The sequence below is a fragment of the Asterias amurensis genome, chromosome 10 (genome assembly GCF_032118995.1).
Source record: "Asterias amurensis chromosome 10, ASM3211899v1".
Classification (NCBI taxonomy): Eukaryota; Metazoa; Echinodermata; class Asteroidea; order Forcipulatida; family Asteriidae; genus Asterias; species Asterias amurensis.
In genome coordinates this window covers 19,539,499-19,827,856 of record NC_092657.1, presented here as the reverse complement: position 1 = coordinate 19,827,856, position 288,358 = coordinate 19,539,499, and the positions used below count along the sequence as shown (strand labels likewise).

The window sequence follows — 288,358 nt, the reverse complement described above, 5'->3', positions numbered from 1 at the left end:
CTCCGATTATCTACTCCACGGCAGTAGAATAAAGCAAGACAGTTCTCTAAGAACAACTCTACCTGGCAAGTAGATACACGCATGGTGTTAACGCAAACCAAATATACATTTTTTAGTTTACGCCAAAAATCTGGAGCTTTTATGTTTACGCAGTAATAATAATCTGCAATTAGAATTCACAATCTGAGAACCTTACTGTCAGTTATGTTTCCCAGATTCAAAATTTTTTAAGATAAAAAGTGATATTTTTCCATAACTGCAGTACTTCGAAGTGAAACATTTCTAAAAAAAATGAATTGTACTATCCGGAGCTGCTGTTCTTCTTAACAAAATTATGTTTTTATTGCCATTCATTTTCAGAGACATTACCAAGTAGATCTTTTTATAAGATAGTTGTCGACTTTGCACTTAGTGAAGTATCAACTTGCCTTAAAGACCTCCGTCTTGATTGACAAATCCGTTCAAAAATGTAAGAAAAAGTCGACACCCAAAGTGTCAAATGTTTTGACGATGCTGTTTGCAATTCATCATTTTATACACTCCCAAAAACTGAGAAGTCAAAAGTTAGCAAGCTGCCCAGACTAAGCAAGTTTTCTTTTTTACAAAAGTGATCTGTGTGTGTTGTTTAGATACAAAATACAACTGAAATTGAGACGAGAAAAATAACGGATTTGTCAAACAAGATTGGCGTCATACAGCATGCAAAAAAAAAAAATTCACGTTTGATATAAAAGCTTGTGACACCTGATTACAATGTATGATTTGAATTCCCTGACCTCCACCGAACCCCATCCACCAAGATGTGCCGAGTCTGGGGGCAATTCAAACCAAACCATGCATTTGCCAACCAACTCAGTCGGGTTACCAGACACATGTGACCTTTGACATGCACAACCGGGCTTCTTATTTAAACATAGAGCAAGTTCAACTGCTATGGCAAACTTGTTTAAAAGGAGGTTTGGGTTTGAACAAAGAAATGTTGACTAGAGTGGGACTTGAACCAACGACCCATGGACTAACAAATCGGTGCTCCACAAATGAGCTGTTCAGTCTTGTGTTGGCAGTCTCCTAATTAGTCAATATCTTTGTTTGTGGGTGCCGAAAAGAAGGCACATTATTTGACCATCTGTCTCAGCCAAAACTTAGCCCAGTTTAGCAATGATTTTCTTTATAGTCGCCATTTTTGAATTCAAACCCTTTCTCGAATCTTCATTGTTCTGTCAGAGTGCAGTAAGATTCACTCTGACTAAAGCAAGTCATGACTAGAGCAGTTCTTGCTTTTAGATTGTGACCTCCTACTAGTTTACCATTAATTTCATAGCAGTTGAAACTTGTTCCCAGTTTCAATCGAACACTTTCCTGTGGGGCAGTTGATTCAAAATATACATCACAGCAGAGGGTTGTTACAAATGCTTTCCACTGATGAATCATATCAAAGCATATTACAAAACTAAAAATACACTTGGGTCGCACTTTGTGGTGGGTTGGTCTGAAGAGGAAAGGGGGTGGGGGACATTGGACTACCATAGGTCGGGCACATTCCAGCCGGGTTAACTTGGGTACGCCATAGGGGTTAGCCATGAGTGAGCTGGGTTCTGTTGGGTGCTTGTGAAATGGTGAACATATATATACTGTGTGTTTACTCAAACTCAAAAATTGTTTACCACGCCATGATGTACTCAGCAATAAACATTCACAATTTAAACATAACCATGATAATGATATATATACACATGTACCATGAACGCCTTCAAGGTGAAAAAAAAACTCTCCATAACTTAAACCCAGTTCATACTTCCTGCGAATGTACGTGCGAAGCGGAATTCATTGCGTCACAAAAGGAAGTTGAAGGCGTACCGATTGTTGCGTCAACAAAATTCGCTTCACATTTGCATTCGCAGGAAGTATGAACCAGGCTTTAGGAATGCAACTCTGTTTTCACAAAAACAGAGTAAAGAACGGACATTGACTTTGACGCAAAGCTTTGTACAAAACTTGTTTGGCTTGCTGTGGCCTAAAGATATGATACAGGATTTATAATAGAGCTGACAAAATAATCACAGGCAGTGTTCACGTTTTGTGTGATCAACCTTATGAAATATGGCGTGAACATTTTTGGTTTTATCCGTAAAGCAAATCTGATAAAAAATATAGTGACAAACCATGCACAATTTTCGGCATGTAAACAAATAGTGTTCTTATTTTGGTTGTAATAACCGAAATCAGCTTTTTGCATTCTTAAGGCCGGTTTACAGTCGGTCGCCTGATGGTCAGGCGATGGAAATATTGACACGTGACACAGTTTATAGTCATCGCTGAGGCCTAGACAGTGTGTCTTTTTTTGATCGCGTGTCAAGATTTCCATTGCCCGACCATCGCGCGACCGACTGTATGTATAACTCAGCCTTTAGGTTTTTAGAAACAGTTTTCTTAAATATGACTTCATTTCAGAGTGAAATGTTTTACAGAAAAATTTGTTCTTGTATGAACTTTATAATCAATAACCGATTTTTAGACAATTTTAAATCAAACTTTTTGAGAGCTTCACCAGGGACTCTTTGACTATCATTCATAATAGCATGACAAAACAGAGAATGTCCATAAACATACAGAACCAAAATTCAAACGCAAGACACAAACATGTTGACACAGGCAAGATGATAACTTTGGGCTGCTGTTCGTGAAAAAAACTAAGTATGTTTTGCATTTACACCATACATGTAGGTCCTTTTGGTTGGTGAAAGCTGTTTGCAACAGCTACTTCTATGGGTTTTATAGTTTCGTTTTGGTTAGTTCTGTTTTGCAGTAGTTACTTTTTAGCCTTCTAGGAAGACTCTGTTAGGGTCAAAACATAATTCCATCGACTATATTTTGCATTTGTACCCTAGGCTGTTTTGGTCGGTAAGAAGTTGGCAACAACTAATTTTTTATTTTCTTAGTAAAAATTCAATGGAAAAAAAAAAGGTTTATATTTTATCAAGGATTTTGAACACTTTCACATCGTGCTTATTTCGATTGCGGCAATCAAAACAAGCAATGGTTATTCGAGTCTCCGTGCTTTCTATCTGCATTCAGAGTATTAGTGAGGCTGGGTTTCAGGCTAAAGCCTGGAGCCTGGTTTCAAACAGGGCCCAATTTCATAGCTCTGCTTAGCGGTCGATTTTGAGCTTACTTTGCAATTTCTATTTCATAGCTCTGCTAACCGTAAGCACACAAAAAGACATGCTAACCTTCCGGTGCTTACCGAACACAAATAAATGACGTCACAATGCAAATCCGCGGTAAACACTCAATATGGCCGCCCAATTTTTCTGCTAACCTGTGAAATACGCTAAGGCTTAAGCAAATTTTTCTGCTACAGTAAGCGCGCAAATTTGCTTACCATTAAGCATAACTATGAAATTAAGCCCAGGCCCAATCTGCTCTTCATCACAAGGTACTAGGATGGATCATTCGCCGTAAGGATAGTCAAACATTGACATTCACCAGCACTCCAGTTAAAACAAAAAAAACAAACCACACAAAAATGATGAGCAGGCTTCAAACAAACAAACAAACAAACAAACAAACAAACAAACAATTGTGTATTAATTTCAGACAATAAACAATGAATCCATGGGACATTGGGAAGAATTGTGACAAGATTTGTTGAAGCCATTTTTGTGCCATCAAGAAGTGTTCTGGGTTCTTTAATGTGCACTACAAATTCTAGTAGGAATGGCGGACACAATGCTACAACACTGTAAAGTTGTGGTAAATATGTGCGAATCGACCATAGAAATAGAATGTATGTTATTCAGTGATGTGCGCATTTTAGGCGACGTGGCGTTTACACGTAAACCTAATGACCGTCAACATGATGAGCGTGGCATCAGTCGCGGCGTGTGACGGGTGTATCACGTCCACCATACCTCAAAAAGGCTTATGGGGGCTTAATGTCTCATTTTAGGGACAGAGCAATAAATGGTAATCTTACTCAAGTGCCACGACCACTGATCAGAAACACCAGAGCTCGAGTTCGGTGCTCTTAAAGGAACACGTTGCCTTGGATCGGACGAGTTGGTCAAAACAAAAGCGTTTTTAACCGTTTTATATATAATGCATATGGTTGAAAAGATGTTTTAAAAGTAGCATACAATGATCCACACAAGTTTACCTCCAAATTGCGTGGTTTTCCTTCTACTGTGCGAACTATCACCGTCGGCCATTTATGGGAGTCAAAATTTTGACCCCCATAAATGGCCGACATGTTAGTCGACGAGGTAAAAGGAAAACCACGCAATTTCGAGGCATGTTTGTGTGGATCATTGTATTCTACTTTTACAACATCTTTCTACCCATATGCATTTTATAAAAAACGGTTACAAACGTTTTTCAAAGACCAACTCGACCGATCCAAGGCAACGTGTTCCTTTAACCGGTCGGCCAAAACACGCCACAATTACTAAATAATAACTGGCTAGTCTTTTTTACATGTCGGGTGTAACAACTTTTTGTAATGGTTATAACACAACTGCTCCCAGCAACGCCAAATTTACAACACATTTTTCAACAAATCTTGTCTGATTCTTTGACAAGTGGACATAAACACTGGGGTGGGTTTCATGGGGGGAAAGAAATAATTGTTCATCATTCATTCGAAGAAGACACACCCTTCCAACTCCAGCTGCTTGGCTTTACGATCCTTCTCACGATGGGCGACCGTCGCTTCCAAACCACTGAGGAGATCGGGGGGAAGGACAAGTCAAAATATCTCCAAATATACCTCAGGAAAAAAAAACCTAGCTGGGGACTCTAAATATTTGGCTCAAAATTAACTTGGAGTTGAATAAAAAGGCAATCTGAAAAGTTTTTTTGGGAGTCAAAGAATTGTGGTATCCATCACTTTGTCGTGTCAGTGAAAAAACGTTGCATCTCCTAAAAAAGCACTTTTGTGCGATTTTGAAAGTGTCAACATGTTGTTTCTCGTTTAAAATAGTCTGGATGTTCACGTGAAACATGTTAACACCAAGATGCCACTTTTGTATTGGAACATTTTCATGCGCATTTGTGCAAAATTGAGATACAACGTGTCTTGCAAAACCAAGATTAGGTTTTGCTAGATTGAAGAAACAGTACATGTACAATGTTGTTGCAAATCGAGATATTATGACGTCTTTGCAAACTCAAGATTCAACTTGTTTGCAAATCCAAGATACACATTTTTGAAAAACCAAGACAAGGTTTACTAAATTGAGATCCAACAATTCATTGTGCTTCATAATCCAAGATACAAAGTTTTTGCAAAATCGAGATCCAATATCTTGATATTAATCTAGATATTATGGCGTTTTAGCACTGACGACTTTATGGATACCACATCTTTCAATTCCCCAAATCGGTCGGTGCCAGGAATCCTGGATAAGCTTTAAAAAGCAAGAAGTTTATTGACATCTAGAAGTTTACATCATCAAAAGCTGATGAGAAAATAGACTGAACCATGAAGTTCTGCTGACAACCACAACCGCAGTTTGTGCGCCAAAATGTCCGACATGTTTTAAACTATTTTTTGGGTGCATGCACAGTCGCAGTGATTATGAACCTGCGTTCATATAATTTCCACACTACCTCAAAAAGGCTAATTGGAATAGCTGTGTTGTGCATTTTGTAAGAGCTATAGAGTTGATGATCGAAGGGGCGGAGACACAAGTATCCACCCCATATGAGCGTCGCTCATCAACTGTTGGTAGGCATAATATACACGGTAGGCAGAGCTTTATGGTTCAGTCTATTTCGGAAGTAAAGTCACCAACGCTATGCATGCATTTCATCTATATGTACACACTCTAAATAGCACACACTTGCACTGCTAAAAATGGTATTCTTGAAATAAGAAAAACATCTTATTTTGAGAGAATATTTCTTGTGTCGCTCCCTCGAAAAAGTTGCTACTAAGAAATATATTTTCAAAATAAGATGTTTTACTTGTTTCAAGATGCCGTTTTTTAGAAGAGTGGCAGTCTGCATTTTTTTCTGACATTAACATGAGCTCGAAGTAAAATGGCTTTTTAAAATAGCAATGTGAAGTGTATGCAATCATAGCCTGCAATGTGTAGTGAAGGCATTCGAACTGTAAAATGTTGCCCCTGCCTTTGACTGACACAATGGCGTTAATGGTAATAGGCCGTGGAAGTTTCGCACAAATTCAAACAATTTTTGTGACCATCTTGGTCCCACGCACAGGCCTTCAACTTCGTTCCTGAAGAGGGTACAGCAATTTTCCTCCGCAAGGGGGAACCTTGGGAAAAATGCAAATTTCTACTGGAACTTTGCACATGGCACCAGAGCAAAACCACAGGGCACCACGGCACCTCCTGCATGTGCCGTGGGTTGTTTTGAGGCCTGAGTGCACATTGGTTTAAAGTCACCTTGAAGTGACGTCTACGGTCTGGTTTGGAATTCACAAAGTGTTAAGACTAGTCTTATCTCGAGTTAGGACGAGTTACTTTTCCTAACTTAGGACTAGCCTTAAGTTTTAAATATCTCCTAGGACTAGTCCTAAGTTAGGACTAGTCCTAACTCTTTGCGACATGGACCCCAGATTGGACAGCCTAGGAATCATCCACCAGGGGTAATTATTGCCGAGAAGATCTTTAACCAAGAAATATGTGTTAGCGTTTCTTTTAACGTCTTTTCTCCTACAATCTTAACAAATCTTGATGTTAAAAAATAGTTTACTTAATTTGTTGATTCTTTATAGTTCAGCGCCTTGATCTAGTATGTATCTACGATATGTGCGCTTTATAAGAACTCTCGTGTTACAATTACTATCTTCCGAGTGTTCAACGAAGGATACTCACTTTGCGATTAGCGGGAAGTGATGCAACACCTCGTCAAGGTCAGAGCGTTTCAGCATCAGGAGCTCGCAGTACGACGCGGCCCTGACGGTCGCCGTGCGGTAATCTCCGAAGATGAGACCCACCTCGCCGAAGTACTGACCTGGCCCGATGGTGCTGGTCACTCTCGTCATGTCCTTGGAGAGAATCTACAGAATAATGGGAAAGCAAAAGAAAATGAGAAAAAGCTGGCATTATAACAAGCTATGATTAAAGGAACACGTTACCTTTGATCGGTCGAGTTGGTCTTTGAAAAGCGTTTGTAACCGTTTGTTATAAAATGCATGGTAAGAAAGACGTTTTACAATGATCCACACAAACAAGCCTCCAAATTGCTTGGTTTTCCTTTTACAAGCCACGCAATTTCGAGGCAAATTTGTGTGGATTATTGTATTCTACTTTTAAAACATCTTTCAAACCATGTGCATTTTTTAACGACTGGTTACAAACGTCTTTTTATAGACAAACTCGTCCGATCCAAGGCAATGTGTCCCTTTAAATCATTTCCCCCCCCCCAAAAAAAGGCTATGTACAATGTACATACTGTAGGTAAACAATATTTCACAATACTTCTGAAGCAAAAACATTGCTGATCAATTTTCTGCTCAGTGTATATTCTCAAGTTTTTCAACTGAACAACATTTCTTGTTTTTTAAACATAATGACCTTGCAACAAAGAACAAAAGGCTTCTGGGGAATTCCAAGACCAATCCACAAACCAAGTTTGGAGTTTATGCTAAGTTCCTCTCGAGTAACATGTAATGGTCAATGATTGAATATGCACAAGCACGCCATTACGGAAAAGCAAAAACATCTTTTTCATCTGACAACTAACACCTGTTATCTCCATGTAATTTCTTTAACAGTGGACTTAATGGGGCTGCTGACTGCCTCAAGCAGATTAACTGCTCATCCATTAGGTTTAATGAACCAAATTCTTTGATGTACACAAGTGGCGAAACTTGGAAAATCTGTAATGGAGCTTTCCTGTAAAGAGATGCACACATGCACCCCATAAGGAGTCAACAAGTCAGAAACCGTTTTTTTTTAAATATTTTTTATATTTTTGTATTTTTTTTATGCAAGTCCCCAGACACACAAAGCCGGAAGGCCACTTCAAGGTGTGGGCTACAATTATTTTTTACTAGAGGCCGTTGCCACCTACTCCTAGGGCTGAAACAGGGCTACCCCCTTTTAAAGTCCATACGGATGTAGGCTTGGGTATCGTCAGTCCGAAGCCTGGCCGGTAGAGCAGAAAGCACTACCTCCCCAAACAGTGTTCCCATTTGGTAGCTTTGCCGACGTTGGACACTAAAATTAAAAAAGTTTGGCTCTAGACTTACTTCACAGGTACCCCGTCTGATGAAGTACATCTCTCGTCCCATGTCACCCTCGTAGACAATCATGTCGCCCGGTGTGAAGAGATAACCGTGGGTCTTCAAGGCAAGCATCCTGAGGAAGGCAGCGTCACAATCCTTGAACAGCGGAACCTGACAGGATTCAAGTCACGGTAACATTTAGTTCCAAATCAAATGGACTGCAACATACATGTAATGTTCAGGAAGATCCCATAGTTTGCCTACAAACACCCATCCAGTCTCAGGGTTCTAACTGTGGCGTGTCGTGGCCGAGTGGTCTATTTATTTCACTAAACCCAACTCCAGTGTAGTCAGCAGCAGAGCGTGGGTTCGAATCCCGGTCATGACACTTGTGCTCTTGAGCAAGGCACTTAACAATAATTGCTTTGTAAAAAGTTGGAAAAACTTTGCTTAGGTCGGACAAAGAATATTTGAAGGCCTGACTTTTCGAACCTAGCGTGGCGTGTCGTTGCCGAGTGGTCTATTTGTTTCACTAAACCCAACTCCAGTGTGGTCAGCAGCAGAGCGTGGGTTCGAATCCCGGTCATGACACTTGTGCTCTTGAGCAAGGCACTTAACAAAAATTGCTTTGTAAAAAGTTGGAAAAACTTTGCTTAGGTCGGACAAAGAATATTTGAAGGCCCGACTTTTCGAACCTAGCAAAGTCTCTCCTCTTTACACAAAAATAGTGTAATATCGTAAGGAATATGTTTAGGACTGCCTCTGATTACCTGTCCAAGAGTTTCTTGTGCATCTTCATAAGCTATCTCCTGTTGCAGCTGAATCGGCATGTCATGCATCAGACGCTCTCCACCTGGTATCACTTCTCCCCTACATTACAAACAAACAATAACATACTCTAAGTATTGTTTGAAGCTTTGCATGGTGTGGAGAAATAAGGAGAAACTATAAATTAATAGTAAACTTGCGGATACAACAATGTGTAAATCTCTTTGGGTGAGTGTTAGCTCTGAAAAGAGCCGGTTTGGTCTCGACGTTTCGAACAGTATACTCTACTCTTCTCCTAAAGACGAGCAGAGTATACTGTTCGAAACGTCAAGACCAAATCGGCTCTTCTCAGAGTGTTGGCTCTGACAAGAGCCGGGGTGGTCTCATACTCTACCCGTCTGAAATATTTGCTACTTCAGTAGAGCTATTAACTTGGGTCACAAAAAGGAACAAGAAGAAGTACCTGTGCCTTCTGAAGACCAAGCCAAGGTACTTGACAACTCGGCGTTGAAGGTTGAGTTTCAGGTTGTGGTCCTTCATGAACTCCTGGACGGCAAAAAGTTTCTCCTGGAAGTTAACTCTGGAGGGAGAAAACATTTTTTTTTTTAAGGTTTCTGGAAATTTTTGTCTGACACAAAACGCCCACAAGTTGACATTAAACTTACACGGTTGAATTTGTATTTGTATAAATTTTGCTTGTACAGCGCCTTGAGCGTCATGCCTGATGGACCTGAGCGCTCTATAAGAGGCCACTATCATATTTTTATAATGATTGCCGAAAGCTTCCCTTAAGTTATTACTTGCTGAGGTGCTCCAGTTGACAACAATTATTTTAGCATGCACAACAGATTTACACAACTCTCCTGAAAGCAATGTTTTCTCAAAAACTTGACAACTAATGAAGCTGAAACTTCTATCATGTCTATAGGTAAACTATATTACAAACATCTTCATTCACAGTGAGTAGGGATTCATGTCATGGTCAAAAACTTGATCTACAAAAGGTACCAAAACCCTTTAAAGCCATTATACACTTTCCGAACAGAAAACAAAAATAAAAGTTCACAGATTTACAAATAACTTTCAGGGTTTACAGAAGGTAATGGTGAAAGACTTTACTTGGAATATTATTCCATGAAATGCTTTACTTTTTGAGAAAACATTAAAACAATTATCAATTCTCGATAGCGAGAATTACGGATTTATTTCAAACACATGTCATGACACGGCGAAACGTGCGGAAACAAGGGTGGGTTTTCCCGTTATTTTCTCCTGACTCCGATGACCGATTGAGCCTAAATTATCACAGGTTTGTTATTTTATATATAAGTTGTGATACACGAAGTGTGGGCCTTTGAACAATAATGTTTACCGAAAGTGTCCACTGGCTTTAATAGCAATAATTAAGTAGTAATAATGAATATTTCATCACCCTTTTCATAAAGAGACATTTTAGCATCCAAACCTTCGCGGGGGCAGAATAACTGCATTTGAAGTTAAACTATTTTTGAAACTATTAATTCAGCGGCAATTGCTAATTAACTCTTTTAATGGATGAAGGTTGTTGAAGTTTTCAGAGGGGGGTAAGGATTTTGAGGGCAATGGGGGGGATTCAAAGCAAACCTTGGAGCATCAGCGTTAGCGAGCGTGGCAGCGATTGACGACAGGCAGTATCCGTACAGCAGCAAGCCGATCAACATGGCTGCCAGGGCGAGTGCCCGGCCGATGGTTGTATGGGCGCTGATGTCACCGTAGCCTGTGCTTGTCATGGTCGCTGCTGCCCAGTACAAGGCCGTCACGTACTCCTCAAACTGCGATGTCGCCAAAGCGTCTGTTGCTGTCGTATCAGCTATGTTTGTGGAACGTGGTTTTGGGCTGTTGGGTTTGTAAAAAAACGAGGGCAAGCATTAAAGTTTGAAGATGATGGCAAGACAAACAGATTTCAGACAATAAGGTCGGGCCCAATTTCATAAAGCTATTTAAGCAGAAAATTCTGCTTAGTGAGTTTCTTGGCTAAGCAAGAAATGATTTGGCTTCCAGTTGCAGCGATGGTAACTGTATGGTATCCTGGCTGGTAATATATTTTTGTTAATCACATTTTTTTTTGTGCTAAGCAAGTTCTTACAGGCTTTATGAAATTGGACACGGACCTTCTTTTTCATACAAAGGAGGTAGGGTTAAACATTGACAGCAAATACTAAATGGGAAACTTGAATAACACATCCAGTTTGTCTTTACAATTTCACACCTGGTATCTCCATGTGATTCCTTTTTCCAAATTAGTGGCCAAATGTTTGAATGGAGCTTTGTACGAATTTACGCTTTTGAAAGTGGCTAAGACAGGAACTCTAAAAATTCAAAAAATTGTTACGTTATCTTTTGTGTCAAAGGCAAGAAAATTGCTTAGGTTACTTGATTCCAAAGCATCAACAATTTTGGTAAAAAAAGGACAACAAATATAAATTTTTAAGCTACTTTCTTTCTTGGAATTAAAATAATGTTTGTTTGAAGAAATGAAAGTTAAGTAAAAGTGGGAATCGAACCTTGGACCTCCAGATAAATGTGGTACAAAACTTTGTAATTTTAAAACGGAAAAATCTAGGTGACTACAATTTTGACTTGAATTAAATTCAAAGCTAATGGGCTGCAGAGCTGCACACAGTACGCAATCCTGCTAAGCACAAGAAAATAAATCAATGCAGAAACAGGTTACCAGCCAAAATGCAGTGTAGTGTCAATTGATTATGACTGGCTCCCTGCTCATATCAGCTAAACTGAAACAATTGATTAAGCAGTGATTACAAAAAAATAAAAAACGGAAAACATAAAGAGAGACATTGAAATGACAGAACTCATTCTGAGTCGTTACGACAGACCCATGTTAAAATCCTTACCAAATCCTAGGAGGAAACTACCTAAAAATCACGAGATGTGTTAGACCAAACCTCTGATAACATTAATGTTGTTAAATGTACAAATTAATGTGAGCATACGGAAATGAAATTCTACATAGCTATGACGTAACCATGGCCTCAGCTGGAGTATAATACAATTATCAGGAATATGTTGTGCATGATAGTGATGTGCATAATATAAAGGATGGGGTGAATGCAAGATGCAAAGTAATTCAGGTTCTTTACATACAATGTAGTTATAGGAACACGTTGCCTTGGATCGGACGAGTTGGTCTATACAAAGCGTTTGTAACCATTTTTTTATAAAATGCATATGGTTGGAAAGATGTTTTGAAAGTAGAATTCAATGATCCACACACATTTGCCTCGAAATTGCGTGGTTTTCCTTCTACTGTGCGAACTAACACGGTCAGCCAGTATGGCCGTCCGTGTGAGTCGAGATAAAAAGAAAACCGTGCAATTTCGAGGCATGTTTGTGTGGACCATTGTATTCTACTTCTACAACATCTTTCTAACCATATGCATTTTATACAAACGCTTTTCAAAGACCAACTCGACCGATCCAAGGCAACGTGTTTCTTTATTATATGTCAAGAGGACAAATTTTGTTAAAAGGATCGGCACAACCAACCCCCCCCCCAAAAAAAAAAATAATAATAAAATAAAATAAAATGATAACCAAAGTCTGATTGAAGTTGCAACAAGGTGTAGTCATAATTTTTTTTTAATTATAAATGAATAATGCACTTGGCGGCAGCATACTGTGGGCCATTCTTACTGCAATGGTACCACTCAAACTCGTTCCCAGGGGTGCAGGATCTTGCTGCGCCATTTTGTCCAACCTAGGCCACCGAGCTAGCCCAGTGGCTAGAGGCAGATTGAATCCTTAGCAGCTAGTATCGCAGCATATTAATAGATGTTATTTTTTGCAATGGGGATGAAGATTATAACTGTATACTCAGTACTTTCCAAAGTTCTAAGAACAAAATTGAGGGAAAGGTACTCGATGATGTGCATGTCTTTGAAAAAAAACAAAAAAAAACGCATTCTTCAAGTTTAACAATACGCACACCAGGTGTGAGCAATGAACCATTCAGTATCTATGGACTACAATGTACCTACATGTATGTATAGTGCCACTACAAAGCGTTTTCTTAACGGTAGGAAATTAATTAGTATATTATGAGCAAATGATACATGAGCAAATGACACATTAAAACACAGGGAAGGTTCATGCAAGTATCATTCTAAATGTAAATCATACTTTACAACGACTGATAACAGAGCAATTAAAGCCCGGTTCATACTTCCTGCGAATGCGAAGCGAATTTGGCGTGAATTTGCCGTCACAACCCTCCTTTCGCACCGATATTCGCAAGTGAGTTGAGCAGAGTTGAACTGCTGCGAATTATTCGTTGCGAATTTGTGACGTCGACATTCGCATCGCATTCGCTTTCGCAGGAAGTATGAACCGGGCTTTAATCACAAGTGGAAACTAAAAAGGCCCTAAGCTGTGGCTTAGGCTAAGGTAAGCCATTAATGGCTGACAGCCGCAAGCCATAGCCAGAGCTGTGAAATGAAAAAGGCCCTCTGCTAGTCACAATGATAAATGTTCCTAATGCACCTTTGGTAAATGATTATCTGGTATCTCAATTTTGCAAAAACATTTCCTCGCACGAAAAATGCTCTGTGCGAAAAATATCTGTGCGTAGTTGTTTTGGTGTGTACCTCCGAGCATGTTTGAAGGGAAAATACTTTGCTTTTTAAAAGAAATCATGTTTTTGAAAATGTCTCTGAAAATCCGAATTGGTGTCCACACTGGAAGATTAATCCCTCATTGGAATGCACAATCTGAGAAAAGTATCTGACAGCAACATTTCTCAAATTACACATTTTAGGGAACAAAAACCAGACATCTTTTGCCCTAACCACTTCTCACTAAAAAATCTAAGATTGTTCCAATCTGAAAGTACATGTACACAAACTTGTGCAACAAGGTTTTTTTTTTCTATCATTATTTTTCAATGGAGCCTGGGGTCGATTTCACAAAGGTAGTCCTAACTTAGGCCTAGTCCTAAGCAATGCTAAGACATAGGACAGGTCCCAAGTTAGGACCAGTAACTCATCCTTAACTTAGGACTGGTCCTATCTCTTAGCATTGCCTAGGACTAGTCCTAAGTTAGGACTACCTTTGTGAAATCCACCCCTGTTATTTTTGCAGAATTGTGATAGAGAATACTGGTCTTTGACAATTACCAAACAAGTCCATTGCCTGTAAGGGAAAAGTTTGACAACTTCAAAGTCACGCATAACATAGGTGATGTGATCAAGCTAAATGAGTTGTTTGTCGGTCAATGCACTATTGAATAACAGGCCAACATAGGTCGGCATGGGTGTACATTTCTATACATCTCTTGGCGTTTCGACTTCCATTACTTTTGAACCAAAGGTGGTGGTATCAACACAGGTTTTCATATCCTTCAAGCTGAGATTGTACTTCTTTTAAATAGATTAAAAAACAAAAACTGACAAGGGTCGACAAAAGACTCATTTAGCTCGATCGCATCACATATGTAAGTGCTGTTTTACGTTTTAAAACGGTTTTGCACTGTGACGTCAATTTAACCATAGTTCAAACAGTATGATCCGTTACCAATGGTGTATAATAGGTCAGCACGCTGTAGTGCAGTGAAAAATGCAAACTATGAACAACAAAATGAAGCTTAGGACTGCAGCCTGGAGAGCACGTTGAAGACAATGCACGGTGGAACAAAGAGCTGATGGGCTTAAACTGTCAAAAAAAAAAGGGTGGATTACATACATAATGTATTAAATGACCTGGGAAGGAGGATGGGGAAGGGGGTAGATCTAAAACACCAAAAGAATAAAAAAAGACCCAGTAAAAACCCAGAAACTAACAATGCAATTTACGCATCGGAATGTGGGTGCGGATCCTGGTTATAACACTTGCGTTCTTGGTTGAGATGCTTTTGACTTACATGTAAGACGTACTTTCTTGAACGGCAGAAATGTAAGAATTACCGTCAAAATTGCAGCGTGGGATATTTGTCTTTGACTTGTTAACTTGACTTGTTTAGTGGTTTACTTAAGAAGCATTTTACAAATATCCTCGCTAACCAATCTTCTGATTAAGGTCGTTTAATTACATTGTGTCCCTGTTTGGAAAAAAAAAAGCGTATTTGGCGAGCATGTGACGTGATAACAAGGAACGTGCGTGTACATGATGTGCTAATTAGAGAATAGTGATGTGTGACTGTGCAATCAGTGTATTGGTAACCATTTTGTACCTGGTACCGAAGTACCAGTGACTTTAAGTGTTTGCAACTTGGATTTCCAATTGAGACCAAATTATCACACAGACCAACTGTCTGTTTACTATTATTTTATGCATATGCTTGGATACACCAAGTGAGGAGACTGTTTTTTTTGACAATGACTAAAATAAATACCCTGTCTTTAAGCCTGAACTTGTGACTAAACAAGTAATTTAACCAGACATTTTTTGAATGTAACTTGCAGACATCTTATTGTAGAAAACACTAATTTGTGCCTTAAACAATAATCTTGGTGGATAAGAGCACCCAACTCAAGCTCTGATGCTTCTGTACAGCAGAGTGTGGGTTCGAATCCCGGTCGTGACACTTGTGTCCCTGAGCAAGACACTTAACTATAATTGCTTCTCTCCACCCAGGGGTAAATGGGAACCTGTGAGGGCAGAGATGGTTCTTGTGATTGGTTTAGCCGAGTAGCGCACATGTATTGCGCACAGGCTGTATATACTCCCCAGGGAGCTGAGATGGTTCAAGGAATGACTTGAGGCCCAGTGACCAGGGGTAATAATGTCTGAATCGCTTTGAGACACCCCTCGGGCGTGAAAAGCGCTATATAAAAACAGTCTATTATTATTATTATTATATGTTACATCTAAAACTCTGAAAAATCAATCTATCAGAAATGTGATTCCAGAAAAAAGGGAAAAAAAAGAAAATGAAATTCCAGAAAAAAAATAATAATAGGCACATGTCAATCAAGCAAGATTATTAGTTAGTGCTCTAGTGTACGTCGTGGACCAGCTCTGTGTAACAAGTGCTTCCGATATTAAAACCCACTATATCCCCACCCTAAAATGAATTTCACTCATCGTAGCGGCAACAAAGACTGTGCAAATCTTGCGTGATTGCGTGATTCGTTTGAAATTATCAAGCTGTATACAGAAAATTGGGTTTGGAAATTGGCTAAGCACAAAATGAGCAGGGAACCAGTGTGAAAATTGATACAATACATTGTGTTTGGCTGGTTGCCAGTTTCTGCTGAACTGAACATTATTCTATTTTACTACTGAGCAATTTTGTGTGCTTAAAAGCTGCTTTGCTGGGCGCCTGTTTTTCTTCCCATTGAATGTTTGTCGGTTGTTTAAGCAAATGTGTAATTTTGTTTTGCTTAGTAGCTACATTTTCTACTTTAAAGGATTTGGGTACTTTTTTCAATACACAACACAATGTCCACTGGCTTACATTAAACTTACACTGCTTGAAGATAATGATAGTATACGTACCTTAAAATATTAGAGGTGCTGAAGTTTTTGAGAAATGAGTAAAACAATATCATGAAAATACGTTTTTACACGCTAAAATAATTTTCGTCTCATGATCAGTGAGACAGAAATTATTTTCATGACATTGTTTTATTCATTTCTCAAAAACTACAGCACCTCAGCAAGTAATATTTTCAGGGAAGCTTACTACTATCATTATCTTCAAACTGTGTAAGTTTAATGTAAATCTATGGACATTGTGTTTTTTGTCCATACATGTAGACCCTTTAAAGGGAAGGTACACGTTTGGTAATTATTCAAAACAAATATTAACTTAAAAACCGTCTTGGTAACAAGAATTGGAGGAATTTTGATTGTGGGAAACGACTCCCTCTGAGAAAGAGGTAGTTTCTCACTAAAATAATAAAAGACTTCTAGCTAGAAGTCTTTTATTCTTATCTGAAAGCACACAATTTCGTCCAACGAAGGTGTTTTTTCTTTCATAATTTTCTTGCATTTCAATGACCAATTGATCTATGAGCCCAAATTTTCACAGGTTTGTTATGTTATGGTTATGATGGGATACACCAAGTGAGAAGACTGGTCTTTGACAATTATCAATCGTGTACCTTCCCTTTAAAGCAGCTCTTTGAAATTTGTCCCTCAGAAATTCTTTTGAATACACGCAAGACATGAACAGAACTTTTATAAGAATGTGGGCAGGTTCGGAAAACGGGGCACTCGTGCACAGAGCAGGTCGCGTTAACTGGCGTGAGTGAGTGCAAGAGAGTGCAAGAACACGGATACATGGTAAGTGCTGTTGGTGAAAGGGGTCATTACCAAACTTATCACACAATGACAACCGTACAATGAGAGAGACTCAAGGTTCTGACCTGGCACCCTTAACGTTAAACACAAAATCGGCATTTGGTCTCTTCATGTCCGCCTGACATCTGTTGTTGAAGGGGGTCGGGGAGGGATGAAAAGGGGATGGGGGCAAAATATCACAAGAGTTTTTTTTTTCGGAGGGGGAAGGGAGAGGGGGCAAATGAGATGGATTAGAGAGGGGGGAAATAAAAAAAAGAATCAAAAACATGGTGAAGGATTTAATAACAAATGAGTTATAAAACAGATGAGGCATGATTGTAAAAACTGGAAGGGGGGTAAACTGTTGTAAAAAAAAACATGGCGGGGGGCTTTTGTTTTTGTTTTCACACTGCTGCCATCTTGGTTATTTCTGGCAGAAAAAGCAAACTCGAAGCAAATGTTTTCATAAGTAACTGGCCCTGCTACATGTGCTGATGAGAGCCCCTTTTACTCTCTGGCCAAGTTGACCTGATTGGAGGCTATAGAAATTTACTTGCATTTAAAATGCGCCATAGAAATAGTCTGTTATTTACTTCAAAGAGGAGCTCTAAGATCAAATTCACTTTTAGGATCCACCAATTTTTTGCCAAAAATAGCTAATGGCCTGTCGCTTTGACCTCAGCAAAGACTTTCTCGAGGAAAGACTCAGGCTGTTAACTTTGTTTGCATTTATAACATAGGTCCTTTTGGCTTGTGAGCAGTTTGCAACAGCTAATACGCCTCTCTAAATATTTATGCATGAAGTACGTCACAATGCTAACTCAAAGCGAGGCGATGGGCGCAGCCACTGCATAGCCTCATTTTGGGTAAGAATTATGACGTCATGCGTATTAAGAGAGGCGTATGCCGTCTCTACTCTCACGTTAAAATAGAGTAAAATGTCACGGTGTTTGATACCCTTCAAGTGTAATTTTTATCAAAATCCAAAAATTTTCAATGTGGAAAGTTTTAAATGGTCTGTACATTTTAGCAACAGAGACGTTTTGGCTCATTCCTGGTTAGGGAAAATGAACAGGAGGGCTTTTTCATTGGCTTTTGCAGTATCACAGGCGCCCGAAAGTTTTTCAAATTGTATAAGTAGCCTGGCTATGGCCCTTTTCAAATCCGCGCTGTTGGCTTTTGATTCGGCTTCAGGCCCCGTCCTCTCGTCTGAAGCCCCGAGCGAGTATAATAATAATAACAACAATTTAGGGGGCTAATCATCCTTACTCGCAGCTAAGAGCTGAATTGCGAAGGACGCTGCTACAACGTGTTCGAGAAGCAGGCATGCAAGGGCGCATTCAGCTGCCAGCCACATCAACCCATTATGACCACGGAGCACAGCAAAGATCGAAAGTGTTTGATTTTTTCCTGAGGGAGGAAAACCGGATAGTCTGGAAAACCCTTGTGGCACAGCAGAGAACCATCGCACAACTCAACTCACATATGGCCCCGACCGGGAATCGAACCGGGGTCACCTTGGTGAGAGGCAAGTGCTTTACGCACAAGCCAACCGTGCCACCCCAGTATGCAAAGCACTCGCAATTATTGTCAAAACAACTGCGGGGCCAAGCTAGCCTGCGCCAAATGGTTTCAAAAAGTTCCTCGCGTAACACACTGTCTTCTGTGGATGGATTCAAGATGGCGGCAGTGTGAACAGGGTCTATGCAAATGGCTCTACTTGGCTCATGTAGATAATCGGAAAACTGGGTTAGATAAAAACAAACTTGTTGAAAATAACCAGGTGAGCAAGTTTGGCTGCTAGCTGTCAGGTTGCTGATCGCTTAGTTTTCAGGGCATTGTCACATAAGACAACTTTTGCAGACAGCTTTAAAGGAACATGTTGCCTTGGATCAGTCGAGTTGGTCTTTAAAAAGCGTTTGTAACCATTTGTTATAAAATGCATACAGGTAGAAAGATGAGGTAAAAGTAGAATACAATGATCCACACAAACATGCCTCGAAATTGCATGGTTTTCTTTTTACCTTGTACGGATTTCTTTTACATTTATGGGAGTCAAATTTTGGACTCCCACAAATAAGTAAAAGGAAAACGGTGCATTTTTAAGGCAAATTTGTGTGGATCATTGTATTCTACTTTTAAAATACCTTTCTAACCATATGCATTTCATAACAAATGCTTTTTATAGACCAACTCGTCCGATCAAAGGCAATGTGTTCTTTTAAGGCGACCAACTGCAGTCCATGCTACATGTACACGACCACTTTGGTAGAAAATGAGTAATTTTTTAAACAATGTCCAACGTTCCCCCAAAATAGTATGTGAACACTGGCAAAAATGTGAGTGGATCTAATTCTTGGCGAATATTTCCTGAAACTTGAAAAAAACCGAGGCCATGGGCATGGTATTATTAAAGGCAGTGGACGCTATTGGTAATTACTCAAAATTATTAGCATAAAACCTTACTTAGTAACGTGTAATGGGAGAGGTTGATAGTATAAAACATTCTTAGAAACGGCTCCCTCTAGAGTAAGGTCGTTTTCGGGAAAGAAGTAATTTTTCACGAATTTGATTTGGAGACCTCAGATTAAATAGAATTTGAGGTCTCGAAATCAAGCATCTGAAAGCACACACCTTCGTGTGACAAAGGTGTTTTTTTCTTTCATTAATATCTCGCAACTTCGATGACCGATTGAGCTCAAATTTTCACAGGTTTGTTATTTTATGCATGTGTTGAGATACAGCCAAGTGAGAAGACTGGTCTTTGACAATGACCAATAGCGTCCAGGGGCTTTAATAGCTGGTTCTAAACAATTCGGTTCTTCTCTCGTTCTGGAACCAAAATATGAAGAAACGTTTTACAGTGGGATTACAAGCGGAGATTACTGGTAAGGGGGCAGTTACACATGTTATATATGAGAAAGACGTAAATTTCATTTTGGAACTTTGCAAAGAAAGAACACAACAGCAAAAGCACAGGGCAACATGGCACTTGGCGTTGGTGGCATGGGCTATTTTGAGGCCTGCCAGTCGACATTCAGCTAACAGTCAAACTTGCTCACAGATAAACATAACTTATAAAATGACACATCGACCCTACATGTCTTTTTTTGGCTTTTACTGAAAGCTAACTTTGATCACACATGCGTTTCCACGAGGCTTGCGAAAATTTTTACTTGAATAAATAATTTCTAAAAATGCTACGATATTGTTAAAGGAACCTGTTGCCTTGGATCGGACGAGTTGGTCTACAAAAGTCGTTTATAAAATGCATATGGTTGAAAAGATGTTTTAAAAGTAGAATACAATGATCCACACAAATTTGCCTCGAAATTGCACGGTCTGCCTTTTATGACTCCCATATATGGCCGACCGTGTTAGTCGACGAGGTAAAAGGAAAACCGCTCAATTTGGAGGCGTGTTTGTGTGGATCATTGTATTCTACTTTCACAACATCTTTCAACCCAGCATTTTATTAAAAACAGTTACAAACGCTTTTTAATGACCAACTCGACTGATACCAGGCAACGTGTTCCTTTAACCAACAAGATTGTTAAAAAATAACAATTGAGAGCTGCAGAGGTAAAAACTTCAAACCCGTCTTAAAGAGTGTCTCTCTTTGTTTAAACGCCTTCAGCACTTTGAAAAGAGATGCATGCGCCGGAATATAATATTCCAATATTAATATTATCAGAGTAGAAGTAGAAGTAGAGATATTTCCATTAAGATGTTTTTGCGTAGTTTTTTTTCTTACCATGCAAAGATATAACTCATTCACAGGTAATTTTGTGTGGTGGAAATTTCCTTTAAAACCAATCATGGCAGAATTTCAGTGAGCTGTTGAGCGAAAAGTTGCAGTTAAACAATTCCACTTGGTGGAAAGAGGTAACCAGTCAATGTTGGAATTGGTGCCTCACTAAGTAAAACTTCCAATATAGTCTTGCTCAACAGGCTATATGAAATTGAGCCCAGAATTTGTATCGAGCATACTCCATACCAAAAACCCCGACTTTGTTTTAAAGAATTGACGTGCCTTGCATCATGACAAGCGTGGCAGTTTTGGCTGTGCAGTAACCACATACACCAAAATCTTGCAAGAAAACTTTGCTGGTTGGATTTTTAACGCTTTGTGTCGATGCCGTGCCCATCAGAGTCGTGCATAATCCGACCCGAAAATTGGAAAAACAGTACGTACCGATTGTTTCATCACCAAAATTCCCTTCGCATTGGCATTCCCAGTGGCATTCGCAGGGCTTTAGGCATAAAAGACACGGGAATTTCTGGCCTTATAATTATTCAGTTTTATATGAGAATACGTTATGACAGAAAGTCTGACTTACTTGCCCGAGTCGCACGTCAGCAAGTACCAGAGGCAGGAACTCCAATGGGACAGCAAGGCAATGTAGATGAAGAACTTGAAGAACCGGATGGTGGCAATGTTCACGTCAAGATCTTTCTCCAGGTTCTTGAAGTAGTTGGGTACCTATTGTAAAGCGTGGTTTAAAGTCAAAGAATACAATTGTTTTAAAGACTCTGGACACTATTGGTAATTGACCCTTCCCATGAAATATGTAAATTGCACATAGCGCGTGCGCACTAACGTTTTGGTTGGCAAAATGAGGGAACATCGCGCTGTTTTGTACACGGCTAATGGGTGCGTGACGCAGACGCGATTGCGCGTCTGCTTAGTGCACAACTCTATGGCGTTTGCCAACCAACAGGGTCTGTACGCATGAGTAAATGTGATTAGCATATTTCATGGGAAGGGTCCATTGTCTAAGACCAGTCTTCTCACTTGGTGTTTCCCATCATAAGCATAAAACAACAAGCCTGTAGAAATTGGGGCTATATCGGTCATCGGTCTCAGCCTTGCACTGTTTACCTTAAGATTAATCCTTTCATCACTCATTCTAACTCGAGATAGGATTAATCCTAGCGGTGCGTGTAATAAGCTGCAGTTAGAGTGCCAATTATTTCGGAGATCACTACACTAGTAAACTTTTCATTGTTCAACCCCAAATTAATGAAATACAAGATTTTCTGGCATTTGTTCCCAGACTTCGCAAATGATGTCAACTGATAGCACTGGTACCCACCCTCCACGCCTTGATCAGTCTATTCAAAGAGAGGAAATAAAGCGTATTGTTGCGCAAGTTTCCTTCCTTGACGAGTAGAGAGAGCAAATCCAGTGGGAGAATGGCAGCCACATCCAGAAAGAAGCCCGGGGTCTTCACGTAGTGGTCTGTGATGCTCTTGAAGTCCTTGTAGGTACCTGTAAGAACAAAACAAGAAGAGGTGTTTGTTAAGGAGGTGTTTGTGCTTGTATTGCCCGATGCAAACACACCAATTCATTAACGACCAACCCAGCTGGGTTGCCAGCTTACCGTTGGGTGTTGATACAGCAGTCCTCAGGCGAACGATGATGTCAAAGAGTAGCACAAAATCCATAATGTACATCAGTGTCATCAGCAACAAGTTACCGGTGTTACCATCATCTGAAAAAAAAAGAGGAAAATGGGTAAAGTTAGGACCCGCGCTTGATTTTTCAAAAAGAGTTACGTCTGATCTTAAAGTTAGATTTGTAGCTCATTAGGTGAACTCCCCATTTTTTATTTTTTGTACCCAAGTCGCCAGACACAGAAGGTCTAAAGGCCACTACAAGGTGTGGGCTACTTTTTTTTTGTTTCCAGGGGTCGTTGCCACCTACTCCTGGGGCTGAAACAGGGCTACCCCCTTTACAGTCCATACGGATGTAGGCTTGGGTATCATCCATCAGAAGCCTGGCGGGTAGAGCAAAAAGCACTCCCTCCCCAACTTTACGAAGCAATCATGGTTAAGTGTCTTGTTTTAGGACACAAGTGTCGCGACAGGGACCATCAATCAAAATATCTGAATTCTACTCACTGGTTTAAAGGCAGTGGACACTATTGGTAAATACTCAAAATAATTATTGGCATAAAACATTTCTTGGTGACGAGTAATGGAGAGAGGTTGATGGTATAAAACATTATGAGAAGCGGCTCCCTCTGAAGTGCCTTAGTTTTCGAGAAAGAAGTAGTTTTCCACGAATTTGATTTTGTGACCTCAGATTTAGAACTTGAGGTCTCGAAATCAACCATCTAAACGCACACAACTTCGTGTAACTAGGCTTATTTTTCTTTCATTATCTCGCAACTTCGATGACCAATTGAGCTCAAATTTTCACAGGTTTGTTATTTTATGTATATGTTGAGATACACTAACTGTGAAGGCTAGTCTTTGACAATTACCAATAGTGTCCACTGCCTTTAAGTGTGACTCTTATTAGCTTATCTTATTATTTTCTACTTATCGTAAGTACACCACCCCTCACTGGATGTTCTTTCCTTCACGTGTCTGCACGCCACGCTGGTTTCCTCAGTATTTTTCTAGGTGTTTTTACACTAGTCTTCTTAAAACTATTGTATTGTTTGCTCTTGTAGATCCTTTGTTTTGCAAATGTTTCAATAGGCCTTTTCACACTATCGACCTTCGATCAGTGTCAAAACTTACCCGGATAGGGTCCGTTTTGGTTTCTACATGGATACGAACAGCTTCGCTTTCACACTAGCTCTGCGCGAAATCAGCTTTTTGGTTATCTGTGTACCTTTCGATACGGATATTATGCGCCTGTTTCACTCTGCAAGGTCTTATGCAGATCGCAGCAGGACGCGGCTACTTTTTATGTACGCAGCCCCTTGTACGCATTTTTTTTCTTTACGCGCTGGACAACTGTAGTGTGCGCGGATGGCACACTCAACATGGATCAAAAATTACCCCTGAGGTGTTCACACTACGGCTTTCGATCCGTGTTGGAATCTTCGACATGGATAGAGATTTATACAACCCACCTCCCGGGCAGGGTTGGTTTAGACACGCATAAAGCGCCATATCCCCGGATCGACACCATGTTGAAAAGTTGTAGTGTGAAAAGGTCAGTGAACATATCCGGATCGTATCCATGTCCAACACAGAGATTTTTTGTAGTGTGAAAAGGCCTAATGTCTCTTATCAATGTTTGCTGGCGTATAAAATAAAGTAAAATGAAAATCTTATCAAATACGGAATAAAAATGTTTGCTCTTACTTGTACCTTCAAAATCTGGACTTGGCGGTGCGCCATTTCTACCATTGGCTGTGGAAAAATTAACAACAAGAGAAGCGCATTATATATAGTGTATTATAAAGGTTAATCGTTGAGATTGGCAGCCCGTCATATGATGCAATTGTGACGTGATTAGGCGATAAGACTACATCACCATAAAAGAACATCTTTATGTCAGTGCAAACATGCTGAATCTCCTAAAATAGCGTTTAATTTTGATCATGAGTTTGAAAGTATCAAATGTTGTATCTGGCTCAAAATAGCACGGATGTAATGGGCCAAAGTACAACATTTTTGCTTAAATGTAAACTTTATGTCAGTGCAAAAATGCTGAATCTCCTACAATAGTGTTTAATTTTGATCATGAGTTTTGAAAGTATCAAATGTTGTATCTGGCTCAAAATAGCACGGATGTCAGTGCAAACATGCACATATCTCTCTTTGTTATGACACTTGTTAGATTTAACTAGTACATATAACCATAACTAGTCTACTAGTAATAGCTTTTATAACTAAAACTAGCTGACAAGTTATAGCCGTTTGAACTATGACCAGTTTTTGAGTAACACCTATTGTAACTATAACTACATGTAGTTTACAAGTTATACTATTTCTCGTCACAAGTATACACATATTGACTGGCAATGAGGTAACTAGTGTAAGTCTATTCCCCTGAGGGACTTTGAATGACCAGAAGAGGGACCTATTTAGGCCCCTCTTCTGGTCACTCACAGGCCCGAGGGGGAATAGACGTACACTAGTTACCGAATTATGCCAGTTAATATGTGTTTTATAACACAGCTCGGTCTTAATTGTCAAATAAGAACAGAAATCTGGAAAAGGAAGGAAGTTTTGTAGTTGCTGTTCACGGTTCAAGTCAAGAGAGGGCGCTGCAACCGGGCACTATTTTCAAAGGCTAGTGCCCGCTCGGGAACTAGTTCCCGCAAACGCGCGTGCGCGCGATCACTAGACTATATTAGTTCATCCCACATGACCGTGTTTCAGCCAACCTGAATACAGAAAAGACAAGAGGTGTGTTATAATTATAGTTATTGCATATCGTAACTAGTAATTGTCTAATACATACTTACCAATTAAGCTTGCACAGTATGGGTACAAGAGTGAGATCAGGAGAGTATGATCAGCAGCACGCTACGTTCCCTATCTATAGTTAACTAGTTATAGCTATCATAACTATTTTACTAGTTATAAATGTTATAACTATAACTAGTTTACTAATTGGATTGCCTTTTACTTACCGATGAAGCTGGCACAGAACGGATACAAGAGTGAGATCAGGAGTATGATCAGCAGTACGCTATGTTCCCTATCTATAGTTAACTAGTTATAGCTATCATAACTATTTTACTAGTTATAAATGTTATAACTATAACTAGTTTACTAATTGGATTGCCTTATACTTACCGATGAAGCTGGCACAGTACGGATACAAGAGTGAGATCAGGAGTATGATCAGCAGAACGCCACGTTCCCACATCTTGGCAAAACGAGACCCAGGCATGACCACAGTCTCTCTGATCAGCTCGCAGAAGTCCTCCCACCACTGACCGATCTGTCGATGGATCCTCTGTGAGGACAGTACGTAAAATCCACGTTTTGAGGGTCAGTTATCATGTTATAGTAGAACTCTGTTCAAGGCTGAATTTCATAAAGCCTGAAGTAAAAAAACTTGCTAAGCGCAGAATAGTTTTGCTTAGCAGAATCCTGCAACCGGCCAAAATTACATTAAGTTTACACTGTTGCAACTGGTACCCTGCTACATGTTTTGAAGAAAAAAAATCAGAAAAAAAAATCATGAAAAACATTCTTGTGTCACTCCCTTAAAATTTGTTCCCTTTAGAAATCTGCAACGGCTAATTAAATTTTCTCAAGATCTTTGGAGTGACACAGGGAAAGTTTATTTGAGATAAAATTACCGATGGAAGTTCTGTTGTGCTGCAACATCAAGTTGGAAGTTATGGAAACAAACACACACAGTGAAGCATGCAATACAGACGTACCTACTACAGCATAAAACAAAACACAGCCACAAGGCATGGACCTCCTACAAGCACAGCTAATAATTATATCAAGAAAAAAAGCAAGACAAGTTTTCCAAGAACAAATCTACACAGCAAAGCTGAAATATACATGGAGTTAAAACAAAAAGTTTTTTTTAAATGCAAGTAGCTAGACACACAAAGCCACTTCACTGTGTGGGCTACAATTTTTTTCCAGAGGCTGTTGCCACCTACTCCTAGGGCTAAAGCAGGGTTACCCCTTTTACAGTCCATACGGATGTAGGCTTGGGTATCATCAGTCCGAAGCCTGGCCGGTAGAGCAGAAAGCACTACCTCCCCAATTTTATGTAGCAAGTGTCACGACCATGATTTGAACCCACACTCTGCTGATCAAACACCAGGGCTCAATTTCATATAGCTGCTAAGCACAACGAATTTGCTTAGCAAGAAATGTTTGCCTTGATAAAAACAGGATCTCCAACCAAATTTCCACGTGATTTTTAGGATAAGCAAAGAACAGCTGAATACTACGCAATATGCAACAAATGAAAGTTTGGATGGTACTCTTGTTTTTATCAAGAAAGAAATTTCACGCTTAAAGCAAATTGTTGTGCTTAGCAGCTCATGTATGAAATCAGGCCCTAAGCTTGAATCCAGAGCTCTTAACCGCTAGGTCGTGACATGCCCCGTTAACGCAAACTCAATATAAGTCACTGCTGTCCTGTAAAATATTATAAATAAATAAATACAGAGACTACTTTGCGTAACGGACGACAGAAATCTTACCGGTGTGGCTATCCTTATTGGGCTTTGCTATTATGACATGACAGACAATTGAATTAACAAGTTATTAATGATGGAAAATGTTAATCAGTCGTTCACTATACATGTATATATGCTATGCAAGGGCGACGCTCTGCAGTTTTATCTGTATGAAGCCTGGTTCATACTCCATGCAAAAGCGAATCGAATTTGGGTTACACAGATTTTAAACTTTACAATCTTTTTTAAAGAGATATCGCCTTACATCACAAGGCTATAGATGGCCACTTCAAGGTGAGGGCCACACAAAACTGATTTGGACTGTTGACCCAAATCAACTGCCCCCAGGGGCAGTGTTGCCCAGGGGCACTCTGCCATACTCTTGGAGCTGAAACAGGGTTATCCAGGGTTTGTCCACATGTCATCAAAAGGGTGCATCCGATTAGCTTCCCTGGGTCGACCCCTATATGGCGTATTTTATTTTTTTCCAGAACGAACGTTGGCACATAATTACCCAACGTTCGTCCTGGAAAAGTCGCCTACTTTGTTTTCCAGTACAAACATGTGCAGGGATCTATGTTTACCCACGCTCCACCTGAAAAAAAACCAGACGCATCATCACGTGAGCCTTCTCGTCGTGACGTCAGTGCACCTCGGGTCAGCCCCAAGTGACCCTATCCGAATGCACCCAATGATGGCAGAAAATGCAAGGGATTGATTGGTACATGTTTGTAGGCTCCGTTTTTTCCACTTGTTATGCAAGACGCAATACATTTTGGCAACAATTCTGCAATGCTCTAAAACTTTGTTCTACTATTTTGACTCCTTGAACTCGAAACAAGCCGTTTCACAGAGTTTGAGAAAAGTGGGGCATGTAGAAATAAAGTTGATGGGGGAGGGTAAATTTTGTAGACAGAAAAGTCGCCCTAACATAGCAGAAAGATATTTGGTTATTATTTGTGCGGTCAAACATTTCAAAACATTTCAAGAGAAGTTAACATTCACAAACAATCAAAATCTTGTGAGAAGTAGTTCAACCACCAACAACCAGGAATAAGTAAAGAAATATAAAGGCAAGAGAACCAGTTAATAAAACAGACCAAGGCAAGGAGATGAGAAGAGTTAGAACTTGGACCAGTAGACAAACGCATTCTAAGATGGCCAGGATTAGTCAAATCTTCACCATCTGTGACTCAAAAACCTAGCTAAGCCCAATTAAAACTTCCTGAGATGACAATAAGCTTGGGCGATATCGCGATATTATCGAATATCGCGATATTAATTTGGAAACGATTTCGATATCGGATGGATTTGGTTTTAATCGAAATATCGATATATCGCAATATATCGCGATATCGATTAAATATCGCAATATCGCGATGTATTTGCTAGCTGAGACATCTTGCACCCCATAGGTTTGGAGTAAAACCAGAAGAATAGGTCATTAGAACACCTCTCTTATGCTATGACTGTCTCTTCTACAACTTTCACTTGGAGTTTGAAGACTGATGATGTCAAATTTAATTAATCGTGATTATATCGAATATCGCAATATACTGTCGGCGATATATCGTGAATAAAATAAATCAATATCGCCCAAGCTTAGATGGCGAAGCAACTTTCAACGTTACAGCTGTTTTTGCTGCGAATGTTTCATAGAAATTAAGCACATCGCAGATTGTGACGTCAAAATTGGTATCTTAATCGCTCTGCAGGAAGTTTGAACCAGCTTAATCCGTTCTTAAAGGTATTCTAGTTCTCCCGATTCACACAACAGGTTAAGCCAAAATTTTAATAGATTGGTTTCTTCATGTATTTGTTCGATCGAGTCTGCAACTATTTTGCAAGCCCTGACAATCCTTTAAAATCCCTTTTTAAAATGGGAATAGACCCTAAGCGAACACATTTGTGCACAGCCACAATCACTGGTATCCTTTTCGTAACAAAGATACCAAATGAACAACAGATAAAAACCATTTTTATCGTCACAAGTAGTCTAAATTGCTTCCTCAGTACAAAAATAAGCTAATTCACTGAGTTTCAGAAGACTGGAGTATGTGGAAACAAGAAATAGGTATATTAATTTTTTGGTTTTTACCCATATACACCAATGTGTGTAGCACTGTATACTCGGTACTTTCCCCGAGTCCTGTGAAAAAATCACAGGCAGTTTTTACTCGGGTGGGATTCGAACCCATGAACTTTGCAATTCTAGAGCAGTGTCATACCAACTAGACCACCGAGATTGCCCGGTAGCTAGAGGCAGTTCAAATCCTAGTATAGGTAGGTTTAATTGTGTATTTGAAACAAAGCAAAAGGCAACATTTGACTTTGACTGTATTTGGAATGTTCCCAGATGAGTGGAAGAGTGAAGTGAACTTACCGCGGTGCACGAGCCGTGATGAACGCTGACGAGTTCCTCTATGTCGAAGGCTTCCATGGAATTTCTGTCGCCCTGCGTCATGTTGGCTCTCGTCAAGGAATGCCCTGAATCAATAGCATAGCATCTTTAATCTGACAGCCTCATGCTCTCTTTACTTTGGTATACATAGATTAATTTGTTTCCTTCCATCCTATGTGCTTAATATTTTGCTTATAGATCTATGTAATATTTTGAGTAGTATGAAATATATGACTTGAATTGAATTACTGATGACGAACTTACTTGGCGACTGTGTACTCGTCTTACTATGTGAGATCCTACGAAGGCTCTTGGAGGCAGGGATGATACCCTCTCCTGCGCGTACTCTCTCTTCGAGTCTACCTGCAGCGTCGCAGCGCTCCTCTGCGATACGTTGCAGCTTCCTTGCAACTGAAACATCCAAACATAACAACATTTATATTTCAACTAACTTTGACCATGGATAAAGCCCTCTTTATTAAAGGCACTCGACACTATTTAGTAATTAATCAAAATAATGGTTAGCTTTAACTTTGTAGCAAGCAATGTAGAGCTGTTGATACTATAAAACATTGTGAGAAACGGCTCCCTCTGAAGTTTTCATAAAGAAGTAATTTTTCACAAATTTGCTTTTGAGACCTCAAAATCTAATTTTGAGGTCTCGAAATCAAGCATCTGAGAAAGCACACAACTGCATGTTACAAGGGTCTTTCTTCTTCCATTATTATCTCGCAACTTCGACGACCAATTGAGTTCAAATTTTCACAGGTTTGTCGTTTTATGCATATGTTAAGATACACCAAGTGAGAATACTGGTCTCTGACATTTACGAATAGTGTCCAGTGCCTTTAAAGATCACGTGCCGAGTTTCATAAAGCTGCACAAAAATGCAAGCCCCTGCCAGAAACACTTATTCTCTTAGCGATTAGTGCACTGGGTTCTTTTACGTGCATTACACAACACCCGGGACCTACGGCCTTTATGTTCCATCCGAAGGACAAAGCAATATTGGTTTACATCCTGTTAGATTTTGACGGGGCTGGGGTGGTTAGAATTAGGCTGGTGCGACTAGTGAAACTTACTACTCGACTAGTTGTGCCTCCCTCAAATAGTCACACCTTGGACACTAGTCGCGACTTATTTTTAATTCCCAAGATGCATTGAGGCAAAGTGTTTGCCGCAGGCGCAGTAGTGAACTGAACGCTGAAAGGGTTGATAAAACAGGTTGCAACCTTTGTAGTAGTGATGGCGGCACGATTAACCAAGTAGTTGAAAAATGGCAGTCGCACCTCGACTAGCAATCAATAGTCACGAATGTGACACTAGTCGCACTAGTCTCCCAGGTTTAAGGTCAAGTCACACTGCAGCGATAACGAAAACGATAACGATCATGACGCAAACAGAACATTCTATTGGTTGAATTGCTCGACACAGAACACGCACAAGCTTATTCAACTAATACATTCTCTTTGCGTCGTGATCGTTATCGTTTTTCGTTATCACTGCAGTGTGACTCGGGCTAAAGGTAGACTTTTGAAAGACTAGATTGGCAAACCTTCAGGGTAATGATGTAGTACGTTCTGTAGGTCTGCTTTATCCAGTACCATGAGATCACAGTGGGCTGCAGCCCTGATGCTGTTTGTTCTCGGCATACTGAAAACCAGACTGACCTGAAGAAAAAAACAGGGGAAGAAAAAACAAACATAATAGTTAATTTGTGAAATATACAACCTTAAAGGCAGTGGACACTATTGGTAATTACTCAAAATATTTATTAGCATAAAACCTTTCTTGGTGACGAGTAATGGGGAGAGGTTGCTCCCTCTGAAGTTTTCGAGAAAGAAGTAATTTTCCTTGAATTTTATTTCAAGACCTAAGATTAAGAACTTGAGGTCTCGAAATCAACCATGTAAAAGCACACAACTTCGTGTGACGAGGGTGTTTTTTTCTATCATTGTTATCTCGCAAGTTCGATGACCAGTTGAGCTCAAATTGACAAAATAACAGGTCTGTTATTTTATGCATATATGTTGAGATACACCATCTGTGAAGGCTCGTCTTTGACAAATACCAATAGTGTCCACTGCCTTTAAAAGCAATCTTTTTCTGGTATAGTTCACACATAAAGTTGCTTATATTTTATAGAGCTGTTTAAGCAGAAAATATTGATAAAAAACTGTTGTGTTTAGAACAGGATACCAGTCATAAATTGTTGAGTGACATGATATTTTGGCTGGTAAGCGTATTCTGGTAAGCATCTTTTTGTGATTAGCATTTTTTGTGTGCTCAAGCAGCTCTTTGACAATGACATTGGTCAATCATAAAGCCGGTAAGCACAAAACTTGCTTAGCACAAAACTCTTGCTTAGTAAAAATAGGTTACCAGCCAGAGTACACCATACAGTTACCGTTGCTGCAACTGGTACCCCTGTCAATTACTTGCTTTGCTTTATGAAATTGTGACCTAGAACTTTCCCGATACAATACAAATACCTCACTGTACATAACGGTGACTCAAACAAATACTTGTTTCAATTTTAAATTGGAGAAGAGAGTAGTTGCAATCTGCGCAATTGTTTATTATTTCAGGCATAATAAAGTGCGGAAAAATGGTTTACCTCTCCGAAGAGTTTGCCATGGCGGAGGGAAATGATGGGTGTTTCGTCATCATCTGGCGACAAAACCTGAAAATATGAAGGTGAATGTGATTGTCAATAAATATTAAGCAATTATTCATTGTCAAAAGCATCGAGCCAAGCAATATGCGTCTCTCTTAATATTAATGCATGACGTCATTAATTCTTACCCAAACTGAGGTTCTGGGCGCATGTCCGCCACCACTTGCAGTGCCTTTAGGCTTTAGTAATTACTAATAAAGTAATAGCCTTGTTTTGTACTTTTTTTTTATGGGGGGGGGGGGGGGTTAGTTAGTAATAGTATTGTGATGTACCTCATTGTCATTGAAGTAGAGAGGCGTATATTATTAGTAACTACATCTACAGGGGCCTGCTATACTTAGTATAAGTATGTATATAGACGATGTGACCTCTGACGTCACACGAAAACCATAACATGATTCGTGCGCATACCGCCGGGCAAAACCTTTGTGTTTTGGCAGCCAGCTCGAAAGTGTACGCAATCTTACTGTGACTGCACAACTCAGTGCCCGGCGAAACATGACGTATAGAGTGTTTTGTCAACAGAGGGCGGTTTGAATGTAAACATAGGCATGATAGGTCACATCGTCTAGTAATAGTATAGTCAGACTCAATGTCAAGTTGTCAATTGTCAAACATACCCAACAGAAATGAGAGAGAATAATCAGAACGAAAGTAAACATTTGAACCCCAAAACATGACTGCCGAACTTTTCGGGTAATGAGTCGAGTGTCAGTGGGCCCGATGCTAAATCACATTCCACTGCACTCCACTTGCACTTGCACTGGCAGTGGACCGGCAGCAGGAAGCAATGGCCTTTCGGAAAGGCTTTCCCTTCGCTCGCGGGCCGCCCGCTTCATTGTAAATTTTGAGTCCATTCCAAGACCAAGTCGTACCATTTAATTTAAGCAAAACAGTTTAATGAATGGTAAGTTTTTATACCAAAACCTACAAGTTTTGTGAAAATCTGTGAGCATTTGACTCTTAAAATCCCTTCCAAAATCTTACCAAAGTGAAACTGTTCACACTCGCCGCCGTCAAAAAAATAAGATGACCCAAAAATAATGTGACAACTGCTGACTAACCAGTAAGGCTATCTCAATCTACGTTGTTACGCGTAGGAACCAGACATTAAAACGCAACAAACTAGAGAGGGCGCTTGACACATCTCTTTCGCACGCCCCTGGATTGACTGCAAACCGTTGCATTTATTTTTGGCAATTTTTAGTACATTTTTTTTTTAGTGACTAGTTGTCATAATATATTTTGGGAAAAAGGTACGTATCCTGCCACCACTTTTAATTCGTTAGTTCAAATGAAATAATCCTTTTGATTAGAGAGAAAGTGGGGAACAGGCTATAGGCTATTCAAGAGTATTATAATTAACTTGAAAACAAATTCAGGGGTCGAAATTAAGTGTATTTCCATGGTAGTCAGCAGGGCTAGTGACCAACAATTTTTAGTAGCCCTGATTAGATTTTGGTAGCCCGAAAGACACATTATGTCTCGCGAGGCGGCTCAAACTTTACAATACACCAATAACATAGTTCTTTATTGTTTGTGATGATGATTTTGGCATTATTTTTCCACTAGCCCTTCGGGCTATCAAACTGGAAAAATCAGTAGCCCGGCCGTAACTCTGGTAGTCCCGGGCTAGCGGGCTAGTGGCAATTTCGACCCCTGAAATTGAATACTAGCAACGTCCTCGGGATTAATTTGCCGACGTTCTTCCAACCCTGAGCTGTCTAGCCAAAGTTGGCGGTCTCTCTATTTTATGACCCACATTACTTTCGAAACTTTTTTTTTTTTTTTTAATTAAATATGTAGGCCTATTAATCAGATCATACTTCTACTTTAGCCCTGGCGGCCTTACACTTTCGTATTGTACTACAGTGACGTCCTGGATATCAGGGTACATTTCCGGGGCGGAAAATTTTCACAGCTTCATAACTCAAATCTTACCTGCAACAAGCCACTAATTTCAACAGATTCACATTCAATGGCAGCATATATTTTTTTGCGGTGGGTGTTGGTCGTCATATTATATTCTTCACAAATCCGTCATTTTCATGAAATAATGTAGCCTTGCTCAAGGCAGTCGCATTATTCGCTCCGAAAAGACGCAGCTGTAAACCCACCCGCCGTATACCCTGTGCATGGTGTGTGCGATCACACCGAATGACCAACCCGTATACACACTGTCACATCGCACGAATACTGTTCACACAAGTCATCGCACTCGTACACCACTAACCGCATGCGGAGGCCGTCAGGCCGACAGCTGTCGGCCTGACGGCCTCCGCATGCGGATAGTGTACGGGGGCATCGTGTCGTGCGATGTTACGCACAGTGAATACGGGTGGGTTTTACGCACAGTGAATACGGGTGGGTTTTTATACAGCGGCGGTCTTTTTTCGGAGTGAATAATTCGACTGCCTTGAGCAAGGCTAGAAATAATGTAGCTCCCAACGTTAAGAAATTCAATTTTCTGTTCGTATTCTCACAGTCTGCCGTGTTTACGCAAGACAAAACGCACGACGCGCAGATCTTGCGTTGTGGTTGCGTGTTTAATAACGCTGTGCAGTTAAGATACGGTGACCAAGAATTATTGCGTCTTGCATCATGCGTCTGTACGCGAATGTATACGCGTACGCACGGCAACAGACAACACTGTGCGAAAACGATCAAAACGGGAATTTTTTTAACGTTGGGAGCTGCATTATTTCACGAAAATGACGGATTTGTGAGGAATATATGAGGACAAAAACCCAACCGCAGAAAAATGTATGCCGCCATGGAATGTGAATCTGTTGAAATTAGTGGCTTGTTGCAGGTAAGATTTGACTTATGAAGCTTTGAAAATTTTCCGCCCCAGAAAAGGGCTTAATAGTTAGGACTCTGTATCTATCTGTGTACATAAGAGTCATAATTATATAGGGCTAACTTCTACTTCCATTTGGATACTCGGTAGAGGGTCCATAAGACTGGATGTAACAGTCAAATCATATTCTTTAAAAGTAATATTGAACCACAAAATAATAACAGTCATAGTTAAAGTGGATAGTATTGAAAACTTGTATTTAAAAGTCAAAATTACTTTGGACAGACTTTTCAGGCCATTGGGTGTATTTATTTGTTTTCCCCCCAAAATAATAAGTTTCGGGATGCCCGTCTCCGATCGCGGAATTTATGCAAAAATACATCGACACTCGACACTCGTAAATATTGAGACTGCCGTCGTAGTTCCCCAAATAAATATGACGTATAATATTTTAACGGTTTTAACTCCACCAGACTCAACGTCTAGCCTCTAGCCTACGCCTCATCCTCTGTCTTAAACACCGTAAAAACTGCTGACGAAATGAAGTTTCAGCCAATGGTGGTCTTCGAACGCAGAGTTCCGTGCCGCATTTTTACCGAGAAAAAAATGGATGATTAATTTCTTTGTTTGTCTGTTGTAAGTAGCGTCACGAAAGTCAAAGAAAATTTGTATCCCCGCGTTTACTATTGACCTTGATTGAAAAGCTTGTATATAATTATCTCATTTCGGGCCAATCAACTTTAAGGCATAACAAAAGTATAATTATGTTGGCGTAACCTAACGGGCTCCCAAAACTAGGGTAGGGATTTTTTCTTTCTTTCTTATAGCGTTACGTCAAAATCCTGCGTGGCAACCAACGTAAAAACGTGAATAAATGACAAGGCTGTGATCTTACCTCCACCTCTCCCCTCTGGATGAAGTACATGTTATGGCAGATCTCGTTCCGGATGGCAATTATTTGACCAGGAAGATACAGGGAAGGTTTAATCTCTAAAGAGAGCATGCGCATAAAGCCTTCGCTCATGCCCTTGAACATTGGCGCCTAAAAGAAGTAAACAAAAGCAACAAAGAAAAATATATAAGTAGTAAAAAAAAAAAAAAAAAAAAAAAAAAAACGTCACAGGAGGCAATCGAACAACCAGTTCCGGGAATTTCCAAGAAGAGAATCCATTTTTTTTTGGAATTGAATGTTCACACAAAACTATTCTTTGGATCTAATTTTTTTTTTTTTTAAATGTGCTACCAATGGGAGACTTTGGAACGCTAGGTGGCAGCAGACTTACCAGGTAAATTTCCATTGTTTACGTAGTTTTGAGCCTGCGCACATTACCGAGAACAATGGATTTTATCTGGTAAGTCTGCTGCCACCAAGCGTCCCAAAAGTCTCCTATTGGTCCCTTTCCGTAGCATACACTAAATTTTTATGTTTGTGCGTTATCCTCTTGGGACACTGGTTCTATTGTCTTAAAAATGTTTTCCAAAATTATATTATTCTAGATGGAATCCGAAGGTTTTTAATGTTGTATCCGCACTATACATATTTTGCCATTTTTTTTTCATGATTGGCCTGCTATTTAAAACTCTCCCGTGCCTTTTACCACAATGTTGCCTTTATTGTTGTTCAAATACATTTGTTACTTTATTATTATTTTGCTCTCTACACCTGCCCCTAAATGTGACCCACTCTGTGAAAATGAGTCAGATATCGCCCAATGCATTATTAAGTTATGGACAGTTTAATCTTTTTTTTTTTAGATCTATAGTTGCATGGTTAACCTCGAGAACACTTACTTTTAGGCAATAAAGCTATAAATACAACAATTTTGTGATCATACTTAATTTGTATCCTTTTGCGCGAAATGGTAGTTTACAATATCATTTTACTTGTAATTCGTTTTGCACCAAAAAATGGTGTTGTGGCTAATTTCAAACGGGAGTAACTCAGCAACGCGATACACCCCAAAGCTTAGACATTTACCAAATTACTGCTGCTGATGTGTTCTTTCCAGCCATGCGTATAACTCAATTCTTGAAATTGCCTACATCTGACTAATTTTCACAGAGCGGGTCACAAATGGGTTGTCATTTCAGTCTGTTCATTTACTACCCTTCCTACTCTATCACTATCAAGTAAAGATTTGTATTTTTTATGTGAAACTGGCAAATAAATAACAAAAGTTTTGGAATAAATTTGCGAACCTTATCAAGGATATACTTGTTGCCACTGAGTGACACCTCAGCATGGAAGGTTAGAGGCATAGCATTAATCAAGCTGTCGTCAGTGACGCCTTTCTTACGGAACCATAGATACTCGTAGTATCCTACTACTTGCCTCTGGAGATCGTCAGTAACAGTTTCGTCTCTCTGTGCGAGTACCAACAAGACAATATTATATTATTTTAAATACCTTGAAATAAACAAAAATAACTAATTACAAAATGTAAGCTTAAGGGAACACGTTGCTTGGGATCGGTCGAGTTGGTCTTTGAAAAGCGTTTTGTAACCGTTTGTTATAAAGTGCATTATGGTTAGAAAGATATAGATAGTTCCGACATGACGTAAATCGGCCATCTTTACGGGCAATTTGGAACACATAGCCATATGTTTTCCGCGAGAGCGGTGTGCAGCACGCGCAGAATTCACAAAACTCGTTGCCTGATTGGTTAGTAAACAGCGTGGTTGTGTTAATAAACTGAGCGCTTGACGCGCCTGCAAGCTTAAATGCAATTTGCCCGTAAAGATGGCGTCTATTGCAACTTATCTATTGTAAAAGTAGAATACAGTGATCGAAAATGCGTTGTTTTCTTTTTACCTCGTCCAATAACACGGTCGGCCATTTATGGGAGTCAACATTTTGACTCCCATAAATGGCCGGCCGTGATAGTTCGCGACGTAAAAAGAAAACCGTGCAATTTTGAGTGATACTTGTGTGGATCATTACATTCTACTTTTAAAACATCTTTATATTCATATGCAAAAATAATGCTTTTTTATAGACCAACTTGTCCGATCCAAGGCAACGTGTTCCTTTAATAGAGCTTTATATTACATCCGTGGGGCGTCTCAAAGAAATTCATTATTCCCTACAAAAAAATTGTGGATGGAGCTTTGTTTGACAAGGAAAATATTATTTAGACATACTCGATTTACAAGGTGTTGTCTTCTAATAATGCCGCCAACCAAACCAGGCTTACTACGGCGAACCCTCTCTTTTTGTACGGTTAGCACTGCAAGCTCAATCCGAAAGACTAGTCCTTTATCAAAAACGTATAGCTAGTCCTAAGTTAAGAGGATCAACTCGTCCTAAGTCGAGATAGACTAGTCTTATCTCTTCGTAAATTCCACCCCAGGACTTGAGTTCTGTAGGGGCATTATACCATCGTTAAAAGTACACTATAAGTTGGCGTTTTTTTGGAGAAAGTTGTGTTAAATAATTTGGAGATACCAACCAAGCTCTGCTTGATAACATTGAAGCGATGAGTGTAGCGCGCCCTCTGTGCGTCAAAGTTGGTCAACATGGAGGCCATTCCGCCGAGAATCATCCCAAAGAAGACGCCCTCACCGATCAACATGGCCACAATTGAGACCCATTTTTCTGATATATTCACCGCACTGATATCGCCATACCTAGAAAATATGAATAAAACAATTTTGGAAAGGGATTGTCATGTATATAAAAATGGTTGGCTGATCATAACAAGTCGGGCAAAAAGTTCATATTATTTAACCCCAGTTTCACAGAGCTGCTGGCAGCAAGTGTATCTTAACAATCTTCAGCTAGATGGACTGCACATGACGTCATTGACCGCCATTTTGAATGAACATGATGCAAAAGTGCATTCGTGTATGCTGCAAACGACTCACATTCAATGATAGACTGTCACGTGTTCACATGCGGCCAATGCAAGAGGTCTTTAGCTAATTAACTGGACACCAGTCACAGATTGGAGTTGTTAGCCTTATTTTGATAAGCATACACTGTGAAGTGTTTAAATTGAAACCATTGGTGTTTGTCACTTAAATGGTGTCACTGAATCTTTTGCTGAAAATTTTGTAAATTTTTTGTTTTTGTTTATAGCTTTTGCTATTTCATGTGTGTGGTCGATCACACAAAATATTAACACTGTCTGAGACCTATCTGGAAGCTCTGTCAATCCTTTAAAATAAACAGAAAGTAAATTTACCCAGTTGACGTTGCAGTGGCAACAGACCAATAGAGAGCTATTACATACGAATCTCCGGCACTACTGTTTCTTATATCAGTCCCTGTGGATAAATAAAGAGTCAAGAATATCGTGAATATTACAACATGAGACTTTGGAACCAACGCTAGGTGGCAGCAGACTTACCAGGTAATCTTCAACTGTTTACGTAGTTTTGATCATGAGCACATTACCGAGAACGATGGATGTATCTAGTATGTCTGCTGCCACCTACCGTCCCTAAAGTTCCATTTTCCAGGTAAATTCCAAACTGCAACCAAAATCCCTCTCAGATAAAAGTGAGATCATAAACCTACAAACAAACTCGGAGCTGATGTAGTACTAATAGACTTGTGCAAGTCAGTCGCGCGTATCCAAACATGTTTGGTACCATTTTAGTCCCCACGTGCATTGGTCCAAAATGAGGGTACCTTTTAATAATAATATAATAATATAGGTATTTATATAGCGCCTTTAACAAAGATCAAAGCGCTGAACAGTGACTAAAACAAGAACAAAGCGAGAAAGGAGAGAAAAACAGAACAACAAAAAGGATTAATGACGAGGCTGATTGAAGAAGTAGGTTTTGAGTGTTTTGCAAATGGCTGTTGAAGATGATAATCACTCAACAAGTAACGTACTTGTGGAGTACTGCATTTTCTTATATCCAAGGAAAGTAAGATAAAACAATGTGCGTTGCATTTTGAAAGTGTTTGAAATGTTCATGTGCCAATAGGGGCCATGCATAATTCCACCGAAAAGGTTTTCATGGTGGAGTAGGCCTATACCTTTAAGTTTCAAGGCGGTGACTTCACTTTCAAATATTTAATGAAAAATGCCTCTCTTTTTAAATTAATGTTCAATGGTACTACATAGGCCTATCATTTTGAAGTTTTAAAGATGGAGTACTAAGAATAGAGTACTCCATGTTAGGTAATAATCGGCAATACCGTGCAACTTGGTTTTAATGTATTTTTAATAATTTTTATAGATATTTGTTTCACTGCGAATACATTTTGTTTACATAAAGTCACTTTTGTGTTTCTGGCAATATCGGCATGCCATCAGCAATAATTTACTGTTCTCGGTTTGAGAGCCGTAAATAAGGCAATGGTATGACACTCCAATCAATTTGATCACCCTCTTCAAATTGCAGTTCACTATAACATATCACCCATCATCCCCTCGTTTTACTCTACACGTTTGCCACTTTCAATTTTCGGATCGAGTTTCAGTATGGGCCAGACGGATCGCCCGGAGCAAAAACCACTAAAAAACAGAGTGGGGAGGGGGGGGGGGGGGGATGTCAACGCTGATACAGGAAAAGAAAAGAGAACACAGACTGCCGGGAGCAATGCACACTACGTGGTGGGACAGACGCAAAGTGCTTGCCCCTGTTGAAATTTGACCAGTTTTTGTCGCTCGTGTAATGTGGTCCTAATTTCATTTTTATGACTCAATTTCTGTCGTGGGCGACACTGAGTGGTCGTTCTCTAACATTGATACTTCGCCTGGAATTTCAATTTGTAGTTTCACCCCCCCCCCCCCCCCGTAGAGAAACAGGCGCAATATTATAATGAAGACAGATTCCTGTTTATGTATATTGGTTTCGTATTTCAATGTGTAGTGCCTATTTACTTTGTGAAATTATGTCCCGTTATGTATACTTTCATAAAAACCCTCGTTATACAAGTCTGAATTAGGAATACGGTACGTTTTAGATTGTTCATTTTTTTTTAAAGTATACTTCACAATGTTAGCAGTAGACCTCTATCATGGTGCAGCCATATTGAATTTCTCCCATTGATATCAATGTTACCAGGCAGAGACTTGAAGAAGAAAATAGTCTAGTTCCTTTTCGCAAAATGATTAATAACATTTATGATTGTTATTCGAGACGAGGAACATGACCAAGATGGAGGCAGCATGATAAAGGTCGATTGTAATAACAATGTAAACACAACGTTTGTAAAGCGTTATGAATAAATGGAAACATTGCAAGTTTTACTTTGCAGGGATGTAGTTTAAAGCAACATTATAAGAAAGGTACTCGCTAAAAAAACTTTGTGCAAACCATCGTAACATAAACAAGAGTACACAATTCGTTTTAGCATGACATTGATTTAATTTATTTTTTATATTTTACAAAACTCAAAACGGGAAATTAGTTTAATTGTGTTTTATTATCAAATGTATTATTTCAGACAGACATATTTCAGGGGATGCTTTCTACCACTATTATCAAGTTTTATGTAAACCTATGATCTTGTGCGATTTTGTTTTGTACAACCTACGACCACATGCATGTGCACATTAATGAAAACAATGGGAGTCTTTGGGACGCTAGGTGGCAGCAGACTTACCAGGTAAACTTCCATTGTTTACGTAGTTCTGAGCGTGCGCACATGACAGAGAACGATGGATTTTACCTGGTAAGTCTGCTGCCACCAAGCGTCCCAAAAGTCCCCCATTGGATAAACACAACAATATAAAGTAGTGTTCCAATGTTATCTTCGTAGCTCACCATCGTGATTACTTCTCAACTAATGAAAGTTCACAATTATTACCCTGGTAAAACACAAGTTGAAATTTAAATTAAAGCGACAACTTACCTAGATTGAAGGCCAGCGCCCAAGAGTCATTTCGACACGTAATATCAATGCCTTCGTGGTGGCCAACACAAGCTAATGTGTACCACAAACATGCTGCAGTATGAATAATAAGGCCTGCTACGGTAGTGTACTTAACAGTTCGTAATAGAGACGTGTTGGAGCCTAGTTTAGATTCACGGGTTTCTGTAAAACACAAGAGGAAAAAGACAATAAATTATAAGTAAAGTTTTAAATGATGGAAGAATGTGTGGCTTTTTTTTGGGATACCAATAGACCTTATCGCAAATACTCGGTACGCGCACAACAGACGTGGAATGAAGTGCATGCTGGTCTAGCTAACTATCAAATTTGGGTACTAGCTAGACCAGCATGCACCTCATTCGACAGTTTGCGCTTGCGCAATGGTATTTGCGAAAAGGTCTATGTGCAGTAACGTCTGGTACCCTGTGTGCGCACGCGTTTTAAGGAACCGGAAAAGGCTTATAATTGCAAGTTGTCGCGACACTCTCAATACACCGCAGCTCAGACTACCTCGTACGTCTGCTGCCACCAACGTCGGTAAACTCTCCAGTATTGAACAGTGCAATCATGTCACAGGCTTTTATCAATACCGAATAAAACATATTAAAGTGAAAGGTGATATAAAAAAAAAATTAAAAGTTCTCAGTGAAGAACTTCCTGTTATGCCAACTGATAAACTCGTATGCAGAATAAAAACTGGGCCCAATTTCATAGATCTGCTTCAGCACAAAAAGTAAACTTCAGAACAGCATGCTTATCCAAAAAAACATTTCAAATTGACTGGTGACTTACTCATTTATTTCGCCAAGCAGGAAATGGTTAGCACTATTATCTGCTTAAGCAGCTCCATAAAATTGGGCCCTGATCACAGTCGTAGTTGACTGGTTACCTGTTTCTTCTATTAAGCAAGGCTTATTCGGCACTTAACAGAGTATGAACTCAAGACATTTACCGACCGGCCTTCATCCTTAAGAACACATTATGCGCTTAATATTAGTCATGCCACTCCGAATATTGTTATAAAATAATGCCAACCCCTAAGAAAGCTATTCATATCAATATTGATCGTCTGTATATATTCAACTCTAATGCAAAAGTGTGTCATGATATCATATTTCAGTCGATAAACTTCACTACATGCGAAAGTAATAATTTGCAGTCACAAATGCCTTCGGCGCCATTTTGAACCCAGCAGACGCACTGTGTTCTGCATACCATCTACAAAGCACATGGTATAAGTCTTTTGAGTAGATAGGTTATCTTCCGTGGAGATTTTTTTTTCTTGCAGAGAATGATCGATCGAACACTCTAGTACATGATTCTATATGCGTCTAACCTTTATAGCAACAGCATGTTCATGGTGTAGGATTGCACTATACCCTATGGGTTTATATTATTCCAGCATGAATTTTCAGCATGATCCGACCGGGGGGGGGGGGCATTCTATAAAAAGGGTCTAGTTTGTGTACGAGTCCTTAAACCGATCACCAACATGGCGACCGGGTGCTGCTGCACTATGAACGCTGACCATGCTCATCCTTTTAATAGATGTAAGTCTAGGGTATAGTGTACAAATCAATGTCTTTAAACCGATCACTAAAATGGCGAATATAATTATGTAAGTTTCCAAAAACAATGTTGTAGTGTAAACCCAGTGATTAGATGTTCATCTTTTTAAAGGTAACACGTTGCCTTGGATCGGTCGAGTAGGTCTTTGAAAAGCGTTTGCAACCGTTTGTTATAAAATGCATATGATTAGAGAGATATTTCAAAAGTAGACTATAATGTTCCACACAAGTATCACTCGAAATTGCGTGGTTTTCCTTTTACCTCGTCGACTAACACGGTCGGCCATTTATGGGAGTCAAATGGACTCCCATAAATGGCCGACCGTGTTAGTTCGCAAAGTAAAAGGAAAACCACGCAATTTCGAGGCAAATGTGTGGATCATTGTATTCTACTTTTAAAACATCTTATTAACCATTTGCATTTTAAAACAAACGGTTATAAACGCTTTTCAAAGACCAACTCGACCGATCCAAGGCAACGTGTTCCTTTAACAGACGCAAGTTTCTAAAAACAAAAAGGGACTAGAAGTGTACAAACCAATGTCTAGTGTACAATAAACCGAAAAAGGTTCTGTAGTGTTCAAGCCTGCGTTTAAGTGAATTAAATTGCCATGTTCAATACCCCTCAATGAATATGTTGTAAGCACACACAAAAATGTCTGCCCCAAAACAGAGAAGGACATGATATCACACCAAAATATACAACGCTAACTTGAAATGGGTCATCTTGGATGATTTGTACTATGATGTCACAGTCTCTCATAAGCAATTAAAATTAATTCATTGATGAATCTTATTACGTGAAATTCAGCTCATTCCTCTCACTTATTTAGGCATCAACAAGGGTAGTGGTAGCACTTAAAGGATTCGGGTACTTTTTCAAAATGTCCACAGATTTACATTAAATTTACAGGGTTTGAAGATAATGATAGTGGAAATCTTCCCTTCAAATATGACTAACTAAGGTTGTGTAGTTAGCATGTAAAATCCCCTTAACCAGTTATGATATTATACCAAAACCATAGCATAACTGGTTAATACGTTTTTACATGCTAAAACTGAGACGAAAATTATTACTTTGACTCATTTCTCAAAAACTACAGCACCTTAGTAAGTAAAATTGCAAGGGAAGCTTCCTACTATCATAATCTTCAAACTGTGTAAGTTTAATGTAAATCTGTGGCCATCGTGTTTTTTTGTTAGGAAACAGTACATACTACCCTTTAAAGACCCAAACTAATGAGTAATTTATACAAAAACTGCATGAAACAGTTTAATACTTCTTCAGATGCAAGAAGGGGACAAGCCAAATACACGTTACTTTCGTGTATACACGTGTTCATGGCTTGCCTTTCACCGCATCTTACGAAGTAGTTGCTGCTGCTACGAAATAACATGCATATTTGTTTAATGTAACAAAGAGAACTCTTTAAGTACAATTCATTTCAGTCCAATTTAAAGACATTTATTTTCCATTTCGATTTCACTGGTTTACAATAAACGTAGGCATACAAACTAAACAAATAAATAATAGAAAACTGATTACACTGAAAACTGAGGTGTTGGTGTCTGTGTATATGTAACAGCACCAGCATGGTGTTAATTTCACCAACGATATCGTAATGGGAATACATAACACCATGTTGGAGTTGTCAGAGAAAAAGGAGGCAAACCCTAATAAGCATGCTCGTGTTGGAAAGCCTTATTTAGGACAAGAGAATGTGCAACAAACAGACATGACGGAACAGGGGGGACAAGAAACAAAAAACAAGGATTCAAACAGTCAGACAATCAACAACTAACATGAGTACAGTACAAATAAATAACGATAACATAATAATGAATTTGACATCTAAATGCTTTAAAGGCAGTGGACACTATTGGTAATTACTCAAAATAATTATTTGCATAAAACCTTACTTGGTAACAAGCAATGGGGAGAGGTTGGTAGTATAAAACATTGTGAGAAACAGCTCCCTCTGAAGTGACGTAGTTTTCGAGAAAGAAGTTATTTTCCACGAATTTGATTTCGAGACCTCAGGTTTAGAACTTGAGGTCTCGAAATCAACCATCTAAACGCACACAACTTCGCGTGACAAGGGTGTTTTTTTTTCTTCATTAGTATCTCGCAAGTTCGATCACCGATCGAGCTCAAATTTTCACAGGTTTGTTATTTTATTCATATGTTGAGATACACTAAGTGAGAAGACTGGTCTTTCACAATTACCAATAGTGTCCACTGTCTTTAAGTCGATGTTGGAATGAGTTGAGAGATGGGCGCCTTATATCATTAGTAGCTTCCCCCTACCACTACCTTCCTTGGTTTATATATCAGAATAAAACAGCTTGTTGTTTATGCATCAGCATTAAAGCCATTGGACCCTTTCGGTACAGAAAAAAAAAAAAGTTCACAGATTTACAGATAATTTACAGGGTTTACAGAAGGTAATGGTGAAAGACTTCTCTTGAAATATTAGTCCATGAAATGCTTTACTTTTTGAGAAAACGGTAAAACAATATAAATTCTCGTTAACGAGAATTACGGAGTTGTTATAAACACATGTCATGACACGGCGAAACGCGCGAAAACAGGAGTGGGTTTTCCCGTTATTTTCTCCCGACTCCGATGTCCGATTGAGCCTAAATTTCCACAGGATTGTTATTTTATATATAAGTTGTGATACACGAAGTGTGGGACTTGGACAATACTGTTTACCGAAAGTGTATAATGGCTTTAAACGCTAATTGATTCGTGATGCAAAGTCGACTTGTTGACTTGCGTACAGCACAACATAACACGATGACCTTATCAAACACGAAGGTTCTTTTTGTCCTCTTCGCCCTTGTGTGTAAAATCAACATCCCTCAAGGATGCACACTAACAAAATCTCTCACTTAATTTCAAGCCATACAACTCTCTGAAATTACAGACTACAGCGACCTGGGTATTGAACATAATCATGTCTAAACCAGAGTGCCTTGTGCACATAGGCTGAGCAGCCATTACAGTAGGCTTAGAACAGATAGGGACGAAGGAAAAAAAAATCATTTTTGCTCCAAATCGCCAGACAAAAGTCAATACGATGGCATTGAATCGCAGTAAAACCCGCCTTCTTTGCCCTACACTTGGGTTGCAAATCTATGGCCGACAATGCGTCGACGGCTGTTTCGTGTACGATAAAACAGCAAGTTCAATCAATACTCAGGTAAACAAATCAGTAATAACAGTTATAGTTTCATGTTACTGGCTATAGCACATTGCGTTTCGTGTTATTATTTTTACGACCAGAATGCTATGTGCACAGCTACATAATGGGTAGGCCTATGTTTTCATTTATCTATTTATTTATTTATTCTTTTCAAGATCTTCATACGGGTATAAAAATCAGCCCAACGGCTGTTTTACATTTTGGTTCTGTGTCTTAAAAATGAGAATGTAGCAAATAATTCATGGTTATTTATGTATCCTTTAAAGGAACACGTTGCCTTGGGTCGGACGAGTTGGCCTTTGACAAGCGTTTGTAACCGTTTGTAATAAAATTAATATGGTTAGAAAGATGTTTTAAAAGTATAATACAATGATCCACACAGGTATTACTCGAAATTGCGCACGGTTTTCCTTTTACGTTTTGAACTAACACGGCCGGCTAATTATGGGAGTCAAAAACTTGACTCCCATAAATGGCCGACCGTGTTAGTCCAACGAAGTAAAAGGAGAACCACGCAACTTTGAGTGGTGCTTGTGTGGATCTTTATATTCTACTTTTAAATGATCTTTCTATAACCATATTCATTTTATAACAAACGGTTAAAAACGCTTTTCAAAGACTAACTCGACCGATCCAGGGCAATGTGTTCCCATGATGAATACAATGTGATTGAGTTTGCCAAGTAAAGATCTGGGCCCAATTTCATAGAGCTACTTAAGCAAAAAATTTTGCTTAAGCAAAATTATCCTTGCGTAGTAAAATCAGATTACCGGCCAAGACTCCACTCAATTATTATGCTAAGTTAACAGCAGCTACCAGTCACAGGCAATGTATATGGCATGACATTTTTGCTAGTAACATGTGAAAAATAAGCGAGCTGTTTTCGTGCTTAAGCAAATTTGTTGCTTAAGCAGCTCTATGAAATTGACCCCTGTACAGAGTAACTCAATATTTTAAGTTAATAAATTTTAAATTACATAATCTCTAAAAGTTTCCAGGAAACAGTTACTCATAAACGTAAAATAAACTTCAATTAAAATTATACATGCGATGACGGAATCACACGTCATTCACTCCCACCTCTGTCTGTGGCCACTGGCCACACGTGCTGTTATTACAGTCTGATTCATATTATGCTAATGAGGTGACTTTACGCTAATGAATATTCATGCATGACGACTACAATGAATCATTTATCCTTCAATTACCCATGGACCAATCAGAAGACAGGGATTACGGTTTATAGACTCAGCGTGCCACGGAGTCATTAAAGCACTTAATTAATTAATTGGAAGAACTTAGAGCATTTGACTTCGTGATTATAACGGCCTTTAATTAGTTGGTGTGTAATTTTTTTGTATTACGCTCGCTTGGGAAAACTGTATTAGCTTTAAAGGTACTTGACATTTTGGGTAAATGTCAAAGAACTGTATTCTCACTTGGTGTATCCCAACATATGCATAAAATAGCAAAACCTGTGAAAATTTGCAATGCTGTATACGTGAGCAATGCCAGGTTTTTTGTTTATAGATGTGTACAGCATTGCTTCAAAATCAGTGCGCCATGAAGGTTGCCGGTCATGCGCATAGACGTTATGCATTGACGTCATACAGCTGTCATCTTTATGGTTCACCGGCAGACACAATTGTAATGCACAATTTGTACGCGCGGCGCACAGGACTGGCCAATGAGAAACCTTCTTTTGGCGAGTGCGCCCTACTCAAATGCATGAGACATGCAGGCTAATCACCTAGAGTTCATATAATCAAAATGGCGTACAATCAAGAATCATTGCGGGCGATGCCGTCAGATAAATACAACTTATATAAAAGAAACGGTACGCCTTAGCTGCCATGATTATCATTAAATATTTATTGTTAAAAATCTAGAATTAATCTAGCCGATTAATGATAAATATATCTAGCCATTAATATACACCAAACATTCGACTGGAAATTCTGGGCAATAATATTGACACTTGTCAGGAGACATATGTTTATTTGTTTCGCTATCAAGGAATGACATTCCAAGCCTATTAAATATTTCCCTGGGTTAAAGGCACTGGTCACTATTGGTAATTACTCAATACATTGTCAGCATACAAACTTACTTGATAACGAGCAATGGAGAGCTGTTGATAGTATAAAACATTGTGAGAAACGGCTCCCTCTGAAGTTTTTGAGAAAGAGACACTCTCTAACTCAAATAATCAAAGACATTCAACTTAGTTTTGTTCATTATGCATCTGAAAGCACACAAATTTGTGCGTGCAGCAAGGGTGTTTCTGCTCAGTACTCTTACAACTTCGTTAACCAATTGAGCTAAAATTTTCACAGGTTTGTTATTTTATGTTGGGATACACCAAATGAGAATACTGGTCTTTGACAACTTAACAAACGTGTCCATCAGTCGATTTTACGAAACGCTAGGATTAATCCTAACTCGAGTTAGGACGAGTAACCCGTCCTAACTTAGGATGGGATCAATGCGTCCTACGTATTTGGATACGGAACTGAACCCGTCCTAAGTCCTAAGATTAATCCTAAGTTAGGAAGAGTTGGTGAAATCGACGGCAGTGCCTTTAAGAAGAACATGAAGGCCATCGAGTTGTGACATTGTCGTCACGAAATTCCAATGCGACTGTAGAAACAAACAGCCGTAGGATTCACGCTGGGGCGGTATCAATGACGGTTTAGAGTTACCACGTGGACTTCGCTTTTTTGAAAAAAAGACAACACAAAAAGGCGGGACAAGCGAGTAACAGGGGGAGTCCTGCGTTGCTTCGGCCATGGCCGGAAAGGTTTTTTTGTACATTTTCGGTTCTTGTTTGGCTCACAGCAGGGGCCAATTTCATAGAGCTGCTTAAGCAAAAAATTTGGTTGAGCACGAAAATAGCTTGCTTATTTTACACACGTTACTGGCCAAAATTTCATGCCATATCATTGCTTGTGACTTGTAGTTAGCTATTGTTTACTTAGCATAGCAATTGAGTGGAGTCTTGGTCGCTATTCTGATTTTACTAAGTACGGGTTATTTTGCTTAAGCAGAATTTTTTGCTTAAGCAGCTCTATGAAATTGGGCCCAGGACATGATTGTTGCGGCAATACCAAAGACAGATCAGCTTGATTATTTCCTTCTGGAATCTTTAATCACCATGGCCCAATATAATAAAGCCTGTAAGCATAAATAAACCTGCTAAGCACAGAAAATAAGTAGGATTTGGAACTTTGCATGGTTGAGATACGACATAGCAAGGCTTGCGGTAACATAAACTAGTTACCAGCCAAAATGGCATAAGATTTATATTAAATCGTTGCAACTCGTGCTTCACTCATGTGTTGCTCATAATAAAAATCCGCAAGAGAAAAACAAAAATTCATCTTTGCAGACCACAATCATGAATTTTCCTCCCCTCTCTGATTCGTAATAAATCATGCTCCCCGTGTAGATAAAAAAAACTGCCTCTGATCATGCTTATTTCAAGAATACTAATGTCAGTACCTCAGATTATTTCCAGTTCAACAAAGACCATCCAAAAACTCATCCAGCCTTTTAGATTTACGCGTGACTTTTAAGGAAGCGGGCAGCTATAAATCTGAAAGGATGGTCTGACGGCTTGGGCTGTGTTTATACGCAGTTACTGCACTATGATGCTACAGATAAGTGTAATTTATACGCCTGGCCTGAGCTGTCAACTAGTCTAGTATTTGATTGCGATGAACAGTATTTCATTCTCTACGACACGCATGTTCTTTTTTTCCCTCTCTATATTAATCTCCCATAACAATACAGCCCGGCTGTACTAATTCTAGGGTAGTGTAATTTGACCCGTACTATTACTGGATCTACCTACAGCTGCAGTGTGTGTATTTGAGGATAGCTCCAATGCGTTTATTGATGTTGCAAGTCTGGTAGTCTGACGTGTAGCAGTTTAAAATGTCTGAGCATCATTGGAAAGCACCCGACGTTGTTACATAATATAAGGGCCGTAACTACGAAAGCCATTTAACTCATTAGATGCGTATAAATTAGTAGTCACTGTATAAACCTCGTGTCTAACTTCAAACAGGTACTACAAAGCTTGCTTTTAGTTATACAAGTTTCATCTTAATGCTTACGTCATCATATTAACTACAATACATAATTAGGGTTCATGTTGATACTATCATAAAGCGCTGGTGTATTGCCCCCTTTTAGTTAGTTAGACTGCTCATTATAAATTCATCTAAATGCTTACGTCATCACATTGAGTACCATACGTTCTTGGGTCATACGTTAATAATAACACAAGACTGATGTACCGCTCCTTTCAGTTCGTTGAACTGCTCGTTATACTTTTATTCATCGTTGTGGTTCCGTCATCACCTTGAGTACCATACGTTCTGGGAGCCACAAGTTGATACTATAAAACCAGACTGGTGGCGGCTCTTTAAGTTCATGGTACTGCTCATTATAAATCGTAATGTTTACGTCATCACCCTTGCGGACCATACGTTCTTTGGGTCAATACTCACGATGTAAAGTTATGATTTGAGTTGTTTAAAGACAGTGGACACTATGAGTAATTGTCAAAGACTAGTTTTCGCAGATGGTGTATCTCAGTATATGCATAAAATAACAAACCTGTGAAAATTTGAGCTCAATCGGTCGTCGAAGTTGCGAGATAATAATGAAAGAAAAAACACCATTGTCATACGAATTTGTGTGCTTTCTGATGCTTCATTTCGAGACCTCAAATTCTAAATCCGAGGTCTCGAAATCAAATTCGTGGAAAATTACTTCTTTCTCGAAATCTACGTCACTTTAGAGTGAGCTGTTTCTCGCAATGTTATACTATCAACCTCTCCCCATTACTCGTAATTAAGAAAGGTTTTATGATGACAATTATTTTGAGTAATTACCAATAGTGTCCACTGCCTTAAACACGTAATGACCGCATCACCAAAATAAACAGTACGCTTATCGCGTCGCTGTGTCAGCACACAAAACATGACAAAATACAGCCCCCAAAATAAAATATGACATGCATGCACATCACTGCCCTGCCAAGAGCAGATCCAATATGATTTTTTGGATATACATGACGCTCAACAAACTGACACGACGAGGAACTTGTTCTTTTAACATCACAGCTCGGAGTGTTGACAGAGGAATTTGCATAAATTTGACGTACTCTAGGTAACTGTTTGGGCGGGAATGTTATTATAAGTCTCGAGCGTCGATAGAAAAATTCACAAAATAGACATGAATTTGAGTAGCGGTTGAACAGTTGTTTTCAAGCGTTGTGTAGAGAGGATACTTCGAATAACAGGGTGGAAATTATGGGCAAAACACGAGTTGGCACAGTTATCTTTGGCACAGTAAAATAAATAACATGTTGCTCGTCCCGCCCGCCTCGGTTTTGGCGGCCGCACCGAAAAGAAAGAAAAAAATCATTACATTCAATTTACATACTATTGATAGCTATTTCAAATGTACCCTATTTTTATTGAGAATTTTCACCATCTTTCTTACATGTAGGCCTACAAGAATAGCTATTGCAACGCATAATGAAAAACTCTTTACTTTGAAACGTTTTGCCCTTCAGGTTTGCATGCCACAGTTCTTTGCACAAGGACTCAATGCCACGCCCACAGAATAACTTTGGAGCAAAAGCAAGAATAACTCTTTAGACAAAATTATAATGTATCAAAATGGACACAGAAACGCACACAGAATTTTAGGACGTATACAGAACATACTCATAAAACCTTCAAATACGATATGGCGGCCATCTTAGACATGGTTGCCATCTTGAAAAAAAATAACAAAAACATTGAAAATAACAAATAACAAGGACCTCCCCCACCAACTTTTTCAAAAAAGTCCGGACGAGCAACATGTTATTTATTTTACTTGGCCAATCAGCCTATTTTAAAGGCAACGTATTAATTTGGTCTTTTGAAACGTTCGATTGTTACAACCCTATATAATGTAGTATACAATAAAACAGCATACTCGCTGTGAGAAAAATTTTGTTCTAAACTTTAGCAATTTTGTTTGCTTATTTAAGCCTTAGAAGCGTACTTCACAGGTTAGCGAGAAAATTAGGCGGCGTTCACCCATGGATTTGCATTGCGACGTCATTCATTTTCGTGCAGTTAGCACCGGAATGTTTGTATGCCTTTTTGTGTGCATACGGTTAGCAGGGCTTTGTCGTGACGTAGTCTGGTGCCTAGTTATTGAAAAAAAAAAAAAAAAAAAAACGCGGCCCGATAAAAAGAAATAGAAATAGATAAGTCTATATAGCTTGACACAAAATGGCCGCTCTAGATAGGACAAAGGTAGGAGTTAGCTTTATCATGACGTAGTCTGGTGCCTAGTTATTGAAAGAAAAAAAAATGGCCGCCCGATAAAAAGAAATAGAACAAGATAAGTCTACGCAGCATGACACAAAATGGCCGCGTCGTGGATAAAAGGGCTTCAGATGGGACACAGAGGAAAGAGTTAGCTTTGTCATGACGTAGTCTACGCAGTTATTGATAAAACAAAAATGGCCGCCCTATGCCGGATAAAAGGCTTCACAGATACACACAAAAGGAACACGAATGCTATCAATACAGATAATCAGGAGTTTGCAGTATTGTACAATGTATCATGACGTACAGTCTCCACAGCAGACAAGTGCTTACAACGTAAGCTGACACTGCGCAAACCTACTGAGCAATCACACGCTATTGACTTAGCAATAAGAGATTGCCTCACGCACGAACAATGCGCAGCTTCTTTTACCGGCACAATCCGCCATGAGCAAAGTCTGTGTACAGAACACTCAGTGTTGCATCTCGAGATGTCCTGAGCTCCTCACACATGAAGTTGATTTCGCATCACGCTAACAAGATTCCTGGGTAAATAATTACAAAACGGGATTGAAATCCGAAATGATCAATGCTTGTGCTTAGGGGCAGGTTTAGCATTAGCCCGCCAAAAATAAGACTGTGTTAACGAAAACATGGATTTTGTTATTGCGTATTATCATAATCACGTATAGATCTCAGCATAATGTAACACCATACACAGGTACATAGTCCTATATAGGGCCCGTTTCTGGGGCAGACACATTTATTGCGGGTAAGATTTAAGTTATGAAATTTTGAACATTTTCGTGCGCCATATAAGACTTTCGATATTATGATATTATCACAATTGGAAACAATTTGAATGATTGAAGTCTGAATAATACCTTTCCAACAAAATCTTGCAAAACACAACACGAGGTTTTTACATTCAATGATCACCCCGGTTTCTATTTTTAGAGTTCCAGTGGGTCGTGATCCGACAAGGTCGATATCAGTTTATGACATTTGTCATAATTAATGACTCATTTCGAAATGTTAACACATCTCACCCATGCCAGTGGAGTTGTCCGAATAAGCTTAAAGGGAGAGTCTTGGATTGGTGAATATAAATAAAAAAAATGTCCGGGGTAAAAACTGACTTGAAGGAAGCACTACAGCAGTTAAGCACTTCATGGAATAATATTTCAAGAGAAGTCTTTCACCATTACCTTCTGTAAACCCTTTAAGTTATTTGTAAATCTGTGAACTTTTAATTTTGGTTCTGTCCAGAAAGTGTTCATGGCTTTAAAACAACCAAACGGTTAAAGGATTCGGGTACTTTTTTAGAATGTCCACAGATTTACATTAAACTTACAGGGTTTGAAGATAATGATAGTGGAAAGCTTCCCTTCAAATATTACTTACTAAGGTTGTGTAGTTTTTGAGAAATGAGTAAAACAAGTCACAAAATAATTTTGGTCTCATGAGACCAAAACTATTTTAGCATAATCCCCTTAACCAGTTATGAAATAATACAAAAACCATAGCATGCCTGGTAATACGTTTTTACATGCTAAAACTGAGACGAAAATTATTACTTTGACTCATTTCTCAAAAACTACAGCACCTCAGTAAGTAAAATTTCAAGGGAAGCTTTCTACTATCATGTTCTTCAAACTGTGTAAGTTTAATGTAAATCTGTGGACATCGTGTTTTTTGTTAGGAAAAAGTACATACCCTTTAACAAACCAAAATGTATACTCTTTATGGCGGCATGTTGCAAGAGATTTTTAATAATTTTGCGGTTCCTTTTCTATACAGGTAAATTCGATCGCAAAGAATATTTCAGGCTCATTATTTCGAACTAGTAATGTACAATCCCTTTAAAGGGAAGGTACACGTTTGGTAATTACTCAAAACAAATATTAACTTAAAAACTGACTTGGTAACGAGCATTGGAGAGCTGTTGATAGTATAAAAACATTGTGGGAAACGTCTCCCTCTGAAGTAATGTAGTTTTTTAGAAAGAGGTAATTTCTCACTAAAATAATAAAAGACTTCTAGCTAGAAGGCTTTTATCCGTATCTAAAAGCACACAAATTCGTCCAATAAGGGTGTTTTTTTCTTTCATCATTTTCTCGCAACTTCGATGACCGATTGAACCCAAATTCACACAGGCTTGTTATGTTATGTTATGCGTATGATGGGATACACCAAGTGAGAAGACTGGTCTTTTACAATTACCAAACGTGTAGTTTCCCTTTAAGCCATTTTCAATTAAAGTTAGCAAACGATTTTCTTGCAGCTTACGGGGCTACAAGGCTACAGAACTGCCGCCGGGCACTTCGTTTAGATTTCTCGGTTTCATTACCAAAATCATAACAAACTACATCCCTACGATGAGTGGCATGTAATGATGATCGGACAGAGAGTAGACTGAGGCGCTCGACCTTTGGTCAGAACAAATTACTCATTGGCCTAAGATACTCTTGTATTGGAAGAAAGGAAGAAGAGAAAAAACGAGAAGAGGAGGACAATTCAAGATGGGATGTGGTTAATATTTACGAACCTATAACTGCTCTTGTTTGTGCTTTATCCTAGTGATAGGTTAAAGGCACTGGATACGTCTAGTAATTTGTCAAAGACCAGTATCCCCAATAGGAGACTTTTTGGACGCTTGGTGGCAGCAGATTTACCAGGTAAAATCAATAGTTCTCGGTAAAATGCGCATGCTCAGAACTACTTAAACAATGGAAATTTACCTGGTAAGTGTGCTGCCACCTAGCGTTCCAAAGTCTCCCATTGGTGAACCCTCAACAGATGCGTAAAATAACAAACCTGTGAAATTTCTCAGATTCAAATATTTTAGTGAGATATTATTATCTATTGCTAAAAAAATGTGTGAGAATGGAAGAGTGGAAGTCCTCAAAGTTTGTCAAGTCCCTCTAACACATTGTGACACAACATAACATGATTGCTTAGCATTTCACGTAGACAAATAAGATCTTTGAGAAATCGAGCCATAGATGTGTGTTTCTCTTTTCGATTTGGGATTGTAACATTTCTTCATCTCCAGGGGCATTTAGCAGGCTGTGGAAAGAGACTAGCATACCGAAAGGAGGCTGTGGCGAGAGACAGAAGGGGGGGGGGTGGTGGGGGTTGGCTGGGGATGTTGCATAGCACACGTGACCTAACAGAAATGATGAAGAGGTGGCAGAGACCGGAACATGAAAGATGGGAAGTATTGTGAGTTGACGATCGATCACAGTAGAACGGCGGCAGACGTAGAAATTAAAGTAAAACTGTAAAGTGCAGACGACAAAGTATACATTCCCGCCAAAATGACAGACAATTTTCATATCACATGAACTATAATTCCCCTTTTTTTATCAATAGCTCTAGAGGGAATGTTTACAAAGGGTAATCACTCTTGAAATTAGTACAGTATAAATAAAACTTGCTTTTGGTAAGAAGTTGTATCGTTATGCATGTAGTGGTGTTATTTGTCCCCTTATATTTATGTTGTTGTAGATTGTATAGCAGGCACTTTTCGTTTTCGACGACGGATGGTTCTGCGACGGTAAAGATGCCATTTGGCGTCATCTGCGCATGCGTCGGCTTTGAGGACGGTCGTCCCTCAATTTCTACGACTGTACTTGGGATGAATCTTCGTTGTGCTGAAACAACAACGTTTAGCTGAACAACCGTCGCAGAACCATCCGTCGTCGAAAACGAAAAGTCCCTAGTGTACTTCTTTGTAAAGCGCTTAGAGAATTAAGTGTTAATTATTAGGCGCTATATAAATCGAAAGTTATTATTATTATTATTATTATTATTATTATTATTATTATTATTATTATTATTATTATTATTATTATTATTATTATTATTATTATTATTATTATTATTATTATTATTATTATTATTATTATTATTATTATTATTATTATTATTATTATTATTATTATTATTATTATTATTATTATTATTATTATTATTATTATTATTATTATTATTATTATTATTATTATTATTATTATTATTATTATTATTATTATTATTATTATTATTATTATTATTATTATTATTATTATTATTATTATTATTATTATTATTATTATTATTATTATTATTATTATTATTATTGTTATTAAGTACAACAGCTTTCGATAGTAAGGCATTTTGAGTATTTTATGTTGAAGTAATGTGGTTTTTGCAGTTGTTCTTTGGCGGCTTTGGGTTCAGAAAGATACAAATTCTGAATTCTGCATGGTTTCGTTTTAAAAGAACAAAGTGTGATATATTTGCTCTGGCCCACTTGGTTACACCCAGCTCATAAAAATTAAGTACTGTCTACTTTGCATACAGCTCATGTCAAAGGTCACACCATGACCTGCATTCCCAGGTAAAGTTTATTAAACGTTTTTCCAGTATGGCAGCTCCTTTTCACAGTGTGTGGATTATTGTCTACCATCCCACGCGAAATACACCACACAAAGAGACAAGCAAACATGTTTTTTTTTAAATTCAAGAACAAAACCCCTAAGAACAGTGTAAGGCAGACAACTAAAAAAACACAATTTAAATCTTAATACAATAAAAGAAACGCAACTGATGTAAACAAAAATGACGAAGAATCTTTTTCTACTTTGAAAACAAAAACAAAAAACTCAACCGACCGAGTCAAGTCAAGGAGACTTTTTGTCGCCTATGGACGTGTCTGGTTTTTTTCACCCCCATTGAGAGAGAGAGAGAGAGAGTGAGTCTCGTGTGATCTACTGAATCGAAGAGATAAAGACGCTGGCTCCATCATGTCTTGCGCCTATAACCGGTTTCCATTTGTCTCTAGAAACACAGCGAAAAAACAACAACCACACACACAAGGATGAGACAGAACTCAATACAGCATAACCACTTCAAACTAACCCCATTTAGTCCATTTGCCCTTTTTTCATTCCTATGTAATTTCCACTTAAGTCTTAAGCTGATGATAAAATCAGCTTGCTCCCTAAAAATATTGTCGTCTGATCAGCTTTCCATTTCCAAAAGCTATTTCCTCTAAAAGATATATATAGGTTTACTCGGTTAATTTCGGCAAATGAGCAGCCAATTTAACCATCAAGCTATTCTATTTCGCGCGAAATCGAATGCTACTATTTGCGAGATAAAGTGTTGCAGTGCAAAGATTGCACAACGTAGCCGTACATCACGATTTGAACCTAACTTTGATCTGCTTTTAGGTCCCAAAATAGACCGTTGCGGAACCTTTTAGTTGACCGGCATCGGTGGTCACTCCCCTTGATTTAGGGTGGCACGGTGCGTCGCCAGCCACCCACTCGCGGAATCAATAAAACAACTGCACAAACATCGCGGCCATTTGATCGTAACTCGATAAGTTCTACATAAAAAAAAAACCAACGGCACTAAGTCAGCACTCGTGACGTCATGTCTACTTTAACGGGAAAATATCTTCTTGTAATTTTGAGGGATATTTGTGTAAGTAATTATATTGTAGTTATACAACCGTTATGATTCCACGTTTTCATATAACGATGCTTGTATAGCCCAAAACACCCGTCCCCAAGACAAAGTGTCCCTTTAGTAAGCACAAGAATCACAATATCATTACTGCTTACCAGAAGACAAACCACACTCTAAATTATAGACCTTATGCACATGACGTCATTTCAGTAGGGCGCCCTCACATAGGGGTCAAAAGGAGGTTCATTGGCCTATCATGTGCGCCACGAGTACAAATCTGTGCGTTTCGATTGTTTCTTCACCGTTTTTCCACTAAGATGGCCGCTGGATGACGTCCACGCATAACGTCTATTCTCCACGGTGCATGCAACAAAAGCAACCACAGGAATTGAGACTTTGTACTCTAAATTACTAGCTCGTCCACCACACAATACCAGCAAACTCTACCTGCATAATATTATTGTTCATCAATCACCTTCAACTAATATACTTGATGTTTACTTTGGCAGCAGAGTCGATCCTCAGTACAATTGCAACAGTTATTATTAACTGTCAATGATTGACAACGCCATGATACCGCTGTTCAATTCTTTACTTCTTACTGGTACCTTTATATCAGAGACGAAAACAGCTTGATACAAAAAAAGAGTACATAATCCCATGCACTACAGTGGACTCTAGTTCATAAACCTGTTAAAAACACTGGATACTCATTTTTGATAATGGTCAATAAGCTTGGGCGGTTCCAGAAATTTGGGGCTCGGTTCCGGTTCCGAAAAAAAGCTCGGTTCTGAGACATACCCGGTTCCAATTCAATAAAAAACATAAGCCGCCCGTCCAGAGCTCACACACACACACAAATGAGCCGATCTATTTGAACTGAAAATAACCAAGTTAATCAGACATCGGTTCCGAGCTCACACACACACAATTGGAGCCGATCTATTTTTAACGAAAACACCAGAATACCCACCCCAATGATCAGACATCGTGCCACCGAGCACCTATTTTCCCTGCTCTGTCCTTACTCTATGATTTAAACAAGTCTTTGATTTAGCCGGCAGTATGATCGTTGTGTAGCATGTGTCCGTAGTGTAGTACATCCGTAGTGCAGTACATTCGTAGTGCATGCAGTGTGTCGTCTCTGTACATACAAGTGTACTATGCCTGTACATGCCTGTACATACATACCTACAGCACTGTGTGTTTTGTGCACGGGGCTAGCTTTTATGAATATGGATATATCGGCAGCCAATCACAACGTGCTGTCTATACATGTACATGTATATGCATGACATGTACATGCATACATGTGGTGGTTGTAGAAGATGCCTATGTGTGTGCACTGTGTATGCAGCAGCCACATGTGATAGTTGATACTCATGTCGGCTTGAAGCCTTTGCACACTGTATCTGCGGTCACCGCTTTCAACATCAAGCCTCATTTTCTAGAGCCGGTTCGTCGCAGGATCGGCTCCACAGAGCCTTTTATAATTGGGACTCGGTCTTTTAAAATCGGAACCGACAAAAGCGGGTACCCGGTTCCACAGAAGAGTGGAACCGCAAGTCCGGTTTTCAACTTGGAACCGGGTAGAACCGGGTAACCGAAGGGACCGCCCAAGCTTAATGGTCAAAGACCAGGGCCCAATTTCATGGAGCTGCTAAGCACCAAAATTTGCTTAGCATGAAATTTCTGCCTCGATAAAAACAGGATTACCAACAAAATATCCTCATGATTTTCAGGATGAGCAAACATCAGCTGAATACCAGTAACAAGCAATATTCAACAAATGGAAATTATGTGGGTAATCCTGTTTTTATCAAGGAAGAAATTTCATGCTAAGCAAACAAAGTAATAGCTTGTGATAACGAATCGAAAGTTCTACACAAAAACGTCTTGATATAGCGCACTATGAATCACATTGCATCGTTTAGATGAAACAACAAACAGAGAGAATAATAAGCTGAATATAGAGTCATCAGTTATAAAGAAAGGTTTTTGTTTCTTTCTTTCTGATAATTTCCTCCAAAGCTCGGCCGAGTTGCACCGGGGTTAATAAGACAAGCACAATCCAATTGCATCTTGCGGATGGAATTTATTTATTAATATTTCCTGTGCAGTTGATTTAACCTGTTTAATGGGAAAGCCGGAATGGGCCATAAAGAAGAGAGTACTAGGCGATGACGTACATATAACTCATCTTTAAAAAAAAAATCAACTGAAAATTTAATATATCTCTACCTAAAGCCAAATATAGCGTCCATGTACATTGTGAGTAAAGACTCCTGGGGCATTAACTGCATTTAATTTTGAAGCAGGCAGTAGTAGCAATAGTGTACGCTTTGACAGAAGAACAGAACACATCTTGCCACCATGTTTTCAGGCTTAAGCACGGGGGGGGGGGGGGGTTACGGTTGGCAACATGGGCACGTGACTACTGGCAGTTTGGTTTAAAGGGAAGCGCCCCAAAAGTCTCTCATGGAGCCCAAATTAACAGATTTATTATTGACCGCATTTATGTTGGGATTCGCCAAGTGAACATACAGGGCCGAAATTTTATAATCACAAATAGCAGCTAAAGCGCTAAATAATTATGCTTAATAGCGGAAAACGGTTACCAGCCAAAAATGTGTCACATATGCACAAACGTGTCCAGGGTCGATTTCACAAAGAACTTATGACTAGTCCCATGTCCCAGGAGATATTTAAAACTTAAGGCTAGTCCTAGGAATCGAGGTAAGACTAGGCCTAACTCTTTGTGAAATCTTTTACAAAGAGTTAGGACTAGTCCTAGCTAAAGAACTAGTCCTATGAGATCTACCAATTGCATGGATAGTCCTAAGTTAGGACGAGTATATGGTCCTAACTCGAGATAAGACTAGTCCTAACTCTTTGTGAAATCCACACCAGTGCCTTTAAGAGCAGTGACGTCATTCTGACATTGTCATTTCAGTTTGCATGAAGGAGGGGGGGGGGGGGGGTGGGGAGGAAGGCGGGAATGGAAAGCCCTCTTTCAGAATTACTCCCATAAAGAAAACAAAGGGTTGTTTGGTTAAACGTCTCACGCAGGAGAGCTACATTGATGATCACGGTATGTGGATTTAGCTGTACAGTAAAACGCCCCGAGCCTCCTTCTCGGTCGGCGGGGAATTGGAAGTCTGGTCTGTTTTAGCAGCGTGCAAGAAGGGCAACACTGCTCTTGAACAGTATATGGTTGTAAATTAAATCCAGAAGTCAACTACTTCAAATCTAATTTTGAAAGAATATTGTTCTGTATCCTTACATGGTTACACCACCCTGGTTGGGGGGGGGGGGGGTTGTCAGAGTTTATACAATCTCAGTTAGTAAAATTAAATTGCTGTTGTTAGTTTCCCTAAACAGGAACAAGGTTCAAATTTTCACAGGTTTGTTAGTTATGCAGGTGTTGAGATACACCAAAGACTAGTCTTTGACAAAATTACCAATGGTGTCCCTCAATGACTTTAAGCGTTTCTCTAAATTACCAAAGGTGTCTAGTGACTTTAATGCCATTGGACACTTTTGGTAAGCGGTATTGTCTAAGGCCCACACTTCGTGTATCACAACCTATATATAAAATAACAAACCAGTGAAAATTTAGGCTCCATCGGGCATCAGAGTCGGGAGAAAATAACGGGAAAACCCACCCTTGTTTCCGCACGTTTCGCCGTGTCATGACATGTGTTTAAAATAAGTCCGTAATTCTCGATATCGAGAATTTATATTGTTTTAAAGTTTTCTCAAAAGGTACAGCATTTCATGGAATAATATTTCAAGAGAAGTCTTCCACCATTACCTTCTGTAAACCCTGTAAATTATTTGTAAATCTGTGAACTTAAAAAAAATTTGTACCTGAAGTGTCCAATGGCTTTAAATCAGTTTCATAATACAACAAATTAAGTCAAGTTTCAATACACGTACATGACTGCAATCCAATAAGATGGACACATCTACAACTATTTGTCATATGTTTAGGACAGGGTAGGTTTCTCAAAAGGTATAGTTGCCACTTGAAAATGATTAATGATGTTCTCGCAACCAACTGTAGTGTATGACACCATATTAATCACATGGTAATATAACCACAAATAAAAAACATATACATACATTTATTACAATTTTAATAACACTACGTCCCCCTTGAAATTAGTTGTTTAACTGGTGCCTGTTAATTTGTTCTTTAATCTCATTTCCGTTTATTGAAGGACAGAAGTAGAGGAAAAAACATAAACTCCCCAAAACCTCGAGGCTTTCAGATCACCGGCACGATTTGCCACTTGCCGAGACGCAAAAAAAAAAAACTTGTTTCAAGCTCTTTATAATTTTTTCTTTACGGAGTTTTGGCTATTAATTTCAATTCCCTTAAAGACACTGGACACTATTGTCAAAAGACAAGTCTTCTCATGTGGTGTATCCCAACATAATATGCATGAAATAACAAACCTGTGAAAACTAGAGCTTGATTGGTCACCCAAGTTGCTAGATAACTATACAAGAAAACAAACACTAATCACACGAAGTTGTGTGCTTTCAGACGCTTGATTTCGAGACCTCAAATTCTAAATCTGAGGTCTCAAAATCAAATTTGTGGAAACTTACTTCTTTCTCTAAAACTACGTTACTTCAGAGGGAGCCGTTTCTCACAAAGTTGTATACTATCAACCTCTCCCCATTACTCGTTACCAAGTGAGGTTTTATTTTGAGTAATTACCAATAGTGTCCACTGCCTTTAAGTCAAAAACATGCTTTGCAATCAAAAGTCCCCTCTTTCTGGAGAAGTATTCCTCCAGGGTCTATTAAGTACTCGTTCTGAGTTGGAGAGACAGAGAAAGACAGAAAGTAAGAAGAATAAAGAGCTCGAAGCGGATAGTCAATGGGGGTTGAGCCCAACCTCGTACTCAGAATCTTCGGTCATCGGAAGTTGAATTTTGGGTGGACACTTGTTTTTCTTCGAGAATGTTCAACGCACCAGTTAGCCAAAAACCAACTGCCAACAACTGCTATTTTGAAAGACAGAGCCTTGATTACAAATCCATGAATTATGGGAGACGGTGTACACGAGGTGGCATTTTTTATCTTCAAAATTGATAAGCGGCAATTTTTGTGAAACAAAATTGGATTCAAGAACAATTTCCCCCAAACTACCGAAAATAAACCAGAATGATTTATGCTCAGATAATCAATGTTTGCACCAAGTCCAGGAGCCTGATTTTATACAGACGCTTTAAGCATGAAAAGTAGTTGCATACAAACAAATGATGCTTAGTAAAAACAGGAAAACAGGCCAATTGGTATCCTGCCCATTTTTAGTAAGCAGGACATTCGGCCCCGATTTAATCATGACGACATAGCCCCTTTAATGTATGTCGTGTTTATTTTTACCTTTATCTCGACACACTGAGTATTGATTATGCATACCCCTTTAATTAATACCTCATTCATTAAAACAAAAGGCAAACGAGCACTACCGTCTAATGCCGAATTGTATAATACTTTCAACAAACACAATCATGGCTCTCATAAAAGCAAACCTCATTGTTTGATGCTTAGCTGTACACAGGCACTACCGTCCCATGCTGAATTTATAATACTTTTTACAAACACAATCAATGTCCGTGGACAATGCTTTGCTTCACAGAACGCTATTGTAGTTAAGAAGAAAAACAATTAAACTTAATTTCCCATGAAATATGCTAATTATATCCACGCATGCGTACAGCGTCTATGGTTTGTACAAGGCAGGCACCCGAACGCATACCATGAGTGGACACTATTGGTAATTACTCAAAATAATTATCATCATAAAACCTTTCTTGATTACGAGTAATGGGGAGAGGTTGATGGTATAAAACATTGTGAGAAACGGCTCCCTCTGAAGTGACGTAGTTTTCGAGAAAGAAGTAATTTTCCACGAATTTGATTTCGAGACCTCAAGTTTAGAATTTGAGGTCTCGAAATCAAGCATCAGAAAGCACACAACTTCGTGTGACAAGGGTGTTTTTTTCTTTCATTATTATCTCGCAAATTCGACGACCGATTGAGCTGAAATTTTCACAGGTATGTTATTTTATGCATATGTTGAGATACACCAACTGTGAAGGCTAGTCTTTGACAATTACCAATAGTGTCCACTGTTTTAAAGCTCAGACAAAATAGACAAAAGTCTATTTTTAAATAACCAGCAGCAGCCAAAGCACAAGAAGCAACTTAGCACCGAAAACGTATTCTTACCAAAATAAGGCTGTCAATCAAAATACCATACCATGTACCATTGCGCCTAGTACCCTGTCTATTTATGTTTTAAAAGCACAAACTTGTTAAGCAACATTATCTACTTAAGCAGCGCTTAGTCGGACCCTGGATTAATTTAAAAAAAATGTGAACCTAACCACTGTGATTTGAAAGCCTGTTAACCCAATCTTGACTGTATAAAGATAAATTAAACACTATTTTGCTATAATTATTTCTTCATGCAGAGTCCGCTTTTGTACGTAGAGGGAAATAATTATGTTGAAAATAAACAAATTGTTTGGGGTCAACCCCAATCATTTAAAAACAACCACAATCAGTTTCTTTTTTTGAAAATAAATTATCTCACATAATTAAATCTTTTGAAAGTTTTAGCTTTCATCGGGACCACGCAAACATGGCTTATAGGAAGCGAGGCATATAAGTTGTTTTACGCACAAAAATATGAGTTTGTTAGTGAACAAAATTATATAGTGTGTATTATTCATTAGGGAAATAAATTGTCTTTTAAAGGCAGTGGACACTATTGGTAATTGTCAAAGACTAGCCTTCACATTTGGTGTATCTCAACATATGCATAACATGACAAACCTGTGAAAGTTTGAGCTCATCCGGTCATCGAAGTTGCGAGATAATAATGAAAGAAAAAAACACCCTTGTCACACGAAGTTGTGTGCGTTTAGACGGTTGATTTCGAGACCTCAAATTCTAAATCTGAGGTCTCGAAATCAAATTCGCGGAAAATTACTTCTTTTTTGAAAACTATGGCACTTCAGAGGGAGCCGTTTCTCACAATGTTTTATACCATCAATCTCTCCCCATTACTCGTCACCAAGAAAGGTTTTATGCTAACAATTATTTTGAGTAATTACCAATAGTATCCACTGCCTTTAAGAGAGTGTAACCTTTCAAAGATAATCAGCACACTGGAAGCCAGAGCAATGCATTATCAAGCGGACCGTAAGAATATGCCGTACAAAAATGCTGGCTTGAATGAGTTTTCATTTAACAAAGTTTCATCAGAACAGAGAAAACACTGTAAATTATGTATGAGTCGAGTTAAAGGCAGTGGACACTATTGGTAATTACTCAAAATAATTATTAGCATACAATCTTACTTGGTAACGAGTATTGGGGAGAGGTTGATAGTATAAGACATTGTGAGAAACAGCTCCCTCTGAAGTAACGTAGTTTTCGAGAAAGAAGTAGTTTCCACGAAATTGATTTCGAGACCTCAAGTTTAGAACTTGAGGTCTCGTAATCAAGCATCCTAAAGCACACACTTCGTGTGACAAGGGTGTTTTTTCTTTCATTATTATCTCGACACTTCGATGACCGATTGAGCTCAAACTTTCACAGGTTTGTTATATGCATATGTTGAGATACAGCAAGTGAGAAGACTGGTCTTTCACAATTACCAATAGTATCCACTGTCTTTAAAGGCACTGGGTACGTTTGGTTATTTCCAAAAACTTTAGCGTAAAAACTTACTTGGAACGAGCAATGGAGAACCGTGGTAGATAAAACATTGCGAGAAACGGTTCTCTTTGAAGTAACGCAGGCCTATATTTTTTGAGAAAGGTAATTTCTCACTAGAATATTTGAATCCGAGAAAGACTTCAGGCCTGAAGCCCTTTTGTAAGGTATCTGAAAGCACGCAAATTTGTGCAACAAGAGTGTGATTTCTTTAATCATTCTCTTGTATTTTTTGATAAGTATAATTATAGCACCTACATGCACATGTATACAGGCCTAAGTCAAACTTTTTTTTTAACCGGATAAACTTCTTCAGAACAGGGAAAAAGGAGTGTTGATTATTCACGAGAGTTAAAGACAGTGGACACTATTAGTAATTGTCAAAGACTAGTCTTCACAGTGTATCTCAACATATGCATAAAATAACAAACATGTAAAAAATTGAGCTCAATCGGTCGTCGAAGTTGCAAGATAATAATGCTAGAAAAAAACACCCTTGTCACACGAAGTTGTGTGCTTTCTGATGCGCGATTTCGAGACCTCAAATTCTAAACTTGAGGTCTCGAAATCAAATTCGTGGAAAATTACTTCTTTCTCGAAAACTACGTCACTTCAGAGGGAGCCGTTTTACACCATCAACCTCTCCGCATAACTCCTAAATCAAGAAAGGTTTTATGACGATAATTATTTTGAGTAATTACCAACAGTGTCCACGGCCTTTAACTGATTTTCCAAACGAAATGCAGTTTTAAATTTTACATGTCATGCTACAATGCCGAGGTTGCAAATTGTGGCACACGTATGTCTTGTTTTTTTCTAGGCCGGATAAATTTCCTCAGACAGCGAAATCGGAGTAATTTATTTACGAGTCAAGTTCACTGTTATTCCAAAAGAAAAGTGCAGTTTTTAAACTTTTACATGTCACGCTACAATGCCGAGCGTTGCAAATTGTCGCACAAGTACAGTCTACATTTTTCAAAGCCGGATAAATTTCTTCAGAACAGCAAAATCGGAGTAATTTATTCACGAGTCAAGTTAACTGTTTTTCCAAAACAAAAAATGCCGTTTCACCTTTGCATGCCATGCAGAGCGTTGCAAATTGTCGCATACTACACCGACACGCACGTTATAATAAGTCTACATTTTTTTAGCCGGATACGGGACGGCAGAGCCGCCTGGCTTTCCTGCGAATAGCTGCATATTTCAAGAGGGCTGAAGAACCCTCGACTTGGGGGGTAGTGGAAGCTTTGAGGACTCCCCCGAGGGGGTCTAGGTAGAACATTTAACCGTTCAGAAAAACGCCGACACTTTAAAAAATTTAAAGGCACTGAACACTATAGGTATAATTATAATACTCAAAAATAATTGCTAGAATAAATTGGTAACGAGCAATGGGGAGCTGTTGATAGTATAATCTAATAATTGTTATGCATGACAACCTACTTATACGAGCTATGGGGAGCTGTTGTTGGTATATTTAAAACATTGTGAGAAACGGCCCCCCTCTGAAGTAACGTAGTTTTTTGCGAATGAGGTAATTTCTCACTCAAATATTAAAAGACTTCAAGCCTGGAGCATTTCATAAGGAATCTGAAAGCACACAAATGTGTGCAACAGGGGTGTTTTTCTGTCATTATCCTCTTGCGATAAAATACTCGATGACCAGTTTTGTTATTTTATGCACAATGTTGAGATCTAACACCATGTGAGCATACTGGCCTTAAAGAATTACCAAAGGTTGTCCAATGCCTTTAAAACGAAAACATGCCTCAAGACTGATGGCATGTGATACCGTCAGAAAGGACATAGCAATGTTTAATTAACAAAAACCCGAAGAAGTTAATGAGGTAAAATGTTATTCACGAGGTGCTGGGTGTCCGTTAATTATCCAACTTGCCCGTCCGTGGTTAATGTGTTATCTTAAGGATGGCAAATTAAATGTCGACGAGAGTCGCTTTCGCTTTTTTTTTCTATATATGGATTCGACTGTTGAGGTTTAAGCTCTGTTATTGATTTTAGGGTTTTTAGATCAGGCAACGAATACTGTTAGAGTGCTTCATGCCTGCCTTGCATGGACGGGCACAAAACATAGCCGTGTCTGGGCCAAATGTCACGTCTTGTTGGCAGAAAGTTATTTCTGACCACTTTAGCAGAATTGAGCAGTATATCAGTCACAAGTTGTACGTGTGACATGGGCCCAATTTCATAGCGCTGCTAAGCACAAAAATTTGCTTAGCATGAAATTTCTTTCTTGGTGAAAACAGGATTCCCAAACGAATTTCCACGTGATTTTCAGGATAAGCAAACAACAGCTGAAAACGAGTAACAAGCAGTATGCAACAAAGGGAAATTCGGCTGGTAATCTTGTTTTTATCGAAGAAGAAATTTCATGCTAAGCAAATTTGTCTGCTTAGCAGCTCTATGAAGTTTGGCCCTGGTATTTTGGTAAGCATACATTGGTTCATATCTGCTTGTTGTGCTAAAGCAACTCTGAAATTTGGCACTGAGCCCAATTTCTTAGAGCCGCTTAAGCACAAAATGCCAATTTCTGCTTAGCAGATATGAGCAGGATACCAGTTTCGGGTTGTACATGTGACGTTGCAGTTTGGCTGGTAACCATGTTCTGGTAAGCATAATTCTGTAGTGCTTAGCTTCTTTTTGTGTGCTTAAGCAGCTCTATGAAATTGGGCCCAGGTTTGTAAGGTTGAAGGCCTTAGGACGTTTCGGATGCAACTTGGAGGCAACCAACTGCAGTCCATGCTACATGATCATTTTAGGTAGCGCTTGAGTAGTATCTCTTACAAATAAATGTCTTACGTACCCAAAGAGTAATTTGTGAACACTCAAATATGAATGGACCCTCTAATGTTAAAATTAAAAAGGTTACAAGTTAGTACGTCATGTGTTTTGGTGGTAGAGTAGATTCGTTCATACTATAATTATTTCAACCATATGCCGCACTGGTTGGTTAGACCGCAGCTGTCGATTTCACCAAACTATTCCTAACTTAGGATTCATCTTCGACCTACGGTGAGTTAAGTTCCGTATCCATTATAGACGTTAGGACGCATTGAACCCATCTTAAAGGAAATGGACACAATTGGTGATTACTCAAAATATTTATTAGCATAAAACCTTTCTTGGTGACGAACAATGGGGTTGATGGTATAAAACATTGTGAGAAACGGCTCGATCTGAAGTGCCATAGTTTTCGAGAAAGAAGTAATTTTCCACGAATTTGATTTCGAGACCTCAGATTTAGAACTTGATGTCTCGAAATCAACCATCTAAACACACACAACTTCGTGTGACAAGGGTATTTTCTGCTTTCATTATTATCTCACATTTTAGTGAGAAAGTACCTTTTTCTCGAAATCTATGCTAATTCAAAGTGAGCCGTTTCTCACAATGTTTTATACTATCAACAGCTCTCTAATGCTCGTTATACAGGGTCAGTTTTTAAGTTAATATTCGTTTTGAGTAATTAATTAATTAAACGTGTACCTTCCCTTTAAGCTCTGTATATTCAGGATACCTTCCCGAGTTATGTGGTGAACAAACCTCAACAGGCAAAGCACTTGGGTGGGATTCGATCCCACGACATCCCCCCTAATGGCTATACAGGGCGGTTCGTATCCTATGTTTTTAGCAGCAGACAGCAACTATGTAATGTTAATTTGCATTTGGGATAAAGAATACAATTATGTTTAACCGATGTTTATTAAGAATGTACATCGCCGAGTTCTGTGGAAAAGTACTCCAAATGCAAAACAAGTTATATTCTGAATGACAGATGCAATATTATCATCTATTAGAACCTTTTGTTAAACACCATCATAATAACAACGAACAGCGGCATTGTGTAGTCTAGTCAGCCCATATGGTTAGATTAGATACAAAGAGAGTTATAAAGGTCAGCTAAACGCCCACTGGGCACCGGCTTCTAAAGAAAAAGACGCGGGAAAAAAAAAATTAATAGAAACTGAGAGAGTTTGTTTCTCTTCGTTTCAATAAGACGGACGGCTTCATATAGAATTTATATCACGTTTAGTGACAAGATTAAACATTGAAAGAACGGCTTGTGCCTGTGTGATTAGGGGGGGGGGGGAGTTGTTGTTTGTGTGTTCACCTACAACCGTCTGCCCCCGCTTAACTTAAAGGGGTGGTGTCAGACCGTTTTTTAAGGAAGAACAAATATCCTGAATAATTCCTTTAACGTCTTTGAAACTGGTTGGTTTGAGTTCATTTGAGTATTTTTCATTTCATATTCTTTTCATGAATTTGTATTCTTCTCTCATGTTGGTGCTTTAAAGGGGGGGGGGGATGCCCCAGAAAACAAAACACTTTACACATAGGTCGGAAATGCAAACCTTCTATATTTTTTTCTTCTAAAAGCACGCGACATTTTGTCTTAAGGGCCTCAGGAATAATAATCGTTGATGCGATAGTCACTGCATGCTGTCTCTCATCGATTGAGTATAATATTAAGTCGGTTTAAAATGGTTTGGCTTACATGTGCATGCACGCTTCACAAGCTACCCGAATCGACTGGCGACAAAATACGCTCATGTTGAAAGCTTAAAAGAGTAATAAGAATAACTAGAAAGAAACTAGACCAAAAAAAAAAAACCCTCAAGCCTCCCTCATAAAGAGATTATGGAAGTACCTTTCCCAAAACCTCTTTTTTTTTGCTTCTTTTTTGTTGTTTTCTTTCCCTATCCCCTAGGCTCTAGCAACTTAATCCAATGTAGAGGGTGAGTTCCATGCTAGATTCCCTGTACAGGATTAAAATAATCTCATTTTGCCATGGCAACGCGTAAGATACCTTGTGACGAAGTTGAAACCTCGTGAGAATTCGCGCAGTTTAATGAGATTTCAGAGTCCCGACAGCATGAGGTTGTTCACCCGCGGATAAAGTAAAGTAACACGGCGTTTTCGAAACTACAGCTTCGCTATAGTTAAAATAGACTTGGTCAGTGATTAAAATAGACCTGGTGGGTTAAAATAGACTTGGTCAGTGATTTTACCAGCAGTCGTCAATGTAAACAAGTACAAAAGGCTGTTGAATTATTGTAAATAGTCTGGCTCTTGCTAAACAAAACCAATGCATTCATTATTGTGAATTGTATACAGGAAACACGACGACAAAGTCAGCATGCCATGTCATGATAAAGCTGTCCGCAGAAAATACTGCTAAGCAATACATTTCTGCTAAGCAAAACACGAACTATTTTGATGAGATATTACTTCTTTCTTAACATCGTCGTCAGATGGAGCCGTTTCTTACAATGTTTTATACTATCATTAGCGCTCCTTTGCTCGTTACCAAATAAGCGTTTATGCTAACAATCATTTTGAGTAATTAACAATAGTGTCCAGTGCCTCAAAGCAAGATTTGTCTGTGCTACTAAGCAAGCTTTCATGCTTACAGGTTTTATGGAATGGGGAGTCTGCTTACAGAAAATAACCCTCCTGTCATGTCCGTGGTCACTTTAATAAAACATGCGGGGTATTAGGGCCAAGGTATCGGCCTAGATTCTGATGAGAAGTGACGTGGAATGTTCCTTGCCTAGAACTAATAATTACAACGTGGAATGACGATATGCAGCGATGCAAGGCTCTGCATAATGATACTATATCGAGGGAATAGTACAGTGATAATGATGCCTAGTGGATACGGTGCATTGGGTACGCACATCTCAGGGCCCCATTTCATGGAGCTGCTTAAAGACATTGGACACTATTTGTAATGGGAGACTTTTGGGACGCTTGGTGGCAGCAGACTTACCAGGGCAGACTTACCAAGGGTCGTGGGTTCGAATCCCACCCGAGTAACATGCCTGTGATATTTTTTCACAGGACTCGGGAAAGTACTGAGTATACAGTGCTAACACACATCGGTGTATGGGTAAAAAAAAAAAATAATTAACAGACTTACCAGGTAAATCCATTGTTCTCGGTCATGTGCGCACGCTCAGAACTACGTAAACAATAGACCTTATCGCAAATACCAATGCGCAAGCGCAGACTGTTGAATGAGGTGCATTGTGGGATAGATATTAATCAAATTTTGCCACCAGCTAGACCACAATGCACCTAATTCAAAGCTTTACGCGCGCGCCCCAGTATTTGCGAAAAGGTCTATGGAAATGTACCTGGTAAGTCTGCTGCCACCTAGCGTCCCAAAGTCTCCCATTGTCAAAGACCAGTCTTCTCACTTAACAAACCTGTGAAACTTTGATCTCAATTGGTCGTCAAAATTGCGAGATAACTATGAAGGAAAAAACATCATTGTCACACGAAGTTGTGTGCTTTCAGATGCTTGATTTCGAGACCTCAAATTCTAAGTATTATGAGGTCTCGAAATCAAGTTCTTGGAAAATTACTTCTTTCTCGAAAACTACTCCACTTCAGAGGGGGCCGTTTCTCACAATGTTTTATACTACAAAACCTCTCCCCATTACTCGTTAACAAGTAAGGTTTTATGCTAATAATTATTTTGAGTAGTTACCAATAGTGTCCATTGCCTTTAACAAATACCTGGACCCAATTTCAAAGAGCTGCCTCGTTGTCTGTACGTAACCCTTTGCGACTTGGTCTTGATAACTGCAATGCGCTAAACTTCTTAAGTCACACAACTTGAAACGAATGCAACTCCTCACAAAAACATTTTAAAAATGGACAACGGCAATCAAGTCTGTCGTCACGAGCAACATCGGAGATATGTATACCGACCTGTCAGATGCACTCTGAGACAGAGGTGATTATGGACTCGAGGTTGACGCTCCGAAACAAGGCAAGCAAGCAAAACAAAACTGAAATCGTGATGTACGGATGACAGAAGGAACCAAGTCCCGAAATCCGGCAGGATTAGTTACTAATTGCCCGGAGTATTCGGATCCAAATTGCAATTACTGTTACTCCGATCAGCTACGGACGATGGTAGCGCGCGGTTGTGCTGATTTTTTTGTTTGGCGCCTTTTTGTTGTTGGTGTGCGACGGATGTTTCATGTTTTACTCCTGATACCTTACATTCAAAGCATTAAATGGTGTTTAAAGCCAGTGGACATTATTGGTAATTGTCAAAGACCAGTCTTCTCACTTGCTGTATCTCAACATATTTTATGCATAAAATAACAAACCTGTGAAAATTTGGGCTCGATTGGTCGTCGAGATAACTATGAAAGAAAAAAACACCATTGTCACACGAAGTTGTGTGCTTTCAGATGCTTGATTTCGGGACCTCAAATTCTTAACTTGAGGTCGATCTCGAAATCAAGTTCGTGGAAAATTACTTGTTTCTCGAAAGCTACTCCACTTCAGAGGGAGCTGTTTCTCACAATGTTTTTTACTACCAACCTCTCCCCATTACTCGTTACCAACTTAAGTAAGGTTTTATGCTGATAATTATTTTGAGTAATTACCAATAGTGTCCACTGCCTTTAAAGCAGTGCAATAGTTCATAACGATCCACTAAAAGCAAAAGAAGTTAGTCGAGCAGGACAGTTATTTTCAGAACTGAGAAGTCTCCCGAATTTCGAAAATCTACTCCGTAGAATAATAAGCAAGACAATATTCTCTACCAAGAACGAAATCTACGTCTGCAAAGTATACACACGCACATGGGCCCAATTTCATAGAGCTGCTTAAGCAAAAAAATTTGCTTAAGCAAAATATTCATTGCTTAGTAAAATCAGATTACCGGCCAAGACTCCACTCAATTGTTATGCTAAGTAAACAGCAGCTAAATACCAGTCACAAGCAATGTATATGGCAGGAAATTTTGGCCAGTAACATGTGTAAAATAAGCGAGCTATTTTCGTGCTTTTAAAGCAACTTCTTTGCTTAAGCAGCTCTATGAAACTGGCCCATGGTGTTACCGCAAACAAATGTTTATTACAAGAAATCCATCAAAATTCACGCTGCATAGAAATCTGTGACCTTTTTCAGAAGTGTTTTTTAGGGGGGGGGGGGGGGGAGGGGGAGGTTCTCAATGAACGTCTGTCGCATAGACACATTTGTGGACGTAGCAATGAACCCCATAATCAATAAGCTTTCATACTTAAAACAAACAATTATTTTTTACCATTCCCGTATCTTTTTTTAAGAGGTCGAATTTGCGAGAAAAAAACGGAGTTTGACTGAGTTTGACTGATAGCATGTTTAGTTTCAACCGGGTATCTGCCCTCATGCATGCATGTGATAGGCCTACGTGATAAAATTTCCTATTTGATAGAAAAATAACACATGTTTATTTCATATTCATTATTTCACCGGGAAGAAATATTGCCTTGAACTAATGCCTCACCCTCGGCAATACGCCACACTAATGAAGTGTGTTGAATCTTTCGATGTAATTTGTGTGTAGTATTTCGCGTGGCAGGGAGTCACTCTTATGAGAGATGCAGTTGCCCTTGCGTTATTCATCAAGTAAAATCACCGCATGATTAACCATACCCACCATTCTTAAAGGCAGTGGTAGTTACTCAAAATTATTCTTGGCATAAAACCTCACTTGGTAACGAGTAATTGGGAGAGGTTGGTTGATGGTATCAAACATTGTGAGAAACGGCTCCCTCTGAAGTGACGAAGTTTTCGAGAAATAAGTAATTTTCCAAGATTTGTTTTCGAGACCTCTGAATTAGATTTTGAGGTCTCGAAATCAATCATATCAAAGCACACAACTTCGTTTGACAACTTCAAATTTTCACAGGTTTGTTATGTTATGCATATATGTTGAGAAGACCGGTCTTTGACAATTACCAATAGTGTCCAGTGTTTTTAACCACAATAAAGGGCTTCGATTTGAAAAGCAGCCGATTATGGTCCATCGATACGAGTCTTCCCATGTCTTTATGGTGTAGCTTTGTGTTTTTTATAACCATTTTAGGTCATACGTGATGTAAACATAGCCACCCGTTTAGAGGATTGTATGAATTTAGTGTGTTTGTTTGATTATTTGTTTGTTTGTGTGTTTGTTTGTCATGATCTACCATAAGTTTTATAGGAGTGACAATATTGAGTTCAGTGACTTCTCCTCATCAAAAATAATATTACCAATGTGAACCCTAACATTCAAACAATGCCGACTTCCCAGGTACGGAAGTTCTACAGGTCACCGTAATCACAATGCATTATTTTTTTTCCCCCACGGCTTAAAGGGTATATTTTTTCCTAACAAAAAACACAATGTCCACAGATTTACATTAAACTTACACAGTTTGAAGATTATGATATGAGAAACCTTCTCTTAAAATGTTACTTACCGAGGTGCTGTAATTTTGGGGAATGAGTTAAAGTAATAATTTTCGTCTCAGTTTTAGCATGTAAAAACGTATTAACCAGTTATGCTATGGTTTTGGTATAATATCATAACTGGTTAAGTGGATTTTACATGCTAAAATCATTTTGGCCTCATGAGACGAAAATGATTTTGTGACTTGTTTTACTCATTTCTCAAAAACTACACAACCTTAGTTAGTAATATTTGAAGAGAAGCTTTCCACTACCATAATCTTCAAACCCTGTAAGTTTAATGTAAATCTGTCGACATTTTGAAAAAGTACCCAAATCCTTTAATACGGTCGTCTCCATAGCCCTGGATTTCTCCATGGCTTCAATCAGTAAAGACACGAGAAAGACCATTATTTTGAGCTCAACGGAGACCGTTCCAGTAATCGATTAGCAAGTATTTACTTTAATGTATTATACGGATAAATTATAATATTTTTACGGAGTGCAATTGCAACAAACATGGCGACTACATACACCGCCAAGGTGCAATAGACTCGTCCCTAGCAACCTTCGGTGACGTCACGTCGGTATTCGTAATACATTTTTTTTTAGGTCGTGCTCTCTGTAGCATGGTGTGTGTGTTTAATGCGCATGCGCGGGAGTATTTATGCAGCAAAGGCGATTATGATGGGTCATGACTTGAATGAGGAAAAGAAAGTATGAATAGACGAAGAGCAGAGCTGTCAAAGAATGTAACTTGAAGAATGGAGCAACAGGACCGCCCGTGTTGAGTTTCCAGATAAGTGGAGGAGTCGAAACCGACTCAAAAGGAGGAGATACTTAAAGAAAAGAGATGATGAAGCTGTATGTTGAACTAGCTTCTTGGCCTTATCTTGTGGTTAGAAGTTATCATCTGTAGTGCTACTTAAAGACAGTGGACACTATTGGTAATTGTCAAAGACTAGTCTTCACAGTTGGTGTATCTCAACATATGCATAAAATAACAAACCTGTGAAAAATTTAGCTCAATCGGTCGTCCAATTTGCGAGATATTAATGAAAGAAAAAACACCCTTGTCACATGAAATTATGTGCTTTCTGATGCTTGATTTCGAGACCTCAATTTCTAAACTTGAGGTCTCGAAATCAAATTCGTGGGAAATTACTTCTTTCTCGAAATTACGTCACTTCAGAGGGAGCTTTTTATCACAATGTTTTATACCATCAACCTCTCCCCATTACTTGTAAGCAAGAAAGGTTTTATGATGGTAATTATTTTGAGCAATTACCAATAGTGTCCACTGCCTTTAAAGGCACTGGACATATGCCTATTGATGGTTCCTCAAAATAATTGTCAGCACTTACTTACTTGATAAAATGATCAATGGCAAAAAAAAAAAAAAAAAAGCAATGGAGAGCTGTTGTTAGTACAAAATATTTTGAGAAACGGCTCCCTCTGAAGTAACTATAGCTTTTTGAGAAAGAAGTTATTTCTTCCTAAAACATTTGAATTGAGTTCGAAAACTCAGCTGAGGTCTCGAATTCAAGACATATAAAAGCACACAGCTTGTGCGACAAGGGTGTTTTGTTTCTTACATTATTCTCTCGCAACTTCGACAACCAATTGAGTTCACATTTTCACAGGTTTTTTATTTTATGCATATGTTGAGATACACCAAGTGAGAAGACTGGCCTTTGACAATTTCCAGCAGTGTCCACTGTCTTTAATTAAAACCATGCTGACCTCTGTGGTATTTGGTATAGTGTCGACATCACACCTTTTTTTTGTAATTTTGTTTGCATCTTTTACCCTGCATGCATATCTTTTGGAGGCCTAGTCAACCGTAGTAATGCTACGTGACTCCGAATTCATCCTCAATGATTTGCAGTTGCCCCATCTCCCTGCAGGCTCTACATCAACTTGGGATGAAATCTGCTTCAGGAAGACTGTCTTCACCCCCCCCCCTCCGCATCAACCCCCCTCCCCAAGACAAAAAAAGCGGGGGGGGGGGGAAGAAGAAAACAAATCAGCTAGAGGCGCAGTTCACATCTTGTGACGTTACTCTCAGCAGTCCATGTTTTTTATGTCATTATCTTCTGGAATTGTATTACAAGCAAGTTGAGGAGAACGCGCTGTTTTTCACGTTGTAAACCAATCATTTTTTCCCCCGTTCAGTGCAAAACAAGGTTTTTTTTAGCTCTGAGTTTAAAGACTCTCTACACTATTGGTTATTGCCACATACCAGTCCTCTCACTTGGTGTATCTCAACATATGCATAAAAAATAACCAACCTGTGAAAATTTGAGCTCAATTGGTCATCGAAGTTGCGAAATATGAATGAAAAAAAAAACCACCCTTGTCACCCGAAGTTGTGTGTTTTCTTAGATGCTTGATTTCTTGAAATCAAATTCGTAGAAAATTACTTCATTCTTAAAAACTACTTCACTTCAAAAGGAGCCGTTTCTCACAATGTTTTATACCCATTACTCATTGCCAAGTAAAGTTTTATGCTAATAATTATTTTGAGTAATTACCAATAGTGTCCACTGCCTTTAAAGGAACACGTTGCCTTTGATCAGTCGAGTTGGTCTTTGAAAAGCGTTTGAAACTGTTTGTTGTAAAAGGCTTATGGTTAGAAGGACAATTCGAAAGTAGAATATAATGATTCACACACACACATGGCTTAACAATTTTGACGGTTTCCCTATTACGTTGCGAACAAACACGGTCAGCCATTTTGTAGGGTCAAAACTTTGACTCCATAAAATGGCGTGTCGTAGAAGTTCGCGACGTACCAGTAAAATCATGCAATTTAGAGGCATGTTTATGTGGATCATTATATTCTACTTTCAAATTATCTTTCTAACCATTACGCACTTTTATAACAAACAGTTTCAAAGACCATCTCGTCCGATCCATGGAATAGACTTGACTCAAGTCCCAATCCCGTGCCATCGCTAGAAAACTGCTCTGCATTCCGGCCCCCAACCTGTTCCGCACGCGGGGCAGAGACCACTAATATCTATGGGTGCGTTCGTTTAGCTTCCCTGGGTCGACCCCGGTGTGTGGTGTTTTTTTCCCCAGGATGAACGTGTGCAGATAATTACCCACGTTCGTCCTGGAAAAAAAAAACCCGCCACACACCGGGGTCGACCCAGGGAAGCTAAACTCACCGAACTCATGCAAGTGTTGGATTCAACTCTTTTAGTTTTTAGAGTGAAGGGACTTCTCGCACGAGAACGGGACTTGAATCAAGTCTAGATCCAAGGCAACGTGTCCCTTTAAGAGTCTCGTGTGGACACAAGAGGTAAGAGGGAAAAAATGGAATTGGTTGTGATAATCATTGTGACCGCCGATTGTGTGCGTGGGTGGGTGAAACAAATTACAAGACGGCCTACATAGCCTGACATATGATTCATTACAGATTGTATTTTATAATTTTATATCATATTTCAAAGGTTAAATGATTGTCTAGATACTTTTAAAACAGCTACCTGAGCGGAATGTTTTCAACAGAAAAGGTATTTTTACTTGTTTATAATGCACTTGTTCACCTTTTTAATGAAATTTTGATATGTGTACACTTCTGAACTTTTCTGAAAAAATCAGGCCCCTACCTAAAGGTTTTTTGAAAAACTAAAAACACTTCTGCCGTTGAGAGCGGGCGTCAAAGAACAATGCCGCTGACGTCATTTGTGGGAGTTTGCTTTGTTATACATCCACGCTGCAACAAAGCGGCTTTATCTACTTATGACGTTTTGAGAGTGATTACGTAATGGGGCTTTTCGCAAATCTCGCAGAAAATCTCTGGATAAGGGCATACAAAATGATTGTTTTTTTACACAATTGAAACCTATTTATAATCATATGACTCGATTTCCTTATTCATCGAAAACATTTTAAGTGGAATTCAGCAAAGTTCACGACTTGACATTTTCGTTCAAGCATGTCTTTTCAGCTATACATTGATCAACATCAATGGACAGTTCGATATTCACAGAAAATAACTCAATTGAATTGGTTTGCTTTATTTGTACAATTCTTATCGTATAATGTAGTTTCTTTTATCGGTGACCGATTATATGGCTGGGCCCAATTTCATGGCCCTGCCTCCCGCCGAATTCTGCGCTTACGACCTCCATTTGCGGCCTTGTGGTAGCGCCGAATATAAAAGCGCCCGGTATGTTTTCCTGCAAGGTATGTGAGCTAAGTTTTGAATTAAACAAAATCATACTCTTCAACACTGTATACATAAAATAAAAATAAAAATATGTGGACGTATAATGTAAGTCCACATAGTTGTGTTTGAAGTCCCTACACCATGTGGACCACTCTTCAAGAGTGATCCACATGGTGACTCTTGTACTCTGTTCCACCGTTTGTAACGCTTTTAAACACGCACACATTATTTCGCCATTATACAACACTTTCAGTTGAATCGTTTCAGATGTTTTGGTCAACTCGCCCTCCCTGACAAAACGTATACGTCTACGGAGAGATTTCATATAAATATTGAACACAATCTCTATTAATAATGCATTATGAACTTGTCTATCTCGTGTGCATTACGGTTGTCGTTGGTGGAAGGGCATTATTTCCAGCTCATTTCAGTCCATTGAGAATCTAAATTGACGGCAAAAAAGAACTCTGTTCTATTGTTAGCGTTTGTTTGGGAAATATTTGCATAATTACCGCTGCGGTGTGTTCAATTTACATCCTGAATACACTGTGTGTCTGATTGCATGTCTCTGCACTGTTACATTTTGAAGATATTATAACACAGGAATGGTAGAGCTTCTATATACCTTTATCACGATGCAGTCATCTTGAATTCCCCCCATTAATAATAACTGTATTTATAACGCGCCTTTTTCCAAATGATACAAAGCGCCAGGTATTATTACTGCAAGGAGTGGGGCGAATTTTGAGATATAAGACCTAATCCTTAAGCACCATGTAATGGTTTACAAGGTGCTGTGGCGCAATATGCTGCCAATCCAGCCAGGAACACCGGGCGAACCCCTTCTCTTTTCGATAAGTAAATTGGGTTCTTTTACATGCGTTTACACAACACATGGGAGCAACGGCTTTACGTCCCATCCGAAGGACGAAGCAATGGCTATGTGTCTTGCTTAAGGACACAAGACATGTCACGGCTGGGGATTCGAACCCACACTCTGCTGAGCAGAAACACCAGAGTTTGAATTCGGTGCTCTTAACCGCTCGGCCACGACACTCCCATTGATATCAGTGTTACCAAACCGAGGCTGGAATGACAAAATAGTCTGGTTCCTATTTTCAAAATTATAGCATTCATTATATATTCGATACGAGGAACATGACCAAGATGGAGGCAGCATAATAGAGGTCTAGATAGTCGCAGGCAGGTGTTGTTGTATGTTTGTTTGTTTGTTTGTTTGCGTTGTTGTTTGTTTGTTTGTTTGTTTGTTCAAATGATTTCTCATCAAGGGAACTTAGCAGCCGACCCATTGCGTGAGTCAGGAGAAAATAGTGGGAAAACAACTGAGAACATTTATTCATCATTGCAATTTGTGCAGACGACAAAGTATATATTTCCCGCCAAATTGAAAGACGATTTATATATCGCAAGAAACTATAATAATATACCTTTATAATACACGAATAGCTTTAACCGATGACAAAATGTTTTAATACAAAAAGTGTACTTTCACTTTAATGCAAGCACTCATGGTCTATAGTCTTATTGATGATGATGACCAATTAATTAATGTCCAGCTCTGAGACGGGGGAGGGGGGGGGCATACCAGTGCATTGTATATTCAAGCACATTCCCTACGCTTTGCAATCGATAAGCTGGTGACTGATGGGACAACCATCACTCGATCTGAGCGTATGCTCAACACTAACAGGGATTTATAAAACAAAATTCAGAGCAGGCGTATCACTGAATCGATTATAACAGCATTGGTAAACATAGCTGCTATACTGGCACGTTTACACTATTTGAATCAAGATAAAGTACAGTGTTAGCTGGGAAATACTGCTGCCCACGAGTAAACTAATACACTCTTTAAACCAATACATTGGAATTACTGCTGACTGCATATGGGAGCAGTTGATTTTTTTCTCCCATCTCATGTCTTTAAAAAAAGAAAGTTTGGACCAAGTTTACTTTGAAGTTTAAAAATGTCTTGAATCCTTCATCAATGGTATGACACATCTTTAAAGGCAGTGGACACTATTGGTAATGATCCAAACTAATTATTAGCATAAAACCTTACTTGGTAACGAGAAACGGGGAGCTAATGATGGTATAAACCATTGTGAGAAACGGCTCCCTCTGAAGTAAAGCAGTTTTCGAAAAAGAAGTTGTTTTCCACGATTTTTTTTTCGATACCTCAGAATTAGATTTGGAGGTCTCGAAATCAAGTATCTGAAAGCACACTTCGTGGGACAAGGGTGTTTTTTCTTTCATTATTATCTCGCAGTTTCGACGACCGATTGAGCTCAATTTTTACAAAGGTTTGTTACTTAATACATGTGTTTAAATACCAAGTGAGAAGACTGGTCATTTTAACAATTACCAAGAGTGTCCAGTTTCTTTAAGTCATGTCAGAGAGAAAACAGGCAGATGAAAATAGCTGCATCTTTTATGAGCGTGCATGGGACGAGAAAGATATGCAGGGATGGAAAGCTCCATTCGCAATTTACCCAAGAATAACATGCAGCCAACGGTAGTTAAATGAAGCGTTGCATGATGCATTCGTTTAATACTGAGGACTGCATCAGCCTGTTATTGTAAATGCGCTCGACTTTGCAGGGCCGTTATATTAAACACGCTGCATGGCCGAAGCGCTCCTGCCTAGTACATGCAGTCACACCTTGTATATGCGGGGTCCCAAGTTTATAAATGCATGCAGTAGGTATATATTTCAAAGGACCTCGATTTCTAAAGGAATGCATTTGGGAATTGGGTCAATTAAACCACAAGTCTAGTTTTTACGAACCTTTATAAATCCCTCTGATTATAAACAACATTAAAATGCATATCATTAAAATACCTAATAGGAAAATTCGCGTGTATGTTTTACAATTGATGTGTGTATTAAAGGAAGGGGTAGTCTATAGCCCCCCTCCCCCCACTACCGTTGGTAATTTATAGATGTTATATTTGCACCGGTTAAAAACAAATATAATTTATTTTACTCCAACATCGCGTCCATCCATGTTAATTAGGGAGGTGACAACGGGTACCAACCGCATCTCTGACCGCAGCATTCGCGAACGGACACCAACACACAGCATCTGGGAAAGGATTAAGGTATGAATCGTTTTCCACATTTTTAAAGGTCCTTAAAGACACTGGAAACTATTGGTTAATTGTCAAATACCAGCCTTCCCACTTGGTGTATCTCAACACATGTGCATAAAAATACACCCCGTGAAAATTCGAGCCCAATCGGTCGTCTAAGTTGCGAGATAACTATGAAAGGAAAAACACCCTTGTCACACGATGCTGTGTGCTTTCAGATGCTTGATTTTGAGACCTCAAATTCTAAATCTGAGGTCTGCAAATCAAATTCGTGGAAAATTACTTCATTCACGAAAACTCAGAGGGAGCCGTTTTCCTACAATGTTTGACATTATCAACAGCTCCCCATTACTCGTTACCGAATAAAGTTTTATGCTAATATATATTTTGAGTAATTACCAATTATACCATCTTTTGTGTGGAATGGAGCTTCCAACAGCTTATTCTGAGGGTTTTTTTTAGTAAAAAATAACAAAATTGTTGGGAACAAGTCCGAGTCTATAATAACATGTACATCCCATTGAATATTTTTTGGTACCATACTCAAGCCATTTCCATAATATACAAAGGTCACTCCAAATTGTACAAGATTCTGATGGTCTATATTCAGCTTATTGTCCCGGTTTTTAATGGAATATGTCTGCACATGCCTTGACCGCATTTCTCACGGGAAATCTTTTGATTTCATTCATTAGAAACAAATAAATCGACAACACAGAACAATCCAGTCCTTCGGTCGAGATAATTACATTTCAACAACAGAACACCAGTGTTTGGTTGATATTAACAATTTTGTTCGCAACGAATTTGAGCGCGGACTAGTAGCCTGTCTATTTTCAAGGACATGACGGATGATGGTCTATTATAGTACGACACGGGAAATTAAAATAGATTTTTCCCCCTATACGTCCCTAAGAAAAGAAGAACCTATAAAAACAATGACCCACTTTTCATGACCTTTCGACAAAGCTCGTTTTTTTCTCTCTCGCAATTTTGATAACAGAAGGATTTTAAGCCAGCCAAATTTACACACGATGGCCAGGGCCCAATTTCATAGAGCTGCTAAGCACACAAATTTTCTTCAGCATGATTTTCTTTTTGCAAGGGGATTTACTAACCAAATTTCCACTTTACTTCAGGATAAGCACACAACAGCTGAATGATAACAAAACTATGGAATTAGGTTTGTAATCATGTTTTTATCAAAAGAAGAAATGCCATGATAAGCAAACTGTTGTACTTAGCAGCTCTATGAAATTGGCCCCTGGACCTAATTTAGACCGGTCCCCTGGAACCTTGTGAAACGATGCGAGGTCAAATGTGAGTAGGTCAAAGGTGATTATGTAATAAATGTATACGTTGGCTCAACAGCAGATTTCTGGCGTAATTCACGAGCCTGGGAATGTGACGTCAGATGTTCTGGCTATGCTTAATTTTTTTTTGTCACAAAGCCTGTATGAGCAGACGTTTTCCAACCTCGTTCCGATAGGTGATCGATCTCGCCGCGCCATTTTGCCGGCCCCCGCATGCATGCCTTGCTCGCTAATAATGACAGGCATAACAGCTTCAATTAGAGTCTGTTATAATAGTTGACCTCGAATAGCTTTAAGACGGATCAATGAGTCTTCAATGTGAGTATTGGTTTAAAAAGGAAATGCTTACTTTTAATAATCACTCTTAAACTAATAAATGGCAATATAGCAACTTACTTGGTTAGGAGCCCACAGTAGCTTTCGGTATATACAACATTAGAAAAACATTTCACTTCAAAGTAATGGGATTATGTCAAAAGATATCAGTTTTTATGTCCCCAAATTTGAATCTAAGAAGCGTTACTGCAGTAACGTTTCTCAGATTGTGTATTCCTTATAGGAGTGATTTCTCTACGAGGACATTATTTGCTCCGGAATTTTGGCGACACCTCAAAAGCTCTCTCCTTTTGAAATTAAATTTTCACTGGTTTGTTTTATAGATCTTATGCACATGACGTCATTTCAGTAGGGCGCCCTCACCTAGAGGTCAAAAGGAGGTTGTTCATTGGCCAATCCTGTGCGCCGCGCGTACAAATATGTGCGTGTCGATTGTTTCGTCACAGTTTTTCCACTAAGATGGCCGCTGGATGACGTCAATGCATAAGGTCTATTGTACACATAATTATGTATATTTGTGTAGGATGAAAACACGCGCACCTTTACAAAAACCGAAGGTTACTCTTGTATGAGACATGGATACAAAATCTTGCAACACCGCGCTCATTCTTAGTGAAAGGGCATCATTATTCAATAGTTTGACGCCATCTGCAAAAGCATGCACGGCAAAGCATCGCTGTAGAACAGAACACAATTATTCAACAGTTTTATAACATCTTCAAAAGCATGCACGACAAAACATCACCGTAGAACTTGCATTAGGCCTTCATTACGCATCCTTCTATAGCCTTGCAAATTATAATTTGCAGATTTCTACCTGTGCTGTGTATTAAGCCAGCGTGAAGTTCCCCCATTTGCCATAAATAATTGACGAGGCAAGGCTATTGTCGGGTGCATAGTCGTGGGGGCTTTCGCGCCTCCGAGCGGGGCAGGGGACGCAGGTGTCGACGCCACCTGCTTCCATTGAAAGTCCCGGACAATTTTCCTTCTTGTACATTGCCGCTCCTCAAAAACCTCGAAAAATACAAACCCCCGTCGAAATTGAGTGAGACGTTGCCATTAGGCTCGTTTTTGTTGTTGAAGGATCTTTGTAATTTGAGCTTCTTTCCATCCAGGCATATTATGCTGTATTTTTTAGTGAGTTTACATCATTTTCGGTAAATTTGATTTCCTCTCGACCGAGAGTGTTTTAAAGAGAAAGTGTAGCTTTGGTTTATGGAACTGTTTGATTGTTTTGTTTAGTCATACACAAAGAGATACAAACATAAACTAACCTGTGCAAATTTATTTTCAAGATATTTGAGATATTGCTGAAAATCTGGAGCGTTTATGTCAACAGCATGAGAGGTAGAATAATCCGTTATTGGTTCATTGGAAAATTATTTCTTTCTCGAAAACTACGTCACTTCAGAGGGAGCTGTTTCTCACAATGCTAAATACTATCGACCTCTCCACATTACTCGTAATCAAGAAAGGTTTTATGCTAATAATTATTTTGAGTAATTGCCAATAGTGTCCACTGCCTTTAAGAGTGATTATCAAATGCTGCAGTTGCCACTTTTCTCAATACTAAAACACTTTAGGTTTTTCGAGCGTTCTATTTCACTCGATCACTAGTTTCGGGTGTTTGAGAGGAAATACGTTCAAAGTCAGTCTTGTCATCAAGCCGTTCAATGCCAGCGGCGCTAGTCGCTTCTCAAGCCGCCATTTGTGATTATGCAGACTGTCATCAATGGGTGAGTCTCATTTTCACTTACAATGATGTGTACTTGACTTGTATCGGTTTGGACTTTCGACTGTAATTCCGCGGCTCCGTGGAGAAACTGCAGCGCGGATAAAAATCTATACTCGCATATTTCGTTGTTTACTCGCGAAACGATATGACATGCGATTGTGGTTTTTTTGTTTTGAGATTTGGGGCTTTGAATTGTGTGCATTTCCTTTTGTTTTAGTCGATTAAAGGCATCAGATATGTTTGGTAAATGGCAAAGACCAGGATTCTCACTTGGTGTATATCAACATAGGAAAACAAAATACAAATCTGCGGAAACGTTTGCCTCATTTGGTCATCGAAGTTGCGAGGAAATAATAAAAGAAAAAACACTCACAAATTGTGCTTTCAGATGATATGTTTTTAGTCATTCAAAAAAATGTTCAGGGGTCGATTTAACACAGAAAGTCCTAACTTAGGACTAGTCCTAGAGGAATCTTCAAGAGTTTATTTAAGACTATGTTCTAAGTAAGGTTGAGTCACTCGTCCTATCTCAAAATCTCTTTGTGAAATTCTCCCCTGTGCAAAATGTTTCCAAAGAATGCAAAATAAGGTAAACAGAGAGCTAAAGAATTTTGGACTGTTCGAGGAGCACCAACGCCGGTAAAACAAAATACCAACCAGACAAAAAGAAATGCTAGGTAGGGCATACAAACATCTGCACGTCAAAACCATTAATAGACAATTGAAAAAAATGAAATTCTCACAAACACAAACAGAAATTAGTCAGGCACACAATAGCTGTTTTGGACAAAAAAGAAGACCCCTCTCTCTCAAAAATTTTTTTCACAGGACTCGGGAAAGTACTGAGTATACAGTGCTAACACACATCGGTGTATGGGTAAAAACCAAAATTAATATTCTTTATCCCCGATGCAAATTTAACATCTATTATATCGTTGCGGTACCCGCTGCCAAAACATAGGATTCGAACTGCCTCTAGCTACCGGGCAATCTCGGTGGTCTAGTTGGTAAGACACTGCTCTAGAATTGCAAAGGTCGTGTGTTCGAATCCCACCCGAGTAATATGCCTGTGATTTGTTTTCACAGGACTCGGGAAAGTAGTGAGTATACAGTGCTTCATACATCGGTGTATATGATGGGTACAAAACAACAAAATCACAATTTACTCTAAAGGAATTTACTTTTGGAATCTAGAAAAGAAAAACAGACACAGAAATAAGAGACCTATAGTAAGATTGATTATAATTGTACCATGCGATAGTTTTTGATTGATATTGTTTGGTTTGGGTTTCATATTTCCCCTTTTTAATATCAAAATGAATTTCCATCTTCCCAATTGAGTGAATCGCAATGACATCAGACTCCCGAGCGTGATTAACAATATTATAGACGGCTGTTTTATGCACTATAAAACAAGAAGAAATATTTGGCAATCGTCTGCTTGCATGAAGGTTAAAATAACACGGGTACAAATAAATTACACTTAAAATGTTCTATACGAATGAAGAAATGGTAGATTGATTTTAAAGGATTTTGAAACTTTGCATGGTGGAAATACGAAAATCTTACTCAGTTTTATTATAGGTTGATGCTTCTGAGCAGCATAAGTATTTAGTGTTGTTGACGAGCAAGTATGAGAACTGGACTGAAGCTATTGGGGTTTCTGATCAGCAGAGTGTGGGTTCGAATCCCGGTCGTAATACTTGTGTCCTTAAAGCAAGACACGTTTACTCATTATTTCTCCGTTCTTCGAATGGGACGTAAAGCCGTTGGTCCAGTGTTTCGTAATACACGTGAAAGGAACCCAGTTTCTTCCGATTGTTAAGAGAAGTGTCTTAGAAATCTAAAAATTGCAGTAGATAGAAACAAAGATGCTTTTAAAACCTCGGCATATAGGTTCTAGTTCCGGTTTTATGTGAAAACCATCGTGCGGACTTCTCCAGAGGTCAAAGGTAAATATGGAAGGATTCTGCCAGGTGCTTAAAGTCACCTGGAAGTGGTATTTTTTCAAAATAAAGCTTTTGTCACTAATATATGTGTTTTGATGAGTGGAATGTGAATAAACAGTTAACTAAGGTTTTTAAAAATCAGTTCTTATGTTATTTACAAATTTAAGAGTAGACCCCGACCCGAGAGGGCGCTGTTCGTGACGTCAATCGAGGCAGACTTTGCCTGTAATGCGTAGAGTAAACACGATTGCAAAGTACATGTACGGACCAAGTCGTGAGTTTGTACGTTTCAAAATTTTGTTTTTGTTTTCTCGGCAATGCCGACCAGGTGAATTGCTGCTGAATGCAGAAAAACACTTTTTGAAATGTACCAACTCACGACTTGGACGTACACGTACTTTGCACGTACGCATTGCAGGCAAAGTCTGCCTCGATTTACGTCACAAAAGGGGTAGGCGGAGTCAGCCCCCCAAACAACTTTATATATTTTTTAAACATATAAATCGTGACAAACAATTACTAAAAAAATTGTTTTATTGTTCGTAAGCATATACTTTTATGTTTGAAAGAAAAAAAATTCTATTTCCAGGTGACTTTAAGTCTATTGCATTATTCACAAGCCTCAAAGTGTAACATCAGACGGTCAGACTTTACCATCTATGGGTGCGTTCGATAAACTTCCCTGGGTCGACCTCGCGGGGTTCACTCGGTCGGGTGAGCCCCTGACAACAGCTAGTCGAACGATAACACTCGCCCTCTCGTGGTGACGGCATGCGCCTCGGGGTCACCCCCATCAGGTGACCCATTCCACAAGCAGGGCATTGGTGGGGGCTGACCCGGTCGAGCCCCTGGAATTACGTCAAAGCTATTCGAAACAACCAGGGGCAGACCGGGGTCGACCCAGGGAAGCTAAACGAACACACCCTACATGGAACAGGTTCGGGTGTCGACTAGACCGACATTGATTAACAAGAAACCAAAGAGCACAGATTGACTATATCGAACCATGCACTGCGGGAGCTTGGTCGACTGGGGTGAGCTACGTCACAGCTTCTGGTCAAGTCAAGCACCCAACCGAACTTGCTCATGGCTTTCAAAGTTTGTTTTTCTTCGAGGGAGCGACACGAATCCATCACGACAGAACTTCCTGAATTACATCCTTCAACCACCCACTATCTAGCTGTTGGATTAGGTCAGACGTGGCAGAGGAGTATAGACCGCGACTAATTGCAAGCGGCCAAATAAACACAGCATCCACCTCGTGCAATTAAGTCCCGCTCGATCAATGAAAGACGTAAACGTACTTTGCTGGGATTCAAGTATAAATTATTTTTTTGACAGTTAAGGAATATTATGTTGTGTGTTAGCACTGTATACTCAGTACTTTCCCGAGCTCGGTGAAAACAAAAACCCAGGCATATATTACTCGCGTGTGATTCAAACCCACGACCTTTGCAATTCTTGAGCAGTGTCTTTTAACTAGACCACCGAGCTTAGCTGGATGCAGTTCGAATCCTATGTTTTAGCAGCGGGTACCGCTTAAAGAAGAACGCCGAAATTGATAAAAATTTCAATAAAACACACACAAAAACACACAAACTATACGTGGCAATTTTTTATAAAAGACAGCACAGCAATTTTTAGCAGATTAGCTGGAACTTAATTAACCAAATGTACTTTAGTGTTGTGTCTATGCAAGGCAATAATTTATTCTGGTTGTGAAGCCAGAAAAGCAAACCTAATCACCATACTAGCCAAAAACCCAAATGGAGGAAAAAACACAGAAGGACGTTTTAGTTTTAGATGTGGGAGGGAAACATCGGAGAATTATTTCAGGGAAAACCTGGAAAATCAGGCGTCCAATCAGGTATTGCACCCGGAGTCCTTGAGTTGGAATGCGGGGAAAGGTACTTCTACACGCCAACTCGACCGCCCAGTTATACAATACCTATCTCCGTATTTTACACGAGAAAAAAAAAATTGATTAAATGTGACATAGTTATATTGGTATCCTTGAACGCTCAGTCTCCTTTACAGTGATATAAAGTCTCCACATGTCATAGGTTTACGATATCCGGACCTGCAGGGAAAAAACTGCCAGATTAAAACAGAGTCTCCCCCATCGACAGTTAGAGGATACCCGATATTGAAAAGCATTCACCATCACCTCCAAGAGAAATTTGAGACACAGAATAGCCGTCGGGGAGATGCGCTCGTAAAAAAAAAAAATACCCTAGCCGATGATGTCGGCTATCAGCACTATAGACTGATGTCGTACTCGTATTTCGAGTGCATAACGCTTGGGTATTATTTATGTTATTACTGCGTGCAGCTTCCTCAAATACATACCATGTGACGTGTCCATCAAATCCAATGAAAAAAAAAAAACTCTCGAAAAAAATATACTCATTTTTTTTTTTGAGTGGACATGTAAGCGAGCACTTAGTACATGTCTGAAATCACAACTAATAAGCTATACTACCCGAGACAATTCAAACATGTTAAGAGGGGAGTTACTTCAGAGGACGTATTTCACTGGCAACGTTCTAAATTTAAATGCTACGGAAAAAATCGCAGTTCCGAGTCGGCCATTTTGTTTAAAGGTGACTGTTTATATATTCTGTTATTTTGTTTGTTAGCAGCTGAGCACTTTCGGCAGCTATGTTTAAGTGTTACTTTACAAAGTGTGAACTTGCGAATTAAAAAGGTGCACACAAAACTGGGTTTTGAAACACTGTGTGGACTTAGGCTACACACGTCAACTGGGCATGCATAACATACGAAGTGTAGACCTGGCGGGAACAAATGATGTAACACAATGCAGGATTTTGAAATACCAATGTGGACTCACGCAGTAGTCCACGCAGTGTTTTCACTTGTGCTGAAGAAGTACACAGAACAAAATGAATGTCCACAGAGTTGCAACACAGTGATTACAGCCCAGAGTGTATTCAACACATATAGTGTTGGCAGCATATAATGTATGCAACACAGATGTAACACAGTGTATGAAACACAGAGTGTATGCAACACAGTTTATGCAACACAGAGTGTATGCATGCAACACAGAGTGTATGCAACACATAGTGTATGCGACACAGTGTGTGCAACACAGAGTGTATGCGACACAGAGTGTATGCAACACAGAGTTTATGCAACACAGAGTGTATGCATGCAACACAGAGTGTATGCATGCAACAGAGTGTATGCAACACTGAGTGTATGCAACACAGAGTGTATGCGACACAGTGTATGCAACAAAGGGTGTTGCAACACAGAGTGTATGCGACACAGAGTGTATGCGACACAGAGTGTATGCAACACAGAGTGTATGCAACACAGAGTGTATGCAACACAGAGTGTACGCGACACAGTGTATGCGACACAGAGTGTATGCAACACAGTGTTTGCAACACAGAGTGTATGCGACACAGAGTGTATGCAACACAGAGTGTATGCAACACAGAGTGTACGCGACACAGTGTATGCGACACAGAGTGTATGCAACACAGAGTGTTTGCAACACAGTGTATGCAACACTGAGTGTATGCGACACAGAGTGTATGCGACACAGAGTGTATGCAACAAAGAGTGTATGCAACACAGAGTGTATGCAACACAGAGTGTATGCAACACAGAGTGTACGCGACACAGTGTATGCGACACAGAGTGTATGCAACACAGAGTGTATGCAACACAGAGTGTATGCATGCAACACAGAGTGTATGCAACACAGAGTGTATGCAACACAGAGTGTACGCGACACAGTGTATGCGACACAGAGTGTATGCAACACAGAGTGTTTGCAACACAGTGTATGCAACACAGAGTGTATGCAACACAGAGTGTACATGCAACACAGAGTATAAGTTTATATGCAACACATAGTGTATGCAACACATGAAGCACAAAGTGTATGTAACACAGATCTTCATGATTTTATGAAGCTGGTTTCATACAGTGCAAAACACTATGAATCCTTCCTTGCTCAGCTGTGAGAAAGTGGGTCGTACAGTGACTTAGACAAAATTGACTCACCATGGTTCGCTAGTGAACCTCAAAGCAAATTTACTTTGTATTTTTTGCTGGTAATAACCTAGTTTGCTTAGCAAACATCTTGAGATAAATAGGAAACAAACACAGGATCAGGGCGATAAATTGAGTTCTTAAATTTTATGATGGTTTAACACAGGATCAGGGCGATAAATTGAGTTCTTAAATTTTATGATGGTTTACTGTCACAACAGCTTAACATCACGTTCACTTTTGACAAGTATAAGGATCCGTGACTAGACTAAGGGTCCGTGACCAGACTTAAAGGAACCAAGACTAAAACTAAAGTGAAAAAACCCAACGACACAACATCACGCCATATTGTTGAAGTCACGGCAAAACGTGGACTCGCAAAAGTCAGACGGTTTATGAACTCCACATTTTCATCTTCTTTGGCGCTTCAGCCTTTTTTGGTCGATGAAAGGAACACAACTCCGAATGCTTCATCTAAATTATAGAGCCTCTTAAAGCCAAAGGGGAAATCACAGAAATACGATGATTCCTGAATTGTTGGCGAGAACACAACTCATCAAAAAATCAAGTTGAACTCTGGTCTTCTGTAGCGAAGCATTAAAGACACTCGACACTATTGGTAATTGCCAAAGACTAGTCTTCTCACTTGATGTATCTCAATGCATAAAATAACAAACCTGTGAAACTTTTAGCAAAATCGGCCGTCAAAATTGCGAGATAACAATGAAAGAAAAAACACACTTGTCACACGAAGTTGTGTGCGTTTAGATGGTTGATTTCGAGACCCCAAATTCAAAATCTGAGGTCTCGAAATCAAATTCAAGGAAAGTTACTTCTTTCTCGAAAACTACATTACTTCAGAGGGAGCCGTTTCTCATACTGTTTAATACCATCAATCTCTCCCCATCACTCGTTACCAGTTGAGGTTTTATGCTAGTAACTATTTTGAGTATTTACCAATAGTGTCCACTGCCTTTAAATCCCCAGTAGGTATTATTTACACCATGATGTGCTAGCGCAGACATACCCCCAAAGTGCACGTGAACTGAAGTCTGAGCGATCATTACTATTTGATGTATCAATCTTTGCCTGGTAAAGTCACTGTCCCAATCCTATTTAAACTTATAGACCTTATCTATGCACTTCTTAGATCGGTAGCTGTCGCTTTAAAAATTGATGCACACAAAATGCAGACAAAACGTAGACATGTATCAATCAATCAATTAATCAAGCAATCAATCAGTCAATCAATATTCAGGAATTTTTTTGTAGAGCGCCGTCAATCTGGTTGCCTTTTCTGAGGCGCTTAGCAAAGTGAAAGAAACATTTGAGACAAAACAGTTTATACAGAACTTCATGTGGAGGTTAAAGGCAGTGGACACTATTGGTAGTTACTCAAAATAAATATTAGCATAAAACCTCACTTGGTGACAAATAATGGGGAGAGGTTGATAGTATAAAACATTTTGAAGAACGGCTCCCTCTGAAGTGACGTAGTTTTCGAGAAAGAGTTTAGAATTTGAGGTATCGAAATCAACCATCTAAACGCACACAACTTCGTGTGACAAGAGAGTTTTTTCTTTCATTATTATCTCGCAACTTCGACGACCAATATTGAGCTCAAATTTTCACAGGTTTGTTATTTCATGCATATGCTGACATACACCAAGTGAGAAGACTGGTCTTTGACAATTTCCAATAGTATCCACTGTTTTTAAGTGCAGTGAACTAGACGTAAACAGATTGAAATAGATCAGTCTTCTGGTTTTTGAAGATCTGTAAGGAAGTCAAGTGTGCGGAGCTGATTGGGAGATCATCATGTAGCAGCGAAGCATAACAACCAAACTTCTATAACCTGGGCCCAATTTCATAGAGCTGCTTAAGCACAAATTTTTGCTTAAGCAAAAAATTCATTGACTAGTAAAATCAGATTACCGACCAAGACTCCACTCAATTGTTATGCTAAGTAAACAACAGCTAAATACTAGTCATAAGCAATGTATATGGCATGAAATTTTGGCCAGTAACATGTGTAAAATAAGCGAGCTATTTTCGTGCTTAAGCAAATTTTTTGCTTAAGCACCGCTATGAAATTGGCCCCTGATCAAGAATGACAATCTCACACATTGAGATCAGTGTCCAATTACATAAAGCTGCTTAGCCACAAAAAGTGGCTAAGCACAACGAAATTGTATTTTACCAGAATGAGATTCCAAGTCAAACTGCGTATCCTGTTCATTTCTGCTAAGCAGGACATTAGTAAGCTTTATTATTTGCTTCAGTAGCTCCATGAAATTGGTTCGTGTTCTCTGCTTTATGAGAAAAAACAAAAACGAAGATCATTTTGTTTTGCGAAGTGCGCAAAGGCAAATGACACAGGGGGCATTTTCGAAACTACAGTGGTTTACGCTGCAGCTCCGGCATACCTAGATCATTAATTGTACGTAAACTGAACTCTGTGTGGGCATCGTGGGAGTTTGACAAATCATCAGCAAGTAAGGGGGTATATGACGTCACAATGTTTGCTTGTTGACATTCCCGCCCTCACAAATCCTACAACAGATTTGTGATCCATCGACAATGAATCAAATCGATTGCCCCTATACATCAAACAACCGTAGTCTCTTCAAATAGTGGCTTTTCCCACAGTACACGTGGGCTTGTGCTTTGCTTAAAGGGGAGGCGTACCTTTTGTAATTACTCCAAAAACTAATGACCGTAATAAAGTGTCTTTATCCACAGTACATGATAATTTGCATTGCTCTATTAAAATGTCACGGGAAACCGTTTTAATTTTAATACTCAAATAAGGTTCGACTCCTAAAACGATTTTTTTTCTCGTGTTTTGCTTTAATACTAATTTCCTCAAAAACGACAGCACCTCAGCAAAATAGTATTTTAAAGGAAGCTTTTTATCATCATTAGTGTAAATCTGTGGACATTGTGTTTTGAGTCCTACAAAAAGTACACAGACACTCAAAGGGAACAATTACACGATTGGTAATATTACTCTTTTTTTTAAAAAGATTAATTGCAATAAAAACCTTTGCTATAAGCGTACAGCAGCCTTTGATAGTTGAGTGTATTTGTTGTAAACAGTTCATTTTGAAGTGCTGTGGCTATCCTAAAAAGTATAACAGTTTTTGAGCCTAAAAAACATGGATCTGAGAAGCGTTTTTGCGCGTAACGCTTCTCAGAATGTGTGTTTCTATTTGGCATTACTCTCCCTGCGTGGACATTTCTTAATATATAATTTTGAGTATTCTTCAGTATTTATATGTTTGCGTTAATTTTAATACCACAGTTTTTTTGGCAGTGTGTAATATGACTTTTATAAAAGAGAAATTACCACAACAATTCACGAAATGTTGAGGTATAAAGTGACCCTAATAGGCATTAGACAGAAAGCATATTTTTTTCTTTAACAGTACACGCTCATGCACTCGTCAGACACACGAAGCATTTTACTGACTTAAAAGGGTTCAAGTCGTAAATGGCAGTAAATGTTAATGACAACCTGAGCATGATACTTATTTAATAATTTGCTGTGGACGGACGACTGCTCGAAAGCGACATGTCATTTTGGGTAAGACTAGCGTATGGCATTCCTTCTTCAAATAATAAGCCGCAAGGAAACTCACAGGGTAAAGTGTTTGAAAGCTCACTGACTATAATTAATGGCAACAGGACAAGTAACCAGAAATAACAATAATTGTAAATGATAACATTTGTTCGGTTTAACAGCATGGCTATTTCCATTAAAGATGGCACTAGAAATGGGTTTGTTTAGGAATTCTGCAAACGGAACTTGGCTAGAAGTGCACACTAGAAAAAAATTGTGCACCTCTTTGTGTCCCCTTTATAAGGGTCTATGTATTTTTTGTAGGACAAAAAACACAATGTCTACAGATTTACATTAAACTTACACCGTTTGATGGCTCTGCTTACCGCCGAATTCTGCGCTGTATACGATCACGATTCCCCGCTTACTTGCAAGCGCCGAATGTCTGCGCTAGCCTTGTCAGCGTATAATGCCTAGTAACGTGGAGTAAGCACGCGCAGACGCCAAAATTTGCCGCTAACCCGTGAAATAGGCTTGCCGTAAGCACATAATTCCCTGCTTCCGTAAGCGCCGATTCTTGGCTTACGGTAAGCAGAGCCATAACATTGGGCCCAGATTGTTGTTGCATACAACAATTAAGACATTAATTGATTTCAACATGACAGATCAACGCAACGCCAACCAAATAACATTTGCAGAACTCTTGTTTGACTTTTGTCTCGCATTTGTTTGGAGTTGACTGTGAGTTTAGTGTCACTTACTGCATACAATGTGTGTCTAGGACATGTTGTTCATCATTTTTAATCACGAACGACAGATAGTACTTCGTTCAACTTTCAATAGAAATGTACATTAAAGAGAACATCATTGTGTTCTGCGGCCACTTGCCTTTTCAGATAATATGTTTTGACGAAACTAAGTGGGAAATTCCCTTTGGTTATGATCCACTGTGAAAACACACACAGCTCTACTCCGTAGACTTGTTCCATGTTCCTCACGGAAAACCACCAATCGCACACAAGGTCTGTACACATGTACATGAGTAAAAAAAAAACACGAACCACACTAGTTCAATGAGAGCCTCGTCCCCACGGAAAAATCACACACCGCACAATCAAGGTTTGTACCGTAGAGTTATATAACTGTATGGTCCGTACACATGTACATGAGTAAAACAAAATAACTAGACTAGTTCACTGACAACCTCGTCTTCGTGATGACAAAATCACCCAGTGCACAATCAGGGTCCGTACACAAGTACAATAAGCCAAAAAAAGGGAACCAGGTTAGTTCACTGACAACCTCGTTCCTACGGAAAAAACACGAACCGCACAATGAGGGTCCGTACACGACAATAATCCAAAAAAGGGAACCAGACTAATCAACCTCGTCCTCAAGGCAAAATCACACAGTGTATAATCCTGGTCCGTACTGTACATGAGTCATCTATTGTTTAGAGTAGCTCTCTCACAATAAATCACGTAAACCATATCCCTGCCCTTACTGCCGCCCACTTAAGACAAGTAAGCACTACTAATACAAACAACACAACACTTGTAGTCAATGCTCATCATGTCATCTCGTACAGTAAACCCATAAATTTCCTTACTTTTTTTTTACCGTTTCATTTAGCTAACAGGCACATGCCTCGTCTTCATATTTCAGTCTCCAAATTGGAAATGTAGACGCGTGTGGACGCGATCGGTTTACACGCACACGGCTTGATTAGGTGCTCTGCAGTTTGCGTCAGACGTAACCAAATCTGCGAATCCAAATCTGCGATTGTTTTTTTCCAGGAAAAAAAAATATCCACAGAATTGAGGGAAAAAGACAAGACTTTAACAACGTTAGTAACGATTACCCTATCCATGTCATGTATTATTCGTGTGTATTTATAGTAGAGGCTTTCTTTATGTGTATTTTGTCTATGTACATCGTTAGGCTTCCCTGTAAAAAAAGGTAGGCCTACTACATTCTTTTAACACAAGGTAAAACAGAAATGCAGCATCGAGGGGGTTGTGGTAAAAACTGTTATAATAGGGTTTGAACTCTGTTCTTGCAAACTCCATACATGGGTGTTTGAATCGAGTGCCAATTTGTTTTTACCAAAGGTACAGTGAACACTATCAAACGGTATATAGAAAAATCGGAATGAGGGGTCGTGGTAAAACAAACTATGCGCTTCTATCGGCCTCGGAGCGAAAAAGAAAAACTCAACTCGGGATAGAGTTTCAATCCCCGAAGGCGCAAGTCCCCGCCATTGTTTCTCCATTTTTTTCACCAACACCCCACTAGGAATTCCTGTCGCCTCGTCCCCGGATCGAATCTACCCATCTAATCTAGCACCGTGTGGACACTAGATAGCCCATCACCAAGTCACAACCAGGCGCTGCGTGGGTAGTGGCAGAGTCACACCTGTAAAAATTACCAACGATTCGTCTTCTTCTGACTCTTCTTTTCTTAAAGGCACTACTGGACACGTTTGGTTATTACTCAAAATATATTTCCAATTATTTGAATCTGAAAAATACCCAAGGCCTGAAGCCACTTTCATGCATCTTAAAGCACACATAAGTGCAACAAGGGTGTTGTTTTTTCTTTCAGTATTTCTTGCAACTTCGATGACCAATTGAGCCCAAACTTCCAAAGAATCGTTATTTGGTCACACACGAATTGAACATACTGGTTTTGACAATATTATTACCAGAGGTGTTCAGTGCCTTTAAATACAGAATAGAACACCTCTGTGATGCAAGGTGAAACGATGTGGGAGGCAAGCATCAATGGAGGACCGATGGGAAAGCTAGGTAGGCCATTGCCCGAGATAATTGCCATCTAGACGGTTGACAGAATGTACCTATCGATAGGTAGCTAGCTCCTTATGGGAAAACTGTATTAAGCTTTGATTTCACACTGGGCGTAAGAATACTGGATGATGAGGTGACATATAGAGTAGCGCAAGCGCTCGTAGAGTATAGTGTCATGATTTGAAAATTACGTGGGACTTGATTTCAAGCAATTATAGTTGGTTGTTGTATTGATGAACCATTACAGGACATCGTGCTGGGTCGATATCGCACTCTCCTTAAAAATCGACACCCAGTCATGTTGTATAGCACACTGTATAAGGTTATGACTAAAAGGTTCTCCCTACAAGATGTTATGACTCGGTTCTCATTGTACAGGGTTATGACTCGGTTCTCATTGCACATAAGTTTATGACTCGGTTCTCGTCAAACATGGTTATGACTCGGTTCTAACTGCACGAGTTCGTCTTTGAAGGGTTATCACTCAGTTATAAATGAACATGGTTTCAACTCGGTTCTACTTGCAGCGTGTTATAAATCGGTTCTCATTGCACATTGTTATAAGTTGGTTCCCATTGCACATTAGGTTAGACTGGGTTTTCATTGCACAGGAATACGACTTGGTTATCATTGCATGCACAGGGTTCGACTCGTTTGTCATCGCACTATAAGGTAATGACTCAGTTCTCAACGGACAAGGTTTGACTCGGTTTTAATTTCACATGATTATAACTTGGTTATATTGCACCGGGATTATATATAACTCGGTTCTCATTAGACAGTTATAACTCAGTTCCCATTATGATATGGTATAACTAGGTTCTAACTGCCTAATAATATATTATCATTGCACATGGCTATTATGACTCCGTTCTAATTAATGTTGATAGTTTGGTTTTCTCTGCAAAGGGATGTGACTCCGGTTCTCAATCTCGGTTCTAATAGCACATGGTTTTTAACTCGGTTCTATATTACACAGGGGTTGTATATAACTCGGTTCTCATTGCGCATGGTTATAACTCGGTTAAAATTATAACTCCAAAGTTTTCATTTAACATGCTCAGTTCTCACCGTCAAAGGTTTCAACTTCAGTTTCAACTTGGACAGGAACATTACTCGGTTCTTAACAAACAGGGTTAGAACTTGGTTCTCATTGAACATGAAAATAAGTCGGTTCTCACCAAAACAGGGTTGCATTTTGACTCTCGATTAACATAGTTATAACTAAGTTCTTAGCGCACAGGGTTGTAACTCGGTTCTGATTTGGCAGTGTATTGAAACCTCGTTTCCCACATTGCAGGATTACAACTCACTGAACAAAATCATTATTTCAATAAAGAAGGAAGTCTCTCCTACCCTTAGGAATTCAGATACATTTGATGTTGAATTCATGTCCCATTTACCTGGATCCCTTGAGTGGGGGTATCATTCCAATTCTACGTGCTTTCTGCTTTATCTTCAAGTGAAATATAACTCTCTTTTTTCCTGTTTTTTTTTTCTCCCAGCGCGGTATTAAATGCAAAGACACAGAAAAGAGTGCCGAGGAATAAGAGATGAGTATTACACCGAAACGAGTCCGTGTCGGGTTGTCGACATTTCACGATTTAAAGGTATCGTTGTATAACCATATACGGATCATAAGCAACACGCCGTGTCAGTTCGATACCTTTTGAAGTTTGTATGGCATATGGTCGGTAACGTAATCACTGTAAACTTTAGCGAGTCAAACGGGACAAAGTGTGAAACTTCAAGAAGGAAACAAAATTCTTAGTAATCCGTGTAAGATTGTTTTCAAGCTGTGGTACATGGGATATGAAGCATTCACTCTAAGAAACTAAAGAGTTGAATCCAAACACTTGGAGTAACTCGGTGAGTGACCATACTTTGAAAGTGCTGGATCCATCGTTTTGTTTGATAAATTTAGCACTTTAAATTTTTTATCCAACGCAGAAAGGGTTAATTTGGCAATTTTAAGTGTTAATGCAACATTTCTCTTAACAATTCATTAGAATTGGTGGATCTGCTTTTTAAACGTTAAACTGGCACTTAATTTGTTGACTGAATACTTTAAAATGCTGGATTTAACAAAAACGCTGGAGTCAACACTTTCAAAGGTTTGTCACTCACCGAACTCGTCAAGTGTTGCATTCAACAGAGTTTTGCATGTGAGGTATCAATAAATGTCATGTTTCCTGTAACACCATGTTTGTGTTTACTTGCTTGGTAGATTATGTTATTTTGAGAACTTCTCTTTTGAAAACGTGTCTTGCTTTATATTCTACCAATACGGAGAATTGTCTTGCTTTTTAATTTGCTCAAACTAGCCCCTAAAAAAGCTATGTAAACTTCATACGAGTAATTATTGTAAGAACATTTCTACCAAAATGGTTGCCCGTCTGTGTAGTGTTAGGGCTATCCCATACAAGATAACTTTCTGGCAATCAATTTTAGGCAATCTTCAAGAAAAATAATCAGTTCACATTAACTTTTTTTTTTTATAACAGCAGAGCTTCCCTGTCATTGGAAAATCGTATGTGGACATTAACGGTATCGCCTAGGGAAAAAACATGGTCATCAAAACGGACTTACTGCTACCCGCAAAAAGCTACGACACTTTCGCCCATGCGCACTTAACGCGATCACCAGCCGCGAGACCTATTTTCAGTTTATGGCAAGATTTGAACTGGAGTTACTTGCACTCTCGCGTATAGTCAACTATACATGATGTTCTACCATTTATAACTTCCTATTTTGTGCTATTTATAATCCTGCAGTGAACTATACATTAATTTGTACCATTTATAAATTTCTAGTTGTGCTGTTTATATTCACTGGTATCATGCAGTGAACTATACTTAATACATTTACAACTTCCTGTGCTATATATGTTCACTGGTTTCCTGCAGATAAACAATACAACAATTGTATAACTTTCTATGTGTGCTATATTCACTCGTGTCTTGCATTAACAATATTATTAACAATATTACCATATTCTGACAGATCATTGCACCTAAAAAAATACCCGAAATGAAATGAAATGAAATGTATTTTTTTTTTTTTAATTAATTCTCAATTTAAATCTTGACTTCTCGACCACTTCCACACTCTGAGACCTATTATTCGGGTCCTGTTGTTTTGTCTAAACCATCTTGCATCGTACAACACAGTTTCAGAATAATATATTGGCCTAATGTACATTTTTGTATTGTGATTTAAAAACCGTTTTTACTTTTTTACTAACCCGCGTATCACCACAGCTGTGGAACAGTCTCCCTGCAGACTTAAGAAATGTGAACTCCATAGCTGTTTTTAAATGTAGACTTAAGACTTTTTAATTCTGAATATAACTAGACTTTTTACTATTTGTGTATAAATTAATCAATGCATTTCTTGCGTGATGTTTCAGTATGATTGTATCTTTAGTACTTTTTAAAATGTACTGCCTTGTTTTATAAATTTCTAGTGTTTTTTGCCTTTTTTTGTTTTAGTGTTTTTTGCCTTTTTAATGTACAGTGCCTTTGATTTTTTGTTGTTGATATATGGCTCTTTATAAATGCTGTTATTATTATTATTATTATATTATTATTTACATCCCTAAATGTTTTCTACTGTTTTCGATTATTAAAGTGAGGTGTTTTGGACCATAAGCTCCCAAGAAAAACCTTTGAATGCACAGTCACGAGATTTGCCCTTAGTTTTTACGGCCGTACAAATAACCGTAAGAATCAAGTTACATCAATTGGTATAGAGGTACTAAATTGATTTACCAATTGGTACCGTAGGAACCAAGAGCTTCTAATTGAGCTACAATCTCTCTGTCAACAAAACAGAGCCCCCTGTTGTCTTGAAAGACATGTCCCTTCGAGTTAGCTGCCAATACGGCAGTCAAATGAACCACGAAATAGATCTGGTACACCCGAGTTGGGTTTGATTAAGGGTACCTTGTTCACAACAGCAAACAGCCGATGTAATCTACCTTTATAATTGGTAGTCTTGTTGCAAGGCGTTCTTTAATTGACAATCACGGCATCACATCGTGGGAATGAACAACAACGTCTCGTATCAAGACTACACCCTTATGTTATATACAGGATGTAGACTTAAAGGGAGTGGACACTATTGGTTATTACTCAAAATAATTATTATTAGCATAAAACCGCACTTGGTAACGAGTTATTGGGAGAGATTGATGGTATAAAACATTGTGAGAAACGGCTCCCTCTGAAGTGACGTAGTTTTCGAGAAAGAAGTAATTTTACATGAATTCGATTTCGAGACCTCATATATTTAGAATTTGAGGTGTGGAAATCAAGAATCTGAAAGCACACAACTTCGTGTGACAAGGGTGTTTTTTCTTTCATAGTTATCTCGTAACTTCGACGACCAATCAAGCTCAAATTTTCACAGGTTTGTTATGTAATGCTTATGTTGAGAAACACAAAGTGAGAAGACTGGTCCTTGACATTACAATAGTGTCCAGTGTCTTTAAACGGGATATTACGTTGTTCTATTATAACCTTATCTTCAAAACCATTTCAATCGGTCTTTGATGTAGATATATTAAGGTTCAACGCCTTGAGATTTCCTATCAAGTCTAAGCATCGCTCTACCCCCTTCTCACTCTAAGAGCATGGTATTTGCATCGATCTAGTGTGTGCATCTTAGCGAGAAGACAAGGATCACAACTCTTGGCGGTGCTTTTGTTCTTCATCCATCTGCCAAACTCCGCCCGGGGTGAAACACTGAGAGAGAAGATGCAGCCCAAGAAGCCCTTCCAGCATCATCTCTCACAGTGACGGATGTTTGACGTATATAATGTCCCATAGAACATGCTCCATACACCAACATATCGCCTTGTTTTTTTGTGTGTGTGTGGTTGGGCTTCGCTGTTTTACTGGCTATTGATTGTAATGGAAGTGTATCTAGGTCATTGAGAGAGGCTTCTTTGAAGTGAAGTTTGTGCTAAGGAAATCATCTCAATTCAGCCAACTTATCTATTTAATCTATCAATTCAGTTGTGTGAGTTACAATATAAAAATAACAGAGTTATATGACATCTGAGTTGAAGACATCGGACACTATATTGGTAATTGTCAAAGACCAGTCTTATCACTTGGTGTATATCTCAACATTATGCGTAACAAACATGTGGAAATGTAAGGGCCTTTACGGGGAAAAGGCTCACGGTTTAGTTTCAGGGGATTGTTGTTTTTAAACAAAATGCAGTGGACACTATTGATAATTACTCAAAATAATTATTATCATAAAACCTTACTTTAGTAACGAGTAATGGGGAGTTGTTGATGGTATGAAACATTGTTAGAAACGGCCTCATCTGAAGTGACGTAGTTTTCAAAAAAGAAGAAGCAATTTTCCACGAATTTGATTTCGAGACCTCAGATTTAGAATTTGAGGTCTCAAAATCAAGCATCTGAAAGCACACAACAACTTCGTGTGACCATGGCGCTACAAGGGTGTTCTTTTCTTTCATCAGTATCTCGCAGCTTCGACGACCGATTGAGCTCAAATTTTCACAGGTTTGTTATTTTATGCATATATGTTGAGATACACCAACTGCCAAGACTTTGGCAAATTACCAATAGTGTCTAGTGTCTTTAAGAACATGTGAACTTGATTTTTATCCAACTGCATTTTCCATCATTTTAAAAGGTTTATCAAAGTCAGAGATTAAGGTTTTATTTTAAGAGGCCGTTAATAAGTATAATTAATCCAATACTCCTCATAAGCATAGATCCGTAAGGCGTCACAACAAAGCCCCACCAGCATCATGTACTTATTGTCTGTAAAAATAGCAAGAGTTACAACAAATGTAAAAAATTACAAAAAAGAAGAAGAAAATTAAAATAGGGTGTGTGTTTTGTCTCTGTTTCATTATTTCTCGCTAAATCTTCTCCAACTATAAATTACAATACGGCGCAATGGTAAACGGTGATTTGTGTATTTTACAATAAAATACGTGAATATTAGTATCCGAAATATACACGATGGGGTTCGGAAATCAGATTGTAAAACTTGTTAATAGTTATGTTTTTTTTTACCAGACGAAACTGTCGTGAACATTTCAGCGATTCATATTACATTCTGTGATACATGAAATACGATGTACAGATGTTGTCGAAAAACAACCTAAAAACCATCCAACGTTTTTTTTCCTTTTCCAAAAAAGCAATCTAGGCAGCACCTAAAGACCAACAAATCTTCAAAGAAAAATCCCAACGACTTTTTCATCATCCGCTATAAATAATTACAATCTCTCTCCCCACTTCTCATGTAATAACATCATTATATTATTCATAAAAAACATCGAGTGTAATGCGATAATACCAAACAGTCGTCGGATCATTTTTTTCTTTGGCACAAACAGATGGTAATTTTGTCCCAACGCTTCGGGAATTTTTGATGTGAAACGGTCGGAGTTTTATCGCTCGTGCCCTTTACAAAATTAACTTACAGTTCCATGGAAAAACATGTGCCGAGGCTATATCAGGGATTATTTGGAGCGTTACCCTGCTTAATATATTTTACGAGGGCATGTCTTAATACACAGTGCAGACTTGTTTTAATACAGTTATGAAATGTATTTTTGTTATGATTATATTCATTTAAAGCTGTTGATGAAGAATGAGTCAGCAACGAACAGAAAAACAACTTGCAGATGACACAGCAGCTGTAGCATTTTGTTTAATATTTGTTCTTATTACATCTATTTTTGTACAGATGACCTCATTTAAGCCAACCTTATTCACCGATTAATTGCCAATCCTTTGTTGAATAAGAGGCACTGCATGGTGAGGTCTTAATTTGGTTGGAGGAAACTCTGTGTGTAATAATAATAATCATTTATTTTATTTGTATTTTGCATTGTGTTTGCACACATTTATTTCACTGCTGCCCTACATGTACACTTACATATTTTACAAAGTTTTATAATGATATTCAAATTATGAATGAGTTACAGTATTACTTAGTATCTTAGGATATGAAAGTTTACAATGATTTAGATAGTTATATATTAGGAAGCTTTGAAAGTAGGACAGCAATTAGGTTAGGGTGAAGCAGAGGCTTTTGTGCCTTAACCTACGGACAAACAAACAACATAAAATACTATACAGAAGACAGAAAACACAAGACAGACTAGACAAACAGAATACACGACAGAGGCTAGTATATGATGGTGAGTATGTTAACAATATACTTCAAACCTACGAATAAGCATCAATAAGTTGTGGTTTCAATTTTCTTGTGAATGCAGGAAGCATTGAACGCATTGAACTTATATTGCACTCTCTCATGGACCAGTCTGTTCGAGAGCGCATAACAATGAAACACAATTCCAGTAAAAAAAGAAAAAAGAAAATTAATCCATCCGAAAACAATCGAAGGCGTAAATTACAGCAAAAATCCGTTAAAAAGTTACAGAAAATAAAATCAGTAAAAAAATACATTAAACATTAACCAAACGGACTTAAAATTCATATAGAATCTACTGGCAGTGTATGTAAAACAACATGGTATTTTTTCGAACTGGTTTTGCTATTCTACTCATTCTTGCTATTCATTTCTCGACGCATTTTCCATACATGACCCAACATACCTCATTCACCAATTAATTTTCTTTTTTCTGTATTATTATTTTCTCAAAGTGCATTTTCCATAGGTCACCTCCGTTTAAAGCCATTGGACCCTTTCGGTATAGAAAAAAAAAAAAAAGTTCACAGATTTACAAATAATTTACAGGGTTTACAGAAGGTAATGGTGAAAGACTTCTCTTGAAGTATTAGTCCATGAAATGCTTTACTTTTTGAGAAAACGGTAAAACAATATAAATTCTCGTTAACGAGAATTACGGATTTGTATAAACACATATCATGACGCGGCGAAACGCGCGAAAACAGGAGTGGGTTTTCCCGTTATTTTCTCCCGACTCCGATGTCCGATTGAGCCTAAATTTCCACAGGATTGTTATTTTATTTATAAGTTGTGATACACGAAGTGTGGGACTTGGACAATACTGTTTACCGAAAGTGTATAATGGCTTTAAGCCGATCCCCCACTAATTAAAGGCAGTGGACACTATTGGTAATTACTCAAAATAATTATTAGCATAAAACCTTATTTGATAACGAGTAATGGGGAGCTGTTGGTGGTATAAAACACTGTGAGAAACGGCTCCCTCTGAAGTAACGTAGTTTTCGAGAAGTAATTTTCCACGAATTTGATTTCGAAATCTTGGTTTAGAATTTGAGTTCTCGAAATCAAGCATCTGAAAGCACACAACTTCGTGTGACAATTGGGTGTTTTTTCTTTCATTATTATTTCGCAACTTCGACGACCATTTGAGCTTAAATTTTCACAGGTTTGTTATTTAATGCATATGTTGAGATACCTGCACCAACTGTGAATACATGGTCTTTGACAATCGAGTCCACTGTCTTTAATTACTTTTTTTTTTCGTTATTTTTTTCTTAGCATATTTTTTTTTCTAGATGACCCACATTTCGTTAAATTTAATTCACTAATTGACTATTTATCACAGCACATTTTTCACACGAATACACCCCCCCCTCATTTAGATCCGTGCCATTCACTAATTAATTACTTGACCTTCGAGAAAGATTACGCTATAGGGTAAAAACGTCAGGCCATTGACTTTTGATTTCCAATCGAAGACCATATCCCCCCCACCCACCAGGGCCCACTTTAATCGAGCAGAAGGTATCACTTAAATACATTCTGCTCAGCACGAATAAGCAGGATACCAATCACAATCGCTACATGGGAAATTGTATTTTAGCTGGTAACCTTTTTCCGCTAAGCATATTTTTTGTTCTACTAAGCAAATTTTTTGAGCACATCTCTTTGAAATTGAGCCAAGGCCATAAGGAAAATCATGACTACAAAACCATATGTCGAGTTGGACCCCTTTTGACCCTGTTACCTTGAGAGCACAAAGCGATTTCACTGGTCCACAAAAAAGAGAAAGTCGTTCCAATATTTCAGTAAAGCGTCACACAACGAAATGAGTAAAAAAAATTACAACTAATTTACTCGCAAAGGCCTACTTTCTTGGAGTGAGTTCAAACTCACTCTAAGAATGTATGTCGCATTGCAATGATGTGAGTTGGGCCCCTGGATTCTGCTTTAAAAAAATGACCCAGGAATTTGTAAATCTGACAAATTATCCGACAAAAAAAATCAAATCCAATGCACACATTGTTGAGTGAATTTTATGAAAACCACTAATGTAGTATAGTTATCTCGTTGTTATTTATATAACATGTAAATTAAAGACATTTGACACTATTGGTAATTGTCAAAGACCAGTCTTCTCACTTGGTGTATAACAACATATATGCATAAAATAACAAACATGTGACAATTTGAGCTCGATTGGTCGTCGGAGTTGTGAGATAACTATGAAAAAAACACCCTTGTCACACGAAGTTGTGTACTTTCAGATGCTTGATTTCGAGACCTCAAAATTATAAACTTGAGGTCTCGAAATCAAATTCGTGGAAAATTACTTCTTTTTCGAAAACTATGTCACTTCAGAGGGAGCCGTTTCTCACCATGTTTTATACTATCAACCTCTCCCCATTACTCGTTACCAAGTGAAGTTTTATGCTGATAATTATTTTGAGTAATTACCAATAGTGTCCACTGCCTTTAACAACCGCTGTGTCAATGATAAAAGTGTTCGAATTTGTCAAACAAATGATCTGCACAGAGTTACCGTCGATCATAATTTGGTGTCTTTGTATTAACAACAATTGTAGCCTACCAATTTCTGGCCGACCTATAGAACCAAGTTCATTGAGCTGCTTAACACATTTCTGCTCAGTAGATATGAGTAGGATACCAGTCACAGATTGTTCGTTTGACAAGGTGTCTTGGCTGGTAACCATTCTATGGTGAGCATAATTTTGTTGTGCTTATTACTATAAGCTTCTTTTTAAGCAGCTCTTTTAAACCGGGCCCTGTTTATTTGACCGACATAGACTTGTAACAGGCGTGCCATGTCTTTAAAGGGTAGTATGTACTTTTTCCTAACAAAAAAACCACAATGTCCACAGATTTACATTAAACGTACACGGTTTGAAAATTATGATAGTAGAAAGCTTCCCTTGAAATTTCACTTACTGAGGTGCTGTAGTTTTTGAGAAATGAGTAAAAATGTTCGCCTCAGTTTTTGCATGTAAAAACGTATTAACCATTTATGCTATGGTTTTGGTATAATATCATAACTGGTTAAGGGGATTTTACATGCTAAAATAATTTTGGTCTCATGAGACCAAAATGATTGTGTGACTTGTTTTACTCATTTCTCAAAAACTGCACAACCTTAGTTAGTAATATTCGAAGGGAAGCTTTTCACTATCATTATCTTCAAACCCTGTAAGTTAAATGTAAATCTGTGGAAATTTTGAAAAAGTACCCAAATCCTTTAAAAATGTAATCGAAAAACCCAGGTTAAGCTTTGTGATCAAGCAGAGCGTAAATTGACATATGTTTTTATGAGAGTGTACTCTCGTTGGATGGACAGCTGTGTCGCCCAGTCAGACAGACACCGGGAAAATTGATGTTTACAAAGTAGCTTCCTTAAAGTGTTTTGATTTGACAGACCGTCAGATGTTGGAGTTCTTCAAGTGGAAGACAAACATGTCCTTTTGTTTTTTTTTTAAATTGAATGAAAGTTGAAAGGCAGTGGAGAGCTTTAAAGACAGTGGACACTTTATTGGTAATTGTCAAAGACCGGTTTTCTCACATGGCGTATCTGAACATGTGCGTAAAATAACTAATCTGTGAACATTTGGGTCCAATTGGTTATCGAAGTTGCAAGAATAACATAGAAAAAACATCCTTGTTGCACAAGTCTGTGCTTTCAGATGCCCAAGATAGGCTTCAGGCCCAAAGTCTTTCTCAGATTCAAATATTAAGATGAAAAATGACATCATCTCAAATGGGTCTTTTTCTAATAATTGTATAATACCAACAGCTCTACGTTGTTCTCTATGAAGTAGGTTTTTATGTTCACCATTTTTTGAAGAAAAAAATACGTCACTTCAGAGGGAGTCGTTTCTCTCGATCAAAAATGATTTAAGAGAAAGAGATTCTGAAACATTCCAATCTGAAGAAATGTTTCTGCATGAAACGTTTCTCGTATGTTGAATTCAAATTACGGATTATTCTTTCTGTGTGGACATAATGATAACAACTCAAGATTTTATGCGATATATCTCAAAACCTTTTGAAATGATTTTTTTTTACAAGCTAGTTGAATTATATACATAGCTAGCCCAATCGAACAGTTCCCTAAAACCTTTTACTCTAAAATCAGCATGGTTGGTTTATCGGCACTGGCAGTCAACTATACATCACTCCAGACTTTACGCGATATCTTATTTTAGAAGTGAAACGTTTACTAGTTTTGTTTTGAATCGACATATCATACAGTATTATAACAATCAAACGGTTAAAACAAAACCAAGGGTGTAAATTTTTTCACCCTTAATTCAAAAAATCTACAATGCGCGCCTGCCTTGTTCGTCGACTGTACACACAATTTGCATGAGCCTATAGTCCATGAACTGCAAGGCAAAACGTTAATAATATCATAAAAGGCTGGCTGTACAGTATATATGACGTGCATAGTGCAAATATTGCCCGCTAATACGCAATAGATGGCCACCATTTTAATGTCAAACCTTCCATCGCCAGTTTCTCCAAGCCCATCGTGTGTGTGTATTTTGTGTGTTTTGGCAATAAAGGCCGAATTGATTGCTCGGGTTACCAGTGGACTACACTCTCAATTGGGGTTCATTTTCTTGTATCTGCGTTTCATAATTTGATCAGTTATAATATACAGAGAAGGTTTTTGAATACGGGAATACGTGTAGATGTACAGTGCATTGGGGAAATTATATTAATTTTGTAAGGGGTATTTTATCGAACGGGTCTTGAAAACGAGGAATTTGTTTTGACTGGCAACGCTTAGGAAACAAAATTACACGCTGCAATTAAAGGGTCACGTTGCCTGGGATCGGACGAGTTGGTATATAAAAAGCGTTTGTAACCGTTTGTTATAAAATGCATTGGTTAGAAAGATGTTGTAAAAGTATAATACAATGGTCCACACAAACATGCCCCGAAATTGCACGGTTTTCCTTTTACCTCGTTGACTAACACGGTCGGCCATTTATGGGAGTCAAATTTTTGACTCCCATAAATGGCCGATCGTGTTAGTTCGCACAGTAAAAGGAAAACCACGCAATTTCGAGACAAATGTGTGTGGATCATTGTATTCTACCTTTAAAACATCTTTCCAACCATATGCATTTTATAAAAAACGGTTACAAACGTTTTTTATAAACCAACTCGTCCGATCCAAGGCAACGTGTTCCTTTAACTACTTATTTGTCGAATGGTGTTGTACTTCTAAAAAAAAGAGGAAATTTTGTGTTTTTGTTCAGAGAGATTTAAGAAGCAACCCTGTTGGATAGCTGTTATTTTTTCTTCTTATGGTGTAGTTGTACTATAGCGGAAAAAACGTCTTAGGGGAACATTCATTTGACAAATTGATGTGATTTGTCCTTGAACCGGTTGCCTGTAAATTATTGTAGTGTGATATCAGGGCCCGATTTCATAGAGCTTCTTGAGAACAAAAAGTAGCTAAGCATAAACCAAATAATGCTTACCAGAATAATTTGTCCAATCAAACATTCATGTCACATGTGCACTAATTTGTGATTGGTATTCTGTTCATTTCTGCTTAGCACAAAAATCATTAAGCAATATTTTCTGCATGAGTCAAGATCAAGTGCTCTGTTGAAGATACGAAATTGTAGAGCTATCAAAATTATTCGCATTTCGTGTTCTTGTTTTAACTTTTTAAATGAAATTATACCAAGCGTATAATTATATATAGAAAACTAAAAACACACCAGTAAAACATAGAAAATATTTTGCAGTTACGATTATCAACATCAGCCAAAATGATTACCTCATTTGCATTAAATTATGAATGCCTTCACCACGAGTCGTAGCATACGAAATTAAAGCCTGGCAATATGCATATAACTAATCACGCGTAGCAATCAATTATTAACCACACGTTTAATTCTGACCAGTCAAGGTTGAACACAATCTCACCACAGAGCCATGTTTAAAAATAAAAACCCTCAATACAAAATGCTCCCCGCAACTCATCACAATTTTCTAAGGGTACCTACCTAACACATAACAACCCTGCTCTAATTCAGTTACACAAAATTCTCGTTGCACCAGCGTGCTGGCTGAAAGTCAAAGTGGCAATACATATGTTGCCCTTTTCAGAACATATGTTTGTCTGAAGTATTTGATGCAAAAAAATGTCATTAGAGCGCCGGTGAGGAAAGGTATGGGAGATTGCTGGCTGTACAGAGTACAAGAGTAAAAGCTACGTTTAGAAGTAGGGTAGTAGTATGAGAGCTAGTGCCACCATGCAACACACCACACACATGTGCCGCCAGTCTCTCAACTCGAGAGCACTTGTCGTATATTCCCTTGTCAACTCGACCCCAGCGGAACTGCGCCACACTAGCACAAGTAGCGAAAGCTGTAGCTCAACATGTCTCCCACGACTATTATTGGCGGGTCCAGCTGTACAGACGACGTGCAGAATGTAGGACCACGTTCATTCAAATGCCTCGTAAATGGGGGTATACACCGTGCCTAAAACCTTAATAATCAACAATCATCAGTATAATCAACTGATCTGAAATAAGCCGACGTTTCATGTTTTATTAAAGCAGAAAATCATACGGAAAATATGCTGGTTGCTGTGAACGATTTTGAAAAAGTTGAAGTCCATTCCGTAGGCCTACGTATTACACATTTGACATTGGAGCATCGAACAATGTATGACCAAATATAGGGCAACCTCTTCCTACTCTTAGTTTAATATGTACAACCCTTTTCGGAAAACTATCCCAACATATTCTTACATTGTTTTAAACATCATTAAGAGTACATTTGGATAATGAACGACGTTCACAAATATTCAATTTATTTTTTACATTCCTGTGGAGACATCTTGTGTTCTTTTCCTGTCAATGAATTGAAATACTTGTACACCGGTAGACACCGTTCATGCTGAATTAATTTTTGTCTCCTGATACGAAAAACAATTTAGTGACATTGTTTTACCTATTTTCTCAAAATCTACAGCAGCCCATTCAGTAATATTATAAGGGAATTGCTTTCTACTATGTTTTGTGTCCTAACAAAAAGTACCACAACCATTTAGAAACGTATCCCATAGACTATGTATAAAACAATTATTTTTGAGACTTTATACTCTCCATATATGGAGGCAATTTTTTGGCTCCATTTTCTCCTTCGTTCTAGGTCTTCATAAGTGAGGGAATATGCAATTTGTCTTACATTTGTCTTAGTGTATAAAGTAGAAAAATTTCAACCACAACAGGAAATGCTGCCAAAGTCTTTATCAAGTCCCATGTCTAAGATAAGATAAAAAACATCCTCATGGAAAAACTGAACGTACTATTATTCACTATAGGCCAGTACAGATGGTTTAACTTCCTTTATTTGTTTATTTATTTTGTTTATCTATCAGTTTATTGTAATAGTCTTAAAGGCAGTACACACTATTGGTAATTGCTCAAAATATTTATTAGCATAAAATATTACTTGGTGACGAGTAATGGGGAGAGGTTGATGACATAAAACATTGTGAGAATCGGCTCCCTCAGAAGTGACATAGTTTCGAGAAAGAAGTAAATTTCCACGAATTTGATTTCGAGACCTCGGATTTAGAATCTGATGTCTCGAAATCAACCATCTAAAAGTACACAACTCTGTGTGACAAGGGTTGTTTATTCTTTCATTATTATCTTACAACTTTGATGACCGATTGAGCTCATATTTTCAAAGGTTTGTTATTTTATGCATAATTATGTTGAGATACATCAACAGAGAAGACTGGTCTTTGAAAATTAGTGTCCAGTGTATTTAATGATACATGTATGTTTATGATGTTTACAGTTTTTCATTTGAACGGCAGAAACAAATCAAACAGTGAACAAAACCACGAAAAGGTAATGGTTGCACAGGTCGATATTGTCGATACCACGAAAATACAATGAATTTGAAAAGCTTTAAACCTCTAATCAACCGTCTTTCAATTTCATGCTATTTATTTTTTACATTAATACTTTTATCTTCATCCCAGTGACTTCAAACGGTTCAAGTTATGAGATCATAGAGCAACTCACACTCTGGTTAATAATTAATGAGTTTTAATAACCCTGTCCATTTAATTATCATGACTCGGAGATAGTATACAACAATACGATGTCTTTCATTTTACATACCGTTCGAGATGTTTTCATAAAATAGTCAACATGCATGGAGCGCGACATGTTTTGTTTTGATGAACTGCGAGCAGTGAAGCGTGGTAAAGTCGGAGCTGAGCATAAAGAACGAAACAGTAATCATCATAAACGTGTAGGCCTACAGTGAAGTTGTCTGCTGCATATGGTATGGCCGCTCGCTAAAATATGCAGGTTGGCTGGCCTGTGCACAAACTTCAAACTCTTTTCATGTTTTTAAAGGCAGTGGGCACTAATGGTAATTACTCAAAATAATTATTCGCATAAAACCTTAATTTGTGACGAATAGTGGGGAGAGGTTGATGGTATAAAACATTGCGAGAAATGGATCCCTTTGAAGTGAAATAGATTTCGAGAAATAAGTAATTTTCTACGAATTTGATTTCGAGACCTCAGATTTAGAATTTCAGGTCTCGACATCAACCATCTAAACGGTGTTTTTTCTTTCATTATTATCTCGCAACCTCGACGAGCAATTGAGCTCAAATTTTCACAGGTTTGTTATTTTTTGCATAATGTTGAGATACACCAAGTGAGAACACTGGTTTTTGACAATTACCAATAGTGTCCGGTGTCTTTAAATCTTGATGATGAATAGTACATGAATGAAATGTAAAAACATGACATCCGAAGACTAAATATTAAGTTTACAAATAGTGACATCAAAACAAGTGATAAATTAAATAATTTAGATTTAAAACATTAGGCCTTTATTAATTTGAAAAATGAAAATAAAGTGGAAGACAAGAATTAAAAAAGAAATGAGCTATTCAACGAATTATGCACAATTAGTGGAGGCTGCATTTAAATAGCTCATTATATACAAGGAATGGCTGACTGTTTATATTGGGACGATTATCTGGTTCTTTTGCTAGCATACTTATGCAGGGTATCAACCTTACATGTGGTACATGTGTTGGTTTATTTGGCTGGTAGCCTTATTCCCAGTTATGGTAAGCATAGATATTGTGGTGCTACTCATTGTGCGGTCCTTTGGATTGACTTTAACCCCCCCCCCCATTGAGAATGAACAGTTTCAGAGTCGATTTTGAGTGTAATAGTTTTTACGCCATTTAAATTTTGATTGTAATGGTTTACTCAGATGTTCAACTAATTAATTTTACAGTACGATCTCCCTCTCCGTTTTTCTGTGTAAGATTTAGGTAATTTTAAACACTATGTAATGTTTAACTCCAAATTTTTAACTATGTAACTGCTTTTTTATGTTCATGTATTTCTGCTGCTGGCAGCGAATTGAACAGTTTTTTAATAAACCATTCAATGAATGCATGAATTAAACATCTCTACAATTCTAGGCTCAGTTTTGCCAAAAGAATGGGCATTAATTTTGAAAATGACCGACCAAGCAAGAGTAAATTACAACAACTCAATGTCCCCTTGCGCAGTGTGTTACTGCTTATATACTTTGTTGCGCTTACTGAATAAGTGTGGACAGTAGGGGTCAATTTTTATAAAAGTATTCAAAATATGCGTGCAAAGCAATGCATAGCACCGACACAGTTACGCCCAGACGTTAGTACTTTGGCGGGTCATCCGTTTTTGGTTACCAACCAATGTTCGTACGAAGCACATAATTGTACTAATCACATGCAATTGGTTCCCGTGCCTAGCTTTCAATCCCTAGAAAAAAATGTAAATTGAAAATATAATGAATGAGTTAGTTTTCTTGGAGTGTCTGGAACTGGTTTTCTTGGAAATAATTCGAGTGACAATGCCCAGTAGATCTACTTGTTAAAAGCACAAATCGTAGCTACCAAGCACGACATAATTATGCTTACCAGAATACGGTTTCCAACAAAAATACAATCTCACATGTAGTATATGCGGCTGGTATCCTGGCTAAGCAGAATTATTTTAAGCGCAGGAAAGTGGGCACAATTATAATGTCTTTGACTTATTGCTGTACTTTACATATCAATGGACTATTTTTTACAAAGATGTGGGTATCAAGTGATACAGATCTGTATTATGTGAGGATTTGCGAAGGTCGGTAATGCACACTGCCCAATCATGTCAAAAGCGCATCCCCCTTTCTTCGCCGACCTCATGTTAAAGATGAACCTATAATTAAAATTATTACGGTCTATGAACTGATGATTATGTCTCGCTCTGCTGATCGTGGAACTGAATGTACGGTTGCTATCACAAGCTTGATGTTCCATCTATCACACAATGGTTATTTATAACAACGGAGCTTTAAAGGCAGTATACACTATTGGTAATATTGTCAAAGACTATCTTCACAGTTGGTATATCTCAACATATGCATAAAATAACAAACCTGTGAAAATTTGAGCTCAATCGGTCGTCGAAGTTGCGAGATAATAATGAGAAAGAAAAAACACCCTTGTCACACGAAGTTGTGTGGTTTCTTGTGCTTGATTTCGAGACCTCAAATTCTAAACTTGAGGTCTCGAAATCAAATTCGTGGAAAAAATTACTTCTTTCTCGAAAACTACGTCACTTCAGAGGGAGCTGTTTCTCGCAATGTTTTAAACTATCAACCTCTCCCCATTACTCGTAATCAAGAAGGGTTTTATTATGATAAATTATTTTGAGTAATTACCAATAGTGTCCACTGCCTTTAAAAATAGTGGTTTTTTTTAATGAGCAGCTAATGAGTTGTTCTGACTTATGTTTTCCTGTGCAACAAACACGAGGAGTCATTTGAACGTTACGTTTAGGTTTATACTATTATTTTACTTTTCATTGGGTCTAACATAAATTAGCTATCTAAACATAAATTGAGCGGTTTAAAACAGGCATTTCGTTATGCGCCAAATCAATCTAGAGAGATGTTAAAGGCGATGTGACATCTAAGAATTCCCACAACAGTAGCATAGACATTATGCTAGTGTTCCAAATGTAATAATAACGTGTAACAAAATAGACACAGAGTCAGGCGTGTCAATGTGTGATGTAATAATCTAAATAACACCTCAAGAAAAGCCAAAGTCTTTCTACGAATTCCAACAGTAGATAGCCTTTACGTACATGCAAGTGTTCCAAATGTAGCAGTGTAACAAAATAGACAAAGAGTCAAGTTTTACATTGTGTGATGTAATAATATATATTTAATAATACATGACACCTCAAGAAAAGCCAAGACCTTTCCACGAATTCTCAAAAAAATAGTCTTAATATGTAGTAATCCAAAATGTAACAATTACATGTAACAAAATACACAGAGAATCAGGTGTGAAATTGTGTGATGTAATAATCTATTATTTATGAAATAACACTCCATGAAAAAGCCAAACTCGTTATTGCTAAGTAAGTTTGTGTACTTATTGGGGGTTTTTGACACGCAAAGCCAAAATGCATTTCTCCGTAACAAGTGTATTTATATGTGCATGATTTTGTAAAAATAACACAGTAGCAATTATATTAATACTATTCTATTTTAAAACACCTCATGGAATACGTTTTTATTTCTTCGAATCCCACAAAAAAGATAGCTTGTATTAAATAAAACATACAAGTGTTAAAAATAATAACAATATCATGTAATAAACACACAATGAGCCAGGTGTAACGTTGTCCGATGTAATAATCTCTATTATACTATTTTCTTTCCGCGACTTCCCGAATAAGGATTAAATAATATCCAATCCATAGAAGTGAAACAGCACATGTATCAACCGCCTTGGTCAGTCAATTCTAAAAAAGATAAAGGCTATTCCAGGCCCGAAGGCTATTATCCGGTTTTATTATTTGCATGTTATAAGGACGCGTGGGCTATACCGCTCGCTGAAACAAAATAAAAACATAGCATGCGAAGTGGAGCAAGCAGTTGGCGCTACAGCGGCCCTTGATTGTCAACGATATTAGATTAATAATAAAAAAGGAGCAGCGGTTCAACTACGGTAAACGCCAGCGTTTAGGGCCTGTGCAAAGATTGAAGTGGATTACGCAGGTCTTAATGGCATTATATTTCATCCGTCGCAATTATTTTTTTCTTCTTCTTTAGCAAGGAGTCGCACTCCATAATGTACCACCCACTTAGGTTGAAATAAAACAATATATTTGATGATGATCAGGCACTTATGTAAGTTGTTTATTGTATAGAATCGAATGAGTATTATATTATTTTATATATTATTTCAATTGACTTTTACTATAGGTTTTCTCGGTCAATTTCGGAAAAAGAGCAGCCAATTTAACCACCAAGCTATTCTATTTCGCGCAAAATCGAATGCTACTCAAAAGGGTCATTCGATTTCGTTTTGGGATTAGTCAAATGTAATGTTGCGTCATTCGAATTTACAAAATAATCATTCAATTTAACAATTCATCAAAGCAGCAATCAAATTCGCAGACGCTTCTTGGGGCGTGTGTGTCACGAAAAAGAATGACGCTACGCTAAATTGAACAGAGTGCTTTTAAAGGAATTTGACTCGACTCAAAACGAAATTGAATGGCCGAATTCTGAATTTGAAACGCAGTAACAACTGGAAAAGCAAAACAGCTTTAATCCGAACGCATGAAAATTAAATTGACTGCTCATTTGCCGAATTTGACCGAGAAAACCTATACTATGACAATACGTTTTTCAAGTGATTGCTTTTCTCGTTTTGTTTGGTAAACATTTCAAATGATTGTTACTTTAAATTTAGAGTGTGTGTTTTTACTTAGTTTTCTGTCTTGGATGTTGTTCTAAATTTGATCATTGTTTAATTGATCTATATTTAATCGCTGTTTGTTTATCTTGAATATTTCTTGTATTTAATAATGATTTCATGGTTTAAATCAATTTATGTAATTCCTGTCATCAGTTAGTATCTCCAGTGTATTTATTTTCCCATATTTTCATGTGTTTGATGACAAAAAAAACAATAAATATTAATGATAATATACAATAGAGTTGTTCAAACAGTCTTACCAAATATGCGTCTATTGATCAGAAACAATGTTGTCGATTGCGTTCACCTTGTTCTTAATTTCTAAATTAAAAACAAATACATGATATGCCAGTCAATCATTGACTTTTGTTTGTTTCGTTATTGAAAATGATAGCTGTCAAAAACATGCACGCCACCCGCTTAAATCACAATATATTTTTTTTTAAAGGGTCAATGGGTTTACGGCCCTTTTCGAAACAACGGCTTCGGCTTTGGATTCAGCTTCAGGCCCCGTCCTCTCATCTGAAACCCTGAGCGTGTATACGCAAAGCACATGCAATTGTTAAAACAACCGCGGGGCCAAGCTAGCCTGAGCCAAATCCAGTCGTTTCGAAAAGGCCCTATGTTGATGCTTTAAAAAGGGAAATTTCATTTCATTTTATGGTTTAAGTTTTCCTCTTTGTTTCAATGACAGTCAGAGCTGATAATTATATGTTTTCGCACCAGCTTTTTTATTTTTTATTTTATTTTCAAAGCGTTCTTACGGCATTAAAACCTTGTGTTAATGTAAGAGACCACAGTCTCATCTTGGTGTATCTCAACTATGCATAAATATTTTTTGACAATTTTGAACCAAATTGGTCATCGAAGTTGTCTGATTTTCCTTTTCGTTAACTAACATTGTCTGCCATTGTGTAGAACCAAGTTCGACACCCTTAAATTAGCCTAAGTTCCGTAGCTATAGTGTGGCCCTTTAAAGGTTATGTTTCATATTATTTAAAATTGTCAGCGGCTGACAGGCCTAATAGCTCCAGACAATCTTCACTATATCTACGACTTTAATTGTCCCCAGCGTGTTTTTATTAATAACTATCTTCAATGTACCAGCAAAAGTGCACTCATTAAAAAACATGTACCAAGGTTGATGTGCAGAATTAGACAGGGTCGAGTTGACCAAAACACTTCAGTTAATGCTTTACTGCCTGGTTATCTCTCATGCAAACATTAAAACTGCAGAAATAAAACATTGCCGGCAAAATTTATGGGTTTGGTAAAACAAAGAATATTTTACCGGTACTAGTATGTGGACGAAACGGCGAACTGACATTTGTAAAAAAAATAAAATAAAAATAAAAACCCAAAACACGAAATTATTTACAAGAAAACAAGGATAAAAAAAGAAAGAAAAAAAAAACACCATCAAACCGTGTAAGACATGCTCTATGTGTCTTTTGGATACCCTGTTTTTTGACACCATGTTCCATCTGTCATTTTCACGTAATGTATTGTAGGGAACAGAACAATTTTGACCCCAGTTTTTTAAATTTCTAGCAAATTTTTACATCCTTTTACCAATTTTTCCCTAAAACCTTGCATCTAACTAGCAAGAGTTCAAATTTCACACGAGTGTGTTCGACTCTTTAGGCGTATAATAATACGAACAAGCCATTTTAGTTAGGCTTCCTACATGCAATGATATTTTAAAATGAAACCTATTACGTTTTAAAAAGAGCTAGTATTATGTATCTCGCTCTTCCTCTAGCTTTCTAAAATAATGACATGTATTTTTGTTTTATTGGCTGGTAGCCTGCTAAAGGTCTACTGCGGTAAGAGCAACAACCCTTCCAATGTAAACCAATGGTTTATATATTTTACATAAGCGCCCATTGCTTCGGTGTACAAGTAATATTATTACTCCATGTAAAATAAATGCATGTCAGAAAAGGCCACGGCGGTTGTGCACCGTTGATTAATTATGTGACTGTTTGCAGTTGTCATCATAGAACAGCCGCGCGGCCACAATTTGGAGCTTCTGCTTGGCATGTTCAAAAGTGATAGGCCTATAGCGGGGTTCGAACGAGTGTAAAGGAAAGAGGGATCAAGGTTGAAGATGGACGTTGAAATGTTGACCGAATGACCTAGTGACTTATTGGGGTCTGTAAACATAATCGATTTCGGGATAAGTTTAACCACCCCCGGATTAATAGAAGCTAGTGAAATTGTATACTTTATGCCTGAAGGTAAATACAGGTTTGCAAAAGATGAAAGTAAACGAACGTCGTTTTTAAAGACACTGGACACTATTGGTAATTGTCACAGACCATCAGTCTTCCCACTTGGTGTATCTCAACATAAGCATAATACAACAAACCTGTGAAAACTTGAGCTCAATTGGTAGTCGAAGTTGCGAGATAATAATGAAGAAAAAACACCCTTGTCACACGAGGTTGTGTGCTTTCCGATGCTCGATTTCGAGACCTCAAATTCTGAATAATTACGAGGTCTCGAAATCAAATTCATGGAAAATTATTTTGTTCTCGAAAATTACATTACTTCAGAGGGAGCCGTTTCTCACAATGTTTATACTATCAACCTCTCTCCATTACTCGTTACCAAGAAAGGTTTTATGCTTATAATTATTTTGAGTACTTACCAATAGTGTCCACTGCCTTTTGAGTGCAATATCTTCGGCAGAAAATTATGAAGTCATGGTCGAGATCTTTTAGACTTTAGTTTGTGTAACCAACCAAGTACAATGTGTTAATGCAGAAAACTGTAATTTTCCCCCACTACTTTTACCCGACTCACACAGAAGATGAAGTACAAATGTTTACATGTTTTTTATTTCCACTTTTTTTCCTGACTCACACGTAACAGAGTAAGCACTAATGTTCACATATTTTTTGTTTCATGGGTAATGTTTATAGAAATCATGAACATTAGCTGTCTCTGTGCCTGCATGTTCAGGCAGCTCCATCAAACTAATGTCTGGTCGTTTAAAAATTTCTTTTGAATAATAATGTCTCTTAGGATAGCATCAATTCTCTCTAAACATTAAAGATGCTACGTCAGATTTTTGGCCGATTTGACCCCAAAATTTTGATTTAAAATTCAATAGGTATTTTGATGGAGGTCGAGAAAGTTACAAGCTTTCATTTGAGCCATTGCTCGAAAAAGTCCACCAATTATTAGTAGCAGTGAAATAAAGTGCTCAAAATTAGTTTTGGCCGGGATCCCGACAATATATCACGTAACCAACTCTTATGTGTTTTATAAGAAACGTTTTGAATTTTGTCATGGTTCCTGACCATATAAAAGTAAAAGTTAAGCTTTTTTTTGTTAGAGCGGGTGATACTCTTTGAAATATCCGTTCACTCAAAAAAATCTATTGTTTAATGTTTGGGGCCAAAAATCTGACATAGCATCTTTAAATAGTCGAGTTGTATGGCTCTTTAAAAAGAGTGGTGGTTTTTAGAGGGGTTTAACTCAAGGACAGAGTGAAAAATCACTCAAAAAGATGAAAACTTCAATGTAAAAGAGTGGAAGACCACTCGAAAAAGAGTTGTCCCTCATATGGATCAGAGAGTGCTTTTTCATTCTTTTGCATTTAGAGATAATATCAGTATATCAGCATCATAAAATATATGAAACTTGTTGACAACAATTCGTTTCATAATCGTTTTAAATTGCATCTCTGAGGTCCTTGATGATACAATACGGCATGTCCAGATGATATTTATTGCGACCCCTTTATTATGATTTTAATTTGTATTGTTCTGTATTCACGCGGGGAGCTAGTATCAAAACCTTATAAATTATTCTAGACATTATTGACGTAGGATATGCTGCATATTTCAAAAGGTTTCGTTCGCATTCGGTCGCGAAATTACATTATTATTATAATAAAGTGTTTAAATATTTGCATTTAAAATCTCGTTCCTCGAGAAACGTGACTGCAGTAACGATTCACAGATTCAATTTTTGGGGAGTGAAAGTGAAAACTAATACCTTTTTACATGACTACGTAAATGGCAACGACATTCCATAATTTATTCGGTATTGGAACAAAGTGACCAGGGCCCAATTTCATAGAGCTGCTAAGCACGAAAATTTGCTTAGCATGAAATTTCTTTCTTGATAACAACAGGATTACCAACCAAATGTCCATGTGATTTTCAGGATTTAAGCAAACAACAGCTGATTACTAGTAACAAGCAATATGCAACAAACAGAAATTTTGTTGGTAATCCTGTTTTTATCTAGAGCTTCTTAAAAAGCAGAAAAGGTAACATGTAGGGGAGGCCTACAATCTGCAACTGAACCTACTTGATTTCGCTTAGCACAAAATTGTTAAGCATAATTATCTGCTTGTTTAAAGTTGTTTAGCCTATGTAGCTCTAAAAATGACCGTGCTCATTTCTGCTATGCAGACAATTCTTTAGTAATATATTATTAATGCTGCTTAGGGGTTGAACAGCTGTATGAGATGAGCCCTGCTTTTCTGTCAATTTTTGTTTTTTTAATGAAGGATGTCAGTCACGACTGTTGTTAGAGGGAGTTGGTATTGTTTAGTTTACACTATGAAAATTAGAGATGAAAATAAACTTACCGAAAAAGGAGCGTAGTCGAATACACCGGATGAATCTATTGATGCAGCGATATTTAGCCAGGTCTTTCATTATTCCATTGGCGCCAAGTCCAGGCTTTGCAAAAACTATAAAATCCAAGGGCAAAACGGAGTAAAAATCCAGAAGAAATGTCGTCTTCAGGTAGTGTCGCTGTATATGTCGTCTGTCGGTGATCAGAATCCCATCCTTCATGTAACCGCGGAAGAACCGTAGAAAAATGTCGACAATGACGAAGGCATCTCCGACGTAGGCAAGAACCCAGAGCGCGATCAGTTTAGAGTCCAATGCGACCATGAAGAGGTCCAGACTGAAACCCAAGATGGCGCTGACGATGACCAGGGTGTCCCAGATTTGCATCCTTGTGGTGTGTGGGGAGATGAACCACTTCTGGGGCTGGTCGTCGTCGAGAGACGGCGAGGCCCGTAGCCCGGTTCTCTCACTCGCCATTGTCTCCTCTACCTCCAAAGTAACTGATTCTGACGGGGTTCCAGACATCGCGATTTGAGTCTCAGTCAATCAGGGAAAACTTTTACCCCCAAAAAGGAAGATGACGCAAGTATCAAACACTGTTTTTCTAGTACTGCTGTGTGCCGTGCTAAATCATCTCCAATCGCAACTTGAGGTCGTTACTGATGACAGGAGAAAGAAAGGCCGATGCGACCGTACATTCCATTGCTTTCAATCCCAGCGTTGATGAGTGCACTTGCTGTATACATTCTCAACAGAGGCCTATGGACTTTCCACGCATTTAAAAACAACACTAAAAAGTAGTACAGAATCGAACTAGCGATGTTGAAGAAACTGTTCGTGACGCCACGTTTTTTAAATATACGCGCTGAATACTTCGTATTTGGATTCGAAGCGCCACGCGTTCAATCTTCGCCAATGACACAAGTGCGCGTACACGCTTGTAGATCCCCAATACGCGTGGCTCAGCCTGTACATTTAAAACCAACAGAAAAAAAACCCCAAACGAATCTTGTTGTCTCTCGATACGTTTAACGTCCCCCTTTGAATGAGGCGAAGACGACGGGATGACTAGGCGATCATCAGGCAGCAGTCATTCCACATACTGGGTTTATTCACTCACTGCAGCTAAGTGCTGTTCCATCCACAAGCCCTAAATTCTGCTGCCTCTCTCCTCTCGTCGCGCTTCGATCGCCAAAACCCTGACTGGGAAAAACCGTCTATAGCTTATACAAAACATCGCATATCCCACATACAGCCTCGGGTATACTACCTTTGCGCTGTGCAGCTCTGGCGCAAATTGCTCAAATGCCACACGAAGCGCATACACACAGCGAGAGGCTGCCTGCCTGCACACAACGAAAGAATAGAGTAAAAAAAAAAATCCTAAAATTCCGGGCAATGGTGGAACATCCCTGTAGGGGTGTCCAAGACAGCAACTCCCTGAGGGGATCAATATGAATGGAATTTGTAATGGAATTGATGAAACATTTTCCTCGTTGGCTTTAATGCGATCAGTCAAAGCCCAGAGAGTCCGCAGGAGCGATGGGGGGAAAGAAGGAAAACAAAATATCCCGTAGCTTCGAATAGACCGTCGAGTCTTGTTCTGGAATGGCAGTCGCAAGCAAGGCGATCCAATTTCAGCATTTCTGCTGTTTTTTCCCCCCTTCTTTGAGGAGTGACAAACGGGGTCTAAATAATCTCATTGAAGGGATTTTCATTTCTAAACTGCGGGGGTAGTTCTTTATTATTTTCGCTGAACCTCTCCTGCGTATAAAAATAGCTCAGAAATCCACGGATAATTCTTTTTCTGAGAGAAATATTTTGCAGTTGATCAAAATAAACAGTCATGTAAATTGGTTTCATGTTATAAAACCCCGTACACTCAAAAAAATACTGGCATGTTGATTTAAAATACTGAAAGTCTGAAAATGGTGGACCTTTCCAGACATACATAAACGATTAGCATTTACATTTTCAATGACAAATTCTTTAAGTTTAAAGACCTATACACTTTTTCTCTAAGCAGTCATTTACTGAAATATTTCGAAAATTCAGCCTGACCAAAATATCCTTAATGTGAAGCTTCCTTCGAACACAGATGATTTATCGAGTGCGCTCGTTTAAAGGGGTGGTTTCGAGAAAGAATGTTTATTTATTTATAAAAACACATTTTAAAAATGCACACTATTGGCCTATGTGGCAACAATAACCGTTATCAATTTAACTGCACCCAAGGACATTTCCCCCCTCGTTCGTCCCCTTACAATTTCATTTCAAGTAAATTTTATGGTCTGATATTAATTTTTACCTAAGGAACACACTGTACACAACGTGTTTGGGGCTGTCCCTATATTGCCATTGCGTACTTAAAAAAAAAAATCGTATTGATTTTACTTTCAGATATTTGTTTTTCTCAGTCTTCTGTTTATTTGCATTTTTTTTTTTATATATAGATCGGGATAAATTAAAAATAATTAAATAAGTAAAGAAAACAATCAAATAAATGAATAAATCCACCCTCCCTTTAATCTGAGAGTCATTTAGCCCGTGGACAGAAGAAAGGTTAAAGGTGAAATAAATAATGCAACAACAACACCTAGATCGTGACATAAAGCCAATTTGGACTTGCAAGAAAGGCTCTGCCAGGGCTGGATCGTGATATCATTAAGAATTCTGCATTTGAACCTTAGTCTGGAAAGCAGGGCCCATTTTCATAGAGCAGGGTCTAATTTCATAGAGCTGTTAAGCACACAAATTTGCTTAGCATGAAAATTCTTCCTTGATAAAACAGGGTTACCAACCAAATTTCCATGTGATTTTCAGGAAAAGCAAACAACAGCTGAATACTAGTAACAAGCAATATGCAACAAATGGAAATGTGGTTTGTAATCCTGTTTTTATTGAGGAAGAAATTTCATGCTAAGCAAATTTTCATGTTGATTAGCTCTATCAATTGGGCCCTGTTTAGCGGCTGATTTTGTGCTTACTGTACGATTTCCATGTCATAGAGCTGCTAAACCGTAGTACACGAAAAGACATGCAAACCTTCCGGTGCTTACTGCACAAAAAAAGATAAAAGTAACAATACAAAATGGCCGCCTAATTTTCTTGCTAACTTGAGAAGTACGTTTACACCTTACCAATTTGTCCGCTACAGTAAGCACAAAAATGAGCTTACCGTTAAAGGGTATTTATGTACTTTTTGTAGGACAAAAACACAATGGCGACAGATTTACACTAAACTTACACAGTTTGAAGATAATGATAGTAGAAAGCTTCCCTGAACAAAATTACGTGCTGAGGTGCTGTAGTTTTTGGGAAATGAGTAAACAATGTCACGAAAATACTTTTGGTCTCATGAGACCAAAATTATATTAAGCATTTACTAAACGTATTTTCATGACATTGTTATACTCATTTCTCAAAAACTACAGCACCTCAGTAAGTAATATTTGAAGGGAAGCTTTCCACTATCATTATCTTCAAACCCTGTAAGTTTAATGTTAATCTGAGGACATTTTGAAAAGGTACCCAAATCCTGTAAGGGGGCTGAAAAATGGGCTAGCGGTTTATTCGTGTCTAGCTAGGGAGAGCAGATAATTATTAGTTAACAAGCCATTGCCTTTTTTTCTGCTGTCCACGCTGCTGGACATTTTGAAAAAGTACCCAAATCCTTTAAGCAGCCCTTTGAAATTGGGCCCAGTTTCCAAGTGAGATATTTCCTCTGAAATAAAAAAAAACCATCACAGAAGACACACCGTATGAAACCATACATAATGAGTTCCAGTTTAATGGTTTGTTTGCTTATAGGTTTTTATTACTTTATGTTGTATGGTTTTTAATTACCTTGGATGCAGCGTTGTATATTAATTATCTTTGTATTGGTTCTGTTTACGTGCTGAATAAGAAAGATTTTTTTTCAAGGGCACACGTGTAGTGAGGTTTGCTGGTATAAAAACAATAGTAATTGCGTCTATATGTGATGTGTCTATTCTTGGAAAGAGTCCAAGCATAGTGCACTGTGGCACTTCCACCTGCAATGATAAAGTGCATTATGGGTTTTAGGGAGTGAACTTCAAAGTTTCATTGAATACACTGCGTAAAGACTTGTAATAATTATATTTAGTCAAGTGGTCCCGTGATAACGTGGTCAAATTACGGGAAAACTGATTGTTTATTTGTTTTTCCCCTAAAGGGCTTAATTCCATTGTGGCAATCGTAACTAATGATGCTGTTTTCATCAATTTTAACCCCATACAGATCCCTGGTGGATAAAACAATCATTGGTTAATTTCAGACTGAAAAATCACTGAAAAAAAACAAAAAAAATCAACAACATACTTACAGTGACAGGGTTTGGCTGTGCATAATTAAAGGCAGTGGACACTATTGGTAATTACTCAAAATAATTATTAGCATAAAACCTTACTTGGTAACAAGTAATGGGGAGAGGTTGATAGTATAAAACATTGTGAGAAACGGCTCCCTCTGGAGTGACATACTTGTCGAGAAAGAAGTAATTTTCCACGAGTTTGATTTCGAGACCTCATAATTATTTAGAATTTGAGGTCTAGAAATCAAGCATCTGAAAGCACACAACTTCATGTGACAAGGGTGTTTTTTCCTTATTACCTCGCAACTTCGACGACTAATCGAGCTCAAATTTTCACAGGTTTGTTATTTTATATATATTAACACCAAGTGTGGATACTGGTCTTTGACAATTACCAATAGTGTAAAGTGTCTTAAAACAAAAAAGAATTTATATGTGTTTGTTCAATCCCAAATTAATTCAAATTAATCAATACATCCAGTTTCCCTTGTGGTTTAATAAAAATAATCAACTCACTATTTTTGAGAATAAAGGGAGGGAAAGAAGAATCCAAAAATACTTCTTTGGGAATAATAATTTTCATTAAAATTACACAATTTGTTTTATGCCAACACACCTTTATGAAATTTCATTAAAAAAACCTTCCAGTTACATGCGTTGATTATAATTTATAATGTCATACCAGGCTAATAATAAACACAAGTTGGATATCATTTACACCTGCTGTTCCTATAGCACATCTAATAATAATGGCTGACGCGGGTTTGCGTTTTTGGAAAGAACAAGTCGAGGAACGTATTGCATTGCCAGGTGAAGTTGTTTGGCCTTCTGTTGTTAAAGGCACCGGGGTGGACTACACGAGACTAGACTTATCTCGAGTAACTCGTCCTAATTTAGAACTAGACTTAAAGGCAGTGGACACTATTGGTAATTACTAAAAAAAGAAATTAAGCATAAAACCTTACTTGGTAACGAGCAATAGGGAGCTGTTGATAGTATGAAACATTGTGAGAAACGGTTCCCTCTAGATGAAGTGACGTAGTTTTCGAGAAAGAAGTATATTTCAACAAATTTGATTTCGAGACCTCAGGTTTAGATTTTAAGGTCTCGAAATCAAGCATCAGAAAGCACACAACTTTGTGGGACAAGAGTGTTTTTTTCTTTCATTATTATCTCTCAACTTTGACGACCGATTGAGCTGAAACTTGCACGGGTTTGTTATTTTATGCATATGTTGAGATACAGCAAGTGAGAAGACTGGTCTTTGACAATTACAAATAGTGTCCACTGTCTTTAAAAGGAAGTTCACCTTTGGTAATTGTAATATAGACCAGTCTTCTCACTAAGTGTATCCCATAATCAGCATAAGATAACAAGCCTGTGAAAATTTGGGCTCAATCGGTCATCGAAGTTTCGAGAAAATGATGAAAGAAAAAACACCCTTATTGGACGAATTTGTGTGCTTTCAGATAGGAATAAAAGACTTCTACTAGCTAGAAGCCTTTTATTATTTTAGTGAGAAATAACCTCTTTCTCAAAAACTACATTACTTCAGAGGAATTCATTTCCCATGATGTTTTATACTATCAACAGCTCTCCAATGCTCGATACCAAGTCAGTTTTTAAGTTAATATTTGTTTTGCGTAATTACCAAACGTGTACCTTCCCCATCAGTGTCTTTTAGGGGTCGTGAGTCTGACCAATGTTTCTACATGCGATGAGCTACCATAGGGACGTCATCCAGCGGCCATCTGAGTGGAAAAAACGGTGACGAAAAAATCGAAACGCACAGATTTGTACGCGCGGCGCACACGACTGGCATAAGGTCTATACTGTCTGTAATTTTTCCTATTCCTATTCCACAGCACAATGATATGCTCCGCTGAAGAAACATTCGGTAATCCATGGGCTTAGGCCATCGAAATTAAAATAAATGTTTAAGGTGCCCATTATATTTATTGTGTGCTTTTTGCTTGAATAATTATTGTATTCGTTATTATTTTGATTGGTTCGTTGATTTTCGTTTAACTTTTGCTGTGCTTTTTGATGTACTTGTATTTGTTGAGGTCAAATAAATAATAATAATAATAATAAAAATTATATTTACACGTTGCTTCAATAAGCAATTTTTGAAAGTAATGAATAGGCCTAATGTATAAGCTACAAAATGACATGTTTTTTTTCTGTGTGTTTTGATGATCTTCCCGTCAAGGGAACTCAGCAAACCCCAACAAGGGACATAAACGCCATGCTGTGGCGACAACACTATTCTTCTCTAACAAACATTGGTTTACACCCCTCTTAGATATATGGGATAGCCCATTCTGGGATATCAAGAACTTCGACTCCCGCAGGGGACTGTACTTTGGAGAAAAAAGTGAACTCATTCAAAATGTGCCATGCCTTATAGCGTTACTAGCTCTCGCTTCAGGTTTATTTAACTTATTTTCTTTCTTTTTCATTACGGGGAACTTTCGAAGAAAACGCGCGAGACTTTCGCGGTCTTTTGATCCATAACCCTTCGTTTGTATCGTCGCTTATTGGAACTTCATGTGGAAATATGAAACTGTCATACAGTATAATAACACACGGACAGGTAATATCATCTTTCCTTTGATATGTAAATCAATTTTTTTCAAAAGCGGCTATATATGTTTTTTAATTACGTCTAGGCTTGGCTGACTATTCCGGTGGAATCTGTCGATTGAGGTATTGTATATCATGACCTTTGACATCGCAGCAGCCGTATTTTATTACACAGCCGTTTTTACATCACACCTGCCGCAGCCCCTCTGGGACTCACGCCTGCGTTCTCTCTATGCTCTAGCCAGTACTTCATTATAGATGTCGGTTAAGCCCAAAAGGTGCGGGATACCTCGAGAAATTCGATACAGCACTGCTTATAGTTAGGCAAATGAACTACGCGTAAAGCGATGAAAGTGATTTGAGAAATATTTCCGTGTGGATATCTGTAATATTTTTTTTTTAGGTAGGAGTTGTGGAGTACTCGGTTGTCAAATACTGTGCTCAGAATGTGTGTATTAATGGGTCCTTGGGTGGATTTCACAAAGAGATAGGGACTAGTCTTATCTCAAGTTAGGGTGGGTTCAGGTCCTACATATACGCCTTTCTTAATATTTTGCATGAGGTACGTCACAATGCTAATCCAAAACGAGGCGATGGGCGCTGCCACTGCAAGTGATTGGGGACGTGCGCCCATAGCCTCATTTTGGGTAAGAATTTTGATGTCAAGCATAAATATTAAGGCGTATATAGGCTATATAGCCTTAAGTTTGTAATAACCCCTAAAGTTTGGAATATTATTTTAAAGGCACTGGGCACCCTTGGGAATTGTCAAGGACCTGTGTTCTCACGGCGTATCCCAACAGATAAACACAAACAAATCTGTGCAAATTTTGACTCAATTTGTCATTGAAGTTGCAAGAGAATAATGAAAGAAAAAAAAAACATCCTTGTTGCACACCTTGTGTGCTTTCAGTTTCCCCGTAGAAGGTTTCACGGTGGTGTGTCTTATACGGTAGTTCTTGTGTATGTTTTATATTTTTGGTGTAATTTCTTTTTACTTGCCATCTTTTATTAATTTTACGTTAATGTTAGAGTGTTTTATGTACAGTATACAAATGTGCACTTTTTATGAGCTAGGTCTTGAAGGGCAAATCTTTACTTTTGCCCTTCCCTGGACGGCCTGTGCTTGTTTTATTTAAAAAAAAATCAAAAAATAAATCATTCTTTTTTAGTTATTTGAGTGAGAAATTACCTCCTTCTCAAAAACTACGTTATTTCATTCAGAGGGAGCAGTTTCTGACAAAGTTGATATTACGTTTTCACTTGAAGACAATAGCTTGGTAAATCTGGCTACAAAGAAAGGACTATTCTTTTGTTTATGCTCTGACCAGCAACACATCTTTAATGGAATATTCTGCAACCTCCAGCAGAGTCAAGCTTCGTGTGATGACGTGGATGAACGGTGAATTTCTCGGGTATCCTACTGGAACTAATTCAGGGGTCGGGAGAACTTTACCCGACCCCGTTATGTCTTCGTATAACGGGGGGAAGCATGTGACGGGATCGAGGTTGCCAGTTGAAATAGTCTGAATACTTGTTGTAGGTTCTAATGGACATGATTAAAAAGGGAACTGAACATTGCGTAACTTACGGCGGTGGGTCAAAAGGCACTCTGAACACCATTTTGGGAATAACGATCAAAGATCATTATTCTCATTTGGTGTATCCTAACATGCATGCAATAATAATAATAATAGTTGTGGCTTCTTATAAACCGCAAATGTCCGTCAGCCAGTGACGCTCCTGGCGCTGTAACATTCAGTATTTCCAGGAAGATTGTGGAACTACAGTACGTTTGAATTATGAGACCTAATTCCGATAGCACCATGTAATGTTTTACAAGGTGCTGTGGCGCAATTTGCTGCCGATCGGACCAGGAACACCCCATCTCTTTTCGATAAGTGCACTAGGTTCTTTTACATGCGTTACATAATACATCTGACCAACGGCTTAACGTCCCATCCGATGGTTAATTGTCTCGCTTAAGGACACACAATATGTCACGGCTGGGGATTCGAACCCACACTTTGCTGATTGGAACACACCAGAGTTTGAAGTTGGTGCTCTTAACCGCTCGGCCACGACACTAACAAAACATAATGTGTGAAAATTTGGACTCAATTGACGTTGCACGAGAATAACGGGAAAAATCAGCCTTGTTGCACTCTAATGTGTGCTTTCAGATGCTAATAAAAGGCTTCGGGCCAGCGTTTTGTTTTACTGAGTGAGGAGTAGGCCATTCTCTTAATTGACTGCAGAAGAAGACATTTCTCACAACATTATGTTGTAATAGGCCTTCTATCAATAGCTCTCCATTGCTCCTTACCATTTAGTAAATACATGTAGTTGTTAACAATTATTTTGAGTAGATAGTGTCCAGTGCCAGGGAGTATGTATACGTCTGGTTTGACTCCGATGAAAAAATAATGCCACATAGGCCTCCAGCAGATTTGGGCAGCATCATGCATTTTTTCCTTTTTTTTTCACTTTGTACTGCGGTTATGGAAACAATTAATTTGTATCCCTAAAATATATAATCTGAGAAGCGTACGTTTATCTTTTAGGGAGACCCTTTCCAACCCTATTTTTTTTCTTCTTTTTTGTCGAAGGGGGAACGTTTGGTCCTTTTCGAAACCACGGGTTCGGCTTTGGATTATAGGCTTGAGGCTCCATTCTCTCGTCTGAAGCCCTGAGTGCGTATACGCAAAGCACGCACATTTTCAAAACAAACCGGCGGGGCCAAGCTAAACCTGAACCGAATCCAAAGCGAAGCCGTTGTTTCGGAAAGGGCCTCTTTTAGTGTTGTAATAAATAAGGTTGTAGAATTGGAGTATAGCCTGGGGCCAATTTCATAGAGCTGCTTAAGCAAAAAAGTTAAGCACGAAAATAGCTCGCTTATTTTACACATGTTACAGGCCAAAATGTCATACCATATACAATGCTTGTGACTGGTTTTTAGCTGTTTTTTACTTAGCATAACAATTGAGTGGAGTCTTGGCCGGTAATCTGATTTTACTTAGGGATTGTTTTGCTTAAGCAAAATTTTGTGCTTAAGCAGCTCTATGAAATTGGGCCCCGGTGCTTAGTGAGATGGTCTGGCTCTCCCTGATAAGGTTTTACTTGCGTGCCCAGTAACTCGACCAGCCAATTTATTTGCAACAATGAGGTAATTATGCAAATCTAAATCTTCCGTCCTCGCAAGCGTCTCTCTGAATTATTCAAACATAATCTCGCGAGATTAATTTACCCCGTGAATAAAATGCAAATTAATTTGCATTATAAAGATCTATTAATGTCCAATTTCGGAACAATTCTTTTTCCACCACACGTTTATCCAATGAAACAATTTGTTGGCCTAACGACAAGGGCACGGTATCAGAGAGCCGCTAAGCACACAAATTTGCTTAGCATGAAAGTTTTTCCTTGATAAACACAGGATTACCAACAACATTTCCAATTTCTGTATATTGCTAGTTACTGGTACTACTCAGCTGTTGTTTGCAAATCCTGAAAATCACGTGAAAATTGCCAAGCTGTGCTTACTGTACGATTTCCTCTTCGTAGCGCTGCTTAGCTGCTAAGCAGAAAATACCGCTTGGCAATTATTTTCTTTGCTTAGCAAATTAGTGGGGCACCAGTTGCACCAATGTAAAATTTTTGGAATTATGGATGGAAACCAGTTTCTGCTTAAAGACATATTTGTCTGTGCTTAGCATGTTTGAGTGCTTCAGACTTTAATATAATTGGCCCAGTGGCACACGAAGAGGCGTGCTAACCTTCCGGTGCTCAATATCAACGGAACAAACGTACATCCATGGTTATAGCGCAAGATGGCCACCTAATTTTCTTGCTTACCTGTGAAATACGGTAATGCTTAAGCACACTTTTTTTCCTACTACACTTAGCACGAAAATGTCCTGACCGCTCAGCAGCGCTATAAATTGGGACCAGTGCCTCACGGTCTTTTATCCGCAAGGGTAGAGACAGGGGACCATACTATCACACGAGTTACTGTGGGTGCGTTCGTTAGCTTCCCTGGGTCTACCCCGCGTTGCTCACTAGGGTGAGCCCCTGGCAAGAGCTAAACGAACGACCACTCACTGCTCTCGTAGTGACGTCGTTTACCTGGGGCCAGCCCCCAAGCAGGGCGCTGGGGCTGACCTGGGTGAGCCCCTGGAATGACGTCAAAAGCTATTCGAACGCACCGGGGCAGACCGGGGATGACACATGGGTGGATTTCACAAAGGTAGTCCTAACTTAGGACTAGTCCTATGGCAATGCTAAGAGATAGGACTGGTCCTAAGTTAGGACCAGTAACTCATCCTAACTTAGGACTGGTCCCATCTCTTAGCATTGCCGGCCTAGGACTAGCCTAGTCCTAAGTTAGGACTACCTTTGTGAAATCCACCCATTGGAAGCTAAACGAACGCACGCTGTGAGGCTCATAAAGCCTAGACAAATTTGAGAGAATCAACAATACTTCGGAGGTCCCTTTGTGATCCCTTCATCACTACTCTAAGGTCAATCCGAATCGGCGGTAATCATTGTTGAGTCGCAAAGCTCTCATCCTTTACTACTAATATAATTTCCAACAGAGGGCGCTGTGCATAATTCCTAGTAAACACAAAAGAGTTCGCACTCGCTTCTTCCCGATCGTATCTTATATCCTAATCTGATGCATCTTCTCCCTATAGACTGAAGGCATCACTCCTTCCTCCCCAGACTTATCTATTAGACCCATCTTCAATAGGAGTACCTCCCCTGTCTTATCACAAAGTCCCATCTTGAATAGGAGTACTTCCCCTGTGGTATTAGGAGCAGAGATACGCTAGCGTGTAATAATCCCGCATCACTCCCGATCCTCCAGCAAGCAAAGCAAGAATTCATTACCAAGGAGGGAGAAAGTGTGTCTTGCTCTCAACAACCAAGCGTCAGGTCTGTTTACTTAGGTCTCAGCCCGGTCTTCAGTCCCCCCCCCCCCCCCCCCTATCTAGAGGGAGCCTGTACCGTCCACTCGCTTATCTTTTCCCGTCGTTAATTGCTGGCAGTCCCGCTGGCAGTGTTTTGGATGGGGCCTGGGTGATAGGCATCCAAGAGTGGGCTAATACGCGCTTGAGTGGGTGGGAGACTCAGGAGAGAAAGTGAGCCGTTGGGTTATTCTTCTTTTCTTTTTTTTAGTGAAAAATAAAAACCGAGGAAGTACTGTTTGGGGGTCTGGAATTGGATAAGATCAAGCGAAGGGTTTGTAGAGGTTTTAAAACACAAAGCTCTGTTGATTGAATCACTGAGTGTAGAACATGTTGGGAAGGCGCAGTAGTTTACTGCTAATAATTATGGATGGCACCCCTCCCCCTACACCTTTTCAATTCAATTCAATTTCAATTCAATTCATTAAGTTTTATTAAAAATATCACAAAATACACGACAGAAGTTAAAAAGACTTAAATTGGCGGGTTTACATTCATTATTGTTAAAAATTACAAAAAACAAATTCTGACTTAAAAAAAGAGAAGAAAAGCTCCAGGCATGAATGCACAAAAAAAGAAAACAAAAATTTGATTAAATTTGATAAAGATTTGATACAACTGATAATTCATTTTTATTAAAAATTACAAAAGACATCAAACTCTGACTTAAACAAGGAGAAGAAACTGAAGGCATGAATGCACAAATTAAAAAAATTTGATCAAATTTGATAACAATTTGATAAAACTTAACCCAACTATTAGAGATACTTGTTGATGAAATCACCGATTATAATACAGTCTCACCTAATGCTGGAACACTAGACATTTTATATCTCTGGGTTCTCATTAGGAGCAAGTGAATGTTGTGTGAGTTGTGAAGACGTTGTCAATCATTAAAGGAACACGTTGCCTTGGATCGGTCGAGTTGGTCTTTGAAAAGCGTTCTGTAACCGTTTGTTGTAAAATGTATATGGTTAGAAAGATATTGTAAAAGTAGAATACAATGATCTACACAAATATGCCTCGAAATTGCGTGGTTTTCTTTTTACCCTGTCAACTAACACGGTCGGCCATTTATGGGAGTCAAAATTTTGACTCCCATAAATGGCCGACTGTGATAGTTCGCGACGTAAAAGGAAAACCGTGCAATCTCGAGTGATACTTGTGTGGATCATTATATTCTACTTTTAAAACATCTTTCTAACCATATGCATTTCATAACAAACGGTTTCAAACGCTTTTAATAGACCAACTCGTCCGATCCAAGGCAACGTGTTACTTTAACAGTCAAAGATAAAATTGTATACATGTAATTGCGGTCCCATGTGTGTGTATCTATCTTGCTGGTAATTATGTTCTTTCGAAAACTTGTGTTGTTTTATTTCTGCTACCGCGGAGTAGATGTTTTTTCTTCTCGGAATTCTTAAGACTTCTTAAAGGCAGTGGACACTATTGGTAAATACTCAAAATAATTATCAGCATAAAACCTTAATTGGTAACGAGTAATTAATGGGGAGAGGTTGATAGTTTTAAACAGTGTGAGAAACGGCTCCCTCTGAAGTGATCTGGTTTTCGAGAAAGAAGTAATTTTCCAATAATTTGATTTTGAGACCTCATAATTATTTAGGGGTCGATTTCACAAAGAGGACTCGTCTTATCTCGAGTTAGGACGAGTAACCCGTCTTAACTTAGGATTAATCTTAAGGTCCGTATGCTACAGTGCAGGCTTGGGACTCGTCCTAAGTTAGGAAGAGTTTTGTGTGTACTGTTAGGACAAAAAACACAATGTCCACAGATTTACAGATAATGATAGCAGAAAGCTTCCATGAAAATAATAATTGCTGAGGTGCTGTAGTTTTTAAGTTATGAGTAAAACAATGTCATGACAAATCATTTCGTCTCAGTGATCATGAGACGACAATTATTAGCATGAAAAACATATTTTTATGACACTGTTTTACTCATTTCTCAAAAACTACAGCATCTCAGCAACTAGTATTTTAAGGTACAGGTACGCTTTCTACAATCATTATCTTCAAACGGTATTAGTTGAATGTAAATCTGTGGACATTGTGTTTTGTGTTACAAAAAGTACCCAAATAAGCTGAATTTCGACAAGAACTGCACAATGTTAACGTAGATTTCTTTGCCTAAAAATGTCGAGTAGGTTGTGGGTATTTCTGACAAACCAATAAATACAAGAATTATGATCTGACAATGAAAAGTTTTATCACCAAAAAAGCACTTCATGTGTTTTATTAATTTCAACCCTCAAAAGTGCACCATACGTGAGTTCATCACGCGTGCGCACTTAATAAAACTCCACCATAACTGCAATATATACAAAGTGTGTTATTATTAAATATGATTATTTACAAGTTCAAATCATTTTCAACATTTAAAAAGTATTACTATTTGGAGATTTGTTTGTGGAGTAACTTTTTGGCTACATGAGTAATGTGTCCTTCTATAACACCCAAAATGAAAACTGTTACAGAAACTTGGATAGTGGTTTATTACGCCATTTTCGAGTTAGATTCTCTTAGTTATAGTTGTTATTAAACCTTTTTTTCTTTTTAGTTTAAATATCATTATTTTTGTTCAAGAAGACTTGTGCGATTGAAATAAAGCATTGTAAACAAGTATTTCAAATAATAAGAGAAGATAAAACAATGATAATTTACCATAATTATTTGCTAAACATTGTTAAGCGCCAGGTCAACTACAGTATTCAAAGGGTATTTTAAAGACACTGGACACCTTTGGTAAATGTCACGGGCCATTCTTTCTCACTTGGTGTACCTCAACATATGCATAAAATAACTAACCTGTGAAAATTTGAACTCAATTGGACATGAAAGTTGCGAGATAATAATGGAAGAGAAAACACCTTGTCACTTGAAGTTGTGTGCTTTCAGATGCTTGCTTTTAAGACCTCAACATCAAAATCTGAGGTCCAGAAACAAAATTCAAATATTTTTAGTGGACAAAACTTCCTTCTCAAAAACCGCGTCACTTCAGAGGGAGCTGTTTCTCACAATGTTTTATACTTTCAACACCTCTCCATTGCTTGTTGCCAAGTAAACTTTTATGCAGACAGTTATTTTGATTAATTAGTGTACAGAGCCTATGAAGGGAAGGTCGAAAAACCAGACTCAATAATGACATAATAACCCTTATTCGTTGTTCTTAATTCAGCACTTTTAGCACCTTTAAGTTGCAAAACAAAGGGGGGGGGGTGCACTTCCCCCTCCCACCATTAGTGTCCCTCACCCTAGTTTTTGCCAGTCAGGTTTGTACTACGTGAAGCGTAAAATGCAAAACAAAAAACAGATTGTATCAATTTGACACAAATAGTCAAAAATTGTGGTGAATTTGTTGGCAACATCCTTAGAAGACTTGTGAAGTGGGGATAATTATATCTTCAAAAAGTAAAATCATGTCTGACTTAAAGACAGTGGACACTTTTGGTAATTGTCAAAGACTAGCCTTCACAGTTGGAGTATCTCAACATATGCATAAAATAACAAACCTGTGAAAATTTGAACTCAATCGGTTGTAGAAGTTGCGAGATAATAATGAAAAAAAACAACCAACCCTTGTCACACGAAGCGTGTGCATTTAGATGGTTAATTTCGAGACCTCAAGTTCTAAACTTGAGGTTTCGAAATTAAATTTGTGGAAAATTTCTTCTTTCTCGAAAACTATGGCACTTCAGAGGGAGCTGTTTCTCATAATGTTTTAAACCTTCATTCTCTCCCCATTACTCGTTACAAAGTAAGGTTTTATGCTGATAATTATTTTGAGTAATTACCAATAGTGTCCACTGCCTTTAACACAGATTATAACCACAACATTAGTGTTTGTACTACCAACAACATATTAAATTACATTTGCATACACGTGGTACCATTTTATACAGTGCTTTGAAAATGTACACAAACTTTTCAAGAATACATACTTTAACACTTTACTATGTTCTGGAAAAGGAGTACAAAAAGAAGGCAATTTAAAGGACGGAATCAAATTTCCTTGAAAGTACAAAATGAATATCCAATTAGCAAGTTATAAAGTACAAAAAAGCTTGAGCAACTTCGACTCAAAGTTTTGATGAAATTGTTTAAGTATAAGAATTGACTAGTTAAAACAGCTGCAGAACTGACTGAAAGAAGACTAAGGTTCTATTATAGACAGAGGCTCCATCTGAATTGGCAGCAAACAGCTATGGTTCATGCCAGCAGTTTAAAACAAGTCACATAAATAATTTTCAGCTCAGTGAGCTCATTTTAGCATGTAAAAACGTATTTCCATGACATTGTTTTACTCATTTCTCAAAAACTACAGCACCTCAGCAAGTAATATTTTACCGGGAGCTTTCTACTATCATTCCCTTCAAACGGTGTACGTTTGATGAAAATCTTTGGACATTGTGTTTTGTATAGGATTTGAGGCGTTGCATGGTGAGGTATTAATGTATATTTGGTTTGCGGTAACACCATGTGTGTGTCTACTTGCCAGGTAGAGTTGTTCTTAGAGAACTGTCTTGCTTTATTCTACTGCCGCGGACGAGATAATCGGAGGTTCGGGAGACTTTTCAGTTCTAAAAAGAACTGTCCTGCTTTTTAACTATTACCAGGGCGGATGGTATAGGACATAGGCTGGGACTACTACTTTAGCTTATAGGATCGTAATTAACTGTACTGCCGCGGAGTCAGTTCTGTGTTTTGTGTTACAAAAACTGTCCAATCCTTTAATACCCTTAAGTACCAGTGCAAACAACTGGTCTTGTAATTGTTTTGAACTTGTGGATTTTTCTTCCAAACTCGAGTCACTTGGCAGAGTGCTACTATAACCTTTGAACCTTCACCTGTGTAAAGGTCGAAGGTCAAAGTAGGTCACTGATCCCAAAGGCACCGGGAAACACTATCAGTGCCAACTCACACCTTATCTTAACATGGAACTATAAAAACAAAATCAAAAAATATATATATAGTAAAGTATCTTTGAGACACAGGTTAGAAAAATTAAAATTAAAATAGAAAACGAAAGCAATATTTCAGAATATTTCTTACAATAAATAAAAATAATGGTAAAAGAATACAAATAACATTGTGAATTTCACTGAATGTACACACATTGCCAATCAACCCATCTACTGTCTGACCATTCAATATCATCCACACAGTGGTTTTGACCAGAAGATAACATTTGTCAGCCTTTCTTGTGGAACCATTCAGTCAACCCTCCTACTAACTGACCACTAAATAACATCCAATCTGTTATTAAATAATGGACTACATGCAAGCCAGCAATGTGGTACATTGTTGTGAATGAATCTACACAGTGCACAGTGCACAGTCAACCCTCCTACTATCTGGCTATTTAACTTCATCCATTAAACAGCCAATAAAGGATGATCTTAAATATATAGATATTACAGTTTTCTAATAGCTGCAGTCCATCCAGGAAACATAACAAAATATAACGAGTCTCTTACCTCACGTTAACACATAGTAAAAATGTGTTTTTCTCCAAAACACTCCAAGCCAAATTTTTGAAAAGCGTGGGGTCAAACAAACCCGCGCGACAAAGAAATTGTGACGTCAGTGGCGGCTATTTAAAGTGGAAGTAGTGACCTCAGTTTGCCAAAGCTGGAGAACTGTGTTCAATTAGTGGAAAATCGTCACTGGCATCAAGGGGTCATTATAATAGATAAGCCATATTTTACTCTCGGCTGAAAAAGCTGCGCGGCCGGGTGCATTTTTGACTCGAGTTAATTATTACTAAATGCAAATTTTGAGAGTAAAATGGTTATTAACCGGTATCTACATGCACGATGTCTAATTGGCCATAAAAAGACAAAAGTTGAAATACTGAGATCATCCTTTATTGGCTGTTTAATTAAAAGATGAACAATGCCAACCTACAACTGTGACAGTCAACCCTCCTACTGTCTGACCAATTCTTTATCATCCACTCTGGTTTGGGATGATTGATGCTTGAATGCACCATACAAAACACATAGTCAACCCTAAAAGGAAAAAGTTAAACAAATCCCCAAATCAGAACAAATCCTGACAGTTCATAGTCACGTCAATCTGCTTAGCAGAGACACCTTACCAGTTGCATACACATACACTGCTTGTGGAAGGTTACCAGTGAATACATGCACTAGACATGCTAGACTAGCAAATTTTGTAGGTTACCATCTTAGGGCATCATTAGTTCCATGGGTTATTCGCTGATGAAGAACCATTGCTTTTATGCTCTCGTTCTATAGAATCTGCAAAACAAAAATAACACCAGTGGTTAAAGGGTCTATGTAACTTTTGTAGGACAAAAAACACAATGTCTACAGATTTACACTAAACTTACACAGTTTGAAGATAATGATAGTAGAAAGCTTCCCTGAAAATATTACGTGCTGAGGTGCTGTAGTTTTTGAGAAATGAGTAAAACAATGTCATAAAAATAATTTTCCTCTCATGAGACGAAAATTATTTTAATCATTTACAAACGTATTTTCATGACATTGTTTAACTCATTTATCAAAAACTACAGCACCTCAGTAAGTAAAATTTGAAGGGAAGCTTTCCACCATCATTATCTTCAAACCCTGTAAGTTTAATGTAAATCTATGGACATTTTGAAAAGGTACCCAAATCCTTTAAGGCCAAAAAACAAAAAATACCAGTTGATTGCCGGATTTTTCAAAAAAGAGGAGGATGAGGGCCTTACTATTTACTATTTACTATTTTTCTTCAAGATGGCCGCTAAGTATTTCAAAGCAAACAGGCCACCAATTCTTCAGTTTGAATCAACTTACTTATATCAATTAGTTGCATGAGGACCTGTGTTAATAATAACACTAACACTAACAGCAGGGGTCGAAATTAAGTGTATTTCCATGGTAGTCAGCAGGGCTAGGGACCAACAATTTTTAGTAGCCCCGATTAGATTTTGGTAGCCCGAAAGACACATTATGTCTCGCATCACGGCTCGAACTTTACAATACACCAATAACATAGTTCTTTATTGTTTGCGATGATGATTTTTGCATTATTTTTCCACTAGCCCGTCGGGCTATCAAACTGGAAAAAATCAGTAGCCCGGCTGTAAATCTGGTAGTCCCGGGCTAGTGGCAATTTCGACCCCTGCTAACAGGGTCTGATAACACTAAAAAGATTTGATGGTAGGCATTCACTATTCTTGTAATGATTGGCAGATCCTTTGAAAACCTTTTCTGGTTTCAGAATGTCTCATACTTTTGCATCTCTATGAAATCTCTACGTCATATATGTTTTTAAAATGATTATAATTTTTTTTACGGTTTATGAGATAAAACCGAAATGTATAGCTTACAAAAACGGTCAACACAAAATTATATTTGGTTTGCGGTAACACCAAGAAAGTATCTACTTGCCAGTAATAGATACACACATGTTGTTAACCGCAAACCAAATATATACTGATACCTCACCATGCAATGCCTCAAATCATACATTACAAAATTGTTTAAAAGCATTAGCAGTATATTACAAATACACGCAGAAATGAAAAGTATAACATATTTGTTAAGAAATACATAAAAACGCTCTTTTGACCTTACCTGCAACAAAAGAGGCCTGGCTGGCCCCGGACCGGCGAACAGACAACTCAGCCAAACTTAGTTCCCGGACTTCTTTCCTTGCTTTTCTTACTGGCGTGACACCACGTCTAGAATCCTGACTCCTTCTGTCATCCCCATCCTCTTTAGTCAGGTGATGACTGGTACCAGTCTCATCATCACCTATTTAATATAAAGTGAGATGTTGACTTAGTTATGAGGTACAATTTAACTAAATATTTATTATTGGTAAGTGCGAGTAGAACATTATGTAAAATCTCTAATAAAGATTTTCCAAGCTTTGAGTGTCTTGCTCAAGGACACAAATGTGGTCATGTTAGGCAGTCACTGCAGATTGGCTTAGTGGTATTTCAAAAAAACCCAGTTCAAATCGCACCGTGGAATGGGATTTATGTCCCTGCCTGACTGCTTGGGTTTTCCGTGGAGTATTATTTGGGATTCATGATTAAATAACTAATGGTCAGGATTCATGCCAGCCCCGCTTGACTCATTGAGTAGACGTCACGAGGCTCAAATATCTGACCTACAAGATGGCGTCTGTGCATGTGTGTGTGCATGTGCCGTAGAAATCAAACCTGGAATGTTGCGTGCTGCGTGCTTACGCATAATGTACACGTTTGGACGGGCATACAGTTTGCCCTACAAGATGGCAACTTTTCCTAGCAAACAGGGGTTATTATAACACCCCTTTCTAGTATTCTCCCTGCTCATTGGTTTAGAGCGCGTCACATGACATGTCTTAGTTTTGCTAGACGACGGCCGTGTGATAGTGCGTCGGTTTGCCGTGCGCTAGTCCGAAGACTAGCACATGGCGTGCATTACCCAGACGCCCGTTGCGTGTACAAAAATGATAAATTAATAGTCTGTAACCGTTTCGGATTGCACGACACTACATGCAGCACAGTAAAAGTTTTTTTTCAGTCTGTATTCGCGTCGTCCGTGGATTGTAGCATGCAGGTCTGTAACTTAATAATAATAGTACAGTATTTAGAAATATTTGGGGTGTTATAAAACAAATATTGACTGCTTTTACTTGTGCAATGGTTAAAACGATGACTCCCTCGGTGATCCCCGCAGCTTCGCCTCGGGAAAATAGAACGCTCCGGGGATCACCTCGGGAGTCATAGTTTTGGATCACCTCGGGAGTCATAGTTTTAACCATAGCACTCGAAGCAGTCAATGTTTGTATATTATATGGTCTATACAATGATGGCCCCATACCTTTCCCATCTTGGCCACCAGAGGGGGTACTTTCAGTAACGATCTGTCGTAACTTCCTCTTGAGCTCTCTGCTGATCTTCTTGTAGTAGTAAAGATCTTTCTCCAGGTCGGATATCTGCTTCTCATACGCTCTGATCAAATCATAGAGAAAAAATGTCAAATTAATTGAGGATAAACGTTATTTTTTAACGATATCAATATAAACCACAAGGGAAATTTTTTAACAATGTGAGACCAATAGTTAAAAATTTCTGTGGTTGTTTTTTAATCATTTGATAATAATAAACCATTTTTTTTATTATTATGAATTAATAAACTAATTTTAGTAAAAGGTTAAAAACTTGAAAACTACAAAAGTCCACAATCTTCAGTAAAATCAACATGAAGAACTGTTAATTGCATGATATCAAATCGGAACAAATTGTCAAATCAATTCAGGATAACTATAGTTCTGTTATAGTGTTAGAATTATACTTCAATACTTATACTTTCAATAACCTATCTTACTATATATATACTAAGCGCTTTGAGTACATTGGTGGTAGATACGTGTGCTAAAAAAGACTTTGATATAATTATTAATACTTCAAATTCCTGTGGCTGTTTTTAATCATTTGCTAATAAACCATTCTAGATCTAATGCTAATTCGAGATTCAAAAAGAAAAAAACCTTACAACATTCAGTACAATCAATAATAAATATTAATTTTGGGTTTTGCCCATACACCAATGTGTGTTAGCACTGTATACTCAGTACTTTCCAGAGTCCTGTGGAAAAATATCACAGGCATGTTACTCGGGTGGGATTTGAACCCACGACCCTTGCAATTCTAGAGCAGTGTCATACCAACTAGACCACTGAGGTTGCCCGGTAGCTAGAGGCAGTTTGAATCCTATGTTTTGGCAGCGGGTACCGCAACGATTATAAGAGATGTTAAACTTGTATCGGGGATAAAGAATATTAATTTTGTTTTTTTACCCATACACCGATTATACAGCAACAGTGTAGCAATATTTCACAATGATAAAAATACAAGAAAAGACAAATAGAACACCAAAAATATATTCAAAGGCACAGGAGGCTCGACAATCAGTAAAACCCACAAAGGTGGCAAAAAGATTGGCATAATGTGTCAAGAAAAAAAAAGTCACAGAAACGTTGTAAAATACACTTAAGAACTTCGGCTTAACGTCCCATCCAAATGACAAAGCACTTGCACGGTAAAAGATCTTGCTCAAGGATATAATAATAATAATATTTGAGTTTATATAGCGCTTTTTCACTCCCGAATGGGTGTCTCAAAGCGCTTCAAATTATTACCCCTGGTCACTGGGCCTTAATTCACTCCTTGAACCATCTCAGCTCCCTGGGGAGTATACAGCCTCGTGCAACAAATGCGCTACTTTGCTAAATCAATCACAAGAACCATCTCTGCCCTCGCAGGTACCCATTTACCCCTGGGTGGAGAGAAGCGATTTAAGTTAGGTATCTTGCTCAGGGACACAAGTGTCACAACCGGGATTCAAACCCACACACTGCTGAACAGAATCAGCAGAGCTTGAATTTGGTGCTCTTAACCGCTCGGCCACGACACGACAAGTGTCACTCCAACCCACATATTGCCATGTTTGCTGGATAGTTGCTATTCAACTCAATTTCAATTCAATTCAATTAATCTTAAAGGATTTGGGTACCTTTTCAAAATGTCCATAGATTTACATTTAACTTACAGGGTTTGAAGATAATGATAGTGGAAAGCTTCCCTTCAAATATTACTTACTGAGGTGCTGTAGTTTTTGAGAAATGAGTAAAACAATGTCATGAAAATACGTTTGTAAATGCTTAAAATAATTTCCCTCTCATGAGACGAAAATTATTTTCATGACATTGTTTTACTCATTTTTCAAAAACTACAGCACCTCAGCACGTAATATTTTCAGGGAAGCTTTCTACTATCGTTATCTTGAAACTGTGTGAGTTTAGTGTAAATCTGTGGACATTGTGTTTTCTTTCCTACAAAAGTTACATACACCCTTTAATTCGATCCCAAAAAGGAAAATTCAAATGCTCGCATACAGTACGCCCCGCTGTTCCTTGATTGGCAGCATATTGCGCCACTGATCAGCACCATGTAAACCATTACTCTGAAGACGGAGTAGGTCTCACAAGTAAAACGTAGTATACATACCTTGCAGGAAAATGCTGTATGTGAAAACGCATTGAGCGTCACTGAGTGACGGATAGGCGCGCCAAACAAGAAGCCACTACTTCGTCTTGGTAAAATTATCAAGTCCAGGCCTCGCCTCGGGAAAATAGAATGCTCAGGGGATCAACTCGGGAGTCATAGTTTTAACCATAGCACTCAAAGCAGTCAATATTTGTATATTATAACACCCCTTGCAAGTATTCTGCCTGCTCTTTGGTTTAGAACGCGTCACATGACATGTCTTAGTTTTGCCAGACGACGGCCGTGTGATAGAGCGTCGGTTTGCCATGCGCTAGTCCAACAGACTAGCACATGGCGTGCAGTACCCAGACGTCCGTTGCATGTACTGGGATGATAAATTAATAGTCTGTAACCACTTTGGATTGCCTGACACTACACGCACATGCAACACAGTAAGTAAAAGTGTTTGCAATCTGTATTCGCTTCGTCGGTGGATTGTAGCATTCAGGTCTGTAACTTATTAATAACAGTACAGTATTTAGAAATGGTTGGTGTGTTATGAAACAAATATTGACTGCTTTTACTCGTGCAATGGTTAAAAACTATGACTCCCTCGGTGATCCCCGGAGCGTTCTAGAACGCTCCGGGGATCACCTCGGGAGTCATAGTTTTAACCATAGCACTCGAAGCAGTCAATATTTGTATATTGCTTACCTGCCAGCGTTGCCGTCACCATCCGTCTGTTGCCGTAGCAACATCTGCACTCTCTGCTCGTGTTGTTTCTGTTGGCTCATCAGTTTGCGGTCAAGCTCCATTGCTGATCTCTGTAGGGCGCCCTCAAGCTCCCGCATTAAGCGTGACTGCTCGTCAAGTTTCATCTGCGCATTGCACATAAAAAGATACACAGAAATGAACTTTTTAGTGCAAATTATGTGGAGAGCTTGGACATTAACCCTCACTCTAACAACACAAGCTGGTGGAATCTAGCACTAGACCATGCAGCCATACCACTCCCGTTTGTTTCACCGGCGACAATTTGTCAGCGCACTTGTCGCTATGCTAAAGGCTTTGTACACTATTGGAAATTGTCAAAGACCAGTCTTCCCACGTGGTCTACTCAAAATATTACAAACCTGTGAAAATTTGAGCTCAATTGGTTGTTGAAGTTGCGAGATAATAGTGAAAGAAAAAAACACCCTATTGTGGAAAATTACTTCTTTCTCGAAAACTACATCACTTCCGAGAGAGCCGTTTCAACAATGTTCTACACTATCAACCTCTTCCAATTACTTGTAATCAAGAAAGGTTTTATGCTAATAATTATTTTGAGTAATTACCAATAGTGTCTTTAAAGCCATTATACACTTTCGGTAAATAGTATTGTCCAAGTCCCACACTACGTGTATCAAAACTACGTGTATCATACATAAAATAACAAACCTGTGAAAATTTAGGCTCAATCGGTCATCGGAAAAAATAACGGGAAAACCCACTCTTGTTTCCGCACGTTTCCCCGTGTCATGACATGGGTTTAAATAAATCTGTAGTTCTCGCTATTGAGAGCTGATGTTGTTTTAATGTTTTCTCAAAAAGCATTTCAAGGAATAATATTTCAAGAGAAGTCTTTCACCATTACCTTCTGTAAAAAAAAACTGTAAATTATTTGTAAATCTGTGATTTTTTTTTTTTTGTACTGAAAGTGCATAATGGCTTTAATAAAACAGAATAAGCTGTTGCAATTTACTTAACCAACCGAAAGGACCTACGGTACACATGCAAACAAATAGTAAATGGCCTCACAATCCGACCCTAGCAGAGTCTCTTCCAAAAACTGGTTAAATATCCTTACCTCCATCTCGGTGATGGTCAGATCTTTCTTCTTGTCTGTCTCTCTGAGGTCAACGACCTTCTCAAAGTACCTCATCAGGAGACTGCGGTTATCTGCAGCGGAGAGAGAGCAAAGCCGTCCAGCTAGAACCTCTTCACTCTGTTTAGAGATTGATAATCAAGTCATGACATTTCAATTTTTTTTATGCAAGTAGCCAGACACACAAGGGCCCAATTTCATGGCTCTGCTTACCGCCGACTTCTGGGCTTACGATCACAATTCCCCGCTTACGTTCAAGCCCCGAATTTCTGCGCAAGCCTTGTAAGCGTAGAATGTCTAGTAACGTGGAGTACGCACATGCAGAAGCAAAAATTCGCCGCTAACTCGTGAAATAGGCTTGCCGTAAGCACAGAATTCCCTGCTTCTGTAAGCGCTGATTCTGTGTTTACGGTAAGCAGAGCCATGAAATTGGGCCCTGGTCTGAAGGCCACTTCAAGGTGTGGGCTACAATTTATTTTTGCTGAAGGCTGTTGCCACCTACGCCTAGGGCTGAAACAGGATTGCCCCTTTAACGGTCCATACTGATGTATGCTTGGGTATCATCATTCCAAAGCCTGACGCTGAAACAGGGTTACCCCCTTTACGGTCCATACGGATGTAGGCTTGGGTATCATCCATCAGAAGCCTGGCTGGTACAGCAGAAAGCACTACTGTACCTCTCTGACTTTTATAAAGCAGCTACATGTATGGTTAAGTGTCATGACCACAAAGACTCAAACTCACACTCTGCTGAACAGAAACAACAGAGCTTGAATCCGGTGCTTTTAGCCCCTAGGCTATAAAATGACACGCTACGTAGACAACGGCAAAATCATCTTACCGTCGTGAGGTTTGTTTTCTTGAGTTCCTGCTGCCGACTTGCGATGACCTCATTCTTGAAGTCAATAGCAGCGTCCAGTGCATCAACGCCTTCATCAAGCTCAATTAGCCTGAATGTCAACAACAACAACAACAACAGTTTATTAGATGTAAAATTTGCAAAGGGGTAGGGGTATTATTTTTGGTTTTTCTTCTCAAACATCGATGTGTGTTGAATACTCAGTACTTTGTTCTGTGAAAAAAGGAAATCAAAGGCATATTACTCGGGTGGGAATCAAACCCACGACCCTTACAATTCGAGAGAAGTGTCTTACCAAATAGACTACAGAGGTTGCACAGTAGCTAGAGGCAGTTCGAATCCTATGTTTTGGCAGGGGGTACCACACTCTTATATAACAGTGTCTTACCAACTAGACTACCGAGGTTGCCCGGCAGCTAGAGGCAGTTCAAACCATACGTTTTAACAGCGGGTACTGCAAAGGATTTAATAGATGTTAAATGTGCATCGAGGATAAAGAATATTCACTCCTGCTTTACCCATAGACAGAAGTAATAAAAACAAAATTATTATCTTTTTAAATTGTTTTTTTCTTTCAAAACAAATGCTTTTCATTGGCCCTTCAAGTGCCCCTTTAAAGGAACGTTACAGAATTGGTAAGAAACAAAAATCGTGAAGAACACAGATTCGCATAAAACTTACACGGTCTAATGATAATGATAGTTGAAAACATCCTTTGAAATATTTCCGTCTAAAATGTCATATGATTAGAAATATATAATCTAACTTCGCGTTTGGAGTTTATCGCTCAGTGAGCGTTTTATTCATTTTTATTATTGAATCGATGCAACGCAAAAATTGTAATTGGTTTTTCACTATTCTCTCATGACCCAGATGTCCGATCGATCTCAAACATCTACATGTTTTTCAGTTTATGTATCAAGTGCTTACATTGCCAGCAACTGTTTTGTTAGCAAACCTGTAGGCCTGGGCGAATTATTTGAATATCCGGTTAATGGCAAATAGGTTTTCCTATTTGTAATCGCAAATACCTTTTTTTCTTACCCGGATATCCACATAGGGCACGAATACCTATTTATAAACCGGATAGTTCTGTAATTACAACCAAGTAACCGGATATTCTTATAATATCCGAATATCCGCAGACGTCGGGCGACAACTGATAGGAAATGTTTTGTCTGAATCCTTATGAAACTTCTATTAAGACAGCATAAAATAGCATAAATTTAGTATTTAACTATGCTCACCTCCGTGAAGAGTTAAACAATGACATTTCTGACGTAATTTGTTCAAAGATTATGAAAGTTTTCGTTCACGTAGAGTCAATCACGATCAAAAGAAAAAGCAAATCGCCATCTTTAAATTAGATCCAGTTATTTTTATGAATGAACCGAGTGACACTGTCTAAAACTAATATCAATCCGCCCATCAATCTCATTCACAAACGAAATTTTTAGTTTATTTTTGAATTTTTTTATAGCGCCCTCTAGCGGCGAAAAAAACTATTCGAATATCCGGTTAATTTCGGATAGTTGGCCAGCGGTATCCAAATATCAAAATATCACTATTCGCCCAGCACTACAAACCTGTAATGTTCATTTAAATAACAGAAATCAATAAGAAAATGAGTGAGGAATCATATGTTACCTTCTTTCTTCAGTGGGTGATAGTAAGGCCCCCTGGCCAAGTTTAGCGTCGAGTACATTCCTCTGTTTCATCAACCGGTCCCTTTAAAAACACAACAACAACAACAAAACTTATAAAAAGGAAATTGAAAGAGCGACTTTTAGACGTTGTTGTTAAAGACACTAATTGTGAAGGGCCAGTCTTCTCACTTGCTGTATCTCAACATGTGCATAGAAGAACAAACCTGTGATAATTTGAGCTCAATTGGTCGTCGAAGTTGCGAGATACTAATGAAAGAAAAAACACCCTTTTCACAAGAAGTTTGCTTGATTTCGAGACCTCAAATTTTATATCTGAGGTTTTGAAATCAAATCCGTGGAAAAATTACTTCTTTCTCAAAAACTACGTTACTTCAGAGGGCCCCGTTTCTCATAACGTTTTATACTACCAACAGCTCTCCATTACTCGTTACAAAGTAAGGAGTAATTACCAATAGTGTCCATTGCCTTTAAGCTGAATTCTATGGAACAACTTGCCAGCAAACATTCGTAAACTGCATTCACAAAGTCTTTTTAAATCTCAATTAAAAACTTTTCTTTTTAAGAAAGCCTTCGGTTATGTGTAGTGAGTTTTGTATATTTTAGTTTTAATTTTATGGTCGCTATTTGAGTGTTGCTTTCTTATATCAAAGTTGCATTGTTTTTACAGCCTTTATTGGTTTATGATGTTAATGCACTTTTTTGCTTGTAAACTTGTTTATCTACTTTGCTTATATATTTTTACGGGTGTACTTTTAAACTTTTCACTTGTTGTATGTCATTTTCTTAAAGGAACACGTTGCCTTGGATCGGACGAGTTGGTCAAAACAAAAGCGTTTGTAACCGTTTTTAATATAATGCATATGGTTGGAAAGATATTTTAAAAGTAGCATACAATGATCCACACAAGTTTTCCTCGAAATTTCGTGGTTTTCCTTCTACTGTGCGAACTAACACCGTCGGCCATTTATGGGAGTCAAAATTTTGACCCCCATAAATGGCCGACGTGTTAGTCGACGAGGTAAAAGGAAAACCACGCAATTTCGAGGCATGTTTGTGTGGATCATTGTATTCTACTTTTACAACAGCTTTCTACCCATATGCATTTTATAAAAAACGGTTACAAACGCTTTTCAAAGACCAACTCGACCGATCCAAGGCAACGTGTTCCTTTAATCTTTTGCAATTTTTACTGTCATGCGCCCTGGAACAGGCTGGTCCTGGAGAGAGCGCACTATACGTGTAAGATCAATAAATTATAAATTAATTATTATCGGAAGGTATTTCTCTTAAGCGATTCGTACCTGTCATGTTTCAATGTCTTGATGTGACTTGTGATGTCATGGCTGAGCGCTTCTACGCTGACCCTGAGGGCGCTGTTCTTCTCCTCTAGCTGTTTCTCAACGCTTTGTATTTTTGAAGATAAACCACTCAGATCCTGCCAATGAATAATCAAAGCAACTTTAAAAACAAACACATTAAATGCAAAACAGAGAGATACAGGAAGTCTACCTTTCCACAACTTGGAAACATAATTGTATAGTTTTATTTTTTTTTTTTTTACCCATACGGCGATGTGTGTTAGCACTGTATACTCAGTACTTTCCTGAGTCCTGTGAAAACATTGTGAGAAACGGCTCCCCCTGAAGTGACGTAGTTTTTCGAGAAAAATAGGTAATTTTCAACGAATGTGATTTTGAGACTTCAGATTGAGAATTTGAGGTCTCAAAATCAAGCATCTGAAAGCACACAACTTCATGTGACAAGGTTGTTTTTTTCTTTCATGGTTATCTCGCAGCTCCGACGACTGACTGAGCTCAAATTTTCACAGGTTTGTTATTTCATGCGTATGTTGAGATACAGCAAGTGAGACGACTGGTCTTTGACAATTACCAACAGTGTCCACTGTCTTTAAAAACCCCAATCTGTCTGACACCACATTAAGAAGTACAAGAACACTGCCATACCTTACTGAGGGTCTGACTGGATCTCAACCGTCTCATTTCTAGCTCTCCTTTTTCTTTCAGGAGCCCTTCTTTCTTAGCGATGATGTCTTCTCTTGTTGTCAGCTCCTACAAGGCAAAATAATCTCCAATTAATTAATATATATATATATAAACTGTACACAGGAACAGTATTAGCGAGTGAACGCTGAATAAATATCCTATCAGTCTCTACTAATACAGAGTTCTCCAGGACAAACGACCACTGGCTACGTCACAAAGCCGTAGAATGTCACTGTGGGTCTTGAGGGACAGCTGACGAGCATGGAGGTCTCTCCGTAGGATGTCAAGTAAGTTAGTTTTGTAAACGGCCACGACGGCCTCTCAGGTGCCCCGATCCAACTACTGCGAACATGAGAGCATTCTGAGCGGTTGAGTCGGGATGCAGTCGAAGCACATGTCCGAGCATGCGCCACCTTGCCTTCCTCACTAATTCGCATAAGGGACGAGCTCCACATCGAATATATTAATAATTTAATACGTTACACTGAATTCTTGCTTAGTGCTTTATCAAACCCATAGACCAGGCCTTGATTTTCGCTCTTGAAGGGGCCCAGAAACTTTCCTTCGATAAGGGGCACTTCTACGAGGACAATTTAAATTGTGTTGGAACTTTGCAAAGGGCACCACAGCAAAAGCACAGGGCAACACTTCAATTGCTGTGGGTGCCGTTGGTTATTTTGAGGCCTGGTAATTTGTGCAACAAGGGTTTGTTTTCCCCCGTTATTCTCTTGCAGCTGTGATGACCAATGGGAAACTTTAGACTATCTGCCAATCACCAAGAGAGGGCGCTCTCCACTAGGTAATGTCAACAACTTAGGAATAGGAGAAGCATGAGTGACGGTCACTGACAGCAAATACCTTGTGTTTTGCGTGTTTTTGATTTTGTATTTAGATTTAGCCAAACTGTATTATGTTTCTCATAACACAATGCCAGCATAAACCAAACTGTTCTGGAACAGGACGTACTGGACACGAGTTCCCCTATGATAACAAGCGGTGTGCATGAGGTTTTGGGAGTGTTTCTTCTAGGGTAATTAGCAAAAATTCCAAAATGCTGACCTACCAAAAAATGAGAAGAAATCTGAAGTTTAGTTGTATGACAACGTATCTGGTTTAATTTTCAAGAGGCTGAGAGACTTCTAAATATTTGTTGAGTATTTTTGAATGTTTAGCATTTACCATTGTTTGCTAGAGGAGTTGTGCACCCTTGCCTGGTAGGTCTGCTGCCCTCTAGTGGCAGAGCTTTCAAAAAGTCTCCCATTGAGCTCAATTATTCACAGGTTTGTTATTTTATGCATTTGTTGGTATACACCAAGTGAGAAGACTGGTCTTTGACAATTACCAAAGGTGTCCATACACATCAGTGTAACGGTAATAAATAAAACAAAAACTAAATACATTCTTTAATATTCTGGTGCAAAACTATTAGATCTATAAGATCACCAACCTGTTCTAATTCTTTGACTTTGCGTTTGCGTTCCAGCACTTTATCCGCCTCACTGTCGAGCCATTTCTTCTGCTCTTCAAACTTGGCTTGTTCATCACTGTGTGGGTTACCGTGCCGGAGTTTACGCTGTGCAACAACCACCTACGTATAAATACAGACAGGTGGACAATGGAGATTCAAATCTATTACTTATTGACCCAATTCACCTGACGTCATCATCAGAATAATTTAGGATGTGCCATATTGGTGTGCAATGCACTGAAGTCACGTTTTAGGCGACACAGCGTTTAATAAACCTATAGATACATGTACTACATGTATACATGTATGTAGATCCCACACGACCTAATTCGGTCATCTTTACGGGCAATTGGGAACATGGACAGTCGTCGCGAGTGACATGCGTGCAAGGAGTCAATACATTCATCAGGTGAAAACACATGTTTGCAAAGATACTTCTTTCATCATTATATAATAAAAGGAACTTATTGCTTAAGTTTGTTAATCGACAAATTTATATCCGAATTATCTGAAATTACTGATTGGTACGGTAGGTCACTTCTTTTATTTTCACCTTTTGGGGTTTGTGAAGACCAAGCAAGTCGGCTACAACATCATCCGAATCATCGTTACATTCTGTCCCTCGACAAAGTTTACGTAATTGTCTGTCTTCGTCCATGTACAATGTCTAAGCACCACGGGTGGTTTTCACTGGAGCGAAAAAGCTTACGTAATATATACAAACAATTGCCTTAAAAATTAAACAATATCGCGCCATTCGTGCAAAATAAAGGAGCGATTTTAACAATAGCATGAAGTCCCCGGTGTGGGTTAAGACGCATAATGCCCTCGGTAAATGCGCCATTCGTGGACTTACCTCCTCTGTTTTTCTCTTGAGGATTTTCTGCTGTTGTTCCATGCGAATCTCAAGCTCTCGAATCCTCTGCTGATCCTTCTGCCATTCTTTCTAAAAAAGGAAAAAAAAAAAATAATAAAAAAAAATTAAATTTTAGGACATCAGAAAAGAATGTTGAAAGATTTTTCACTATCTTTAGAATTAAAAATCAGCTGTGTAAACCTCAACCAGTGACCCATATCCTCAATCATTCATAGACTCACTCCCGTTTCTTGGGGTGTCGTGGCCGAGTGGATAAGAGCACCGAATTCAAGCTCTGGTGCTTCTGTTCAACAGAGTGTGGGTTTGAATCCCGGTCGTGACACTTGTGTCCCTGAGCAAGGCACTTCACTATAATTGCTTCTCTCCACCCAGGGGTAAATGGGTACTTATTTATTTATTTATTTCCAGGCAAACAGTACATACAAAGAATAGGCAATAGAAATATGACTACACAGAGAACAAGCCTGCGGATAACCAAAAAGCGAAAATAATCACTATCTAAAGCCGATCCAGACAATAACAATAACAAAGGCACAAAAGGGCACAAGGACAAAAACAACATAAAAATTGCACATCAAATACCGTATCAAATAGAAATATATACAAAAACTATATAAAATACATTAATTTTTTTTATAAAAAAGTATAGATCAACAAGAAGACCACGCATCCTCACTCCTTCCGAAAAAGGTAGGAAGCCAATCAATTTCCCTTCAATTCTTCCTTAAACCCCAATACTTTTTCCATACAAAGCCAAGAAAAATATAGTTATTTGAACACTGCACAAAACTAGTGAAACCAGGAACCTCATAGAACATGTAGAAACCATGAAAAAAAAGTACATGTAGGCGATTCATACGCTGACCAGTTTCTTTTCTCTAAACCTCCGCGTTACAATAATAATTTAGGATTGAACAAAGAAAAATTGACTAAAGCGGGATTTGAACCAACGACCTGCGGTTTAACGTGCCGGCGCTCTACCAACTGAGCTATCTAGCCCTATGTTGGTGGTCTCCCAATTTTGTCGATATCTTTGTTCGGGGGTGCCTAAGATATCGACAAAATTGGGAGACCACCAACATAGGGCTAGATAGCTCAGTTGGTAGAGCGCCTGCACGTTAAACCGGAGGTCGTTGGTTCAAATCCCGCTCGAGTCAATTTTTCTTTGTTCAATCCTAAATCATTTAAAAATGTACCCAGTCAGTTTCCCTTGTGGTTTATTATTTGATATTACAATAATAATGAGACCACTGAAATGTGTTTCCGTCCATCTTAGGGATTGCCTGGAACTGGTTGTCAGTAAACTTCCTGGTGTGACAAGGCCTGTCCGAGACAAAATGGAGAATCTTAGACTGTCCTACCTCAAGCTTGAGTTTCCGATCTGCTTCATCCTTAAGACGTTGTTGAAGAAGTTCTTGATGTTGCTTCATTCGACCCACAGCAAGCTCCAAGTCACTGACTTTCTTGTTGCTCTGTCCTTGTACTTTAAGTACTTTCTCAGTTTCCTGAAAGTTAGTCAAGAAGCTTGTGTGAATTATTGGAATGATACACTTCCTAACCAGTTAATGCTAGTAGAAATGTACATTTAAAGGGATGCTGCAGTAAATTAAAATAAAACAGTTAATTTTGCTGTCATTTATTTCTGATATATGTATTGAACATCAATAAAATGTGTTTTGTTCTTTCCCCCGACATATCTCACTTGCGTAATTGGCGAATAAGTCATGCCCCCCCCTTTTGTGGATTGTTACCGCCCCCCTACCATCGACGTCACATCGGGAATTCAAACATATCATCGGCAAAAAGAGTCTGGTTCCTAACTACACGCGCCTAGGTACCAGGCCACACAATGCACACGTCTCTATATGCACAAAGCCAGGGGACCTGACGACTCGGGTTCCCGACATGACGTCACATGAAGGCTCCCTTTTATCCTTTTATGGGCGGGGTGGGTTCCCCTAAATCTTGAAAACCACCTTTAAAATACTTGCGCAATAAATAAAAAAATAAATAAAAAAAATTCAGGTTTAAAAAGTCATGTTTAATCGTTTAAATTAAAAAAAAAAAGCCACTGCAGCCACCCTTTAAAGGAACAGTACAGAATTCATAGGGAAAAACTTGTCCAATATCAGAGATTTACATAAAACTTACACGGTCTAATGATGATGATAGTAGAAAACATCCCTTTAAATGTTTCTCTCTGAAATGAGTTATTTAATGAGAAATAAATTTAACTAATCTCCTTTTGAAGTTTATTACTCAGTTAGCGTTTAATTAATTTACGCTCACAAAATATACAAAATGTGTAATCGATTTTTCACTATTCTCTCGCGACCCAGATGGCTGATCGATCTCAAACTTCTACAGGTTTGTCAGTTTATGTTTATGGTAGATTGCATAAAGTAATGCCAGCGACTGTTTTGGTAGCAAAAACCAATTCTGTAATGTTGTTTTAAGTGTAAGCATATTTCACAGGTAAGGGAGGCCGTCTTTAACTAACCCCCATTTTCCGCCGTAAACCGCCGGATCCCTGCGGATTTTAACTCAGTGAACACTTACAAAAGGATTGCATAAATCCTGAATATACCAGCACCCAAGAGGTCATGCTCTGGCCAAAGGGCTCATTAAAACCCCAGTCCCTTGCCAGGGGGATTAACATCTAAATAAGCAATGGGACAACAAAAGAAGTTTGGGAGGTGTTGGGCTATTGTATACGGCGGATTAGGGCTTGTCCGGTGAAGCGAGCAGACATAACAAAGCGGAGCAATCAAAGTGTTAGGTCTCAATTTCTAAAGATCTCTGCAGTAATTGGTCCCTTTGTTGAGGCCACTGCCCCAGCCTGTTCGAGTAGAGCTCATGCATATTCGTGTGACATAGTGTAGCTTTGTGAATTGACCTGTAGATATTAAGCTCATTAAAGTGGTGAAGGAAAAACCGCCGGGATCCGGGGGTTTACGGCGGTAAATGGGGGTTAGTTAAAGACGGCCTCCCTAGATAGAAAAAGTATGCGTACAGCTTTTGCATGTACTTGTGTGCTAATGGTTAGTAGGACGATGAAATGGAAACTGGTACAATAAGCACTCAGCTGTTAAAGGCAGCGGACACTATTGGTAATTGTCAAAGACTAGCCTTCACAGTTGGTGTATCTCAACATTATGCATAAAATAACAAACCTGTGAAAATTTGAGCTAAATCGGTCATCGAACTTGTGAGATAATAATGAAAGAAAAAAACACCCTTATCACAAAGTTGTGTGCGTTTAGATGGTTGATTTCGAGACCTCAAGTTCTACACCTGAGGTCTCGCAATCAAATTCGTGGAAAATTACTTCTTTCTCGAAAACTATGGCACTTCAGAGGGAGCTGTTTCTCACATTGTTTTATACCATCAACCTCTCCCCATTACTCGTTACCAAGAAAGGTTTCATGCTAATAATTATTTTGAGTAATTACCAATAGTGTCCACTGCCTTTAAGCAACACTATGAAATTGGGCCAAGGGTACCAGTCACAGATTGTGCATGTGACACAGTATTTTTGGCCTGGTAACTGAAACTTGGTAAGCATATTTTTATTTATGCTTAGCGAGTCTTTATTTACCTTTTGTTTTTGTTGCAGTTCCTTCATTCTATTCTTAGCTTTGTCCATCTTGCGACGATACTCTTCCCCAAGTTTCTCCTTGTCATGGGTTTCCTGATGCTCCTTGGCTCCGAGGCGCTGTAATGCATCCTGGGCATCGTGAAGCTCCGTCTTAGCAGACTGAGCTTCCTTTAAAAAAAAAACCACACAAATGGAAAGTGCATCCTTTTCAGTGGGTGGGTGTGTTTACATTAATTGGGTCATTTCAAGGGTCTATGTAACTTTTGTAGGACAAAAAAACACAATGTCCACAGATTTACACTAAACTTACACAGTTTGAAGATAATGATAGTAGAAAGCTTCCTTGAAAATATTACGTGCTGAGGTGCTGTAGTTTTGGGCAAATGAGTAAAACAATGTCATGAAAATAATGTTCGTCTCACGAGACAAACATTACTTTAATCATTTACAAACATATTTTCATTACATTTCTTATTCATTTCTCAAAAACTACAGCACCTCATTAAGTAATATTCGAAGGGAAGCTTTCCACTATCTTTATCTTCAAACCCTGTAAAGTTTAATGTAAATCTATGCACATTTTGAAAAAGTACCCAAATCCTTTAACTTGGATGAGCAGTCATTCTGCCTGGAGCAGTCAGCAGCACCAATGCTTTATACATGATTCAATAAGTGCACTGGTTGGAAAGGAATTACATGGGAATAACAGGTGTGAGTTGCCAAAGGAAAAGGATGTCTTATTTTTGCTTCTTTCTTTAATGGAGCTTTCCTGTAATTGTGGGTTTCATTAACAAGTACACGTAGGTATCAACTTTGTGACTAGTCTCCTGACGATGACTAGAGCAAGCTAGTCGTAACGTTGAGACCAATTCAGAACTGACTCCGCAGCAGTACAGTTAATTAGGATTCCATAAGCTACATGTGTACAGTTGTAGTCCAGTCTATTTTCTATACCATCCGCCCTGGTAATAGTTAAAAAGCAGGACAGTTCTTTTCAGAACTGAGAAGTCTCCCGAACCTCCGATTATCTACCCCGCGGTAGTAGAATAAAGCAAGACAGTTCTCTAAGAACAAACTCTACCTGGCAAGTAGATACACACATGGTGTTACCGCAAACCAAATATAAAACATTATAAAAGCAATGAAATTCCACATGGAAAACAACATACAGGTGAAACAAAACTTCTGGCTGTTTGTTATTCAAATTATTATGCAAATTATTATGCAAATACAACACTTACTGTTTCCAGTTGCTGGATCCTCTCAGAAAATTTCTTATTTGCAGTTTCTGCCTCTCGGCCAGTCTTGACCAACTCTCTGATTAGCTCCTCTTTCAACCTATATAGAGAAAAATCAATCAGTGAAATCTTACTCCACATTACACAGCTTATTCAAAAATGTGGCACTCGCACAGTTAGGGGAGAGAGGTTTTTCGCCAGCGGTAAGCAGGGCAATCAAATTAGCCCCAGTAAGTAATGACCCAAGTTTGTCACATACATGTAACGGGACTCAGGTTTTGGCTATAGAAGAGGGAAACGCTAAAGGCCGGGTTATAGTCAGCGATGGTTGCGCGATGGACATCTTGACGTGGCAGTCATAAAAAAAAACATGGTTTATATGCCTAAAAGCAATGACTATAAACTGTGTATTTTAGGATCATGTGTCAAGATTTCCATCGCGCGAAAACTGTCTATAAACCGGCCTTACGGTAAACTCACCTGATATTTAGCGCCAAGTCTCTCATCTTCTCCTGTGCTTCGTGGACTCTCAGCTTAGACTCACGGACCTTCTGATGGTAGTCCATTGTGCTGGCTCTCAGGTCAGTCATCTCGGCAGACCCAACGTGCGGAAGGTTCTTAACGTTGGTCACGGCAGTTTCTTTGGTCAAAGTACCTCCAAAATCTATTTGAAAGAGTAACAGAAATAACAACCAAACAGAGATTGAGCAAGGGTGAGGCTGAATTATAGACCATGTTGTTTACAAAAAAAATTACCAGGGCCCAATTTCATAGAGCTGCTAAGCACCAAAATCTGCTTAGAATGAAATTTCTTCCTTATTAAAAGTAGGATTATCAACTAAATTTCCATTAATTTTGTTGGATATTGCTTGTTACTGGTATTCAGCTGTTGTTTGCTTATCCTGAAAATCACATGGAAATTTGGCTGGTTATCCTGTTTTTATCAAGGAAAATAATTTCATGCTTAGCAAATTTTTGTGCTTAGCAGCTCTATGAAATTGGGCCAAGGGCTAGAAATTAACAATGGACCACTGACCCGCGGCTTTTACTTTTAGTAACATCATGACCGGAGAAGCCCAGTGTTTTTGTGTTTTTCAATAGACTGATCCAATTAGCTCCGCCCTATTGCATATTGACCAATTACAACGCAACGAAGGTCCGACACGAAGGTCCGACATGCGCGGGAGTATGCTTGGCGCGCGCGGCAGAGTTGTGCAGAAAGGCATTGGAGAGCCCCACGTATTCTTGCTCATACGTGCGTCATGGGTAGAGTCTACTGGATCGGTCTAACAGTTGCATCTTTGTGAAAAACGTTGACAATGAATCTGATTTGTCTTTCAGTTCTTTGTATATTGAAGTAGCATGACAAACGAAACGGATCTTCTCCTAATGCTTATTTGACTTATTTTTAAAGGCAGTGGACACTATTGGTAATTACTCAAAATAATTATTAGCATAAAACCTTATTAATTTGGTAACAAGTAATTTGGAGAGGTTGATAGTATAAACATTGTTAGAAACTGCTCCCTCTGAAGTGACGTAGTTTTTGAGAAAGAAGCAATTTTCCATGAATTTGATTTCGCGACCTCAAGTTTAGAATTTGAGGTCTCGAAATCAAGCATCAGAAAACACACAACTTCGTTTTACAATGGTGTTTTTTTCTTTCATTATCATCTCGCAACTTCGATGACCAATTACGCTCAGATTTTCACAGGTTTGTTATTTTATGCATATGTTGAGATACACCAAGTGAGAAGACTGGTCTTTGACAATTACCAATAGTGTCCAGGGGTGGATTTCACAAAGAGTTAGGACTAGTCTTATCTCGAGTTAGGACCAGTTACTCGTCCTAACTTAGGACTATCCATGCAATTTGTATATCTCCTAGGACTCCTAACTCTTTGTGAAATCGACCCCGGGGTGGATTTCACAAAGGTAGTCCTAACTTAGGACTAGTCCTGGGCAATGCTAAGAGATAGGACTGGTCCTAAGTTAGGATGAGTTACTGGTCCTCACTTAGGACTGGTCCTATCTCTTAGCATTGCCTAGGACTAGTCCTAAGTTACAAATGTTTGCCTGCCTTTGTAAAATCCACCCCAGTGTCTTTAATCTGGTTTGTAAAACAAATTACAGTCGTGTAAAAAAATTCAACTTGTCACTCAAGCGCTGCAGTCTTGTGGGTTTAACCCACAAATTTGAGCCCTGAACCCAATTTCATAGCGCTGCTAAGCACACAAATTTGCTTAGCATGAAATTTCTCCCTTGATAAAAACAGGGCTGCCAAACATATTTCCATGTGATTTTCAGGACAAGCCAACAACAGTAAGACATGTAATCAACATGTAACAAATGGAAATTCGGTTGGTAATCCTGTTTTTACCGTTTGGAACAATTCTATTTTCTTAAAGGAACACGTTGCCTTGGATCGGACGAGTTGGTCAAAACAAAAGCGTTTGTAACCGTTTTTTATAAAATGCATATGGTTGGAAAGATGTTTTAAAAGTAGAATACAATGATCCACACAAGTTTGTCTCGAAATTGCGTGGTTTTCCTTCTACTGTGCGAACTAACATGGTCGGCCATTTATGGGAGTCAAAATTTTGACCCCCATAAATGGCCGACGTGTTAGTCGACGAGGTAAAAGGAAAACCACTCAATTTCGAGGCATGTTTGTGTGGATCATTGTATTCTACTTTTACAACATCTTTCTACCCATATGCATTTTATAAAAAACGGTTACAAACGCTTTTCAAAGACCAACTCGACCGATCCAAGGCAACGTGTTCCTTTAAAGATTTCACACAACTTACTCTTGTTACTGGAAGTCCGTTTGGTCTTGCCCTGTAGCTTGGAATCAGAGTTCCTTCTTGACTGGTTAGATTGACTCCATGTCTTTCCCAAAGCGCTGCAAGGAAAACAAAAACTCATACCTTGCAAGAAATACTGAACGTGTGTATATTTCAGCGCCAAGAGCCCCACTGCAAGACAGATATGCACGCTAAATTACAAAGCCACTGTTATTTTAATTATAAATTTTCCAACAAAAAATCTTGGAACGGTTTTGACAAGGTGCCTTCTAACCAACATTATCGATTTATTAATATACATGTATTGCAAAATTGATTATGTTTCGCTATTTAAAGCCATTATACACTTTTGGTTCGGAAACAAAACAAAAAGTTCACAGATTAAAGAATAATTTACAGGGTTTACAGAAGGTAATGGTGAAAGACTTCTCTCGAAATATTATTCCATGAAATGCTTTACTTTTTGAGAAAACAGTAAAACAATATCAATTCTCGATAGCACGAATTACAGATTTATTTTATACACATGTCAAGACGCAGCGAAACGTTCAGAAACATTAGTGGGTTTTCCCGTTATTTTCTCCTGACTCTGATGACCGATTGAGCCTAAATTTTCACAGGTTGGTTATTTCATATATAAGTTGTAATACACAAAGTGTGGGACTTGGACAACCCTGTTTACTGAAAGTGTATAATGGCTTTAACAGACCACGTACAACGTACCCTGACTGGTTGTCATCATTGCCATCACTGCTGCTATCACTCATCACCCACTGCATCACTTCATCATATTGATATATCGATTATTATATCGATACTATTGACATGTGTTATCATATTGATATATCGATTATTATATCGATACTATTGACATGTGTTATCGTACAACGTACCCTGACTGGTTGTCATCATTGCCATCACTGCTGCTATCACTCATCTCCCACTGCATCACTTAATCATATTGATATATCGATTATTATATCGATACTATTGACATGTGTTATCGTACAACGTACCCTGACTGGTTGTCATCATTGCCATCACTGCTGCTATCACTCATCTCCCACTGCATCACTTAATCATATTGATATATCGATTATTATATCGATACTATTGACATGTGTTATCGTACAACGTACCCTGACTGGTTGTCATCATTGCCATCACTGCTGCTATCACTCATCTCCCACTGCATCACTTCATCATATTGATATATCGATTATTATATCGATACTATTATTGACATATGTTATCGTACAACATACCCTGACTGGTTGTCATCATTGCCATCATTGCTGCTATCGCTCATCTCCCACTGCATTACCTCATCCTGTTCTTCGAGCCGCTTCAAGATGAGATGGCTGCGTGCTTTGAATCCCTGCACAATACGCTCCATGGAAAACTGCAACAAACAATTTACAACAATTAATACACAGTTTTGACGATGACCAGAGCAGGCTGGTCATTTTCGAGAGAAGCAGGCATGCAAGGGCGCATTCAGCAACCAGCCACATCAACCCATTATGACCACAGAGCACAGCCAAGATTGAAAGAGCTTGATTTTTCCCCCCGAGGGAGGAAAACTGGATAGTCTGGAAAACCCTCGTGGCACAGCAGAGAACCAACGCACAACTCAACTCACATATAGCCCCGGCCGGGAATCGTACCGGAGTCACCTGTTGAGAGGCGAACGCTTCACGCACAAGCCAACCATGCCAGAGTTACATGTAGGGTCAACGTTGAAGTTCTTCAACTTATCAAATTATTATTAAAACTATAACTGTACTTAGGGATCATGCTGTCATGCAGGGTAATGAATAAATACATATTTTGCATGATGGTACAAATGTAATATTGTTATTAAAATATAAATGGTATTTACATGCTTAAATGAACATAAAAGGAAAATCGATCAATTATGGACATGATGGAAGAATATGACGCATGTACATGTATGATGCATCAAGCTTAAAAATGTCACAAAATCTATAAACGCCTTAAAACCAATAGTCTTGTAGCTTAAATTATTACTGGGCCATAAGTCACCCTGTAAGCTTGTTGGTATAATAAACTGCAAGGTAGCTGTTGCGCAAAGCAAAAAGAGGGAAACACAGTTTGCTCTTATAAAAAAACAGACAACATTTTCTTAAAGTTTTTTTCTCTTTTGAGAGTCTGCAGATGTCACTATAATAAAGTTCATCTCGGGAGGCTGGCGGTAAAACCGCCTACATTCATTAACAGAGGCATGATGGTGAAGCATTCCCACCGCTGAACAGGCTGAACACTATAAAATTGTAGCACTTGGTGTACAAAACCCTTGGGTGTACAAAACCCCAATCACAGTGTGCAACAATTGTTTTGTTATACCTTGATAACATTAAGAAAGCGTACTTTAAAATGTTAGTTGCTGAGCTGCTGTAGTTTTTGGTGAATGAGTAAAACGATGTCATGAAAATACGTTTTTACATGCTAAAATAATTTTCTTCTCATGATCACTGAGACGAAAAAATTATTTTCATGATATTGTTTTACTCATTTCTCAAAAACTACAGCACCTCAGCAAGTAATATTTTTAGGGGAGCTTTCTACCATCATTATCTTCAAACTGTGTAAGTTTAACGTAAATCTGTGGACATTGCGTTTTTTGTCCTACAAAAAGTACATAGACCCTTTAAAGGATTCGGGTACTTTTTCAAAATTTCTACAGATTTACATTAAGCTTACAGGGTTTGAAGATAATGATAGTGGAAAGCTTCCCTTCAAATATTACTGACTAAGGTTGTGTAGAGTTGAGAAATGAGTATAACAAGTCACAAAATAGTGTTGGTCTCATGAGACCAAAATGATTTTACATACCCTTAACCAGTTATGATATTATACCAAAACCATAGCATAACTGGTTAATAAGTATTTACATGCTAAAACTGAGACAAAAGTTATTACTTTTATTCATTACAAACTACAGCACCTCAGTAAGTAAAATTTCAAGGGAAGCTTTCTACTATCATAATCTTCAAACTGTGTAAAGTTTAATGTAAATCTGTGGACATGGTGTTTTTTGTTAGGAAAAAGTACATAGACCCTTGAATGAACTCAAGCCACTGGTGCAGTGGAGAACTCAAGCTCTGTACCACTGTAGAACAATCTACCCAAGCATGCAGTAAGTTTTATGGAGTAGATCGAAATCCACATTTCCCCAGCCCTGGATGGATTTCATGCATTGATTTGAAACACACAGCAATGGCATATTCCAAACCCGGCACATACCAAGGTGTTTAGGAACCGATCGCAGGCCTGGACGGTGTACGTTGATACCTGATCGGAGAAAGACGCACTGGAAGAGAACAAGGAAGTCTGCACACTTCCAAACTGACAGAGAAATAGCAACCACATTTGAAAAAACAAAAAAGGAAAGTTTAGACGAGTCAGTCAGATGAGACAAGGGACAAACACTTTGGAGGCAGACAATCTAACATTAACAAATAACAATCCTAGACTGACTTTTAATTTTGGGGGAATATCTTTGCTTAGCGGGAAATTTTTTTCTTGATAAAAAGTGATGTCAGAGGACAGACGACAAAAAACACAAATTCAGAATCAGAATCAGGTGCAGATAGGAGTAGAGTTTGGGGCATGTTAATCTTTGTTCCAAACCAGATATAAGACCTCAGGAATTTCTTGGATCTGCTTACCACAGATTTCTGCGCTTACGATCACGATTCCCTGCTTACACGCAATTTCTGTGCTAGCCTCGAAAGTACGCACGGGCATGAGCAAAAAATTGCCGCTTACCCATGAAAATACGCGCATAATTCCCTGCTTTCGTAAGTGTCGATTCCTTGCTTATGGTAAGCAGAGCCATGAAAATGGGCCCTGATCAAATCTACATAAATCGTCAAGATCAAACAATTTAGAACCATTTTACACCTACCAAGGGTGGACTGGTATGTAACTTTCTGGACTGTGGTCTTCCTCCAGGTTTGGTGTCTACATCAGCAGCTGATTTAGCTCTAGTCAGACCAGATAGATGAGCAGGTACCGACATGGGTCTCTTAATACCTCTAGCTGAAGGTAGCTCCACGCTGTGTGATTCTGAACGATAATCAACCTGAAATGAGTAGGATTTGAAACTGATTTAGCTCTAGTCAGACCAGATAGATGAGCAGGTACTGACAAGGGTCTCTTGATACCTCTAGCTGAAGGTAGCTCCACGCTGTGTGATTCTGAACGATAATCAACCTGAAATGAGTAGGATTTGAAACTGATTTAGCTCTAGTCAGACCAGATAGATGAGCAGGTACCGACATGGGTCTCTTACTACCTCTAGCTGAAGGTAGCTCCACGCTGTGTGATTCTGAACGATAATCAACCTGAAATGAGTAGGATTTGAAACTGATTTAGCTCTAGTCAGACCAGATAGATGAGCAGGTACCGACATGGGTCTCTTAATACCTCTAGCTGAAGGTAGCTCCACGCTGTGTGATTCTGAACGATAATCAACCTGAAATGAGTAGGATTTGAAACTGATTTAGCTCTAGTCAGACCAGATAGATGAGCAGGTACCGACATGGGTCTCTTAATACCTCTAGCTGAAGGTAGCTCCACGCTGTGTGATTCTGAACGATAATCAACCTGAAATGAGTAGGATTTGAAACTGATTTAGCTCTAGTCAGACCAGATAGATGAGCAGGTACCGACATGGGTCTCTTAATACCTCTAGCTGAAGGTAGCTCCACGCTGTGTGATTCTGAACGATAATCAACCTGAAATGAGTAGGATTTGAAACTGAGTAAGCTCTAGTCAGACCAGATAGATGAGCAGGTACTGACAAGGGTCTCTTACTACCTCTAGCTGAAGGTAGCTCAACGCTGTTGGATTCTGAACGATGCTCAAACCTGAAACTAAATCAAACCTCTGATAAATTCAATTTCTGATGCTAAGTCACCAGAGTGTGGGTTCAAATCCTGGTCGTGACACTTGTTCCATGAGCAAGATACTTTACTATAATTGCTTCTTTTCACCCAGGGATATGAATGGGTACCTGCGAGGGTAGAGGTTGATGATGTGTTTGAAAAAGCCTTTGGAGTGCCTTGGCAGCTTGGGGCTGTCTACTCCCCAGGGAGCTGAGAAAGATCAGGGGGATGTTACTGGCCCAATGACCAGCATGACCAGGGGCCAATTTCATAGAGCTGCTTAAGCACAAAATTTTGCTTAAGCAAAAAATTCATTGCTTAGTAAAATCAGATTACCGGCCAAGACTCCACTCAATTGTTATGCTACATGTAAGTAAACAACAGCTAAATACTAGTCACAAGCAATGTACATGGCATGACATTTTGGCCAGTAACATGTATAAAAAAAGCAACATATTTTCGTGCTTAAGCAAATTTTTTGCTTAAGCAGGGCCCAATTTCATAGAGCTGCTTAAGCAAAAAATTTTGCTTAAGCAAAAAATTCATTGCTTAGTAAAATGAGATTACCAGCCAAGACTCCATTCAATTGTAATGCTAAGTAAACAATAGCTTAATACTAGTCATAAGCAATGTATATGGCAGGAAATTTTGGCCAGTAACATGTGTAAAATAAGCGAGCTATTTTCGTGCTTAAGCAAATTTTTTGCTTAAGCAGCTCTATGAAATTGGCCCCAGGGTACTAATGTAAAGGGCATTGATATGTTTATTGTGAAATGTGCTGTATAAGAATTTGTTATCATTATTAAATGTGAGTTGCTATTGTGAGTTGAAACCTGTTACTTACTGAAAGGCTTATTTCCCACTAGATTCATCATTGCCACCCCTCCCCTAAATTCATAACATGCCAACAGGTAGCCCATATCACTTTTAAAGGCAGTGGACACTATTGGTAATTGACAAAGACCAGTCTTCTCACTATGTCACTTCAGAGGGAGCCGTTTCTCACAATGTTTTGTACTATCAACCTCTCCCCATTACTGGTTAACAAGTGAAGTTTTATGCTAATAATTATTTTGAGTAATTACCAATAGTGTCCACTGCCTTTAAGGTTCCATCCCATTTCTTGTAAAACACATCACACACATTCCTATGCTATGACTTCAAGGTTCCCCCAAACACTGGTCGAGAGGTTAAAGATCACCGGACTCTGGTGTTTCTGATCAGCAGAGTGTGGGTTCAAGTCCCAGTCGTGACACATGTGTCATCAGCAAGACACTTTACCATTATTGCTTCGTCCTTCGGTTGGGACGTACACCCGATGGTCCGGTGCGTTGTGTAATGCACATAAAATAATGAACTTATACCTTATTTTGTTCTTGTAGTTCATGTATGAGAGTTTGCTGTTCTATCAGATCTTGTTCCTGTTGATGAAGACGTGACATGGCGTCTTCAAGTTCACTCACAGTCTCTTCGTGTTCTGCCTCCTGTTTAAAATAATAATTATAATAATAATAAGACTTGTAATATGTGTAATGCGCACATATCCACCCTTCTGGGTGTTCAAGGCGCAGTGAAAAAAAAAAAAAAAAAAAACACACAAAAAACACAAAGAAAAACAGACACAACAAAATTAATCCTTGAAAACCTGTGACATAAGATAAGTTTTGAGAAGAGATTTGAATTTTGTGGTACAAAGACAAGAAAGATCTGTGGTTAAGTGGTAGAGAGTTCCAGATGCGTGGCGCAGCTGAAGCAAAAAGACCTGTCTCCCCACTTTATGCCTAATAACTGCACAATCAGGGAGTGAGTTTTAAATTAAAATTAGAAATCTCACCAGCTTTTTGATTCTGCCCAGTAGGTCGTTATTCTCCTTGTTTTTAGTGCTGAAGATTTCTTCATCGCTGGCAAGATCCGCAAGGGCCTATCAGGAAAGAGAATCAAGCGAGTGTCAGAGAGAATTAAGTTTTGGTCATAATTTGAGTCCATCTACACAGTATAAACAGTAGTGAATAACCCCTTTTTGCTATGAAAAGTTGCCATCTTGTAGGGCAAACCGTAGGGCGTACATACATCATCGAAGCACGCAACATTCCCGATTTGATTTCTACGGCACATGCACGCACACACACACAGCTGCCATCTTGTAGGTCAGATATTTGAGCTGCGTGATGTGTGAGTTGCTAGAGCAAAATGATGTTGTTGTCTTGACTAACCTTCTTCAACTGCTTCTCTAGCTGTGTGATCCTTGCTCTCTCATGACCTTTAGCGGTCTCGTCTGTTGTTGTACTAGCCCCCCGAGCTTCCTCAGCTAGATCCATCCAATCACGGATGGCCGTGAGTTCATCATCGCTGAGGTGATCGCTGTCTTGAAGGCTAGTCAGTAGCTTCATTGCTTCTTCCGTGCATGCTTGGTAGTGGGCTGAGCTTGTCTTGTATCTAAAACGCAAAGAGAATGATTAAGTTTCAATCCATCATTTAAAGGAACACATTGCCTTGGATCGGTCGAGTTGTTCTTTGAAAAACATTTAAAACCATTTGTTATGAAATGCATATGGTTAAATAGATACATTGTAATGTAAAAGTAGAATTTAATGATCTACACAAACATGCCTCGAAATTGTGCAGTTTTCCTTTGAGAACAAACACGGTCGCCATTTTGTCAAAATGTTGACTTCATAAAACGGACGACCAATTTTGAGGGATGTTTGTGTGAATCATTATATTCTACTTTTACATTATCTATCTAACCATGCATTTCATAACAAACGATTTCAAACGCTTTTCAACAACCAACTTGCCTGATCCAAGGCAATGTGTCCCTGAAACTTAACTCCTTCTGACTTGTTATAAGTTTGTGCCACTAACAATGAGAGACTTTTAGACGGTTCTTTTTCACAATAGTGCGCGTGCTCAGACCTACGTGCACAATTCTGAGCATGCGGGTGCACGCTCAGAGCCAGCTGCCACCAGCGTCTCAAAAGTCTCATCTTACTTTGGTCATTCAACTTAATGGATGAGCAGTTAATCTGCATGGGGCGGTCAGCAGCAAAACCGGTTTGTGCATGATCCACATAAATGTTTCAAAAAGGAATCACATAGAGATAACAGGTGTGAGTTGCCAGAGGAAAAGGATTGTTTATTCTTTAGCTTTAATAAGGGAATCAATGTGTGGTGAAAAGGTTTTCAACTAGTGGTTTAATCCCAACGAGGCCTGGTTCTTGATAATTTACCTCGACGGAATTTGACCGAGACGAAGTCGAGGTAAATTATCAAGAACCAGGCTTCGGCGGGTTTAAACCACTAGTTGAAAACTGATTCAACACACTTGATTCCCATTCACATGTGTGTAAATACCTTTTCGGTCAAAAACATCAACACTTTTTGGTCAAAAGGTAAAATAAATGCAAAATTTTTAATTGTTCAATGATTTCTTTCAACACAGCTATGAAATGGTAAAGCCCTCCGCCGCTCTCGGGTAAACAACTCCTTATAAGGGAATGCTGTGCGCGTGGCACGTATCGCGTGATGTGGGACAACTGTCCCGGCCATTGCTCTCGACCAATAGGAATGAAGAAACTGTCTTATAAGAACAGGTGCAAGCTCGCGTGTCACGCCCATGTTTCAACACTTTTTACTGGTCATAAACAAAGGTTTAAACACCCCCACGTGGCGCGCTCTCAGCCAATAGGAATAGCGAAACTGTCTGAGGTATGTATTTATGAATGAAGAATAAAGTATGGGTGCATTTGATTAGCTTCCCGGGTTGACCCTGATCTGCCCTCCAGTACGTACATTGAAATAGCTTTGACGTCATTCCAGAGGCTCAACCGGGTCAGCCCCAAGTGCCCTGTTTGTGGAACAGGTCACTTGGGGCTGGCCCGAGGTGCATGACGTCACCATGAGAGGGTGAGTGATTGTTCGATTAGCTCTTGTCAGGGCCCACTCGAATGAGCACCGCGGGGTCGACACAGGGCAGCTAATCGAACACACCCATCGCCAAGATTAAACATAATGGGAGGTGTGCATCAGTAAACATTGCACCAAATTTTAAATACCTTATCATACTGCTTTCTAATGCTTTAACTCGCTGGGAGTCGGCACCTCTCTGCTGACAGAAAAAGAACAGTTCAGTATAAACAAGACAGATGCATGTATAAAGCTATGAAAACAAAGATGAATCTATATATATAGTTGTTACATTTTGGTCTTACTGTCTTAAAGGCAGTGGACACTATTGGTAATTAATAAAAAGAATTATTAGCATAAAACCTTTCTTGGTGACGAGTAATGGGGAGAGGTTGATAGTATAAAAAATTGTGAGAAACGGCTCCCTCTGAAGTGCCATAGTTTTCAAGAAAGAAGTAATTTTCCACGAATTTGATTTCGACACCTCAAATTTAGAACTTGAGGTCTTGAAATCAACCATCTAAACGCACACAACTTTGTATGACAGGGGTGTTTTTTCTTTAATTGTTATCTCACAAGTTCAATGACCGATTGAGCTACATTTTCACAGGTTTGTTATTTTATGCATACAATGTTAATTGCAGGCCGGGGCCCAATTTCAGAGGTCTGCTTACCGCCGAATTCTTCGCTTCGATCACGATTTCCCACTTACATGCCAGCGCCAAATTTCTTCGCTAGCCTTGCAAAGCGTAGAGTGCCTAGTAACGTGGAGTGCGCATGCGCACAAGCCAAATTTCTTCGCTAACCTGTGAAATACGCTTGCTGTAAGCACATAATTCCCTGCTTCCGTTAAGCGTCAATTCTGTGCTTACGGTAAGCAAAGCCATGATCCTTGTCATTTGATTGGAGGATTGTTCATCTTGTGATCGCAAATAAATGAACCAGTGCACGCTACATCATTTACCGTGCATTTTTCATTCCATTCACCTCGCATTTTCCATTCCATCCGATAATTTCATGCTTAGCAAATTTTTGTGCTTAGCAGCTCTATGAAATAGGGCCCTGGTTACTTACATCTTGTACATGAGTTGCTGACTGATGTCTCTGTAACTCCTCTCTAAGTTCTTGGATCTCAGTCTGCATAGCTGCAATACGACATGAGTTAACGTCACGGTTGATGATTGGCTTATTGGTGATGTTACGCGCCTGAACGGAAAAACAAGAACATTTCAGTATTTAGCAATGAGTTAGCAATACTCTTAAGTTAACGTCACGGTTGATGATGGGCTTATTGGTGATGTAAAGCCGGGTTCATACTTCCTGCGAATGCGATACGAATGTTGACGTCACAAATTCGCAGCGAAAAGTTCGCAGCAGTTGCCCTCCGCTCAACTCACTTGCGAATATCGCTGCGAAAGGAGGGTTGTGACGACAAATTCACGTCAAATTCGCTTCGCATTCGCATTCGCATGAAGTATGAACCGGGCTTTATGCGCCTATTTCAGTATTTAGTGATGAGATAGCAAGACGGCATGAGTTAATGTCACGGTTGTTATTGGTGATGTTACGCGCCTGGTCGGAAAACAAGAACATTTCCTGCTGTAAGGGTGCTTGCTACATGTATGTGAACCAGAAACACTGGGGTTTACCCCTACTCTTCCAAGTTAAATGTTCTGTTTTTTTTAAAGAACATACATTTATGCGCTTCTCCCCATTGAACCCAAGTGTCGACACTTTGAGCTAACCCTGTTGGCATTTTTGAGTGAATTCAACATATCATCTAGGTGCTCAAGCACACTTTCTCAATGACCCATCTCCCTACTCCCTAAGCCTACAACAGTCAACCCTCAAATCCTACCCCTTCGATATAGTGCTCACCCTGTTTGCATATTTGAGTGAATGCAGGTCGTCAAACAGATCATCTTTATACCACCTACATCTCTTCACAGTTTTTTTCATACTGTTGCATTATTTTGTTCTCTGATTTTTATCATCATTGATTGAAATCATAAATTGAAATTTATGTACAATTTAATCGGCAATCACTCTACATGTACCTGTATTTTCGAAAAAAAACTACAAAAACTACTACTCAAATGCATATTCCTTATAACCCTATAATTCATGACTTTAATAGTACGAGTCCATTTAATGATGACTCGCCTTTGTGTTGTTTGTAGGCCTACACCTATCGTCTGACCATGTTGTCCCTTGTCTTTGTCTTTGTTTGTGTTCCTTGGTATCATGTTTGTCTGTCAATAGGTTAGGGCACAAAAGCATTTTGCTTAACCTTATACCTAAATGTTGTCTTTAAATACTACTTGTTTATTTTGTTGAAGTATTGTGTACCTAATCATACCTCATACTATTTGCTTGTTTTAATTTTGACATAAATGTACGCTATTGTATTATTGTTTTGTATGACAGCATTGAAATAAATGTACTGAATATAACATCACGTTCGCCCGACACCTTCCTTACTAAAGAAACCTCTCAACTCTTCCAACCATCCATATCAAACCCTACGAGCTTACCCTGTTGGCATACTTGAGTGAATTCAACGTCTCATCAAAGCTGACGGCCGATAGACTGATACAGGTCATCAAACAGGTCATCTTAATACCACCTACCCCCTCTTCACATCACCTTCCCCCTACACCGAGCTCACAACAGAAACCTCTCAACTCTTCTAACCTCTGATATCAAACCCTACGAGCTTACCCTGTTGGCATACTTGAGTGAATTCAACGTCTCATCAAAGCTGACGGCCGATGGACTGATGGAGGTCATCAAACAGGTCATCTTAATACCACCTACCCCCTCTTCACATCACCTACCCCCTACACCGAGCTCACAACAGAAACCTCTCAACTCTTCTAACCTCTGATATCAAACCCTAAGAGCTTACCCTGTTGGCATACTTGAGTGAATTCAACGTCTCATCAAAGCTGACGGCCGATAGACGGATGGAGGTCATCAAACAGGTCATCTTAATACCACCTTCCCCCTTCACATCACCTACCCCCTACACCGAGCTTACTACAGAAACCTCTCAACTCTTCCAACCTCGGATATCAAACCCTACGAGCTTACCCTGTTGGCATACTTGAGTGAATTCAACGTCTCATCAAAGCTGACGGCCGATGGACTGATACAGGTCATCAAACAGGTCATCTTAATACCACCTACCCCCTCTTCACATCACCTACCCCCTACACCGAGCTCACAACAGAAACCTCTCAACTCTTCTAACCTCTGATATCAAACCCTACGAGCTTACCCTGTTGGCATACTTGAGTGAATTCAACATCTCATCAAAGCTGACGGCCGATGGACTGATGGAGGTCATCGAACAGGTCATCTTAATACCACCTTCCCCCTTCACATCACCTTGCCCCTACACCGAGCTTACTACAGAAACCTCTCAACTCTTCCAACCTCGGATATCAAACACTACGGGCTAACCCTGTTGGCATTTTTGAGTGAATTCAACATATCATCTAGGTGCTCAAGCACACTTTCTCAATGACCCATCTCCCTACTCCCTAAGCCTACAACAGTCATTCCTAAAATCCTACCCCTTTGATATAGTGCTCACCCTGTTTGCATATCTGAGTGAATGCAGGTCGTCAAACAGGTCATCTTTATACCACCTACCGTATTTTCCTGCGGATAAGACGCTCGGCGATGTTTTTGGGGTCTAAAAAGTCAGATAAGACGCGTCTTATCTGCAGGAAAATACGGTACATCTCTTCACATCACGTTCGCCCGACACCTTCCTTACTAAAGAAACCTCTCAACTCTTCCAACCATCCATATCAAACCCTAAGAGCTTACCCTGTTGGCATACTTGAGTGAATTCAACATCTCATCAAAGCTGACGGCCGATAGACGGATGGAGGTCATCAAACAGGTCATCTTAATACCACCTTCCCTCTTCACATCACCTACCCCCTACACCGAGCTCACAACAGAAACCTCTCAACTCCTCTAACCTCTGATATCAAACCCTAAGAGCTTACCCTGTTGGCATACTTGAGTGAATTCAACGTCTCATCAAAGCTGACGGCCGATAGACTGATGGAGGTCATCAAACAGGTCATCTTAATACCACCTACCCCCTCTTCACATCACCTACCCCCTACACCGAGCTCACAACAGAAACCTCTCAACTCTTCTAACCTCTGATATCAAACCCTACGAGCTTACCCTGTTGGCATACTTGAGTGAATTCAACATCTCATCAAAGCTGACAGCCGATAGACTGATGGAGGTCATCAAACAGGTCATCTTAATACCACCTACCCCCTCTTCACATCACCTACCCCCTACACCGAGCTCACTACAGAAACCTATCTCAACTCCTCTAACCTCTGATATCAAACCCTACGAGCTTACCCTGTTGGCATACTTGAGTGAATTCAACGTCTCATCAAAGCTGACGACCGATGGACTGATGGAGGTCATCAAACAGGTCATCTTAATACCACCTACCCCCTCTTCACATCACCTACCCCCTACACCGAGCTTACTACAGAAACCTCTCAACTCCTCTAACCTCTGATATCAAACCCTAAGAGCTTACCCTGTTGGCATACTTGAGTGAATTCAACGTCTCATCAAAGCTGACGGCCGATGGACTGATGCAGTTGATCATACATGTCTTGGCATTGCCTCCTAAGGAGTCCTTGAGAATGCGAGTGATCTTAGAGTCTCTATATGGGATGTGAGATCCCCTCCTCTTTGGATCACTCAAGGCGCTGATTACATTGCCCAAGGAGAGCAGACCGCTGTTAATGTACACAGATTCTGTAACAGGAAACAATCATTACTAAGTAAGCCTGGAGGATATGACTAAGCTTGGGCGATATTACGATATTATCGAATATCCCGATACTAACTTGGAACTGATTTCGATATCGGATCGATTTGGTTTTTATCGAAATATCGATATATCGCAATATCGGGATGTATTTTCTAGCTGAGACATCTTGCACCCCATAGGTTTGGAGTAAAACCAGAAGAATAGGTCATTAGAACACCTCTTTTATGCTGTGACTGTCTCTTCTACAACTTTCACTGGGAGTTTGAAGACTGATGATGTCTAATTTAACTAATCGCGATTATATCGAATATCGCGATTTATTGTCGGCGATATATCGTGAATAAAATAAATCAATATCGCCCTAGCTTAGATATGACGATTTATATCGTTGTCCCCTTCTGAAGGGTATTTTCGATTTAGAAAAATCTCCACGATATATCGTCATATTGGCGATATTTACCCGAAGATATATCGCCAGTCAAAATTTTTGATATTGTCCAGGGTTATTACTAAAAGGGAATAAAAGGGTAGCAACGAGTTCTTAAACTGCCGTTCAAAACCGGCGCTCTCCACCAATAGGAACAGCCAAACTGTCTTGGGTATTTATGAACAGTTATTATTTAGTGCTTACGTATATTAGATTATGTTCTTATGAAAACTTAACTTGCTTTATAGTCTCCTACTTCAGTGTAGATTTTCGGAACTCGCGAGACTTCCCAATTGTGAAAAGAATGGTCCTGCTTTTTGAGCGGAAGGAAGGAAATCGGCCGGGACTGCTACTTTAGCTTTAGTGGATCGAGGGGACTTCTCATTATTAACTTCACTACCACGGAGTAAGTTCTAATTGCCCTGAACAATTCGACTAGCTTGCTCTAGTCATCGATCCAGTGTAAGGGAGAAAATTGGCCGGGACTACTATTTAAGCTGTAGTAGAATATAAAGCAAGACAACTTCTAAAGAACATAATCTACCTGGCAAGTACCAGGCCATGAGTGTCAGTAGCTTGTCGGATAAAGGCAGGCAAACATTTTTGATGTCTTTCACAAATTTTGTTGGAAGCGCTTTGGACGCTCTGGTGTGAAAAGGCGCTGTATAAATATTTTATTTTTTACTACCTTTAAATCTCTCTCCAGCATTTCCAGTCTTATGAGCTCTCTCGGAGCCCGCTAGATCCACAAAGTGGAACTTGGCCGACATGGTGTGGACCCCAACGCCTGGTTGGTCAGCCTCCGTTAAATCAGTTTCTTTCTCTGCTTCAATGTCTGGTGGATCTTCCCATTGTTGATCTGACAAGAAAATAATTGTTAGCTTAAAAACTTACTTGACTTGGTAACGAGTAATGGGGAGAGGTTGATAGTATAAAACATTGTGGGAAATGGCTCCCTCTGAAGTGACGTAGTTTTCGAGAAAGTAGTAATTTTCCACGAATTTGATTTTGAGACCTCAGATTTAGAATTTGAGGTCTCGAAATAAAGCTGTCAAGCATCTGAAAGCACACAACTTCGTGTGACAATGATGTTTTTTTCTTTTATAGTTATCTCGCAACTCCGATGACCAATCAAGCTCAAATTTTCTCAGGTCTGTTACATGTATTTTATGCATGTTTCGGATACACCAAGTGAGAAGACTGGTCTTTGACAATTACCACTAATGTCCAGTCCAGTGTCTATACTGGGCACATTTGGTAATTGTCAAAGAGCAGTCTTGTCACTTGGTGTATTTCAACATATGCATAAAACAACAAAACTGTGAAAATTTGAGCCCAATCGGTCGTCGAAGTTGCGAGATAATAATGGAAGAAAAGACACCCTTGTCACACAAAGTTGTGTGCTTTCAGATGCTTGATTTCGGGACCTCAAAATCCAATTCTGATGTCTCGAAATCAATTCATGGAAAATTACTTTTTTTCTCGAAACTTCATGCTTTAACATGTTTAAGCAAATTGTTGTGCTTAGCAGCTCTATGAAGCTGGGCCCAGGGCCCAATTTCATAGAGCTGCTAAGCACAAAAATTTGCTTAGCATGAAATTTTTGCCTTAAACATGTTAAACAAAAAAAAGTTTTTCCAACCGAATTTCCATGTGGTTTTCAGGATAACCCAACAATAGCTGAATACCAGTAACAGGCAATATCCATCAAATGGAAATGTTGTTGGTAATCCTGTTTTTATCAAGGAAGATATTTCATGCAAAGCAAATTTTAGTGCTTAGCAGCTCTAGTGAAGCTGGGCCCTGGGCTTGAGTCCAGTGTTCTTATCCGCTCAGCCACGACATGCCACAGAGTAGAAGTTTGCAGCCCAACCATAGAGCTACAGGAATTGACTAGAGCGCTAACATGCTCTGCGTTTTGAAGCCACCCTAAGCGCAGACATGTTTGATGTGTTGCGTGACTACAGAACGATTTAAGTTTAAGGAGAAAAACACATTGAGCATTTTTTTTTTTACATTTGGCGTACGCGCAAATGTACGCGACTGTCCATTCGCATACGTCCGCGCTACGAAAACCGTAAGCTCGAAAAAAAAATACACTCAATTTAAACATGACACACATCAGCAGATTGTGCATTCAAATTTGCTGCATTTGTTTGGTACGATGACACATAGAAAAGAACAAATGCACTATTTTGCAAATAGCTTTTGTATTGGTTTGTACATGATTATGGATGCGCCCACCCCACGTGGCTTCAAAACCTTAGTGCGTGTTTAACAGGGTGTTAGCGCTCTAGTCAATATATATAGCTGTATGAGCCCAACCAGATAAAACTTGAATTACTTACGTAGTGCTATGGTGAAGATGGAATGGGAGCGACTTGAGACTTCGTTCATGTTAGTGGCGCCGGTATGGCGATGTGTGGAGCCGATGGACAGACAGTTAAGCACATCGTCAAGGCTGTCGCAGGTAATCTCTGTAGCGCCAATCACAACTAGAGAAAAAGTTTAGATGATGAAAAGAGGTTAAAGCCATTGGACACTTTCGTTAAAGAGTATTGTCCAAAGGCCCACGCTTCGTGTATTACAACTTTTATAAAGTAACAAACCTGTTCAAATTTAGGCTCAATCGGTCATCGGAATCGGGAGAAAATAAAGGGAAAACCCACAATTGGTTTCGCACGTTTCGCCGTGTCATGACATGAGTTCAAAATTGTTCCGTAATTCTCTCTATCGAGAATTGATATTGTTTTAATGTTTTCTCAAAAAGTAAAGCATTTCATGGAATAATATTTCAAGAGAATTTTTTCACCAATACTATCTGTAAACCCTGTAAGTTATTTGTAAATCTGTGAACTTTTATTTTTTGTTCTGTTCCGCAAGTGTATAATGGCTTTAATAGACCTATATCACTGTGTGGTCATCTTGATTTTACTCCATTCCAACTCATTGTAACCAAACTGAGGCTGGAAGAAATAATAGTCTGGTGCCATGTTTGCGCAATGAATGTTAGCATTATTTTCTGCTATTGGAAACAGGGGACAACACAACCAAAATGGTGGCAGCGAGATAAAGGTTAATAAGGCGTCCACAGAGAGGTTATTATGAAAAGTAAATTTGAGAAAAGAAGACGATCAGAACATACTGATCGAAACATCTGAGTTGAAACCAACGGTTCTTTTAGAACCACCCAAACTCATTAGAGATAGTCATTACATGGTGTTACCGCAAACTCATTAGAGATAGTCATTACATGGTGTTACCACAAACTTTTCTATATCGTTTTTCCACCATGCAAAGTTTCAAATCCTACTTGTAAAAAGTTCTTCAAAATAGTCACATGTTATTTCTGAAGTACTTTCCCTACTTCTTGCTTGAAAGGCGAGACATTTTCTTGGCTCGGAACAGGAAGGCATAATATTAGACCTAGAGAGACCCAGTCGGCTAATAGTAGAAAGGACTTATGTTATCTAGAAAGAAGCCATTGTTCATGTATGTCTTAAAGACACTGGACACTTTTGGTAATTGTCAAAGACTAGTCTTCTCACTTGGTGTATCCCAACATATGGATAAAATAACAAACCTGTGAAAATTTGAGCTCAATCAGTCGTCAAAGTTGTGAGATACGTAATAATGAAAGAAAAAACAACCTTGTAGCACTATGGTCACACGAAGTTGTGTGCTTTCAGATGCTTGATTTCGAGACCTCAAATTCTAAATCTGAGGTCTCGAAATCAAATTCGTGGAAAATTACTGCTTTGCCGAAAACTACGCCACTTCGGAGGTTTCTCACAATGTTTTATACTATCAACCTCTCCCCATTACTCGTAATCAAAAAAAGTTTTATGCTAATAAATATTTTGAGTACGTGTAATTACCAATAGTGTCCACTGCCTTTAAAAGTCCTTTCTGCTCTAAGCTGACTGGGTCTTTCTAGGCCAAATTGGTATGAACAACTTCCTTTAACGTTTAAAAAAAAATCACAGTATGTTGTTTTTTTTGCGAAATCAAGATACAAAGTTTTTGGACTGACGCGAGAATATTGTTGAAATTCTCTCTCTGCTCAACAATTGGAGATAGCCTCCTAAACAAGCAGTTTTCTTTAATCTGTGTAATGTGTTCATCCTGCGTGATTAGGCTCCTGAACAAGCAGTTTTCAGCCACCTGAATTTAGCCTCCTAAACAAGCCGTTTTCATCCTCCCTGATTTAGTCTCCTAACCAAGCCGTTTTCTCTTACCTGTGTTACCGTGTTCATCTTCCCTGATGTGCATCTCTTTGCTGTTAGTCTCCAAATCAAGTAGGTCCTTCAATTCTTCTTTGTAGATCTCAATGTACGATACATGAAGGTTGAAGTCTACATTGTGGTTCTCCTGTGTCAAAACACAATGAATTCTGAATTTTTAAAGGCACTGGACACTTTTACTCAAAAAATAAAATAATGTTAGCAAAAAAACCTACGTAGTAATGGAGAGCTGTTGATAGCATCTGTGTGAAACTTCAATTAATTAAAGACTTCAGCTGAAGCCTTTTATAATAGTAATAATAATAGTAATAATAATAATAGTAATAATAATAATAGTAATAATAATAATAATAATAGTAATAATAATAATAGTAATAACAATAACAATAACAATAATAATAACAATAACAATAACAATAACAATAACAATAACAATAACAATAACAATAACAATAACAATAACAATAACAATAACAATAACAATAACAATAACAATAACAATAACAATAACAATAACAATAACAATAACAATAACAATAACAATAACAATAACAATAACAATAACAATAACAATAACAATAACAATAACAATAACAATAACAATAACAATAACAATAACAATAACAATAACAATAACAATAACAATAACAATAACAATAACAATAACAATAACAATAACAATAACAATAACAATAACAATAACAATAACAATAACAATAACAATAACAATAACAATAACAATAACAATAACAATAACAATAACAATAACAATAACAATAACAATAACAATAACAATAACAATAACAATAACAATAACAATAACAATAACAATAACAATACAATAACAATAACAATAACAATAACAATAACAATAACAATAACAATAACAATAACAATAACAATAACAATAACAATAACAATAACAATAACAATAACAATAACAATAACAATAACAATAACAATAACAATAACAATAACAATAACAATAACAATAACAATAACAATAACAATAACAATAACAATAACAATAACAATAACAATAACAATAATAATAATAATAATAATAATAATAATACTACTAATAATACTACTAATAATACTACTAATAATAATAATAATAATAATAATAATAATAATAATAATAATAATAATAATAAATAATTAATAATAATAATTTCTTCTGTCCACCCTGGGGTAAAATCTGTACCTGTCATGCCTGTAAGGGCAGAGATGGTTTATGTGAATGATTAGTCATGAATCTGGTAACTCATAGTCACCAACTGTACACTCCCTCGGGAGGTTTAAGGAATGATTTAAGGTCTAGTGACCAGCCGTCGCTTTCACAAAACTCTTCCTAACTTAAGACTAATCTTAGGACTTAGGACGAGTCCCAACCCTGCACTGTAGCATGCAGACCTTAAGATTAATCCTAAGTGTAGGAAGAGTTACTCGTCCTAACTCGAAATAAGACGAGTCCTAACTCTTTGTGAAATCGACGGCTGGGGTTATATATATTATTGGAAGCGCTTTGAGACGCCCTTCAGGCTGTGATAAAGCGTTATATAAAATATGATTATTATTACTACTAATTTTACTATTACATACATACCTTGATGATATGAAACATGTGTTGAATAGCTCTTGGTATGATCCCATATTCATCCTCAGTCAAGTTGGTGGCATTGTGTCCACCCACAGTGTACGTCTTACCAGAACCCTACAAAACACACACAATTATATAGGTCATAATAATAACACTAATACTTCATCCTGATATAGCCCGTCACACCCCTAAAGGGTGTATTGAAGCGCTCGGTATTTCTTTCTGCAAGGTTACGGTATATGTGGAGCTACGTTTTGAAATATTATACATTCCTTTTAAAGGCCGTGGACACTATTGGTAATTACTAAAAATAATTATCAGCATAAAACCTTTCTTGATTACTAGGCCTGGGCGAATTATTCGAATATCCGGTTAATGGCGAATAGGTTTTCCTATCCGTAACCGCGAATGCCTTTTTTTACTTAACTGGATATCCGCATAGGGCGCGAATACCTATTTACAAACCGGACAATTATGTAATTACAACCGAGTAACCGGATATTCTTTAATATCCGAATATCCGCGGACGTCGGGCGACAACTGATATGAATGTTTTGTCTGAATTCTTATGAGAGTTCTATTAAAAGACAGCATAAAACAGCATAAATTATGTATTTAACTATGCTCACCTCCGTGAAGAGTTAAAACAATGACATTTCACACGTAATTTGTTCAAAGATTACAAAAGTTTTCCTTCACGTAGAGTCAATCACGATCAAAACAAAAAGCAAATCGCCATCTTTAAATTAGATCCGGTCATTTTTATGAATGAACCGAGTGACACTGTCTAAAACTAATATCAATCCGCCGATAAGATCTCATTCACAAACGAACAGCGCCCTCTAGCGGCAAAAAAAAAAAAAAAAAAAAGATTTTTTTTTTTAAATAGCGCCCTCTTGCGGCGAAAAAGCTATTCGAATATCCGGTTAATTTCGGATAGTTGGCCAGCAGTATCCGAATAACAAAATTTCACTATTCGCCCAGCACTATTGATTACAAGTAATGGGGAAAGGTTGATAGTATAAAACATTGTGAGAAACGGCTCCCTCTGAAGTGAGGTAGTTTTTGAGAAAGAAGTTTTTCCACACCTCAAGTTTGGAATTTCGAGGTCTCAAAATCAAGCATCTGAAAGCACACAACTTCACGTGACAAAGGTGTTTTTTTCTTTCATTATCATCCCGCAACTTTGATGACTGATTAAGCTAAAATTTTCACAGTTTTTTTTTTTATGCATACGTGTATGTTGAGATACATTAACTGTGAAGGCTAGTCTTTGACAGTTACCAATAGTGTCCACTGTCTTTAACGCACCATGTTAATATCACTATAGGGAAACCGGGGCGAACCCCCTTCTCTTTACGATAAGTGCACTGTGTTCTTTTTTCAGGCGTTACACAACACACTGGACCAACGGCTTTACGTTCCATCTGAAGGATGAAGCATCATGGTTACAATGCAAGTGTCTTGCTTAAGGACACATGTGTTGCGATTGGGACTCGAACCCACACTCTGCTGATCAGAAACACCAGAGCTTGAGTCTGGTGTTCTTATCCGCTTGGCCACGACACACCACAAATCTGAAATACCTGTATGCATCAATGCAAAGGTTCCGGGCCTAGGGGGCAATGGCCTCTGTTGACCCTGGTTTTGGTCTTGGTGCCCCTTCATTCACTTTAAGAGTTTCAAATGGCAGTGCCCTTTGCAAAATGAAATTGGATCAATGTTTCTAAAACAAAATAAAATGTCTGTTCTATTTTTTTTAATTTTTTTTTTTACTTACAAGTACAAGAAAATATTGTGCCCAAAACTTGAACACATGGCAGGATTATATGGGCGTATGCCATGTGTATGGCGATGATTATAGAAAAACAAATGGTCTACAAAGGGTTAAAATTTAAACATCTTTATAAATCACACCTCATCTTGGTTCTGCTCATAGAGTTATATAAAAGAACTAGAGGGCGCAATGGCCTATATACGCGCCCTGGCATGCGCGTAGGGGGCCATTTTCTAAGTCGAACAAACAGGCATTGCTTAGCGTGTGTTTGAGCGGCCACTTTGTAAGTTGACAAAACAGCATTGCGTCAGTGTTCAATAAACACAAACTTCAACATGATCTTCATATTCAACGCGCGTGCAGAATGGCATGCGTGTCTCCTTCAGTCCGTCGTGTTTGTGCAAGAAGCATCACCAGTGCGCCCTCTAATTCTTATATGGTTCTGCTGAAACAAATTTCAAAACCCATTCAAAATTTTCAACTTACAGTCTGTCCATAGGCAAACACGGTAGCATTGTAGCCTTCAAAGAAACTGGTAACAAGTCCACTGACACATACTTTATACACCTCCTCCTGTGCGGGTACCAGGCGGAAAAAAACAAAAACAAAGCTTAAATAAGAGATGTTAAATTTTCATCGGGGATAAAGAATGAGAAAATAGAATAACTTATCAACCAAATGGAACGAGAGTATAAATGCAAAAAATAGTTAATGGCCTGACGTTTCGACCCTAGCAGAGTCTTTCTCGAAGGCTAAATGACAACACAACAAACATGAACAGGTAACTAAGTTACCTGTTCATGTTTGTTGGGGATAAAGAACATTAGTTTTGATTTTTACCAATACACCGATGCGGTTTCGAGCGATTACGTGCAGGACCAGGTGTTAAAGGGTAATAACGAGTGCGCTCGTTAAAACTCGTTCTCACTTGTTCTACTCGCATTTTTTTTTGGGATACCTACCTTGAATCATAACTGTATGCTCAGTACTTTCCCGAGTCCTGTGAAAAATATCACAGCCATGTTACTCGGGTGGGATTCGAACCCACGACCCTTATAATTCTAGAGCAGTTTAAAAACAAAGCTGAGCAAACTACATATATGTACACTATTTCTGTGGCGTCACTCTTTTGTTAAAAGTGTGGATTATTCTTAAGAATCAATGCTCAACTTTAGATTCGTTGCGTATCAACCCTCAACTATTGATTCCTTACAAACTAAAGTGAGTTGTTATCTGGAAACACAGCTGGGAATCCTGTACCTTTTAATCTTTTTTGTGTAAACAGGATGACTATCTAGTTTCACAATTCACTTAAGTTAGACAAATACTTTACAACTTTTTGAAACATTGTATGTACTATATATTGTCGCAAGCACTGTAAAAGTACGTTTGCAAAATAAGTTAAAAATGTGACCAAACGTTGTTAAAAAATCATTCGCTTGAAAGTTATTGCAGACATGCATAGTAGACACCATGGAAACAGGTTACCTGGTCTTATGTGCTTAGTACCTTTTCCTAATTGTCCTCATTTTCTATACAGTAACCATCCGAAAGTTAGCATGACTTTTACTGTGCTTAACATGAGCAGCACTTAAGAGTCCCTGCCTGTAAGTGGTAAGAATGTACCAAATGGTGATTCATGGGTTCTCAGATCTTCTTCTAAAAAATTAAAGTGATACATTATCATACCAAACGAATAAATCCAAAATATTAGTTTGCTGACGCTTTCGGTTTGGGAGTTATCAGTTATCAAAGTTTCGGCCTAAAAGCCTTCGTGCAACGAATAGTACATTCCCTGTAAACACAAAAATGTGCGCCAAGCTCATCCCAACAAAAGTAAAACATTTTTTGAAACCTCCAGGTGGGCTTATAACAAAAGTAAAACAAAAAATTTGGGATCTCGTTGGCGCGTCATGTTACGCGCACCTGAACCTTTGGTACTTATTTGGTACATTCTTACAGGCAGGGACTCTTAAACAGGGAAATCGCACAAAAACTCAAAATTGATCAGCTTTATGCAATGAGCAAGGCCATTATAGAGCTATGGCATTCACACAATCTTTCTCAACTACACACCATGGGAGTACAGCCCCCGAGCTGCCGTGTTAGTCCAAATTTTACCAACCTATAATCAACACAGTATCAACCTGTTTAAAGACTCGGACACTATTGGTAATTGTCAAAAACATGTCTTCTCACTTGGTGTATCTCAACATATATGCATAAAATAACAAACCTGTGAAAATTTGAGCTCAATTGTCATCGAAGTTGCGAGATAATAATGAAAGAAAAAACACCCTGGTCACACGAAGTTGGGTGCTTTCAGATGCTTGATTTCGAGACCTCAAACTCTAAATTGATTATGAGGTCTCCGATTATGAGGTCTCAAATTCTAAACTTAACGTCTCAAAATCAAATTTGTGGAAAATTACTTCTTTCTCGAAAACAACGTCACTCCAGGGGAAGCGTTTCTCACAATTTTTCTATACTATCAACCTCTCTCCATTACTCATTACAAAGTAAGGTTTTATGCTAATAATTACCAAAAGTAATATTGCGCAAAGACACGTTTTTCATGACCAGGATTTGAACCCACACCGCGATGACATAAATACCAGAACTTGATCACGATGTGCTCAAGTGCTTGGACATGTACAATACTTTAAACTTGGTCCGAGATCTTTACAATCTGAAACTTCCTACATGTGTAGGCCTACCTGGTTAATCTTGGACGGAAGAACATGGTCGAATGTGAAAGCCCGGTCCCTTCCCACAATGACTTGATTAGTGTTGGGGATGACACGAACACAGGATTCATGATGATGTAGTTTCTCCTGGGGCAGGAAGGGTCGCACCTAAGAGTCAAAATGACAACATCAAAGTTTAAGGTAGCAGGGCTTGAAATTGGTTACTAGTGGGTAACTTTTCATTAGGTATGTAGTATGTTTGCTGGTAGATATGAAGTCGAGGTAAATTATCAAGAACCAGGCCTCGGCGGGTTTAAACCACTACATGTAGTTGAAAACCGATTCAACACACTTTGATTCCCATTCATAAATACCTTTTCGGTCCAAAACATCATCACTTTTTGGTCAAAAAGGTAAAATAAATGAAAAAATTATTTGTTAAATGATTTCTTTCAACACAAAACCCCTCCAGCTATGAAATGGTAGAGCCCTCCACTGTCTTATATACAGGTGCAAGGTCGCGTGTCACGCTCATGAATTAACACTTTTTACCGGTCATTAACAAAAGGTTTATGCACACCTACGTGACGCGCTCTGCACCAATAGGAGTAGAGTAAACTGTCTGGGGTATTTACGTATGAATGCAAAATAATTTTAACAATTTTAAACTAAGTGCAATTCTAGACAACAATGATTTTTCGCATTGACATGACGATACAATCCCTAATCATACTCACCCTAACAGCAACACGCACTGGGACCTCCTGCATTGCTGATCACCTTCAATTGGCTCTAAGAACTCGTGATGATGTTAATAGCATGGTTTTCCTAGCAATCTTTGACAAAAATGTGTGTAAATCACATGCTGAATCTGAAATGAAAAAATAAATAAGTAAATTTTGAATTCTGTTATACATAGAGTGCAAGTCTTTTGAGTGTGCCAACATGATTCACACCATGCACATGGTGTTTACCAGATGCATGCAGCCTTGGAAAAAGAGAGGATGACGTCATAATTCTGTGTGATAAATTTAATACAACTTACTGAAGAACGACTGAACTTCAACCTACATGTAAGAGACCCCACAGCTGTCCTATCACCACTAGAAACCACAACCCACTCACCCTTTGAATCCCTACCTCTAGAACCAACGCTTTTCATAACTTCTGACACGATGTACTATTTATTTATCAAACCCAGAAAGGAAACTTCCTTCAACACTTTCAAGAACCAACTCAAGACCCACCTCTTCACACAAGCTGCTTCTCCTTCTGTTTATTTTGTTTAATTAGTTCCTTCAGTTGTTAGCTTTGTTGGGGTTCCTGCGCCAGGAATGTCACCTGTGACAGACATGGCGCATTTCAAGTTTCCTTTATTATTATTATTATTGTATTTCATTTTTGTGTACGAGACCAGACTAACATGATGAGAAAAAGGCTGTGTCTGACACAACGACTTCAGCTAGTTGAGCTAAGTAACTCAAGCTAGATCGCGTGCGCCTGCCTATCATTCTTTTCAAAACTTGTGCTATATTTTTTTATTAATATTAATATTAAACTTACGTACTCAGTTTGAAGATAATAATGATATAAGAAAGCTTCCCTTGAAAATTTACTTACCGAGGTGTTGTAGTTTTTGGGAAATGAGTAAAACAAAAAATTGTTGTCTCCGTTTAACCATGTAAAAACTTAACCAGTTGTTATGGTTTTGGTAATATCATAACTGGTTAATGGGATTTTACATGCTAAAATAATTTTAAATTTGTGACTTGTTTTTTACTCATTTCTCTAAAACTACACAACCTCAGTTAGATTGAATGAATGAAGGGACGCTTTCCACTATCATGCACTGTACGTTTAAATAATGTAAACAAATCTGTGGACATTTTGAAAAGTACCCGAATCCAGTTAGTTTCTTCAGAAACAGTGAGTTAGTTTTCCTCCAGATCCTTTTTTATTTCATGATTTTAGAGCAGACATGCACAGAATGAAACCTCCCAAAATCACAATTTTCCTACCTTCATTTCTCGATTGACGTCCCTACTTCACGTACTTCACGTACTTCACACCCAGATTGACTTGGTCAACAGGTCAATACGGGACAATGCAATCATCAACAATTATAGAATTCGAATGGCGTTACTTTTGTTGTTGTGTGATTGTCCAATTTCAAGAATTCACCCATAAACAAAAATTGGCCTGAAATTAAGGTATGGAACGAACAAACAGTTATTATTTTGTCAATGAGCGTCAACGTAAGTCGTTCAGTATTCTTCGCCTTAATGCCTAATAATAATTGTATTTTTTTGTTTACCGTCAATGCACCATTAACGAATCTTTCTTTTTGAAAGGTAACGTCAAAACACCGTCAACACTTCCACAACATTTATTAGTCGACAGAGCAGCATTGGCTAAATGAGTTGTACGTTGAGGTCACTTCCAAACATAACACTTAAAATGTTATTTTAATTCACTCTTAGCATGGCCACTAGCAATGACGGTCGTTGACGACCAACGTAAATTGGACGCAGTCTAAGGCCGTGTCCGAAACGGCGACTTCGGCTACAGCTACGGCTAGATCGCGCGCGTCTGCTATTCTTCAACACTGGTAGACGCGCTGATCTAGACGTAGCTGTAGCCGAAGTCGTCGTTTCGGACACGGCCTCAAATTGATGCAGCGCTCTTCTGTCTAGGTCATAGGTCATTGTCAATGGGAACCGATGCTTACCACTCTACGGCTGTTTCAAGTTTGACTGATTGAAATCTGGAGATAAATTAAAACAGTGCAAGGAGGGAAGGGGTAATAATTAAGCGGGTCACTGTGACCTTATGACGATTCTGTGACTTCAAGTCCTGCGTGTTTGTGGATAAATCAGTGACAATTATTTTATTCTGTTGGCCTATGACCCACCGAAGTTATATACCCTCTGGTCTACCATGCCTGGGCCCAATTTCATAGAGCTGCTAAGCACGAAAATTTGCTCAGCCTGAAATTTCTTCCTTGATAAAAACAGGATTACCAACCAAATTCCCATTTGTTGGGATTTCTTGTTATAACTTGTATTCAGCTGAATTGTTTGCTCATCCCGAAAATCACGTGGAAATCTGGTCAGTAATCTTGTTTTTATCGAGGTAGAAATGCCATGCTAAGCAATTTTTTTTTGTGCTTAGTGAGCTCTATGAAATTGGGCCCAGTGGTGTAACCATCAACTCATTTTAGGGACTGGAATACATGGCTCCTCCGAACTACGTGTAGGGACCAATACGCCCTCAACGTACGGCAAGTAATTCAAACTCAAGGGTAGTTAGGGCATGCATTGAACTGGACACTGGACAGGCTATAAATACGCCCCGCCCCCTAAAGAGACAGGTGAGCAAAATAATGACAACAATATTGAAAACCAAAAAAGAATGCTGGTTTGAGTTAAACAGAAAAATAATGATGTGTTGGTGATCACTGTATCATGAGGTCGTTTGGTACGGATCCCCCAAATCATCCTTATATAGGGTGCGTTCGTTTAGCTCCCCTGGGTCGACCCCGGTCAGCCCTGGTGCGTTCAAACAGTTTTGACGGGGCTCACCTGGGTCATCCCCCAGTGCCCTGCTTGTTGGAGTGGGTCACTTGGGGGTGACCTGATGTGCATGCCGTCACCACCAGAGGGCGCTTGTGATCGTTCGATTAGCCATAGTAAGGGGCTCACCCAAGTGAGCACCGCGGGGTCGACCCAGGGAAGCTAAACGAACGCACCCAGGGGGGATGTCACACGAGACAACTTTTACAGGCAATTTGGAGGCAACCAACTGCAGTGCATGCTACAGAACCATTTTGGTGGGGCACACTAGTCTTTTTTTCCAAACATTGTCTTAAAGGGAAGGTAAAAGAGTGTCATGGCCGAGTGGTTAAGAGCATCGAATTCAAGTTCTGGTGCTAATTCACCGGAGTGTGGGTTCGAATCCCGGTCGTGACACTTGTGTCCTTGAGCAAGATACTTTACTATAATTGCTTCTCTTCACCCAGGGGTATAAATGGGTACCTGCGAGGGTAGAGGTTGATATTGTGAATGAAAAGCTTTCGGAGCGCCACGGCAGCTCGGGGCTGTATACTCCCTAATGGGAGCTGAGAAAGATTAAAGGGATGTTTATTGGCCCAATGACCAGGGGACTAATGTAAAGCGCATTGATACGGTTTATTGTGAAATGCGCTATATAAGAACTTGTTATTATTACACGTTTGGTATTGTCAATTTGTCAATTTGTCAATTTGTCTTCTCACTTGGTGTATCCCAACATAAGCATAAAGTAGCAAGCCTGTGGAAATTTGAGCTTAATTATTGGCCATCGAAGTTGCGAGAAGATGATAAAAGAAAAAACACCCTTGTTGAACCTTGTGTGCCTTCAGATAGGAATAAAATACTTCTATAGCTAGAAGTCTTTTATTATTCGGGTAGAAAATTAACTCTTCCTCAAAATCTGCGCTACTTCAGAAGGAACCGTTTCTCACAATGTTTTGTACTATCAACAGCTCTCCATTACTCGTTACCAAGTAAGTTTGTATGATAGAGTTTGTTTTGAGTAATTACCAAACGTGTACCTTCCCCTTAAGTCCTTGTCACATGAGGCAATATTTACAGGCAATTTGGAGGCAACCAACTGCAGTGCATGCTAAAGGACTACTTTGGTAGCACACAGACAACTTTTTGAACATTGTCTTGTGACTCCCAAGCAAAATGGGTGAAGATTGAAATGTGAATGTCTTTTGTTTTCGGAGATTGCCTGGACCTGGGCCCAATTTCATAGAGCTGCTTAAGAACAAAACTTTGCTGAAGCAGATATGTCCTTGCTTATAAATCAGATTACCGGCCAAGACTCCACTCAATTGTTATGCTAAGTAAACATAAGCAAGATATTTTCTTGCTTAAGCAAATTTTTTGCTTTAGCAGCTCTATGAAATTGGCCCTGGTTGCCTGTATTTTTGCCTCGTGTGACATAGCCCTTACTTTCTAAATGCAAAAAAGTGAAAACTCACCATTTGAAAAAACCATGATGAGGGACAATTCCTTTTCGAGTGGTCTCCCACTCTTTTAGATTGAAGTTTGCATCTTTTTGAGTGATTTTTTACTCTGTCCTGGAGTAAAACCCCTTCAAAAGAGTGAAATAACCACCACTCTCTTTGAAGAGCCAAATGAGGGGCATAAAGATTTTGTACGAAACGGTCGTCATGATGACGATGAGGGGTTTTTGGCTCTAGAGTTCAACAAAAAATGTGGGTAAACTTAATGGAGTGCACACAGCCTTTTTCTTGTCATTAGGGCTGCAGGTAAAATCAAAGTTTCTGATTTTGTTAAGGAAGTTCATTATGTAGCCTATACACTGCAGGTACACATCGATCGCTTACCCGAGGTGTCGTTAGTTTTGATTGTTTGGTCCAAACGACCATCTCAACATGAATGAATGACCATTATGATGTTCTCTGCCTAATGATGTACAACAAAATTATAGAAATGTTATTGCCAAGGTTTTCCAAAAACAACAATTTGTTTAGTCGTAAGGAATATTGCCCACGTCGCTCAATAATCCTGATGCAGGGAAAGTGCAGCCAATCAAAACCTGCCACAGGTAGACTTGTGTCCCACGCGGTGAGAGAGTTGAGTTGTGACGGTGCTTTGTCGAGATCACTGCTCTCGCGCGAACTGCTGGCTGGTTGCCGACTTCGACTGTTGTAGTCGTGACAGCAGTAGTAGAATACCACGGGAATCGCGGGGAGAGTCGAACGCTATCACCGCGACAGACATTCAACGACTTGTCCACAAGTCTAGCCACGTGGTGCTAGCGTTTGTCCGTAAGCTTTTGGCTTGGTGGTGTGTTCATACCTCATTGCTGTGGATACGATGACGTCAATGGATTGAGCTCACTGCGTTAAAATTGACTGCGACCAAATTTTGTGTTCAGATCTGTCAGTGCCAGGACAACTTTCCAAAGACAATTAAGGCCGGGGAAGTAAAACCACAACATTTTCTCTCTGAACATTCATCATGGAAGTAACGATCACAGTCCCGTTTCTAATTTTCATGCATGTGGAAACCTGCCAGGGTGAAAACCAAAGGTTCGTTGAAACGTTCTACTTGGTTAAAAACCGTGCCTTACTGAATCATGTGTTTCAGTGGAAGAATAGTTCTTCTCCTGTGATTTGAGGTCGAGAGTGCTCTATGGATCCACAGTGTGCATCATTCAACTACCGAATAGATGACCGTGTTTGTATGTTTAGTAATGCCAGCAGAGCTCACAGCCCCGACGAATTTGTTCAGATTCAAGGAAGTGCCTACTATGATGACAACTTTGACACTTTTTCGTTTGCGCATCGCACTTTAAGAAACAGGAGTTGCTTGGAGTTGTATCACGCTGGTTACCACAGCAATGGTATATACACCATCTTTCCTACAAGTCTGACTGATGGGCTACAGGTCTACTGTGATATGGAAACAGACGGAGGAGGCTGGATCGTATTCCAGAGGAGACAAAATGGCTCTGTTGACTTTTACCGTTCCTGGACTGAATACCAATCTGGGTTTGGTGATCTGCAGAATGAGTTCTGGTTGGGGAATAATATCCTGCGTGACCTCACTGGGTCAGGTCAATGGGAGCTCAGAGTAGATATGGAAGATTGGGAGTCCAACACAGCTTGGGCTTCTTATGGTGAGTTTGCTGTTACAGATGACAAGTACACTCTTCAGGTCGGTTCATATGATGCTCAGAGTACAGCAGGTGATTCAATGTCAGGTCATAATGGCTATCCATTCACAACGAAGGACCAAGACAATGATGCGTGGGATCCAAACTGTGCCGAGCATCTTGAAGGTGCCTGGTGGTTTAAAAGCTGTTTTTATTCTCATCTCAATGCTAAGTACTATCAACAGCGTGTGGTGTCTACTGGAGGAATACAATGGGTCAAGTGGAATGGAAGATATATCACCCTGAAGAAATGCAGCATGAAAATACGGCAAGTATAAACTCAACAACTAAGCCTTGAGAACGTGGAACCGTGGCTGGGTCATTGCAGTCCATAATGGGGTTTTTCGCATAATAAATGAGTTTACCAATAAATGTGACCCACTTTTTTCCCCTTTTAAGATCTTTAGTTGCATGGTTAACACTTACTTTTAGGCAATAACGCTATGAATACAACAATTTTGTGATCATACTTATGTCTAATTTGTATCCTTTTGCACACAATGGTAGTTTAAAATATCATTTTACAAGTAATTCGTTTTTCACAAAAAAAGGTGTAGTGGCTAATTTCAAACGGGAGTAAGTCAGCAACGCGACACACCCCAAAGACTTATACCAAATTACTGCTGCTGGTGTGTTCTTTCCAGCCATGCATATAACTCAATTCTTGAAATTGCCTACATCTGACTCATTTTCACAGAGCGGGTCACAAAATGAAGAAAAACAAATTGTCAAATGCTTTTTCAAATTTTCTCTGGATGCTATAAGAATCCTGAGGAGATGTGGATGGTATTGATTTTATTTGTGAAGATGTTTTGTTTACCATACAAAAAACTGTTTAGGTACAGCAATCTTCTAGACTTGAATTCATGGACTAACCAGCTTTTATTTCCCAATCCTATGCTAAATTTGGCGCCAAAGTCAGCGATTCCACTTTGAGGTGTTGACAGATGCCCCAGTGTAAGATAAACTGAAATAGCAGATTCCAGTGGATTATTCACCAAAAGTGGCAGATGAAAAACCAATTATTCAGGGTCAGCTGTCACTGTGAAATTGATTGACTTAATGAACTCGAAATTTTATTTTCAATTACAAATACAAGTACCAATTCCGATTCTTTATTTTGAATTATTGTATGACTCAGTAAAATAATTTCAACAGCAGAACAAAATTCAGTCCCTGAATAATACATAAAAAACCCAAAAGAAGCCCCAAAAGAATTTCTAACAAAACATGAAGCAATAAACGACGTAACACGAGTGATGAAATGACAGCGCTATTTGCGAGTCTTTCTAAAAAACGCTGGGTTATAAAAGGGTATTTAAAAAGCTTATTAACTAAAATAGCTTTCTCCAGAAGGCGATCAGAGCATACTGATCGAAACGTCGAGTTGAAACCAACGGTTCATTTCAGAACCACACCAACTCATTAGAGATAGTCATTACATGGTGTTACCGCAAACCTTTCTATATCGTATTTCCACCATGTAAAGTTTCAAATCCTACTTAAAATCTATTTATACTCATGTGAACTCAATTTCCTTTAATATGGACCGAAAAACATTTCACGTGAATATATACTGCCAAAGATCACGATTTGCTGGTTTGGTTCAAGTAGGTCTTTAAGCAAGTATTTTTTATAACAAGGTTACAGAACGCTTTTCAAAGAGCAACTCGACCGATCCAAGACAATGTGTTCCTTTAAAATAAGGGCTCACTTCAGTTATTTACCAGTAAACTCAAACTAGTCACAAGATCACTTATATATAACTCTACAAGTTAGACACTACTCTATAATTGCAAGGGTCGTGGGGTCAAATCCCACCCGAGTAACATGCCTGTGATATTTTTTCACAGGACTCGGGAAAGTACTGAGTATACAGTGCTTACACACATCGGTGCATGGGTAAAAAAATAATACAGTAAAATCAATTTGAATAGTGCTCAATGTCATGTATTATTGGTTGTAAATATTGATTGTGTGGTCGTCCCTTCTCAAAGATGAAGGTCGGACCATTATGTGATGGCGGCACTGCCTAAAGCCGTACTAATTGGTCTACAAAAATAGCTGCCGTTAAATTCAAAGTCTTCAGAGTATTTTTGGAAGTCTCTTAAAGGCAGTGGACACTATTGGTAATTGCTCAAAATATTATTAGCATAAAACCTTACTTGGTAATGAGTAATTGGGAGAGGTTGATAGTAGAAAACATTGTGAGAAACGGCTCCCTCTGAAGTGTAGCAGTTTTCGAGAAAGAAGTAATTTTCCACAAATTTGATTTCGATATCTCAGAATTAGATTTTGAAGTCTCGAAATCAAGCATCTGAAAGCACACAACTTCGTGTGACAAGGGTGTTTTTTCTTCCATTAGTATCTAGCAACTTCAACGACCAATTATTGAGCTTAAATTTTCAAAGGTTTGTTTATACATATGTTGAGATACACCAACTGTGAAGACTGGTATTTGACAATTACCAATTGTGTCCAGTGTCTTTAATAACAAAAACAAAACAGAGCATGTAAAGAATTTTAGGATAATTGTTAATATTGATTGTGGGATCAACACAACCATTTTGTCCTTGGATGTCAGGCCATTATTGGCAATTACTCTGCCTTTAAGTATTGATTAAAACCTGCTTCCGTCGAAGCTGGTTTCGTCTTAAAGGCATCGGACTTAATTTGGTAATCTTTCAAAGACCAATATTCTCACTTGTGGTTTTCCAACATAATGCATAAAATAAATAACCTTTAAAAATGTTAGCTCAATTGGTATCGAATTTGAATGAGATAATGAAAGAAAAAAAACCCGATTGTTGCATTACTTTGTGTGCTTTAAGATGCATGATCTCCATAAACAGTCGCCATCCTACATATCTGACTTACTACAGCTGCAACCACAACGCAGACAGCTTAGATCATCCACATTCATTCATTCATTCATTCATAATTGGTTTATTATTTTAAAAACAAATTCCCATGGCGACCGGAGGTCGAATTACAGGAAAATATACAGAGATTAAAACATAGGAAAAATCACACTATTTCACATTAATTAAGAAATAATTGATGTTTTTGACATTTTGATATAATTGACATCTTCCCATCAGTTTATTGTGCCCATCCAGAACCCATGCTGTGTCATTTGCAGATCGCTTACTCTCCTGTTTTGGACCAAAAGAATGGAACACTCTCCCTAAACCACACCAAGGATACTAACACATTCACAATTGGTCCCAGGTGTTTAATAATAATAATTGTGGCTTCTTATATAGCGCACATGTCCGTCACTCAGTGACGCTCCTGGCGCTGTAACATACAGTATTTCCTGCCAGATCGTGGGACTACGTTTTGAATTATAAGACCTAATTCTGATAGCACCATGTAATGTTTTACAAGGTGCTGTGGCGCAATTTGCTGCTGCTCGTTCTATTTCAAGGAATATTTTTGAGAAATATTGAAGTAACACTTATATTGTTGAATTAACCCTTTTTGCAATGGATCTAAAATTTTAAATGCTAGATTTAACAAACAAAACGCTGGATCCAACACTGTCAAAGTGGTCACTCACCGAACACGTGCAAGTTTTGGATTAAACTATTTAGTTTTTAGAGTGTGTTCAAAAGGAGAGTATTTACTGAAATAACCTCGATTTGGTGTTAAAGCCATTATATACACTTTCGGAACAGAAACAAAATAATAAAAGTTCACAGATTTACAAATAACTTACAGGGTTTACAGAAGGTAATGGTGAAAGACTTCTCTTGAAATATTATTCCATGAAATGCTTTACTTTTCAAGAAAACATTAAAACAATTATAAATTCTCGACAACGAGAATTACGGATTTATAGTAAACACATGTCATGACACGGCGAAACGTGCGGAAACAAAGGTGGGTTTTCCCGTTATTTTCTCCCGACTCCGATGACCGATTGAGCCTAAGTTTTCACAGGTTTGTTATTTTATATATAAGTTGTGATACACGAAGTGTGGGCCTTTGGACAATACTGTTTACCGAAAGTGTCCAATGGCTCAAAGGCACTGGCTTTAAAGAAAGGACTTGAAACTATTCTCATTTTAGTTAACCTTATTTTCTGAAATCGTCTTAATGTATGTAAACCTTAGATGAGTGAAAAAAACAAAAACCTTTGTTTTTGAATGACAATTATCTTTCAATTGGTATCTGTTAGTGTGGACCTTGTATAAAACATTGTTGTGCATGATAAGCAACATGTGCGTCTATTAGGATACCTGAGCAATACAGGCATTACTCCAAGTATTTGGTTTGCGGTAACACCATGAATGCTCTCGTCTTCCCAATAGCCACCTATGGGTCTGAAACATGGGCTGTGGGCAAAGCAGACAGGAACATGATCAACGCTTTCGAGATGTGGTGCTGGAGGAGAATGCTGAGAATATCATGGCAAGAGCATAAAACCAATGTTATTGTTAGAAACCTGATAGGAGAAGATAGACCCACCTTGTCCTCAAAATTAACAAAAACAAGCTTCAGTACTTTGGTCACATATCCAGAAGAGAGGGGGACAACCTTGAGAAGATCTTTATGCAAGGATGTGTTGCAGGTACTCCTAGAACTATTTCGGTTTCGTCCGGCTATCGTCTCCCGTAACCTCATAGACGAACATCTGTCACGCGTTTAACGACCCATGGTTCAATTCATTTTTGAATCAGAAATCTCTCTTTTTTTTTTTTAATCTCGCCAAAATTAGGCTCTATGTGTCCTTTGATATCTCAATGTGCCGGGGGCGACCAGAGAATCCACTCCGCAATCTCAAAAACTGTTAAAAATGATAAATTCTTACCGTAATTTCGGATTCCCCATCTACTGTACGTGTTACTCCTCTGCCAACAATTTTGAAAATTTACCCGACCTCATTTTGCGAGAGTGCGTCACGAGAGGGCGGGTACGATCCGTGATTTGTGTACAAAACATACACGGAACCACGAAGCTCGCACAGGGTACCAGTATGTACACTTTTTGCGCACAGCCGTGTACATATTGGTGCCCTGTGCGAGCTTCGTGGCTCCAATTTCATAGAGCTGCTAAGCACGAAAATAGCTCGCTTATATTACACATGTTACTGGCCAAAATTTCCTGCCATATACATTGCTTATGACTAGTTTTAAGCTGTTGTTTACTTAGCATTACAATTGAGTGGAGTCTTGGCCGGTAATCTGATTTTACTAAGCAATGAATTTTTTGCTTAAGCAAAATTTTTTGCTTAAGCAGCTCTATGAAATTGGGCCCTGTACTGCCGCGGAGTCAGTTTTTAAATTGGTCTCAACGTTTCGACTAGCTTGCTCTTGCCATCGTCAGGAGACTGAAAGTGAGTTGACATGAGAAGGTAAACACATTCAAACCGGGGATCTGTTATAGAAATATTGACTGTTATGAGGGGCACAGTTAAAGTTATAGGCCAAGGGTGATGTCAAAACCATGACTTTGCCCTAAGCGAGCTGAGGACCAAGCCATGGTTTGACATGACGAGGGCCACTATAATTTTAACAGTGCCCCGATTATTAAGCAGTCATAATTTATTTCATATACCGAATAAAAACTCTTCTAACCAACAACCATGACTACGGTGAAAAGGTCGCGCCGTGACACGGAACGCTAGTCGTACATACACGTATATACATATTGACTGGCAATGAGGTAACTAGTGTACGTCTATTCCCACGAGGGACTTTGAGTGACCAGAAGAGCGACCTATTTCCCGAGGCCGAAGGCCGAGGGAAATAGGCCCCTCTTCTTGTCACTCACAGGCCCGTTTTATAACACAGCTCGGTCTTACAATGTCAAATAAGAACAGAAAAAGGAATTTTGTAGTTTGTTCACGGTTCAAGTCATGAGAGGGCGCTGTTACCGCGGGCACTATTTGCAAAGACTAGTGCCCGCTCTGGTACTATTCCCACAAAACACGCACGCGCGATCACTAGCGTGTATTAGTTTATCCCACGTGACCGTGTTTCAGCCAATCAGAATACAGAACGAACAAGAGGTGTGTTATAATACATAATAATACAGTACACACGAACGACCTATTTGCGACCGTTATTTTCAAGGCGGGCACAGTCGGGTGGCAATGGCGTCATTTTGAGAAAAAAAAGGGGTGCAGCTATTTCCATGACTCCATTTTTAACATCAGATCAGAGTATTCTATATGAGGTATATAAAACAAATTAGAACAATCCTTTCCAACTTAACTCTTTCCAAAGGCAGTGGCACTATTGGTAATTACTCAAAATAATATCAGCATAAACCTCATTTTGGTAACGAGTAATGGGGAGAGGTTGATAGTATGAAACATTGTGAGAAACGCTCCCTCTGAAGTGACGTATAGTTTTCGAGAATGAAGTAATTTTTCACGAATTTGATTTCGAGACCTCAAGTTTAGAATTTGAAGTCTCGAAATCAAGCATCAGAAAGCACACAACTTCGTGTGACAAGGGTGTTTTTCTTCTTTCATAGTTATCTCGCAACTATGACGACCAATCAAGCTCAAATTTTCACAGGTTTGTTGTTTTATGCATGTGTTGAGATACACCAAGTGGGAAGACTGGTCTTTGACAATTACCAATAGTGTTCATTGTCTTTACCTCGAAGTTGCGAGATAATGGCAGAAAAACACCCTTGTCACACGAAGTTTTGTGCTTTCAGATGCTTGATTTCGAGACCTCAAAATCTATTTCTGAGGTCTCGAAACCAAATTCGTGAAAAATGTCGTCCTTCTCAGAAAACAACTTCATTTCTGAGGGAGCCATTTCTCACAATGTTTTATACTATCATTTTCTCCCCATTACTCGTTACCAAGTAAGGTTCTGTGCTAATAATTATTTTGAGTAATTACCAATAGTGTCTACTGCTGTTAAGAATGTACTAACGCGATCTTTAAAACGATCCTTTGAATGGGCCCAATTTCATAGCACTGCTTAACGGTAAGCAAATTTACGAGCTTACTGTAGCAGAAAGATTTGCTTAAGCCTAAGCGTATTTCACAGGTTAGCAGAAAAATTGGGCGGCCGTATTGCGTGTTTACCGCGGATTTGCACTGTGACTTCATTTATTTTCGGGCGGTAAGCACCGGAAGGTTAGCATGCCTTTTCGTGTGCTTACGGTTTAGCAGCGCTATGAAATAGATTGCAAAGTAAGCACAAAATCGGCCGCTAAGCAGCGCTATGAAATTGGGCCCTGGCCATTGTGATGGCGATTAAATTGCTTTAGCTGGTAAAATTTCTCCCCATGAGCAGCGCTGCGAGTTAACTTGAATTCTTCTGCATCTTTTGGGAAGACTTGAATCAAGTCTACTCAAATACCGAAAACGTTGCTTTGATATGTTTCCACAGAATTGCGCAGCGCTCAACAGTGGTAGTACTATTTCCTTTGTTGTTTTTTGTACTGTTCTCGTTATAAAAGGGTTTTTAACAATGTTTTGCTCGTAATGGGTCGCCCAAAGTACCTCGTTATAACCGTGTTCTCGCTACTACCGTGCTCGTATAATCAGTATTTTAATGCATTGAAACACGCATGGGGCAGTTCGGGACCAAAAAACCTCGTAGTAACCGGAACCTCGTAATATGCGAGCTCGTAATAACGGGAGTCGACTGTATTTTGTATAATATAAGTATTGATTGTGCGATCTACATAAAAGTATTCATCTCAACTTAAAGGTCTGACAATCATGATGGTGAACACGATGTGGAATAAATGAAGAAACTAATAATTGCAGATTCATTACTGCAAAATTAGAACAGCATTATTAGCCTAGACTGAAAGTTATTGCATTTTGCGACTGAGGGATCTTGACCGAGAACATTACAGCCAATCAAAACCCACCACAGATGGTACAGGCGCTCGTCTCCAAGCATTTTTTTTTTTTTTTTTGTCTTCTTTCTTCTTTATTATTGCACTCGCAACTGATTGATCTAGACCGCGAACATAACAGCCAATTAAAACCGGCCACATGATACAGGTGCTCGTCTAAAAGCTTTATGGTTTTGTTGTTGTCTTCTTCCTTCTTTGTTATTGCACTCTCAACTGATTGATCTTGACCGCGAACATAACAGCCAATCAAAACCGGCCACATGATACAGGCGCTTGTCTCTTAGCTTTGGTTTGTTCCCCCTTTCCCTCTCACTCTCTCTTGTTAATGCCAAAACGGTGACAATAATGGGTGGAGCTTATTACTGCGTTAAAATTAGTTGCGACCAAAGACTTTGTTCACATGATGTCGAAGAATAACTGTCAGTGTCAGCAACCGACAGCCAAGGGGGAAAGATAAACCCATAATTTTATCTATGATACGTTTTCTGAAAAACCATCAAAACAATCCACAATCTGTTATCATGGAAATTATAACCACAATCTTGTTTCTGATTTTGATGGCACAAACCTGCCAGGGCAAACACCAACGGCTGGTCGAAACGTTCTACCTGAGTGAAAACCGAGCCTTACTGAATCATGTGTTTGAGTGGAAGACTGTTTCTTCAGTTGTGATCTGTGGGCGAGACTGCTCTATGGATACACAGTGTGCATCATTCAACTATCACACCATAGGAGGTATTTGTGTGTTGAATAATGCCAGCAGAGCTCACCGTCCTGGTGACTTTGTTGCGATTCAAGGAAGCGCATACTACGATGACAACTTGGACACTTTGTCATTTTCACTACCCATCACTTTAAGCAGTAACGACAGTTGTTTAGAGTTGTATCAAGCTGGTTACCGCAGCAATGGCATATACACCATCGTTCCTCCACGCTTGACTAATGGGTTACAGGTCTACTGTGATATGGAGACAGATGGAGGAGGCTGGATCGTGTTCCAGAGGAGACAAGATGGCTCAGTTGACTTTTATCGTAACTGGACTGATTACCAATCCGGGTTTGGTGATCTAGATAATGAGTTCTGGTTGGGGAATGATACCCTGCGTGACCTTACTGGGTCAGGTCAATGGCAGCTCAGAGTAGATTTGGAAGATTTGCAGTCCAACACAGCTTGGGCTACCTATGGCGAGTTTGCTGTAACAGGTGACAAGTACACTCTCCAGGTTGGTTCACATGATGCTCAGAGTACAGCAGGTGATTCAGTGTCAAGTCATAATGACCGTCCATTCACAACGAAGGATCAGGACAATGATTAGCCTTGATCAAGGCGCTACAGCCAGCCGCGATCTGCAAAATCCCAGTCCCCATCACTGAATTCCGCCAGCGCACCCCCATACATAACCCAGTGCATATACGTGTACAGCGTATGTACACATACGTACTATGTACATGTACCATCAGTATACGGTACACTTACGGTACATGGGTCTTCCCAAGTAGCGCCTTGATGGTTTTGTATCTGCCAAAATTTAGGGCGGAGCTCATTATGCTAATGTTTACTAACAACCCGTTCTCATTGGTTGTTGGTTGACCTATAAACTCTCGCTGTCAATCACAACGTTGTTCTGCAAGCACTCGCACACATGTGCTCGTCGACGTATTGTAAACAAGCAGTGGCTGTAGTATAGTTGCAATAATGGCGGCGGGCGAGGGAGAAATCCCTACTAGTAAAACCAAACTGTAAGTCGCTGGAAATCAATGGTGTATAATTTGCAACACAACTACAGAAACTTTCAACAAAACATAACAGCCGCGTTTAATGCATCAATCATGGGTTTAGAAATAGAAGGAAGGAAATTAGACCATGTGAAATGTGTTTGAGAAAGGTTAAAAAAGTATCCAGGTGTCATGGGTTTCCGGCAAGATGGCTACTTGGTAAGAATTCTTAGGTGTTGGGCATATGACAGTACAACACACCCCATCCCCTTGAAGCAAAAACACAGACCAGATGAGATAAGAAACCCAGCTGTTTATTTTGTCTTAAGGTAGAAATATATTATTCATTACGTTTCTCGCGGTAAATCAAAGTTGGGGATCGAAAATATGTGTTGTCGACAGACGGTAGAAGATGGCGTGTGGCTGAACAACAACTAAATAAAGTTCAATTTCATAAACTAACTCTTGCCATACTACTAGTACTACACTACAACGTTACACTTATATAGTACAGCAGCTTCCAATTCAGGGACAAATCTACCATCTACGTTGTAATTATAGTCCTCGTGTTATAATGAAACGCAAGACAACGGAAGTTGTCCGAAGTTGTTCCACACCATTACCGACCGGGCGAGTCATGTCCGGCTCACCCGTCCGGCAGCGCATTCAGACCCCTTACAATCATAGCTATATATACACCACGCTCCCGACACTGCTATAAAAAGCACGTAGTACACTACATGTACATATACAGCTAGCGTTCAGCGTACACACACATGGATGTGGCATGATTGCTAGCAGTAATACGTCATTCTCAATCGCGCCTGTGATTGGCCAATGTTTAGAATGACACGCCCACATCATGAATACCCGTTTATCGGAATTCCGATAAAGCATTACAAACCCATCAAGGCTGTTGTTTGAGCCACGTGTATGAGGTTGAAAATACAAAGACACAACCGTTCTCACGACTACGCTATACTGTTCTCGCTGTACAATGTATGGTAATGTACATTTGTGAATGTACTGCATGCGTGTGCCGCGAACCGGGCCGGGGAACAGTACGTCAACAGCCTTGATCAAGGCTAGACAATGATGCAAAGTCTTCCAATTGTGCCGAGGGTCGTGAAGGTGCCTGGTGGTTCACTAACTGCTTTCTGGCTCATCTGAACGGTAAATACTACCAACAGGGAGAAGTGTCACGTGGACATGGAATACAATGGTACTGGTGGAAAGGATATGAATACTCCCTGAAGAAATGCAGCATGAAAATAAGGCAAGTTGTGTAACTATCAACTCGTTCAACAGAGAAAGGGATAAGTGGAACGACTGGAGCTGGGACTATGAATAAAGTTATTACTCCCTCAAATAAAAAGGAAACAAAAGGGTTACGACGAGTTCTTTTACGGCCGTTAAAAACAGGCAGGGTCGTTGCCTTGTGATACCGCTCCAGCCGGAGGCGAGGGCCTTTACCACACGGCATCGATCCTGCTAAGATTTGAACGGCCGTTAAAAGAACGAGTCACTTATTCTTTTATTTCCATGCATAAAAGCCTTTTGGGTTAAAAGGTGTAATTAAAGTAAGAAACTCTGCAAACTTATCCGTTTCCGACGTGCTTGAGCTCTGTATCTATGACGTCCATGTGTTGCACTGCAAACGCCCAGTTTCCGGATCTGTTTTTGCGCGTTGTAGTCTTGGTGCAAGACGTATTCGTTTTCTTTTCACACACAGCGCGGCCAAACCACCGACAGCGCCCGCATCGCCCGTAAAAAGAAACGTCTTGCACCAAGACTAGCGCGTAGTATCTGAATTCAATCGGTTATAAACTGATGAGCTCCAGCTGGTCATTATCAAACGTTTAAACACCCCCACGTGACGCTCTCCACCAATAAGAATAGCGAAACTGTCTGAGGTATTTATGAATGCAGCAAAAAAGTACGGCAATGGAACATGAATTGATTGACTCGTTGACTTGGAAAGGATTTTGTTGCTGCTGGAAGAAATGCTCCGAGACTCTCCATAATTATGAACACAGGGATCAACAGCACATTAACGGTAGGCTTTCTAAATCAAGTTAGCATTGTATCAATTGAAAAAATAGGGGAAGATTCCAAAAATGAAAAACAAAAAAGCTTTCAACAAAAACGTTTTGAAATAAAAAGTCCTTGAACAACAGATTGCTGACTACCTGTTAAGCCCGTTACATCACATTATAGCTGCATTTAAATAGTCGTTGGCTGTAGCGTGCGAATAGTGGTACATGTACCTAGGACATTTTTTTAGACTAAGAAATACAAATATTTTGCCAACTATTTTTGGATGATATGAAGACAATACGACAAATAAATAGTTCAGTCTTTTGACAACTAATGGGGGGGGGGGGGGGGGCGGAATCAAAGAGAAGTGAATATAGGTCATGCAGAGTAAGTTAACTACCAAAAGAAAATGTACGCCAGGAAGGACTTCACTGTCAAGTTTGTTATTGTATATATTATATAAAAAATAAAAAAGAATTGCATCGGGGATAAAGCATATTTATTTTGTTTTTTTAACCATACACACCGATGTGTGTGAGCACTTTTTCCTCAGTTTTTACCCGAGTTCTGTGAGTAATATATACCCGTGATTTGTTTTTACACAGACCTCGTGTGTAAGTACTGAGTATAGTATACAATGCTAACCCACATCGGTGTATATGGGTAAAAACCAAAATGAATATTTTATAAAGGGAATCATTGTGTGGTGAAGAGGTTTTCAAGTAGTGGTTTAAACCCAACGAGGCCTGGTTCTTGATAATTTTTTCGTCGAGGTAAATAGTTTTTAATTATTATCAAGAACCAGGCCTCGGCGGGTTTAAACCTCTAGTTGAAAACCGATTCAACACACTTTGATTCCCATTCATAAATACCCTTTCGGTCAAAAAACATCAACACTTGTTGGTCAAAAAGTAAAATAAATACAAAAAATATAATTGTTCAATGATTTCTTTGAACACAACACCCCTCCAGCTATGAATTGGTAAGGCCCTCGGGTAAACAACTCCTTAAGGGAATGCTGTGCGCCTCGCACGTATCGCGTGATGCGGCACAATAATTGTTTAAGCCGTTGCTCTCGACCAATAGGAATGAAGAAACTGTCTTATAAGCACATGTGCAAGCTCGCGTGCCACGCCCATGCATGTTTCAACACTTTTTACTGGTGTTATATCATCCGTTATAACACCCCCACGTGATGCCCTCTCGACCAATCAGAATGGATAATCTGTCCTAGGTATTTATGAATGTAAGTTGATTGCATGGTTCACATAACCATCGCAACTTGAAGGTCGGTCCATAATGGTGGTGAATACTCTGCCTAACTATGGGGGTAGGGAGTAAAAAACAAGAGGCCTAATTATAGAACGCTTTTGTCAGTGTTTTCAAAGAGCAATTGTTTTATAATCACTCTCTCTCGAGAGAATCGTGTCAGTCGTTAGCGGGAACAGTACACACCAGCCAATCAAACCCACAACACACGACGTCAGACGTTTGTTTCCAAGCTTTGTTGATTTTTCTCCCCCCCCTCTCTCTTTCTGTTATTGCTGTGGAAACGGTGACGTCGATGGGCAGAGCTTTTGCCTAAAAATTGTTTGCAGCCAAATATTTGGTTCATTTGATCCGTCGAATACTAGCTATCACTGTCAGGGCAATTTCCAACCGACAGTTAAGGAGGAACATTAACAAAACGTTTTTACTTTGCTACGTTTCTGAAAAGAAAAAAAAAGATTCCACAAACAATCACCATGGAAGTGATGATCATAATATGTGTTCTGATTTTGATGGTAAAGACCTGCCATAGTGTTAACCAACGGTTCATCGAAACGTTCTACCTGGCTGAAAACCGAGCCTTACTGAATCATGTGTTTCAGTGGAAGACTGTATCTTCAGTTGTGATCTGTGGGCGAGACTGCTCTATGGATCCACGGTGTGCATCATTTAACTATCAGACAAATCATGTTTGCCTGTTGAATAATGCCAGCAGAGCTCACAGCTTCGATGACTTTGTTGCGATTCAAGGGAGTGCCTACTATGATGACAACTTTGCCACTTTGCCATTTTCACTACGCAGTACTACAACATACAGCAGTTGTCTGGAGATGTATCAAGCTGGTTACTTCACCAATGGCATATACACCATATACCCTTCAAGTCTGGCTGATGGGGTACAGGTCGACTGTGATATGGAGACAGATGGAGGAGGCTGGCTTGTGTTCCAGAGGAGACAAGATGGAACTGTTGACTTTTACCGCACCTGGGCTGAATACCAATCTGGGTTTGGTGATCTGCAGAGTGAGTTCTGGTTGGGGAATGACATCCTGCGTGACCTTACTGGATCGGGTCAATGGCAACTCAGAGTAGATATGGAAGATTGGGAGTCCAACACAGCTTGGGCTTCTTATGGTGAGTTTGCTGTTACAGGTGACAAGTACACTCTCCATGTTGGCTCATATAATGCTCAGAGCAATGCAGGCGATTCACTGTCAGCTCATAATGGTTACTCATTCACAACAAAAGATCAGGATAATGATTTAGATGAGAATATAAATTGTGGTGCGAATTTTAAAGGTGCCTGGTGGTTTGGGGCTTGCTTTAAGGCCCACCTGAATGGTAAATACTATCCACAGCGAGATGTGCCAAACTCACTTGGAATTCTATGGCCGAAGTGGACAGGATCATGGGAACACTCCCTGAAGAAATGCAGCATGAAAATACGGCAAGCTTTGTAACTCTTGACTCATTGATCAGGGACAGGGAATAAAGTGGATCACTGGATTTGGGACTAGGTATAAAATTATTACTCCATCTTTAATGCAGCATACCTCGAACAGTTTCGCTATTTCTATTGGTGGAGAGCTCGTCACGTGGGTGTGTATAAACCTTTGTTTATGACCGGTAAAAAGTGTTAATTCATGGGCGTGACACGCGACCTGGCACCTGTTCTTATAAGACAGTTTCTTCATTCCTATTGGTCGAGAGCAACAGCTGAAATAGTTGTGCCACATCACGCGATACGCGCGACGCGCACAGCATTCCCTTTTAAGGAGTTGTTTACCTGAGGGCGGCGGAGGGCTTTACCATTTCATAGCTGGAGAGATAGAGATCATTTAACAATTATAATTTTTTCATTTATTTTACTTTTTGACCATAAAAGTGATGATGTTTGTGACCGAAAAGGTATTTATGAATGGGAATCAAAGTGTGTTGAATCGGTTTCAACTAGTGGTTTAATCCCGCCGAGGCCTGGTTCTTGATAATTTACCTCGACTTCGTCTCGGTAAAATGATCAAGAACCAGGCCGGCCTCGTTGGGATTAAACCACTAGTTGAAAACCTCTTTACCACACATTGATTCGTAATATATATCAACTCAAACTCTTACAAAATGGAACATGAATTGATTGACTCGTTGATCTGGAAAGGATTTTTTCGCTGCTGGAAGAGACGCTCGTTACTCTTCACATGAACACAGAGATCAACATGGGCTTTTAAACTTTTTTTTGACATTTTAATTTTATATCAATTGAAAGAACGGAAGGGAAGAGGAATCAAGGGCACTGTTCCGGTGGCGACCACCCGACGTGTGCATTATTTTAACTCGTTTTTTCTTCTTTCTATTATTTTGTTTAAAGAAATTGTGAATTTTATCGTTGATGCACACTTAAAGGCAAGTTTCATGTTTAGTTACATAAAATTGAATTGAAAAAAAAATCGAAAACAAGGCTAAAAACAAATTCTATTAATTCAACATGAAAAACATTTAAAAATCAGGCTTTAATGTCTTAAAAAAAATAATAGTAATTATTAGTAACTTGTTGTGATAATGTATACAAATAATTGTCGCATGGTTACTTTTGTGGAGTGCCTTTAAAGTGCCTTTACTATGGATAAAAACAAAAAGTACTACAAATGTTCAACAGAGTGTTTCAGAAAAGACCTTTTGAAATTGCATTTTCTTTAATTGATTGTTTATGTGCACAAGAATCTTTTAGTAGTATAAATACATGGCACGTGAATGGCTTACAATATATTAGTTATCTAAGTGATTTGTGTAGAACTTTTTGGAGAATTTATAAAGTGACATTTTAAAACTTTGTAAAATAAAATATTGTGATTTTTTTAGAAGAGAATGTGAAATCAGATTGTTCTACCGCACTGCTTCACAATACTCCATTGAATGAAAAGTCAAGAGGTTACGGGGCCGTGGATCACTAGTAAATAAAACCCGCTTGATTTGTAGGGACACCCGTTTCAATAAGAACAGGCGTGAATGTATGTTGGCAAGTTTCGGCAATCTAAAGCCCTGTACACACTACAGAGCCATTTCCCGGGAAAATCCCGGGAGTTTTTAACCCCACCGCCTCCTGCACAGGGTTGATTATTTCCTGGCAATAACTTATTTCCCGGGAAATTCCAGAGATTTTTGTTTAATGTGAAAAGATCGCCCACAAGTTCCAGGGAATTTCCCGGGTCATACTACAGTGTGAAAAGGGCTTTAGTTTGTCAAGCATTGTTGAATCTCATGGTTGAAACCAAAAGCAAGCTGGGTTTTTAGTGAAATAAATAATTCGAAAACTCGGTAGAACAGAACAGCAAAATTACTGTATGAAACAATCATAGTGTGTGTTTGAATATTTAATGAAGGGGATGTAATTTTTGTGGAATGGAAATTCAAATTTATTATGGTAGGTTATGGATCTGGACGGCCAAAAACACACATCATATTTGTATAGCTGAGTGTCTACGTTGCCTTGGATCGGTCAAGTTGGTTTTTGAATTGCGTTTGAAACCGATTTTATAAAATGCATATGGGTAGAAAGATGTTGTTTAAGTAGAACACAAAGATCCACACAAACATGCCTCAAAATTGCACGGTTTTCCTTTTACCTCGTTGACTAACACGGTCGGCCATAATGTGAGTAAACTTTGACTCCCATTAGTTCGCACAGTAGAAGGAAAACCACGCAATTTCAAAGCAAACTTGTGTGGATCATTGTATTCTACTTTTAAAACATCTTTCCAACCATATGCATTTTAAAAACAACGGTTACAAACGCTTTTAATAGACCAGCTCGTCCGATCCAAGGCAACGTGTTCCTTTAAAGTCACCTGGAAGTGGTATTTTTTCAAAATAAAGCTTTTGTCACTAATATATGTGTTTTGATGAGTTGAATGTGAATAAACAGTTAACTAAGGTTTTAAAAAATCAGTTCTTATGTTATTTACAAATTTAAGAGTAGACCCCGATCCGAGAGGGCGCTGTTCGTGACGTCAATCGCGGCAGACTTTGCCTGTAATGCGTATAGTAAACACAATTGCAAAGTACATGTACGGACCAAGTCGTGAGTTTGTACGTTTCAAAAAACAAATATTGTTTTTTTCCGGCAATGCCGACCGGTGTATTGCTGATGAATGCAGAAAAACACTTTTTGAAATGTACCAACTCACGACTTGGACGTACATGTACTTTGCACGTGTGTTTACTATACGCATTGCAGGCAAAGTCTGCCTTGAATGACGTCACAAAAGGGGTAGGCGGAGTCAGCCCCCCAAACAACTTTGAGTCGAGTGTGGACCTTGTGAATAATTATCGAAAAACTGTTCGCACATTCGGATGCTGGTCACGCAAAGTGTAGTCTAGATTTCAAGCCGTCCACGTAACTAAATCATACCGTAGCGGGCGCGCTTTGGCGATTCAACCGCGCGTAGTACACTATCCAGGATCAAGCACCATAGTCTGAATATCATCACAGATGAACGTTATCTTATTTGAATGTGAACAGCAGACCCGAATATCATTACAGATGAACGTTATCTTATTTGAATGTGAACTGCAGTCCTGAATATCATTACAGACGAACGTAATCTTATTTGAATGTGAACAGCAGACCTGAATATCATTACAGATGAACGTTATCTTATTTGAATGTGAACAGCAGTCCTGAATATCATTACAGACGAACGTAATCTTATTTGAATGTGAACAGCAGACTTTTTCTTTACAAGTTGAGCACACCTACATTGTTAGACTCCAACTGCACAACCAAAGGGACTTGCACATGTTGTATTGGGCTCACAAATAGTGGTATTATACTGTATATGTTATTGTTGCATGTTTTTTTTACACACCCTGCTTGCTTAGTAAATCTTTCCTCTATAGTGAATGCTAACACTACACTGTCTTGTGAGTAATTGTCCGCTACCTGCATGCTTTTCAAGGAGCAGACAATAAGAGAATTTTCCTGGGGGCCTACCATGCCTCCAGCTCTCCTGCTCTATTGAACATGACATGAATATGTATAGCGTTTAACAAAGACAACGGTCCGAGTAGGGTGGAGCCTTCAGTATCCAACGTGTGACTGGGCATTGGCAAGATCTTGACGTGCTACGGTGCTTTGAACGTGTAAAACGAATGATCACTACATACACGTACATAATAATGCAGTACACACGAACGACCTATTTGCGACCGTTATTTCCAAGGCGGGCACAATCGAGTGGCTATGACGTAAATTTGAGAGAAAAGGGGCGCAGCCATGTTCATGACTACATTTTTAACATCAGATCAGAGTATTCTATATGAGGTATATTAAACAAATTAGAACAAAAACCTTTCCAACTTAACTCTTTCCAAAGGCAGTGGCGCTATTGGTAATTACTCAAAATAATATCAGCATAAACCTCATTTGGTAACGAGTAATGGGGAGAGGTGATTGTGAGAAACGGCTACCTCTGAAGTGACGTATAGTTTTCGAGAATGAAGTAATTTTTCACGAATTTGATATCGAGACCTCAAGTTTTGAATTTGAGGTCTCGAAATCAAGCATCTTGAAAGTACACAACTTCGTGTGACAAGGGTGTTTTTCTTATGAGGACCAATCAAGCTCAAATTTTCACAGATTTGTTGTTTTAAGCATATGTTGAGATACATTATAAAGTGAGAAGACTGGTCTTTGACAATTACCAATAGTGTTCACTGTCTTTACCTCGAAGTTGCGAGATAATAATGGAAGAAAAACACACACACTTGTCACACGAAGTTGTGTGCTTTCAGATGCTTGATTTCGAGACCTCAAAATAAATTTCTGAGGTCTCGAAACCAAATTCGTGAAAAATGTCGTCTTTCTCAGAAAACAACGTCATTTCAGAGGGAGCCATTTCTCACAATGTTTTATACTATCATTTTCTCCCCATTACTCGTTACCAAGTAAGGTTCTGTGCTAATAGTTATTTTGAGTAATTACCAATAGTGTCTACTGCTGTTAAGAATGTACTAACGCGATCTTTAAAACGATCCTTTGAATGGGCCCAATTTCATAGCGCAAGCGTATTTCACAGGTTAGCAGAAAAATTGGGCGGCAATATTGCATGTTTATCGCGGATTTGCATTGTGACTTCATTTATTTTCGGGCGGTAAGCACCGGAAGGTTAGCATGCCTTTTCGTGTGCTTACGGTTTAGCAGCGCTATGAAATAGAAATTGCAAAGTAAGCACAAAATCGGCCGCTAAGCAACGCCATGAAATTGGGCCCTGGCCATTGTGATGGCGATTAAATTGCTTTAGCTGGAAAAAAGTTCTCCCCATGAGCAGCGCTGCGAGTAAACTTGAATTCTTCTGCATCTTTTGGGAAGACTTGAATCAAGTCTACTCAAATACCAAAACGTTGCTTTGATATGTTTCCACAGAATTGCGCAGCGCTCAACAGGTAGTACTATTTCCTTTGTTGGTTTTTGTATTGTTCTCGTTATAAAAGGGTTTTTAACAATGTTTTGCTCGTAATGGGTCGCCCAAAGTACCTCGTTATAACCGTGTTCTCGCTACTACCGTGCTCGACGTATAATCAGTATTTTAATGCATTGAAACGCGCATGGGGCAGTTCGGGACCAAAAAACCTCGTAGTAACCGGAACCTCGTAATATGCGAGCTCGTAATAACGGGAGTCGACTGTATTTTGTATAATATAAGTATTGATTGTGCGATCCACATAAAAGTATTTATCTCAACTTAAAGGTCTGACAATCATGATGGTGAACACGATGTGGAATAAATGAAGAAACTAATAATTGCAGATTCGTTACTGCAAAATTAGAACAGCATTATAAGCCTAGACTGAAAGTTATTGCATTTTGCGACCGAGGGATCTTGACCGAGAACATTACAGCCAATCAAAACCCACCACAGATGATACAGGCGCTCGTCTCCAAGCATTTTTTTTTTTTTTTGTGTCTTCTTCCTTCTTTATTATTGCACTCGCAACTGATTGATCTAGACCGCGAACATAACAGCCAATTAAAACCGGCCACATGATACAGGCGCTCGTCTAAAAGCTTTATGGTTTTGTTGTTGTCTTCTTCCTTCTTTGTTATTGCACTCTCAACTGATTGATCTTGACCGCGAACATAACAGCCAATCAAAACCGGCCACATGATACAGGCGCTTGTCTCTTAGCTTTGGTTTGTTCCCCCTTTCCCTCTCACTCTCTCTTGTTAATGCCAAAACGGTGACAATAATGGGTGGAGCTTATTACTGCGTTAAAATTAGTTGCGACCAAAGACTTTGTTCACATGATGTCGAAGAATAACTGTCAGTGTCAGCAACCGACAGCCAAGGGGGAAAGATAAACCCATAATTTTATCTATGATACGTTTTCTGAAAAACCATCAAAACAATCCACAATCTGTTATCATGGAAATTATAACCACAATCTTGTTTCTGATTTTGATGGCACAAACCTGCCAGGGCAAACACCAACGGCTGGTCGAAACGTTCTACCTGAGTGAAAACCGAGCCTTACTGAATCATGTGTTTGAGTGGAAGACTGTTTCTTCAGTTGTGATCTGTGGGCGAGACTGCTCTATGGATACACAGTGTGCATCATTCAACTATCACACCATAGGAGGTATTTGTGTGTTGAATAATGCCAGCAGAGCTCACCGTCCTGGTGACTTTGTTGCGATTCAAGGAAGCGCATACTACGATGACAACTTGGACACTTTGTCATTTTCACTACCCATCACTTTAAGCAGTAACGACAGTTGTTTAGAGTTGTATCAAGCTGGTTACCGCAGCAATGGCATATACACCATCGTTCCTCCACGCTTGACTAATGGGTTACAGGTCTACTGTGATATGGAGACAGATGGAGGAGGCTGGATCGTGTTCCAGAGGAGACAAGATGGCTCAGTTGACTTTTATCGTAACTGGACTGATTACCAATCCGGGTTTGGTGATCTAGATAATGAGTTCTGGTTGGGGAATGATACCCTGCGTGACCTTACTGGGTCAGGTCAATGGCAGCTCAGAGTAGATTTGGAAGATTTGCAGTCCAACACAGCTTGGGCTACCTATGGCGAGTTTGCTGTAACAGGTGACAAGTACACTCTCCAGGTTGGTTCACATGATGCTCAGAGTACAGCAGGTGATTCAGTGTCAAGTCATAATGACCGTCCATTCACAACGAAGGATCAGGACAATGATTAGCCTTGATCAAGGCGCTACAGCCAGCCGCGATCTGCAAAATCCCAGTCCCCATCACTGAATTCCGCCAGCGCACCCCCATACATAACCCAGTGCATATACGTGTACAGCGTATGTACACATACGTACTATGTACATGTACCATCAGTATACGGTACACTTACGGTACATGGGTCTTCCCAAGTAGCGCCTTGATGGTTTTGTATCTGCCAAAATTTAGGGCGGAGCTCATTATGCTAATGTTTACTAACAACCCGTTCTCATTGGTTGTTGGTTGACCTATAAACTCTCGCTGTCAATCACAACGTTGTTCTGCAAGCACTCGCACACATGTGCTCGTCGACGTATTGTAAACAAGCAGTGGCTGTAGTATAGTTGCAATAATGGCGGCGGGCGAGGGAGAAATCCCTACTAGTAAAACCAAACTGTAAGTCGCTGGAAATCAATGGTGTATAATTTGCAACACAACTACAGAAACTTTCAACAAAACATAACAGCCGCGTTTAATGCATCAATCATGGGTTTAGAAATAGAAGGAAGGAAATTAGACCATGTGAAATGTGTTTGAGAAAGGTTAAAAAAGTATCCAGGTGTCATGGGTTTCCGGCAAGATGGCTACTTGGTAAGAATTCTTAGGTGTTGGGCATATGACAGTACAACACACCCCATCCCCTTGAAGCAAAAACACAGACCAGATGAGATAAGAAACCCAGCTGTTTATTTTGTCTTAAGGTAGAAATATATTATTCATTACGTTTCTCGCGGTAAATCAAAGTTGGGGATCGAAAATATGTGTTGTCGACAGACGGTAGAAGATGGCGTGTGGCTGAACAACAACTAAATAAAGTTCAATTTCATAAACTAACTCTTGCCATACTACTAGTACTACACTACAACGTTACACTTATATAGTACAGCAGCTTCCAATTCAGGGACAAATCTACCATCTACGTTGTAATTATAGTCCTCGTGTTATAATGAAACGCAAGACAACGGAAGTTGTTCGAAGTTGTTCCACACCATTACCGACCGGGCGAGTCATGTCCGGCTCACCCGTCCGGCAGCGCATTCAGACCCCTTACAATCATAGCTATATATACACCACGCTCCCGACACTGCTATAAAAAGCACGTATTACACTACATGTACATATACAGCTAGCGTTCAGCGTACACACACATGGATGTGGCATGATTGCTAGCAGTAATACGTCATTCTCAATCGCGCCTGTGATTGGCCAATGTTTAGAATGACACGCCCACATCATGAATACCCGTTTATCGGAATTCCGATAAAGCATTACAAACCCATCAAGGCTGTTGTTTGAGCCACGTGTATGAGGTTGAAAATACAAAGACACGACCGTTCTCACGACTACGCTATACTGTTCTCGCTGTACAATGTATGGTAATGTACATTTGTGAATGTACTGCATGCGTGTGCCGCGAACCGGGCCGGGGAATAGTACGTCAACAGCCTTGATCAAGGCTAGACAATGATGCAAAGTCTTCCAATTGTGCCGAGGATCGTGAAGGTGCCTGGTGGTTCACTAACTGCTTTCTGGCTCATCTGAACGGTAAATACTACCAACAGGGAGAAGTGTCACGTGGACATGGAATACAATGGTACTGGTGGAAAGGATATGAATACTCCCTGAAGAAATGCAGCATGAAAATAAGGCAAGTTGTGTAACTATCAACTCGTTCAACAGAGAAAGGGATAAGTGGAACGACTGGAGCTGGGACTATGAATAAAGTTATTACTCCCTCAAATAAAAAGGAAACAAAAGGGTTACGACGAGTTCTTTTACGGCCGTTAAAAACAGGCATGGTCGTTGCCTTGTGATACCGCTCCAGCCGGAGGCGAGGGCCTTTACCACACGGCATCGATCCTGCTAAGATTTGAACGGCCGTTAAAAGAACGAGTCACTTATTCTTTTATTTCCATGCATAAAAGCCTTTTGGGTTAAAAGGTGTAATTAAAGTAAGAAACTCTGCAAACTTATCCGTTTCCGACGTGCTTGAGCTCTGTATCTATGACGTCCATGTGTTGCACTGCAAACGCCCAGTTTCCGGATCTGTTTTTGCGCGTTGTAGTCTTGGTGCAAGACGTATTCGTTTTCTTTTCACACACAGCGCGGCCAAACCACCGACAGCGCCCGCATCGCCCGTAAAAAGAAACGTCTTGCACCAAGACTAGCGCGTAGTATCTGAATTCAATCGGTTATAAACTGATGAGCTCCAGCTGGTCATTATCAAACGTTTAAACACCCCCACGTGACGCTCTCCACCAATAAGAATAGCGAAACTGTCTGAGGTATTTATGAATGCAGCAAAAAAGTACGGCAATGGAACATGAATTGATTGACTCGTTGACTTGGAAAGGATTTTGTTGCTGCTGGAAGAAATGCTCCGAGACTCTCCATAATTATGAACACAGGGATCAACAGCACATTAACGGTAGGCTTTCTAAATCAAGTTAGCATTGTTTCAATTGAAAAAATAGGGGAAGATTCCAAAAATGAAAAACAAAAAAGCTTTCAACAAAAACGTTTTGAAATAAAAAGTCCTTGAACAACAGATTGCTGACTACCTGTTAAGCCCGTTACATCACATTATAGCTGCATTTAAATAGTCGTTGGCTGTAGCGTGCGAATAGTGGTACATGTACCTAGGACATTTTTTTTAGACTAAGAAATACAAATATTTTGCCAACTATTTTTGGATGATATGAAGCCAATACGACAAATAAATAGTTCAGTCTTTTGACAACTAATGGGGGGGGGGGGGGGGGCGGAATCAAAGAGAAGTGAATATAGGTCATGCAGAGTAAGTTAACTACCAAAAGAAAATGTACGCCATGAAGGACTTCACTGTCAAGTTTGTTATTGTATATAATATATAAAAAATAAAAAAGAATTGCATCGGGGATAAAGCATATTTATTTTGTTTTTTTAACCATACACACCGATGTGTGTGAGCACTTTTTCCTCAGTTTTTACCCGAGTTCTGTGAGTAATATATACCCGTGATTTGTTTTTACACAGACCTCGTGTATAAGTACTGAGTATAGTATACAATGCTAACCCACATCGGTGTATATGGGTAAAAACCAAAATGAATATTTTATAAAGGGAATCATTGTGTGGTGAAGAGGTTTTCAAGTAGTGGTTTAAACCCAACGAGGCCTGGTTCTTGATAACTTTTTCGTCGAGGTAAATAGTTTTTAATTATTATCAAGAACCAGGCCTCGGCGGGTTTAAACCACTAGTTGAAAACCGATTCAACACACTTTGATTCCCATTCATAAATACCCTTTCGGTCAAAAAACATCAACACTTGTTGGTCAAAAAGTAAAATAAATACAAAAAATATAATTGTTCAATGATTTCTTTGAACACAACACCCCTCCAGCTATGAATTGGTAAGGCCCTCGGGTAAACAACTCCTTAAGGGAATGCTGTGCGCCTCGCACGTATCGCGTGATGCGGCACAATAATTGTTTAAGCCGTTGCTCTCGACCAATAGGAATGAAGAAACTGTCTTATAAGCACATGTGCAAGCTCGCGTGCCACGCCCATGCATGTTTCAACACTTTTTACTGGTGTTATATCATCCGTTATAACACCCCCACGTGATGCCCTCTCGACCAATCAGAATGGATAATCTGTCCTAGGTATTTATGAATGTAAGTTGATTGCATGGTTCACATGACCATCGCAACTTGAAGGTCGGTCCATAATGGTGGTGAATACTCTGCCTAACTATGGGGGTAGGGAGTAAAAAACAAGAGGCCTAATTATAGAACGCTTTTGTCAGTGTTTTCAAAGAGCAATTGTTTTATAATCACTCTCTCTCGAGAGAATCGTGTCAGTCGTTAGCGGGAACAGTACACACCAGCCAATCAAACCCACAACACACGACGTCAGACGTTTGTTTCCAAGCTTTGTTGATTTTTCTCCCCCCCTCTCTCTTTCTGTTATTGCTGTGGAAACGGTGACGTCGATGGGCAGAGCTTTTGCCTAAAAATTGTTTGCAGCCAAATATTTGGTTCATTTGATCCGTCGAATACTAGCTATCACTGTCAGGGCAATTTCCAACCGACAGTTAAGGAGGAACATTAACAAAACGTTTTTACTTTGCTACGTTTCTGAAAAGAAAAAAAAAGATTCCACAAACAATCACCATGGAAGTGATGATCATAATATGTGTTCTGATTTTGATGGTAAAGACCTGCCATAGTGTTGACCAACGCTTCATCGAAACGTTCTACCTGGCTGAAAACCGAGCCTTACTGAATCATGTGTTTCAGTGGAAGACTGTATCTTCAGTTGTGATCTGTGGGCGAGACTGCTCTATGGATCCACGGTGTGCATCATTTAACTATCAGACAAATCATGTTTGCCTGTTGAATAATGCCAGCAGAGCTCACAGCTTCGATGACTTTGTTGCGATTCAAGGGAGTGCCTACTATGATGACAACTTTGCCACTTTGCCATTTTCACTACGCAGTACTACAACATACAGCAGTTGTCTGGAGATGTATCAAGCTGGTTACTTCACCAATGGCATATACACCATATACCCTTCAAGTCTGGCTGATGGGGTACAGGTCGACTGTGATATGGAGACAGATGGAGGAGGCTGGATTGTGTTCCAGAGGAGACAAGATGGAACTGTTGACTTTTACCGCACCTGGGCTGAATACCAATCTGGGTTTGGTGATCTGCAGAGTGAGTTCTGGTTGGGGAATGACATCCTGCGTGACCTTACTGGATCGGGTCAATGGCAACTCAGAGTAGTTATGGAAGATTGGGAGTCCAACACAGCTTGGGCTTCTTATGGTGAGTTTGCTGTTACAGGTGACAAGTACACTCTCCATGTTGGCTCATATAATGCTCAGAGCAATGCAGGCGATTCACTGTCAGCTCATAATGGTTACTCATTCACAACAAAAGATCAGGATAATGATTTAGATGAGAATATAAATTGTGGTGCGAATTTTAAAGGTGCCTGGTGGTTTGGGGCTTGCTTTAAGGCCCACCTGAATGGTAAATACTATCCACAGCGAGATGTGCCAAACTCACTTGGAATTCAATGGCCGAAGTGGACAGGATCATGGGAACACTCCCTGAAGAAATGCAGCATGAAAATACGGCAAGCTTTGTAACTCTTGACTCATTGATCAGGGACAGGGAATAAAGTGCTACGGTGCTTTGAACGTGTAAAGCGAATGATCACTACATACACGTACATAATAATGCAGTACACACGAACGACCTATTTGCGACCGTTATTTCCAAGGCGGGCACAATCGAGTGGCTATGACGTAATTTTGAGAGAAAAGGGGCGCAGCCATGTTCATGACTACATTTTTAACATCAGATCAGAGTATTCTATATGAGGTATATTAAACAAATTAGAACAAAAACCTTTCCAACTTAACTCTTTCCAAAGGCAGTGGCACTATTGGTAATTACTCAAAATAATATCAGCATAAACCTCATTTGGTAACGAGTAATGGGGAGAGGTGATTGTGAGAAACGGCTACCTCTGAAGTGACGTATAGTTTTCGAGAATGAAGTAATTTTTCACGAATTTGATATCGAGACCTCAAGTTTTGAATTTGAGGTCTCGAAATCAAGCATCTTGAAAGTACACAACTTCGTGTGACAAGGGTGTTTTTCTTATGAGGACCAATCAAGCTCAAATTTTCACAGATTTGTTGTTTTAAGCATATGTTGAGATACATTATAAAGTGAGAAGACTGGTCTTTGACAATGACCAATAGTGTTCACTGTCTTTACCTCGAAGTTGCGAGATAATAATGGAAGAAAAACACACACACTTGTCACACGAAGTTGTGTGCTTTCAGATGCTTGATTTCGAGACCTCAAAATAAATTTCTGAGGTCTTGAAACCAAATTCGTGAAAAATGTCGTCTTTCTCAGAAAACAACGTCATTTCAGAGGGAGCCATTTCTCACAATGTTTTATACTATCATTTTCTCCCCATTACTCGTTACCAAGTAAGGTTCTGTGTTAATAGTTATTTTGAGTAATTACCAATAGTGTCTACTGCTGTTAAGAATGTACTAACGCGATCTTTAAAACGATCCTTTGAATGGGCCCAATTTCATAGCGCTGCTTAATGGTAAGCAAATTTACGTGCTTACTGTAGCAGAAAGATTTGCTTAAGCCTAAGCGTATTTCACAGGTTAGCAGAAAAATTGGGCGGCAATATTGCATGTTTATCGCGGATTTGCATTATGACTTCATTTATTTTCGGGCGGTAAGCACCGGAAGGTTAGCATGCCTTTTCGTGTGCTTACGGTTTAGCAGCGCTATGAAATAGAAATTGCAAAGTAAGCACAAAATCGGCCGCTAAGCAACGCCATGAAATTGGGCCCTGGCCATTGTGATGGCGATTAAATTGCTTTAGCTGGAAAAAATTTCTCCCCATGAGCAGCGCTGCGAGTAAACTTGAATTCTTCTGCATCTTTTGGGAAGACTTGAATCAAGTCTACTCAAATACCAAAACGTTGCTTTGATATGTTTCCACAGAATTGCGCAGCGCTCAACAGGTAGTACTATTTCCTTTGTTGGTTTTTGTATTGTTCTCGTTATAAAAGGGTTTTTAACAATGTTTTGCTCGTAATGGGTCGCCCAAAGTACCTCGTTATAACCGTGTTCTCGCTACTACCGTGCTCGACGTATAATCAGTATTTTAATGCATTGAAACACGCATGGGGCAGTTCGGGACCAAAAAACCTCGTAGTAACCGGAACCTCGTAATATGCGAGCTCGTAATAACGGGAGTCGACTGCATTTTGTATAATATAAGTATTGATTGTGCGATCCACATAAAAGTATTCATCTCAAGGTCTGACAATCATGATGGTGAACACGATGTGGAATGAACGAAAAACTAATAATTGCAGAATCGTTACTGCAAAACTAGAACAGCATTATTAGTCTAGACTGAGGGTTATTGCATTTTGCGCCTGAGGGATCTTGACCGAGAACATTACAGCCAATCAAAACTCGCCACATATGATACAGGCGCTCGTCTCTTAGCTTTTGGGTTTTGCTTTGTCTTCTTCCTTCTTTATTATTGCACTCGCAACTGAGTGATCTAGGCCGCGAACATTACAGCCAATCAAAACCGGCCACATGAAAACAGGCGCTCGTCTCTTAGCTTTGGGTTTTGCTTTTGTCTTCTTCCTTCTTTATTATTGCACTCGCAACTGCGTGATCTAGACCGCGAACATTACAGCCAATCAAAAACCGGCCATATGATACAGGCGCTCGTCTCCAAGCTTTTGGGTTTTGCTTTTGTCTTCTTCTTGGTGCAAGACGTATTCGTTTTCTTTTCACACACAGCGCGGCCAAATCACCGACAGCGCCCGCATCGCCCGTAAAAAGAAACGTCTTGCACCAAGACTAGCGCGTAGTATCTGAATTCAATCGGTTATAAACTGATGAGCTCCAGCTGGTCATTATCAAACGTTTAAACACCCCCACGTGACGCTCTCCACCAATAAGAATAGCGAAACTGTCTGAGGTATTTATGAATGCAGCAAAAAAGTACGGCAATGGAACATGAATTGATTGACTCGTTGACTTGGAAAGGATTTTGTTGCTGCTGGAAGAAATGCTCCGAGACTCTCCATAATTATGAACACAGGGATCAACAGCACATTAACGGTAGGCTTTCTAAATCAAGTTAGCATTGTTTCAATTGAAAAAATAGGGGAAGATTCCAAAAATGAAAAACAAAAAAGCTTTCAACAAAAACGTTTTGAAATAAAAAGTCCTTGAACAACAGATTGCTGACTACCTGTTAAGCCCGTTACATCACATTATAGCTGCATTTAAATAGTCGTTGGCTGTAGCGTGCGAATAGTGGTACATGTACCTAGGACATTTTTTTTAGACTAAGAAATACAAATATTTTGCCAACTATTTTTGGATGATATGAAGAAAATACGACAAATAAATAGTTCAGTCTTTTGACAACTAATGGGGGGGGGGGGGGCGGAATCAAAGAGAAGTGAATATAGGTCATGCAGAGTAAGTTAACTACCAAAAGAAAATGTACGCCAGGAAGGACTTCACTGTCAAGTTTGTTATTGTATATATTATATAAAAAATAAAAAAGAATTGCATCGGGGATAAAGCATATTTATTTTGTTTTTTTTAACCACACACCGATGTGTGTGAGCACTTTTTCCTCAGTTTTTACCCGAGTTCTGTGAGTAATATTACCCGTGATTTGTTTTTACACAGACCTCGTGTATAAGTACTGAGTATAGTATACAATGCTAACCCACATCGGTGTATATGGGTAAAAACCAAAATGAATATTTTATAAAGGGAATCATTGTGTGGTGAAGAGGTTTTCAAGTAGTGGTTTAAACCCAACGAGGCCTGGTTCTTGATAATTTTTTCGTCGAGGTAAATAGTTTTTAATTATTATCAAGAACCAGGCCTCGGCGGGTTTAAACCACTAGTTGAAAACCGATTCAACACACTTTGATTCCCATTCATAAATACCCTTTCGGTCAAAAAACATCAACACTTGTTGGTCAAAAAGTAACATAAATACAAAAAATATAATTGTTCAATGATTTCTTTGAACACAGCACCCCTCCAGCTATGAATTGGTAAGGCCCTCGGGTTAAAACAACTCCTTATAAGGGAATGCTGTGCGCCTCGCACGTATCGCGTGATGCGGCACAATAATTGTTTAAGCCGTTGCTCTCGACCAATAGGAATGAAGAAACTGTCTTATAAGCACATGTGCAAGCTCGCGTGCCACGCCCATGCATGTTTCAACACTTTTTACTGGTGTTATATCATCCGTTATAACACCCCCACGTGATGCCCTCTCGACCAATCAGAATGGATAATCTGTCCTAGGTATTTATGAATGTAAGTTGATTGCATGGTTCACATGACCATCGCAACTTGAAGGTCGGTCCATAATGGTGGTGAATACTCTGCCTAACTATGGGGGTAGGGAGTAAAAAACAAGAGGCCTAATTATAGAACGCTTTTGTCAGTGTTTTCAAAGAGCAATTGTTTTATAATCACTCTCTCTCGAGAGAATCGTGTCAGTCGTTAGCGGGAACAGTACACACCAGCCAATCAAACCCACAACACACGACGTCAGGCGTTTGTTTCCAAGCTTTGTTGATTTTTCTCCCCCCCTCTCTCTTTCTGTTATTGCTGTGGAAACGGTGACGTCGATGGGCAGAGCTTTTGCCTAAAAACTGTTTGCAGCCAAATATTTGGTTCATTTGATCCGTCGAATACTAGCTATCACTGTCAGGGCAATTTCCAACCGACAGTTAAGGAGGAACATTAACAAAACGTTTTTACTTTGCTACGTTTCTGAAAAGAAAAAAAAAGATTCCACAAACAATCACCATGGAAGTGATGATCATAATATGTGTTCTGATTTTGATGGTAAAGACCTGCCATAGTGTTAACCAACGGTTCATCGAAACGTTCTACCTGGCTGAAAACCGAGCCTTACTGAATCATGTGTTTGAGTGGAAGACTGTATCTTCTCCTGTGATCTGTGGGCGAGACTGCTCTATGGATCCACAGTGTGCATCATTTAACTATCAGACAAATCATGTTTGCCTGTTGAATAATGCCAGCAAAGCTCACAGCTTCGATGACTTTGTTGCGATTCAAGGGAGTGCCTACTATGATGACAACTTGGACACTTTGTCATTTTCACTACCCAGCACTACAAGATACAGCAGTTGTCTGGAGATGTATCAAGCTGGTTACTTCACCAATGGCATATACACCATATACCCTTCAAGTCTGGCTGATGGGGTACAGGTCTACTGTGATATGGAGACAGATGGAGGAGGCTGGATTGTGTTCCAGAGGAGACAAGATGGAACTGTTGACTTTTACCGTACCTGGGCTGAATACCAATCTGGGTTTGGTGATCTGCAGAGTGAGTTCTGGTTGGGGAATGACATCCTGCGTGACCTTACTGGATCGGGTCAATGGCAACTCGGAATAGATATGGAAGATTGGGAGTCCAACACAGCTTGGGCTTCTTATGGTGAGTTTGCTGTTACAGGTGACAAGTACACTCTCCATGTTGGCTCATATAATGCTCAGAGCAATGCAGGCGATTCACTGTCAGCTCATAATGGTTACTCATTCACAACAAAAGATCAGGATAATGATTTAGATGAGAATATAAATTGTGGTGCGAATTTTAAAGGTGCCTGGTGGTTTGGGGCTTGCTTTAAGGCCCACCTGAATGGTAAATACTATCCACAGCGAGATGTGCCAAACTCACTTGGAATTCAATGGCCGAAGTGGACAGGATCATGGGAACACTCCCTGAAGAAATGCAGCATGAAAATACGGCAAGCTTTGTAACTCTTGACTCATTGATCAGGGACAGGGAATAAAGTGCTACGGTGCTTTGAACGTGTAAAGCGAATGATCACTACATACACGTACATAATAATGCAGTACACACGAACGACCTATTTGCGACCGTTATTTCCAAGGCGGGCACAATCGAGTGGCTATGACGTAATTTTGAGAGAAAAGGGGCGCAGCCATGTTCATGACTACATTTTTAACATCAGATCAGAGTATTCTATATGAGGTATATTAAACAAATTAGAACAAAAACCTTTCCAACTTAACTCTTTCCAAAGGCAGTGGCACTATTGGTAATTACTCAAAATAATATCAGCATAAACCTCATTTGGTAACGAGTAATGGGGAGAGGTGATTGTGAGAAACGGCTACCTCTGAAGTGACGTATAGTTTTCGAGAATGAAGTAATTTTTCACGAATTTGATATCGAGACCTCAAGTTTTGAATTTGAGGTCTCGAAATCAAGCATCTTGAAAGTACACAACTTCGTGTGACAAGGGTGTTTTTCTTATGAGGACCAATCAAGCTCAAATTTTCACAGATTTGTTGTTTTAAGCATATGTTGAGATACATTATAAAGTGAGAAGACTGGTCTTTGACAATGACCAATAGTGTTCACTGTCTTTACCTCGAAGTTGCGAGATAATAATGGAAGAAAAACACACACACTTGTCACACGAAGTTGTGTGCTTTCAGATGCTTGATTTCGAGACCTCAAAATAAATTTCTGAGGTCTTGAAACCAAATTCGTGAAAAATGTCGTCTTTCTCAGAAAACAACGTCATTTCAGAGGGAGCCATTTCTCACAATGTTTTATACTATCATTTTCTCCCCATTACTCGTTACCAAGTAAGGTTCTGTGTTAATAGTTATTTTGAGTAATTACCAATAGTGTCTACTGCTGTTAAGAATGTACTAACGCGATCTTTAAAACGATCCTTTGAATGGGCCCAATTTCATAGCGCTGCTTAATGGTAAGCAAATTTACGTGCTTACTGTAGCAGAAAGATTTGCTTAAGCCTAAGCGTATTTCACAGGTTAGCAGAAAAATTGGGCGGCAATATTGCATGTTTATCGCGGATTTGCATTATGACTTCATTTATTTTCGGGCGGTAAGCACCGGAAGGTTAGCATGCCTTTTCGTGTGCTTACGGTTTAGCAGCGCTATGAAATAGAAATTGCAAAGTAAGCACAAAATCGGCCGCTAAGCAACGCCATGAAATTGGGCCCTGGCCATTGTGATGGCGATTAAATTGCTTTAGCTGGAAAAAATTTCTCCCCATGAGCAGCGCTGCGAGTAAACTTGAATTCTTCTGCATCTTTTGGGAAGACTTGAATCAAGTCTACTCAAATACCAAAACGTTGCTTTGATATGTTTCCACAGAATTGCGCAGCGCTCAACAGGTAGTACTATTTCCTTTGTTGGTTTTTGTATTGTTCTCGTTATAAAAGGGTTTTTAACAATGTTTTGCTCGTAATGGGTCGCCCAAAGTACCTCGTTATAACCGTGTTCTCGCTACTACCGTGCTCGACGTATAATCAGTATTTTAATGCATTGAAACACGCATGGGGCAGTTCGGGACCAAAAAACCTCGTAGTAACCGGAACCTCGTAATATGCGAGCTCGTAATAACGGGAGTCGACTGCATTTTGTATAATATAAGTATTGATTGTGCGATCCACATAAAAGTATTCATCTCAAGGTCTGACAATCATGATGGTGAACACGATGTGGAATAAACGAAAAACTAATAATTGCAGAATCGTTACTGCAAAACTAGAACAGCATTATTAGTCTAGACTGAGGGTTATTGCATTTTGCGCCTGAGGGATCTTGACCGAGAACATTACAGCCAATCAAAACTCGCCACATATGATACAGGCGCTCGTCTCTTAGCTTTTGGGTTTTGCTTTGTCTTCTTCCTTCTTTATTATTGCACTCGCAACTGAGTGATCTAGGCCGCGAACATTACAGCCAATCAAAACCGGCCACATGAAAACAGGCGCTCGTCTCCAAGCTTTTGGGTTTTGCTTTTGTCTTCTTCTTGGTGCAAGACGTATTCGTTTTCTTTTCACACACAGCGCGGCCAAATCACCGACAGCGCCCGCATCGCCCGTAAAAAGAAACGTCTTGCACCAAGACTAGCGCGTAGTATCTGAATTCAATCGGTTATAAACTGATGAGCTCCAGCTGGTCATTATCAAACGTTTAAACACCCCCACGTGACGCTCTCCACCAATAAGAATAGCGAAACTGTCTGAGGTATTTATGAATGCAGCAAAAAAGTACGGCAATGGAACATGAATTGATTGACTCGTTGACTTGGAAAGGATTTTGTTGCTGCTGGAAGAAATGCTCCGAGACTCTCCATAATTATGAACACAGGGATCAACAGCACATTAACGGTAGGCTTTCTAAATCAAGTTAGCATTGTTTCAATTGAAAAAATAGGGGAAGATTCCAAAAATGAAAAACAAAAAAGCTTTCAACAAAAACGTTTTGAAATAAAAAGTCCTTGAACAACAGATTGCTGAATACCTGTTAAGCCCGTTACATCACATTATAGCTGCATTTAAATAGTCGTTGGCTGTAGCGTGCGAATAGTGGTACATGTACCTAGGACATTTTTTTAGACTAAGAAATACAAATATTTTGCCAACTATTTTTGGATGATATGAAGACAATACGACAAATAAATAGTTCAGTCTTTTGACAACTAATGGGGGGGGGGGGGGCGGAATCAAAGAGAAGTGAATATAGGTCATGCAGAGTAAGTTAACTACCAAAAGAAAATGTACGCCAGGAAGGACTTCACTGTCAAGTTTGTTATTGTATATATTATATAAAAAATAAAAAAGAATTGCATCGGGGATAAAGCATATTTATTTTGTTTTTTTAACCATACACACCGATGTGTGTGAGCACTTTTTCCTCAGTTTTTACCCGAGTTCTGTGAGTAATAGATACCCGTGATTTGTTTTTACACAGACCTCGTGTATAAGTACTGAGTATAGTATACAATGCTAACCCACATCGGTGTATATGGGTAAAAACCAAAATGAATATTTTATAAAGGGAATCATTGTGTGGTGAAGAGGTTTTCAAGTAGTGGTTTAAACCCAACGAGGCCTGGTTCTTGATAACTTTTTCGTCGAGGTAAATAGTTTTTAATTATTATCAAGAACCAGGCCTCGGCGGGTTTAAACCACTAGTTGAAAACCGATTCAACACACTTTGATTCCCATTCATAAATACCCTTTCGGTCAAAAAACATCAACACTTGTTGGTCAAAAAGTAAAATAAATACAAAAAATATAATTGTTCAATGATTTCTTTGAACACAACACCCCTCCAGCTATGAATTGGTAAGGCCCTCGGGTAAACAACTCCTTAAGGGAATGCTGTGCGCCTCGCACGTATCGCGTGATGCGGCACAATAATTGTTTAAGCCGTTGCTCTCGACCAATAGGAATGAAGAAACTGTCTTATAAGCACATGTGCAAGCTCGCGTGCCACGCCCATGCATGTTTCAACACTTTTTACTGGTGTTATATCATCCGTTATAACACCCCCACGTGATGCCCTCTCGACCAATCAGAATGGATAATCTGTCCTAGGTATTTATGAATGTAAGTTGATTGCATGGTTCACATGACCATCGCAACTTGAAGGTCGGTCCATAATGGTGGTGAATACTCTGCCTAACTATGGGGGTAGGGAGTAAAAAACAAGAGGCCTAATTATAGAACGCTTTTGTCAGTGTTTTCAAAGAGCAATTGTTTTATAATCACTCTCTCTCGAGAGAATCGTGTCAGTCGTTAGCGGGAACAGTACACACCAGCCAATCAAACCCACAACACACGACGCCAGACGTTTGTTTCCAAGCTTTGTTGATTTTTCTCCCCCCCCTCTCTCTTTCTGTTATTGCTGTGGAAACGGTGACGTCGATGGGCAGAGCTTTTGCCTAAAAATTGTTTGCAGCCAAATATTTGGTTCATTTGATCCGTCGAATACTAGCTATCACTGTCAGGGCAATTTCCAACCGACAGTTAAGGAGGAACATTAACAAAACGTTTTTACTTTGCTACGTTTCTGAAAAGAAAAAAAAAGATTCCACAAACAATCACCATGGAAGTGATGATCATTATGTGTTCTGATTTTGATGGTAAAGACCTGCCATAGTGTTAACCAACGGTTCATCGAAACGTTCTACCTGGCTGAAAACCGAGCCTTACTGAATCACGTGTTTCAGTGGAAGACGGTATCTTCTCCTGTGATCTGTGGGCGAGACTGCTCTATGGATCCACAGTGTGCATCATTTAACTATCAGACAAATCATGTTTGCCTGTTGAATAATGCCAGCAGAGCTCACAGCTTCGATGACTTTGTTGCGATTCAAGGGAGTGCCTACTATGATGACAACTTGGACACTTTGTCATTTTCACTACCCAGCACTACAAGATACATGTACAGCAGTTGTCTGGAGATGTATCAAGCTGGTTACTTCACCAATGGCATATACACCATATACCCTTCAAGTCTGGCTGAGGGGGTACAGGTCTACTGTGATATGGAGACAGATGGAGGAGGCTGGATTGTGTTCCAGAGGAGACAAGACGGACTAGTTGACTTTTACCGTTCCTGGGCTGACTACCAATCTGGGTTTGGTGATCTGCAGAGTGAGTTCTGGTTGGGGAATGACATCCTGCGTGACCTTACTGGATCGGGTCAATGGCAACTCGGAATAGATATGGAAGATTGGGAGTCCAACACAGCTTGGGCTTCTTATGGTGAGTTTGCTGTTACAGGTGACAAGTACACTCTCCATGTTGGCTCATATAATGCTCAGAGCAATGCAGGCGATTCACTGTCAGCTCATAATGGTTACTCATTCACAACAAAAGATCAGGATAATGATTTAGATGAGAATATAAATTGTGGTGCGAATTTTAAAGGTGCCTGGTGGTTTGGGGCTTGCTTTAAGGCCCACCTGAATGGTAAATACTATCCACAGCGAGATGTGCCAAACTCACTTGGAATTCTATGGCCGAAGTGGACAGGATCATGGGAACACTCCCTGAAGAAATGCAGCATGAAAATACGGCAAGCTTTGTAACTCTTGACTCGTTGATCAGGGACAGGGAATAAAGTGGATCACTGGATTTGGGACTAGGTATAAAATTATTACTCCATTTTAATGCAGCATACCTCGGACAGTTTCGCTATTTCTATTGGTGGAGAGCTCGTCACGTGGGTGTGTATAAACCTTTGTTTATGACCGGTAAAAAGTGTTAATTCATGGGCGTGACACGCGACCTGGCACCTGTTCTTATAAGACAGTTTCTTCATTCCTATTGGTCGAGAGCAACAGCTGAAATAGTTGTGCCACATCACGCGATACGCGCGACGCGCACAGCATTCCCTTTTAAGGAGTTGTTTACCTGAGGGCGGCGGAGGGCTTTACCATTTCGTAGCTGGAGGGGTGTTGTGTTGTGTTGAAAGAGATCATTTAACAATTATAATTTTTTCATTTATTTTACTTTTCGACCGTAAAAGTGATGATGTTTGTGACCGAAAAGGTATTTATGAATGGGAATCAAAGTGTGTTGAATCGGTTTCAACTAGTGGTTTAATCCCGCCGAGGCCTGGTTCTTGATAATTTACCTCGACTTCGTCTCGGTAAAATGATCAAGAACCAGGCCGGCCTCGTTGGGATTAAACCACTAGTTGAAAACCTCTTTACCACACATTGATTCGTGATATATATCAACTCAAACTCTTACAAAATGGAACATGAATTGATTGACTCGTTGATCTGGAAAGGATTTTTTCGCTGCTGGAAGAGACGCTCGTTACTCTTCACATGAACACAGAGATCAAAATGGGCTTTTAAACTTTTTTTGGACATTTTAATTTTATATCAATTGAAAGAACGGAAGGGAAGAGGAATCAAGGGCGCTGCTCCGGTGGCGACCACCCGACGTGTGCATTATTTTAACTCGTTTTTTCTTCTTTCTATTACTTTGTTTAAAGAAATTGTGAATTTTATCGTTGATGTACACTTAAAGGCAAGTTTCATGTTAAGTTACATAAAATTGAATTGAAAAAAAAAATCGAAAACAAGGCTAAAAACAAATTCTATTAATTCAACATGAAAAATATTTAAAAATCAGGCTTTAATGTCTTAAAAAAAATAATAGTAATTATTATTAACTTGTTGTGATAATGTATACAAATAATTGTGTTTGATTAGGTGCAAGCCGCATGGTTGTAGAAATACATTTTTTTTTTTTTTTTTAACTATGCTTACTTTTGTGGAGTGCCTTTAAAGTGCCTTTACTATGGATAAAAACAAAAAGTACTACAAATGTTCAACAGAGTGTTTCAGAAAAGACCTTTTGAAATTGCATTTTCTTTAATTGATTGTTTATGTGCACAAGAATCTTTTAGTAGTATAAATACATGGCACGTGAATGGCTTACAATATATTAGTTATCTAAGTGATTTGTGTAGAACTTTTTGGAGAATTTATAAAGTGACATTTTAAAACTTTGTAAAATAAAATATTGTGATTTTTTTAGAAGAGAATGTGAAATCAGATTGTTCTACCGCACTGCTTCACAATACTCCATTGAATGAAAAGTCAAGAGGTTACGGGGCCGTGGATCGCTAGTAAATAAAACCCGCTTGATTTGTAGGGACACCCGTTTCAATAAGAACAGGCGTGAATGTATGTTGACAAGTTTCGGCAATCTAAAGCCCTGTACACACTACAGAGCCATTTCCCGGGAAAATCCCGGGAGTTTTTAACCCCACCGCCTCCTGCACAGGGTTGATTATCTCCTGGCAATAACTTATTTCCCGGGAAATTCCAGAGATTTTTGTTTAATGTGAAAAGATCGACCACAAGTTCCACGGAATTTCCCGGGTCATACTACAGTGTGAAAAGGGCTTTAGTTTGTCAAGCATTGTTGAATCTCATGGTTGAAACCAAAAGCAAGCTGGGTTTTTAGTGAAATAAATAATTCGAAAACTCGGTAGAACAGAACAGCAAAAATACTGTATGAAACAATCATAGTGTGTGTTTAAATATTTAATGAAGGGGATGTAATTTTTGTGGAATGGAAATTCAAATTTATTATGGTAGGTTATGGATCTGGACGGCCAAAAACACACATCATATTTGTATAGCTGAGTGTCTACGTTGCCTTGGATCGGTCGAGTTGGTCTTTGAAAAGCGTTTGAAACCGATTTTATAAAATGCATATGGGTAGAAAGATGTTGTTTAAGTAGAACACAAAGATCCACACAAACATGCCTCAAAATTGCACGGTTTTCCTTTTACCTCGTTGACTAACACGGTCGGCCATAATGTGAGTCAACTTTGACTCCCATTAGTTCGCACAGTAGAAGGAAAACCACGCAATTTCAAAGCAAACTTATGTGGATCATTGTATTCTACTTTTAAAACATCTTTCCAACCATATGCATTTTAAAAACAACGGTTACAAACGCTTTTTATAGACCAACTCGTCCGATCCAAGGCAACGTGTTCCTTTAAAGTCACCTGGAAGTGGTATTTTTTCAAAATAAAGCTTTTGTCACTAATATATGTGTTTTGATGAGTTGAATGTGAATAAACAGTTAACTAAGGTTTTAAAAAATCAGTTCTTATGTTATTTACAAATTTAAGAGTAGACCCCGACCCGAGAGGGCGCTGTTCGTGACGTCAATCGCGGCAGACTTTGCCTGTAATGCGTATAGTAAACACAATTGCAAAGTACATGTACGGACCAAGTCGTGAGTTTGTACGTTTCAAAAAACAAATATTGTTTTTTTCCGGCAATGCCGACCGGTGTATTGCTGATGAATGCAGAAAAACACTTTTTGAAATGTACCAACTCACGACTTGGACGTACATGTACTTTGCACGTGTATTTACTATACGCATTGCAGGCAAAGTCTGCCTTGAATGACGTCACAAAAGGGGTAGGAGGAGTCAGCCCCCCAAACAACTTTATATATTTTTTAAACATATAAATCGTGACAAACAATTACTAAAAAAATAGTTTTATTGTTCGTAAGCATATACTCTTACGTTGAAAGAAAAAAAATTCTATTTCCAGGTGACTGAAAAGACCTGTCAAATAAATAATTACCTTTTTAGTTTACCTCTTTTTCTTAAACTTGTTGTACGTAAACTTTAGATTGGTGAATAGCATCAACAATAATTATTTGTTAATAACTATACGATCATTCACTCATCGAGGCCAAATTGCAGGACGACAAACTCAACAAACTCAAATTAATGGACAGGAAATCTCAACAATTTTGGATGAAGAAAATAAATTATCAGACACTTTCAACAGGGTAATTCAAACAAAACTTGTTAAACGAAGTCTATATCTTATGTATTTAAATAATTATTCGGTTAGTGAATAAAACAAAAATCACTTCTTGATTAACAATATTAGTTTTCACCTTGAGTCGAGTGTGGACCTTGTGAATAATTATCGAAAAACTGTTCGCACATTCGGATGCTGGTCACGCAAAGTGTAGTCTAGATTTCAAGCCGTCCACGTAACTAAATCATACCGTAGCGGGCGCGCTTTGGCGATTCAACCGCGCGTAGTACACCATCCAGGATCAAGCACCATAGTCTTGGGCCCAGACTAGTCACGCGCGGATCCAGGATTCTTTTAACCAGAGGGCACAACTTTGTAGCCATAATATATTGTAGCAAATTCGTGGAAATAACTTCTTTCTCGAAAACTATGAGCCATTTCGTACAACGTTTTATACCTTCAACCTCTCCCTATTACTCATCACCAAGAAAGGTTTTACGGTAATAATTATTTTGAGTAATTACCAATAGTGTTCACTGCCTTTAATCACAAGGTTTCACTTTAGTCAAAACAATACTAATCGTTGACGGACGTTGGAGAGACCGACAACATTAATTCGACACAAAGTTCAAAATACAGCGCTCTTTTGACTAGGTCAAAGGTCATTGGGAACCAAGCTCTTTTGACTAGGTCAAAGGTCATTGGGAACCAACGCTTCCCAATCTACGGCTGTTTCATGTTTGATTTGTTGAAATAAAAGACACTAGACACATTGGTAATTGTCAAAGACCAGTCTTCTCACTTGGTGTATCCATGGAGGAAGAAATTGTGTACTCAACATACGCATAAAATAACAAACTTGTGAGAATTTGAGTTCAGTTGGTCGTCTTAGTTGCGAGATAACTATGAAAGAAAAGAAAACCCACCCTTGTCACACGAAATTGTGTGCTTTCATTCATATGCTTGATTTCGAGACCTCAAATTCTAAATCTGAGGTGTTGAAATCAAAGTCGTGGTAAATTCTTTCTCAAAAACTACTCCACTTCAGAGGGAGCCGTTCCTCACTGTGTTCCATACTACCAACCTCTACCCATTACTCGTTACCAGTTACTTTTTCAGCTATTGAAGCCCAACCCACCCGTAGAAATAATGCCAACATTCAACAAGTTACTTGTCTTCCAATAACGCAACTAAACAAACAGTGTATGTAGGTTTTATATTTACTGTTTATTTTACCACTACAATAAAAAACAAAAGAACACTAACCCTCCAAATTACTTGAAGTTATTTTTGAGAAAAAAATATTTAAAAACAGCGAGGCTGCCAGCATGATTCAATTATTCGGCTCGCAATTTTGTTTTCCCGTCATACCACATGCTGGCCATAACAGACATGCATAAGGTATGGGTGCTTTTCTGGATCACTTTACTGTTGACCCTGTGGCAAGCGTGTGGTAAGAACAAAATATTGCGTCCTGCTCATAGACCTTCTTCATGATGTCACCATCTTGGTCATGTTCCCCGTTTCCATAACAGTAATGAAGGCTAACATTCATTAACCAAACATGGCACCAGCCTATTGTTTCATCCAGCCTCTGAAAGGTCTACATGTATAGCCTTATCAAAGGCTCTGAACACAACCACCACACTCAGAATTCACCAGGGCCCAATTTCATAGCGCTGCTTAGCGGCCGATTTTGTGCTTACTGTGCAATTTCTATTTCATAGCAGTGCTAACCGTTAGCACACGAAAAAGGCACGCTAACCCTCCGGTGCTTACCGCACGAAAACCAATAACGTCACAATGTAAATCCACGGTAAACATGCAATATGGCCGCCCATTTTTTCTGCTAACCTGTGAAATACGCTAAGGCTTTAAGCAAATTTTTCTGCTACAGTAGGCTCGCAAGTTTGCATACCATTAAGCAGCGCTATGAAATTGGGCTCAGGTAGTATAGCATAAATCAAGTTGGACAACGAACTGCTCAGTACTTCAGGCAGCACTTGATAAACAGTATACCTTGGGGTCAAAGCATGGTTTTTTCGACCTTGCACAATGAAGCTGCAACAGGGCCCAATTTCATGGCTCAGGTTACCGCCGAATCCTGCGCTTACGATCACGATTCCCCGCTTACGTGCAAGCGCCGAATTTCTTCGCTAGCCTTGTAAGCTTAGAATGCCTAGTAACGTGAAGTACGCACGCGCAGAAGCCCAAACGCTAACCCGTGAAATACACTTGCCGTTATCACAGAATTCTCTGCTTCCGTAAGCGCCGATTCTGTGCTTACGGTAAGCAGAGCCATGAAATTGGGCCCTGAAGCTTTGATGTGCAAGGGGGAAAAACCTTAAAAACAACATGTTTAGAACCCACACCTGGACAACTTGGCTGATAGAGCCCGAGTTCAGCGAGTAAGACTGCGCATCCGTTATATAAAAATGCTTTGAACAGAACTTGATATAAAAGAAAACCCTGACATCAGGAAAAAGCAGACGACTCTTTAAAACGTTCAGTTTGTCATGAGCTAAGCACAGAAAAAATCCTGTTACAAAAAAAACCCCAAGTCACCAGCCAACATTTCATCCAGTCTAAAATGTTACCCCTGATGCCGGGCTTAATTTGTTTCGTTCAGCAATAAAAAATCTCCTCAGAAGTTTGTTTGGCCTAACATCATTTGTCCGTCTTGGGTTTCTTTAAGACACCCACTGATGGAATGACGGTTGTCTTTATGCCGGAGGTCACGGGAGCGAAGACGGGCGGTACACCCACGGGGTTTGTTACTAAGGCGCTGACGAGGCTGACTTGGGGTCTTGGAATCATGGTGATTGGGAAGGTTGGGATGGGTGTGGGCAGCGGGAGGAGGGGTCTTGATGTCACCTCGGAAGGGACCACACCCCACTTGGATTTCCTTTTTCTCTCGGGTTCATCTGCAAAGGTGAGATCACCACCAAAAAATGAGAAAAGGGATGGTACATTAATTACATCGCAAAACCCACTACCAGTAGTAAAACTGATAGCTTAGCTAGTTCTCAAAGAACAAAACTTCGCAACGACACCTCAAAAATCCAAATAAAATCACCTTAAAGGAACACGTTGCCTTGGATCGGTCGAGTTGGTCGTTTTTTGACCGTTTATTATAAAATGCATATGGTTAGAAAGATGATGTAAAAGTAGAATACAATGATCTACACAAATATGCCTCGAAATTGCGTGGTTTTCTTTTTACCTCGTCCAATAACACGGTCGGCCATTTATGGGAGTCAAAATTTTGACCCCCATAAATGGCCGACCGTGATAGTTCGCGAAGTAAAAAGAAAACCGTGCAATTTTGAGAGATACTTGTGTGGATCATTATATTCTACTTTTAAAACATCTTTCTAACCATATACATTTCATAACAAACGGTTTCAAACGCTTTTTATAGACCAACTCGTCCGATCCAAGGCAACGTGTTCCTTTAAAAGCAGTGGACACTATAGGTAATTACTCACAGTAATTGTTAGCATAAAACCTTACTTGGTAACAAGTAATGGGTAGAGATTGATAATTAAAGACCATTGTGTGAAACGGCTCCCTCTGAACACTGAAGTGAAGTAGTCCTGAATTTGAGGTCTCGAAATCAAGCACTCGAAAGCGCAAAACTTTGTGTGACAAGGGAGTTTTTTCTTTCATTGTTTTCTCGCAACTTCGACGACCAATTGAGCTCAAATATTCACAGGTTTGTTATTATGCATGTGTTGAGATACATCAAGTGAGAAGACTGGTCTTTGACAATTACAACAGTGTCCAGTGTCTTTAATCACTAAAATGCAGCTAGAGTGTTTGGAAAGGTATCCTCATGTCCAACACAAATACTTCAAGTGAGAACAAAACCCAAAACACTAAGTTATCACACAAGGGCGAGTGGAATACGGAAAAATATAGCACTTCTGCGCTATATCTTCCGTATTTCCACGAATGCGCGTGTGACAACAAATTTATCTTCAAGCAAACTTGGGGCATGACCACAGACAGTGCAAAAAATACATTCTACACTTTGTGCGCTTCGTCGCAAAATAACGTTCTGAAATTTGAAACTTTGCGCGTTGACATACATGAAACTGGAAGATAAATTTGTTATAACTCGCATTCGTGGCACAAGGAAAAATACAGCGCATCTGCGTCGCACATCCGAAGCACTATACTTTTTCATACTGCACTCGCTCTTTTGTGATAACATGTTTAGAGAGTATTTACCTGTTGAGGTAGCCGACAGTGAGTGACTGGTCGTGATTGAGAGCAACGGTTGAACAGCAGACATTGCAGGAAGAGTGGACATTACCGTGGATGATGTCGTTGTACCCGTCACACCAATAGTGGGGATGATCGTTGCTACTGGCCCTCCTACGGGCGTCTTCCTGGCCATACCCATCTTAAACTCAACTTTGGTTCGTTCTTTCTTTTCCTTTTCTCGTCTTGCCATGTCCTCTTTTTGTGCCTTAGCTAAAAAGGAGATTTATTCATTGAGGTATAGAAGAGATTGTGGTAACATCATGTAATAACAATCTCTAAATGAGTTGGGGTGGTTCTGAAAAGAACCGTTGGATTAACTCGACGTTTCGATCAGTATGCTCTGATCGTCTTCTAGACAATCAGAGGTAAACGAGGTAAACGTCATGAACAAGTTTTGTCATTATTAAAATACATCACACAGAGTAAAGTAACAAGCGTGTTTTTTCTTTCATTATTCTCTTGAAAATTTGATGACCAATCGAGTCCAAAATTTAAGCATAGTGTACTTTGTGAGACGGCCGAATAAATAATAACAATAATACAAACAATATTAATACACCAAGTGAGAATACTGGTCTTTGACAATTACCAAAGGTGTCAAGGTGTCAAATAAATTACGGATTTATTTTTAACACATGTCATGATACGGCGAAACGTGCGGAAACAAGGGTGGGGTTTTCCGTTGTTTTCTCCCGACTCCGATGACCGATTGAGCCTAAGTTTTCACAGGTTTGTTATTTGATATAGAAGTTGTAGTACACAAAGTGTGGGCCTTGGACAATACTGTTTACCGAAAGGGTCCAATGGCCATAGCCTCTGTTGCCCTTGTATTGGCCTTTGGTGCCCTTTCAAAAATTCCCATAGACTTTAAGATTTTCCAATGGAAGAGCCCTTTTCAAAATGAAAATGGACTTGCCCTCTAAAAGATGAAATTCCAGGCCTTGGACAACACTGTTTACCGAAAGGGTGCAATGGCTTTAAAGAACCAGAATGCAAAACACAATATGTGTAATTACTATTCACAGATAGTTCTGTGAAGCTCTAATGCAAACACACACTAATTGTTGCTTTGAATGGTTTTGAATAAGGGAATAAATGTTTCTAAAAGATTGTTTAATACCAGCCAGGGACATTTATATTCCCATTCATCTTTTCGGTCAAAACACATCAACAAAATTTGGTCCTAAAGTTTGAAAAATGCACAAATAATAATTGTTCAATGATTTCTTTCAACAAAACACCCCTCCTGCTATGAAATGGTTAAGCCCTCTGGTGAAAACTCCTTATAAGGAGATTGGCGTGTGTGTCGCGTGTATTGCGTGATGTGGCACAGATGTTCCAGCCGTTGCTTTGGACGAATAGGAATAAATAAACTGTCTGACAAGCACAGGTACAAGCTCACGTGTAACGTCCATGTTTAAACACTTTTTACTGGTGTTAAATCATCCGTTTAAACACCCCCACATGATGCCCTCTCGACCAATCAGAATGAATAAGCTGTCTAATACTCTTAGGTATTTATGAATGGTTAGTCAACTGTTTGTGCTGCCCAGGATGACAAAAGCGTATTTCTAACTTTGCAAAAACATGTGGTCACAGCGTCTTGAGCCAAAGTCAGTCCGAGTAGCATCAATTATATGAAGTCAACTCAATGGTACTAAGAGTAGAAGGGTTAAAGTTGGGATTGTGGACTTACCAAGTGCTTCATAGTAGGAGTTCTCATCCCATCCATGGGAATCGTAGACGTCACTCGGATAGTTGCTCCCAAGTTCATCTATTCGTAGGTAGGAGATGAGTTTGTCGTAAATACTAGAACAGCAAATCAGGAAAAATAAAAAGAGTTTTTATGAGGGGCTGTAAGGTTGAAATTCATTTGGATTGACGTCCTGTTGCTAAACCAAAGACGTTATCTAGCACTATTTTGTAAAATTTTAACATCTCGTACATACTTGTTTTGTGTGTACAATCTGCAATATTTAAAGCAAGAATACAAGGTTTTGACAATTTCATACATTCCTGTGTAATGCGAGTGCTATGTTAGAGACACTTTTATAAGAGATCACCTAACTAATGTCACAAGACCCTGGATGGCCACTCTAAGGTGCAGGCTACAGGGGAACGTTGCCACATACTCCCTGGGCTGAAACAGGATCACCCCTTTACAATCCATATGAATGTAGGCATGTGTACCATTAACTAGGAGCATTGCTGGTAGAGCAGAATGCACTACAAGTATTGTAACTTCCCAACTTTTTACGAAGCAACTACTGTTAAGTGCCTTGCTCAAGGCACAAGTCTCATGCCCGGGATTTGAACCCACACTCTGCTGCTGACAATTTCAGGGCCTAAAGCATACATGTATGTAAAGCTGCTTCAAGGCAAAATGACAAAAAGTAGCTAAGAACAAGTTACACGCCAAACTACCATGTCACATGTTCAATTTGTAAATGGTACCCAGCTAACTTCTACAAGCAGAAAATTGTTAAAGACACTGGACACCTTTGGTAATATTGTCAAAGACAAGTCTTCTCACCTGGTGTATCTCAACATATAAAATGCTTAAAATAACAAACCTGGGAACATTTAATGGGTCGTCGAAGTTGCAAGATAATAATGGAAAAAAACAAACCTTGTCACACGAAGTAGTGTGCCTTCAGATGCATGATTTCGGGACCTCAACATCTAATTCTGAGGTCTCGAAATCAAAATCAAATATTTTGTTGGAAAATTACTTCTTTCTCGAAAACTATATTACTTCGGAGGGAGCCGTTTCTCACAATGTTTTATAATATCAACAGCTCTCCATTGCTTGTTACAAGTAAGTTTTTATGTTAACAATTGTTTTGACTACATGTAATTACCAATAGTGTCCAATTTCATAGAGCTGCTTAAGCACAAAATTTTGCTTAAGAAAAAGAATCCCTGCTTAGTAAAACCAGATTACCGGCCAAGACTCCACTCAATTGTTATGTTAAGTGAACAACAGCTAAATACCAGTCACAATCAATGTATGTATATGACATAAATCTTTTGCCAGTAACATGTGTAAAATAAGCGAGCTGTTTTCGTGCTTAAGAAATTTTTTTGCTTAAGCAGTTCTATGAAATTGGCCCCCGCGCCTTTAGTCAATATTTTTTGCTTGGGTCCAGTGAGAGATATAACATTTTGGAACACACACCCCTAATCAACCCCCTGACACACAGATTATACAGCCCTGCCTTTACATGTACCTTGGATTTCTAAAGTCTTTCCTGGTCTGGACCTGGTTAAGATTGAACCCTTTCTTGTAGTAGCTGCTGATTTTATCCTGGGAAGAAAAACGAAAAATAAAAAGGTTATAAGTATATTTTTCAGACAAGTCAATTCAATAATACGTTTATTCCATACTCTTTTTGAAAAACAAAAGAAAAATTGTGAGAATTAAACAGTACATAGAAATTTAACAAATCTAAAGTGCATTAAATTATACAGAAACAATATAATCTAAAAGCAAATAATAAATTAACAACTAGGAATTAACTACATATATGTACATGTACAAGAGAGGAGCAAGCAGGTATGGCCGCGTCTAAGCCTGGGTGACTAGTGAAATTTACTACTCGACTGTTGTTTGCTGCAGGTGCAATATATATTAAAGTTTGTGCTGAAATATAAATATTAATAATATTACCTGTAGTCAGTTCTTATTCAGCGCTTTCCCCAAAGCGCTTCAAATTATTACCCCTGGTCACTGGGCCTTAAATCATTCCTTAAACACGGTGGACACTATTGGTAATTGTCAAAGACTAGTCTTCACAGTTGGTGTATCTCAACATACATCTATGCATAAAATAACAAACCTGTGAAAATTTGAGCTCAATCGGTCCTCAAATTTGCGAGATAATAATGAAAGAAAAAAACACCCTTGTCACACGAAGTGGTGTGCTTTCTGATGCTTAATTTCGAGACCTCAAAGTCTAAACTTGAGGTCTCGAAATCAAATTCGTGGAGAATTACTTCTTTCTCAAAAAACTACATCACTTCAAAGGGAGCCGTTTCTCACTTCATACCATCCATCTCTCCCCATTACTCGTAATCAAGAAGGGTTTTATGATGATAAATATTTTGAGTAATTACCAATAGTGTCCACTGCCTTTAACACTTTGGTGCACATGACGGATGCTAGAGACCACCAAAACACGTTCAAATAAAACTTTTTAAAAACGGCCATAAAAAAAAAAAGTTCACAGATTTACAAATAACTTACAGGGTTTACAGAAGGTAATAGCGAAAGACTTCTCTTGAAATATTAGTCCATGAAATGCTTCACTTTTTGAGAAAACGGTAAAACAGTATAAATTCTCGTTAGCGAGAATTACGGATTTGTTATAAACACATGTCATGACACGGCGAAACGCCCGAAAACAGGAGTGGGTTTTCCCGTTATTTTCTCCCGACTCCGATGACCGATTGAGCCTAAATCTTCACAGGTTTGTTATTTAATATAGAAGTTGTGGTACACAAAGTGTGGGCCTTGGACAATACTGTTTACCGAAAGGGTCCAATGGCCATAGCCTCTGTTGCCCTTGTATTGGCCTTTGGTGCCCTTTCAAAAATTCCCATAGACTTTAAGATTTTTCAATGGAAGAGCCCTTTTCAAAATGAAAATGGACTTAAAGGGGTTAAACCATTTCAGCTCCCTGGGTATACAGCCTTGTGTAACAAATATTAACAGTATCAATGCGCTTTACATTAGTGACCTGGTCATTGGGCCAATAACATCCGTTTAAATGTTTCTAAGAATACAACCTGGGCAATCAGTAGTACAGCTCCAAAGGCTTTTTCATTCACAATATCAACCTCTACCCTCGCAGGTACCCATTTATATCCCTTGGTAAAGAGAAGCAATTATAGTAAAGTATCTTGCTCAAGGACACAAGTGTCACGACCGGGATTCGAACCCACACTCCGGTGAATTCGCACCAGAACTTGAACTTGATGCTCTTAACCACTCGGCCATGACACTATACAGCATATGCAACAAATATGGTGCTACTCTGCTAAATCAATCACAAGAACCATCTCTGCCCCCACAGGTACCCATTTATCCCTGGGTGGAGAGAAGCAGGTAGTTAAGTGTCTTGCTCAGGGACAAAAGTGTAATGACTCTTCTGAACAGAATCACCAGAGCTTGAGTTCGGTGCTCTAATCCGCTCGGCCACGACACCCTTCAAAGGACTGAAGGGAATGAAGGATTGTGTTTTGTAAGTAAATTATGTTGTCGTGAATAGTTGTGATTGACACAATTGTTTCATCAAGCAGGAAGTGGCAACTACATGTGTTTTTGTAGTAGTCGTGACTTCAACTATTGTTATCCTCCAGTGGATTGCTTACCTGTAGATGTTTAGAGCATCTCCCTGAAGGCTCTGGGGGTAATCTTACATCTCCTTCATCCGTACTGCAAGACCGTCTGATGCTCTCCGATAACGCTACAGCCGACTCAGAGTTAACAGACGCCATGAATATGGAATCATCGGCAACCTACATGTATTGAAACAATATGAAACATGAAACAGCAGTAGCCTCATTTGGCTGACTCAGAGTTAACAGATGCCATGAATATCATCGACAACCTATTGAAACAATATGAAACGTGAAACAGCAGTAGTCTCATTTGGCTGACTCAGAGTTAACAGACGCCATGAATATTAAATCATCAGCAACCCATTGAAACAATATGAAACGTTTAGCCAAGCACTGGTGTTTAAAGGCAGTGGACACTATTGGTAATTACTCAAAATAGTTATTAGCATAAAACCTTTCTACATGTTCTAGGTGATGAGTAATGGGCAGAGGTTGATGATATAAAACATTGTGAGAAACGGCTCCCTCTGAAGTGCCATAGTTTTCGAGAAAGAAGTAATTTTCAACGAATTGGATTTAAAGACCTCAAGTTTAGAACTTGAGGTCTCGAAATCAACCATCTAAATGCACAGAACTTCGTGTGACAAGGGTGTTTTTTTCTTTCATTATTATCTCACAAGTTCGATGACCGATTGAGCTCAAATTTCCACAGGTTTGGTAAATTATGCATATGTTGAGATACACCAACTGTGAAGGCTAGTCTTTGACAATTACCAATAGTGTCCACTGGCTTTAAAGGGACAAAAAAGCGCCGTCCGGAAATATGAATAAACCTACCTTGGCCAGCCCCTTAATCTGTGGCATTTCATCATCACTAATAATATCAATGTCTTGTACCTCGCCTCCCTCACCAGCCTCTGCTGCTACTTTCTGTAGTCCGCCTTCATCAGTGCCATAGGACACCAGACCTTTCAAAACAAAAAACAAATTCATTAGTGTGTTAGCTCAACTTGGCCAACAAATCCATTCAAGGGAAGGTATAGGGACACGTTGCCTTGGATCAGGCAAGTTGGAAAGCGTTTAAAACCGTTAAATGTAGAATATACATGAAATTATCCACACAAATGTGCTTCGAAATTGCTCAGTTTTTCCTTTTACTTTGCGAACCAACACGCTCGGCCGTTTTGTGGAGTCGAAATTGGACTCCTTAAAATGGTGTGCCGTATTGGTTCACAACATCACACAAAGACGTTTCACATGCTAAAATAATTTTCGTCTCCTGAGACGCAAATTGTTTTCGTGATTTGTTTGACTCATTTCTCAAAGGCTACAGCACTCCTGTAAGCACTATTTTAAGGGAAGCTTTCTACCATCATTATCCTCAAATTATGTATGTTTTATGTAAATCTGTGGACATTGTGTTTTGTGTCCTGCAAAAAGTACCCAGACTCTTTCAGGCATGCAACTGCCCGTTGAAAAAAAAAGAGGAAAATTTTCAAAGGCACAATGCAAGTGAGAGCGAGGCAGCCGAAACGCCACGGGACACGATACCCACAATGGTACCCTAGAAAATGTTGAGGTTTATTATGCTCTTAGGTGCATTGTTAGCATGTACTAGGCTTGTTTTACATGATTGTAGTTGTACCTTGTTAATGCCAGGCATATATAAGGCTTTAAAAAAAATCTGAAAAAACCCCCCAAAGACGCGGAAGAGTTGCATGCCTGCTCTTTAAGGCAAACTCTGAAGTGTTATGCATGAAAGGGTTTTACCTTACACCAGTGCTGTAGCCACGGTAGGCGGTGCTGGGCAGTCCTGCCCAGGACTCACAATTTTTAGCCCAGCACTCTGAGAAAAATACATTATGCCGCCCAGCACAGATTTCCAAACTATTGCATGCATTGATCTGAGACACAGCTAATGAGAATATCAAATGTCACAGAGAAAGAACACAGTCAAAAGGTCATTCAACTTAATGTATGGCCCCCATGACATTAAAACAGTATGGAAACCGGATGTCGGACACTTCGTACCTTTGCCACTTCATACCCTGGACACTTCGTACCTTCGGGACACTTCGTACCGTAACCAAATTGGTCACTAGGCCTGGGCGAATTATTCGAATATCCGGTTAATGGCGAATAGGTTTTCCTATCCGTAACCGCGAATGCCTTTTTTTTCTTAACCGGATATCCGCATAGGGCGCGAATACCTATTTACAAACCGGATAATTCTGTAATTACAACCGAGTAACCGGATATTCTTTAATATCCGAATATCCGCGGACGTCGAGCGACAACTGATATGAATGTTTTGTCTGAATTCTTATGAGACTTCTATTAAAAGACAGCATAAAACAGCATAAATTAAGTATTTAACTATGCTCACCTCCGTGAAGAGTTAAAACAATGACATTTCACACGTAATTTGTTCAAAGATTACAAAAGTTTTCCTTCACGTAGAGTCAATCACGATCAAAACAAAAAGCAAATCGCCATCTTTAAATTAGATCCGGTCATTTTTATGAATGAACCGAGTGACACTGTCTAAAACTAATATCAATCCGCCCATAAGATCTCATTCACAAACGAACAGCGCCCTCTAGCGGCAAAAAAAAAAAAAAAAAAAAAGATTTTTTTTTTTTTTTTTTTAAATAGCGCCCTCTTGCGGCGAAAAAGCTATTCGAATATCCGGTTAATTTCGGATAGTTGGCCAGCGGTATCCGAATAACAAAATTTCACTATTCGCCCAGCACTATTGGTCACTTTGTACCGTGGGCGGAGTACGAAGTGACCATCAGCTAAGTCACTTCGTACCCTCAGCCGCATCACTTCTTACCTTCATTAAAATGTGTATTCCTCAATAATTTAATGTTCGTTGAGATAAACAATACATAATGAATTATAATTTTTGTTTGAATAATATGTGAATGTCATTTTTAATGTGAAGTTAATATTAAGTTAATTACCGCCAAGGACAACATCTTCCGCCAATATTTTTTACACATTTTTTAAAGTCAAACAATCACGCAATCGTCAAAATGGCTCCTTTGGTCCCAACAAAATAGTAACAGTTGGTTTGATTTGCTTTTATTTCATAATCATCCGATCACAAAGCATAAAATAATCATTAACGATGCTAAAATCCCGAATTAGTACGAAGGTAGGAAGTGTCTCGTGAGAAGGTACGAAGTGTCCAAGGTACGAAGTGTCCAAAGTCACTTCGTACCTTGAAAAGGTGCGAAGTGTCCAGGGTACGAAGTGGCAAAGGTACGAAGTGTCCCGACACCCGGAAACCATGCGCCACTTCAGCAATAAGGGTCACATGATTAATGATGAAAATTTTTGCTAGTCCACTCGCCCTTGGTGGACTTAAAGGCAGTGGACACTATTGGTAATTACTCAAAATAATTTTTAGCATAAAACCTTTCTTGGTGACGAGTAATGGGGAGAGGTTGATGGTATAAAACATTGTGAGAAACGGCTCCCTCTGAAGTGCCATAGTTTTTGAGAAAGAAGTCATTTTCCAGGAATTTGGTTTTGAGACCTCAGATTTAGAACTTGAGGTCTCGAAATCAACCATCTAAACGCATACAACTGACAACTTTGTGTGACAAGGGTGTTTTTTTCTTTCATTATTATCTCGCAACTTCGATGACCGATTGAGCTCAAATTTTCACAGGTTTGTTATTTTATGCATATGTTGAGGTACACCAAGTGAGAAGACTGGTCTTTGACAATTACCAAAAGTGTCCACCGTCTTTAAAAAATTAAAACTGATTTATTGTCCACCACTAACAGTGGTCTAGCTACAACCCTGCCTAATACACTTACCTCGTTCTTTAACATCCTTGTTGGTTTCCTCTTCCGAGTCTACATCAGAGTCCTCTCCACCGTAGTCCACCAGGGATGCAATGCCAGCCATTGTATCAATCTTAACTTGACTCATTCATACACTTCAATAACTGCGGCCCTGGAAATCCGCAATAGAACTGGACAAAGGTAGAGAAATCTTAGTTTTCTTGTCGTTATTGTCCGTCAGGCGTACGACGCTCATTAGAGTGCATTGTTTTGAGTAAGAAGTCCACTTAAAGCCATTGGACACTTTCGGTAAACAATATTGTCCAAGGCTCACACTTCGTGTACCACAACTTATATATAAAATAACAAACCTGTGAAAATTTAGGCTCAATCGGTCTTTGGAGTCTGGAGAAAATAACGGGAAAAACCACCCTTGTTTCCCCACGTTTCGCCGTGTCGTGTTTAAAATAAATCAGTGGTGCTGGGGCCAAGGATACAGAGTGGATTGGACCGATTTATGGGGCTAGGGCTAGACTAGAGTAGAGCGTGGGATGATTGTTTTTTTTTTTTTCTGGATGAATTTTAATCTAATGGGGGTGCCAATGTTTGTAATTTGTTGTCTCGTCGATGGATGATGCATGGGTGGAGGGTTATATATATGATTATCGATACTAAACTAAAGCTATAAACGTTTATTATAAACGGGAACATAAAATTCGAATTTCACAAAATTCATAACTGGTCTGATTCCCTTATTTTGACAACGTACTGAGTCACGGAGAACAACGCTGGATTGGAACCAGACTAAAACTAAACATGCCAAACATTATCAACAAATCAACAGAGTAAAAACAAAAATTCCTACTTGATGAGCTACAGATTTCCAACAACTGTATAATTGTAGCTGAGTGAAAATAACGATACACTTTAAATATGTTTACCAGAATTGATAACATTTATACATCACAAAATACTAAACAACAACACTAAATTTACCTGATTCAGCCGAGAGATGAGTGCAGTTAATACGTTCACGAAATCGTCTGGATGACGAGGATCGAATTTGAGGCTGTTTCCGAATTTGCGGCTACGATTGATAACGAAACGTCCGTCACTCAACGCATGTGACGTAGCCTTGCTCAAGGCAGTCGCATTATTCGCTCCGAAAAGACGCAGCTGTAAACCCACCCGCCGTATACCCTGTGCAAGGTGTGTGCGATCACACCGAATGACCCACCCGTATACACACTGTCACATCGCACGAATACTGTTCACACAAGTCATCGCACTCGTACACCACTAACCGCATGCGGAGGCCTCCGCATGGGATGCGGATAGTGTACGGGGGCATCGTGTCGTGTGATGTTACGCACAGTGAATACGGGTGGGTTTTACGCACAGTGAATACGGGTGGGTTTTTATACAGCGGCGGTCTTTTTTCGGAGTGAATAATTCGACTGCCTTGAGCAAGGCTACATGTGACGTGAAATCTGTGCCGCAGCTCTAGTAGCCGTAGTTGTAGCCGCCTATCTGTATCAAAAGTATTGCGTTGTACTATTGTGAAAGATCGCACACGTTCGTCTTTGACCGTCATTTGTTTGTATTTTCGAAACGGTGCGCACTGATACTACCAAGTTCCAAGCCTAATTAATACTGGCCTAGGGTATAAAAACTTGCTTTATGTCTAAACCTATCACCATAGACAATTAAAAGGCAAAGCAAAGATAAACTTCATATACTTTTATACACAGAAAGTAAAAAAAAAACAAGCAAAATCAGAACCCAAAAAGAGGAAATCAGCTGAAAAGAGGAAGCGTTACATGAATGAGAGAGATTGACTGATTGCTTGCCAAGAATTAATCCTCTATCACCCAACTTCAAACACACCCAAACAAACATGAAACAAACAAACAGACAGACAGACAGAAAAACAATCCAAAGGGACCAAATATGACACAATAATTTTCACAAACTCATTGCAGACACCATACATGTAAAAAGTTAACACAAGAAATGTTTATTATTGCACATGCACCAGCATGAGTCTGGGTTTAAACAAAGGTGGTTAAATATCATAATCATAATCATAATCATAATCATAATCATAATCATAATCATAATCATAATCATAATCATAATCATAATCATAATCATAATCATAATCATAATCATAATCATAATCATAATCATAATCATAATCATAATCATAATCATAATCATAATCATAATCATAATCATAATCATAATCATAATCATAATCATAATCATAATCATAATCATAATCATAATCATAATCATAATCATAATCATAATCATAATCATAATCATAATCATAATCATAATCATAATCATAATCATAATCATAATCATAATCATAATCATAATCATAATCATAATCATAATCATAATCATAATCATAATCATAATCATAATCATAATCATAATCATAATCATAATCATAATCATAATCATAATCATAATCATAATCATAATCAATCATAATCAATCATAATCATAATCATAATCATAATCATAATCATAATCATAATCATAATAATAATCATAATCATAATAATAATAATAATAATAATAATAATAATAATAATAATAATAATAATAATAATAATAATAATAATAATAATAATAATAATAATAATAATAATAATAATAATAATAATAATAATAATAATAATAATAATAATAATAATAATAATAATAATAATAATAATAATAATAATAATAATAATAATAATAATAATAATAATAATAATAATAATAATAATAATAATAAGTTGATAAAATAAACAGAGAGGTTATATTTGAGCACAGAAAGGTGCATTTACACGTAAACAAAATTTATGGGCAGTTAAACTAAAGCTAGTCAAAATACCTTTTGTGGATGGTTTATGAATTTTGATTGCCCAACTTCAAGGAGCTAGCTTAGCACAATTAAAATAGCTTAGCACAAAACATGTTTTGCTTACCGAAAGAGAATCTCGATAAAAAATGCACATCATGTGTGCTACTCGTGACTGGCTTCCTGCTTTTATTTTCTTGGCAGTTATTTGTTAAGCAACATTCAATGTTAAATTATATTATATCAGTGTATAAATTAAAAGCAACAACAAAGCATACATTCATTATTCACTAAGGGAATCAATGTGTGGTGAAGAGGTTTTCAACTAGTGGTTTAATCCCAACAAGGGTCTGGTTCTTGATATTTTACCAAGACAAAGTCAAGGTAAATTATAAAGAACCAGGCCTCGGCAGGTTTAAACCACTAGTTGAAAACCGATTCAACACACTTGATTCCCATTTATAAATACCTTTTCGGTCAAAAACATCAACACTTTTTGGTCAAACAGTAAAATAAATGCAAAAGTTATAATTGTGTAAAGATTTCTCTTTACACAACACCCCTCCAGCTACGTGTATGAAATGGTAACAACCTCCGCCCCCCTCGAGTAAACAACTCCTTATAAGGGAATGCTGTGCGCATTTGAATTCTTCGGCACAAGCATGCACACAAACACGTACATGCTCGCAACTGCTATCTTGTAGGAAGATTATTTGAACGGTGACGTCATACTCAATACAGTCTATAGTGGGAATATATCACTTCCGCCATTTTGGGAGTCAACTCCATTATGTACATTTTGCTATCGAAAATGGCAGCCAGGATAGCCGCATGAAAATGCTTGAAAAACTGAGATTAGTACTTACTGTTATTTAATTTTAGTGATGCAAAAAAAAAAAAAATCAATCAAACCAGCAATAATAATTTGGTGGAGATTTGAAATATTATTGCCTTTACCACTTTACTGTATAATGACTTGAATATTTCCTTGACGGATTGTTGTGGATTGGAATGGAGAGCTGTTGATAATATGAAACATTAAGAGAAACAGCTCCCTCCGATGTAACGTAGTTTTTGAGAGAAAGTGAGGTAATTTAACTCTCAAATGTTAAAAGACTTCAGACATGAAGCATTTTATTAGGCATAAGAAAGTACAAAAATTTGGCAACAGCCGTGTTTTTCTTTCATTAATCTTGTGCAACATCGATGTCCAGCTGAGTAAAATTTTTCACAGATTTTAAAATTTTAGCATCTGCTGGGATACACCAATTGAGAACACTGGTCTTCGACAAAGGTGTCCAGCGTATTTTAGACTCCATTTTGTAAGCATAAACAAAAAATAAAGCACCAACAGTAATTTTGTTTTTTAAATGTACATACATCTGTACACGGTACACTGGTAAATAATATTCAAAATACGTTTATAACGAAGCTCATATAAATTACAAACATGCAGCAGTAATGCACCTTCTTCCATTGATGGTACGTTTTAAACTATGGACGCGTTCGATAAGCTTCCCTTGGTCGACCCCCGCAGTGCTCACTCGGGTGAGGCCGACAAGAGCTAATCAAACAATTACTCGCCCTCTCGTAGTGACGTCATGCACCAGGGGCCAGCCCCAAGTGACCCACTTCACAAGCAGGGCACTTGGGGCTGACCCGAGTGAGCCCCTGGAATGACATTAAAGCTATTCAAACAGATCGGGGCAGACCGGGGTTGACCCAGGGAAGCATAGTTGAACGCACCCTATAGTTTGCTTACAAACCTAAGGGGCCATTCAGTTTGTCAATATTTTTAAAAATACTATAGAAATTTTTTCTTCAAAACTGTGGGTGGGTTGGTCAAAAGAAAGTACTGAACAAAAAACATTTTTTTTTCAAAACAAAATTCTTATTCACATCAGTCAAGTACATGAAGGACAAATTAAATAAATGTAAAAAAAAAAATTAAAAAAAAATGGCCAAGACAAAAACTGTAGAAAGAAAATCTTTATTACCCGGAAAAAGCCATTGAAAACCACTGATGTTGGAAACCTTTGGTCTAAAACATCTGGCCAATTTGAGGTCTGCTTTGTTTTTCAGTGTATACACTGACTATAGTAAGAGCCACCAAAGATAATTTGACTGTTTGGGTCAAATCTTTTTTTTTATATATTTTTTTTTTTTAACTTTACTTTTGCGAATGACCCCCATAGCTATTCTTTTCCTTGAATAAAAGCAAATAATGCTTTCCTTCTCTCACACAATAAAAATATGAGAATACACTTTGCATTTACATAACTTTGAATTAATCAATTATAAATTGTGAATACATGTACATCAATAACTTCAGCTCTTTGTGTATCCTAAACTTTTCTAGAAAAAAAAAAAAAAAAAAAAAAAATGGAATATTTAAAAGAGCTAAAAACGTATAATAACGTATTTCATACTTCCTGCGAATGCGAATGCAAATCGCAGCAGTGGAGTTGTGCTCAACTCTCTCACGAATATAGCAGCGGAAACAGAGTTGTGACGTCAAATTCACATTAAAATTGCACCAAATTTCCTTTTGCAGAAAGTATGAACCGGGCTTTTGTCTGTTAGATTAAAGATAGTGGTAGCACTGAGTCATTCTTTGAAAGATGGTTTCCTTCTCGATGAATATAACATTCCATCTACTCATGAACATATTCACACCATTGCCATTGCACTCATAAAACCCTCATATATAAAGGGAATCAGTGTGTGGTGAAGAGTTTTTCAACTAGTGCTTTAAACCTGCCGATGCCTCTGTAAAAATATCAAAAACCAGGCCTTGGTGGGTTTCAACCACTAGTTGAAAACCGATTCAACACACTTTGATTACCATTCATAAATACCTTTTCGGTAAAAAAACATCAACACTTTTTTATCAAACAGTAAAATAAATGCAAAAATTATAACTGTTCAATGATTTCTTTCAACACACCATCCATGAAATGGTAAGGCCTTCGGGTAAACAACTCCTTATAAGGAGATCGATGTGCGCGTCGTTGCAGCCGTTGCTCTCCACCAATAGGAAAGAGGAATCTGTCTTATAAGCACAGGTGCAAGCTCGCGTGTCACGCCCATGTTTCAACACTTTTTACTGGTGTTATATCATCTGTTCAAACACCCACATATGATGCCCTCTCGACCTGTCAGAATGGACAAACTGTCGTAGGTATTTATGAATATTCATTATTTATTGTCATACTTGTCATGATCAGGAGACAGTGTGATTGTGAGTTACAAAGAATAACCTACCCTGTCCTTAAAGGAACACGTTGCATTGGATCCGTCGAGTTGAAAAGCCTTTGTAACCGTTTGTAATAAAGTGCATATGGTTCAGAAAGTTGTTTTAAAAGTAGAATACAATGATCCACACACATTTGCCTCGAAATTGCGTAGTTTTCCTTTTACTTTACGAACTACATGTAACACGGTCAACCGTTTATGGGAGTCAAGTAAAAAATTTGACTCCCATAAATTGCCGACCATGTTTGTAGACGAGGTAAAAGGAAAACCACGAAATTGTAAGTGATACTTATGTGGATCATTATATTCTACTTTTAAAATATCTTACTAATCATATGCATTTCATAACAAACGGTTACAAACGCTTTTCAAAGACCAACTCGACCGATCCGAGGCACTGTGTTCCTTTAAGACTTTTTAATCGGGTGAAAGTCCCTCTCCAACAGCCTGGGGCTCTCTAGTATGACTTTAAGTAGAAGATTATCCGTGTAGTCTTCCAGCTCTCGGACGTATCTTTGCCGATCTCGTAGAAGTTGCTCTAGGAGCCGCCGAATGAGAGCCTGAAATATTAAGAGATGATGATGTTTAATTGATTTCTTTTGTACATACTGTTGGCCTTTAGTTGTAGTCTATGCTATTATTGCCAATGGCAGTCTAAAAGATTACTACACAGGCAGTCTGTATTACTACTGCCCTAGCCCAAAGAGGTACTAGTCTATGTTACTATTGACCTAGCCCAATAAGGTACCAGTCAATATTACTACTGCCCTAGCCCAAAGATGTACTAGTTTACATGTACTACTGCCTTAGCCCCAAAAGGTACTTTATTTATACTGCCATAGCCAAGGGGTACTAGTCTACAAGTACATTACTACTTCCCTAGCCCAAAAAGGTACTAGTATACACATTTTGACTGGCAACGAGGTAACTAGTATACGTCTATTCCCACGAGGGACTTTGAGTGACCAGAAGAGCGACCTGCATTGTAGGAAATAGGCCCCTGTTCTGGTCACTCACAGGCCCGAGGGGGAATAGACGTACACTAGTTAACGATTACGCCAGTCAATATGTGTTTTATAGCACAGCTCGGTCTTAAATGTCAAATAAGAACAGAAATCTGGAAAAGAAAGGAAGTTTTGTAGTGCTGTTCAAGGTTCATGTCAAGAGAGGGCGCTGTAACCGGGCACTATTTTCAAAGACTAGTGCCCGCTCGGGTAGATAGATAGATAGATAGAAAAAGCAAGAGGTGTGTTATAATCTATATTACTACTGTCCTAGCCCAAAAAGGTACTAGTCTTTTGACTTAAAGGTGTTGACTGCCCTACAAGACAGTCTACTACATTTTACTGTACCTCATACATATTCATGACCGAGAGTCGAGTTCTCACTAGCCTTTTGTCAAGGCCTTCGTGGCTTGGACACTTTTGTAGAGCCACGGTCCCAAGTGACTGGAATGGGAGACCAAACAGGGCAAAGCCACAAGGGCCTTTTACAACTTGTTTAGTTGATGAATTATTCATAGAGTACTTTTGCTTGGATATTTGCTACCATTTTCGGTTAGCAAAAGTCAAGATTAAAAAAAGCACATAAAAAAACCTGCTCTAATTATTGTTAGGAGACTAAAGACATAGGAAAGATAAGAGAGAGGTATCCAGGCACTGATGATTTTGCCTGGGCCCTGAACAATTTGTTTTGGGCACTATCTTTTCGAACAGGTGCATTTGTTTATTTATGTGAAATTTGTTTGAGCACAGCTCCCAGAAAAAACGCATGTGGAGAAACCTGCACCACTAAAATTGGTTTATAGCTACAATACTATTTCAAAATATTACTTTTAATTAACATGGAAAGTACTTCATGGATCAGCACCAGACTATCTCAATGAACTTGTTTCACAATACATTCCTCAATGCAGCCAGATATTTGTTTTAATTTTTTTTTTTTATGCAAGTCGCCAGACACACAAGGCCTGAAGGCCACTTCAAGGTGTTGGCTACAATTATTTTTGTCCAGAGGCCATTGCCACCTACTCCTAGGGCTGAAACAGGGTTACCCCTTTTACAGTCCGTACGGATGTACATGTAGGCTTGGGTAACATCAGTCCGAAGCCTGGCCGGTAGAGCAGAAAGCACTACCTCCCCAATTTTACGTAGCAAGTATCACGACCGGAATTCGAACCCACACTATGCTGATCAAACAGCAGAGCTTGAATCCGGTGCTCTTAACCGCTCAGCCACGAGATCATCAAACAAGTGTCTTCTTGTGACACCAAGGACACACACCTCTTACGGTAATATGGCTTTTCCATCTGCCATTTCTGCAGCACCAGCCCACTGGAATACTCTACCAATAGGCATTCACACAGCTTCAATCGGTGCCTTTTTGTAACAAGTTGATACATACACCATATTAATTTTTTTTCAGTACTTTCCCTGAATCCTGTGAAAAAAATATCACAGGCATTTTACTCGGGTGGATTCGAACCCATGACCCTTTTTTTTCACAGGACTCAGGAAAGTACTGAGTATATAGTGCTAACACACATCGGTGTATGGGTAAAAAAAAAAAAAAAATTAATATTCTTTATCCCCGATGCAAATTTAACATCTATTATATTGATACACAATGTACGTACACCATTTGAAACCATTCAAGTGAATGGTTTTGAATGGTATAATAGCTGTGCACACAGTTGGTTCCCCAAATGGTTTTGAATGATGGTGCAGCTGGTACAGAATCCTATGAGGATTGTTTAAAGTGGTGCATCAAGGATCCCACTTTGTCATGACTGAGTGATACCAGGCGGTGTGGGGGTGACCAAACTGTCCTTGGCTACGAGGTTACCATACACTGTGTCATAGACACTACAGAACTTGTTAGCAGGCATGTGAGTAACTATCCATGAAAAAAAAGAGGAAAAGAGAAAACTGGACAAGATAACAAGAGGAAAAGATACTATTCCTATACTTTTGTACACAGAAAGCGAAGAAAAAAAGAGGAAAGTCAAAACCAAAAGAGAGGAAATCGCTGAAAAGAGGAAGTCTCACATGCCGTGGGCCAATTTCACAAAGCAATAAAATTCATCGCAAGACAAATTTTCAGTATCACCATAGTGACTTGTATTGTGACATCACACTTTACTAAGCAACTACGATTGGTTTGCAGTTACGATCAACCTTAGATCTTTGTGAAATCGGCCCCTGGTTAGACAGCTTGCTGACCATCTGAGACCATTCGGCTACGGTAATGCACACAGGTACAGTGTATGCACAGCTCAAAATCATCTAGATGGTTTTGAGTGGTACATGTTGTACAGCTTATCATCAACCCTGCTCAAATGCTCATGCCATGTGTGTACAAAAATGATGGAGTTGCAAAGGTCGTGGGTTCGAATCCCACCCAAGTAAAATGCCTGTGATTTTTTTTTCACAGGACCCTGGAAAGTACTGAGTATACAGTGCTACACACATCGGCGTACATGGGTAAAAAACAAAACAAAATTAATATTCTTTGTCCCCGATGCAAATTTAACATCTATTAAATTAGATGGGTTGTACACGTTAGTAAATTTTGAATGGTGTATCAGTAGAGGGTTAGACACATTTAAAGCCATTATACACTTTCGGTACAGAAAAAAAAGAAAAGTTCACAGATTTACAAATAATTTAGAGGGTTTACAGAAGGTAATGGTTAAAGACTTCTCTTGAAATGTTATTCCATGAAATGCTTTACTTTTTGAGAAAACATTAAAACAATATCAATTCTCGATAGCGAGAATTACGGATTTATTTTAAACACATGTCATGACACGGCGAAACGTGCGGACACAAGATTGGGTTTTTGTGTTATTTTCTCCCGACTCCGTAGACCGATTGAGCCTAAATTTTCACAGGTTTGTTATTTTATATTTAAGTTGTTATACACGAAGTGTGGGACTTGGAAAATACTGTTTACCGAAAGTGTATAATGGCTTTAAGTTGCAACTGAAGACCTATTTGTTTCCTATGTAAGTCACTTTAATTATGCCCTTTTTAGATCCTTTTCTTTGCCCAACTTTTTCTGTTTTGGTTTCTTTTTTTCTCTCCAGCGCCTCGGATTAATTTTCTAGATAGATGGCGCTATGTACAAGTAAATGTTTATTATTATTGTATATTTGGTTTGCAGTGACGGGTAACACCATGTGTGTGTCTACTTGCCAGGTAGAGTTTGTTCTTAGAGAACTGTCTTGCTATATTCTACTGCCCAAACATAGGATGAGAGCTGCCTTTAGCTACCTGGCAACCTCGGTAGTCTAGTTGGTAAGACACTGCTCTAGAATTGCAAAGGTCGTGGGTTCGAATCCCACTCGAGTAACATGTCTGTGATATTCTTTTTACAGGACTCGGGGAAGTACTGAGCATACAGTGCTAACAGTAACACAGTATCACAGTATCGGTTTATGGGTAAAAACCTATATTATTATTAGGCCACATACAAATTTTTTTTTGATCGTCCTTTTTATTTTGCGCATGGGAGAGGGAGGAAGGTTTCTTTTGTTTTTTGAAGTGTTGTTGACATGCCAAAATATGAAATCAAGAATAAAGAAATCATCACAATCACTATAAAACAGAGGGTTTGTGTGTTTTTGCAAGTAAATATTTGAAGAATTGTTCTTGCTTTGCCAACATGTATAAAAACCTGAACTTTAAAACTCTTTTCAAACCTGTATATTAGAAAAGGTTGTTTTTCCATGATTAAAAAAAAGAAAAAACAAAAAATGGGGTCGGGGGTTTTGAACGGTCGGGTGGGGACGATCAATTTTTTTTGTATGTGACCTTTTATTGTTATTATTATTACCTCTTTTGTCATGTTCATATACTGAGATGGTAACGGCTTCTGCTGTTCACCTGCGTCCTCTCTCGTTCCGTAGCCGCCCACAGCAGAGGGGTCAAAGGTTACGCAGACATTGCTTTTACGAAGTGAGGGTAGACCACTTCTGAACGAGTGTCGCATTTTTATATCTGAAAACAAAAAATGTAACAAATCAGGCATTTTAATTTGGGTTTTTAGCCCAAGCATTCTGGAAAGTACTGAGTATACAGTGCTAACACACATCGGTGTATGGGTAAAAACTAAAATTAATAAGTCAGCCATTTGCGAGTAAGATTTGAATAATGTCTAGTACAATGACTTGCTTTAGTCACAATGTACCGCCCTTAAACTTGAACTACTCAGACTGTAGAGACAGTTGCTACTGTATCTGAAATGGTTCAGGGCAAGCTTCTGTTTAGCAACCTCCAGATGAGCAATTGTCTCGATAGTCTGAAGAATTCAAATTTAAAAATGCAAAAAATAGTTAATGGCCTGACGTTTCGACCCTAGCAGAGTCTTTCTCGAAGGCTAAATGACAACACAACAACCATGAACAGGTAACTAAGTGAAACATAAGCAGTGAAGTGGAAATACATGAATGGGGTTAGAAAGCATACATAAAAAAGCAGGGGGTAAACAATGAATAGGGGGACAAAAAGGGGGGGTGAAAGGAAGGGACTGGCTTGACCACAAGCAAGAAGATGGAAACACAAAGGACAACATCAAGGGTGGTGAGGTTGGGTAAAAAGTAATTTATTAGTGAATGAGGCTCAGGCATTTCAAATTTAAGCGGTGACTTGTGATAAAGCACATCATCGACCAGACAATGGGTGCATTCGTTTAGCTCCCCTGGGTCTACCCCGGTGTGTGGCGTTTTTTTTTTCCAGGACGAGCGTGGGTAACTATCTGCACACGTTTGTCTTGGAAAAAAACCCTCCACACACCGGGGTCGACCCAGTGAAGCTAAACGAACGCACCCAATATTAAAACCCAACACGCAAATGGCTTATTCAAAACTTCACTTGAAAATGGTCCACATACATGTACATGTACATGTAACAGAAAAGCTACATCAAAAAAGAGGCTAAAGTAAAAACATCCTTTTCGTCAGGCAACTCACACCTGTTATCTCCATGTAATTCCTTTTCCAAATGTTGGGCTTGAATGGATCATGCACAAACCAGTGGTGCTGCTGACTGCCCTGGGCAGATTAACTGATCATCCATTAGTTTAATGGTCAATTACTTCAATGTAAACACACCCACTCAGTGAAAGGATGTATACTTTCAGAGTTTTTGTGGCCAAAACATAGAAAAAGAACACAGAGACAAACTGTGTGTGCTTTCAGATACTTGATTTTGGAACCTCAAAATCTAATTCCGAGGTCTCGAAATACAATTCGTGGAAAACTACGTTACTTCAGAGGGAGCAGTTCCTCACAATGTTTTATACTTCCAACAGCTCTCCATTGCTCAATACCAAGTAAGTTTTTATGCTAACAGTTATACCAAAAGTGTCCATTGCCTTTAAGGATTAAATTAAATAGATTACCTTCCGTCGAGGATTGCCCTGAATCTGCCCCTTGCTGACTGCCCCCTCCACCATGATGCCCCGCCCTCTGTGGGTCTGTCTGTGAGAACATGACTTGCAGGGGTATGTGATCCTCCGAAATGGACCTCAATGGGTAAGAAAGAGGGCGTGGCTCTCTTGCCACGGGCGTGGCATGTAGGTCTGAAGTAGACGCAATGCGGTTCCGCCGTGGCACGTCTTGAGGTAGTTGCGGCGGGGGGCGTGAGGGTTCATCACAGGGCGAACGTTGGGCTGATGGGTCGGTACAGGGTAGTTGCTGGTGAGGGTCTTCTGTAGGCAGACTTGAAGCACTGCTGTACGGACTGTCTGATGTGTCTTTGTGTGGAGTCTGTATAAATAAAACAGGAAATCGATAACAGATTTGGAGGTTAATCTACTGTATACACTTTGTAGTCACCAGAACAAGTCACATCACTCTTGCTGATAGGGCCTTCTCGGTATAGACTGTATTGAATATGACGTCACCATTCAAATATCTGACCTACAAGATGGCGCCTGTGCACGTGTGCGTGCTACATGTGGCGTAGAAATCAAACTTGGAATGTTGCGTGCTGCGTGTTTCGATGATGTACGCGTTTGCCCTACAAGATGACGATTTTTCATAGCAAAAAGGGGTTATTCAATAAGGGAATCAATGTGTGGTGAAGAGGTTTTCAACTAGTGGTTTAAACCCATGCCGAGGCCTGGACTTGATAATTTTACCGGGACGAAGTCGAGGTAAATTATAAAGAACCAGGCCTCGGCGGGTTTAAACCACTAGCTGAAAACTGATTCAACACACTTTGATTCCCATTCATAAATACCTGTTCGGTCAAAAAACATCAACACTTTTTGGTCAAAAGGTAAAACAAATGCAAAAATTACAATTATTCAATGATTTACTTCAACACAACACCCCTCCAGCTATGAAATCGTAAGGCCCTCGGGTAAACAAGCATATCACGTGATGTTGCACACTTGTTTCAGCCGTTGCTCTCGACCAATAGGAATGAAGAAACTGTCTTACGCACAGGTGCAAGCGCGCGTGTCACGCCCATGTTTTAACACTTTTTACTGGTGTTATATCATCCGTTCAAACAACCCCTCGTGATGCCCTCTCGGCCAATCAGAATGGATAAACTGTCTTAGGTATTTATGAATACGGTTTATACATATGGACCCAAACTCTGGAATAAACTTATAAATCACACCAGAGACACAACTTCCTTCGACATATTCAAGTCACCTTTGAAAGCCCACTTATTTCAAGAGGCCCACCAACAAGCATTATTTCTTCGGTGCCTCAGCGCCTTTGAGCAAATCTAAGATTTACGACTAAATACATTTTTTATGATTGATACAAATAGTAACTGCTTTCAAGTGCTTTGCAGGCACATGTGCTTCGTTTTTGAAAGGGCAAAGGCACCAAGGCATTTTCTCCTTGGTAAGGGCAACCTTTGCGAATGTTGAAAACTTCTACTGGGAACTTCAAGGGCGGGCACCAAGGTAATGAACTGGGCCCAATTTTATAGCGCTGCTTAGCGGCCGACTTCGTGCTTACTGTGCAAATTACACTTCATAGCGCTGCTAACCGTAAGTAAACGAAAAGCCATGCTAACCTTCCGGTGCTTACCGCACGAAAATAAATGACGTCACAATGCAAATCCACGGTAAACACGCAATTTGGCCGCCCAATTTTCTGCTAACCGGTGAAATACGCTAAGGCTCAAGCACATTTTTTCTGCTACAGTAAGCACACAAATTTGCTTACCGTTAAGCAGCGCTATGAAATTGGGCCCAGGGGCATCAAGGCAATCACCTTCAGTGCCTCCATGAAGTATCAGGCCTTGGCCCAATTTTATGGCTCTGCTTACCACCAAATTCTGCGCTTAAGAATCACCATTAACCCCAATGTGCAAGTGCAAAATTTCTGCGCTAGCTGTGTAAGCGTAGAATGCCTAGAAACACGGTGTACGCACATACACAAGACAAAATTCCCTGCTAACCTGTGAAATATGCTCGACGTAAGCGCAGAGTAACTGAATGCGGCACCTCATTCCTTGCCTATCACGCGATACATCGATATTTTGATTAAAACCAAAATATCGAAATCGTTTCCAAATTAATATCGCGATATTCGATAATATCGTGATATCGCCCAAGCTTAGATAAAGGTCTAGGGAACCAAACTCTTACCTTTTCTCGCTTCAAAGAACCGAATGCATTCTTCATCTTTTTCCTCAATCCTTTCTTTCGGCTCTTCCCCGTACTCTCGATGGATTCTTCGGAACCAAAGTTCTCTGAAGCGTTAAAGGAGGCCGTTCTCCTGACAGAGGTAGGGCTGTCCGACGTGAAGGAGTCTGTTGCCTGCAAACACAGAATGCTAAATTCATTTATAGGTTTTGAGCACAGAGTTAACTATACGAACTAGAGGGTGCGCTGGTGATGCTGCGTGCACAAACGCAACGGGACCGCAATGAGAAACTTGCGCCATTTTGTAAGAACGTTGTACGCGCGTTGGATACAAAGTACCAGTTGGTGTGTGTTTTATGTTACCTTTAAGTGATGCTATTTTGTCCACTTACAAATTGGCTACACACCAAGCCACGTATCTAGGCCAGTGGACTCTCTAGTTCTTATGTGGAACTTTATGGTTTTGAAATCGAGACTCAGCTGATGTGTCAAATTCAATTCAACTATTTTAGTGAGAAATTACCCCTTTTGTCAAAAACGTTGCGATGGTTGTCAAAAACAACATGCAATAGTAATGATATTTGGCATCACGTGACGGACAATCCTCCAATCAAATGGCAAGGACCTCCTGTTTGGGTAATTTATGATAATTGATATCGTTACCTTCCCACTGTCGTTGGAGATGGACTTCTCTCTCTCCGGTACCATAAAGTCTGACGGTGGACCTCCGTCTCGGTGGGGTGCAATGTAATTTTTAATGCGAGACATCGTCAATTTACTTCTCATACCTCCTGAGTGGCAAACAAAAATTTCTCCTTAAGGCCATTATACACTTTCCGTAAACAGTATTGTCCAAGGCCCACACTTCGTGTATCACAACTTCTATATAAAATAACAAACCTGTGAAAATTTAGGCTCAATCGGTCATCGGAGTCGGGAAAAAATAACGGGAAAACCCACCCTTGTTTTTGCGCTTTCGTGTTATGACATGTGTTAACAACAAATCCGTAATTCTCGCTATAGAGAATTGATATTGTTTAATGTTTTCTCAAAAAGTAAAGCATTTCATGGAATAATATTTCAAGAGAAGTCTTTCACCATTACCTTCTGTAAACCCTGTAAGTTATTTGTAAATCTGTGAACTTTTTCTTTTTTTTCTGTTCCGCAAGTGTCCAATGGCTTTAAAGGAAAGGTATAGTTTGGTAATTACTCAAAACAAATATTGTCATAAAAACTTTTTTGGTAACGAGTAATGGAGAGATGTTGATAGTACAAAATATTATGAGAAACGGCTCCTTTTGAAGTGGCGTAGATTTTTGAGAAAGAGGTAATTTCTCACTAAAAATTTTAGTGAGAAATTAAAAGACTTCTAGCCAGAAGTCTTTTATTCCAATCTGAAAACACACACATTCGTTCAACAAGGGTGTTTTTTGTTTCATCATTTTCTCGCAGCTTTAAATGAATAATTGAGCCAAAATTTTCATACATGTAGGCTTGTTATTTTAAGCTTATGTTGGGATACACCAAGTGAGAAAACTGGTCTTCGACAATTACCAAACGTGTACAGTGCCTTTCACCAAAATCTCTTTTAATCACCCATTTCACTCTCATCAGCTAATATCATTAAAGGCACCGGACACCTTTGATAATGGGAAACTTTAGACTATCTGCCAATCACCAAGAGAGGGCACTCTTCACCAGGTAATGTCAACAACTTAGGAATAGGAGAAGCATGAGGGACAATCACTGACAGCAAATACCTTGTGTTTTGCGTGGTTTAGAAGAAATCTGAAGTTTATTTGGATGACAATGTACATGTATCTGATTTAATTTTCAAAAGGCTGAGAGACTTCTAAATATTTGTTGAGTATTTTTGAATTTTTAGCATTTACCATTGTTTGCTATAGGAGTTGTGCACCCTTACCTGGTAGGTCTGCTGCCCTCTAGTGGCAGAGCTTTCAAAAAGTCTCCCATTGTCAAAGACCAATCTTCTCACTTGGTGTATCTCAACATGCACAAAATAACAAACCTGTGAAAATTTAAATTGAATTGGTCGTCGAAGTTGCGAGATGAAAGAAAAAACACCCTTGTCACACGAAGTTGTGTACTTTTAGATGCTTGATTTTGACACCTCAAAATCTAATTCTGAGGTCTTGAAATCAAATCCATTGAAAATTTCTTCTTTCTCGAAAACTATGTTCCTTCAGAGGGAGCCGATTCTCACAATGTTTTAAACTACACGTACGACGACTCTGCCAGTTCCAAACGGCCGTTTAAGAACTCGTCACCACTCATTTTTCCCTTTTTTAAAACTAAAATAAATGATGCATGTTCAAAAGCCAATTACCTGGTGACATGACAGGCAATGTCGATGACCTCTTGGCCCTGACTGAATGACCTATGACCTCAGACACATCATCCAAACAAAGATATTCCAAGTTATTATCGAGGACTTCAACTGAGACATCTATCTCGCCGCGATCTTTGACATCTTTCTTTGTTTTGTTTGGCCGGTGCTGCAGTTTGTACCACCTTGAGAGAAAACAAGAGACTTTAGTCAAAGGGTCTTGGTACTTTTTTCTAACACAAACACAATGTCCACAGAGGTTTACATTAAAAATACACAGTTTGAATGTGACACAGGGAGTTCTTTATCAAGTCTGGAAACAAAATTGTGATGAAGATAATGTGTTTTATTTACCAACAGTGGAAACCGCGCGCAGCCAGCACTGTACAAAACTTACTCCTCTTTAAAAACAACTCCTTACAGAATGGTGTCTTAATAATAAAATAATAATAATTTATTTTTAATATAGCGTCTTACGTAAAAAATCTCAAAACGCTGTACAGTGTTTTACAAACATTAAGCTAAAAAGAGTAAGCAAAATACAGCAAAATTACATTGTGAACAACTCAATTAAGATGATGGGGCTATGACTATAAGCTAATGAATAAACATGAAACAACAAACAATACAAAGGGGTATGTAAATGAGACTAGTGCTACTTGTGGTTCCAGGTCCCAATAAACAATGACCATGGGGTGCAATGATTTTAGATTAAGATTGGCTGAAGAACAGAAGAACATTCCCACTGATGCAATATACTGTAAAATGTAATCTAGCATGAAAGACAAAGAAGTAAATATATTAATAATAGAGTAAAACCATGGAGAACTACCTCTTTGTTAAAATCAAAGGGAATTTATCAAATTAACAGGGAAAACAAAACCATACAGGTTTCACCTGTCACATGAAGATCATGATAGTAGAAAGATTCCCTTAAACATGTTAAATTATTACTTACTGAGGTGCTGTAGTTTTTGAGAAATGAGAAAATGTCTTTTCGTCTCGTATGAACCAATTATTGATGTGTATTGTTTATAATATCAAAACTGGTTAATACGTTTTTAAATGCTAAAATAATTTTCCTCTCACTGAGACAAAAATTATTTTGTTTTACTCATTTCTCAAAAACTACAGCACCTCAGTAAGTAATATTTAATGGGAAGCTTTCTATCATTATCTTCAAACCTTGTAAGTTAAAGACAGTGGACACTATTGGTAATTACTCAAAATAATTATTAGCATAAAACCTTTCTTGGTGACAAGTAATGGGGAGAGGTTGATGGTATAAAACATTGTGAGAAACAGCTCCCTCTGAAGTGACGTACGTGTAGTCTTCGAGAAAGAAGTAATTTTCCACAAATTTGATTTCGAGACCTTTAAGGTCTCGAAATCAAGTCTCAGAAAGCACACACTTTTGTGTGACAAGGGTGTTTTTTCTTTCATTACATGTATTGTCTCGAAAATTCGACGACCGATTGTGCTCAAATTTCCATGCGTATGTTGAGATACACCAAGTGAGAAGACTGGTCTTTGACAATTACCAATAGTAACCACACTGTCTTTAATGGCACTGGACACAACAGTGTAATGGTAATCACTGTAAGCAGACGAAATTACTTGCTAACGATCAATGAATAGCTGTTCATGGAATACAACATTGTGAGAAACAGCTTCCTCTGAAGTAATGTAGTTTTAGAGAAAGAAGTAATTTTTCACTAAAATATTTGAATTTGATTTTGAGACCTCAGAATTTGATTTTGAGGTCACAAAATCAAGCATATCTGAAAAGAACACAACTTCGTGTGACAAGGGTGTTTTTCCTTCCATTATTACCTTGCAACTTCAGACAATTTGAGTTCAAAATTTTTATAGGTTTGTTATTTTGTGTAATGTTGAGATACACCAAGTGAGAAGACTGGGCTTTGACAATTACTAACGGTGTCCAGTTGTGACAAATCCAGGAGTGTCTTGAACCAAGACTAACGCAAACCAAACGAAATTGTCAAAACAACCGCGGGGCCAAGCTAGCCTGAGCCGAATCAAAAGCTGAAGCCGTGGTTTCGAAATAGGGCCATACTCACTTCCTACTGATGGATTGCTTTCCCTGCTCACTCATTGGATGAATTGTTACCATGCCGAGGAAATCGTCCAATAGCTTTCCTCGATGACAAACCAAGAGCTCCACGCTTGGGTTTCCTTTTGTAATATTACTGCAAAAAAAGAAAATGTGGGAAAAAAAACATACTGAATAAGTTTGTACTATAAGTTTGTACAAAGGCAGTGAACACTGTTGGTAATTACTCAAAATAATTATTGGCATAAAACCTTATGGGGAAAGGTTGATAGTATAAAGAATTGTGAGAAACAGCTCCCTCTACAGTGCCATAGTTTTAGAGAAAGACGTAATTTTCCACGAATGTGATTTCGAGACCTCATATTTAGAACTTGAGGTCTCGAAATCAACCATCTAAACGCACACAACTTCGTGTGACAAGGGTGTTTTCTTCTTTCATTATTATCTCAGAAATTCGATGACTAATTGAGCTCAAATTTTCACAAGTTTGTTATTTTATGCTTATGTTGTATGTTGAGATACACCAACTGTGAAGGCTAGTCTTTGACAATTACCAATAGTGTCCACTGCCTTTAAAAGGAACATTATTGAATTGGTTTTTGCCAACAAAACATTTGCTGGCAGTGTAAGCACTTTATTTAATCCATTATATATATATAAACTGAAAAACCTGTAGAAGTTTGAGATCAATCGGCTATCTGGGTCACGAGAGAATAGTGAAAAACCGATTACAAATTTTGCATTGCATCGATGCCAAAATAAAAATGAATAATACGCTCACTGAGCGATAAACTCCAAACGCGAAGTTAGATTATTTATTTCTCATCAAGTATGACATTTCAGACAGAAATATTTCAAGGGATGTTTTCAACTATCATCATCATTAGACCGTGTAAGTTTAATGTATATCTGTGATCTTCACGGTTTTCGTTTCTTACCAATTCGGTAACGTTCCTTTATTAATAATAATAATAATAATTGTGAGAACTTTACATCTTGCTTTTTTCACTGGGGGCTGGGGGCGCTTTCCTGCTCATTTTCGTGCCGTCAACTCATAGAAATATAAAATATTACTTGCTGAGGTGCTGTAGTTTTTGAGAAATGACTAACACAAGTCACACAAAAAACTGTTTGTCGCCGTGAGACGAAAATTATTCTAGCATGTGAAGCGTGTTTACTAGTTATGGTAATTATACCATAATGGATTAGTCTTGGCCCAAGATGTCAATGATTGGTACTGTTTATTTATCAACACAAAATTGTTTTTGTTTTACTAACAAACCATAAGAAATATGTAGTTCAGCCCGGACTTAACACTACCATGTGCCATTTATAAATTGTTGATGTATATTTAAAATGAGTTGATGGCACGAAAATGAGTTGAAGGTGAGTTGACGGCAAGTCGGCGTGTTGACGGCAAGTAGTAGGACCGCTATAAAGCTCTTACAATTCACAATCTTCATTCCATTTTGGGTTTGGAGACTTGTCAGCGACCGATGTGATGAACCGCTCTCTGCCGTTGGTCATCTTTATGAAGGGGCTGCTGCACGAACCATCTGCACCTTTGTCCCTGAGCCGTCTTGCCTGGTGGACTAAAAAATATGAATTTAGTCGTTATTAAAGGATTGGTAAGATTTGAAACTTTGCATGGTGGAAATACGATATGGAAAGGTTTGCGGTAACACCATGTAATGACCAACCTCACAATCCGTGTCTTTGATTGGCTATCATATACGCGCAAAATATGAAACGCTGTGCGTCTCCAAAAAGCTCAATGCGCCGAAACGCGTGCGTATAAAGATGTACGTATTCACGTTTTTTGTCACGCACCACTGAACGCCAAGACAAGTTTATGACTTTTATTACACACAGCGCATCCAGCGTGTGCGCGACTAACGCCGTACACAGAACGGATCAACCACAGGACTAATTGTAATATCCTTCATATTTGGATATTTTCGAGTTACACTTCCAGGGGTTATCGAGCAAGGCATGCTGGGAAAAAAATGGCGCTGTGAGATCTATCACCCCTGGGAACAAGGTTGTGTAATGACTATCTCCAATGAGCTGGGGTGGTTCTATAAAAAACCGTTTTCTCCAGAAGTCAATCAAATCATCGAGTTGAAATCAACAGTTCTTTTCAGAACCACCCCAACTCATTACAAATGTCTTATTATTATTATTATTAGAGATAGTCATTACATGGTTTTACCGCAAACCTTTCTATACTAAAGGATTGGGGTAGTTTTTGTAACACAAAACACAATGTCCAAAGATTTACATCAAAGACACTGGACAGTGGACACTATTGGTAATTGTCAAAGACTAGCCTTCACAGTTAGTGTATCTAAACATGATGCATATAATAACAAACCTGTGAAAATTTGAGCTCAATCGTTCGTTGAAGTTGCGAGATAATAATGAAAGAAAAAACACCCTTGTCACACGAAGTTGTGTGCTTTCAGATGCTTGATTTCAAAACCTTAAATTCTAAATCTGAGGTCTCAAAATCAAATTACCTCTTTCTCGAAAACTATGTTACTTCAGAGGGAGCCAATTCTCAAAGTTTTATACTATCAACCTCTCCCCATTACTTGTTACCAATAGTGTCCACTGCCTTTAAACTTACATAGTTTGAAGATAATGATAGTAGAAACTGAACCTTACAAAATTAGATGCTGAGGCGTTAAAGTTTACAAGAAATGAGTAAAACAATGTCATGACAATTTTACAGTACATTTCCAAATTAAGAAGTGGCGGTCAGATTCAGCAAGTTTTGTTCCTGTTTGGTTACTTACCAACAAGGCGACAAATTTGTTCCCTTTCCTCTGATGACATAATTGAAGACAAGGTGAAACGTGCAGCAGGGAATTTAGTTTTGAAAAAAAGTCTTCGTCGTCAAATACTCATGTGAGTATGGGGGGCATCCATTCTGCTTTGATTATGCTGGAAAGAAACAAAACAATTCTATAATTTTGTTTAAAGAATACAAGTATTAAGTAGTACTGCATTTAAAGGTAGTGGACACTATTGGTCAAAATAATTATTAGCATAAAAATATACTTGGTTACGAGGAATGGGGAGCTGTTGATAGTAAACAAATATTGACTGCTTCGAGTTCTATGGTTAAAACTGATCTCCGGAGCGTTCTATTTTCCTAAAGACAACAAGGCGGGTATTTCCGTTCGTTACTAAACTCGGGGTAAAAAAACACTCTTTTACAATTAAAAATACAATTTTTTTAGAAGTTTGTAAGTGGTTTAGGTGCATATGACTCTTGTGCATTTTAAAGACAGCGGACACTATTGGTAATTGTCAAAACCAGTCTTCGCACCTGGTGTATCTCAACATATGCATAAAATAACAAACCTGTGAAAAATTTGAGCTCAACTGGTCGTCAAAGTTGCGAGATAATAATGAAAGAAAAAACAACCTTGTCACACGAAGTTGTGTGCTTTCAGATGCAAGTTGATTTCCAGACCTCATCATCTAATTTTGAGGTTTCGAAATCAAATTCGTGGAAAATTACTTCTTTCTCGAAAACTACGTTACTTCAGAGGGAGCCATTTCTCACAGTGTTTTATACTATCAACCTCTCCCCATTACTCGTTACCAAGTAAGGTTTTATGCTAATAAATATTTTGAGTAATTACCAATAGTGTCCACTGCCTTTAACGGTTGACTTGACTATGTACAAATGATCTGTTAAAGTGTATTCATAAATACCCCAGACAGTTTCGCTACTCCTATTGGTTGAGAGCGTGTCACGCGGTGGTGTTTAAACAGCTGATAAAGATACAGCTAGAGCTGTTTAAGACCAGCTGGCTTTGCGTGTTGGGCGCACAAGCTCATGTACTCGAACTTTTAAGCTTGTGTACTTTTTACGCGCACGTGCTACGTAGTTCACGAAAAGAACCCAAGCTTATTCACATAAAACAGCTGTGATTTGTATTCGTGCCCTCACGGGCCCACAGCTCGGCAGGCCGATGACGCCATTGTCCAAGATGGCTGCGCGAAATTAGAGTCGGTGAAAGGTAGCAAAGTTATCGTTAAAATTTTCTTTTAAATTTTTTATTTTTTCCCCTTTTCATTCAATACACACAAGCAAGCTAAAGACTAGAGTTAGGTGAACACGATCAGCCGGTTTATACTGCCGGGTGGCTCGTAGATAAGGCGCCAGAATTTTTTTATTTTTTAGCTGCATGAGGAAATGATGTGGACGTGTGGCTAAGGATTCAGCTATCCTTCGCCACACAAGTGGGGCTAGGGAGGGGTCGTGAGCTGTCGGTTAGTGGATAGTGTATGAGGAGTGCGACCGTCCGTATTTATCCGGCAGGAGACAAACTTTGGCCTTGGTCTTGGATTGGATTGGATGAAATCTCAATTCATTCATTGTCAATCTGTGGTCCATCCCATGAAAAACTACAACTACCTGACTACCATTAACAGAAAACGACACATAATAATTGTATCAGATTTACCTCTTCAGTTTGCTAAGCTGTTGGTCTTCGATCTCGCTGGGCTGTTGGTGTGGGCAGTGTGTGTTGTTTCTCATACAAAAAAAAAAAACACTGTGAAAGGTCAGGCTTTCACCACTATGTCGAGAGAGGGCGCACTAAACATTTTTATTCCACCACTCACTTGTGGTGAGTCAGGGCGCGAGACTCCCTCCACAATGATTTCTATCATAATTAATTATTATTTTTTAGTATATACCATGTGAATTTCTGGTATTAGGTATTCTGGCAGGCAATCTGGTCCGATGGGAAAGTTTAAATCGTTGTGTCATAATTTCCCCATAAATCCAAGAGTTATGGACCAGTTTTGAGATGTGCCCCCTTTCAGCAATCTCCATAATAAGAGGCTGTGTAGGAAGTCCAGTCTCTGTGGCTCTGTAAACATGTGATGTCACTGGTCATATCGTCTGTAAACAATAGTGGCTTTACCTGCTGCTGCAGGTAGCCTCTTTAGGCCCACCCCTTCAAAGAAAAAAAAAAACCCAAAACAAAACCCTCCACCCCCCCCCACAAACTGGCAAACCCAAAATATACATTATTTTTCACTATAACAAATTATGGCTTGTCGGGATAGCGAATGGGGAATTTCAGGACGCTTGGTGTCAGCAGACTTTTCTTTAGGTAAAATGCATTGTTCTCGGTAATGTGCGCATGCTCAGAACTACGCAAACCACGGAAAATTACCTGGTAAGTCTGCTGCCACCTAGCGCCTAAAAGTCCCCCATTGTACTGTGGTACTGACAATGTCCGCCGCAATTTTATAAAATTAATAGCATTAATTGATTCACATAATGAGCATCATTATTTAGAAATAGTCTTGTCCAACGTGGTACTACATTGGAATAGTCTCAGTGATTCACTAAAATCTGTACTTACTTTCGCAAACAAATTAAAAGCAATAGATGTTAAATTTGCATCGGGGATAAAGAATATTAATTTGTGGTTTTTACCCATAAAAATTGGTAAAAACCAAAAATTTATAAATTAAAAGCAGGTCTTAATTCTCAGTTAAGAACGAAAAGTTATGATATATTTTCCGGATGTTGTTTTGTCTTTGTACCCATACATGTACATGTTGAAAAATGTGTTTTTAAATTACTGTTGTGATAGTCTGTTGGTGTGTTTGATTGTTTGTTCGTTTTTTGTCTGTCCGTTGGTACGGGAACAAAAGCCTTGCTTCACCATATGCCTAGATGTTGTCCTGTTTGTGATTATTTTACTCAACTTCCGTGTAAATTGTTATTGTCTTGACAACATCTGTGGTTTGCCATTAAAAGCAGGCCAATTAATTTTCATTATGACGTAATTTTGACGTAATTTTGACGGAAAGAGCCAATTTGGATGGAAAGGGGAAAACAATATTGCAATGTCGTTTGGGAAAAAACAATCGCCACCTGGGTTAGCCCACAGTGCCCTGCTTGTGGAGTGGGTCACTTGGGGTGGCCTGAGGTGCATGACGTCACCACGAGAGGGCGAGTGTGATCGTTCGGTTAGCTCTTGTCAGGGGCTCACCCGAGTGAGCACCGCGGGGTGGACCCTAGCCTTTAGTCAAGGCGCACGCGGCACACCGGATAGCACGCACAGCCCCACAAATGTAACGCACGAAAAAAGACTATCACCGCGAGCGGCGAAGCCGCGAAGCGCCTTTACCAACTCGTTTTGGGTGCCTTATGTTTTTCTTTACGTTTGCCAACGTGTTTGGTGGGAGAAAATTTAACGAATTGCATCGAACGTTCTTGTGTCGTCATGCAAATAATTGTAGCTTCTTATTGGCCAGCAACTCACCACGCTAATGCATTATGCATTACATTTTCTCTTTTTTCGTGCGTTACATTTTTGGGGTTGTGCGTGCCATCCGGTGTGCCGCGTGCGCCTTGACTAAAGGCTAGGTCGACCAGGGAAGCTTATCGAACGCACTCATTAATAAAATCGGACCATGCCTTCTGTTTCCGTTCAAGTCGATTTATGATGTTCACTGGTCGTTCATCGGCTGCAATTTGTACTATAATTATTGTACTATTGCTATTGTATTGATCTAGTTATACAACATTAAGACAGTGGACACTATTGGTAATTGTCAAAAACCAGTCTTCTGTATATCAACATTATGCAAAAAAAATAACAAACCTGTGAAAATTGGAGCTAAATCGGTCGTCGAAGTTGCGAGATATAATGAAAGAAAAAACACCCTTTCAGATGCATGATTTCGAGACCTCAAAATTCTTAATCTGAGGTCTCGAAATCAAATACATGGAAAAAAAACTTCTTTCTCGAAAACTACTCCACTTCAGAGGGAGCCGTTTCTCACAATGTTTAATACTACCAACCTCTCCCCATTACTCGTTACCAAGTAAAGGTTTTATGCTATGAATTATTTTGAGTAATTACCAATAGTGTCCACTGCCTTTAAGTACAGAGCACTGTTTTACAAATAAGCTTTTCTGGTAAACACAGTTTTACAAATCAACACTGAACAACACTGAACAATTTTCATGAACAAACATTTTTGTTTTCACTTTGTGTCCATGGAGTTGTTTTATTGTCTCAAATCATACGCATTCCAATATTATGTAAACAAATAAGTATACATCAAAATATCGTGCAAGTTAGACGCGTATTGCAACCCTTTCAAACTGTAAGTTCCATTTTTTGGTTCGCTCAACTTGAAATAATAACAATACATTTTAATAACATTAACCTTAACAATACGCATTAAAATGTTTTAAACGTTTAAAAAACACGCGAAACTTGCACGGTCCATCCATTTATTCGACTGTTTAAATAACAAGTAAAATTTTATTGGCGTCTTATAAATATTTCTCAATAAAATGCACTTAAAAATGTATGTTATTCAAAACATGTCAAAATAATACGCATCTTTACTTTTGAAACTTAATATTTATTTGAGGAAAAAACCATTGTCATGACATAATAATGTTAGTGTTGTATGATATGACCTTTCTCATGATTTCACTTTTTATGGTTGAATATTATGCCTGTGAGCATTGCAAAATCGATTTGGCGCTAATAATGTGTGTTTTCATTGTTTTAAGCGAATTTAAAATCGTATCAGGTCGCATTAACGCTGTTCATTCACAGGATTAATATCTGGTCAGTGATTTTTTCCCATCCTCCTATAAAAGGCCATAGATGGCTAATAATGTTTCTAGCATTCAAAAAGTGTTTTTTTGTATGTAATGCTAACACAAAATAATATAGTTAAAGGCAGTGGACACTATTGGTAATTGTCAAAGACTAGCCTTCACAGTTGGTGTATCTCAACATATGCATAAAATAACAAACCTGTGAAAATTTGAGCTCAATCGGTCATCGAACTTGCGAGATAATAATGAAAGAAAAAACACCCTTGTCACACGAAGTTGTGTGCGTTTAGATGGTTGATTTCGAGACCTCAAGTTCTAAACTTGAGGTCTCGAAATCAAATTCGTGGAAAATTACCCCTTTCTCCAAACCTAGGTCACTTCAGAGGGAGCTGTTTCTCACAATGTTTTATATCACCAACCTCTCCCCATTACTCGTTACAAAGTAAGGTTTTATGCCAATAATTATTTTGAGTAATTACCAATAGTGTCCACTGCCTTTAAGAGTAAAACAATTAAGTAAAATCAAAGAGAAACCTTCGTCACAATTTCCATTCTTAAACACTCCGACAAAAAACAATAATTTATGTTCAAAGTAGCAAGTTCTCAAATTTGATAGTTGCTTCATCAAGATTAAACCACAATTTGAGTATATTCCAAAAAGGAATGTCTCTGTTACTGATCTTTGCAATCATTTCTTCTGATCCTTTTTTTGTTTCATTGGACGAGTAAATGTTTATTGACATCCAAGAGTTTTGTTTTCTAATCTAAGGTCCACAGAAAAATATAAAAAATAGATTAAGGCAATTGAGTAAAATATTAAAAGAAACCAACCTTCTTCAGTATGTACTTTCCTAAACACTCTGACAACAACCAATGTTTAAATTGACAGATCGCAATTGATGTAATATCCGCTTCGTAATTTTAAACAACCCTCTGAATATTCCCGAAAGGAATGTTGCTGTTGTACTCATCTTTACAATCATTTCTTCTGATCTTTTTTTGTTTGTTGTATACCCGAATGAGTATACACTTTAGTCATTTATTTTTTGATTTCTAATCTTAGGTTTACACAGATAAAAGTAATAATATTGTATAAAACAATAAGTATATTTCATTTCAGTTTTCATTTTCATTTCATTTTTTAATTAAAAAAAGAACAAAAATCTTCTAATACCATGTACCTTCGTAACACTCTGACAATACAAATATCATTTCGTCGGATCAATCTGTTTGTTTCCTTGGATGACTACATAGTTATAATCCTCAAACAATGTTTTTGTTGTAATATAAGGTTCACACATATAAATGATATAGATTTAGACAATTAAAGGTAGTGTACATGTTTTGTAATTGTCAAAAACCAGTGTTCTCACTTGATGTACCCCAACATAAGCATAAAATAACAAGCCTGTGAAAATTTGGGCTCAACCGGTCATCGAAGTTGCGAGAAAATGATGACAAAAAAACACCTTTGTTGGACGAATTTGTGTGCTTTCAGATGAATAAAAGACTTCTCGCTAGAAGTCTTTTATTATTTTAGTGAGAAATTACCTCTTTCTCAAAAACTACGTTACTTCAGAGGGAGTTGTTTCCCACAATGTTTTGTACTACCAACAGCTCTGCAATGCTCGATACCAAGTCAGTTAAGTTAATCAAGTTAATAGTTAGTCAGTCAAGTTAATATTTGTTTTTAGTAAACCAGACGTGTACATTCCCTTTAAGTTTACTAAAAGAGAACAGCCTTCTTAAAAATATACCTTCTTAAACGCTCTGACAACAACAAATAATTGGAAATAGCTGTTGACAATAAATGTTATTCCACTTCATCCTAAACCACACTTTTTTTGTAAAGTAAGTTTGCTGCTGCACTGATCTTTGCAGCCATTTCTTCTGTTGTTGGTAGATACGTGCACTAATAAAAAAAAATAAGAATTCATTATTATTATTATTATTATTATTATTATTATTATTATTATTATTATTATTATTATTATTATTATTATTATTATTATTATTATTATTATTATTATTATTATTATTATTATTAATATTATTATTATTATTATTATTATTATTATTATTATTATTATTATTATTATTATTATTATTATTATTATTATTATTATTATTATTATTATTATTAAGAAGTTTATTTTATGCTATCTACGATACATCCTACAGAGCCGGATCCAGACTCTGGATCTGAGGCGCTAAAGGGGTGATGTTATTTAATGGACAGAATTCTACGTAGTATGTGAGCTGTGCCGAGGAGTGCAATCTTCTGGACTAAGTTGATGCTTATGCTGCCAGGGATACGTTCAATGAATTTCTCCAGTCCTTTCTTTACTAGTCCCAGAGCTCCGATGACCACTGGGATTGTCTCGGTCTTCATACTCCACATTCTGCTAATCTCGATCTCAAGGTCTTTGTATTTAGACAGCTTCTCGGCAACTTTAATTGAGGTGTTTCGTTCGGAAGGTATTGACACATCAATTAGTATACACCTCTGGTCTTTCTTGTCCTTGGTAGATACGTGCGCTATATAAGACTTCGATATTATTATTATTATTCTTATTCTTATTATTCTTATTATTATTATTATTATTATTATTATTATTATTATTATTATTATTATTATTATTCTTATTATTCTTCTTATTATTATTCTTATTATTATTATTATTATTATTATTATTATTATTATTATTATTATTATTATTATTATTATTATTATTAATATTCTGTTTAAACACATCTCACCATTAGGAACTAAAACTTAAGATGTCATTGGAAACATTCTAGTAAACAAAAACAAACACTTCTCAATGCAACTGTCAAACAATCCAAGTTGTCGATGCTGTTGTTTTGAATCTAAATCAACATGTTTTACTTTTATTGAGGAAAACCACTGTACAAATTGTACCGTTCTTTTTATTATTACCAACGAGCAAGCTGAACTTTCTTTCGTCAAGACATTTAAGTATTTTGTTTTTGAAATCTGTTTGTGCTTACAACAGCCAAAGAGTCACGTGGTGGCTGTTCTGTCTAAAAGGTTTTTAACCAATGTAATTTGTAAGTGGTCAAATGATGATAGAACATTACAGTAGAAGTAATTTTGAAGTCAAAATTGTCTAAATACAAATTGATTGATTTTTCAAAAATTAACAATTCAGATTACGATCATCAAATACGTTTTAAAAATAAACACTATTTTGTCGCTTCTTCATCTACGAGCATTCCGTTCAGCATTATCCATCTGTTCTTTAGGGAGATAAACATAACAAACTTAAGTAGCCAGTTCTGATGTTTTTAAGTAACCCTTTTTAAATAGTAAAAATTTATACCCACATTAGTTTCACCTGGTAATTCAACAATTTTTTCGGACCTTTTCTTTGTTCAATTAAATTCTCTTAAAATCAAATACGTTAAAATTGTAAGTTTTGTTGTAACTGTAATTTGTGAATATTTTCTTCACCGACCGATGAGCAAAGTAGGTTTTGATAATAATATTTGTAGACCATGTAATCAAAAATTATTAGAAGGAAATTGTTCTTCTTGGGAGTTATTTTCTTTATTCTATCATGCTCGTCCGATGAGATGATTACAGAACTTGCCTTAATTTCATGCTGCATTTCTTCAGGGAGTAATCAAACTTCCACAAATACCACTGTAGTCCCTGTGTGTGGGGTATATCTCCCTGTGGATAGTATCTACCATTCAGATGAGCCCGAAAGCAGCGTCTGAACCACCAGGCGCCTTCATATACCTCGGCACAATTGGCTATAGGATTTGCATCATTGTCCCGATCCTTCGTTGTGAATGATTGGCCAATATGCCATGCCATTGAATCACCTGCTGTACTCTGAGCATCATATGAACCAACCTGGAGAGTGTACTTGTCGCCTGTAACAGCAAACTCACCATAAGAAGCCCAAGCTGTGTTGGACTGCCAATCTTCCAAATCTACTCTGAGCTCCCATTGACCTGACCCAGTAAGGTCACGCAGGATATCATTCCCCAACCAGAACTCATTCTGTAACTCACCAAACCCAGATTGGTAATCAGTCCAGTTACGGTAAAAGTTAACAGTGCCATTTTGTCTCCTCTGGAACACGATCCAGCCTCCTCCATCTGTCTTCATATCACAGTAGACATGTAATTCATCAGCTAGGCTTGTAGGATAGATTGTGTATATGCCATCGTTACAGTAACCGGCTTGATGTAACTTCATACAACTGCTATACCTCTTCAGGTCCGGAATACCAACTAAAAGAGTGTCAACATTTTCATCATAGTAGACACTTCCTTGTGATTCGATAAAGTCATCAGGGCTGTTTGCTCTGGTGATATTGTTGAATTCACAAACATGGCTACATAGTTTGTAGTTGAACGACACACACCGTGGATCCATAGAGCAGTCTCGCCCACATATCACAGGAGAAGATACAGTCTTCCACTGAAACACATGATTCTCCAAGGCTCGGTTGGTAGCTTGATACATGGTTGAGATTAATCTCTGTGGATTCTCACTCTGACCATAACGTACCATGAGTAACAGAGACAAAGCAACGTTAAAAGCTCCCATGATGAACTTGTACGTAGTAAAGGTTTCAGATGCCACACGAAAATAGAGAACTTTGCTAAAGAAGCTGGTACTGTCGTCAGTCACAATTTGGTTTGTCTTATTAAACACATTAGCTGTCAATATTTACGTTTTCTTCATAGCAAATCGTCTGCGAAGCAAGATCAAGTTTTAACAGGAGCTCCGTTTCAGTTGATCCACTCTGTGACACTGGCAAAAAGAGAGTGTTTGTTTTCCAGATTGTTTCCAACCACGCAAGTCATTTGGTGTTTTGGATGACAACAAAACGGTAACCATAGAAACGTTAATTAAATTTTAAGTCGTTGCTGGCTGATAATTTTTTTATTTTATGTAAAAGCTACTTTAAGATGTTAATACAATATATTTCCCCTCAAAAGATTCAGTGATGCATGCACGCCATAGAGCACACGTTACTTTTTTTTTCATTATAACGTCTTTCTTGTTGACGCCTTGAGCATTTCCAATGGATATTATTACGCGCCCTATAAATGTACATTATTATTACTATAGTTAATCGTTTTAGCACTCAATGATTATTACTGCACTCGTTCAAAAGGGCAATACTTGGTTAAGTTTAGCCAATTAGGCACCGCATCTTGCTACGCTATTTTACTCACGCAACATGTCACAGCAATTATTTCCCAATTACACAGCTACGTTGGCACTGGATATCGCCCTAGAGCACACGTTAATCGTTTCAAGACGGATTGGTTATTACTGCACTCGTTCAAAAAGACAATTAAGTAGTTAAGTTTAGCCAATTATGCACCGCATCCTGCTACGCTTATTTACTCACGCAACACAGCAATTATTTCCCAATTACACAGCTACTTAGTGACTGTTGCAACATAAATAATTACTCCAACTAATAAATTAATAATAATAATTTATTTTTAATAGTGCATCTTCCATAAAAAAATATATAAAAACGCTGAAACTACGCTAACACGAGGTCAATAGGCGTATTATTTATGGTTAACTACACAGACTATATTCATGGGACAAGCAATATCCATGAACACAATTTAACTACTAGTTCCTTTACTTTTGTATATCGCTTGTTTAAATTTCTAGATTACAACATTTGTCGATAAGAATTTATATTGTAGGGTGTTTTTGGTGGTCAATTGAATTATAAACAGAAAAGATCCAAAGTCAATTTTTTACAAACAAACATTTTTGTTCTAAATATTTACCAAAGACAAGTATTGAAAGCAGCATAATGTGGGTTTGAATTCATTTGGTAATGAATCTCCCCTGGAAAGTACACAATATACAGCGCTAACACAAATCGGTGTTTGGGTTAAAGATGCTATGTCAGATTTTTGGCCGATTTGATTTAAAATTCAATAGGTATTTTGATGGGGGTCGAGGAAGTTACAAGCTTTCATTTAAGCCATTGCTCGAAAAAGTCCGCCAATTATTAGTAGCAGTGAAATAAAGTGCTCAAAAATTCTCATGTGTTTTATAAGAACCGTTTAAATTGTTGTCATGGTTCCTGACCATTAAAAGTAAAAGTTAAAAACTTGTTTTCGTTAAAGCGGCTGATACTCTTTGAAATACCATTCACTCAAACAAATCTATTGTTTAATGTTTGTGGCAAAAAATCTGACATAGCATCTTTAAAGCCATTTTACACTTTCGGAACGGAAGAAAAAATTAAAGTTACAGATTTACAAATAACTTACAGGGTTTACAGAAGGTAATGGTGAAAGACTTCTCTTGAAATATTATTCCATGAAATGCTTTACTTTTTGAGAAAACATTAAAACAATTATCAATTCTCGACAGCGAGAATTACGGATTTATTCTAAACACATGTCATGACACGGCGAAACGTGCGGAAACAAGGGTGGGTTTTCCCGTTATTTTCTTCTGACTCCTATGACCGATTGAGACTAAATTTTCACAGGTTTGTTATCATATAATTAGGTTGTGATACACGAAGTGTGGGCCTTTGGACAATACTGTTTACCGGAAGTGTCAAATGGCTTTAAACTGTTTCTTTCTATACCCAATACCTGTTACTTTTGTTATGGCATATTTGATGGGCTTGAAGAACATCTGTGGTATTTGGCAACACATGCAAGCCTGTTTCACAATGTGTATTGTTATGCAACGGTCATAATGTACATTGTATCCTTAATGTGTTAACCCTTCAAACTCAAAATAATCATTAGCATAAAACCCCACTTGGTGACGAGTAATGGAGAGAGGTTGACGGTATAACACATTGTGAGAAACGGCTCATTATGAAGTGACATAGTTTTCGAGCGAAGTAATTTTCCACGAATTTGATTTCGAGACCTCAGATTTATATTTTGAGTCTCGAAATCAACCATCTAAACACCCACAACTTCGTGTGACAAGGGTGTTTTTGTCTATCATTATTATCTTGCAACTTCGATGAGCGATTGAGCTCAATTTTTCACAGGATTGTTACTTTATGCATAATTATGTTGAGATACACCAAGTGAGAAGACTGGTCGTTGACAATTACCAATAGTGTCCAGTGTCTTTAACGGGCATCCTAGCTACGCCACTAAATGAGAGATTTGGCGCTATCTAGGACTGTGGTGACAGTGAGTGGATTAGTTGCTGGTATCTCCCTGATAACTGCGTCATTCCTACCAAGTTTGTACGCAATCATCTTCATCCTTACCTCGTCAAGTTTGCTCTTTCTGAACAGATGTCTTAGCTACAAAAACCACGACCTTGAGTCCAGGTAGGTCACTAACCCCTGACCCCCAACTCAGTATTCAACTACACAATGAACTTCTTACGGCCAGGCTCTGTTGAAAGTTCAGTCATGACTATTATTGGCATCACATTAATAATAAGTTGTATAAATTTTTGTTTTAACAGGAGAACGACGAACCATTTTTATGAATGTTGGTGACCAATTCACAATGGAGGACTTACAACGCTTTGCTATCAAAGTGTTTATGGATTTATGGTAAGTTTAATATTTTAATATAGCACAGACGAGATTCTCCTTTCGAACCGTAACATTTAGTTTAATTGTGCTTTGGTCACTAAGTTTTGATTCTGGGTCCAGATGAGTCGTCTTCATCAAAATGTTGTCAGAACAAAAATATCATGGCTGAATCAAATGCTGATTGGGCTGTGTGTGTGAATGGAAGTTGTAATTCAAAGGAAACCATTTTGTTTCGAGCCATTCAGCCATGGCAGACAGCTTGATATCAGAAGTATTTAATCCTAAGTATTCAGTGAATACTTTCCTGTTGAAGAATAAGTTTATTCATACGGAATCCAGAAGATGCTTTTGCCGAGTGCTTCTACTCGGAAGTTTATGCTTTTACTTTTTGCTAGCACTTGTTAGTAATTACTCCTTTTTATTCATAGCACCCAATGTTTCAATTTATTTATCCTCATCAGACGGCCTTCTACTCCATTCAACATTTTTTGTTTAGAGTTTCCGCTTTACGTCACCTCAAATTAAAACGCAGTTCAAAAATAGCAATTGTTTCTGCATTGCGAATAGCACGCCAGATCGCTTTGAAATTAGTTGGGTTACATTTGCGTAGCGCCCTCTGTCGGTTTTACATTTGTATTTGTATTGAGCGGTATACAAGTGGCTAAATGGATTAATTGTAGATGAACCAGTGTTGATTTGGATTGTGGTTTAGTGAGTGACGTCATACAATATCATCGAGCGTGTAACTGGGCCTGTCCAAACTACCTTCAATTTCTTTAATTATTGATGACGGTATATCTTGTCGTTGCCTTTTATTTTGGTTAATAATATAAATTTGGTAGAATTATTTGTGCAGTTTTGAACTCAAGCTTTTAGATACCAACAGTTTGGTCAACAACTGTTGTTTATACAGAGAGGATCATTTATCTTCGATGTAATTTGGTCAGGTTAATGGTAAATGTTTGTTTGGGTCGAAACTGCAAGAATACCAATATAAGGTTCCCATAATTATTTTCATTTTCAGCCAAATGTTGTAAATCAAGAAATGTGTAATTAAGTCATTCATCATAGTTTGCAATAAGGGAATTACAGAGTGAATGTTGCTCATTAGTTCGTTGGTAGGATACAGACATTTATTTGTGAGTGTGGTCCTTTACCAAATAAAGAATTTTTAAGACTAGCAGTTGATTTTACATCTTTTATTTATGTCCTCTGTCTACAACATACATAACAATAGTTCGACATTTTACCAGTGACGCTAAACGTACTTTATTTAATCCCTCCTTTAAGATAACATGTGAATACATTTTCACTGAAAGTTGCTGGGGTTTAAACGTTGTATTTGTGGACGATTTAACACAATTCTGTTGTTTTACACAACCCGGGACTTTAACTGCAGGTTTATCAATGGGTACTAAATCTAGTTTAAAGTTGCTGATGTTTAAACGTTGTATTTGTGGGCGATTAAACACAATTTTAAGTTTTACACAACCCGGGACTTTAACTGCAGGTTTATCAATGGTTAGTGCTAAACCAACAAGTTTTAGTATAAGTTATTAGTTATTAGTATAGTCAGTGAAAATTAAGTTTTTCATTTTCAAAATTAACTTTTAGAACAAAATGACAGCGAAAGCCCCCCCAAAATGTTTGTTTTTTTGCCCTCTTAACTTTTGTTATTTTTGTACCGAAGCTGAACGTTATTTTGTAAGATTTCTCTATCGTATAATACGTGGATTTGCAAATGGTGAAGGTCTGTTTGACATCAATTTATTTTTTAAATTACTCTCCTTAAGTACGATACTTTTTGTTATCTCATATTTTAGACACTTCGTACACCCCCTTGATTTTAACAAAGGCGTATTCTTCATAGATTTTAGTAATGGGTTTGGTTTAACAAACAGTTTGTTTTAATAGTAATATACCTCAGCAATACACAAGACAGAATATGAATTAAAATTTGAACAAGATACTACATACTTCACGTACAACACCACTAAACATCAACTACATCGATAGAATGTGTAAGTCGACTTTGAGAGAATTTGAAATATCTGAAACCTCGAAAAGCAGCTACAGCGTGTATTAGGAACTGTTTTTGTAATTGTATAGTGTTGTTATAATAAAAATTCCTCCGTTGAATGGGGCCTATCGTAATAAGAAAACATTTATCAACCATTAATTTTAACAATTATTCGTTGTAAGTTTAAAAAAAAATAATTCCACAAGTTAGTTTTGTGTATTGAACAGTGAAACCAACGTTTCTTTTCAGAATCACCAAAACACATTTAGAAGTTATCATTACATGGTATGGCAACATTGATGTGACCAAAGCATTAAACTTTTACGAACTTGCATTCAGGCGTAATTATCATAGCTTTTGACTCACAGGTACCCGAAAGCTCAATAGTGACCTTTTCATCGTGAGACTTACACAGTCTACACTGTAAAAAAAATCACGGGTCAAAAGATACTCGGATTTCTAGGTCTGTTTGATCCGGAATCCGTTTAAATGTGACCCGGACTCCGTTTCAATGTGACCCGGAATCCGTGTCATTGTGACCAGAAATTTGGTTAAAGCGGAGATTTTGACTCGGATTCCGGGACTCGTTGACAGGGATTCCGGGTCAAAGTGACCCAGAAATTGGTATGCCCCCCCCCCCGAGACCAAAATCCGGATCAATTCTGACCCGGGAGATTTTAGAGTGTAATAATATTTGTAACTGCCAACAAGTTTACTTTACTCTACAACTCACAATCGAGGCACATAATGTAAGATTTTAAAAGTGGCATTGACAAGTGTTTTTGATATATTTTAACAACGCACCGAAGTAGCAGTTAGACCCTCTTCTTGAATGTTATAGAGTAGTTTTGACCCTTACTTGTTAGTTGTTAAGTGGTACCATTATTCCTAAACCATTTTTATAGGTCAAACTTTACGGCCCACTCCCCTGGTCATTATGTGTTGGCCTTTTATACTTTTGAGACGACCAGGATTCGAACCCACCACACCACCAACTCTTGCAACTATACTTTGAATCCTGCCAGTGAAAAAAAAAAACCTTCAATAATAACTTGCCATTGATTTAAAATCTTACACGTTTTAAATTTAAAAGTTATAATTTTTTTTTTTTTTTTTTTGAGCTGTACACAGAATTACAGTTTAAAAGGATATTCTAAAAACAGAAATCATTCTTAAAGCTTGAACTCTTGGAACATCATTTTCAGAAAAATGCTGTATGCATTTTGCAAATTGTGTTTCGTTTTGTTTGTTTTTCAAATACATTACTTGTTTACTTATAACATATTCTGTTGGAATCCAACTTGTCAATTTTCAAGATCGTTTGCTTGTTCGTGTGTTTTTTTTTCTTTTTCATCTAAACAAAAGAGAATCATAGTATTTAAAAATGATTTCAACTACGACATTATTATCATTAATACATACACCTATAAGTAATTGAATAATAACTCAACAAATGTTGAACATGTTTGAAATGCTATTGACTAACTAGCTTAGATAAAGACAAGTTATTGATTCCATATTTTGATTGCGATTTTTTCATAATTCAACACTTGAACAAACCGTATGTGATATTGATAAGACCTGCCGGGTCACCAGATGTAATTGGACTCGCTTGTTTACCATAGCAAACTATAAAACAAGTACAAGTTGAGGCTCGTTAGCTTCATGTGTCTTTACCTTTTACCAGTAGTCGTCTTCACAAATAAATGTCAATTATGATATACTCTTGTTAATATCTTGTTGGTAGTATGTTGTCTTGCTTGTCACCATCTGTTGTTCGATTAAACCAAAAAGGAATTTTTGAATTTTGTTAAAACTGGGCTTTGGAGAATACAATATGACCTCCTTTTTATTCAAAATGAGTTCAGGTTTTTTTTAACAGTGATGTAATTTTGATCACCACAAGTTTGCTGTGACCTGTAAGGGACAAGTGCACTTCTCTCGTATTATTACATCAAAGATGGTGGTAAATGACGCGTATTGCAACCCATCTAGAAGAAACAGCAAACAATTTACATAAAATTGTAAATCACACTTAAATATGGAACAACTCTTGAAAGTGGCGATGATACTCTTGTCTGATGCTTTTTCTTACATGACACCAATATTGTTGGCTGTTTGACTTTGTTTTGGGTATCAATTTCCATTAGTTTTGTGGCCCTATTTGTTTATTCCCTATAACCCAATTCAGCTCCCCGGGGAGCAAACAGTCCATGTTCTTACTTAAGTCACTATCAAAGTCCAAACAATCACCAGACCTATCTCTCATCTAACCATACATATCAAGCGATCAGGATTTGAACCCACACCCCATTGTCCTAGCCACTGAATTTATTAAATAACTAACGACAAGTACCACTTAATTTAAATATATGATTCAGTATAACTTTAGGAGCTTTTTTAGATCAGTTACAATCAAATTACAACACTTTAAATCAGAAACCATTCTTTAAAAATAGCTTGTTACCAACAATGTGGTAAAACTTAAAACGTTTGTCAAGGCTATTTCGTTTTTTTATTTTTTTTTTTTTTCTCTTTCTGATTTTTTTTTTAAAGAGATTCTTTACTAAAAATCTTGAAATTCTAATTATTTTACTGATCAATCGCAGCTTGCATGTTTAAAAATTTGAATAAAATGTGTTAGTTATTTAAAAAAAATGGTCTCTCAGATAAATTTGTTTTACCAATAATATATCGATACAATTAACACCAATACAATGAAATCTTACACAACAATTATGAATAGGTGCATATCTAGCCCTGGCGGCCTTACACTTTCGTGTTGTATCTGTGTACAGAGGAATAATCCAACACAGGGCTAGTGCAGATCTTAATTAAATAAGTTACAATTAAGGCACAAGTGCAAATCGAATGTGACAGAGGTTGATCAATCGAGAGCAGCGATTTGAAAGGTTTTTGTGAAAGTATTCCCTCGTATAGCGTTCCCTCGTAGCTTAAAGCTGTTGGAGTTACAATGTGTTTTTTATTTAAAAGGCCAGACACAATCTTTCCCTGACCAGGCTAGCTTGTTTCCAGTGTCCAGACATATAATGTAAAATGTCAGTGTTGGATTCTAAAGCCAAATGACTTGATAACACCTCGGTAACACCTTGTTGTAATTTTGTTTGTAACCTATATTAATTATAATTGTTTTCTTGGTGTTCCGTGTTTTTATCGTAGGTCTTTTGTGGCATGTGTGCCTTTTACAATTGTCTATATTTTTTTAACATAGTTATTGTAATGTTTGTAATTCAAATACAAATCAACGTTTTGCTGTGACTTTTGAAATGTTTTTTTAATAAACCAATAAGCCAATAATAATAATAATGATAAAAACAAACCAAGGTCGACAAGCAGGTAAACTGACCAAGGAACCTGCAGCCGATTTCACGAAACGCTAACATTTATCCTATCTCGAATTTAGGACGAGTAACCCGTCCTAACTTAGGATGGGTTCAATGCGTTCTAACGTCTCTGGAGTCGGAACTTAACTCGTCTTAAGTCCTAAGATTAATCCGAAGGTAGGATGAGTTTGTTGAAATCTACCATCGCGACGGCTGGTAACATTGGCAACTCTTTAGTTTTTGACCACGGTTCTCAACGTTTTAAATTTGAGAGGTTTAAAGGTTTGGAAAACAGGACCAGGTGAAGTTTTTCTTCAACGGGAAAGTGTTTTGTTTACAAATAATTCTAAAAAGCAATACTTCTTAAATATAACTGATACATTGCAAATGGTGGCATCACAATATTACTTTCTAAAGTACTATATTATACATGTAAACGGTTGTTAAGATCAATTTATGAAAGAAACCATTCTTAAAACAGAAGTTCTATTTTTTTCTTCAAATCAAATACAATGTTTTTGCTTTAAGTTGATCCTTAATGATAGATTCAAGTCTAGTCAATCCCCCATGCGTTTCCCTAAACTGTTGAGTAACTTGTTAACAAATTTAGTTTGAGGATTCCCTTCATTACGAAAGTACAATTCTGTTTAGGTTCGATAACTTCTTCTGAATTTTAAAAATGGTTTCAGCAGCTATCTATGAAATACAATGAGGTGCATACCACGGTTACAACAATGCTTAATAATTAAGTGCAAATTTTAGCAACTTCAAAATTAAGGCAAGCCTGGTAAATTGTGCAAATTGTATTCATTCCAAAGTCATATGTATTCCTCTGGGAGCTTCGTCTCAATCCGCCGTGTATTTCTAACCCCATCTTTGTTTTAATTCAATGTGCATGTCAAATCCAATTAAAGGCAGTAGACACTTTTGGTAAATAATCAAAATAATTATTAGCATAAAACCCGAGTAATGGGGAGATGTGATAGTATAAAACATTGTGAGAAACGGCTCCCTCTGAAGTGAAGTAGGTTACGAGAAAGGAGTAATTTTCCCCGAATTTGATTTCGAAACCTCAGACTTAGAATTTGAGGTCTCGAAATCCGCCGTATATTCCTAACCCCATCTTGGTTTTCATTGAATGTGCATGTCAAATTCCATTATTAAGGCTGGTCCGCTCTCATTGGTCTGTGATCTTGCTACTATTTAAGTAAAGGCGATTTTGTTCCCTTTAACAAAAGAAATTAGAAAGGAGATGGATCATTCTGACCCGCTGCTCGTTGTAGCGATGTTGTGTTAGGAATCAAGGCAGCTTAATCAGTAGGCTAGCTTGTTACACGAATGCTTCAATGAGAAACAGTTGCCATTGCGTTTGTACTGACTTATGCAAAATGTATTTTTAAACCTCAAGCCCGATTGAAAACCCAGCAAATTGACCCTACGGTACAAGCTCATTCGAACAGAACTTTGTGAGCTCTAAAAATACAATCCTAAAACAAGTTTATGAAAAAATTATAAGTATGCCCTTTTACTTTAATTTTTAAACAGTGTAGCATGTGTTTGACACCAGTCTGTTTTGATAATGTTGTTACATCCAACTGAGTCTACATGAATTCATTTTGGTAATATTTGAAGTTTTAACTGGACTGCTGGACACTATTGGTAATTACTCAAAATATTTACTAGCATTAATTACTTGGTAACGAGTAATGGGGAGAGGTTGTGGGAAACGGCTCCCTCTTAAATGACGTAGTTTTTTGAAATAAGTCATTTTCAAATAGTTTGATTTCGAGACCTTATAATTTGATTTTGAGGTCTCGAAATCAAGCATTTGAAAGCACACAACTTCGTGTGACAAGTTTTTTTGTTCATAGTTATCTCGCAACTTCGACGACCAATTGAGCTCAAATTTCCACAGGTTTGTCATGTTATGCATATGTTGATATACACCGAGCGAGAT

General features: G+C 38.7%; 4 protein-coding genes and 8 pseudogenes across 10 annotated transcripts in view; 7 read left to right on the top strand and 5 right to left on the bottom strand.

Moving 5' to 3' along the window:
* LOC139942582 (uncharacterized) overlaps positions 1-124,291 on the bottom strand; it is a 154,376-nt gene extending 30,085 nt beyond the window's left edge. Inside the window, exons 1-22 of one of the 5 annotated variants that reach the window (XM_071939439.1) lie at positions 123,097-124,291; positions 41,837-42,019; positions 39,207-39,288; positions 38,472-38,649; positions 37,222-37,386; positions 35,918-36,064; positions 32,163-32,228; positions 31,101-31,215; positions 29,810-29,956; positions 29,528-29,631; positions 25,787-25,949; positions 24,344-24,391; positions 22,624-22,734; positions 22,336-22,511; positions 21,580-21,722; positions 17,326-17,385; positions 10,586-10,837; positions 9,426-9,542; positions 8,965-9,064; positions 8,219-8,365; positions 6,840-7,024; positions 4,653-4,718 (exon numbers count right to left, since the gene is read on the bottom strand). In XM_071939439.1, the coding sequence (XP_071795540.1) occupies positions 4,653-4,718; positions 6,840-7,024; positions 8,219-8,365; positions 8,965-9,064; positions 9,426-9,542; positions 10,586-10,837; positions 17,326-17,385; positions 21,580-21,722; positions 22,336-22,511; positions 22,624-22,734; positions 24,344-24,391; positions 25,787-25,949; positions 29,528-29,631; positions 29,810-29,956; positions 31,101-31,215; positions 32,163-32,228; positions 35,918-36,064; positions 37,222-37,386; positions 38,472-38,649; positions 39,207-39,288; positions 41,837-42,019; positions 123,097-123,610 (3,269 nt within the window). In that variant the 5' untranslated portion in view covers positions 123,611-124,291. The remainder of the gene's footprint in view (positions 1-4,652; positions 4,719-6,839; positions 7,025-8,218; positions 8,366-8,964; positions 9,065-9,425; positions 9,543-10,585; positions 10,838-17,325; positions 17,386-21,579; positions 21,723-22,335; positions 22,512-22,623; positions 22,735-24,343; positions 24,392-25,786; positions 25,950-29,527; positions 29,632-29,809; positions 29,957-31,100; positions 31,216-32,162; positions 32,229-35,917; positions 36,065-37,221; positions 37,387-38,471; positions 38,650-39,206; positions 39,289-41,836; positions 42,020-123,096) is intronic. The other 4 variants (XM_071939440.1, XM_071939442.1, XM_071939441.1 and 1 more) reach the window with 4 other exon arrangements.
* Positions 124,292-137,014: 12,723 nt separating this feature from the next.
* On the bottom strand, positions 137,015-188,931 carry LOC139942890 (kinesin-like protein KIF27). Its single transcript, XM_071939697.1, has 33 exons — positions 188,772-188,931; positions 187,491-187,624; positions 186,784-186,921; positions 184,553-184,639; positions 182,296-182,403; positions 180,681-180,813; positions 178,791-178,937; positions 177,131-177,301; positions 175,776-175,999; positions 172,265-172,396; positions 171,340-171,389; positions 169,498-169,720; positions 169,119-169,205; positions 168,649-168,768; positions 166,303-166,479; positions 165,639-165,740; positions 163,637-163,773; positions 162,375-162,469; positions 160,045-160,228; positions 159,568-159,664; positions 158,327-158,494; positions 156,090-156,233; positions 154,708-154,797; positions 153,831-153,971; positions 152,345-152,449; positions 151,682-151,815; positions 150,361-150,441; positions 148,696-148,804; positions 147,837-147,974; positions 146,702-146,865; positions 143,820-143,950; positions 142,581-142,760; positions 137,015-141,254 (listed from the first exon to the last, which is right to left on the bottom strand). Exons 2-33 carry the CDS (start codon positions 187,521-187,523, stop codon positions 141,193-141,195), a joined length of 4,092 nt encoding a protein of 1,363 aa, XP_071795798.1. The 5' UTR covers positions 187,524-187,624; positions 188,772-188,931; the 3' UTR covers positions 137,015-141,192.
* A 4,028-nt stretch (positions 188,932-192,959) lies between these two features.
* LOC139942787 (microfibril-associated glycoprotein 4 pseudogene) lies at positions 192,960-193,760 on the top strand (annotated as a pseudogene).
* Positions 193,761-201,842: 8,082 nt separating this feature from the next.
* On the top strand, positions 201,843-204,326 carry LOC139942786 (microfibril-associated glycoprotein 4 pseudogene; annotated as a pseudogene).
* A 2,493-nt stretch (positions 204,327-206,819) lies between these two features.
* On the top strand, positions 206,820-207,803 carry LOC139942785 (microfibril-associated glycoprotein 4 pseudogene; annotated as a pseudogene).
* Positions 207,804-213,758: 5,955 nt separating this feature from the next.
* LOC139942784 (microfibril-associated glycoprotein 4 pseudogene) lies at positions 213,759-216,242 on the top strand (annotated as a pseudogene).
* A 2,493-nt stretch (positions 216,243-218,735) lies between these two features.
* Positions 218,736-219,719, top strand: LOC139942783 (microfibril-associated glycoprotein 4 pseudogene; annotated as a pseudogene).
* A 4,270-nt stretch (positions 219,720-223,989) lies between these two features.
* Positions 223,990-224,964, top strand: LOC139943480 (microfibril-associated glycoprotein 4 pseudogene; annotated as a pseudogene).
* Positions 224,965-229,136: 4,172 nt separating this feature from the next.
* On the top strand, positions 229,137-230,090 carry LOC139942782 (microfibril-associated glycoprotein 4 pseudogene; annotated as a pseudogene).
* A 1,041-nt stretch (positions 230,091-231,131) lies between these two features.
* On the bottom strand, positions 231,132-247,785 carry LOC139943129 (SAP30-binding protein-like). 2 transcript variants are annotated; one of them, XR_011786755.1, is made up of 9 exons: positions 247,726-247,785; positions 246,763-246,920; positions 243,769-243,899; positions 242,962-243,108; positions 240,819-240,895; positions 239,285-239,397; positions 237,553-237,798; positions 234,033-236,243; positions 231,132-233,996 (listed from the first exon to the last, which is right to left on the bottom strand). XR_011786755.1 is itself a non-coding variant. In XM_071939946.1 (8 exons), exons 2-8 carry the CDS (start codon positions 246,875-246,877, stop codon positions 235,987-235,989), a joined length of 1,086 nt encoding a protein of 361 aa, XP_071796047.1. In that variant the 5' UTR covers positions 246,878-246,920; positions 247,726-247,785; the 3' UTR covers positions 231,132-235,986. The 2 variants fall into 2 exon arrangements, 1 of the variants encoding a protein (XP_071796047.1); XM_071939946.1 differs by having other exon boundaries at positions 231,132-236,243.
* Positions 247,786-249,526: 1,741 nt separating this feature from the next.
* Positions 249,527-270,466, bottom strand: LOC139943191 (rab11 family-interacting protein 2-like). Of its 2 annotated transcripts, none has more exons than XM_071940007.1 (10): positions 270,357-270,466; positions 268,674-268,821; positions 267,323-267,467; positions 265,883-266,011; positions 263,802-263,986; positions 262,118-262,245; positions 261,458-261,628; positions 259,244-259,610; positions 257,678-257,841; positions 249,527-253,401 (listed from the first exon to the last, which is right to left on the bottom strand). In XM_071940007.1, the coding sequence occupies exons 2-10, from the start codon at positions 268,711-268,713 to the stop codon at positions 253,249-253,251; spliced, it is 1,482 nt and encodes a 493-aa protein (XP_071796108.1). In that variant the 5' UTR covers positions 268,714-268,821; positions 270,357-270,466; the 3' UTR covers positions 249,527-253,248. The 2 variants fall into 2 exon arrangements, with proteins under 2 accessions (XP_071796108.1, XP_071796110.1); XM_071940009.1 differs by having other exon boundaries at positions 262,118-262,242.
* Positions 270,467-277,097: 6,631 nt separating this feature from the next.
* On the bottom strand, positions 277,098-278,081 carry LOC139942781 (microfibril-associated glycoprotein 4 pseudogene; annotated as a pseudogene).
* Between the last annotated feature and the right edge of the window lie 10,277 nt (positions 278,082-288,358).

Coding starts and splice junctions, on each gene's coding strand:
- LOC139942890 (XM_071939697.1), bottom strand. CDS start 187,523: ATGCAGGAGGTCCCAGTGCGTGTTGCTGTTAGG. Junction 176,000..177,130: donor TGCTGGAGAGAGATTTAAAG/GTAGTAAAAAAT, acceptor TTCCTGTTACAG/AATCTGTGTACATTAACAGC. Junction 171,390..172,264: donor CAGCAACTCATGTACAAGAT/GTAAGTAACCAG, acceptor TTCTGTCAGCAG/AGAGGTGCCGACTCCCAGCG.
- LOC139943129 (XM_071939946.1), bottom strand. CDS start 246,877: ATGAGTCAAGTTAAGATTGATACAATGGCTGGCATTGCATCCCTGGTG. Junction 239,398..240,818: donor AAAGACTTTAGAAATCCAAG/GTACATGTAAAG, acceptor TTGCTGTTCTAG/TATTTACGACAAACTCATCT. Junction 236,244..237,552: donor ACTGTCGGCTACCTCAACAG/GTAAATACTCTC, acceptor TCACCTTTGCAG/ATGAACCCGAGAGAAAAAGG.
- LOC139943191 (XM_071940007.1), bottom strand. CDS start 268,713: ATGTCATCAGAGGAAAGGGAACAAATTTGTCGCCTTGTTG. Junction 267,468..268,673: donor ACAAATTTGTCGCCTTGTTG/GTAAGTAACCAA, acceptor CATATTTTTTAG/TCCACCAGGCAAGACGGCTC. Junction 261,629..262,117: donor TCTCCAACGACAGTGGGAAG/GTAACGATATCA, acceptor CTGTGTTTGCAG/GCAACAGACTCCTTCACGTC.